General features: G+C 56.7%; 15 protein-coding genes and 1 long non-coding RNA gene across 31 annotated transcripts; 7 read left to right on the top strand and 9 right to left on the bottom strand.

Moving 5' to 3' along the window:
* Positions 1 to 24,568: 24,568 nt before the first annotated feature.
* Positions 24,569 to 25,952, top strand: LOC125695809 (olfactory receptor 52I2-like). The gene has a single exon (XM_048950767.1). The coding sequence runs from the start codon at positions 24,569 to 24,571 to the stop codon at positions 25,529 to 25,531; it is 963 nt and encodes a 320-aa protein (XP_048806724.1). The 3' UTR covers positions 25,532 to 25,952.
* Positions 25,953 to 27,836: 1,884 nt separating this feature from the next.
* LOC125695803 (olfactory receptor 52K1-like) lies at positions 27,837 to 31,350 on the top strand. Its single transcript, XM_048950755.1, has one exon. The coding sequence runs from the start codon at positions 29,873 to 29,875 to the stop codon at positions 30,836 to 30,838; it is 966 nt and encodes a 321-aa protein (XP_048806712.1). The 5' UTR covers positions 27,837 to 29,872; the 3' UTR covers positions 30,839 to 31,350.
* Positions 31,351 to 31,939: 589 nt separating this feature from the next.
* Positions 31,940 to 39,972, bottom strand: LOC125695977 (uncharacterized). Its single transcript, XR_007378136.1, has 4 exons — positions 39,780 to 39,972; positions 38,329 to 38,538; positions 37,221 to 37,370; positions 31,940 to 32,348 (listed from the first exon to the last, which is right to left on the bottom strand). It is a non-coding gene; the product is annotated as an uncharacterized LOC125695977 (long non-coding RNA).
* A 2,064-nt stretch (positions 39,973 to 42,036) lies between these two features.
* Positions 42,037 to 60,862, bottom strand: RRM1 (ribonucleotide reductase catalytic subunit M1). Its single transcript, XM_048950289.1, has 19 exons — positions 60,729 to 60,862; positions 59,853 to 59,941; positions 57,614 to 57,791; positions 56,898 to 56,998; positions 56,262 to 56,321; positions 54,444 to 54,483; positions 53,443 to 53,605; positions 52,533 to 52,674; positions 51,877 to 51,960; positions 51,134 to 51,295; positions 50,557 to 50,636; positions 49,876 to 50,077; positions 48,808 to 48,957; positions 47,201 to 47,422; positions 46,196 to 46,272; positions 45,765 to 45,900; positions 44,638 to 44,733; positions 43,626 to 43,814; positions 42,037 to 43,323 (listed from the first exon to the last, which is right to left on the bottom strand). Exons 1-19 carry the CDS (start codon positions 60,745 to 60,747, stop codon positions 43,141 to 43,143), a joined length of 2,373 nt encoding a protein of 790 aa, XP_048806246.1. The 5' UTR covers positions 60,748 to 60,862; the 3' UTR covers positions 42,037 to 43,140.
* Positions 60,863 to 65,257: 4,395 nt separating this feature from the next.
* Positions 65,258 to 72,004, top strand: LOC125695664 (sodium-dependent proline transporter-like). The gene is given in 16 exon segments (XM_048950387.1): positions 65,258 to 65,323; positions 66,606 to 66,654; positions 66,657 to 66,803; positions 67,463 to 67,594; positions 67,688 to 67,836; positions 68,450 to 68,499; positions 68,604 to 68,742; positions 68,814 to 68,948; positions 69,032 to 69,135; positions 69,262 to 69,386; positions 69,476 to 69,588; positions 69,903 to 70,037; positions 70,145 to 70,244; positions 70,499 to 70,617; positions 70,727 to 70,900; positions 71,518 to 72,004. Coding segments are annotated over 16 exon segments (1,872 nt in total). The 3' UTR covers positions 71,653 to 72,004.
* Positions 72,005 to 72,198: 194 nt separating this feature from the next.
* Positions 72,199 to 116,569, bottom strand: STIM1 (stromal interaction molecule 1). Of its 6 annotated transcripts, none has more exons than XM_048950293.1 (13): positions 116,505 to 116,569; positions 115,939 to 116,142; positions 103,282 to 103,415; positions 99,264 to 99,378; positions 95,986 to 96,097; positions 94,968 to 95,083; positions 89,555 to 89,732; positions 86,577 to 86,754; positions 84,214 to 84,381; positions 83,462 to 83,562; positions 82,606 to 82,841; positions 79,025 to 79,403; positions 72,199 to 73,855 (listed from the first exon to the last, which is right to left on the bottom strand). In XM_048950293.1, the coding sequence occupies exons 2-13, from the start codon at positions 116,045 to 116,047 to the stop codon at positions 73,336 to 73,338; spliced, it is 2,346 nt and encodes a 781-aa protein (XP_048806250.1). In that variant the 5' UTR covers positions 116,048 to 116,142; positions 116,505 to 116,569; the 3' UTR covers positions 72,199 to 73,335. The 6 variants fall into 6 exon arrangements, with proteins under 6 accessions (XP_048806250.1, XP_048806251.1, XP_048806264.1 ...); XM_048950294.1 differs by having other exon boundaries at positions 116,526 to 116,568; XM_048950307.1 differs by lacking the exon at positions 116,505 to 116,569 and adding an exon at positions 81,199 to 81,279 and having other exon boundaries at positions 79,337 to 79,403; positions 115,939 to 116,298.
* Positions 74,230 to 81,192, bottom strand: LOC125695813 (uncharacterized). The gene is made up of 2 exons (XM_048950783.1): positions 79,897 to 81,192; positions 74,230 to 78,332 (listed from the first exon to the last, which is right to left on the bottom strand). The coding sequence occupies exon 2, from the start codon at positions 76,568 to 76,570 to the stop codon at positions 75,614 to 75,616; it is 957 nt and encodes a 318-aa protein (XP_048806740.1). The 5' UTR covers positions 76,571 to 78,332; positions 79,897 to 81,192; the 3' UTR covers positions 74,230 to 75,613.
* A 1,251-nt stretch (positions 116,570 to 117,820) lies between the features above and the next one.
* Positions 117,821 to 122,629, top strand: RHOG (ras homolog family member G). Its single transcript, XM_048950945.1, has 2 exons — positions 117,821 to 117,941; positions 121,302 to 122,629. Exon 2 carries the CDS (start codon positions 121,326 to 121,328, stop codon positions 121,899 to 121,901), a length of 576 nt encoding a protein of 191 aa, XP_048806902.1. The 5' UTR covers positions 117,821 to 117,941; positions 121,302 to 121,325; the 3' UTR covers positions 121,902 to 122,629.
* A 1,557-nt stretch (positions 122,630 to 124,186) lies between these two features.
* Positions 124,187 to 183,058, bottom strand: PGAP2 (post-GPI attachment to proteins 2). Of its 7 annotated transcripts, XM_048950854.1 has the most exons (7): positions 182,483 to 183,058; positions 144,662 to 145,258; positions 143,589 to 143,763; positions 140,635 to 140,887; positions 138,173 to 138,279; positions 124,943 to 125,051; positions 124,187 to 124,861 (listed from the first exon to the last, which is right to left on the bottom strand). In XM_048950854.1, the coding sequence occupies exons 2-7, from the start codon at positions 144,730 to 144,732 to the stop codon at positions 124,731 to 124,733; spliced, it is 846 nt and encodes a 281-aa protein (XP_048806811.1). In that variant the 5' UTR covers positions 144,733 to 145,258; positions 182,483 to 183,058; the 3' UTR covers positions 124,187 to 124,730. The 7 variants fall into 7 exon arrangements, with proteins under 7 accessions (XP_048806811.1, XP_048806836.1, XP_048806825.1 ...); XM_048950879.1 differs by lacking the exons at positions 144,662 to 145,258; positions 182,483 to 183,058 and adding an exon at positions 145,710 to 145,831; XM_048950868.1 differs by lacking the exons at positions 144,662 to 145,258; positions 182,483 to 183,058 and adding an exon at positions 145,766 to 145,817.
* NUP98 (nucleoporin 98 and 96 precursor) lies at positions 146,303 to 185,302 on the top strand. 4 transcript variants are annotated; one of them, XM_048950242.1, is made up of 33 exons: positions 146,303 to 146,499; positions 148,230 to 148,335; positions 149,109 to 149,210; positions 149,320 to 149,499; positions 150,171 to 150,310; positions 151,433 to 151,540; positions 152,146 to 152,329; positions 153,433 to 153,596; positions 154,317 to 154,454; positions 154,928 to 154,985; positions 156,764 to 156,856; positions 157,242 to 157,382; positions 158,532 to 158,665; positions 160,397 to 160,584; positions 161,221 to 161,337; positions 162,534 to 162,838; positions 164,382 to 164,495; positions 165,175 to 165,313; positions 165,587 to 165,764; positions 166,660 to 166,824; positions 170,700 to 170,876; positions 171,750 to 171,903; positions 173,216 to 173,636; positions 174,855 to 175,084; positions 175,338 to 175,607; positions 176,627 to 176,784; positions 177,526 to 177,669; positions 178,324 to 178,466; positions 179,223 to 179,444; positions 180,662 to 180,903; positions 181,970 to 182,124; positions 183,077 to 183,188; positions 184,212 to 185,302. In XM_048950242.1, the coding sequence occupies exons 2-33, from the start codon at positions 148,263 to 148,265 to the stop codon at positions 184,427 to 184,429; spliced, it is 5,367 nt and encodes a 1,788-aa protein (XP_048806199.1). In that variant the 5' UTR covers positions 146,303 to 146,499; positions 148,230 to 148,262; the 3' UTR covers positions 184,430 to 185,302. The 4 variants fall into 4 exon arrangements, with proteins under 4 accessions (XP_048806199.1, XP_048806180.1, XP_048806197.1 ...); XM_048950223.1 differs by having other exon boundaries at positions 154,928 to 155,063; XM_048950240.1 differs by having other exon boundaries at positions 146,304 to 146,499; positions 154,928 to 155,012.
* A 1,291-nt stretch (positions 185,303 to 186,593) lies between these two features.
* Positions 186,594 to 189,835, top strand: CHRNA10 (cholinergic receptor nicotinic alpha 10 subunit). The gene is made up of 5 exons (XM_048950587.1): positions 186,594 to 186,660; positions 187,279 to 187,424; positions 188,152 to 188,306; positions 188,773 to 189,305; positions 189,378 to 189,835. Exons 1-5 carry the CDS (start codon positions 186,594 to 186,596, stop codon positions 189,833 to 189,835), a joined length of 1,359 nt encoding a protein of 452 aa, XP_048806544.1.
* A 3,972-nt stretch (positions 189,836 to 193,807) lies between these two features.
* Positions 193,808 to 194,794, bottom strand: LOC125695945 (NAD(P)(+)--arginine ADP-ribosyltransferase 1-like). Its single transcript, XM_048951000.1, has one exon. It carries the CDS (start codon positions 194,786 to 194,788, stop codon positions 193,871 to 193,873), a length of 918 nt encoding a protein of 305 aa, XP_048806957.1. The 5' UTR covers positions 194,789 to 194,794; the 3' UTR covers positions 193,808 to 193,870.
* A 6,619-nt stretch (positions 194,795 to 201,413) lies between these two features.
* LOC125695934 (NAD(P)(+)--arginine ADP-ribosyltransferase 1-like) lies at positions 201,414 to 202,343 on the bottom strand. Its single transcript, XM_048950993.1, has one exon. It carries the CDS (start codon positions 202,335 to 202,337, stop codon positions 201,414 to 201,416), a length of 924 nt encoding a protein of 307 aa, XP_048806950.1. The 5' UTR covers positions 202,338 to 202,343.
* A 32,765-nt stretch (positions 202,344 to 235,108) lies between these two features.
* On the bottom strand, positions 235,109 to 248,100 carry LOC125703030 (uncharacterized). Its single transcript, XM_048967031.1, has 4 exons — positions 247,993 to 248,100; positions 247,852 to 247,915; positions 247,693 to 247,747; positions 235,109 to 236,012 (listed from the first exon to the last, which is right to left on the bottom strand). The coding sequence occupies exons 1-4, from the start codon at positions 248,098 to 248,100 to the stop codon at positions 235,109 to 235,111; spliced, it is 1,131 nt and encodes a 376-aa protein (XP_048822988.1).
* Positions 248,101 to 254,248: 6,148 nt separating this feature from the next.
* Positions 254,249 to 255,330, top strand: LOC125695831 (NAD(P)(+)--arginine ADP-ribosyltransferase 2-like). Its single transcript, XM_048950817.1, has one exon. The coding sequence runs from the start codon at positions 254,362 to 254,364 to the stop codon at positions 255,298 to 255,300; it is 939 nt and encodes a 312-aa protein (XP_048806774.1). The 5' UTR covers positions 254,249 to 254,361; the 3' UTR covers positions 255,301 to 255,330.
* A 4,255-nt stretch (positions 255,331 to 259,585) lies between these two features.
* On the bottom strand, positions 259,586 to 276,092 carry DGAT2 (diacylglycerol O-acyltransferase 2). 2 transcript variants are annotated; one of them, XM_048950552.1, is made up of 8 exons: positions 275,924 to 276,092; positions 270,867 to 270,986; positions 270,570 to 270,677; positions 269,925 to 269,995; positions 264,602 to 264,806; positions 262,423 to 262,597; positions 261,686 to 261,888; positions 259,586 to 260,927 (listed from the first exon to the last, which is right to left on the bottom strand). In XM_048950552.1, exons 1-8 carry the CDS (start codon positions 275,958 to 275,960, stop codon positions 260,773 to 260,775), a joined length of 1,074 nt encoding a protein of 357 aa, XP_048806509.1. In that variant the 5' UTR covers positions 275,961 to 276,092; the 3' UTR covers positions 259,586 to 260,772. The 2 variants fall into 2 exon arrangements, with proteins under 2 accessions (XP_048806509.1, XP_048806517.1); XM_048950560.1 differs by lacking the exon at positions 275,924 to 276,092 and adding an exon at positions 272,220 to 272,632.
* Positions 276,093 to 277,172: the final 1,080 nt, after the last annotated feature.

Raw genomic sequence — 277,172 nt, 5'->3', positions numbered from 1 at the left:
ATAAAGAGTGATCTCCTTCCAGGCCGTTTTTTCCCTCCATGTTTTACTTGTGTATGCACAAAAATAACATAAATATGTATACAGAAATGTACAAAATGCTTAGAATATATAAAATGTATAAGCACACATCTATGTTTTGTACATTTACATATATAATACTTATATTATACTTGCATATATACCACATAGCACAGAGGTGTACATCCATGACCCAGCTGAAAATCGTGGGGCAGCACTTAGAGCTTTGATGAGCCCTGATGAGGAAATCAACACCCAGCTACAGGGCATGAATTGAAAGATTAATGGCAGCTCCTGAGCAGTGCTCCTGGCCAGCCCAGAAGGATGTGGCACTGTACTGCAGGGCTGTGCTTCTGCTCAGCATCCTGGAGCGCAGGGTAGGGGTTGGTGGGCATGCAGGTGCCTGATGGAGGGCACACGCCAGCGGTGCTGCTCTCTCCCCCTCTCCATCCTTCACAGGCCACCCCACTGCCTGTCTCTGACCTCAGTTTTTGCCAGTAGCTAAGTGCTGGTGCTTTAGGGGCACCTCAGTGTAGGCAAGTACAGGGTGAGCCCAGCACATCTGCGTTCTTTTCCCCAAGAGGACACTTTGTTATTTCCACAACTGCATCCAACTCAAGCATCCAAGTGGGGGCTCAGCCCTTCTGTGAAGTGATGCAGATTAACGCAGGGGGCACAGCACCCGTAAGGCTCGAGTCCTGTTGGCTTTCAAGGCAAGAACAGGAATGTGCCATTCCTGCTGGCTGAGCCAGGCCACAGACAGCGGGAGCACAGCCCGGTTCGTGCACCAAGCCCAGAGCACAGCAGCATCCCAGCACTCAGCCATCCCACCCAGCACTCCCAGCCCCGAGCAGCATTCACAGCCCCAGCAGCAGTGGGATTTGCAACCCCCCCCACCCCAGCATCTGCCCAAAATGCCACGCTGGGATGAGAAGGAGCACAACGTGAGCGTGGCCGAGAGGTCATTCGTTGCTCAGGTACTCACCGGGTGCTGCAGCGCGGGCCTGGGATCCTTATGAGCCTGGCTTCTTTATGAGCCTGGTTTACGAGCCTGGATGCAGAGGGGAACAGCCCAGGTCGTGGCGTGGGGAGGGCAGGGTTTATAAGGCGCCCCGAGGACTGGCCTGTCCTGGCCTTGCAGCCAATCAATCGGAGCCACCGGAGCCCAACTCCCCGTGCGCAAACAGCGTGAGGCTGACGGGTGAAAATAGTGTGTGAAGTAAATGATCTTTCCCATTTATGATGCTCCCCTGGCAGGCACGGGTTTTTTTTTTTCCTGATGGTTTATGGGGCGACGTGTTTATAGCTCCCTGTGATTTATGCCTGGCGATGCTGCTGCACACTGGCAGTACTCACCATTTTTATTGTGAGAATGGATCTGTAATGCAAATAATAATAAATTCTGCAAGAAGCATGCTTGCAGCATCTCTCCAGGGGAATAACAGAGGTGAAATGGTGTTGGCTGTCCTCCTTCCATAACCAGAGAGACATGAAATGTTTAATTAAAATCATAATGTGTTGCACAATAAAAACAAACTCAATATTACAAAACCAAACACAGATTAACAGATATCCCCTCCGATGTCCCAGCAGCCTGTTGTATCTAAACATCTCATGGTAATAAATTTAGCTTTACCACCTCAGCTGCAAGGTGGAAATCACTCTTAACCCCTATTGCTGTGCCTGCCAGACCAAGGCTTGTCAGAGCTAATCTAATAGTTTTCCCCCCTGGGCTGCCTCACAGCAGCGTGGCGGTGGGTTGGGGGCATGGAATAGACCCTGGAGAAGTGGGATTATTACACAATGGCTCTTCAACCCTCAGAAGTTACAAAAAAAGCAATACAGGATATATATTTACATATAATACTATGAGAGCGGTGAGGAACAGCTGCCCAGAGAGGCTGTGATGCCCCGTCCATCCCTGGAGGTGTTGGAGGCCAGGTTGGATGGGGCCCTGGGCAGCCTGGGCTGCTGTGAGATGGGGAGGTTGGTGGCCCTGCATTGGTGGGGGGTTGGAGCTTCGTGATCCTTGAGCTCCCTTCCAACCCAAACCATTCTGTGATTCTGTGATTTTATGATTACACGATTCTATGACAAGAAAGGTCTGTCAGATAATGAAAAGGGAAGAGTAGATAAATACAGAATGTTTCTATTCGTTGCCTCTGCATGCTGTGGGAGATGGACGTACGGGTATGTAAGAAGGTGCTGGAAAATTCATGCATGATGGATTCATCATTTTCTATTGAGTCTGATGGCCAAGGAGTGGCCTCCAGTTCAGGAAACCTCTGTGCTGATTACTGGCCACTGGGATACATATAATGAGAAGGACAAACTGTAAATCACCTTCCTGAAGGCCATGAGTGGCCATTCTTTAGTACAAGATAGCAGGGTGCAGGGACCCTTACTTCCATCTAGTAGAATAGTTCTTATGGTCGCCAGTGCCAACAAGGCCTATCCAGGGAACAGCTTTACATCAGAAAGTGGAAGCTGAATGGCAGATGCCCTTAAGGAGCATGAAACTTGGTGTGGTGAGTTGAGAACAGCTGACATGCCGTAGAGTGGAGTCTCAGAGGCAGCAGGGAGAGGACAGAGAGCAGTGCAGAAAGACACTGCAAGGAGATGGGGATGACCACACCTGTGGGACTAAGACACCATGGTGGGAAGACAAGCCAAGGGGAGGCAGGGGGTGGGTGTAGGAACAGGCGTAGGGGTGAGTGGGCATGGAGTCACCACCACAGGTGTTTTTTCTGAATATCTCTCAGCACTGGTTTCAGCTGAGCTGAGCCTGTCTCAGGGCAAAGGCACAGAACAGAGATCCTCCCAGGCTCCTTCCAGACCTGTTTTTAACACGTGTGTCTGGAAAAGGCATAAGCTGGAATCTCTTTGGAATGATCCAATCTGAGGGAACAACACGGTTTCTCTTCCTCTGATTTCCTTATAGCCCAAGCTACATGCACGCGTTCACATTTCATGCACCCTGGAACCTCTAGTTTCTTTCCCCTGGGATTCTGACATCATTTACCCTACATGCCAGGCAGCTTCCAGCCTCCCATGCTGGGAGAATGCGAACACACTGAGCCTGGAGGAAGCAATGATCTGGTTTGCAAACTTCAGCATCATCCCTGGGAAGGGCCAAGGAGAGCATTTCTCCTCCTCGCTTAGCCCACACATGCTGAAATGATGACCCACTTCTGGCATGGATGTACATTGGAGGTTGTCTGAGGGCCTGCATGCTGAGCAGCATGGCAGCATTCATTGGCTCATGGAAGGGGTTTATGGGGTCTTCTGGAGACGTCCTGGAGATGGAAATAACCGCTCAGGGTTACCCAGCACAGCCGTGGCTGAATGAGGAACCAGACTCAGCCTTCCAGTATAGAACACTCAACACTGATCATCAGAATCTAAATAACCCTGTAACATGCCAACTGTACAGCGTAAGATTGATTTGTCTTGTGCCAGTATGCTCAGAATCTTGTGTTTCCCTCTGATTTGTGACTTGAGTCACTCATGTGCACGAGGCTGCCAGCAGCAGTCTTTGCATAGTGTGTTCTCACAGAGCTGTGCTTTCTGGTTTCCTGCTTAATTCCTTTTCCCAGAAGCACAGAACGTGTATATATATATAGGAAGGGATGTGAGGTGTCCATCTATTTTCCCATTAGAAAACAAAAAAAAACTTTCCCAGAACCACGTATGAGGGGGAATGCAGCTGCCACTTGGCACAGCATCCATCTGTTTGCTGGAAATGTTTATGGTTTGAGCCTAAGCCAGTCCTAATCCTATTTACTGCACGGGACAGAGGTCAGTGCTTGATATCCGATGGACTGTGAGAAAGGATGGTGAGGAGGGGAGGAAGAGATGGGGGTTTGGTCCTCCCATGAAAAGCCTGTGGAAGTTGTTCAAATCAATGCTCATTTCAGATAGGCAAAGGAAACAGGAAAGGGCTTAGTAAGATCCAGGAGGGCAGACCACGGCTGAAATCACCGTATTGACATCGCTTTTGGCTTCACTCCTCTCTCCTGAGAGATTCTTCAGAGATGGGTGACGGACTGACATTGAGCCCTGTCTGTGCACAGACCTGAACTGGGAGGTGAGAATGCATTGCTCTGCAGTGCGGGAGGGATGGGAGCCTGGGGCTGCAAGAGGGGTGCAATGGGATGGGCACAGGGATGGGGATGAGGAGGTCAGTGTTTCCGGCTGCTCCCTGCAGTACTGAGCATGGCACAGCTGGAGCACAGCTCTCAAACAAGGAGCAAAGTGCGCTGCTGCCAAGGTTTCATGTCTCTCCAACGCAGCACTGGGTTGAAGATTGCTCCAGACCATGGAGGTCCCCTTCCACAGGGGGAGGAAGAAAAGCAGTGCATGTTCCTCATCCTTCTCTGCTTCAGAAAGCTTCAGAAATGCACAACCAGTTTGATCCTGTTTGTTTGAACATGTTTTCTTTGGCCACAATGGCTGTGCTGAGCTGGACAAAATTATCCCCGCTGCCTGGATGGGGGGGCTGCAGCACAGAAGGGATGTCCTTTCCTCCTTGGGAGGGTCATGGAATCATAGAACGGCCTGGGTTGCAGAGGAGCACAGCGCTCATCCAGCTCCAAGCCCTGCTGTGTGCGGGTCGCCAACCAGCAGCCCAGGCTGCCCAGAGCCACATCCAGCCTGGCCTTGAATGCCTGCAGGAATGGGGCATCCACAGCCTCCTTGGGCAACCTGTGCCAGTGCCTCACCACCCTCTGGCTCAAAAACATCAGCCATCTGCTGAGGCCCTAAAGCAGCTCTGGGGAGGGAAGCTCAGCAGGACTGGCTCAAAGCAGCTGCACTGATAAGGGATCCCCATAAGAGTGGGCATCCCTGATTTGGGGTCCCCCTGCATGGGTTGCAGTAAGCATGTGGGGGCAGGATTCAGGTGAAGGGCAGCTGTTAGAGATGAGGTTATGTGAGTACTTGGATCAGGATGTGAAGAAAGGTTTTGCTGCAGACATCATCTGCACGGTGCTGTGTGCTGTGTGAAAGTCACCCTTTCACACCCGGGGATTTGAACATCACCAAAGGGAGCAGGAAGGTCCTCTCTTCTGTTCAGCCTGTTCTGTGTCTGGTGCTAACACCTGAGCAGCACCACATCCCAGCTTCCCCTTCTCTTGATCCCTTGGCAGTTCAGACCACAGAAGTCCAGCAACCATTTGAGATATCTCAGGCATTTCAGTGCAGGGCTTCTAGGCAACTTCCAAGGGCTGCAGAAGCCCTTCTGGCTCCAGCCCTGTGCTGTGTGCCCTGCAAGAAAGCACTGTGCAGTAGCTGTGATTAACCCCCCCAGCCCCTCCCAGGCTCTGCTGTACAACTGCATTTCTCTATTTAGTGTTTATCTTCCTGGTGCTCAGACATTTTTCCAAATGATTCTCAGTTTTTGTGAGTTTGCACCCATAGTGACAGCTCAGCTGACTTGGGGACAGTGGGTCCCCAATGGTCAGTGGGCACGGTGGGATGGGTTGGGTCGACTCTTTTAGTGGGTAGATAACAGCAGGACAAGGGGAAATGGTTTGGAGTTGAGGGAGGGCAGCTGGAGGTTGGATGTCAGGGGGAAGTTGTTTAGAGAGAGAGTGGTGAGGTGCTGGAACAGCTGCCCAGAGAGGCTGTGATGCCCCGTCCATCCCTGGAGGTGTTGGAGGCCAGGTTGGATGGGGCCCTGGGCAGCCTGGGCTGCTGTGAGATGGGGAGGTTGGTGGCCCTGCATTGGTGGGGGGTTGGAGCTTCGTGATCCTTGAGCTCCCTTCAACCCAAACCATTCTGTGTGTGATTCTGTGTGTGGTTGGGGTTGGATTTGGGAATCACAGAGGGCTTTTCCAACCCTAAGGATTTTGTGATTCCGTGATTCTATGATTCTGGGACTCAGTGGTGCCTGTCTCTGTGATACCCAGAGGTGTGTGCGAAGGAACTCTTCATTCAATGCTGCTGATAAAAGTCAGCTTTCTGCTGGAGACCTGCAGTCTCCAACTCTATTCTCCATTCCAGCCCACCCCATTTTAACTTCCCCACCTGCTGGACAACGTGGGTGACCTCAGCACAGAGCCTGGGCGCACAGTGCCTTGCAGCACCTTCTCCTGCAGGGAACAAAGAGTTAAGGCCTTACAAAGCTCTTTCCAGCCCGTGCTCCAGAGGGCCGAACCATCTGGACTTTTCAACAGAAAAAATAGTGTCTCTAATTGAAATCTCCACAAAAGCGCTGGGCAAAGCGGAGTTGTGTCAGCCAATTTCCTGTGCTGCCCTGAGTGGCACAGATGAGATCCTCAGCCCCAGCGACGGAGTGCCTGCATGGGCAAACATTGACATATTTAATGGCTGGCTGACCACGGCAGGTAAATAATGCAATGAGGGGATTCGGAAAGTGCAGAAGGGACAGGGAGTTCTGTGCAAAGAAAGCAAACCCTCTGCTTTTAGTGTGTGGGGTGGAAAATCAAACAAGATGAGAGAAATCGGCAAACACTGCGAAGCCTTCGATCCCGTTGTCCTATTTAAGAGAAGCTGGTGGACAAAGGTGAGTCAGAGCAGCAGAGGGGTGAATGTGGGTCAGCATGAGCTGCAGGCGATTTGGTGAAATGCAGGCTGGAGCAGCACCATGTGCAGCACGTCCCACACCTCCGCCAACACAACGGCGCTCTTTGAGGGCTGCAAACAGGAGCTGGGATGCAGAGAGTTCGCCCTGCTTGGGAGGAACGCTGAGGCAGAACTGAGGAACTCTGCTCTGGGCATCAGCTCTGTGTCATCCCAGAGTGTTCCTGGCACCCAGCATGTGTGCTGTGACCAGCAGACAGGAGAACTCCTCATAGTGGGGATGGCCAGCAGCAGGAGGGGCGCTGCATGGGGACGTGGCCATTGGGCATGGCGGGGATGGGCTGGGGCTGCCCTTGGTCATCTTGGATGTCTTCAACCGTAATGATTCTGAGAGGCATAGAGACCATCCAACTGCCAAAGCAGCATGGAAAGCAGCTACAGCCATCTAGGACAGTGAAACTCAAAGGAATAAAGGAAAAATCAGTGTGGGAAGAAAGGATTGTTCCGTGTACCAGCACTGTCGTGACTAGAAAAGCAGTTTTTGCCTCCCCTTCTGCCTCCAGCAGAGAGGGAACAGTCTCCTGCTGGTAGATGGAAGCTGCTCTTTTCTTGCAAGAGGTGACAGAGGAGGGCTCAGGCACATGTACTCCTATGCACCATACTGAGTGCGTAAAATGGAGTCCAATGACTCCAAGTATTTGCTGGGTGCAGGACCAGGCACCACCTGCTCTGCAGGAGTGTTTCCTCCTCAGAAAAAGAGGAATGGTACAAATCAATTAACACACACGGTCTCCAGTTTGTCTGGTCCCATCTCAGTCGAGGTGGATGAGAGTAACGGCCGTAACCCACCAGAGGAGGGTCAGGTTGGATATTAGGGAAGCCCCTTTTCCAAAGGATATCAGCACCTCCAAGGGTGACCATCCCTGGGGATGTTCCAGAGCTGTGGGGATGTGGGTGGCGTGGGCTGGTGTTGGTCTGGTGATCTTGCAGGGTTCTTCCAATCTCAGCAATTGTGTGGTTCTATGATTCTATGAACCATGGCACACGTGTGCCTCTGCAACTTCACATTTGTCTTGACCAGGTGTAGATGGATAAAAAATTCCAAAGCATCATTCTAAAAAAGTGGAAAAGATTTCAGGTTTTGATCTCACCAAAGCTTTTCATATTCACAAGCTTGAAATCATTTCATTCTGATAAGGTCAAATGTGTTGATTCACCTTTATCAGCCCGCTGGCCGGGCGGGTTGGCATGGTGCCTCACAAAGCAGAGCAGCAGTCGGGGAGCAGAGCTATGAAATGGGAAGTTACTCTGCCAAACTGTTATTGCTTTCCAAAACGAATTACTGTGACATCACCGGGCTGGTGGAAATTCAGGCTGGCGGTGGAGAGGCGTTATCAGATGGCTGCTGTTAAAAGGGAGCACGAAAACAGCCAAGCAGATCTGATAATTGAGATATGAGTTACTGCTGTCGAGTGAAGTCATAATCTCATTGCTGCTAACAGAATTACTTCTTTTTTCTAGCTCGTTAGGATGGGCATCTGATGATTGAAGACACTTGTTGCTGCACAATAGTTTCTGGCCCTACAGCCCAGAGTCGGTGATGCAGTGCCCTGCAATGGAAGCAGAAACGAATGCCCTCCAGCTGCCCTCGATCATCGAAGCCATGATGCTACGATGGTGTGCTGCCCGTCCCGTGCTAATCACAGAAATCAGGTGATTTGGTCAAAAGAGACGTGAAGAAGTTGTCTGGTCCGTCCCTCACACTGAGGTGGGATTCACTTTCTCCTTCTGCAAGAAGCTGGCACGACGCAATGGCCAAACCCAACCAAGGTGCCATGAGGGCACAGGAGAGCCCAGCCCTGGGGACAGCAGCTCCAGGCGTGGGCTGAACACGTCCCTGCAATCAGGGGCACTGGCACACATGGAGCCTCACTTCCCTCCCACAGCTGGAGATTGGGATTATTCTGCAAATCTGGGAACCTGCACAGCACGACCCAATGCTGACTGATCAACTGGAGCTTCTGGAGAGATACCAGTGGGCCAAAAGCAGGCACACAACCCAGGGAGCTCTCAGGCTCCTCTGATGTGCCACAGTCCCGGGTGAGATTTAAAGGAAGGTTCCCTATGGAGGATGTAGTTTCAGAGAGGGGGATTTAATTTGGGGTTCATTTGCCTCAGACTGCAGAGCTGCTCAGCCCACCATGGCAGAGAGACTCTGCAGAGATTGCATTGGCTCGTGACCTCTGACTGTCATAGGAGCCCACATGTAGTCCCAAATTTGGGTCACTGAATGTAGAAGAAACTCAGACTTCATGGAGAGAAGGTGGATTTCTAGAGTTTTTCCTGGAAAGCTGTATCCCCTTTTAGGCGTCCCTACATTGCATACTTGAAATGTCCAACTCATGCTGGCCTCAGCCATGACCTGCTTCATGCTGAGGGCTGAAATCGATGCGTGAAATCTGTTTGCACGGAGCTAAAAGCTGCTCTGCATGGTGATGTGCAAACATGAGGATATGGAGGTGCAAGCAGAGGATGCTGTGGTTTCAAACAGGGTCAGAAGGGGAACTCGTGCCCAGTTCCAAGGAAAAACCAAACTGCTTTCCCCTGAGCGTGTCCCCCTTCTCAGCATCGCTTTGTTTGTGTTGATTTACTACAAAGTCCCTGAAATTAAACAAAAACTCCTGATGGTGAAATCCCACGATACACAAATAGAGGAGCTGGTAGAGGAGAGAATGGCTGCTGTAAAAATAAAAGCAATCTCCCAGGTATCTCAGTGGTGTGCAGCAGTGAATCCCAGAGCTGACCTGGGTTGTTTATGGTCTGTAACTCCATCAGCGCCGACAGGGCAGAGCAGATGAGGCTGTGCTGCTGTGCGGAGCCTTCTCTCTGTCTTGGAAGGAAACCCGTGAGATTTGTAGATTCAAACATCATCATCTGAAGCCATTGCAAGGGAGGTGCGTGGTTTGCTTTTCCAGTAGGAAATCTGCACCAATTACGATGTGAGATGGGGAAAAAAAATACAAATATTGATCAGAATAAGGAGCAAGTGAGGCAGTGATTGGACGTGGTTTATTTTCTCATCCCTTCACAGCATCATGAGAGCCACTGCACCAACCTGGCTATGGCAGGGCTGGTGGAAAGCTGACAATTGGCACTTTTTGCTGGCAAGAGAGGATCTGGTGAACTTGCAGACATAATACATGGGTGGAGGGCTGAGCAAGTGCAGAAAAGAAGAAGGGATCGACAGCTGGAAGGCACAGAAAATTCGGAATGCACGTTATTGCTTTGGGCGCCACTGATGGAAAGTCAAACACTGAAAAGCAAACAGTGAAGGTTGGGAAGGCGTGCGGCCCTGCTGGTTATTGCAGGAAGGCTGCACATGGCTGTGACTCAGAGGCAGCGGGGCTGTAGTGGGGCTGGGGGCTGCTGCACTGCTGATGCACGCCTCAGGGCTGCGTTTCCATTGCAGACCTGCATCCACAGCAGCAAGGTGCATGGAGGCACGAGTCCAGAAAGGGGGTGAGGGGGTCTTAAAGTAAACGCAGACATGGAATACAAACAAATTAACATCACAATAGCATCATGCAGAGCGTGAGCAAAGGGTTGGGGTCCCGTTGGAGCTGCTGCATGGATGGCAATGGAGAGGTGTGGGCTGGGTGGTGGCACAGAGTCCCGCTGTTCATCGTCTGCAATGAACAGAGCTCTCCCCAGTGAGCCCCACTGTGGATTTTGCCTGTAGGGAAGTGGTTAAATCCACCACCAGAGCTGTCAGCAGTTGACTGCCATCAGTTGCATTGATCCCAAAGCAGGGAATTGCTTTGCACTCACCGGCTGCAAACAGTATCCTTCCTCTTCCCCCCTGCCACCCGCAGTCTGAGTCACTGCAATTAGCAGAACACTCAAACTCACGTCAGATTGCCTGTCTGCAATACCACGCGTGATGCCAGCACAGCGTCACACTGCTGAGAGCTCAGGACCCCATGGGAAGGTCAACCCAACCTTGTGCAGGTCAGAGCAGATGGGGAATCTCAGCAGGACGGAAACACCCTGTGCACAGCTCACAGTTTGTCTGGGTGATGACACTGAGGGGATACAGACGATAAAGGTTTGCTCCTCTGTCACCCAAACCCCGGCCATGAGAGTTGCAGGCAGCCCAGATCACTGTGCAGCTCACAGAATTACAGAATCATAGAATGGTGATTTGTGGAAGGAAGGGACGCCATTCAGAGGGACCTCAACAGACTTGAGAGGTGGGCCTGGCAGAATCTAATGAGGTTCAACACAAGAAAGTGCGAGGTTTGGCACTTGGGCTGGAGGAATCCCAGGTATCCATACAGACTGGAAGGAGAAGTGCTTTGAGAGCAGCCCTGCAGAGAAGGACCTAGGGGTCCTGGAGGATGAAAAGCTGAACATGAGCCAGCAGTGCTCCTGCAGCTGGGAAAGCAAATGGGATCCTGGGCTCCATCAGCAGAGGGGTGGCAGCAGGGACAGGGAGGTGACTGTCCCTCTCTGCTCTGCTCTTGTGAGGCCCCAGGTGCTGCAGCACTGATCATCTTTGGGCTCCTCTGGACCATCTCAACAGCTCCCTGTCTTTCTTGTACTGGGGTCCCCAGCCCTGGACGCAGTGCTGCAGATGGGGCCTCACAAGAGCAGAGTAGACAGGGACAATCCCCTCCCTGTCCCTGCTGCCACCCCTCTGCTGATGGAGCCCAGGATCCCATTTGCTCGTACCAGCTCCCTTGTCCTCCCCTGGTGCAGCTGCATGCTGGGCTGCAGACATCTGCTTTACAAACCCTGGGGAAAGTTACAGGAGTGATTTCTGGCAGCTTGTCAGATTCACATTTCCCTGCAGCCACCTTTATATCTGCTCTGAGGTTGTTTCTCCTGCAGAGACCGATGTCTGAGTGACACGACCCTTTGCAGCATGCACAGGAGCAGTGTTTGCTGCTTTTGCTTCTCAGCATCTCACGGGCAGTGGAGGAGACAGAGCATTTCCTTCGGCCAATGAAAAAGAAAGATCTGAGTACAATTTTCCTGTAACTCTCACATTTGCAAAAAGAAATTGCCCAGGCACCTATCTGCCTTTCACCTCAATGATCCTTGCCGTGTGCATTCTCCATAGCAGCTCTCAGAACAGCTGAGGAAAGCTCCAGCCCTGACCTCACAGCTCCTCCTGCCCTGTGCTTGTGCTGAAATCAGTGCTCTGCTCCATCCCTCCGTGCTGCCCATCCCGCTCTGCACGGAGCTTGTGGCTCTTTCTCCTCCTCTTCACTCTGCTCCCTCCTTCTGGAGCCCTCATCTCCTGGGATGAGCTGCAGCTTCCAGGGGGTGAGTGCACAAATGAAATGGGGGAACAGTTTGGGGCACATCAGCAGCCCCAGCCTTGGGTGCAGCCACCCCTGGATGCCATCACACCGCAGCAATGCCCCATCTGGGACGCTGAGCACGTGTGAGCAGAGCTGCAAGAGGGCTGGGAGCAATGATGCAGCATTTGGCAAAGCTCTTCTGGAACTGCTCCAGGTCAGGCTGTGCACTTGCTGACATATGAGATAACCCAGGGGAGGGGAGACAACCAGAGGGTGTTGGGCAGCAGGTGGATCACCATGGGACAGGGTGGGGGCTCATCTAGTGAAAGGGGCAGCTCAGACAGCTTGGGTGTGAAGAGTGTCCACGTGTCCACAACACATCATGAAGGAAACACGGGAATGTAGCCACAGAAAGCAGCATGTCACAGGATGTGCTGGACTGAGCTGCACATTGCACCCCAGGCCAACCTACCTTCACTGAACCACAGCCTGGGAGTGGGGAGGAGTTTTTGCGGTGCTCCCAAGGAGATACAGGCAGAGAGGATGACAACATGAGGCAGCAAAGAGCATACAGTCCCCTTGCAGACCCTGCAAGGAGATGGGGCTCAACTCCCTGGCTTTGTGTCCTCAGCCATTAGATCCATTCTGTTCTTCATAACAGCCAAGCTGAGAAATGATTCACATAATGAAGGCTGCAGAGTCTCATGTGATCACATAGCCCTGGGAACTGTGAGCTCTGTGCAATCAGTGGATGTGGGGAGGCTCGTAATTAAAAGCACAAGTCTGGCAGCATTGTTTGTACTTCTTCAGAGCCTGAATCTGCCATCAGAGTGACTCCCTGGCTGCTCCCAGCAGCCTCCTCCTCACACCTGCAGGGAGGAGAGCACCGCTGTGCACCCCAGCTCTGCCCTCCAAAGTGAACCGCAGTCATCCATCCCTCCGTGGGGAGGAAAAGAGCCGTGTTGCAAAAGGGGTGACAGGTTTCTCCTGGAGTGTTTTTTTCTCCAGGATAAGGCATTGCCTGTGAGAAACCCATCTGGAGAGGGAAGGAAGGAGCCCCTGCCAGCACCAGGTGTGCTGCTGGACTCCCCTCGGGCTGAGCAGGATGAGGACCCGCCTGCTCCTCCAGATGTGTGCCAGCAAGTTCAGCATTAGGATTCAGGAATCAGCCATGATTCAGGGGCAGCAGGTGTCCTCTGGATCTGTGAGTGACTGACAGGGTGATGAGCACGATGCAGAGCGCCAGCATGGCACTGGGCTGGGAGATGCTCGTGCTGACGGCTTCAGCTCGTGCCTCCCAGGAGACGATGCTTAGGAAGCCCCTGATGATTCTGGTGTAGGACAGAAGGATGCTCAGGAAGCATCACCACCATTAACCCATACTGTTCACCCAGCACATCAGTCTCAGCATGTCCTGATGATCCCTGTGCTCCTGTGCAGGAGTGGGACTGCACTTGGGACCTGCAGAAGGGCATCTTCTTGGTGAGAACAGCAACAGAGAGCACTGTGCAGATGCCCTGCGTGAAAATTGCCCCCATCTTCATTATCAGAGACCGGTCAGGACAGACCATAGTGCAAAGAGTGGCAGATAGCAGTGAAGTAGTCAGAGAGCACGGCCACCAGGAGCCTGGACTCTGTGGTGGAAATGCAGATGTACATCTGGACAACGCATGTCTCAAAACAGACAGAACTGGACTTAGACCAGAACATGGCCAACATGGTGGGCAGGGTGGAGAGAGGCAAGTCCAGGTCTGCCACGGTCAGCGTGGAGAGGAAATAGCGCACGGTGCATGGAGGCTGTGGTCAGCCTGCATCATCCGGAGCGAGGCGCCGTTCCCCAGCAGCGTGGGGAGGGAGAGGCAGCAAAGAAGCAACGCCATCCAGCGGCTGCTCAGCAGCACACCAGGAATCCCAGTGAGGGTGGAGGTCAGGGAACTGGGCTTGGTCCTGTTAGAAGCCAGCATCTCATGTGCTGAGGGTCCAGGGGTCAGGAAATCACAGAGCATCCCAGAATGGCAGCCCTGCTGTGAGACAGCCCACACACCCCACTGCAGCAGCGTGGGGAGGATCAGCTCCTGAGAGCCAACAACACACGTTGTGCCCTTTGGCACATCACAGAATCAGAATAGTTTGAGCTGGAAGGAACTTCTAAGGTGGGTCATGTAGTCTGACCCCTCTGTAATGAACAGGGACACCCACAGCTCCATTAGTGTTCAGTGCCCTGTCCAGCCTGACCCTGGGTGTCAGGGATGGGATGGGATGGGATGGGATGGGGATTGGGATTGGGATGGGATGGGGTGGGTTGGGATGGGATGGGATGGGGATGGGGATGGAATGGGGATGGGATGGGGTGGGATGGGATGGGATGGGGATGGGGAGGTCAGTGTGTCTGGCTGCTCCCTGCAGTGGTGGGCACAGGGCAGCGGGGGCACAGCTCTGCAGCCCTAGCCATACAGTCCCTGCAGGACAGTAAAGGGGCACGGAGTGGAAGGGAATCAGAGAACTGTGGAATCCTTAAGGTGGGGAAAGACCTCCAGGACCCCCAGTCACAGCCCACTCCCATCATGACCACTGACCACATCCCTCAGAGCCACATCCCCACAGTTCTGTAACCTCCAGGGATGGTGACCCCCCCAGCTCCGTGGGCATCTGTGCTCTTTGGAGAAGAAATACTCCATAATATCCAGGAGAGGAAGGCAGAGAAGGATCGTTGTGTGCCCTGACCCCAGTGCAGTCTGACCACAAGAGGTAATGCCTCATTCTGAGATGAGAAGGATTCTGTCTGTATTGATTTCTTCTCTTTTTGTGTAACTGTGGCAAGATGTGCAATTTTAAGGGACCTTTATCAGCAAACCTGCAGGGCGTTTAACCAAGTAACTCTGCTGGAAGCAAAATGGAGTTGTGCTTTACAGCCGACAAAAAGGGTTAAATGGAAAAGAAGAAATTCAGAGGCTCAGCTATGGATGAGAGCCTGAAGTGGTGCTTCATCTGCCCGAGGCTGTAATAAAACCTGATGGCAAACACTGCAAGAGCAGACCGTAAACATTGCATCTCTGTTTGGTGCTATGGGCCACCTGCAGGCAGCTCTATCCCTCCGTCAGCTGCTCAGACACCCACTGGGGAGAGGGAGACCCAGGGATGAGCATCAGCTCTGACTGCCCATGGGACGAGGGAGGACAGAAAACCCAACCAAGCAGAGTGGGGGAGGGAGGTTGGCACAGCGAAGGGGCTGAGAGCATAAAGGGCCTAAAGCTGAAGATGTGAAAACCCCTCTGGGCTTCTGGTGGGGGCAAAGCTGTTGTAAAAATGGCTTACATGTCCTGTTCACGTTCATAGAGTCACAGAATGGCTTGGGTTGGAAGGGACCTCAAGGGTCATCAAGCTCCAACCCCTAACATGGCACTTGAGGAAAATCCACGATGAGCTTATACTTACTGAGGTCAAATTTTTATATTAAGTCCATCTGAATATGTTCAGTCATAATCAATGCTAAGCAAAACAATTACTCAGCTAGTAAAGCAAAGTCTTTGCGCTTCTCTAACATGCTGGCTTGCTGCTTCGACCAGAAACCTGTGGAACTCCTTGCATTGCTTCCACCCTCCAACCCATCGCCACTGCCCTGCAGGAAGGCCTCTGCTCTGCCCTCCTGCAGGCACCCTCTGCCCTGCCCTGCTCAGCACAGCCTTCTCCTTGTCCTCAGCAGCCACATTCCCTGCTGCATCAGGTACAGGATGGGCACCACCACCTCTGGAAACCTGTGCCAGCGCCTCAATGCCTCTGCTGTCAGCAACTCCTCCCTTTATGTCCAACCCACATCTCCCCTCTTTTAGTCTAAAACTATTTCCCCTTGTCCCATGGCACAGACTCTGCTACAAGTCCCCCTCTTTCTTACAGCCCCTGTAGGTACTGAAGGCTGCTCTCAGCTCTCCCAGCAGGCTGCACTGCTCCAGCTCTCAGCCCATTCTCATGGCAGAGGTGTTCCATCCTCGCTGTTCGTTCTTGTCTATAAATTCCCACTGCCAGCTGCAATAGCGTATTTTATAAATACCATTCTTCACTTTAAGGCTTAGGAGCTCAAGCAAATCTTCATGGGCTTCATGTCAGTTTTCAATTACATCAGCTTCAGGGCTGCATTTCTCCCCTGACGTCTTTCCCAGAGTGGGAATTTTTCACCCCTGCTGCATCTGTTTCACTGTGAGCCGCCTCATCCTTTATGCAATGCGACAGGTCTGAAGCCCATGTGTTTTATCTCGGCCACGTTGTCTGTGATTCCTTATCTTCAGGGTGCATTGTGCTGAGCGTATTCTTCTTGAAGTAGGTTGCAGCACTTGTTTCGCTCATCCCTTCTTCACCCAATCCCTATTTCTCACAGAGATGCCAGTTGCTGGCCCTGCAGAGCCTCCTGCAGCACAACTCAATTTTAACTGCTTAAACCATGACAACAGGGGGACCGGTGTCTGTGTCCTTCTCTCAGAAGAGAAAGTTGCTCCAAGACTCGGGCCGGATGCTTACAACACTACAACGAGGCTGAGCTGCAAAAAATGAGAGATCTTGATTTTTAAAATTCACGTACACTGCCTTCAGATCGCCATTTTGATCCACTGTGACACACACTGGTAAATGCAGAGCGCTTCACGGGGGCCTGTGGGGACCCTGGGCCTCTTGAGAGGATTCAGAGCAGACAGGCAGCACTGTGTGTCTGCATGACAATTTTGAGACCAGGTTTGTGGTTTTGTCGAAAGCAGGGTTGTTGGCTGAGCAGAGAGGAGCCGCCCCCTCATGGCAGGGCAGCGATGCAAAGGGCTGCGCCTTGCTGGTCGTGGTGCTGGGTTCCATCCTGGCCGTGGTGCTGCCCGTAGCCCTGGCCGTGTCCTCGGTGTGTCTCTGATCTGACCCTCAGGGCTGTCACTGTGCAAGGAAGGCTCAAGGTGTTGAGCACTGCAGTGCCCATGTCTGCCCGGTCTTGGCTTTCTACGTGCCGCTGATGGGGCTGTGTGTGGTGCTCTGGTTTGGGAAGGACCTGGCTCTGCTGGTCCGTATCATCATGGGGAACATCTGCATAAGGAAGGTTCATCATTCACAGAATAAGGACGAATAAAAGGAGGTTTGCAGAGTCACAGGGTTTGGAAGGTTGTGTTGATCCTCAAGTCCAACCCGGCTGCTGAAGTGGGTTCCTGATTTTCCTTACAGTTTCCAGCACAGAGTCGATAGCTCTGGGGATGAGAAACGCACTCCTCTCCCATCGCTGTGCTCATGCTGCCTCACCCTCGGCTGGCTCTCAGTTGCTATCATAACACAAATAATAATTTATGGCTGGAACCTGTAGAGCAAATATACTTTGTGCAACCAGAAGTGGTGCTGTAAGAGGCTGCACGAGTGCTGGGCTCAGTGGCTGCAGTCAGAGTCCTGCAGCAGTAACCTCTCTCTGGAATTCCTTTCCTTGCAGCAATCTCAGTGCGTCCTTGAAAAGCAGCAGCAGCAGAGATGCATGTTACAAGATATTTTCATCCAATATTAATGTTTTCATTGTGGCTTTCTGGGGAGGGAGTTTTGTTTTGTGTTTGTTTGTTGTTTTTTTTTCTTCCACTGCCTTTCTAAACCATTTAGAAATGCATTTTTGGAAGAAACCACTAAGTGCCACTTTCTGGAAGCAGAAATTTCTGGGAGGACTCTTGTTAAGAACTTCATTTCCTGAGCTGGGAGCAAAGTAACTTCACTCATTGTCTGCACAACACAAACAGGCTGTGAATGTGGCTTCAGAAACCCATGGGGAGTTGTGCTTGGTGTGGGCAGCATGGTTTGGGTTTGGGATGGGGATTGAGGGGGGATGTCAGGGAATCCCCTCTGCTGGGCACAAATGGGTCCAGTGTGGGAAGAGACCATCGTGCACCAAGCAGAGCCCATCAGAGGAGTTCATCACAAAAATATATTGAAGGGAGAACATAAAATGTCAGAGGACCTTGGTGGGAGTGAGGATTTCTCACTTCCTGGTCTGCAGTTGCAAATGCAAGGTTGGGGATGCAACAGTTAGGGACATGCCAGTGAAACTGTTCCATCAATTCCTTTCACACTGCAAACAGGGATCTCCTCTTTTCATCGCCCAGATTTAGAAAAATGCCAGACATGCAGCAAAACGCATTTCTTGTTCTAGGACTTGGGGGAAGTAAATGAAGAAGTTGCATCCATTCCATAGGAAAACGATGGATTCTGTGGGTTGGCGGTGGGCTGTTTTTCTGCCTGCAGTGTTTGGAGCTCTGACCCATGAATCAGATCCGTGGCTGCCTCGTGCATCAATAAATAACTCAGGCAACAGAAGCCGTGTCTCTGTTGGAGGGGAATCACGAGCAAAACAGCAGCGAAAGACCCAGAGGTCGCCCATTGCCCACCCCCGTCCCAGCTGACACACACTGCTGCTGCCCCTCTTCCCCCCCAGCTCTTTGGAGGGGACCTGCAGGCCCTCGGCTCGTTTTCCCAGCACACAGAAAGGAACGAAGAGCAGACAAAGGAGCTCAAACAAGAATGTTATTTGCACCCAGCTCACTATCAGCACTGTGACGTCAAAGCCGAGCGCTCTGAAAATTTTCCAGCCCTCTGGATTTAGCAGCCAGCTCCGTTTGCCAAGGAGGCTCCACTGCTCGGATGAGGAATCAGTTGGATGGTTGCAATCAAAGAGCCCATGGCTGAGAGATGGAGGTGGAGACTGGTGATGAGTGGCAGCTTCAGGAGGAAGTTTTGGAGGCAGAGGGTGGTGAGGCAGTGGCACAGGTTGCCCAAGGAGGCTGTGGATGCCCCATCCATCCCTGCAGGCATTCAAGGCCAGGCTGGATGTGGCTCTGGGCAGCCTGGGCTGCTGGTTGGCGACCTGCACACAGCAGGGCTTGGAGCTGGAGGAGCGCTGTGCTCCTTTGCAACCATTCTGCGATTCTATGATTCTTCAGTCCTACATGACATCCTTGACTGTAAATTGGAGGGATGTGGATTTGTTGGAAGGATCATTCTGAGGGTAAGGAGTTGGATGATGGTTGCATTCAAAGGATCAAGGCCAATGGTTCAGTGTCCAGTGACCAGTAATGAGTGGTACTCCTCGAGGCTCAGCACAGAGCCTGCTGTTACCCAGTGCCCTTCTCAGCATCATGGACAGCAGGATTGAGTGCCATTTCAGCAGGTTTGGGGGTGACACGAAGCTGAGTGGGGCAGTCCATATGCTGAAGAGAAGGAGTGCAATCCAGAGGGACCTGGACAGGCTGCAGAAGCTGGCCTCTGCAAACAACAAGTGGTTCAGCAAGGTCAAGTGCAAAGTCCTGCACCCGGGTAGGGGCAGCTCCAAGGATGAACACAGGTCCCTGTCTGCTCTGTCTCAGACCCTTCAGCAGTGCTGTGATCAGCTCTGGAGCCAGACGTGGGGCTGCTGGGGTGGGATCAAAGGGGGCTGTGGGGATGCTCAGAGGCTGGAGCACCTCTGCTAAGGAGCCAGGATGAGAGCAGGGGGTGTTCAGCCCGGAGAAGGGAAGGCTCTGGGGAGAACAGCTAGACCTCCCATGTGAGATCACCATAGAACGATGAAGGTTTTAAAAGACCTCCAAGGGTCCACATCCAACCCCAATCCATCCACAGCATTCCCACTAACCATGTCCACATCTTCACAATCCCTGAACAGCTCCAGGGATGACTTCCCTACCTCCCTGGGCAGCCTGGCCAATCAGTCAGAGAACAAATTTCCCCTAACATCCAACCCGGCCCCCCCATGGCACAACTTCATGCCATTATCTCTCATCCTATCACTGCTATCTGGGAGCAGAGGCCGACTCCTGCCTGGCCACAGCTTCCTTTCAGGAGTTGTTGTAAGGTATTTATGGCCTTAAGGAGTGCCAGAGGAGGCTCAGAGGAGGCTAATATCAATAATTGGACATTAGGAACAGTGTTGTGGTGAGGCTGGCACAGCCTGCATGGGAGGTGGAGGAGTCACCGTCTGTGGGGGTGCTCAGAAAAAGGCTGGATGTGGCACTGAGGGACGCGGTGTAGTGGACATGGTGACGTGTTGACGGTGATCTTAGAGGTCTCTTCCAACCCCAATGATTCTATGATTTTATTTCCAGACCTTCTTCTTCTTCAGACAAAGATGAAAACCTTGGTGCTTCCATGATTCTATGAAACCTTTCACCTTTATGGACCAGTCTCTAAAAAATCTGTTTGTCATTGCTTGAATGCTGAGACAGGGATAACCCAAGCAGCGAGGAAGGGGAGCACATTTGTTTACAAGCCATTGCTATTCTGGCTACTCCCAGGCAGCAGTTTCTTGTCTGTGATGATTACAGTCTCTTCTGAGCCGGCAGTGAGCGATCAGGGCGGTCAGGTTCCGTAAGATGGGTAAACGTTGGCATGTGAGTCCTTTTAGCCAGCTGAGGAGCTGTGAGACGCAAAAAGGGATGACAGAGGCAGCCCAAAGCACCGTGCTGAGCTGGGTGCAAGGCTGCATTTAACCCAGGGCCGTGTCAGTACTTCTAAGCACATTGCCAAGCTCAGAGCCACGTTCAGCCCTCAGCCAGACTGAGGTGAGCACAAAGCAATCTGCCCTAAAAGCCACCAGATATGCCAACATATATATGTGAGCTCTTACCGGCTTAACGATCTACTTAATTGCTTCCAGACATCATCAATTAAGTGAATATTGGGGTGGGGAACTGACAGCTACAGACTTGTGACCTCAATTAACCTTCCTGCACGAATTCACCACATCAGTGCTGACTGTTTGGATGCAGGTTTTCCATGGTTAAGCCAACTTCCAACAAGCTGTGGGCAATGCAGGTTTGACATCTGGCAATAGTTCATCTCAGAGCTGCCATTATCTGACCGTAGCTCCGGTCGGTTCCTTTCCACCTGAAGGGGATGGCAAACATCGTCAAGAAGGTCATGAGTCCTTCTTGTCCCTTATGGGCAGCACAAAAGCCATGAGCTGTGGTGAGGAATGGGCTTGGCAGTAGGAAAATGTTCTGAAAGAGGCGCTCTGCAGAAAGGAAGGTGTCTCCACGGTGAATTATTGTTGTATGCTTGTGCATCAATCTATTGGAGATGAGTTGCTCTTATACTGGGGATGTGATGGGGCTGGGTGGTTACCCTGGGGCTCCCAAAATCAAAATTCAAGAGATCTTTGGCTCTTGCTGATGAGGAATGCTGGGTGGCTGTTGGTTGGTTGCAGAAGTAGTCAGCTGTGTGTTTTACACGGACTCCGATTGCATGGCTGATATATGGACCATGTATGAGAACTGCATGGAAGTGAAATCCATCAGATCTGTGTAATGCAATGATCACTGCTCAGCAGCAGAGAAGCAGGTCTATAAAAAAACGGGTGAGGAGAGAGCTGAAATCTCAACTTCACATCCTAGGATCTGTGGGTCTGTTCACTTCCCACGAGGCCAATCTGCAAGCAGCCAAACGCGGCAGCTCCTGCGGTGCTTTGCTCAGCGCTGAGCACCTCATTCTCTGGGGGCACTGAAAAACAAATGCAATCCATTTGCAACAGATCTAATGGAGTACAGCAAGCCAGGGAAAGCTGGCTGGAAGTGCTCCTCATTTCTAGAAAATCTGCAGGATTTTGACTACTGCAATGATCAAAACTTGTCACTTTTCACATTGCCGAACTGACAAACTGCACGAAGCATAACCCTATCAGCTTTTTGAGCCGATGAATTGCACAGAAAATGCTCTGAAGCGTGTTGACAGGACCCGAAGTGCTGCTCCACCTGAAGTCTCAAAGCGCTGCTCCCATCGTTGCTGTTGATGCACAGCTCAAAAATCACCAAAATTACTGCAGTATCTCCCTGCTGTGGCGTTTCCAAATGGGCTGCAGCTGCAGCCGTCCTTGGGCTCTGCTGGTGGAACAGAAAGGCTCCATGCAAGGCTGGGCTGGGGCTGAGGGCCTGGGGGGCAGCTCCTCTGTGTGTGTAGCTCTGAGCAGGGCTGGGGCACGGCCCCACAGTGCTGTCCCATGGCCTGGGCCCTGAGGCACTGCGTGAGGCTGTGGGCAAATAGACAGGAGGGAGCATGGAGCATAAGGCAGCTGTAAGAGGGGTGAAACTGCAGTGGGGAGAGCTCCCAGAGGGGGCTGCTGTACATCAGATCATGCCAAGGGCATGGGACCACAAATATACCAGAAAAGGGCAAACCAAGGCACCACGTCCCAGGAAAAGCTGAGTCTGAGGCTCCTTGAAGAGCATCTTTTAATAATCTGGATGGCTTAGCAATACAGGGTGAGTAACGAGTAACACTGCCCAGAGCAGCACATGGGTTTGCAGGTTACCTCTGAGTGAGAGGATGGAAAAGCGTGTGCTTTTACCAGCAAAAAAGGATCTCGGCTGTGTTTGTAGGATCTCGGATGTGTTTGTAGGATCTCGGCTGTGTTTGCCCTCTCCAGATCAGCAGTTCTGGCAGGAGGCACTTTTCTTCCCTGCCAAGCTGGCTCATGCCATCAATGGCTCTGCATCCCTGCATCAATGGCCGAGGTCTGACTGCACTGCAAGAAGAGCCTCTCTGCAATGAGCTCTTATGGCCAGCATCGCCTTGGCAGAGCTCACACAGTATTGGCTTCATGGAACTGGCATTACACTGCAAAAAGCAATGACTGGAAACAGACTGACGTGCCTGTTGGCTTGTGTCATGTGCAGGGCTCGAAGCTTGGCAGAGATTATGTAGAGGTCAGGAAAGTCAAATGTCTGGAACCAGGGAGATAAAATCTGTCCCTTAGGTACAATGGGGAAAGCAGTGCCTGAGAAATGTCTATCTCTTCCCATTCAGCCTAATTTCACCTTCTGTGCATCTGTTTTCCCTGAAAGTGGCATTAATTTGTGAAACTCCTTGATTGACAGAGTAAATGATGAAACTTGCTCCAAAAACCGGCCCAGATGGATTTGGGGATGCGGTTATTAAGAAGGGAGAAAGCACATCCAGACTAGGAAATCCCCGAGCTTCAAATTATTGGAAGATGGACAAGCACTCAAGGGAAGTATGACAGGACTCAGCTCCTGCCTCCTTCCCTACAGGTCTGCTATTGGTGCTGGAAATAGGAGTAAGGCTGAATGGAGCAGAGCCACAGAATTATTAAGGTTGGATAAGACAAGGCTGGAACTTCACCAGGCCGCCACGATCTCCCCAGTATGAGGGATAATGGCTGGGCAGCCCGTTCACAACCCATGAAGGCCTCGTGCTGGAGGTTTGTGTACGTAGGACCCGCGGGCATCGTCCCCCCGCACACTGCATGGCGCTGCCAGGGCTCAGGGCTGATGAGATCCCACCTCTTCTGGCACTGACTCTTCTGGGGAGCCCAGCAGGCAGAGGAGACGGCTGTTGTGGTTCCGAGTGGGCAGAAGAACGGAAACGTGGAGCTTCCAACCCGCCTTGCTCTCTCACCATCAAAGAGTTCTTCATTTCCTCTCGGTGCGTTGGTCTCAAGAGCCCCAGGCAGGCGCTGGGGAACACCGTGCCCCCCAGCACCCAGCGGCCCAGCACTGCGAGAGAGAGCCAAGGACAGGAGCTGAAGCAGCCCTGAACATCCCCTCCTCCTGGCAGCGCAGAGCCCAGCCTCACCCGGGGGCTCTCAGGGGCTTTGCAGAGCACAGAAAGCAGCCGTGCAGACGCGCCGCTCTGCCTTCCAGCCCCGCCGGCTCACAGCCTCTGCTTGGGCTGCACAGCTCCGCCGTGCTGCTTTCCCCCAGCCGGGCCGAGGAGCCCCACGGGTCGGGCTCTGCAGTGCTGCCCAGATACCCATCGCAGGCACCGGCTGTGGAAGAGAGCTTCTGGCAGCGCATCTGTTTGCTGGGATGGCTGCACCTGGGGAGCCAGCGCCGGGTCCAGACGCGCGTCAGGCCAGAGGTTGGTGTCCGCGAGTGCTTCGTGTCTGATTGCTGCCTGCTCAGCCCAGGACACAGCCCTGCGCGGAGGGGAGGAGGCAGGGAGGGAGCTGCTCTCTGTGCTCCGCCGCTGAGCTCTTCTCTGCACTCGGAGCCCAGACCTGCGGGTTGTTACCCCTCTACCCCTTCCCTGGTGACAGCAGCCTGGGTACCCACAGCATCCCTGGCTCCGCTGCAGGGTTTGTATTTCCTTCAAGCTTATCCTGACAACAGAACACCTAATTGTGCAGGCTCCACACGTGAGTGACTGAGAGAATGAAGACGGAGTGGGGAATGGCATTGTCACGGCTGTGCTGAATGTCCCAGGCACCTCCTGACATCAGATCTCGCCTTGCACGTTTGGAGGAGCTCTGTGTAGTGCACGGTGCAGGGAGCCAGGAGCACTCAGGAGCAGAGCCCGAGGGAAGCTGAGTGCTGAGCATCCCCTCCTCCCGCTGCTGACTCCAAGGTCTCAGCTGGGCGGTGGTGAGCAGCCAACAAAGAAACGTCTCCACGAGCAATGGACTGAAGGAGACTGCTGCTGAGCGCCGGTGGCACAGTCTGAAACTTGAAGAGCATCTGAAGTTCTTGCCATCCAACAGCCCCATTTCATCAGCAATTTTGCTCCGTTCCCTTCTCCCTTCTCCTGTTCCATCACAGAGATCCCATCTCACACACAGCAGTAGCAGTTGGGGTTCCCTATCTGGCACGTGCATCAGTGCGTTGCCCTCAGCTTCGCGCCCTCAGTTCTGCACATCCCATGGGTCCCACTCTGGGGTCTTTTTCACATTCTTAAGCACAGAAGCAAGATCCTCCCGCATGGCTCCTGGCCCCTTCAGCCTCCCCAACAGCAGCTCCTCCTCCTTTGTCCTTGTGGGTGTCCCCACCCTGGAAGCTTTCCCCATCTGCCTGGGCATCCTTTTCTGCTCAGCGTACATCCTCGCCCTGCTAGGAAATAGCACAGTCCTGCTGGTCATTGCACTGGACAGGTCCCTGCGGGACCCCATGCACTGCTTCCTGGCCATGCTGGCCGCCATCGACGTGGTGATGGTGACGTCCATCGTCCCCAAGCTGCTGGGCATCTTCTGGTTCCATTCCAACCAGATCGGTTACACCGCCTGCTTTGCTCAGATGTTCTTTGTTCACTCCGCCACATCAGAGGAGTCAGGAGTGCTCCTGGCCATGGCTTTTGACCGCTACGTCGCCATTTGTCACCCCCTCAGGTACAGAATGATCCTGAATCGACAAACAGTTGCCCGGATATGCCTGGCCATCGTGGTGAGAGCACTGCTTCTCATGGTGCCGTTGACAGGGATGGTGACAAACCTCCCCTACTGCCGTTCCCTCGTGGTTCCCCATTCATACTGCGAGCACATGGCTGTCACCGGTCTTGCCTGCGCAGACCCCAACCCCAGCAGGCTGTACAGCATATCTATGTCCTCTCTCATAGTAGGGACGGACACAGCTTTCATTGCTGCGTCCTACCTGATGATCCTGAAAGCCGTCCTGGGCAAGGAATCGTGCAGGAGGGCCTTCAGCACCTGCGGGTGCCACATCTGTGTGATGATGCTGTACTACATCCCCGGCCTGCTCTCCATCTACGTGCAGCACTTCGGCCAGGCTGTGTCTGTGCGTGCACAGGTCCTGCTGGCCGACCTCTACCTCACCCTCCCCGCCGTGCTGAACCCCATCATCTACAGCATGAGGACCAGGCGGATCCAGAAGGCAGCGCTCAACCTGCTGCGCCCCAGGAAGGCTCACGGCTGTCACAGCGCTCAGTGACTTCCCAGGGCTGTGGACCCACACAAACACAGCACCCATTCCATTCCCAGTGGATGCACGCAGGGAATGGAAGCCATGAGGGGATGGGGGAGGACTTGGCTTTAATGGCTGTGTGAGACCCTACAGTGCGACAGGAGGTGTTTGGGTCCGGGATCATGAGCAGATGCCAGGCTGCCATTGCCCTTCCTTCTCACAAGAGAAGAGGTGCAGTCACTGGCTTTGGGTTTTGAGATGTTCTCTGTGCTGTGAATGTCCCTGTGATGGTTTAAAATTCACAACTGCACGTGTCTTTGTGTCAATAAACAGATTCTATTCAAAATGGGGAAATTTCTTCTACGGTGTCTTTTGGACTCAATGCAAACCTATCGTTGCTGTCAGCAGGAGACTGTCCTACATTGCAGGGACTGTAGTCAGTCAGTTCCTGTGGGGTGTGTAAGACAGATGAGTGAGAAATCATCATCTAATCTTTAAGACTGGAAAAGACTTCCAAGATCCCAACCCAAACCCCAACCCAACCTCACCCCACCCCCACCATACCCATTGACCACAGCGCCACGGTTCCGGAATGCCTCCTGGGACTCCTGAATAAGGAATCATAGAATCATATATCATAAAATCACAGAGCATCCTGATACACAACCTCAGACTCCTCTGTTATTGCTTCATGCCATTCCCTCTGTTTCTATTGCTGGCTCCTCCTTGTTAGGTAGCCACACGCTGCCACAAGGGGCTGTAGGGCTGTGGGGGGCTGTAGGGCCATGGGGGCTGTAGGGCCATGGGGGCTGTAGGGCCACGATCTTCCCCTCAGCCTCCTCTGCTCTGGGCCAAACAACCCAAGCAACCTCAGCACTCCTCGCACCCCTTGCTTTCAGACCCTTCCCCATCTCCATAGCCCTTCTTTGGACACTCTCAGCATTTTAAGTCCTTTTTGAACTGTGGTGCCCAGAACTGCACCCAGTGCTGGAGGTGGGGCTGCACAGCAGAGCAGAGGGGACAGCCCTCCCCTTGCCCAGGGGCACTGCTGGGCCCGGTGCCCCTCAGGGGACGCTTGTCCTTCCTGCTGCCTGGGCACACAGCTGGCTCTTGTTCAACTTGCTGCAGAGACCCCCAGGCCCCTTTCTGTGGGGTTGGGGTTGCTCTCCATCCCCTCATTCTGCTCAACAGAGCTCAGAGCGCTGTGATCAGCAGTGCAGGGTCTGGCTGGAGGCTGTAACTAGTGGTGTTCCCCAAGGGTCTGTGCTGGGTCCGGCCGTGCTCAACGTTTCCACCAGTGACCTGGATGAAGGGATGGGGTCCCTCTCAGTTAATTTGGTGATGGAATGAAGCTGGGAGCAGCGTGTGAGAGCCCAGAAGGCCGTGCTGCCAGTCAGTGAGAGCTGGGCAGGATGAGAGCTGGGCAGGGAGGAACCCAGGGAAGCTCAACAAGGACAAGTGTAGGGTCCTACACACGGGGAGGAACAGCCACAGCATCAGTGCAGGTCTGTGAGATGGAGAGGAGCTGTGCGGACAAGGACCTGGGGCTCCTGGTGGACAACAGGTGACCATGAGCCAGCACTGTGCCCTGCAGCCAAAAAGGCCAATGGGATCCTGGGGTGCATTAAAAAAGAATGTGGCCAGCAGAACAGGGAGGGGATCCTCCCCCTGTACTCCTGTGGAACAGCACTTCTGTGCTGTGAGGGGAGCAGAGTCCCAGCACTGCCGTCCTGAGAGGTGGGGGTCTCCTCATTGGAGACATCCAAACACGCCTGGGTGCCGTCCTGCGCATAGACTGCAGGGAGCTGCTTCAGAGGCTGGGCTGGGGGATCTCCAGAGGTCCCTTCCCACCCCTGTGGCTCTAAGGGTCTGTGACCCGTGCTGCTGCTGCTGCCTCACTTTCCCATCTCCTTTAGCCTGAAGAATAAGTGAGATGTGAGAGAACAAGGCGGGCTCGTGCTGCTGGCACTGATCAGAGCTCAATGCAGATGCCCACGGAGCAACTCGTGCCCTTGGGAACCTCCATGCAGGACTCTCCCCGCTGCATCGCTGGGGGATTGAAGCACAGCCACAGCTCTGCCTTGCGCTGCAGGTGGCTGCGAGCTGTGGGATGTGGGGATGTGTGCGGATGGGGCTGCTGGGGTGGGGGATGGCTGTGGGCACACGCACAGGAGCTGAGCCAGCAAGGGAATGGTAACGGCTGGGGACTTCCTACAAGAAATCGGCTCGGTCTCCCATTACAATGAAGACACAGATCAGCAGTTGAACAAAAAACAGAAACCGTTCACTGAAAAAAGAAGTTTGTTTCTGTTTCTACAACCAATCTATAATGAGCTCAACACAGCTCACACTGCCCCAGGGGGTCTGGGGTAGGGAGGAGACGGAGGGAGAGCTGGGGAGGGAAGGGCCGCGTGTGGAAGATGTGATGAAGTGTCACAGGAGAGCACAGGGCCCATCTTATCAGTGTGAGGGCTCTGCGTCCAGCAGAAGGGGCTCTGCTGTGGTGGGAAAGAGCTGAACTGCAGGAACGGAGGTTGGTGCTGCCCGGGGGCTGGAGGCAGTGATCTCAATGTACTGCAGATGCAACACTGGTTTTTTGTGAAGTTCAGCTTTCCGAAACTGACAAAGTTTAAAAGCAGAGGGAAATTAGAATGGGGAACTGCAGGGATCTCTGAGATTGTGAGCAGTTTGGCTGATGGGAAGCACTGCATGGCCAGGATGGGGCAGGAGCTGCAGCCACAACAACAAATGGGGCAGAAGAGGAGTGGGGCACACATTGGGACCTCCTGCACGTCGGGAGCTTTTCGGTAGGGAAAGCAGATAAAGGAGATGGAGCCATTCATCCTCTGCATGAGGGGCAGGCAAGAGCAGCAGCAGGTCTGGGTACACGGCCTGGGTGTCCCCATCCTGCCCCAAGCTGGCACTGCCCCAAGGAGCCATCAGACAGTGCTGTTATCTGCACAGCGCCCAGCCTGACGTCAGCGCCCGCACGCTGCCCCAGCGGCCAACAGGAGATGGGGCCAAAAGAGAATTACAGAACTGGAATCGAGTTACGCCTAATTCGATTAACGGCAATCAGCGGGAAATAGCTCTTGTCAAACAAACCTGATTTTGTTTTCTGATGAGATGGGAAGTTGGGTTAACCTGTGTGTGTGTGTGTGTAGGGTCCGGAGATGCACCGCTGCTGCTCTGCGTCCAGGCGGGATGGCACTGAGCTGAGAGGCAGCAGGAGAGCGGGGGCAGAATGGAATGGTTGAGGGACCTCAACGGAAGCTGCCAGACCCAACATCACAGCAGTGGTGATTACACAGGCACTGCAGTGCCTGGCTCTGGGATGGGAGCTGTTCTGCACTGCTCTCATCAGGTTTCCTAAAAACAATGCAAACTGCGTGGGGAAAAGCAAAGTCAAGAAGAGCAGACCAAGAAACTGACAGAGCTGAGAACCGGCTGCCCTGAGCTGCACACATGGAGCTGGGGGGGCTCCCACTGCATCCCAGTGAGCCTCCCAGGGGCTGTGAGAGCAGCGGTGTCCTCAGGGACACCAAAGGCAGCGCAATTCTGTATGCACAGGGGGGAAATAGAGGTTATATTTAAAAAAAATAATTAAATTGCAATCTTGTAGCTGTGTGGGTGGCAATCCTCTCAAGCTAAGCCATGCTATGATTCAGTTCCCTGGACCCATCCCTACAGACATCCGAGCTCAGTGAGCACTGACAGAGCTGTGGGGGTCTCTGTGCACTGCAGGGAGTGGGACGTGATGGCCTTCAGGGGTCCCTTCCAACTCAACCCTATGAACTTACTGTGTTGAGAAGTGCCTCTGTGGCCACACGTGGGAAGGCAGGACAGGGGGCTGCAGCTGGAGGGAGCAGACAGGCAGGGTCGGATGGGAAGAGAAGTGTGTGGCTGTAACCATGGGGGTAAGTGCAGCTGGGGCCAAAACCCAAGGTTCTCCATCTCCAGTTGCACACCAGCCTGCACTGCGCGCTGCCTGCCAGGAATGAGAGATCCCACACTGTGATGGCAGGAACGCCACGCAGGGCTGTGTTCTGCTTTGCTGTGTCCTTCAGCCTCATGAACTGATGAGCACATGGGCTGTTGGCACCACGTAATTCAACCTTCCTCAGCTGAGGGTAGCAGTGGCTGCTGCTCGAGACGTCGTTCCTCTGGCTGCAGTTTCTCAGCTCAGTTTTGCCCTGCAGAGCACCGACCACAGCATCGGTTTAAAAACCTGACTGTGGGTAACAGATCCTGAAAGGTTTTCCCTACATTTTGTGGTGCTGCATGTACACGGTTTTATGACCAAAGAAATGGTAGCAAAATCCCAAACTTTCTGTCTCTGTGTTGCAGGGAACTGAAGTCAGCTGTGCCATGTTGGTCCCCAACCAATCCAGCACAGCTCCTTTGCCTTTTCTCCTGCTGGGAATCCCTGGCTTGGAAGATGCCCACGCATGGATTTCCATCCCATTCTGCTTTATGTACATCATGGCCTTGCTGGGAAATAGCACGGTGCTGCTCGCCGTGAGGCTGGACAGAACTCTCCACGAGCCCATGTATTATTTCATTTCCATGCTGGCTGTCATTGACCTCATCTTCACAACCGCTGTAGTTCCCAAAATGCTGAGCATATTCTGGCTGGGCTCCAGACAGATTGCTTTTCAGGCTTGCTTCACCCAGATGTTCTTCATCCACACGTTCACTGCCGTGGAGTCAGGGGTGCTGCTGGCGATGTCCTTTGACCGATACGTGGCCATCTGCAACCCCCTGAGGTACATCAGCATCCTGAGCCAGGCGCGGGCCGCGCAGATAGGGCTGCTCTCTCTGGCCCGGGGAGCTGCTGTCATGGCCCCTTTGATGTGCCTCCTCACCAGCTTACCCTACTGCGGGGACAGGGTCGTCCCCCACTCCTACTGCGAGCACATGGCCGTGGTGGAGCTGGCTTGTGCCGACCCGTCGGTCAGCCACCTCTATAGCGTCATCGTGGCCACGCTGCTGGTCGGGACAGACTCTGTGTTCATCACCTTCTCCTACGGGATGATCCTCAGGTCGGTGCTGAGGCTGCCATCCCGAGGGGCTCGTCTCAAATCCCTCAGCACCTGCGGGTCCCACGTGTCCGTCATCCTCCTGTTCTACATGGGCGGCCTGCTCTCCATGTACCTGCAGATGTTCTCTCTCGGCTTGGCGCCTCACACCCGAGTCCTGGTGGCTGATTTCTATTTGACGGTCCCTGCCATGCTCAACCCGCTCATTTACGGCATGAAGACGAAGCAGATCCGGGATGGGATATTCCGACTGCTGGAGCAGCTGCCACGACTCAGGTTCTCAGCCGCTCACTGAGCCAGCAAGGAACACCCAGCAACCTGCTTATCCTGCCCTAGGCTGTGTGTGACTGAGTGCAATGAATTGACCCCAGCGATGTCCATCTTTCTGCTGAGACTGCAAAGGGAACCCGGCCAGGAGACAGGAATGGTCACAGCTCATTTCAGGAATTAGCACTGCTTTCTAGTTCTGCAAAGAGTGCATGTGGGTTAACACCTGCTTTGGAGAGGATAAGGAAAAGAAAACGTTTCCTGTAAAACGTGATGCTTCCACCCATCTTTGCTTGCTGCAATGCCTGCTCCCAGTTTCTCAGAACTGCTGTCGGGCTCTTTCAGCTCTGCAGAGCCCCAGCCACACTCTGATAGCAGCAAGCAGACCTGAGCCTTGCAGACCACAGGAGCTGTGCTGTGCTGCTCCTGCCCAGGGGTTCTGCACCACTCCTGGTTCAGCTGCATGAGATTCCTGCTGCCCATCTCTCCAGCTGCAGGGTGAACCAGGCATAGAACCATGGAACCATTAAGGCTGGAAAAGATGCCCAGTCCCACCCAACCCATCTCTGCTGACCATGCCCCATTGCTCCCAGCTCCCCCAGCCCCAGGGCTGAAGACCCCCAAGGAAAGAATCCCTTCCTCGTTGACTGATGCAGTTTGCAGGATGAGCTCTGCCACCATCAGCAGCAGTTGGTAGCATCATGGCACCAGTTACCCTCGTGACACTTCCAACTATTAATCACACATCACGCATTCATTTTTCATTTCTCCTTGGCACGCAGCATCCAAAGCCAGCAACAGCTTCACCCTTCAGGACCCCAGTGAGGTCTGCTGCTCACAGGCAGCCCCTAAACCAGCACACAGCACAGCCCTGCACTTTGCTGTCCCTCAAAACCAGTGTATTTTAAATGAGGCCTTCCCAGCAGCACGGCTCACACCGCACACAGCCCTGGGTGGGAGGTGCAGCCCTTTGGAGGTGCTGTCCAGAATAGGGCTGCAGGGTTTGGAGGGGACACCAAAGAGGTTTTCTCCTTTCACCTCTGCATTTTCAGCCCCTGCCCTGGGGGCAAGGGAGGCGGAGGGGGGGGGGGGGGATCTTTAATCTTTACAGACTTCTGAGAAGTTTGGGCTCAGCTGTTGTTTGTCACACATCACAGCCAGGCGCCAGGGGACAGCAGAGCCCCAAAACACGCATCCCTCTGCACAGGGGACAAACTGCAGCAGGGGATGGATGTGTCCCAGTGCCACCAATGCACCTTGCAGAGCTGGGGTTAAGGAGGAGGGGTGAGGATGGGGGCCAGCAGCACTGAGTGGGTCCTGCTGGCCGGGGCTCCCCTTGCAGGGCAGTGGGGACGTGGGCTGCTCCCCCCATGCAGAGCCACCCACTCTCAGCTCCCCCCTAGAAACCAATGCAGGATCCCCAGCGCAATGGCAGCACCGTTAATTGGCCCCACCCGCAACAGCCACCAGTAATCAACCCTCCTGTAATTACCGTCCAGCTCATCAGCGCTAATTGGACTGCTCCCAGGGAAAGAAGCCTAAGGGAAGCAAAACAAAACAAAACAAAGTTTAGTTGTGTTTAACTTGTTGTTCAAAAGCCTGGAAAGTAAACCAGAGAGCCCCAAAGCACCACAGAGGGATGCTGGAGTCCCCAGGGTGAGGGGACAGAGCAGGGCTGATGGTGGCACGTGGCCTTCTGCAGCAGATCCAGCTGGTCCCTCTGTGGGCTGTGCTCATCTCCTGGCATCACAGCCACGCACTCTGATGCTCCGTAGCAAAATCCTGCTCCTGGCTGATGGTGGGGACAGAACATGCTTTCCCCCCACGGAGATCTCATGGTGGGGCTGTGGGGACACAGGTGGGGGGGGTGTGGGGACAGCCTCAAAGGGCTCACCCTGAACACAGACCATTGCACGGCTCTTCCAGACAGCAGCACCACAGTGAACTCTTATCCTTCTGCATCCCCAGCCCTGAGCACTGCTGTGCTGAGCAGCCCCGTGTCCCCAGACCCGCTGCATCCAGCACCAGGCACCCTGCGCCCTTGCTGCCATCCCTCCAGGGCTGCGCAGGTGGCAGCGGGGGCTGAGTTGCATCCCTCCCATCCCAGCTGCTGGACTGGAACAAGTGCCACCAGGTCCAAGAGGGGCGGGCAGGGCTGGATCACAGAGTTCAGGGATAGAGGTCGCACTGCAACACATTTCCCATTTTCTGCATCCCTCTGTGCAGGCACAACCCTGGGCGCCGAACACTGAGCACCCTGGGTACCCCCGGGGTGTTTTATCCCGGAAGGAACAGAGAGACAAAACCAGAGCGTAGAGCCACCCTATAGGGGCTGCAGGGCTGAGGGCTGGCAGTCCTTCCACAAGCTTCCCCAAAATCCCATCGTGCCGCATTGGGCTGTGCCAGCCCGGAGCCCTGAGAGCAGGAGCTGCGGCCCGGCCTGGGGATTGCAGAGCAGCTGGCGAAGAACCGTGGCAACGGGCAACGCACGGCGGCGCGCATCCTCAGCGCCGCCCCGGTCCCGTGGATCCAGTTCAGCGCTGCTGGGGGCGCACGTGGAGTGTGGGAGGCACCTCCTGGCAGGACGGCGGCGCTGCCATCTGCCCGCAGTGCCACAGCCCCGCACTGCCACCTGCCTGCAGTTACGTGCCTGCAGTGCAGCGGTCCTGCAGTGCCATCTGCCTGCAGTGCCGTTGCCCTGCAGTGTCACCTGTCCTGTGGAAGGAAGGGATGCCGTTCAGAGGGGACCTCAACAGACTCGAGACGTGGGCCCGGGTGAACCTAAAGGGCTTCAACACGGCCAAGTGCGAGGTTTGGCACCTGGGCCGGAGGAATCCCAGGCATCCATACAGACTGGAAGGAGCAGCCCTTGAGAGCAGCCCTGCAGGGTCCTGATGGATGAAAAGCTGAACATGAGCCAGCAGGGTGCCCTTGTGGCTCGGAAAGCAAACAGGATCCTGGGCTCCATCAGCAGAGGGGTGGCAGCAGGGACAGGGAGGTGATTGTCCCAATCTGCTCTGCCTTCGTGAGGTCCCATCTGCAGCACTGCGTCCAGGGCTGGAGCCCCCAGCACAAGAAAGACAGGGAGCTGTTGGAGAGGAGCCACAGAGATGAGCAGAGGGCTGCAGCACCTCCCTACAAAGACAGGCTGAGGGAGCTGGGCTTGTTCAGCATGGAGAAGAGAAGCTGCGGGGTGACCTCAGTGCAGCCTGCAGTGCCTGAAGGGAGCCTGCAGACAGGAGGGGAGTCAGCTCTGTGAAAGGGGAGATGGCAGCAGGACAAGAGGAAATGGTTTGGAGTTGAGGGAGGGCAGCTGGAGGTTGGATGTCAGGGGGAAGTTGCTTACAGAGAGAGTGGTGAGGTGCTGGAACAGCTGCCCAGAGAGGCTGTGATGCCCCGTCCATCCCTGGAGGTGTTGGAGGCCAGGTTGGATGGGGCCCTGGGCAGCCTGGGCTGCTGTGAGATGGGGAGGTTGGTGGCCCTGCATTGGTGGGGGGTTGGAGCTTCGTGATCCTTGAGCTCCCTTCCAGCCCTGTGATTCTGTGACTCTGCCTTGCAGCGCCGTTGCCCTGCACTGCCACTTCCCTGCACTGCCATCTGCCTGCAGTGCCACAGCCCTGCATTGCCACCTCCACATCGCTCCCACCTTCCAGCTCTGCCTCCTCCCTGCGCGGCCGCCTCCCATGGCTGCAATGAGGAGCTGACGCTTCAGATCGGTGGCGCTGCAGGCAGATTGCAGCGCAGAAAGCACTGCTGCAAGGAGGCGACACTGCGGGGAGACGGCGATGATGAGAGGTTGCACTGCAGGGAGGCAACAAGAGGGTGTTAGTGATGGGAAGGCAGTGCTGCAGGGGGTGGCAGTGTGATGGGAGCTATGGGCCTGAGCAGGATGAGCCCAACGAGGCCCTGCCTGCAATGGGGCTGTAAGAGCTGCCCCAGCAGTGAGCAATGGGCCCAGCACTGCGCGAGCTGCCTCCTGCCCTACCTTCCCCATCCATCCTCGTGCTGTGCTACGTCACAAAGGGTTAAATGCAAACACGAAGAGCTATGGAGAAAAAAAAAGAAAAAAAAAAGCCTGCAGGAAACTGCCTCAGCTTCCATGGAAACACAGAGGAGCACAGATTTGGGTTCAGAGTGCAAATCAAGCACTGTTCCCTAAAGGTAACAGAAGGGGCAAGACGTGCACCCATCTGCCACCATGGGAAACATCTCCCTGCTAACGGGGCAGAGGGGCAAGGCAGGCACCCGAGGAGGGAGACCCAGGGTTCAGATGCAGAGGAGGGCGAGCAGAGATGAGGCTGCCCACCCCACACCCCCAAGGGCAGGCAGCCATCCCACGAGGATCCATGGGAGCCCCCTGTGCGAGTGCTGCCCTATGGGGTGGTGAGACTGCAGCACCCGGAGCTGGAGGCAAAGCAAAGAGGAGCTGGCAGGACTGTGAGAGGGCCGGCACCTCCTCTCCCAGCAGAGCAGGGGGAGATGGTTATTTATCTCTGAAATCCTCAGTGGAGAACTAATGAGTGCCTGCCTGGCACTGAGCAGCAAAAGGAAAAGCAGTGCTGATGGCTGCTTTCAGCCACAGCAGCTCTGGGGCTGTGTGTGGGAAGGGGCTCAGGGGCTCTGGGGCCCTTTCCCTTTGGCTTTGTATTGTATCACAGGGCCCAAGCTATTTAGAAGGGTCCCATAAAAGCCATCAGGTCCCACTCCCTGCAATGAACAGGGACACCCACAGCTCCACCAGGTGCTCGCAGCCCCCGATTTTGGGTGTCTGCAGGGATGGGGCACTCGCCTTCATCACAGCACGGTGCTGATGCCGTTCAGAACAGGGTCACCCTGCTATCCAGCAGAACCTCAGCACTTCTCATCTTCCAGGGTTTGGGCCACATCCCCCCGATCCAACTCACATGAGGAGAAGCAGGACGGCTGGCTCCAAGGCACGGCATCCAGCAGCTGCTTTCAGATCCCTGAAAGGCTTTGGGCTTTTCCAGCATTTCCACGTCACACTTAGCATTCACACTGCCTGCCTCCCCTCCTTCCGTTCTGACTGTGCAGCACAGAGGGAGGGGGGTGGTTACAAATCCCTGCTCAACCAGGACCTGATTTTTGCCCAAGCTGTGCTCTGATGTGACTCATCCTATAAATGACTGCTGGCACATAGGCTGGAGATGGGGGACAACCCAAGGGTTGATCCTAATGGCTCCTGGCCGTGGGAATGGACCCAGCAAAGCAGCAGTGCTGCAGGACAGCTCAGGAGGAGCTGGGGCCTGCTGAGGAGCAAGCAGAAGGGTGGTGGCATCAGGCGGCACAGCAAGGGGCACACAGGTGGACAGCGAGGCTCAGGAGTGAACCTCGTTTGCTGTGCACATGAAGAGCCTCATCACACACTGCAGGGGCTGATGAGATCTGCCAACAGTCCAAGGCACGGAGGTGTCAGCGGGACGGAGGGACGTCCAGCCCTCCTCCTGACATCCAGATTGCCGGCGACAGCCTTAATTGCAGCAGGGAAGGAGCACTGCTGCAGCCCTTGCTGTGAACAGCCTTGAGGCGCCCTAATTAATAAGGCTGCCTCGAGCATCCGAGTGACTCACGGGCTCCGAGTGCCCAAACGCTCCGTCCATCCCTCGCAGAGCGAGGCTGTCACTGCAGTGCTGTCAGAAACCCTGGGGTGACCCAGCTGGGGCCAAGCCCACACAGAGCTGTGGAGGAAACAGCCACTTTCCCTGCCAAAACCCCACACGTGCCTGCTGCGAAGCTGAGCTGTATTTTAGCCTCCAGCACTGTGCTAGCAGAATCCTCAGTTAACTCCTTCCCTGTTGCTGGGGCTCGGGGTACGGCTGCATGCAGAGATCCCAGCTGGTGGGATCCCACCGGGGAGCAGGAATGGGCTCTGCCCCTCTTCACAAAGCCCAGACCTCTGCTGGGAGGACTTGTCCCCTCCACATCCCCATCAGACACAGAGGGCTGTGCCTTCACACGTGCCAGCAGTTGGCTCTGGTGTTACCCGCACCCCCCTGGCCTCGTTTCAGCTGCCTGGTGTCCCTGCACCATGCCCAGCACACGCACCCTGCTCAGACACACCTGTGCAACTGCAAAGAGCTCATTTTGGGGATCTCTGCAGAGGCAGAGGTTGAGCACGGCCCTCGTGCACAGCCCCAGGGCCACTGCATCTCAGGACACGAAAGCACTGTGTTGGATCTGCTCAAGGAATCGTGCTGGATTTCTCTACCCCCACACAAACCGGCCCATCTTCAGGCTCTTCTTATACCACCCTGTGCTCAGAATCTTCTCAGCTCCAACCAGAGCGGCCACACAAGGCTGCCCTCCCAGCCCCCAGGAACTGCTTTGATCGTTGGCTGCTGTCAAAGCACAGCAGGGAGCACAGCAACAGCCCAGCGCTGCAGGCAGCTCACCTGTAGCACCCAGGGCCTGGTGCAGCTCAGCGTCAGTCTGCTCCGAGCCAGCAGCCACAGGCAAGTGCAGAGCAGCCCTGTGTGAAGGTGTAACATCTCTGTGCAGATAGCAGCCGCTCATTGCCATGGAAATGGAGCTCTGAACATATCCTATCAAAGGAGGAGAGCAGACTTTGATGGTATGCCACAGAAGTTAATTGTAAAGGCAGGTCAAAGGAAAGGAAAGCAGTAAGAAGAGACTGCATGTAGCCAAACACACAACTCCCAGCTTCTCTGAACCAGCTGGACACTGTCAAGCTCTGTAATTTCCTCCCCGTGCTCAAACCGCCCCTACAAGCATCCAACAGTCACACAAATTGAGAGGAAGGACTCAGGCTGCCCAAACACAGCTTCCCTGCACAGAGCAGCGCTCAGGAGGGAGCAGCACAAAGCAGACTGCCTGTGACCAGCAGGACAGAGCAGCACAGGGGCTGGGAGCTGTGGCTGTTGGGTGCTGCATCTCACAGCTTTCTCCATCTCGGCCCTCAGCATCAACAGCCCAAATCACAATGGAGATAACCTGCATTTCCAAGTTTTGCCAGCTGACCCAAGCATGCGAGAGGTCAGCAGTGACCTCCTTTGGGCAGCAGGAGCTGAGGAAGGACACTGCTGATCTCCTGGGAAGATCAGAGAATCGTGGAATCAGGAAGGTTGGAAAAGCCCTCTGAGATCCCCAGTCCAACCCCAGCCCGCTGTGCCCTCTGGGGTCGGCGTGAGCCAAGTGTGGCACCTGGCACCGGTCCCTGTTGGCCCCTGCCCAGCAATCTGCTCTGTATCTCTGCTTCCTGTGATGCCCTGCGTTGTGCCCACCAGATGAGTGCAGAAACAACGAGTGTTACGACAGCAGTGCCTGCCAAAATCTGCAGTGAACAAAGGACAAAACACACATGGTGCTGCTCGTGAGCTCTCCTCATTCACCACATTTGGACAGCACACAGCTGCTGAGTGGGGTTCAGAGCCACAAGCAGACACTTCTGCTCCAACACGGAGCTTCCTGAGATCTCTGCTCCTTTCCCGGATCAGACCTGGATCTGTGTTTAGAAGAGGGCACAGAGGCTGCAATACTCACCCATGGCCCAGGAGGTGCCATCAGGGGTCAGGCAGGGCTGTGCCAAGCAGCAGAACGCCGCGGGCATCGTGCAGAGCTGAGCAGGCTGCTCCAAGCCCGGGGCTTCCTATTCAAGCAGGTGGAAAGCAGCAGTGGGATCTGGGCAGAGGTACGCACAGCTTTCTGTCTGCAGCTTCAAAGCCTTTGGGTTCTTGCTGTTTGTTGTTTTTCCTTTTGAAAGAAATGTTTTGGTATTTCGAATCTAATCAAATATACGAGTTAGTGTTACAAAAACCAAGCCTGGGGTCACAGCGTAGCACTCAGCCCAAGTATCCACAGGGCTGCAGGGTGTCCGTCCCATTTGGACGGCAAGCTCTGCCAAAAAAAACCTGACAACACAACACAGTGCCTTAAAGCAGAGTCAGTTCACTGCCACAACAGCCAGCAAAGCTCCCCTCTGTACAGAACAGCGTTACACACCGTGGAGGTGGAGCACGGGGCAGAAAGCTGCTGCCAGGCCGTGCTGTGTCACAGCTCAGTGCAGGAGCTCTGAGATCAGCCCTGTACCCAGTGCTGTGCCCTTGCTCAGTGCTCACCCCGTGTTCCCCCATCCCATGCCAGATGGGGACAGGGCCACCTGCATCACACGTAATCACTGTGCCCACACCACCCTCTGGTCTCACCCTGGCAGAGCTGTGCCCAAGGAGGTTGTGGATTCTCCTTCTCTGGAGATATTCCAGACCTGCTTGGATGCACTTATGCAGCCTGCTGTAGGGAGCCTGTTTTGCAGGGGGGCTGGACACGATGAGCTCCAGAGATCCCTTCAAAACCCTACAGTTCTGTTATTCTATGAAGTCCAATCATCAATCCATCCCCACCACAACCACTCAGGGAATCACACAGGCTGGAAAAAGCCCATCAATCACATGAACGGTTTGAGCCTTGAAAACTACGACCAACCAAGGGGAGGAGCAGGACCACACAGCAGAGATTTCCAGGAGGGAAAACACTGTCCTCAGGCATGAAAAAACACTGCTGGGGTGAAGAAGGGAAAAAGCAGCACGGTGAACAAGCAGTCAGAGGCTTAAATAACCCAGGCAGGTCTAGCTCAGGCTCTAGGAAGGACTGAGGCTCTAGGAAGATGAATGCTGGGCAGAGATGTAGGCACTGTTCTGTATTTTCCATCTGATATTTCCCAACAAAAAGTTGGGCACTTCCTTTAGCAAGAATGCGATACGTTTGCAAGCACCTACTTTAAAACAGGAAAATCAGACAAGGAAAGCCTTAGGGGGAACAGTGAGATCCGTGCTTTCCACTGCATTGCAGCTGCAGTTGGGAATCACAGTTACACTCGGCTGCCTTAAATTAAGACACATCAGCTCAAACACACGCAGAGGCAATGAGGAAAGGGTGGGAAGTGAGAGCTGCAGCAGCTCGGTGTGGCTGAGCCCCAGCAGGAGGGCTGCACTCACCCCAGGGCTGGAGCAGAATTCAGATCTGTCTCATCATGAAGTGGAACAGAAGCACTGCACACAGACACGGTGATCCTCAGCTCTGCACCACGCAGCTGTGGGCTCAGCAGCAGCCTTGGGCACTGACAGAAACGGAGAGAACCCACGTGAAGTCAGTAAGAGAATCGACACGATGGAGATCGAAAAAACGACGCACAAAATGAATGGATGGGACTGGGTTGGCTTCTCCGAGTAAGCGGGGAGCTGGAAGGTGCAACAGCCCCCTGCTGGCGGCAGGTAAGGAGGGATCTGTGTCTCTCCATGGCTGCCAAGGGAAGGCTGCAGAGCTGAGGCTGTCATTCAGCTGGGAATTTGGGGAAGTGACAGCAACGAAACATTCCAACCCCTGAAGCAGTTCCTTCAGTCTTTGCACAGGACGTTATCCAGGTGGGTTTGGATGTCTGCAGGAAGATCCTCACCTCGCAGGGCAGCAGTATTGGAGCTCTGCCCCCCTCACAGCACAGATGGAACTCCCTGGGCTGCAGGCTATGCAGGTGCCCCTCGTCCTGGCATTGGGCACCACGGAACAGAGCCCAGCCCCATCCCTGCCCCCAGCCTTCAGACACAGGGCACACTGCTGGCTCACGAGGATGGAACTTCCCAAACCCTCTGCCAGCTTCAAGTTCTGCACCACAAAACCTCCTCGCAGGTCTCTAAATGCCATGGGTGCTAAGAGTGCCTCGTGAAATAATGGCAAGGTGGGATTAGTACTTCAGGTTCCCTCTAGATTACAGAATCACAGCATGGTTTGGGTTGGAAGGGAGCTCAAGGATCACGAAGCTCCAACCCCCCACCAATGCAGGGCCACCAACCTCCCCATCTCACAGCAGCCCAGGCTGCCCAGGGCCCCATCCAACCTGGCCTCCAACACCTCCAGGGATGGACGGGGCATCACAGCCTCTCTGGGCAGCTGTTCCAGCACCTCACCACTCTCTCTCTAAACAACTTCCCCCTGACATCCAAATCAGCATAGATCAGCACAATTCAATTGTAAACTGAACCCTGGGAAATGAAACAATCTCAGCAGCAGTGCTCCTGGGTACATTTCTCACCAAGCTCTCCAAGGCCTTTGCAAATGTAGAGTTTACAGGCCTGACCCAACAGCACCGCACAGGAGTTTGGATTCACACTGGCTTTGGTGCCAATGAGAGCTGCTCGTGTGCTCCAAGGCTGTTAAGGCAGAGCCAGGACACAGCCCAGGCTGCTCCTCATCAGCCCCAGCTGTCCTGGTCCCTCAGGCTGCCTCTGGGTCTGGCTTGTCTCAACTGTAACCTGGGGGCTGGTGCCCATTATTACAAGGAGGCACGATTTTGCTCTCTGCAGCCCAGAGCTGCTTCCCAGAGATCATCGAGTGGGGAGATGCTAAAGGAGGAAAGAGCCTCCTAAAGCACTGCTTCTGTTCAGCTGCAGCTGAGTTAACAGAAACTTGTGTCAGAAAAAGAACTGAGTAGAACTAACCCTGCTGAAGCGGTGACAGCTTGCTTTCCTGGCTACTGACAGCAGGTGGGAGATGAAGCACTCTTCCCCCAGGAAATCAGGTCAGGCATAAGTGCTTGATTTCAACAGCTCTCACTTTTGGAAGCACCTTGGAGAGGTGGCAGCAAAAGCAAACTCCAAGAACAGAGGCAGCGTAGACTGCAGGGTCCACTGGGAGCTACTGCTGTTTCAATACAGACACATCAGTGCTGTGCTGCCCAGCTACAGCCGACCCCCAACCTCTCCTTGCTGTGCTCAGGGAGCAAAGGCTGAGGCAGCTGAGGATGTGCCTGGCTCTGCAGCCATGCTCCTGTCTACATGAGCTCTCACGCTGGTCCAGACAGCAGCATCTCTTCTTGGTGCTGTTTCTTAGGAGGCACAGCTGCCACGAGTGGTACTCAGACCCAACCATCCTCCCTTAGAAGCACAGAGAGGCTTCTAAGATATATCCCAAGATATTTTCACAGGTGCCCTATAAAAAGAATTGGAAGCAGAAGAAATGGAACAAGAGCTGGAGAAAAAAAAAAGACACGAAGGTCCAAACCTTGCTTCTGGCACAGCCACAGGTTTGCTCCATGAACTCAGCCCACCTCCCCTGCCTGTTACTGAAATGTGGACATGGTGCTACATGGCCTTTAGCCCAAAACTTCTAAAGGACAGACACCACACTGAGCTCAGCAGGGCACCCAGGCAAACACAGGGTCCTGCTACACACAGCTGCAGCCCTCAGACACGGAGCTGCTGCTCTAGGTGCAGGGCTCACCAAAAAAGGCTCCTGTCTCCAGCTGTTACAGTGCAAGTTTAATCAAAATACCATTCCCACGATGCCGCCCTTCATTCCTTTGACATACCACATTTTATTGAGTTCTGTGGATTAAAGGGTTAGTTGTATGGTACACGAGTTCAATAAATATTTAAGAACTGGGTGATGAAGCCCCATGGCATTAGAGCAGAGAGTTAAGTAGGTAGAGAAGTAAAAAACATGTTCCTAAAATTCCAAGTAACCAGCTGGGGTGGATGAATGCAGCGCTTCGGAAAAGATGGGGTGTGCACTGTCAAGGCTTTCTGCTCAAGGACAGCATGGAATTGTGTGAGCAGCAAACTGATGGAAACTTGAATGGGTTTTTGGTACAGAATAGAACGCACCGCAGCAATTCTGCCATTTCCTGCTCAGAGCTGAAAAGCAGAAGTAACTGAGTGCAGCGTCCTTCAGTCAGGCTGAGAGCAGGAAAGGAAGCCTCCAAGCAGCAAGACACCCCCCAGCATCCTGCATCTTTGGAAGGAGTTGGGGACAGGGATAAACGGTGGGAGAAGGGCCTCACTGCTAGATGTGCACACAACATCTTTTCAAGCTTAACAGAAGTTGCTGCTTTGCCAAGGCAGACTGCATATCAGGCACACCACACAGCCAGCCTAGGGTTCTTCTCCTGGTGTTTTGTCACAGCAAAGGAGAACCCGTCAGTCAGGTTCTGCCTCTGAAGACAGGATGTGAGTCTTTAGGAAATGCAAGGAAGTGTCTCCAGTCCCAAGGCAGACCTGTAAGCGGCGTTAGCACTTTTCCTAGCTGTTCAGGAGAACTTCTTTCTATAGGGTTCAACCCAAGACCACGCAAGAGCACTTAGGTTTCCAGGAAGCCCAGCTACAAAAGCAATACACAAACTTTTTATGCACTCTACCCATACATGTGCAGCATCCCCTAATTCTCAGCTGGGGAAGCTACCATACACTACAGTGATCGCCCTCCTGCCACAGCTCCAGCAGGCTCCTCTGCCCTGAAGTGACACTCAGTGCACCTTTCTCAGATGGGAGCCACGGGCAGAGCAGCTCTGCTGGCACTGCAGGGCCGTTAGGAGCCACACATCAGGCACTCATCACGATTCTCCAGGGAGCAAACCATGGCTGCTTTGTTCCTTTCCTTCTCTTCCTCAGCGGCCTTCTCCCGCTCTCTGAGTTTCTCTTTGTTCAAGGTGAACTGGATGGGGTTTGCAGCCGGCTTCGTCCTTAGGTAATACATGCCTGTCTTCAGACCCTGCAGGGGGAAAGCACAAATCCAGGAGCTGGAATGGGCTGGCAAGTGATGGAGCCAAAAGGAGCTGCTAATTCCACCCTGCTGCAGGCCACGCCACTGTGAGCACCTCACAGCAATGCCTTGTGGGCATGGCTCATGGGAGCCACAGGGCCTGCAGCTTTACTGCTCCACAGAGATGTTCCTCTGGTAACTCTGGATTCACGGGAGGAAATGCTCATTTACCCTTCCAAGACCAATTCTTCATGGAAGCCCTTATCGAGCCCCATTTGCTCCCTTGTTCTGAACAGCTCCCACCCACATACCTGCTTCCAGCCATAGAAGTGCATGCTGGTCAGTTTGCCATAGTTGGGTTCCGCGATGTGGATGTTGAGAGATTGGCTCTGGTCGATGAAAGCTCCTCTGTCTGCTGCCATCTTGAGGACAGTTTTCTGGGAGATCTCCCACACTGTCTTATAAAGCTGCTTCAAGTCAGCAGGAATCTCAGATATATTCTGAAAGGAAGAGTTTCCCAATGCAGCATAACCCGATGTTACAACTCAAATGCTCATATTCATGCACACAAACCCTCCACAAATCACTGATTCCACCACATGAGAATTCTTGCAGCTGCAGCTCCCTCACTGAACCCAAACACTTTGGATCTGAAAGCACTCGAGCACAAAGAAACCTTGCTTGCTTTCAGAAGGTGGCCTGTGTTGGGGAATTTAGAGCAAAAGAGCTGTTTTCAAATAGGACATTCATGTTTTGCTCTGAATAGCTGTGAGGCTTTACAGAAGCACTCCAGCACTCCCACTCATGTCCAACTGCACAAGTAGGATGCACTTTTTTTAGCATGTGTGACTCCAAGCACAGCAGCATTTCAACCTCCAGAGCATAAATAATCCATCCCATCTCCTCCTCCACCCCCCAGATCTGGATGCCACGTGCTCAGCTCCTGTCTCAAGCCCACTCACTGCTATAAAATCACCCCTCCGCAACCTCTGTGATAAAAGGGAGCCCAAACGTTTGTGGAACCTGCATAAAGCAAAGCAGCTCAGCTCTCTATTTGTCCAAGTAATAATGAGTTGCATATTTCCACTGGAATTCTCTGTTCCGTGGGCAAGCTCCAGCAGGAACAAATCACCACTCAGACGCATTCCCTCATCTTTCTAATAGCAATGTTCCAGACTGAGGCTTCTCCTCCCAGGCTGGTTGAGTCACTCACGCACAGCAGACCTTAAAATCACTGTGTCAGATCTGCTCCCAGCAGTCCCCCCCACCCCAGCATTGCTCACACTGGAGACAGCCCCAGCCCCCCCTCGTCTCCACGCATACCTGGATGGAGCCATTGTGGGCAATGATTTGGTTTTTCATCTCCTCGTTCCACAGACCCCTCTCTGTGAGATCTTTCAACAAGTGTGGGTTCACAACCTGTAAGCAGCAAAGGCCCAGGAATGAAAGCACTGCATGCCCTAAGCTACGTGCCCTGCCTTACAGCACAGATGCACCTCCTAGAGGAGGTTTAGTAGCTTGTGGCACTGATAGGATTGGGAGGGTGGTTGGACTGGATGATCTTGCAGGTCGTTTCCAACCTTGTGATTCTGTGATTCTGTGTTTTTCACTTAGAGGAGAAAAATCCACACTGACACACGTAGGGATTTTCTAACATTTACACAAGACCTTGTGCAGCACTGCCAAACTCTCATTTTCCAGTTAGCACTAAGCAAACTTCTCCTTGCTGGGCCTGTAGGGGTATCTGTCCAGAAGCCCTGCACCTGACCCACACAGCATTAGTCAAGGTCTAATGAAGTGGATTGGTTTTTTTTCCCAGAGAAAAGCAGCACTTCTTTAAAATTTTGCATACCCATAGCAGCCAGCACGCAGCCCAGACACACTGGTTACATGTTCTCCTTAGCATTTTTGGCTTTGGACATAAGTGCCTGACTGAACTGACTACCACAGAATGACAGCATGGCCTGGGTTGCAAAGGAGCACAGCGCTCATCCAGCTCCAAGCCCTGCTGTGTGCAGGTCGCCAACCAGCAGCCCAGGCTGCCCAGAGCCACATCCAGCCTGGCCTTGAATGCCTGCAGGGATGGGGCATCCACAGCCTCCTTGGGCAACCTGTGCCACTGCCTCACCACCCTCTGCCTCCAAAACTTCCTCCTCACATCCAACCCAAACCTCCCCTGGCTCACTTTCAAGCCATTCCCCTTGTCCTGTCACCACCCACCCTCACACACAGCCGTTCCCCCTCCTGTTTATCCGCTCCCTTCAAGCACTGAAGGCCACCATCAGGTCTCCCTGCAGCCTTCTCTTCTCCAAGCTCAACAAGCCCAGTTCCCTCAACCTATCCTCATGGGAGAGTAATCAGTAGCCTCCATTTTGTCTTTTCCAATGATGAAAGTTACTGAAACTAAAACTACAGAAAAGCTCTTTGGCAAAGCTACCCCAAGTGCTTACCTGGAACTCTCCTGAGAGGACTCTGCGTGTGTAGATGTTACTGGTGTAGGGCTCAATGGATTCGTTGTTGCCCAGGATTTGAGCAGTGGAAGCAGTTGGCATGGGGGAAAGGAGAAGGCTGTTTCTGACACCATACCTGGCAATGAAAGCCATGAGTTAGAAAGCTTCAACCAAGGGAGAAAGAAAAGACCCAGGAACAAAGCAGGAATCCTCAGCTCAGACATCTCAGCTAGAACAGAGCCCCTGGGGTGGGCACAGCCTGTGTGTAACCACAACAACAAAGAGAGCCAGCCACAGGTAAAGACCTACCAGAAGGAAGTAATAGGGAACTATAATAGAGCCATGTGAATTCTTGCAGCCAACCTTTTGCTTTCAGTCATAATATGCCCAATGCAATTTGCATTCAAAACTAACCATGCAAGATTACCTACTTTGCAATCTTCTCCTTCAAGGCCTTCCAGTCCCACAGGTCGGATGGGGTGACGTTCCACATGTCGTACTGCAGAATCTGAAGAACACAAATTATTTTCTTTGTACTTCATAAATTATGTTATTAATCGATCTGCTATTCTTATTAATTGTCCTTATTAATTGTTCAGTCTCAGCTAAGCTCCTGTATCATAATCTCACAATCTTTTAATCGCACAAAAGGGCCCCCAGTAGAAGCTGAAGCTTTTCTTTTGTCTTCCTCTTCACCCCCATTTATCTTATGCATTTCTTAATGCACTTTAATAATCGAATGATGGAAGAAAAATAGCACTTTGCACTGATGCATCACTGCATTCAGCACTGGTGAGGCCTCACCTGGAGTTCTGTGTTCAGTTTTGGGCACCTCAGTACAGAAAGGACATGGAGGTGCTGCAGCAGATCCAAAGAAGGGCAACAAGGCTGGGGAAGGCTTGGAGAATGTGGCCTATGGGGAGAGACTGAAGGAACTGGGGCTGTTTGGTGTGGGGAAGAGGAGGCTCAGGGGAGACCTGATTGCTCTCTTCCAACAGCTGAAAGGGGATTGCAGCAGAGCAGGGCTGGTCTCTTCTCACTGGTGACAGGATGAGGGGAAATGGCCTCAAGTTGTGCCAGGGGAGGGTTAGGCTGGATCTCAGGAAACACTTGTGTACAGAAAGGGCTGTAAAGCACTGCAATGGGCTGCACAGGGAGGTGGTTGAGTCCCCATCCCTGGATGTGTTTACAAACCCTTTGGATGTGGTGCTCAGGGCCATGAGTTAGGGGCGAGTCGTTAGAGTTCAGGTAGGATAGTTGGGTTGGGGTTGGATATGATGATCTTTATGGTCATCAAATTCCAACCTGAGCAATTCTATGGTTCCACGATTACAAAGTTTCAGTCACACCCCTCCTTCCGTATCAAAGCCCTCAGGCCATCACACAACCTGTACTTCAAAGCCTCGGCCCTGAAGCAGGACACTTCTGGCACTTACCCCTCTGCTGACAGGAGAACCCTCATACGTTTCGTACGGCCCTTGCTGCTCAGCCAGCTCACAGCTGGCTTCCAGAGCCCCGTAATAAATGGTCTCGAAGATCTGCTGGTTCAGGCGCTGCGCCTCGGGGCTTTCAAAGGGGAACCTCATCAGGATGAAGGCGTCAGCCAGGCCCTGCACACCGATGCCGATGGGGCGGTGGCGCCTGTTGGAGCGCTCCGCCTGCAGGGGATTCAAGCAGAGGGAATGGCGACTTGAGCTGCGTGGAAACAGAGTTGGATAGAAGCTCTGGAAGGATCTCTGACCTCCCCCTGTGGCTGCCCTCATTTTTCTTGGCAGTCCGTTCTGCTGCAGTGAGCCAGCCCTGAGCTCCCCACTATTTGGTAAGGCAGGAATTGGAGGATCAGGATTAAGGTTTGTTTGGAGCGATCGCTAATCCTGATTGCTCGATCCGACACAATAAAGGTGTGATTAGAAATGAATACTAAACCCTCCCTCAAAAACAGATCCATGAAGATATTTGAATTCAAGTGCTCTAACTGCACGTGCTTGGAAAAAAAAAAAAGTGATCTTCACCAGGCTTGGCCTTCAGCTTGGAGTATTTTTGCACTGATGCATCACTGCATTCAGCACTGATGAGGCCTCACCTGGAGTTCTGCCTTCAGTTTTGGGCACCTCAGTACAGAAAGGACATGGAGGTGCTGCAGCAGGTCCAAAGAAGGGCAACAAGGCTGGGGAAGGCTTGGAGAATGTGGCCTATGGGGAGAGACTGAAGGAACTGGGGCTGTTTGGTGTGGGGAAGAGGAGGCTGAGGGGAGAGCTTACTGCTCACTTCCAATAGCTGAAAGGTGATTGCAGCAGAGCAGGGCTGGTCTCTTCTCACTGGTGACAGGACGAGGGGAAATGGCCTCAAGTTGTGCCAGGGGAGGGTTAGGCTGGATCTCAGGAAACACTTGTGTACAGAAAGGGCTGTAAAGCACTGCAATGGGCTGCACAGGGAGGTGGTTGAGTCCCCATCCCTGGATGTGTTTACAAACCCTTTGGATGTGGTGCTCAGGGCCATGAGGGAAGGCTTATTCCTTTCTCCAATGCCCAGCCCTGCTGCTTGCCTTCCTGTGTTCTTGCAATGCATGTAACTCTGCACCCTTCCCCCCTTCAAGAACTCCCAACCCTCTGTCTTCCCTTCCACAAAACTATCCACACCCCCCCCCCCCCAAAAATGTACGAAACCAACAGCTCCACGCTGAGTTCCAGGATGATTCCCTCCGTTCTGCTCCCCACCTCACGCTGCTCTGTGCTTTATGGAAGTCCACACACACACACACACACACACACACACCAACAAATCCACCCGCAGAACCATCTCCAGGGGAAGCTTTGACTGCAGGTCCTTCACTAAGGAGCCACTCTGGATGGGGGCTGAAGGTGCCACCACCAATAGGTCACAGCTGCAGACAGGCAGCTATGGGAGCCCCCAGCTCTGTGCCACCACAGGTTTACAGAATCCCTCGGCGATTCCTTCAAACTGGGACTGCAGAGAGCAGCAGAGCCTCTGTCACAGCTCCTGGGCTGCCATCAGCTCCATAGCAGTGCAGCACAGCACTCACCTCAGGCACAGGGTAGTAGTTGATGTCAATGATTTTGTTCAGGTTTCGGACAATAACCTTTGTGACCTCAGCCAGCTTCTTGAAATCGTAAGTGTGCTCCGAAGTGACGTACATGTTCAGGGCTATGGAGGCCAGATTGCAAACTGCCACCTGCAGAGAAGAAAACATTGAGAACAACGTGTCAGCCAACATTGAAAACAACGTGTCAGCCAACATCCCCTGCAAAAGACACACTGCCTCAATTCCAGAGCACGCCCTCTGTCCAAGCAAAGCACCACGCAAGCTAAAAGGCTGTAAAGACACATTTCTCACTTGCATGCCTTTCACAAGCTGGAAGAAGGACAACAACAAGTCAAAAAGTTAGCTGATATCAGTATCACTATAAAAATTCTAGCCCGTAAGCTTTCCTTCCAGAAACTGAGCCCAACTTCTTATTAGAATCAGCAGATGATCCTCGTGAGATCCAGAATACATCAGAGCACCGTCCTCGTTATTTTCTAACAGTCACTTCATTTCCAACCCCAGGGTAATTGGAACAGCTCGGCTCAGCTCAGGCAGTAGAAGCTGATGCTTTCAGTTTTAACAGCCTCAAGAGCTTAACTGCACTAGAGATGTCTCACGTTGCATTAGCACTGACTCATTTCTGCATCCCTTCTTTACTTTTGTTAGCAAATGCTGAAGTCCAAGCACAGCAACTCCACCGAGCACCTAAATGAGATGGAGAACTCAGAGACAATTAGCAGTGAAGTTCAGATCTGGAGGTAGGAGGTGCTTACACCACCTGCCTGCAAGCCACAAAGCTCATTTATCTCTCCAGCAAAGGTTCACTTTGATGGGTACCTTGTTTTAATGCCCAATCCTCAACAGGGGCTGGAAAGGAGGGGACGCCTCCCCATACCCACCCAGTCACCCAGTGGAAGAGCTGTACACACTCGAGTCAAAGCATCCCAGGATTTCCTTAGTTACCTGCTCCCTTCCCCAGCCAAGGGTTGGTTATGTTCTAAAAAGCTCCAACGAGCACCTTTACACATATCCTGCACTGCTGCAAGTTGCTGCTCTCCCACTCACCTCATCTTTGCTGGTATACTCCACTATTTCTGTGCACAGGTTGCTGCATTTGATGGTCCCCAAGTTCTGCTGATTGCTTTTCCTGTTGCAAGAGTCTTTGTACAGCATGTAAGGCGTGCCAGTCTCCGTCTGCGACTCGATGATGGCGTACCAGAGCTGCTGGGCCTTCACCACTCTGCGGACACGGCCTTGCTTCTCATAGCTGCAAAGGGCACACGGTGCTCAGTGACTCCCAGACTCTCCAGAAGCAGCACAGGAATCATTTCTGTGATTCTATGATCAATCTATTCATCAGGTTCCCAAGGAGGCACAACCCCACTCAATTTCAACTTGGCCAGCAGAGCCTGAACGGCAGAGTATTCAGACTGCTCTGGATAAAGGAAATAGGAAGCTTTCCCTAAAGCACCCTACACAATTCACTCAAAACAGAGCCACCCACTGCCTTAAATAGGGACCATTTCAGAACTTCACTCTGAAATAAGCTTTCATGCACAGCCTGCGCTCAGCAGCTCTCACTTGGGAGCAGCAGTAACTGCACATCCCCATCTGTGCCACTGCTACCACTGTGACAACTGAACTGAGCAGCCCCTTCCAAGCCCTGTGCTTTGGCTCCCAGGCACCACACCAGGGCAGTTCTGCAGTCAGATGGCCGCTGTATAAAAGCCTGCTCACTTCCCTTACCTCTCATACAGTTTCTCAAATTCCTCTCCCCAGACCTCATCTAGGCCAGGACATTCATTTGGGCACATTAAGGACCAATCCTGTAAGAAGGAAAAAAATACTCAAAATCTGTAGGTGCCTCGTTCATTAACAGCATTCAACTTCATCAGCAGATCCTGCTGCAAACAGCAACATGAAAGCTCACGTTCCCATCCTGAAAAAGGAGCCAGCTTTTCCTGCAGGCACAGGGGAGGTGTTTACTGGAGCAGTCTGATCTATTTAAAAATCAACTGTAGGAATCCTTGTGACAAACTGCACCTGGAATCCCGAAGTGACTGATTCTCAGATGTAACCCATTTTCAAGGAATAACAAGCAGAATGAGGATCTAATTACTGAGAAGATTTTGATGCTATATGGAAACTGCAAAGTACAAATTTGGCACAGAAGTGGGCAAGTGATTCAGCCCCGAAGCAAAGTGCTCCACTGGAGTTCTCCACTTGCACAACCTAGTGCTCAGCTGGGGTACAGCAACCTGCAGCTCTGCACCACTCTGCTCCTCCATTAACACAGCTCCTCTGCACCCAACAAGCTCCTTACCTGGTTGGTTTCAACTCTCTTCATGAAGAGATCCGGAATCCAGAGGGCAAAGAAAAGGTCTCTGGCACGCTGCTCTTCTTTCCCAGTGTTCTTCTTTAAGTCAAGAAACTCAAAGATGTCCAGGTGCCACGGCTCCAGGTAGATGGCAAAAGCCCCAGGTCTCTGACACAGACAACATCAAGATCAGATCAAACCATCCTGAAAATGAAACCTCCCACACTGCTGCCATGGGCACACAAGACCTCAAACTAACTAAAGTCAGTCTGATAGTCTCACTGAGGCAATTTCAATGTGCTGTTCTGCATTACTGTTGCTCTCATTGGAGCTAGGCCATGCCAGTAGTTCCAGATTCTTAATGAAAATTATTTCCCCTGTGTAAATGGAGCTTGACAATTCCTAGATTTACCTATGAGCCTTACCTCCATCGGCCTCTGGGCTACCTGAACACAAAGGGTGCAGAAGAAGAAACTTTCTGCAGCCTTGATTCAATCACTTGATCCAAGTGATTGATAAGCACTGCAAGAGATGACCTGAAGCACACATCTCATGCAGCAGACACACAGCAGAAGTTACACCTGCATGATGGAATGCTGGGCTACCAACAAGGAGGGAAAGAAGTCCTTTTCCTAATAACGTGCCAACCTTCACTGCATCACTGATGTCACTGTTCCAACCCTTCACAGGTGAACTCTTCCCCTGGTGCAGCTCCCCTCTTTCCCCCCAGTTCAATGCAAAGCCATTACCTTGTTACCACCTTGATCCACGTAGCGAGCAGTGTTGTTGTACACCCTCAGCATAGGGACAAGTCCATTGGAGTTCCCATTTGTCTGCAGGAGCACAGGAAAACCATCGTTACCAAAAAAGCAACTTTCAGCCATCATCTTGAAAGCTGGAAATCGATCGCTTCAGTCAGTGCTTTGGTGGCACCACCACCTGCCCCTGGAACCTCCACACTTTCCTCTTTTAAATTAAAGAAATCCATCATTAACTGATTTCCTCAACACAAGGCAATGTGGAGTCATGCAGAGGTTACACAGACAGTGACCAAAAGAAAAAAAATCCTCATACATCCACTGAACACCTTAAGTAGTTGAACTATAAAGAGGGAAATGCCAATGCCTTGGCCTCCAGGAGTATGCCAGGCTGCTGACACATAAATAAGTTGGAATTGTCTGATCAGGCAGCAGCACGAGATCTGTTGCAAGGACTTCTCTCAGGAAAGCCAAGCAGCAAGAGAAACCAACCTCCTTGTTTTAAAGCACATTGAAAGGAAGCTCTATGGGGCCGGACGAGCTGCTGTGCTCAGACCTCTCAAAGCAGTGCTGGGTTGGCAGCTGGAATGCAGGCATTTCCCCAGGGCAGAAGGTTGCTCTGCTGCAGGCACCACCTGCACACTCACCCCAGCAATGTAGCTGCCCGTGGCGCGGATGCAGCTCACAGCCAGCCCGATGCCACCAGCAGACTTGGAGATCAGGGCACACTGCTTCAGGGTGTCGTAGATTCCCTCAATGCTGTCATCCTTCATGCACAGCAGGAAACAACTAAGGAAAACAAACAGCTTTAGTAGAGAATCATTAAAATAAAGCCGAGAAAAAAATGTAAGGATTTCATTAGGGCTGCAGAAAAACGATGGTACTGTAAGCTTAACGTGCAATGCAAAGAACACTTCTCAGGCCTTCAGAAAAGAATCCCAGAAACACAGCTCCTCAATTTGGAAGCTGTGACAGCACTTCACTGGAACAGACCCAGCCTCCAGAACTTGTTCTTCCTCCAGTTATGCACTAAGAAAGCTTGGAATCAGAGAATCACAGAATGGTTGGGCTGGAAGAGACCTCAAGGATCACGAAGCTCCAACCCCCCACCAATGCAGGGCCACCAACCTCCCCATCTCACAGCAGCCCAGGCTGCCCAGGGCCCCATCCAACCTGGCCTCCAACACCTCCAGGGATGGACGGGGCATCACAGCCTCTCTGGGCAGCTGTTCCAGCACCTCACCACTCTCTCTCTAAACAACTTCCCCCTGACATCCAACCTCCAGCTGCCCTCCCTCAACTCCAAACCATTTCCCCTTGTCCTGCTGCCATCTCCCCTTGCACAGAGCTGACTCCCCTCCTGTCTGCAGGCTCCCTTCAGGCACTGCAGGCTGCACTGAGGTCACCCCGCAGCTTCTCTTCTCCATGCTGAACAAGCCCAGCTCCCTCAGCCTGTCTTTGTAGGGAGGTGCTGCAGCCCTCTGCTCATCTGGACCCTCTCCAACAGCTCCCTGTCTTTCTTGTCCTGGTGTCCCCAGCCCTGGAATCCAAAGGTACCTGGAGAGCTGTGGCCGGTTGGTGCCTGCGTTGAACAGCGTGGGTGAGGCGTGGGTAAACCACCTTTCAGACAGAAGGTTGTAAGTCTCAATTGCAGCATCAATGTCATTTTTGTGGATTCCCACTGCCACCCTCATCAGCATGTGTTGAGGACGCTCAGCAACTGGACACAGAGCAGCAAAAGGGAGAAAAGAATGCTGCAGTTATGTTACAGCCAGTACAGATGAGGGGAACAAGTTGTGATGTGCAATGGGCCACTGAAGAGCTGTATTTTTCATAGATCCACACAACAGCTCAGATTGGAAGGAGCTCAGCAGGCCTGTCGCTCAGGAGTCAGCTCAGAGGATCAGAGCAGTATAAAGAACTCCTGGGCTGAGATGCGTAGCCCCTCTCCACAACCTGTTCCACTGCTCTCATGAGGGGGAAAAAATCTATATTAACAGTTAAAATGCAATCCAATATCCATGCCAGCACCCAATTGCTCTCTAAATTTGACATCACAATCAACACCTCCACCTCTGGTGTCCTGGGACTGTCAGGCTGAGGGCCTGCAGCGACTGGCAGTGAGAGCACAACAGCCCTTCCAACTGATGCTCCTTTACCAGTGCCTAGCATTACAGAAGAGGTTCTCAGACAGAAACCAGTTCATCCTGGATGACCAAGGCCTTCAAAGCACTGAGATCTATCTACCAGACAGGTGAAGCTCAGCTGTCCAGGCCACACTGGCACCATTTGGAGCACTCCTGTATACTTGCCACAGTGCCACTCCTCAGTGATCAGCTGTTTTTCACACAAGCACAGCAGTGCCACCAGAAGGATGGCAGCCAAGAAGAGATGCTGCAGGTGCTCAGAGATCATTTCACCTGGTTCAAGTCAGTACCCCGTGCTTTGGCTGGATTTCTGTAGCAAAGCCATGAGACAGCCTGTCTACCTCCCCACCCCCTACTCTGTGCCATGGCTCTGATTTCATTATGCACTGAGCTGATGCGGATGGTTCTTACCTTTTGAGTTGATTTTCAACAAGTAGGAGCGCTCTAAAGTCTAAAAGGAAGAACATTTCAGAGGTCACTCACATTTCCAGCTTAAAATCATCCCATTAATGCAGAGAGCTCCCAAGCTCTGTAACCCCAAGCATTCACACGCTCTTCATGCCAGGTTTCAACAGAGGCACCAGCCTCACACTCCACTGCTCCTCTTGTTAATTGCACAGTGACTGAAAAAGAAACCCACTAGGAGATCCCAGCCCCGAGGGCTCTGCTTTGATGATGGCAGGGGAGCACGGAGCAGCAAGGTTCATCACTGCCTTTTAACCCAGTGAATTCAGACCAGATGACACGAGAGCATCTGTTCTCCATAATGCCATCTCTCAGCACTGTTAATTACACTGTGATAATGCTTTCTGGACAACCTGTACCACAATCTGCTGAGCAGGGTGCCAAACACACAACCCAACAAATATGGTGATCTCACACTTGGAGCAGATGCCTTGTGACTTGTGGCTAACGAATTACAGCAATAATTGCAGCAGGGAAGGTCAGAAATGCATACCTACGTACACACAGAATCACACCAACACCCCCTCAAGATCCCTTGTTTCCACCCTTGGCCATTCAGCAGCTGCTCTGATCCACACACCACAGTGTGTGATCCACACACCACCACTGCAGCCCCCTGCCCCCATGCTGAGCGCACCGCAGCACACGTGTTGGAAAAAGCTCCCAGACACAGCTGGACACAAACATCACCAGTTCTGGAGACCCACTGGGGCCAACGAGCCACCAGAAGCACTAAGTGCTATGGAAAGACACAGAGCTCTTGGAGCAGGTCCAGAGGAGGCACTGAGATGAGCAGAGGGCTGGAACAGCTCTGTGTGAGGAAAGGCTGAGGGAACTGGGCTTGTTTGGCTTGGAGAAGAGAAGGCTGCAGGGAGACCTGATGGTGGCCTTCAGTGCTTGAAGGGAGCGGATAAACAGGAGGGGGAACGGCTGTGTGTGAGGGTGGGTGGTGACAGGACAAGGGGAATGGCTTGAAAGTGAGCCAGGGGAGGTTTGGGTTGGATGTGAGGAGGAAGTTTTGGAGGCAGAGGGTGGTGAGGCAGTGGCACAGGTTGCCCAAGGAGGCTGTGGATGCCCCATCCATCCCTGCAGGCATTCAAGGCCAGGCTGGATGTGGCTCTGGGCAGCCTGGGCTGCTGGTTGGCGACCTGCACACAGCAGGGCTTGGAGCTGGATGAGCGCTGTGCTCCTTTGCAACCCAGGCCATGCTGTGATTCTATGATGAAAAGCCAAGTGCTCCCCAGCTAACCCTGCAGAGCTCACTGCATCACAGCCCAAAGCAGCGTGCAGGGAGGGGAGCCAAGCAGATGGTGGGGGCACAGCACACGGGTCTGGCTGTGGGGGAGATGTTCCAGCAGCATGGAAGGAGCCAACGCGTAGGTTGGCCCACTGAGAACTGTTACACAAAACAATGGCAAGATAACCAAAAATCCTTTTTTGGGTTATGAAGAATTAGATTTTTTGAGGAACAGCACGAGCTGGGAAGCTTCCAGCCACATTCAGAGCTATCTGCTGTAGAAGCTTCGAGCCCAACAAGTAAATGTTATACAGAACACAGCAAAGCCCAGAAGAAAGCATGTGAGTCATGCATTGGGCAACTCCTTGGTGCAGGTACTCTCTGTTTTTACCAACCCACTGATGCCCTTCTTGCTCAAACCTAATGATTCTGCAAGGATTCCCATCCCTCCCAGGTGACTCAGCTCCAGAAAAGCAGCAACACAGCAGGCTTGGTTATCTTGAGCAAAGTGAGTAATGTGCTCTTACCTTAAAGCCAAAATAGTTGTATGAGAAGTCTCTGTCATAGATAATTGCAGAATTCAGGCGCTGAGGGGAAATAAAACAGAAAAATGGATCTTCTGACTTCTGTGGCCTCGCATTCAGGTCCTACAATGCTGTCATTGTTTGATATTTCCAGCCCCAGAGATCCAGTGAAACAGACACCGCACCAGAGGGAAGGAAGCAGGGAGCAACAGGCAGGTTCAAACAAACACACAGTGTTTGCCATCTCTTTCAAGGACAGGGCACAATTGGTGGCTACACCAAGAAATACAAGATATCATCAAAACAGGAATGCAACTTCCCCAATAAAAACACAAGGCTGGAACAGCTCGAAACGAGACACCAGGCCTCACCTCTCCCTCCTCCGTGCACAAACACATTGCTACATCCCCAAGTGCTGTCTCCCAACTGAAGGCGTTGGGCTCTCACGACAAAGAGGACCTCCAGGAAAGCCCCCCTACCTGAAGGACATTCTTACACCCTCTTTTAAAATCTCCAGAGCATTTATCATCTGCATTCGTTTCTATACAGGCTTTTCCTCCCCAAACAAATAGGGCAAATAAATCATCTGAACTAGTTCCCTGTATTTCCAAAACTTGGGACTGGGGAAGGGTTACATACGTCCTTGTTGGCCAAAACTATGTCGAGTGTTTCCTTGGAGATCATTGGCGAGTGCTTCCCATTGTGAGGGTTGATGTAGTTGTACAGATCATCCATCACATCTGCAACAGAAACACATTGAAAAAGAAAGGCGTCTGCAGAGCTGTCTGAACACACATCTGTCATTTGTTTCCAGGGCTTTAGCAGACAGGGCTCCCCATCCTCAGAAATAATCCCTTCCAGGTCCACACAAATGCATCTTCTCTTCTACCTGCTCAGTGTCAGCACTGATCTGGTGACCCCAGCACTTTCCTAGCAATGGTTTCTATAGGATTTGTGACACGGAATAAACAGGACAGACAGTTGGGTGCATCCTGATTTCAGTCAGTTCCACTCCTCGCTGACCTGTTCTCATCTCCGCGGCATTTTTAGTTACTCTGAGTGCTCTGTAACTTCTGCTGAAGGAACATCTGTGTATTTACACCCTCTAAAACCCCTCCTCCCTTTCTGGCTGATTACCATCCGATTACTGATTATCACTGGAACAGGCTGCCCAGGGAGGTGGTGGAGTCTCCTTCCCTGGAGATGTTCAAGACCTGCCTGGATGCCAACCTGTGCAACCTGCTGTAGGGAACCTGCTTTGGCAGGGGGTTGGACTCGATGAGCTCTGGAGGTCCCTTCCAACCCCTACAATTCTGTGATGCTGTGACCATCTAAATGCCCCCAGGCAGACTCACCACTGAACACTTTCTTAGTTTCTTTGTGCAGGTTGGACACTGCAATCCTCGCTGCCAATATCGCATAGTCAGGGTGCTTGGTGGTCAGGGTTGCAGCTGTCTCAGCAGCCAGGGTATCCAGCTCCACGGTCGTGACTCCGCTGTACAGCCCCTGGATCACCTTCATGGTGATCTGGGCCTGGAAAAGGCAAACAGTGCAGATCAGCTGCCTGTGAAAACATCCCTTCTGTCGGCCTTTCGGGGTATGAGACACTCTCTGCTCTGAGCAACACCTTTCACACTGCTTAATTAGAAAAGCAAATCAAACCCAGTGAAACACTGGCTCCTAAAACTTTAAACCAAGAGGCAGAGGGGCAGAGCAGGGAGCGAGCAAAGAGAGCAGAGACCATTAAACCAGAACAAAACCATTAACAAGCTTTTCTAAGCAGACACTTTCCTGAAGGCTGGATTGAAGTACAGCAAAGTTCACCAGACAAACAAAAAACACAAAAAACCTCAATTTAAAAGAGTGCTTGCTTGGATGTTTTGAAACTCCAGCTGAAGCTTGACTGTAAAATGCCTGATGAGATGTGGAAGTGATACAGCAAGAGAGAAAAAACCCAGCCCTACTGGCATATGCTGGCTTTTGCACTGTGCCTCGGCCTAAGCTCCACCTGCAGGCTGGGACCCCTCCTGGGAAAAGCACACACTGCTGCAGAGCACAGGAGAGTGCAGAACTGTGTTAAATTAGCTTCACTGTGCAGGTGGGAGCGCTCAGCAGGCACAGGAATCTTGCTCTTGTGCTCATCACCAAATCCTCCCCACAGCAGCCTGCTTTAAGCTTCAGCACTGCAGAGATGAAAACAAATCACCAGCGCTCCTCCTCTCCACCTATGGCTGAAGAGCACCACGCTTGTAGGTACAGAATGCTAATTATCATACAGTTGCAAATTAAGATGCGAAAACAGATCAGTAGATCTCAGAGATGGGAAGAGCCCAAGATGGCAGCTCCAAACGTACAGATGTTTGGTGCAGGTGTGCAGAACCAATCTCAGGGCCATAAATGAGGAGTCATCCCCTGCACGAGCTGGGGAAAGGGGAGCTTACGTGGGGGGGATCAAACACAACCCCAAATCCCACACAGCCCAAAAGAACCAGATATTACAGTGATGGGGGGTTCTGACAGTCAGGCAGGGCACCTCGTTTTAAGAGAGCTTCAAGGTCTGATTTCCACATAGCATTGCTCAAGCTTTGCAGGTTAAAATTGAGAGCAATCTGCCACAATCGATGTTTGTGAGTCAGAGCAACAAAAAACTCTTTTTAAGCACAAGAAGCTCCATCACTCCAACAGTATTTAGGCCATCTATCCAAGGCAGTTTAGAGCAGGTAAAGCAGAGACCTTCCCACAGTTCAATCTCATACTTTGTACCTGGTGAAGCAAAAAGCATCAGAACACAAACAGTAAGAAGAAACGCGTTACAAACATATTTGCCAACAGCTCCTGAGCAGGTTGCTGTGCTTGCTTTTTGTGAAGGTGAACAGCAGATAACACCTCCACCTTGCTCACAGCTATTGGCTTTTGGCAGAGATCACTGCTAGCCCAGAAGGCCAACTGTGTTTTGGGCTGCATGACAATGGGGTGGCCAGCAGGGAGAGGGAGGTGATCGTCCCCTCCATCGGCTCTTGTGAGGCCCCATCTGCAGCGCTGCGTCCTGCTGGGGCCCCCAGCACAGGAAGGACGGGGAGCTCTGGGAGTCCAGAGGGGCACTGAGATGAGCAGAGGGCTGGAGCAGCTCTGTGTGAGGAAAGGTTGAGGGAACTGGGCTTGTTGAGCTTGGAGAAGAGGAGGCTGCAGGGAGACCTGATGGTGGCCTTCAGTGCTTGAAGGGAGTGGATAAACAGGAGGGGGAACGGCTGTGTGTGAGGGTGGGTGGTGACAGGACAAGGGGAATGGCTTGAAAGTGAGCCAGGGGAGGTTTGGGTTGGATGTGAGGAGGAAGTTTGGAGGCAGAGGGTGGTGAGGCAGTGGCACAGGTTGCCCAAGGAGGCTGTGGATGCCCCATCCATCCCTGCAGGCATTCAAGGCCAGGCTGGATGTGGCTCTGGGCAGCCTGGGCTGCTGGTTGGCGACCTGACTGAAAATCAATCTCTGAGGTCCTTTTCTACCCAGGCCATTCTGTGATTCTATGATTATATTCTTTTCACCCAGATAATACACATGAGGGGCAGAGAATGGGCCAGCAGGAAAAAGGGTACTCACTGGGTCCACAAAGTCAGCGTTGAGCCCATAGCAGAGCTTCTGGATGCGTGACGTGATCTTGTCGAACATGACACGCTCCTGGCGTCCATCTGGTGGGAAAGAGGTTACAAACAGCAGCTCCAACAACAAGAAATGGATGATTTAAGCACAGCATCCCACCCAGCACCTCACACTAGGAGCCAACCAGGTTGGGAGTCACCAAGGACAATCAATTTGGGTTCATTGAATCCTTAAGGTTGGAAAAGCCTGCTAGAACGATAGAAAGGCCTGGGTTGCAAAGGAGCACAGCGCTCATCCAGTTCCAACCCCCTGCTGTGTGCAGGGTCACCAACCAGCAGCCCAGGCTGCCCAGAGCCACATCCAGCCTGGTCTTGAATGCCTCCAGATCCCCACATCCAACCCCAAGCCATCCCACCACGCTTTGTGCTCAAGGAACACTCAGTGCTGACAAAACGCCTCTCGGCAGCACTGAGGGCCGTGGTTTAGCGGGTTATTTTGGCGGTAGGTTGGTTGGTTGGACCGGATGATCTGGGAGGTTTTTTCCAACCTCGGCGGCTCCGTGTCCCTCAGTGCCCGGCGCCATCGCAACTCCAGGGACAGATGCCCCCTCACCTCACGGGCACCCCGCGCAGAGAAGAATTCTACCTAATATCCAACCCAAACACCCCCTGTCACAACCGAAGGCCATCGTTTCTCCTGCTATTGACAAGAGCAGAGCTCGACCCCCACCTCGCCGCGACCTCCTTCAGCGAGGAGGCCGAGGAGCCCATCCCCACAGCACCGACGCCGTGTGGCCCTGCGGGGCTCCGTGGCCAAAGTCGGGACGGAGCCATGAGCGGCTCCCCGCGGTCCCCCCGCCCCCACGTTCCCGCTCACCGCGCTTCACGACGTGCATGGCGGCGGTGGCGGCGGCGGCGCGGGCTCCCAACGGCTGCCGAGCGCCAATTCCCGCTCCCGCCAACCGCGCTGACCCCGCCGCGCCGCCGTACGCTCCGCCCCCACCCGCTGAGGCCGCGGGCGACATCTTGGATCCGGGCACCGACTCATTCTTTCCCCCTCCGAAGCCGCTTCGGAGCTGTTTCTCGTCCTCAGCGGAGCCTCACCCCCTGATCTACCCCCGAGTCTTCCTCGTGCCCTCCCGGGAAGCGGCAACCACCGAGGGCAGAGAGGGCTGCGTGCCCGCTTCCAAGATGGCGGCGGTGCCCTCCTCCCCCTTCAGGGCGATTCGCGGCCGCGCGAGGGCGCGACGTACAGCAGCCGCGAAGGGCTATAATACCTCATTTCGCGATACGCATAACCAGAACACAGTGGTGATTGCACTAAATAGTATTTAAACGTCGTCTTTAATGCGACTCTCCACGCGATTCTCCCACAGCCCTCCCTCCCCTTCCAAAGAACGCCAAAACCCCTGAGGAACATAGCAGCTTATGTGCTATCGTGGAGGCCTGTATGCTGTCATGACAGCCAGCCCACCTCTTGCTGTGAGGGGTTGGGATGGGCACCTTGAGGAGGGAGAGCCCCCTGGGGACAGGCAGCCCCACAGGGCTATGGGAATCGTGGGGACACTGTGCCCTTGGATGCAGACAGGAAGAGCATCATGGCAGAAAGCCCTTTGGGGTCTGAGAAGGCCCCTTTGGGAGGGCCTGAGGAGGCCCCTTGGGATCTCAGAAAGGCCTCTGGGGTCTCAGGAGGCCGTGGCCACCCTTCAGGCATTGGGAGAGGCAGTGTTGAGTGGCTGGCTGCTCCCCCACCCAAATGCCCCAGGGTCCAGGCAGCGCTCAAGGACAGCAGCACCAGAAGCACTGCTGGGGCTTGTACACATAACACAACCCCAAATGTCAGCACTTCCTCTGCTAACACGTGCTGGGTGCTGCAGCCACCCGAGGTGCTGTGATAACGGGGCTTCTTCCAACCAAGAGGTGCGCCCACGTGTCAGAACAGCACCAGGTAGCGTGGGGAGGGGAAACTGAGATGAACACAGCACCAGAAACACTCCGTTTTGCTTTGTGAGAGTGCAGTCACCTCACAGGTGTGCTGTCCTTGCCTGTGGGCCTCTGAGTGAATCCCTGGTGGCATCCAGCAGCTGGGAACTCTTATTTAGAACAGGATAGAATCGTTCTGTTGGAAGGGACTTTAAGAGACCAGGCTGCCCAGAGCCACATCCAGCCTGGCCTTGAATGCCTGCAGGGATGGATGGGGCATCCACAGCCTCCTTGGGCAACCTGTGCCACTGCCTCACCACCCTCTGGTGAAAAAACTTCCTCCTCACATCCAACCCAAACCTCCCCTGTCTCACTTTAAATCCATTCCCCCTTGTCCTGTCACTAACAACCCTTCTAAGCAGCTGCACAGATCCCTCTGCACAGCCTGTCGTCTCTCCAGAGAGTCAACAGCACTTCCCAGTACGGCCTCCTTACCAAACCTGCTAAGGATGCGTTCAACTCCTGCATCCAGGTCATTGATGAAGATGTTTGTTGAACAGGACTGGCCTTAATGACCATCCACCAGGCAAACGTAGCCCCATTTCATAGAGCCGTGGAATCAGGAAGGCTGGAAAAGCCCAACCCCAGCCCACCCCACCACTGGCCATCTCCCTCACTGCCACATCCCCACAGCTCTGGAACACCCCCAGGGACAGTGACCCCCCACTCCCTGGGCCATGCACTCCAGCCCTTGTTTCTGCCTGTCTCTCTGCACATATGAGGCTGTTGGTTCCATCGCTGCTCAGCAAACATGGCAGTTGCTGATCCCTCAGCACCAAGCCTGGCTCTGAAGATGCAGCGCATCATGCGGTCAGCTTGGGAGCACCATGCACCAAGGCTGGACGCCCAACGAGCTCTCGTTTCTACGAGGTGACAGAAGGAATATCTGGAACTGATCAGGAAATGGAAAGAAATGGGGGGTTGTTTGTTTCTCTATGCGGTTGGAAAAAGATAGAAGGAAAAAAACCCACTGCATCTTGGTTCATTTGAAGCCTGTGCTGAGCTCAGGGATCTTTGCCCTCAGGTGCTTTGTGTTTTATTCACTCTGTTTTGAAAAACAATAGCAGGTGGAGCAGTCGTTTGGTGTTCTGAGGATGTGTGTGTGCGTCATGGGTTAAACTGCTGCAGGGGAACATGCAGCCTCCTCCCCTCCAGCACGGCTGTGGCAAGATCAGAACAACCACCATCAACGCCCAAGAGGCAAATTTGGAAGGAAATGTAAGACGAAAACCAAACTTCCTGAGGCTGCACAACGCTGTACCTCCACCCAGCCCTGAGGCAGCTGTGGTTGGAATGGAGCTTCTGTGCTGACGGGTTCCTGTTGCTGTAGGTTTGTATGGCAGGGGTTGTTCCAGCAGGCTGCTTCGGCTGCACGATTGAATGGCACAGAGCTGGGGCAGGAGCCAAAGCTGAACCAAGGTTGTTTCACCTCCAAGTCCCACAGTGTGAAGCCACAAGACAGCAGATCTGATTCTGCTGTGGACAGAGGCGACAGACCTACCGAGGAGTGCATGGCTCATAGAACCATCCAGTCATTAAAGTCAAAAAGGACAACTAAGATCATCAGTTCCAACCATCTGCCTCTTGCCTTCCTGCTCTGAGCTGATGTGAAAGCACCTGGGAGCCTGGCACAGTGCAGACAACGATGATGGACCAAGAGAGAGATGCAGGGATTTGCATCCTACCCCACTCCAGAGCTGACCTGTGCTGTGATGTCGTAACATGGAGCCTCTCTGGACCTGGGGTCTGAATGCCTCTGGGCTACAGGGGAAGTTGTGAGCATCTTATCTCTTGCGTGGTTTCTTATGGGATCTGCTCTATGAGGAGAAAATAGGATGGAAAATTCTCGTCCTCCACATCTTGGTTGTTGTGTGCATCTTTACACACTGTGCTAATGTCCCACTTTCAATAATGTGTCTCTCAGGGCAACTTTTCACAAGGCAGTGCAATAAACAAGGCCACCAAAATGACCCAACCTAAAAACACCTCTTCACTTCCCTCATTTGGGTGGAATTACATTTAATTCCTTGGCCCAGACCCATCTGTGGAGATGCTGCTCATTGCAGACTGCTCTCCTGCAAGCTGCAGGACATGGCACTGCCCCAGGACCACAGCAGCTCCTGGTGGATGGCATGGGATGAAGGCAACCACCCTCACCAAGAGAACGGCTCCGTCTTCTTCGGTTCCCTTTAACTCACATGAATTCAGTTGCAGTCAACCCACAAAGACTTCCTGTGTTCCTTCAGGGTCGCCAGCTCATGGACACTGGGCAGCTCCGGTCCGATTCCCATCCCGCAGAGGTGCTCTTGGATGAGAAGAGCCAAATCTGGATTGGAGGTCATCCTCCCTTCTCCCTTCCTGGCGGTGGGGGGTAGGCCTGGCTCCAGGGGTATTTCCAGGCTCTGAAGGACCTGCTCCAGGGTCAGACAGCCCCACATGGAGCATCGTGGACATGGCCAAAGTGAGGCAGAGCCAGAGCACTGCCTGTGAAAAATGCACGTAACACTGGGATGGACAGGAGCTGTATGCAGAGCAGGGCAGCGGTCTGACCCAGTGTCCCTGGATTGGAGGTAGAGATGCTGAGAGCAGATGGCTCTGTGCTGGAATGGGGTGCTGTAGGAGAAATGCTTCACGGGTAGAGCGCAGCTTTAACCTCTGCTCTCTTCCAGCTGCTGATGCAGAGCCTGTTTTCCTGCTCCTTGTTGCTCTGGGTGATTTTCCAGAGACCAGCTGGGAAAGCAGGGGGACAACGATGGGTGTTTTGGGGGGATGCAACCAGCAAACATCACCTGGAACGGGAGGTTCTCAACACAGCTCCTTCCTCATGCTGGGCTGATGTCCAGCCTGGAGGGCGCAGAGGATCCCTGCATCCTTTAGTACCACTCTCCCCTCCTCCTCATGCCCTCATGCCTGCAGCACAGGCTGGGAGCTCGTCACCTCTCCTCTGCTCTGGGTCAGAAGTTTGCAGTGCCCTGGTGCTCTCCTGGCACTGCAGTGGGCTGCCCAGGGAGGTGGTGGGTTCACCAACCCTGGAGGAGTTCAAGGAACGTTTGGACGTTGTGTTGAGAGACGTGGTTTAGTGAGAGCTATCGGTGATGGGCGGATGGTTGGACTGGATGATCTTGGAGGCCTTTTCCAACCTTGGTGTTTCTGTGATTCTGTGATTCTGTCAGGGCACAGGGATGCTCTCCTGCGTGTCTCAGCCCAGGAGCGCAGCGTGAAACCACGACCCGACAGAAGCTTGGAGCTGCAGCTGGCCGCCCCGGCACGCACCTTGGCTCCACAGCTCACAGCTATGGGATGAGCAGCATGGAGGGACCACGCAGCCACGGCTGCCTGAGGGCTGGCAGGACCTGGGTGCACAGTGAGATGGGGCGGAGCTGCACCTGGCACAGGTGAGCACAGCACACCCTGCAGAAGGAAATGCCGCGCAGCGGGGATCTCCACACAACGGGGCTCCCGGCCCCCGCCGCGCCAATGGAGCCCACGGTAGGACTGGGGCCCTGGGGACATCCTTGCACTGTCCCAACCTTGCTCCCAGCACCGGGAGCCCACTGGGTGCAGGTCCCCCTTTCCCCAGCCCCACGGAGGTTGGGTGCCCACAATGGGTTCTGCTGGGAGCAGCGCTGGGGACGCTCGGATCGCTTGGGGGTTTGTCCCCGTGCAGCGCTTTGTCCCTCAGGCTCTGCAGCGGTGGGAAGCCTTAGGGGCAGCCCCACTGCCATCAGGCGGTGCCCCCATCCCCACAGGGCACAGCTGTGAGGTTCTCAGAATGCTGGGTGCTGTGCTGGGTGCAGGGCAGGGCTCCCACCCACCCACCCAGGCAGGCTGTGCCTGCTGTGCCCCGCTTTGAGCTTAGAGGAGCTGATGCACAGCAGAAACCTGAGCATCCGCAGAGGGCTGAAATACCCCCACTGCCTTCCCTGCTTTCTTCACGCAATGCCTCGTGCTGTGACCCCATGGCTGGGATGTGGGTGCATTGGGTGGGTGTGCAAAGTGCAGGAGCAGCACCCCAGGCTTATGTACCCCCTGGTTTCCGTGCTTGGCCTGGCTCCTGTAATCACATGGGGCATCCCCACGCTGTGCTTCCCGGACGGCTCTGACGCAGCACCAGGCAAAGGGCAGAGCCCTCCCTGTGGCCTTGTCTTGGTGGCACGATTCCTGCAATCTGCAGTTTGTTTGTGTCACCCAGTCAGTCGGTGCAGCACTGTTATCTCACGGGCACAGGGGTGGCTCTGTGTGAGGCACAGCCCCACATTGGCACTGGCACTGAGGGAAGTGCCATGAACTTTGCACCAGAGCAGCCAGGAGTGCCCTGCAGAGACTCTGAGCATCCCAAATGCTCACATCCCAGGGCACCCCATAGTATCACCCTGCAGCGCTGCATGATGCCACGAGCACAGCTGCTCATGGCTGCTCTGCTGCCTGCAGGGAGCTACGTGCTGGATTTTGGGGTTTCTGCAGCCTCTGGGGACTGCAGAGCTGCAAGAGTGCTTTCCATGCAGCTGGATGCAGGTCGCTTTCCCTATGGCCCATTGCATTATTAGGGAGGAGCGGTGCAGACCAAGCAGCCCCAGCCCTTGTCCTGCTCATCCCAAGTCCTGTCTGCATGTGAGCTGGGCACCGAGCGGCCCCTGCACACCACCCTGAGCCAGAACCCTGATCTTGGCACTGTGTGCGCAGCGATGCTTCTTCCTCACCCATCCTCCTCATCCTCCTCTGCTCTGCTGTGATCTCGGGCACGCGTTCCCAATTCTTTGTTCCTCTGCAGGTGAACGTCTTCCAGACGCAGGATCCAATCACCCCTCAGCCTGGTGCAGAGCCCCAGCTCCAGCGGGGAGCCCGGCCCCCAACCCACCTCGCGACACCTGGGCTGGGCAGCACACCTTCCTGCTCTCCTGCCTGGGCTACTGCGTGGGGCTGGGCAACATCTGGCGCTTCCCCTACCTGTGCTACCGCAATGGAGGAGGTGGGTGCTGCCCTGGCGCCGGGGCTCAGTTTGCTCGGGGGCCTCGGGGTCCTGTGCTGCCCTCTGGCCCCACTGCTTTAACCCCACTGCGACGTGCAGGGTGCCCAAGTTGGCTCCATGGTGCCGTGCAGGAATGAGGATGTGCCCAGCACTGCAGCTGGGCCGAGCTTTGCACCTTGCCTTCACTGAGGAATTTGGCCCCAGGGCAGGGCTGCGGATGCTGCTCTGCTTCAGGGCATGGGTGTGGGGTCCGGTGTGTCTGTCCCTCCATTCATCCCCAGTGGCCCCACTGCCAGCACTCCGTGCTCTGTGTGGTGCAGTGGGGAAGAAGAGGTGCACACAGCTGGGCATTCCCTGGGGCTGGGATGGGCAGCAGGAGCCCACGCTGCCCTTTGGGCTTCACATCCACGGGGCTCCTGGTCCGGGTGGGAAGGGACTTGAATACCACCCACCCCCCTTCATGGGCAGGAACATCTCCCCTAGTCCAGGGGCCCAAAACCCCACCTGAGGCCTCGTGCAATAAGTGCCAGGGATGGGTGCTCACAGCTCTTTGGGGAGCCTGGGGGCTTTCCCTGCCCTGTGCCCATCTCCTGGGGGGTTGCAGGACCTGTTGTGTCCTCTGGCCATCCCCGGACTCACTGCCCCTCTCTTCCTCCCAGGCGTCTTCCTCATCCCCTACTTCCTCATGCTGCTCCTGGTGGGGCTGCCCCTCTTCCTGATGGAGCTGAGCCTGGGGCAGTACGGGGCTGCAGGGCCCATCACCGTCTGGAAGTGCTGCCCCATCCTGCAAGGTAGGCCCAGCACCAAGGGTGCCTCTCCCCACACCCCTCTCAGCTCCCAGCCCCTCCGAGGCAGGCACGGAGCAGCCCCTCTCCCCGGTGCAGGTGTTGGTGTGGGCATGATGGTGGTGTCCTCCCTGGTGTCCATCTACTACAACGTCATCATCGCATGGGCGTTCTACTACCTGGGCTCGTCCTTCCAGAGCCCCCTGCCCTGGTCCTGCGATGCCCCCCGGAACGCCGAGCTCTGCCAGGTCGGCGGCCCTGAGCAGGAATGGGATGGGGATCCGGGGACGGGGATCCCTCAGGGTCAGGCTTTACCTGCAGCTGGGGAAGGGGCAGCAGATCAGGCTGGGGCCGGGGCCAGGGAGGGTTGGAGGGGGTTGATGATGATGGTGGTGATGATGGGAGGGGTGGTGATGGTGGTGGTGATGGTGGTGATGGTGATGGGAGTGGTGATGATGGTGATGGTTTTGATAGTGGTGGTGGTGGTGATGATGATGATGGGAGTGGCCGTGGTGATGATGATGGTGATGCTGCTGATGGTGGTGATGGTGATGATGATTGTGGTGATGGTGGTGATGTTGATGATGTTGATGACGGTGGTGATGATGATGATGGTGGTGGTGAAGATGTTGATGGTGGTGGTGGTGATGATGATGGTGGTGGTGGTGATGGTGATGATGATGGTGGTGGTGGTGATGGTGATGATGAGGGTGGTTCAAGGAAAGGCTGGATGCTGTGGTGAGGGACATGGTTTAGTGGTAGCTATTGGGAATAGGTGAATGGTTGGACTGGATGATCTTTTAGGTCTTTTCCAACCTTGGTGATTCTATGATTCTATGATTCTATGATGGTATCTTGCAGAATGCATCAGGGAATGCTACCCATACCAGTGCCAGTGAGGCTTTCTGGAAGTAAGTTGGCGGAAGCAAGCTGGCTCCTTCCCCCCTGGTCCCACAGTGTGGGGGCTCAGGGATTCAGCATCCCCGTCCCACTGACTGCCATCCCCACACCTCAGCGAGCAGGTGCTGGGAATGACACACAGCTCTGGCCTTGGTGACCCCGGCTCAGTGCAGTGGCTGCTTGCACTGTGTCTGCTGGCAGCCTGGATCGTGGTCTTCCTGTGCATGCTGGGGGGCATCCACAGCTCAGGCAAGGTGAGCGGGGGGGGGGTGCACGGCTGGGGATGCTGAGCCAACAGAGCGGGGCTGAGCTGTGCCCTGTGCAGGTGGTGTACATCACGGCCACCTTCCCCTACCTGGTCCTCCTCATCCTCATCATCCGTGGGGCCACGCTGCCCGGCTCCCTCGATGGCGTCCGCTTTTACCTCTCCTTGGATTGGAGCAAGCTGCTGAGCGCGCAGGTAACGCCACGCTGTGAGACCCCCAGATGGGGGCAGTGGGGGCGGGTGGGACCCGACAGCCCCCCGTGGCCTCGTGCCCCCAGGTATGGAGCGATGCGGCCTCGCAGATCTTCTACTCGCTGGGCATCGGCTTTGGGGGGCTGCTCTCCATGGCCTCCTACAACAAGTTTGACAACAACGTCGTTCGGTGAGCTGGGGGTGGGCGCTGAGGGGCGGCAGTGGGGACGTGTGGTCCATGGGGATGCGTGGCCCCAGCGGGGTGCCCCACTCCATGCTCCCCGTGGATGTGGGGTAGAGACGCTCTCCCTGGCAGGGACACCCTGGTCATCACCATCGGGAACTGCTGCACCAGTTTCTTGGCCGGCTTCGCCATCTTCTCAGTGCTGGGACACATGGCCTTGAAGAGGAACACCTGTGTGCGCAGCGTCGCTGAGTCTGGTGTGGTTTTGGAGACACGGGGTGCTGTGTGAGGGGATGCTGCTGAGCACCACGGTGTTTTCCCTCATCCTGATGTCTCCATCCTGCAGGCCCTGGGCTGGCGTTCGTGGCGTACCCTGAGGCGCTCTCCCTGCTGCCTGGTTCCCCCTTCTGGTCCATCCTCTTCTTCCTGATGCTCTTCATGCTGGGAGTGGACACTTTGGTGATTGTCACACTGGGAAATCCCCTGTCCCGCCCTGTGCCTGGCCTTGTGGTGCCAGGTACACCCTGACCTTGGCATGCAGGAGGCAAAACGTGCACAGAACGTGGGGCTGGGGAGCTCTGTGTGTGTGGGGCTGCCGCTGGGGTGGGATGCAGAGCCAGTGGGTCCACCCAGGGAGGTGAGGCTGCTTCGTGCCCCTGGTGGGGCTGCGCCCAAGGCCACGTGTGCTCAGTGCAATGGGGACAAGGGTGCTGCGGGGACCATCCTGGTGAAGGTGGGTTTCCTGCCACCCCCTTGACATCCCTGTCCCTCAGTTTGGGAACATCGAGGCCATCACGACCGCCATCATGGATGAGTTCCCAGCCCTGCGGGAGGGGAAGAGGAAGGTGACGTTCCTGGCTGTGCTCTGCTTCTCCTTCTACCTCCTGGGGCTCCTCCTCGTCACCCAGGTGCGTGGGGCCCATGCTGGATGCATCCTGGGGGTTGTCCTGGGGGCACAGACGGTCCGCCCCCTGTATGGATCCCAGTGCTGACCCCATCACCTGCCCACTCATAGGGTGGCATCTTCTGGTTCACCCTCATTGACACCTACAGCACCAGCTTCGGGCTGATCATCATTGCCCTCCTCATGTGCATCGGCATCGCCTCCTGCTATGGTGAGCGGAGGTGGGGGTCTCCAAGGAGCAGAGCTGGGGGGGCTCCACGGAGTGGAACTGAGGGGTTCCATGGAGCAGAGCTGGGCTGTGATCTTCCCTGCATCCTGGGAAGCGGTTTCAGCACTGCCCACCCACATGGGGGGCCGCTCAGCGCCCAGCACCATCCTGATGTCCTGGGGGGGCACAGGGGCTGTGGGTGCCTGGCACAGAGCCCTGCTGGGGAGGGGGGCTGGCTGTGACCCCGTGTCCCACAGGCGTTCAGCGGTTCTGCTGTGACATTGTGACCATGATCTGCCGCTGCCCGCCGTGGTACAGCCGTGTGCTGGGCTGCTTCAAGGTGTGCTGGGTCTTCTTCACCCCCTGCCTGCTGCTGGTAAGTGTTGGGCACTGCCTGAGCTCCTCTCGGTCAGGAGGGGCAGCCCGGGTGGCCCTGATGTCCCCACGGTGCCTTCACTGCACTGCTGTCCGCTCCATCCTCACAGTTCACACTCATCTTCACATTCCTGGACATGTACAACATTCCCCTGCGCTACGGCACCTATGAGTTCCCAGCGTGGGGCACCAGCCTGGGTGTCTGCATGGGCGTCCTCAGCTGTGTGCAGATCCCCATCGGTGCCGTCGTGGCTCTGTGCCACCAGACTGGGACACTGAGAGATGTGAGTTGAAGTGGGCAGGCTGGGGGATGGGGTGGAATGGGGATAGGGACAGAATGGAGATGGGGTGGAAGTGGGGATGGGGGTGGGATAGGGGTGGGATGGGATGAGGGTCAGGATGGAATGGGGATGAGGATGGGATGGGGGTGGGGATGGTGCTAGGATGGGGGTGGGGAGGGGATGGGGATGGGGATGGGGTTGGGATGGGGTTGGGATGGGGATGGGATGGGATGGGGATGGGATGGGGATGGGAGGGGATGGGGATGGGGATGGGGATGGGGATGGGGATGGGATGGGGGTGGGGATGGGATGGGGATGGGATGGGAGTGGGGATGGGATGGAGATGAGATGGGGGTGGGGATGGGGATGGGATGGGGATGGGGGTGGGGAGAAAGACAGGAATGCAGACATGGGGATGGGGTTGAGATGGGGATGGGAACAGTGACGGGGGCAGAGCAGGGGCTGACCCACTGGTGGAGACAGGGACAGAGAGGGCAGTAACAGACCGGGGGTGATGCTCTCCCCTCCCCAAGAGAGAAAAGGGGCTGAAGCCACGAGGTCTGGATGCAGAGTGGGGGCTGGACAACTGTGCAGCAGTTCCCACCCTTGCACCCCCGCAGCGCTTCCAGAAAGCCATGCAGCCCCTCCCCTCCTGGGGGAGGGCTGCTGCCAGAACCAAGGCCATCATCGAGGTGCCCTTCACCATCACCCTGAGCAGCAGCGACTTCACCACACCGCCGCACAGCGAGAGCTGAACCGGCACCGAGCAGCGCCGTGGAGACGTGTCCCAGAGGTTGGTGATCACTGATCCCAGCGTGGATTTTAATCCTCTTTCCTGGAAACGTTCTGTGAGCTCCAACAGGCGCCTCCAAGGGACTCTCTATGAGCAGGGCTGGCGGTGCGGGCTGCGCTCCAGTCCCTTGCTGGCCCCTGTGGGCACCGTCTCCTCTGAGCGCTTTGGGGCAGCTGCATGGACCCAGTGGGGCTGGCAGCGTTCTGCCCGCAGCAGCCGCCTCTGCACATCCTGAGCCCGGGGCTGGGATGGCCCAAGGGTGAGCGTGGAGCTTCAGGGGCTCCTTTCCAGCTCGCCATCCCCACACACTGCTGGACAGGACAAGTGGGGATGAGCCCACGTGGCACAGCCTTCCTTGGAGGCTGCCCGGGCGCTCCTGGGTGGCGTCCTCAGCCCGGTCCCGGCGTCCATCCATCCTTCCTGTGGGCACCCAGCCCTGCCTCGACCCTCCCAGCCGAGCCCCCACCTCTGCAGGGCAGGAATAGAGAGCACAGCAGGCGCCTGCTCGTAAAATAGACTACATGCTTTATTGGATTTAAAAGTTTTATGAAATGGCCCAAAAATAAAATAAATCGAGTTGGCAGAGGCGTCACCACCAGTTCCGCTCCGTGGATCTTCGACCCCCCCCCCCCCTCCGGGAGCAGCGCCCGGAGCTCAGCCTTGGGCACTGCAGGCACTTAAAAGTCATTGAGAGGAAATTTTCACTTATCTCAAAGCAACAGCTCATTGTCTAACTACCACCTAGGAACGAAAAAACACCTTTACAGCCCTTCCCGTCTTGGCAATGGATGTGGACGTGTCACTCTGGCACAAAGCACGGCCCCAGAGGCTGCTGGCATCCCCTCACCTCTGTGCTCTGGGTCGGCCTCGGGGCAGCAGCCGCCCCCCATAGCGGTGCTGTGCGGGGGGGCCGGGCAGGGCAGTGAGCGCCAGGGCAGAGATCAGCCCTGAGCACAGCAGCTCCAGCAGCCTCAGGACCTGCTGGGCCTCCGCTCACCCCGTATGTGGGGCACACAGCCCACCCCACGGTGCGGCCATCCATCTGCGCCGTCCCCAACCCTGAAGCTGAGCCCAACCCGGCCCTCTCCAGGCAGGCAGACGGAGCTACGGGCGGCTGCTGAGCCCCAGCTCCATCCCCGGTGACCCCAGCGGGCAGCACTGCTGGGTGCGAGCGGGATAACGCTGCTGGGCAGCGCAGCACCACGGGGACGGGGCTCAGAGTGCTCTGCCCATCGGGAGCCAGGAGGGCATCCATCCCCCCAACCCGCCCCCCCCAGACCCCCAGCGCCCCGACTGTGCGCAGGGCGGCGGAGGCAGAAGAACCGAAAAAAGAAAAGGTACAAAATAGAAAAATACAAATAAAAGCTCATTGAAACCAAACCCAAATACGCCGTGTGGCCGAGCGGAGGCGGATAACTGGAAGCCATGCACAGCAAAGCCGGGGACTACAGCGACGGGGACGGGGGGTGAGACAGGGCGGCTGTTGCCTTCGGGGGGTGCAGATGCCTTCTGGCTTCTCAGCCCGGCCAATAAATAAGTTTAAATAGCTCCTCTCGCCGCGGGGACGCGGTTCCCAATGCCCGGGGCCGGGCGCGCTCCCCCGGTGCCAGCGGGTCGCTCCGTGGGGTTCCTCCGCCCTCCCCCTCTATTTCCTGGGCTTCTTGAAGATCTTTAGGGGGAACTTTTTCTTGCTCTGGCCCGGGTCGATCTCGTCGCCCGTCAGGCTGCCGTCCTCATCCCCTGCGCCCTTCTTGGCAGCCAGCTGCGGGATGCGGGTGCTCTTGGAGCTGTTGGGCCGGCAGTCAGAGATGGGGGACGGGGTGTCGGGGTCGGTGGAGCTGGGGCTGTGCGACCGCGAGGAATCCGAGTGGCTGTGCTTGGAGGCCGCCGGGTGGCCGATCTCCCCCAGGCTGGAGGATTTCTCCATGCCGTGGTTCACCATCATCATCTTCTTCATCACCGAGGGGCTCTCGGACGGTCGCTCCGGGCCGGGGGGCTCCGCGTGTCGGCTGCCTCCGTTTGGGGTGTGCCCGGATCCGGCATCCTCGATGGATCGGGTGAGCAGAGCGGGCCGGGCGGCCAGCAGCTTGGGAGCAGCGCTGGGCAGGCGCTGGGCTTCGCTCAGGTGCGGGATGGACGACTCGGAGTCGCAGCGCGTCAGGTCTCTGCATGGAGAGGATGGACGGATGGTTAGCAGCACCTGGACCGAGCGGGTGGCACCGCAGCAGAGGGATGGGAGCTGGGCCCACACCTTCCCCTGAGCTCCATCCTCCCGCACGTCCCCGCAGGCGCTGCAGGGACCTGGGACGGGGCCCCGTCGGCCACACTCAGGGCGCAGCCATGGCACAGAGACCCCCGACCCACGGCAGCAGCCCTGAGCTCAGGAGTGCAGCCCCAGCCCCGCAGTTGGGCCCGAGCCCCCCCGGCCCTCAGCCCAGCCCTGCACCCATGGACCGACCCCGGCCCTGTGGGGGGGCTGCAGCCCAGCCCGTGCCCCCCACCCAGCCCCGCAGCCCAGCGGTTTGTGCCCCCCCCGGTGCCTTCCTCCTGCGGTGCCAAAAGCAATGCAATGCTGCTCTGCTGCCCTGAACGGCTTCTTTCCAAAGTGGGGAAGGGGTCCCCAGGGCAGGAGAAGCTGCAGCGCTCTCCCACTGCCCCCACTGACCCATGTCCTCAATGGACGGAGCCGCGCACTGCTGCCCCACACCCTCTGCCCCTCAGGGCACATCATGGCGTGGTGTCCCCAATGGACATGGCAGCACTGTATGAAAGGGCACAGATGGGAGAGGCCACAAGCAGGTCGGTGTGGGTCACCCAACAGCACTGCGCCAATGGTGGGGCAGCCCTCACAGCACAGAGCTCTGCAATGGTAACAAAGGTATTTGGGAACAAAGCCACGGAAAAGAACATGGATGTGGGGCTGAGCCCTGCGTAACAACGGGGTCAGGTTGGGGACGAAGGGGTTGGGGATGAGGAACAATTTCCTCTTGGAAAGAGTGGCAATGCACCGGCACGGCTACCCAAGGATAGGGGGGTCACCATCCCTGGCGGTGCTCAGGTGGGGCAGTGAGGGATGTGGGCAGTGGGCACAGCGGGGTGGGCTGGGGATCGTGGGGGTCTTTCCAGCCTTCAAGGCTCCATGAAGTTCACCCAAACATTGTCAGCCACTGCAGCCTGCAAGAAGTGAGCTCGGCTGCAACGCCTGCTGCTCTGCACCTGGAAGCGATAAGGGCACCAAGCGTCCTGCTCTTCTAAAGCCCACCCAGGCTTTGTAAGCACCGAGGTGTCTGGTGCAAGAGATGTCCTTTCAAACGAGAGGGATTCTGCAGCAAGAATAGGAGCTGCACCCTGCAGCGTCCGTGAGGTGACACAGCACCCCTGAGCTGACGCAGCACCCACGAGGTGATGCAGAGCCTCTGCTCCGAGGGGCCGTTCTTAACCCATGAGACAACAGCAGCCACAGCATCACAGCCAGCAGGCAGGGAACATCCTGTGGGGCTGCAGGGCGCTCTGCCTCCAACTGCACGCGATGGAAACCTGAGCTGGGACAGCTGCTCTGTGCTCACAGCAGGGGTGATGCCGAGGACACAGGCAGGGATGTCACCTCAGGGTGTCACCTCCACTGGTGGCACTGAGGGGCCACTGCTGTGGTTCTACTGCTGTCAGCACTGTGGGATGCCCCCCTGATCGGTGGAGTGCAAACTGTGGGCAGGAGGAAAGGAGCCCAGCATGGTCCTGGGGCCAGAGCTGTGCACAGGGATGTGAGATCAGGGTTATCCATGGGGATGTGAGACCAGGGCTTGCATAAGGAAGTGATGCTGAGGCTGTCCGTGGGGATGCGACACCAGGTGGTATCCACAGGGATGTGACACCAAGCACCATCCATAGGGATGTGACACCAGGACCATCCGTGGGATGTGACATCAGGCAGTATCCATGGGCATGTGGCACCAGGGCTGTCCACAGGCAAGTAAGACCAGGGCTGTTTGTGGGGATGTGACATCAGGGCTGTCCATGGGGATGTGACCAAGCCAAGCACCATCCATGGGGATGTGACAGCAGGGCCATGTGGGGGATGTGACACTAAGCAGTAGCCGTGGGGATGTGACACTGGTGCTGTCTGTGGGGATGTGACACCAGGCACACGCTGCCCTGCCAAGAAAGAGGGCTGGCACAGAGGACACAGAGCTGAGGCTCAGCTGACAGGGCTGGCACAGTTCCTGCTGCTGCCCATAGATTTTCCACAGGAAATGCTGCCTGCAGCTGTGAGGACAGCGTGCTGCCAGGGCTGGGTGCAGAGCACAGGGCTGGAAGGGGCCGCTGAGCATTCCTGTGCTATGGCAAAGCCACCACCTGCTGCCTTCCCTGAACTCAGATCTGAGCACGGAGAGACCCGGGCACCTCTGGCGTTTCCTTTGTGTGCAGCTGGCTGTGCTCACACCGATGGGCTGGGGCAGATTTAAGCAGCTGCAGGCAGGAGCTGCACTCTGCTCCGCTCCATCTGCCCTCCCTGCTCCCATCTGCGCCTCCTCCATCACTGCTCCAGGAATCCAAACCGCCCGCGAGGAATGGGAGCCAGCAGGGAGATGTGGATGTGCTGCATTCGGTGAGCAGAAGAAGCAGAGAGCGAACCATGGCAGAAGGAAAGGCTGGTGGGGATGGAGGAAGAGAGGAGAGGATGGGAGGACAAGAGAAAAGAAATACGGGCTGCTCAGCCCTGCAATCTGTGGGATGAGCTCCTGCTGCAGCGTGTGGCTGCTGTGCTCAGTGCTGCTCTGGCACAGAGCAAACTGCAGCCCCTCTGCTTTTGCCTCGGCTGCTGCCTCCCCTCCTAGTTGGGGTCTCACAGCCCAACCTGCCCCGTTCCCCACTGCTACCATGGAGAGCCGGCACCGGTGAGCAGAAACCCCTGTGCACACACAGAGCTCTATGCACACACACAGAGCCCTGTGCACACACACACAGCCCTGTGCACACACACACAGAGCCCTGTGCACACACACACAGAGCTCTATGCACACACAGAGCCCTGTGCAGGCAGCCTTGCAGCCCCTCCAGCCCCATGGTGACACGGACAGACACACATCAGCCTCCCAACTCACACCAGCTCTGACCTTATTCGCACCGGATCCTCTGAAGCCAATTGCAAAAGAGAAGCAAACAGTGAGCGGTTGCTGGATGGCAGAGCTCCCTGCCAGGGCTCTGGGCAGCCCTCCTCACCCCCCAGCACAGCCACGTGGGCTGAGCTGACCCTGCAGTCCCAAATCCCTCCTGCCCAGGAGCGCTGAGCTGCTACAGATGCAGCTTGTTGGTAACATCAAAGCAACAGCTCCACTTCGCCCAGTTCTCCATCACTGCTTTCCAGGACAAACAGAGGCAGAGCGTGGATTTAGGGCTCTGCTCCTGCAGAGCTGAACTGAAGCACAAAACCATAGAATGCCATGGGTTGGAAGGGGACCTCAAAGATCACAAAGCTCCAACCTCCCTGCAGTGTGCAGGGCTGCCAACCTCCATATCTAATACCAGACCAGGCTGCCCAGAGCCCCATCCAACCTGCCCAACCAACCATTCGTGCTCTGCAGGACTACAGTGCTGCACCACTGGGGACAGAGAGCAAGCAGCGAGCAGCAATTAGCTCTGATTAGCTCTGAGTGATGGAGGGGAATGTGAGAAGCCAGCCACGACTCCCTGCTAATGACCTGTTCTAATTGGGTTCCCTCTGCAGCCCCTCAGCACCGACCCACACAGCCATTCAGCAGCACACAGCACAGCACAGCACTCAGCTGTTTGCTGGTTGCAGAGCCAGGTTAGGGCAGCTGGGAGCAATCCCAGGGCCAGGAGAGCCTCCGCCGGACCCAAATTGGCAGTAATTAATTAAGTGGCATTTTAATTACGCTGCTTCTCCTAATCCCCAAACAAACACTGCCCAGCAAACCACGATGCTGCTTTTGGACTCTGAGCTGTGGTTTTCTGCAGCAAAACTGGTGCCTCCCTGTGTCCCCCATTGAGAGGTACAGCCTAGGGCTTAGAGCCTGCTGATGTGCAGCACCCCACACCACAGCACCCCACACCACAGCACCCCATGCTGCACCACGATGCCAGGCCCTGCAGTGTGCTGCACAGCACGGGGCAGATGGAGGTGGCTGATTTGGGATGGCTGCCTGTCAGTGCAGGTCAGTGAGAGCAGCACAGCCCTGCCCGACCCGCCAGGACCCCTCCAGCCTGCTCCCATCAGCTCCCTTCCCAAAGCCCAGCACAGAACAAGGGTCCATGGGGCACAGTGACCACTGCAGCCCCCCAGACCTGGGGGCCTCGCTGCAGCTCCCAACAGACACAGGGTTCCCAGCAGGGTGACGCAGGACCTCCTGCTCCCTGTGAGCATCCCCTGCTCTGCCCCACTGCAGGATGCTGCCCGGCTCAGCTGTACCCACACACAGCTCGGTGCAGAAGATGTGGGGTGAGAATGGCTGCTGTGTGGGCAGAGGGCCCCAAAAAGCCCCCAGTCCTCACCTGAGGCACTGAACAGCAGCCTGAGATCTGGGAACATGGAGCTCTGCCTCACAGCATCACAGAATGGTTTGGGTTGGAAGGGAGCTCAAGGATCACGAAGCTCCAACCCCCCACCAATGCAGGGCCACCAACCTCCCCATCTCACAGCAGCCCAGGCTGCCCAGGGCCCCATCCAACCTGGCCTCCAACACCTCCAGGGATGGACGGGGCATCACAGCCTCTCTGGGCAGCTGTTCCAGCACCTCACCACTCTCTCTCTAAACAACTTCCCCCTGACATCCAACCTCCAGCTGCCCTCCCTCAACTCCAAAGCACTTCCCCTTGTCCCGAGCCATTTCCCCTTGCCTTGCACTGCTGCTGCTCAGAGGTCCCTCAGCTGGAAGCACAACGCAGTGGATCTCCAGGTCCTGTCAGCACTGAGCTCACAGCGCCCAGCAGCTCCAATGCGAGCTCACAGCAATGCACCCACCTTGTTTCCTTTGCAAGCCCCCCAACGCACAAAGGCTTCCTGCAAGGTCAGTGTTTGCTCAGTGGGTTGCATCCCCTCATCTGCAGCCCCCAGCCACGGTCTGAGTGCCCCAGAGCCAATCCAGCACCCCTGGGTTTACCTACAGCCGAGTTCACGGGGATGGGAACGGACAGCAGAGCGCTCCCTGGGACCCCTGAGAGGGGAGGGAGAGGGGGAGGAAACACAGCTATGGGTAAACCACGATGCAGAGACCCCAAAGGAAAGCGGGGAGGGATGGAGGAGAGAAAGCAGCCCTGCAAGCAGCAGCCCTGGGACACAGCAGGAGAGAGGGAGCGAGAAAAGAAACGGCATATACCCAAAGCTCTCAGTGCCACAGCGAGCTCCAGAGGTGACATCAGGAGGGGGCAGATCGGGGTTGGAGTCCATCTGAAGGAAATAAGAGGTGGTGTGATGGTGATAGAGAGGGTGGACATGGGAAGCAGGTGCAGGAGTGGCGGATGAGGAGCAAGAGGTGGCTGTGGTGGATGACGGAGCGGTGCCAGGAAGGTCAGAACTGAAAGGCTGTCCGGAGGAGAGGCTGTGCATTCGACGGAGGGGCATTCGGCCCGCCGGGTGCTGGGCAGGCTGGCCCGGCTCATGCTGGCTGTGCACGTAACTCTCTACCAACCTCTGAGATCCGTGGCCGTGCTGGGGGTCCACCAGGCGCTGGCGAACGGTGCTGGGCAAAGCAGGAGCTGCAAGGAGAGAAGGGAGAGGGGCTGAACGCTCTGAGATGCGACCCCGAGACACAGCGCTGCTCTGAGATGGGAGCCCAACAGCAGCGCTGCTTTGGAGCAGAAGCGTTAGGTTGGTGCTGCTGCTTCACATGCCGCGTTAATGGCTGTTGGTGAGAAGCTGTGCCCAACATTCCCAACGTGGCTGCTTTCTGAACACCTTATCTGACCGTCCTCACCCTGCCCAGCCCATCTGGCTGCTCCCTGCTGGGCTCCTCTGCAGCACAGCAGCACGTTTGGGGTACGTTGGTTCCCCCAGCACAGGCACTGACCCCCTCATACCCCATGGCTGGGCTGTCCCATTCCTCTGCAGCCCAGGGATGCTCAGCTCCATGCCCTCTGTGGCAGACTTGGGAGCTGGGTGCTAATCCCAGCGTTACAGAATGGTTTGGGTTGGAAGGGAGCTCAAGGATCACGAAGCTCCAACCCCCCTGTGCCATGCAGGGCCACCAACCTCCCCATTTCATAGCAGCCCAGGCTGCCCAGGGCCTCATCCAACCTGGCCTTGAACACCTCCAGGGATGGGGCCTTTGTCAGGTGCCATCACAGCTGGGATTACAGGGGATGGATATTACAGGGCTGGTCCCAAAGGGCGTCACTGAAGTCACACATGGCCAGGGAGCTCAGTCCCTCAGCTGTGCCCCAAACCCTACACTGCAGATTTTGGAGCAGAGCATGCAGTCCATTCTCTCACATCCACACGAGGTGTTCCCCTTCTGCAGGAGATAAGGTGTTCAGGGTGACATACACAGCATGAGGAGTGAATGTGCAATCGGTTACGGAGGTGAACAGAGAGGAAAGCTCAGAAGTGAGGCAGAAGGAGAGCTCTTGTGGGAATCGAAGAACCAGCACATCACTGCCTTAACATCCCTCAGGGACATCAGATCCTCCTGCTGCTCTGCTGGCAGCAATGCAGGATCCCTGCAGGGACACCTCGAGTGGGAGAAGGAACAGCAAGCATCACTCAGGCAGCTTTATTTTCACATTGGTGGTTCTTCTCCAGTGTGATTCCATGGGTATCTGCTTGTCCTGGGATACACCTTTTCCCCATGAGGTCTCTCCTGCTGTTATTCCCACTTACCAGCTTGGCACCCTACAGCTCTGCGCTCTCCTTTTCCTTGCAATGAGCGTAGGACCAAAAGCTGAGCCCTGCCCTCCCTGCTGCAGCACAGCCTCACATCACAGAATCACAGCATGGCCTGGGTTGCACAGGAGCACAGAGCTCATCCAGCTCCAAGCCCTGCTGTGTGCAGGTCGCCAACCAGCAGCCCAGGCTGCCCAGAGCCACATCCAGCCTGGCCTTGAATGCCTGCAGGGATGGATGGGGCATCCACAGCATCCCCCCATCCTATAGCAGACAATCATCCTGTTCACAGCCTTCAGCCCAGGATCAGAGCCTGGGGACAGACTGGCACAGCACACAGCACTGCTCAGCATATTTCATTCCACACAGCTCTGGGGAAGGCACTGCGAGGGAAGATCCCCTCAGCCACCCACAGCAACGCTCCGACTGCCCAGCAGCTGCCCAATGGGTTTTTGCTTTCTAAACCCAAACCCTCAGGGTGCAGCCAGCTGTGGTTCTTCCTCATCCCACCAGGCTCCTCCCTGGTGTTAGTGAGGGTGACTCCATGTACAGAGCTACATCTGTTAGTTGTTCCGTGCCAGAAAGTTGGAAAATCTGCGGATGTATTTTTAGTCCAGAAAAAGGGCAGAGAATAGAACAAAATAAAGTGGATATAATTAAAAAGAACCAAACCAGGGTATTTCCACAGGGACTGATCCTCCGAGGACAGAGACGAGCGATCGCTGAACCTGCGCCCAAAGAGCCAGGCTGCGTCTGGGGGAGGTGGGGGGAAGAGAAAGAAGTGACCGTGGGGAGCAGCAGCCCTGAGCATCCTGCTGCTGCCTGATCACAGAACCACGGAGCCATGGGATGGCCTGGGCTGCAAAGGAGCTCAATGCTCATCCAGCTCCAAGCCCTGCTGTGTGCAGGTCGCCAACCAGCAGCCCAGGCTGCCCAGAGCCACATCCAGCCTGGCCTTGAATGCCTGCAGGGATGGATGGGGCATCCACAGCCTCCTTGGGCAACCTGTGCCACTGCCTCACCACCCTGTGTGTGAAAAACTTCCTCCTAAAACACATGTGCCCAAAGATCCACACCCTGCACCTATTGATCCCATGGAATGCCCACAGTCCATCCCTCCTGCAGCCTTCCCAGCTGCTGCAGATCTCTCTTCACCTCTGGGTGCTCTGTGCTGCTGCCCTGCTCCAAACCTTTGGTCCCTCCCCGTCCCTGAGCAGGGCTGAACCCAGGGGAGGGAAGATTACAGAATCACAGCATGGTTTGGGTTGGAAGGGAGCTCAAGGATCACGAAGCTCCAACCCCCCACCAATGCAGGGCCACCAACCTCCCCATCTCACAGCAGCCCAGGCTGCCCAGGGCCCCATCCAACCTGGCCTCCAACACCTCCAGGGATGGACGGGGCATCACAGCCTCTCTGGGCAGCTGTTCCAGCACCTCACCACTCTCTCTCTAAACAACTTCCCCCTGACATCCAACCTCCAGCTGCCCTCCCTCAACTCCAAACCATTTCCCCTTGTCCTGCTGCCATCTCCCCTTCCCATGAGTAGATGGGCACCAACAGGACAGCACAGGGCTCCTCTGCTCCTCCTCCCACCTCCTGCCACTTACAGACCCAGCGCTGAGGAGGACTTGAGCAGCAAATCACCCGAAGGAGGCCAACTAGAAAGCTTGCTGCATCCAGTGCCGTCAGCACGGGCTGCTCTGCTCCCAGCGCTGCTCCTGCCAAGGCTTCCCTTCCTCTCACACAACTACAGACAGGAAGCTGCAGGTGGACTTTGCACGTTGGGAGGAGAAGCGAGGCCCCGTGTGAGTGTGGGTGCTGCAGCCAGGGCTGATTCACAAAGTCCTCCCGTATGAAGAGATGCAACCCAACATCTCAGCAACCCGGAGCGAGAGGCATGCGCTGCCCCAGGCTCTGCCTTTCCTCCAAGGATGTGAGCAGCGCCCACCCACCTCCCTGCCATCCTTCAACACCAACGCAGCCCCTCTCAGCTCCCCCAGCATCACCAATCCTACAGTTCCCTTCTCTGCTCCCCCTCCACCCCCAGCTCGATGCGGCGCCGCCCCACGGCTGCATACATTGCATGGACATGGGAGACACGATCTCCTCATCCAGGTCGTCCACGTCGTCGGTCATGATGAAGTGGGACGGGTTGGGCCTCGGGGTGCCCATCCAACCCGGGTCGATGTTGAGGGCGGATGCCAACGTGTGGATGCCGGGGTTGTTGACGATCTGGAAGCCGCAGAGCAGCTCGATCTGCTGCCAGCGATGCAGGCGCTCACGCAGCGCTGCCGTCACCTCGCTCAGTGCCTGCCTGCAAGCAAAGCAGGAGGGCTTGAAGGGAAAGCATGAGCCCAAGCTGTTTTACAATGCTATGAAAGGCTGCTTCTGTGGGACTCAGGGCTCTGTGTGGGTATGGATCGGTCTCACACAGGGCAGTGGTGGGTGGGAGCGGGGCCAGCCACTGAGAGCACAGCAAGGCTGGGAATCATGGAATCACAGCATGGCCTGGGCTGCAAAGGAGCACAGCGCTCATCCAGCTCCAAGCCCTGCTGTGTGCAGGTCGCCAACCAGCAGCCCAGGCTGCCCAGAGCCACATCCAGCCTGGCCTTGAATGCCTGCAGGGATGGATGGGGCATCCACAGCCTCCTTGGGCAACCTGTGCCACTGCCTCACCACCCTCTGCCTCCAAAACTTCCTCCTCACATCCAACCCAAACCTCCCCTGGCTCACTTTCAAGCCATTCCCCTTGTCCTGTCACCACCCACCCTCACACACAGCCGTTCCCCCTCCTGTTCATCCGCTCCCTTCAAGCACTGAAGGCCACCATCAGGTCTCCCTGCAGCCTTCTCTTCTCCAAGCCAAACAAGCCCAGTTCCCTCAGCCTTTCCTCATAGGAGAAGCAGGGACGGGAGGACTTGAGGAGACACTCACTTTGCAGTTAAGATTTTATGATCCACGTCATCTAGAGACGAGCTGTGAGCAACATGAAACGTTCCAAACAGAGTGTTGCGCTTCTTCTTAATTTTTTCAGCCTGGAATGTTAACAGAAAGAAGGAAAGGTCAGAGGAAGACGAGGACCTTGTGTTTCCTCCTGGACAAGAACATCCTGGAGGGGCTGTGACAGAAATAGCCCTGCAGCTGCTGGCACACGTGTGAATGGTGTGAAATGTGTTTCAGGACAGGAGGGTGACCCCCAGCCCATGGGCTGAGCAGGGAGATGCTGCCCTGCACCCCCAGCCCTGCAGCACCCCAGAGGGACCCAAAGCAACTGCTCCATGCAGAGAAGGGCTCTCCCAGAGCCTGCCCTGGCCTTTCTAAGGATAGAACTATCACATGTCACGTCCATCATAACAGTGCAGTAGGGCAGAGGGACTCCTGTGAGCTGTCAGCTCTGGCTTCTGCACACATCCACAGAGCTGAATGCGTGTTACAGCAGCTCCCCTGCAGCTCTCAGCTCCTCGGCTGGCACGGAAAACTTGGAACGACTGGGAGTACAGAGAGGGTGATTCATTGCTACAGTGTATGTGCTCATAAGAAACAGTGCTGCCTGAGCAGGTAGGACAGCCAGAACAGGGGCTGTGCACATGGTGTGAGGGCACAGAACACACCGTGCAGCTTCCATTCCCAAACCTTCCCCCAGGCAGCGATGGGCAGATCTCAGAGCAGGATGCTGAGATGCTCACCCCTTCCTTGGCCACCAGGAGCTGCTTTTCCGCGTTCTGCTTCTTGATGTTGTAGTACTGCACCTCCACCTCGTGGGTCAGCTGCAGCCACTTCTGCAGGGCCTCGGGGGCAGCCCAGCTGCAGTGTGATTCCAGCTCCTTCTCGGCGTTCTTCAGAGCCATTCGGACCTGAGGAGAGGCAGCAGTGCTGTGTTATGGGAAAGGGAATGGCTGCTGTGCTGCACCAATGGAATGGGGGCAACAGGGGGGAAACAGGAGCCAGGGCTGGTCCAACATTTGGCTCACACCGACCCCACGCAGTGCCCAAGGAGGCTGTGGATGCCCCATCCCTGCAGGCATTCAAGGCCAGGCTGGATGTGGCTCTGGGCAGCCTGGGCTGCTGGTTGGCGACCTGCACACAGCAGGGCTTGGAGCTGGATGAGCACTGTGCTCCTTTGCAGCCCAGGCCGTGCTGTGATATCTGCTGCCTGCTGCCTGCTGCCTACTATGTGCTGTGTGCATCACATCCATCACAGGGAACGAACCCAAACAGGGCTTATATCGTGTACGCTCCCCTGTGATGACCTCCAAGGTCCCATCCCGACCACCAAGTGGCACTTCATAAAGCAATGAGTGCCTTCTGACCCTGTGCTGCGTGGTCACCCCTTGGACATAGCAGGACCCATTGAGGACGGATTTGCTGCAAGCAGCCCAGCCCCAAACACTGAGCTCTCAGCACCACTTGCTGTGCTCCAGCACGAGCTCCCAACCCCACAGAACCATTTTAGTCATAAGAACCAACGGGTGCAAAAGAAACTCTGGGTTTAATATCCACGGCATCAAACAACCAGACGAGTTCTACGGTCAGTGGGGTGATGGGTTACTGTGTGTGGGGACACTGGGATGGTGGCTGTGTTACAGGCACACGGTGGGGGCAGGAGGACGATGCCAGTACTCACCCTTTGGAGGCATCCCTCATGAAGGCCTCTGAGAAACAACAGAGAGGGGAAGTCACCTCTGGCTGGCAGCTTTCCCGAGGGCAGGAGTGGTGGAATGGATGAGTGCCCTCGAGTTGGCAGCAGGTGGGACAGGAAGGCTTGGAGAGCTGTGCACCCCATAGAACGGCCCCAGCGCTGCTGTGCAGCTGGGCACTGAAGCTCAGTGCGTTCGTGGAGAGGTTGTGGGACAAATTGGGATCCTGGATGGGGCCTGAGGGCGTCAGAACTGCTCTCACTCCAACCAAGAGGAGGAAGGAATCTTGCTGCACAGCTCCCTGCTGGCGGAGCGCTGACCTCTCCCCACCCAGTGCAATGCCTGGGCTCTGCTTTCCTCTCCTTCCTCCTCCCAGGTGGAGTGGATGGGGGCCGGGTTGGGGCACACAAACACCTCACAGCACTGAGGGGCACACGGTGCTGCCTCACATTATTTCTGTTGGAAGCGATCTGTGATCACATCAGGTCACAGCACAGCTTTCCCTCGGGTGAAACGGAGGGGCAGCTGCATTTGTGCTTTGGGCTGTAAAGCTTTGCAGGTTTGGGCACCAGGTGGTTCTGAGGCACAGCTCCCACGCCTCCCTTCGCTCCCTGCTGCTGAGCCACCATTAGCAATGCTGTTTATTTCCATCTCTTCCCTCCAGCCCTTGTTGGGGCTCCCTGGGCTTTTAGATGTCGCATTGGAAGCCCTTTCCCTGACCTGTGATGCATTACTCAGTGCCACACAAATGCATCGCTCGCACATCACTGCTGCCAGCATCACACGCAAAACTCTCCCCAGGTCTGCGTTTCCAGATTCATTTGGAAGGAAGTTCTCTTTGGACATCTCTGGAGCCAACAGCAGAACAGCTGCCCCACATCTCTCCTAAACCCACAGATGGAGAAGAGAGAAATCTGAAGGCTGGTGCTTTGGAAGGGGATGGTGGGGTGCAGCTGCAGGCCAGGCAGCATTCCTGCCCTGTGGGGCAGCTCCACAGCCACCACCTCTCCCCCAGTCACTGCAGGGATGTGATGGAAGGGCCAGGTGACATCAAGTGGCTCTGAGCGCTGATGGAGCTGTGCTCATTGCAGGCAGTGGCACCAGGTCTACTATTGGTCTGGCATTAAATGGGGAGGTTGGTGGCCCTGCATACGGTGGGGGGGTTGGAGCTTCATGATCCTTCCAACCCTGGCCATTCAGTGATTCTGGGGGCCCCCAGGAATCCCCTCCAGCTCAAACCATTCTGTGATTCTCTGATCTTTTCCTCCACGAGGTGGGAAAAAGCAAAGGCAAAAAGGTGTTAGGAGCAGCACGGCACCGGGCTCAACGGCGGGCAGGCTCAGTGCTGGCTGCGTGCTGCTCCTATGGCATGCCACGTGTGTGTGTTTGTGCAACCACGGGCCGCCCCTCACCTGCTCCAGCTCCTGCTCTGCATACTTCTGCCTGCTCAGCTCATTCTCAGTGCCCTCCCGCAGCTCTCGCAGCCGATGCGCCTCCTGCTTGGCGATGCTGATCTCGTCCTGCAGCTTCTTCTCCAGGTGCACCTTCTCCACCTCCACAGAGCGATGCTCTTCCTGGGCCTTCTGCAGCCTGCAGGACAGGGAGATGGGAGCCGTGAGGAGCAGGGGGCGCCGTGCACAGGAGCCCTTGGTGGCCGCGCCATCGGCCCCCTCCTGTTCACACTGCGCCAGCGGCCACCACAGCTGGAAGGCTGAGAAAGCTCACCGTGCTGAAAGGAAATGGTCACAGATGGAGCCGCCTCAGCTGCGGCTGCTCCTGCCAGCCACACCCCAATGGGCACAGACAAAAGGGAAAAACGATCCTCAGCCACAAACCTGGCTCTGTGCAGCACGCAGGGGCTGTTCTGCAGCCCTGCAGCAAACGCTGAGCTTGTAGCATGCTCAGCCCAGGGATGTGTGCAGCACGAGCAGAGCAGGGAGAATGGGGGCACTGAGCACACAGCAGAGCACCCAGCAAGGATGCACTGAGCCTACGAGCAGGGCACAGAGCAAGGATGCAGAGAGCAATTAGGGTCTCTGCATGAGCAGAGCACAGAGGAAGCACTGAGGACAGAGTGGAGCACAACGCAAGGACGCACAGAAGCTGTGAACAGAGCACAGGGCAAGGATGCACTGAACACAGAGCAGAGCACAGGGCAAGGATGTGCAGAGCAGAGCAGAGCACAGAGCAGAGCACAAAACAGGGATGCACAGAGCAGAGCACAGAGCAAGGATGCACACAGCAGAGCAGAGCAGAGCACAAAACAGAGATGCACAGAGCAGAGCACAGAGCAAAGATGCACTGTGCCCATGAGCGGAACACAAAACAGGGATGCACAGCAGAGCACAAAACAAAGATGGACAGAAGCAAAAGCACAGAGCAAGGATGCACTGAGCACAGAGCAGAGCACAAAACAAGGATGCACTGAGTCCATAAGCAGGGCACAGAACAAGGATGCAGACCCAAGAACCCTTGCTCTGCAGGCTCATCCTTGGCACCCGGACAGCAATCGACAACAAATCTGCCCTCTCAGCAGCCATGATGTTGGCTCTCTTCTTGGAAAAGGTTTATTTTCAATTTACAGCTCTGTTGAGAAACTCCAGTGTTTTTCTTCCCAATTAACAGAGGTTGCTGCCAAGGCGTTCCAAGCTTTCAGATAAACCCACGCTCTCTGCCCTGAGCTCATTGCTGAAGCTCTCCCACAGTAGGGCCATAAGAATTCCAAACCACCCAAATATCTCTATTTAAAGGAGAATTTTCCCCATGCTATGATGCAGAATTCCTTTCATAGGAGATTTATCCTCAAGGCAATTTCCAAGTGTGCACTACCATTGCATTTTCCCTTCCCACTGGCTTTTGCTCACAGCAGAGCTGTGCTTTCTGATGCTGGCAGTGGACAAAGCCACCCTCTGAGCCCTTTGCATGCAGTGAGCTCCAGGATGGAGGGCAGCACTGCGTTGTGCCATGGGCACAGATGGACCTACAGCTCAGCAGCACATCAGCAGAGGGATGTGCTCTGATGTGAACTTATCTGCACGATGGGCCACTCGGGGGACTGGGAAGCATCAGTGCTAATGGATGTTCCCAAAAGATGAGGCACAAATGGCTCTCAGTGTCTGTGTTTCCCTTCCCAGTCTCCAGGAACACAGCAGAGACAGGAATAGCAGCAGCAGCAGATGGGGCCGTCCTGCAGATGTGCTCAGCAGTGAACTTCCATCAGTGGGAACAGCCTGGTTTGAGGTCCAAAAAGGAGCTCCTAGCAAGCAAACTGCTGAGCAGAACTGCCTCACTGGTGCCCAGGCCCATGGGGACCCGATCTGAGAGCTGGGATGGGAGGAACCTGAGAGCATCCAACGTGGCCAAGTGTAGGATCCTACAGCTGGGGAGGAACAGCCACAGCAGCAGGACAGTCGGGGCTGAGCTGCTGCACAGGGGCTCTGCAGAGAAGGACCTGGGAGTCCTGGTGACCAGAAGGTGGCCATGAGCCAGCAGTGTGCCCAAAAAGGCCGATGGGACCTGGGCTGCATTGCACGGAGCGTGGCCAGCAGGGCGAGGGAGGTTCTTCCAACCCCTCCAACCCCTGCACCTCTGTGATTCTGTGCTTAGGTTGGGGCCTCCTCACCTGGTTCTGAGCTCAGGTTCAGCTCCCCAGGCCCAGCTGCTCCTTCCCAGGTGCCCCCCCAGCACAGCCCTGCCCATCCCCTGTCCTGCACGGTGCCATGGATGAGCACCGCTGCGAGCGGCGGCTGCGGGAGCTGCACACCCAGAGGTTCCCTGGTTCTCCAGGTTATGTCCTGGCTGTGATGGAGAACTCCACAAAGCCGTGTGAAATGAGCTGTGGATTACAGCCTGCTCCCTTGGCAGGCAGACAGGAAAACCCTTCACGTCCAAAAGAAAGCAGGTCACACATCTGCAGTGCTGACGTGGATGTGCTGCGCTGGGCACCGCCAGCCTGGTGCACTTCTAAGCGCCCTGTCATCATGCAGATACCAACTGATGTGATCACAGAAAGGCTTTTCAACACCTCCCATGCATGGATGGCTCCCAAGGGGCTGCCAGGCAGGGCAGCAGCCCTCCCAGATGACAACAAGCAAACTGGGTTACTTCCCATCCTTTAAGAGGCTCTTTTATCCAGAGAGGTACAGATCTGTGTTACAGTTCTGTGTGTCTGGGAGAAGTCATGCAATAATAGAATGGCCTGGGTTGAAAAGGACCACAATGATCATCGAGTTTCAACCCCCCTGCTATATCCTGGGCAGCACAGACCAGGCAGCTCAGGGTACCCACACTGCACTGAGGGGGAGAGCTGCAAAGAGAATGAGGTGGGAGACCCCAATGAGGAACAACCAGCAGCAAAGCCAGCAGCCGATGGGGGCCACGCAGCTCTTACCTCTCCTGCAGGTCGTGGAGGGACTGCTCAGCCCTGTGGAGGCCCTCCAGGTCCTTCATCATCTTCTTCATGTGCTCCTTGGAGTAACGGTTCTGGATGTAGGCAAACCAGCAGCCGCCCACCCCGATGACGATGGACACCACCAGCATGAAGTCCTTCAGGTGGTTGTGGCGTGTCACTGCCAGAGAAGGAAAGGCTGCTGAGGGCACAGAGTGGGGAGGTGGTTTGTTTGCCCTGCAGAGGGGGCTTCGAGCTGGGACATTTAACATAATGCCACCACCCCCCCTATAGCAGGTGGGCTTTGGAGCTGGAGCTCAGGAGCGGTGCTGTGCACAGAGCAGCTCTCCTCCCTCGGTCAGCACTGCAGAGGGGCAGCAGCACAGCCACCATCTGCTCCCAGATTTCATAGAATGACAGCATGGCCTGGGTTGCAAAGGAGCACAGCGCTCATCCAGCTCCAAGCCCTGCTGTGTGCAGGTCGCCAACCAGCAGCCCAGGCTGCCCAGAGCCACATCCAGCCTGGCCTTGAATGCCTGCAGGGATGGATGGGGCATCCACAGCCTCCTTGGGCAACCTGTGCCACTGCCTCACCACCCTCTGCCTCCAAAACTTCCTCCTCACATCCAACCCAAACCTCCCCTGGCTCACTTTCAAGCCATTCCCCTTGTCCTGTCACCACCCACCCTCACACACAGCCGTTCCCCCTCCTGTTTATCCGCTCCCTTCAAGCACTGAAGGCCACCATCAGGTCTCCCTGCAGCCTTCTCTTCTCCAAGCTCAACAAGCCCAGTTCCCTCAGCCTTTCCTCACACAGAGCTGCTCCAGCCCTCTGCTCATTGATTTTCCCTGCACCCCTCTGCTCCTGTGCACACATTTGCATTGGGACAGCACAGCGCAGAGCAGTGCAGAACTGGCCCAGCTCTGAGTCAGATCTCCGTTTATTTCTGTGTCTGCTCCATGTGTGCTTATTTTAATGTAGACCAGAGAGCCCTTCAGGGCCTCGAGTTCATCTCTGCTTCCTTAAAACACAAGCTTTTTTGGGAGGGGAAAAAAAACACCAAAAACAAACAAACCATAAAACATCCTCCCTCATAATGACTGAGCAAGCATAGGGCTTTCACTTCCCCTCCCTTCCATTTGAGAGCACTTAAGGCTTTCAGAGCACACAGCATCAGCTTGGCACAGCATGAGGGAGTGCTGGTGTGCATCCCTGTCTTGGGACAGAAGGGCACACGAAGGCAGAGCTGTGCCTTCAGTGGGAGGATGGCTGCCACAGCAGCCTGCTCCCAGCATGGAATGGATCTGTTCCTCCATCTCCAGCGCACGCCCTGCTGCTCTCTGCAGTGCTGGCAGGAACCCATGGGTGTAAAGGACACGAGAGTCCATCCTCTCCCCTCCTAAGAGCAGCTGCTGAGCAGTCAGCAGCAGCACCTTTAGTCCTAAAGAAACGCCTCGTCATTTGGAGCTGGGAAGCACCAACAGTATTTATAGCCCCCCAAAATCCCAGGGGGAGGAGGAACAATCCTTCCTCCGAAGAGCAGCACAGCTGCATGGGGACGGGGGGGGGGGGTCACCAACCAGAGCTGTGGGGATGTGGGGTGGGTTGGGGACCCTGGAGAGCTTCTCCAGCTTCTGAGGTTCTGTGATTCCATGCTTGTATGAAATCCCTGTATGACCCCCGTGAGGGGCAGCACCAGCACACACAGCACCCACTGACACCGACATCACTGCCAGGAAGCCCCACTTCAGCTCGAGGCTCAGCAGCACAGCTACGTGCAGCCCCAGCAGCAGTGACAGCCCCAGGTCTGTCCCCACGCACAGCTCCGATAAATCCCTGCCATCTCTACAGAGCTGAAGCAGAAAAGCCCTAAGATGAGAATCCAGCCTAATTCCTGGTCCGTGCTGCTTGAAATGAGGCCATGAAGGTAGCTCCAAAATGCAGATGGAAAAGCAGATGTGTAACAGCAACAAGCACAGTAAATCTGCTGTTAGGACAGCAAGCCTTGTGTTTGACCTTGGCTCTCCGATGCATTTCTCTTCTAAGCCAACAACAACTGCCATGTGCTGTAAGTGGGAAAAGATGAGGCTGTTAAAGGCTGGCGTCCCCCCAGCAGCACATGACACACACAGCCCTGCTCCCATCCCATCCCTGCATCCCAATTACAGGGACTTCATTACCAGTGACATCCTCTGCCCTCGCTGCGCTGTGTCCAAGTGCTGCAGCCTGACCCTGCGTGCTGTCATTGCCTCTCCCACGGCCCTGCCTGCTCCTGCTTCCATCCCTGCCTGCTTCTGGTCCTGCTCCCATCCCTGCCTGCTCCCAGCCCTGCTCCCTGCAGCCATCCCTCCTGTGCATTTGGTGCACACTGCAGCTATGACAACAATGGAAAAACACAGCAAAGCAGCAGGATTCCTCAGTGCTGCAGGCAGACACATGGCATCCCATCTGCCAGGCGCTGCAGCTCCCGGAACGTGTGGGTACCCCAATGGGCTCCCCTGTGTGAGCTGTGTCCTTCTGGCTGGGCTGTGTTACCACCAGAAAGCAAGCAGCCACGTTCCCAACCTGAGTCATAGAATCACAGAATGGTTTGGGTTGGAAGGGAGCTCAAGGATCACGAAGCTCCAACCCCCCACCACTGCAGGGCCACCAACCTCCCCATCTCACAGCAGCCCAGGCTGCCCAGGGCCCCATCCAACCTGGCCTCCAACACCTCCAGGAATGGATGGGGCATCACAGCCTCTCTGGGCAGCTGTTCCAGCACCTCCAGGCACCTCTGCCTGTGATACACCGCACTCCCAACTCTGCTTGCCCCACTAGAAGATAAGGAACCATCACCTCTCATCCATCAGAAGCTCATTAACAGAGGCTCAGCAGAAACTGGCTCAATAAAAAGCACCGCTTAGCAACGTTGACACGGCTTACAAAGATGTGCATCATCTCCTTTAGGGTAACGATGCTGTTTTGTTTGTTTTCAATAAGAGTGACCTTTACCTCCGGGATTGGATTGTTAATATATGGCTGAGAAACAACCAGTGCCAGCTGTCACTGTCAGCACTCTGCCCTGCCAGCAATGGGCTGCATGCTGCCAGCACACACACGGTGCATCCATCCCCATGGGCGCACGGGAGGAGGGAAATCACAGCCCTGCTGTTCTACTCTACCCCAGCTGGGGGGACAGCAGCACATCCCACACCTCCCCCTGCCCTGCAGCAGCAGCACGAGGCCGTGGCCCAAAGCATCCCCTGCCCAGCACCCAGCGCAGCACCACGGAGCAGCTCCACCTCCCTCTGAAAACACTCCCTTTACAAATTCAACACTAACAAAAGAACCAAGATCTTGGCCTTGGCCCCACTTCCCGTTCCGGATGGATTATCACAACATCCTCTTCCCAAGCAGCAGCTCCTTGGCACTCTGCTGCACATCCATCATTTCCAGTCCCTCTGATCCGTGTTTGCAGGTCGGTGTCCAGCACCAGCAGCGCCCTGCAAACAGGTCCTGCACTGCCAGCACGAGGGATGGGCAGACAGGCAGAGGTGCAAGCGCAGCCTCATTGCTTCCTTAAGGATCAAACCTTCCCTGCTGGGAAGAACAGAGGATCACAGCTGCTCCACGGGTCGGAGCTGAGCAACACGCAGCAGTGGGTGCTGTGCAGTGCCACACCGAGCCCAGGCAGTGCTGCAGCTGTTACATCTCACACTAAAGTGCAGCCACTGTCACCAACTGCAATGCCTTTCCCACAAAAGGAGCTCTCTGTGCCATTAAACGAGCAGCACAGTTAATTTGCCATTGTTGGAGAGAATGGATTTTGTCCGTCCCCCTGCAGCACCCGCTGCGCAGTGCGGAGCATTACCCCCTGCTGCCATCCAGCCCAAAGCAAGCAGCCCACCCATGCTCCCAGATTGCCAACAGAACTGTGGAAAAATGAGCACGGCGACAAAAAGACTTCAGCTGCATTTCAGTGGAAACCAGCAGGGGCTCTGGGGGGTCCGAGAACATCGGAAGTGCTGGGAAAGGACCTCCAGAGCCCCGCAGCACAAACCCAGGAGCAGCTCCCTACAGCGGCTGCAGCACAGCCCTGCAGCACAGCCCTGTGGCACAGCTGCATGAACAAGGCCAGATGCAGTTTCAGACATGGGAAGAGAAGCTCAGGGCACAGCTGTGGGATGGGTACAGCTATGGGATGGGTACAGCTATGGGATGGCACAGCTCTGGGTTGGGTACAGCTATGGGATGGCACAGCTATGGGATGGCACAGCTCTGGGATGGGTACAGCTGTGGGATGGCACAGCTATGGGATGGCACAGCTGTGGGATGGGTACAGCTATGGGATGGGTACAGCTATGGGATGGCACAGCTCTGGGATGGGTACAGCTGTGGGATGGCACAGCTCTGGGATGGCACAGCTCTGGGATGGGTACAGCTGTGGGATGGCACAGCTGTGGGATGGGTACAGCTACTGGATGGCAAAGCTTTGAGATGGCACAGCTCTGGGATGGCACAGCTCTGGGATGGGTACAGCTATGGGATGGGCACAGCTGTGGGATGGCACAGCTATGGGATGGGTACAGCTATGGGATAGCACAGCTATGGGATGGCACAGCTATGGGATGGCACAGCTATGGGATGGCACAGCTATGGGATAGCACAGCTATGGGATGGCACAGCTATGGGATGGGCACAGGTAAATCATTCAGTTTGGTCCCACATCCCCAAAATTGTCTTCTAGGAACCTTGGAGAAAGCCATGAAGGACTGATGCGGGGGTGCAGCCATGCACTGCTCAGTTCTGCACTGCTCTGTGCTGCTGTGTGCACAATTGCAGCTCACGGTGCGTGCCAGGACGGCTGCCCAGCAGCTCCTCAAACACAGAGAATAAGCATTAATCCAAAGCCATTAAAAGCAATTTACTTTGCCATTACAGCGCCTCTGTGGCTGCCAACCAAATTCCTCCTTGGTGCTGGGCATGCCAGCAGGAACTGGGGCAGCTTTAACCACAGGGTCCTGATGGAGCCAGGCCTCAGACACCTCCCCAAAGCATCAGCCTTAATAAGAGCAACGTGCATAAGCAGGAGAGACTCATAATAACAAGACTGAATCTGTGAGCCAGGTGCAATGCATGCAAAGGAGCGCCCCGAGCTGCAGAGATAATCAGAGGGCCTCCAGATGATCAGGAGATGCTCACAGGCAGCTCCAGAACCGGCCCTCCTTCAGCTCGGGGCCATCCCAGCACTCCTCTCCCTCCAGCTGTGCTCACAGCTCAGTGCAAACCCAGTCCTCCAGGACAGGGCTGGAGCCCTGAGCCGACCTGCTGCAGGTTCTGCTTCATTGCAATTACCCAGCAGACTTCATTCAGCATAAAGCCTGGGCCACGTAGCTGGATCTTTGCTGTCTGCCGCTGTGCAGTGTTACTTACAGAGAGGAGGACCAAAGAGCACAGTGTCCAAAGCCTTCAGCTGCAGCTTCTGCCTATGGCTGCGGTCTGTCATCTTCAGGACAGTCCCCATCATGGTGGCATTGTTCACTGCTAATCTGTGAAACGCAAGGAGGAGGCACAGTCATATCCATCCCAATTCATAAGGGAACAGAAGTGAATAATATGGGAGCTATGGACAGAGAAATGGGGTGAGCAGGAGCAGAGAGCTGGCAGGGCTAAAGGAAGCCCTCAAATCGTGTTGTTTCTGGTGCAGATTTCATAGAATGACCTGAGTTGCAAAGGAGCACAGCGCTCATCCAGCTCCAAGCCCTGCTGTGTGCAGGTCACCAACCAGCAGCCCAGGCTGCCCAGAGCCACATCCAGCCTGGCCTTGAATGCCTGCAGGGATGGGGCATCCACAGCCTCCTTGGGCAACCTGTTCCAGATCTGTATCAAAAGCAGCATCCCTGCCTTCAGCACCAGAGAAAAGTGAAGGCTTTCCATTCCTGCTGACTGCTCACACTGCTTCCTGGGCAAACCGAGCTTGTCAGTGCCCTGCTAACCGTGCAGGATAGATGCAGTGGATGCATCTATCAAACAAATGTACACTGCCAGCTGCTGCCAGCTGATTGTATGGATTGCAGAGCACATTTCTCAGGTGGGATGCAGCCAGTGGAGACCATCCCTGTGCTGAGGATGACGAGTTACAAAGGAAGCGTGGGCAGAGCGGGGCACTGCCTGGACCTGCTCTGCTCCAGCTTAGGGCTGCAGCTCTGAGCGCACAGCTTCAGGCTGACGATGGCTGTTGTGCAAGGCAGCACAGCAGCACTGACAGCCCCAGCACCTGGCCTACCTCTCTGCATGCACATCCCTGCAGTGAAGCCTGCAGCACAGCCAAGCACCCGGAGCCAAGCTGGGCTGGCCCAGGAGTCACCCACAGCTCTGTGCACAGGGATGGATCGCTGCTGCCTCGGCTCTGCTCCATCCCTGGCACACATCCCAGGGGCTGAGCACTGACCTGGGCATGGCGTGTCCGCTCAGCTGCAGCTTTCTGAAGGTCTCCTCGTACTGTGGCAGCTCCACATAGGTAATGAGCCACTGCACCACCTCGTCGACTGTCCAGTTGTACACTGTGGGCAAGAAACACACGAGCAGCTTAGCAATATTACTGCTGAAACCATCCAGGCAGCATCAGTGTGTGCAGTAATCAGACTATGTGCATCTCCATCATCTGCCTTCAGCAAAGGGGGAACAGCCGTGGGGTTGGAACAGCAGCATCCCAGCACTGCCTGCTGTATGGAGCAAGCTCTGCATGGGGGATGGACTCAATGATCTCGGGAGTCTCTTTCAGTCCCTACAATTCTGCACTGCTGTGATTCTTGGGGAAGGCAGTGAGTCCTTGGACACGAGAAACATCTCCCAGCTCACTGCAGAGCTCAGTGCCTGCAGCAGAACCACGGCAGAACGGACAGGAGCAGGGCCAGCAGCTTGGCAGAAGGCTTCAAAGGAAGGTGTCATCTCCAGCAAACTTGGGAACTGACTCAGATGCATGTTAGCAAACTGCCCGAGCTTAAGGAAACTCCCTGTAGTTATCATTCCAAGCCCACAAACTGCAGGAAACTCATTTCTGTGCCATGGGAAGGGCTGGGATGGAAGCCAGCACCCAGCAGGAGCCATGCCCCAGGGCCTGAGGCACTGCTGGGCAGACATGGCCTGCAGGAGCTCTGATTGACCCAGGGCAGAATGCCAGACAGAGCCTCTGCTCCCTGCTGGGAGCCACACAAGGCCTGGGATGAGTTAGCACAGATTCCAGAAGTGTCTTCTGACAGTCTCAAGTTGTGAGAATTGCTGTTGATGACGCTGCTCAGACCCCAGGCACCCCACACCCCAACCTGCCCAGCCCTTCTGCACTGCTCCTCTATGGGAAGCAATGGAGGCCCAGCATCCCAACCACATTCAGTCTGCTCCTGAGAGCCATAAACACTGAGAGATTTATCCATGGCCCCCAGTGGATCCATGAGGCAGCAGTGTGCTCATGTAGCTCAGAAAGCAAATGGGATCCTGGGCAGAGAGGTGGCCAGCAGGGACAGGGAGGTGATTGTCCTCCTCTGCTCTGCCCTCGTGAGGCCCCATCTGCAGCACTGCGTCCAGGGCTGGAGCCCCCAGCACAAGAAAGACAGGGAGCTGTTGGAGAGGAGCCACAGAGATGAGCAGAGGGCTGCAGCACCTCCCTACAAAGACAGGCTGAGGGAGCTGGGCTTGTTGAGCATGGAGAAGAGAAGCTGCGGGGTGACCTCAGTGCAGCCTGCAGTGCCTGAAGGGAGCCTGCAGACAGGAGGGGAGTCAGCTCTGTGAAAGGGGAGATGGCAGCAGGACAAGGGGAAATGGATTGGAGTTGAGGGAGGGCAGCTGGAGGTTGGATGTCAGGGGGAAGTTGTTTAGAGAGAGAGTGGTGAGGTGCTGGAACAGCTGCCCAGAGAGGCTGTGATGCCCCGTCCATCCCTGGAGGTGTTGGAGGCCAGGTTGGATGGGGCCCTGGGCAGCCTGGGCTGCTGTGAGATGGGGAGGTTGGTGGCCCTGCATTGGTGGGGGGTTGGAGCTTCGTGATCCTTGAGCTCCCTTCCAACCCAAACCATTCTGTGGTTCTGTGTTGTAAAAGTACACATGGACAGCAGGGCAGGCAGGAGGAGCAGCAGAACGCAGCAAACACACACACGTGTGCCCTGGGTGCACCTCCAGTGCTGGCACAGCTCCACCAGGATCTGTGGTTTTACAGCTCAGCTTCAGCTGCCCAAATGGGGCTCTGGATGAGGCCAGCAATGCTGCCAGAGCCCTTTCTGTTATCAGACAGAGACACAGAGAAATGGGAAAGCAAACGCTGAGTGCTGAACAAACTCACTGCCACCAGAAGTGATGCTGCACAGAGATGCATCACTTCCTGCACTTGTAACTAACAGGAAGAGAGCAAAAGCAAAAGGAGAGAAGTTTCTAAAGAGGAAACATAGAGCAGGGCAGCAGGGGGAGTTTCAATGCTTCTCCGCATAGAAATTCTAACATCCTGATTGGGGAGAAAGTGAAACTGTGCTATAAAGTGGCAGGGAACCCAACAGTTTCCTCACCAGGTCAGCAGTGCTGGGGGTTTCCCACCCGGGGCTGAACTTCCCCAGCCCTGGGTAAGCTGCTGTGCCCAATGCACCCGGGACAGCTCTGGGTTTAGGACTTTACTTCCATTTGAGGGTGCCTCTGGGGTTCAGCAAACTTCTGGAGGTAATTTCATCAGTAGACAAAGTGCCACACAGCTCTGCTCCATACAGAGGATGCTGCTGTCCCATAGAACATGACCTGAACCTCGAGGAGGAGTTGGCACAGGGCAGCACGTGGCCCCATTCTAACATACGTTTATAGGAACAGAGAAATGAAACCAATCGTACAACACAGAATGGTTTGGGTTGAAGGGAGCTCAAGGATCACGAAGCTCCAACCCCCCACCAATGCAGGGCCACCAACCTCCCCATCTCACAGCAGCCCAGGCTGCCCAGGGCCCCATCCAACCTGGCCTCCAACACCTCCAGGGATGGACGGGGCATCACAGCCTCTCTGGGCAGCTGTTCCAGCACCTCACCACTCTCTCTCTAAACAACTTCCCCCTGACATCCAACCTCCAGCTGCCCTCCCTCAACTCCAAACCATTTCCCCTTGTCCTGCTGCCATCTCCCCTTTCACAGAGCTGACTCCCCTCCTGGCTGCAGGCTCCCTTCAGGCACTGCAGGCTGCACTGAGGTCACCCCGCAGCTTCTCTTCTCCATGCTCAACAAGCCCAGCTCCCTCAGCCTGTCTTTGTAGGGAGGTGCTGCAGCTCCTGCTCATCTGGGAGCAGATGCACATCCATCATGTGGCTCCTCTGGACCCTCTCCAACAGCTCCCTGTCTTTCTTGTGCTGGGGGCTCCAGCCCTGGATGCAGTGCTGCAGATGGGGCCTCACGAGGGCAGAGCAGATTGGGACAATCACCTCCCTGTCCCTGCTGCCACCCCTCTGCTGCTGGTGCTTCCCCTGCTATACTCAGGTGGCTGCACTGAGAGCTGAAAAATGCACTGAGAGCCACAGAATCCAGAAGTGCCCAAAGAAGGAAGCTGGAAAAGTGACAGACAAAGGGCAGCAAAGGAGAATTCAGTGCCCTTCTGGGAAGCACAGACGTGCTGCCATGTCAAGCCCAGAGTGCTGGCACCATTCTGCATGGCTGCTTGGGTTGTTTGGGTTTGGGTTGGGTTGCTTGGCTGGTTTTGTGGGTTTTTTACCTTCAGAGGTCTTCCAGGCCTTCCAAAGATCCTCCACGCTGATGAGTTTGTCTTCACCATGGAAGGTGCTGTGCTTGACGGTGGGGTCGTGGTAGTTCAGGTCCTCTCTCAAGAACTAGGAGAAGAAACAGCAGCAGCACTCCATTAACCCTTCCAGCAGCACAGGCACTGCACAGCATCCCATCCACTGCCCTCCCTGCAATCCCCCCACAGCCAACGGATGTCACAGGGAGCACTGCAGGAAGCACTGCAGCTCAGATTCTCATTCCTGGGACATCCAGCACCATTCAAAGATAATTCCTGGCTGAAATCCCCACCAGCACAATGGGGTGTGAGAGTCAAGCCATGCTGGGGGACGGCCAGGTTGGCTACCAGGGGAATTCCTCCTCCAAAGAGCAGCACCAGCACAGGCTGCCTGGGGGGGTCACCATCCCTGGGGTGTCCCAGAGCAATGGGGATGTGACACTGGGGGATGTGGCACAGTGGGGGGGGGCTGGGGGTCTTGGAGGGCTCTTGCAGCCTTCTTGGTGCCGCCAGTGAGCATGCTGGGTTCGATTTGACCTCAGAGCTCTTCACCAACCTTGCTGAGTCTATGATTTGCAAGCAGTCTTCTTTGCTAAAGGGCTTTTAAGATGAAGAATCATAGAAAGATAGAACAGCCTGGGTTGCAAAGGAGCACAGTGATCATTTAGTATCAACCCCTGCTGTGTGCAGGTCGCCAACCAGCAGCCCAGGCTGCCCAGAGCCACATCCAGCCTGGCCTTGAATGCCTGCAGGGATGGATGGGGCATCCACAGCCTCCTTGGGCAACCTGTGCCACTGCCTCACCACCCTCTGCCTCCAAAACTTCCTCCTCACATCCAACCCAAACCTCCCCTGGCTCACTTTCAAGCCATTCCCCTTGTCCTGTCACCACCCACCCTCACACACAGCCGTTCCCCCTCCTGTTTATCCGCTCCCTTCAAGCACTGAAGGCCACCATCAGGTCTCCCTGCAGCCTTCTCTTCTCCAAGCCAAACAAGCCCAGTTCCCTCAACCTTTCCTCATAGGAGAGCTGCTCCAGCCCTCTCACCATCTCTGCCCTCTTCTGGACTCCTTCCAAGAGCAAGAAGAACGTAACAGTTCTTTAAAGCTGCCCATAGAGAAGGAGATGATGCTTTAATGGAAGACAGAGCACTCAAAGTGTGCAGCATTCCCTCTCGGAGCTCTCAGGTTGCATTCAGCAGCAGCCCGGGTTGCTCCCAGCACACAGCTGAGCACCAGGTCCTGCAGCAGCTCCGTGTCCCACAGCCCTGACCTATGGGACGTGGCAATGTCACAGCAGGGCCAGCTGCTGCCCGGTATATTTAGCTCAGGGAGCACAGAGGGAAAGCGATCGCTCAGAGCTGCCTGCAGCACAGCCACGGGGGAGGGCTGGGGGGGAAGCAGGGACTGGGATCACGGCCACAGTGCTGGGCTGGGGGCAGCGGGTTGGGGCCAACGAGAGCAGCGCTGGGTCCTGCACTTTGGCCACAGCAACAGCGTGCAGTGTTCAAGGCTTGGGGCAGAGTGACTGGAAAGGGTCTGGGGCTGAGCACGAGCCAGCAGTGTGAGCAAAAGGCCAACAGCATCCCGGCTGCGTGAGCAGCAGTGTGAGCAGGGTGAGCTGGGGGATCTTGGAGGGCTTCTCCAGCCTTAAGGACCCAACGAGGTGCACATCAACACACAGCACGGCCCCACGCTGCCCACCAGTGCTGCAGTGCCCCACGTTGTGCATCGCTCCCAGCAGCTCTGCCTTGAGCACAGCATCCCACAGCACTGCTGGCTGTGGGACAGTCAGGCTGCAGCTCAGCTCACTGCACGAGGTCCAACGTGTGGGGAATCCTTCCCCAGCACTGCCTGAGCCGTGTGCCCACGCCTGGAGGTGGCTGAGGGCCACAGGATCAGACTGAGGAAGGATGGGCAGGGTGGTGGGACGCCCCTCGTTTCCTTGGGAAGAAGGGCTGACAGCACCTGGTGTGCCCAGCAGCCCCATCCGAGCACTGCACCACCACAGCTGCCTTCTGGGTGAGCAAAGGCAGCAGAAATAGATTGCTAATTAGAAGCTCTCCCACGAGGGACGGCTCTCTGGCTTTAATTGAGGTCAGGGATGTCATCTCTTGCTTCGCTGAAAATTGGCTCCAGGAAGGAAGGAATAAAGCAGTGAGGATTGAAGGGCAGCGCAGAGCAAGGCAGGATCTGTGCACTGCCCAGTGTGAAGCACACCTGAGTGTGGCTGTCCCAGGGCACGGTGCTTCCCAGAGTGATGCAGCAGTGTGCAACCCACGTGGCTTTGCTATATGGCCAGCAGGAGCCTTGTGTGCTCACCACCCAAAGGGAAAGCAAAGCAAAACCTGGCGGCAGTGACAGGATGGAGGGTGGTGGCCCATGAGTGCTGCCCAGCACTGCACCCAGGTGCCCATCCATGGTGACTCCACACAAGAAAATCAGTGTTTTAAATACAGGAGAGATGAAATCTCAAAGTTAGGCACAAAGAAGGGGCAGAAGATGAGGGGCCAGGCAGGCTGTGCTCACGGGGCAGCAGCGACCCAGGCTGAGCCACAGGTCCTGCAGCCCTTCAGAAACATGAATGCTATTGCTCATATGGCATTGCTACATTGCAGAGTGAGCAGGCAGGACGGACCCAGCAGGATTCCCAAGGCAGGGCAGGACTTGCTGGCAGTGCTGCTGCTTCTCAGCCCCAACAAAACCCAGCACAGCTCCAGGAATGGAAGCAGAGCTGCAGCCGCCGCAGGGGAACGCTGCAGGGAATGCAGCTGAAAGCTTTTCATTTCTTTGACTGGGAAAAAAAAAGCTTTTCATTTGCTTTAATTACTCCACCCAGTGGAATTTAGGCTGAGGGAATGGCGCTGCTGGATGGGAGCACCGGGCTGAATGTGTCCCACAAGCACTGCTCCAGGCTGCTGTGCCCACATGGGGACACGGACCTGCAGGAGCAGCAGCACTGCCCCATAGCACAACCTTTGGGTGCAGGGGTTCAAGCCTCTGGATGGCTATTTCTGTCTGATGCATCCCAGAGCAGGGCTCTGCAGGGCTGCTCACTGAACAGCACTACTGAGGGGCTCTCAGAGCCTCTACTTTGCCAAGCACATAGGAAAGAGAAAATAAAGGCCAAAGCTGCGGGTGCCGAAGCAGCAGGCTGCACTTCAGTGAGCCCACAGCAACACCAACACACAGGTTGTGTGTTCTGTAGGGCTCCCCTATCAGCACAGCCTCACTGAGCCCTCAGAGCACAGCAGCATCTCTGCTCAGCCCTGCGTCCCTCCATCCTGTGCTCCCAGCCCTCTATAGGGTGAGGAATGGGGATCCCACAGCCCATAGCAGAGCCCCTCGGTCTGCCTTCTTCCAACACCTCAACTGTGTTACCTCTATCTGTTGGCTTAGAGGAAAGCATCCCTCACCTGTGCACCCGCTGCAATGGAGAAGCTGTTACAAACAACAAAAAGCTTTCCCTGCTCCAGCAGTCATTGCTTCTTTTGGTGCTTATGCAGGAAAGCAATCATTTCCTTTCTCTTTCATGCAGCCATCAGCTCACATTTCAAAGGCCAAGACAACAGAAACGAGTTTTCTTTTCCTCAAAGGTGTGATAACTGCCCCAGGTGTGCTGGGGGATGAGCGCAGTGGAAGGGACAGCAGTGAGATGGCAAAGGGAGGTTTGAGCAGAGCAGACAGCCTTCCCTGCTCCAAAGTTACAAAAGGAGCAACGAACCAAAACCGTGGGCATGTGAGCAGATCCACCTGTCTCCCAGCCTTGGGATGCACTGATAACTGCCTGCGTGTAACCAAAGATGAAGCACAGGAGCCCCCAGAACAGCAGAAAAGCCGCATGCTGCAGGGATTGCAGAGCTGGGATCAGAGCTCAGACTGACAGGACGGCATCTCCTCACCAGGTGAGCAAAGTGCAGCCCACAGCCCCACACTGGGATGCAGGCAGCCCTGCAGGGCTGTAGAGAAGGGCAGGGAGACACGGAGCACCAACCTCATCGCTTTCCTCCACGTCCACATTGCCGTTGGCATCGTCGTCCATCTGCTTGTGGATGTTGCGGACGGCCTCAAAGCTGAGCTGCTCATCCTCATCGTGGCACAGCGGCTTGTCGATGCGGCAGAACTCTGCTGGGGGAGGAAACACCACGGTGAGGCAGGCCAGGACACAGCCCATGGGGTACAGCCCATGGTACAGCCCCAACACGACCCATGGCACAGCCCCAACACAACCCATGGTACAGCCCCAACACAACCCATAGCACAGCCTCAACACAACCCATGGCACAGCCCATGGTACAGCCCCAACACGACCCATGGCACAGCCCCAACATAACCCATGGCACAACCCGAACACAAGCCATGGCACAGCCCATGGTACAGCCCCAACACGACCCATGGCACAACCCCAACACAACCCCAACACAACCCATGGCACAGCCTCAACACAACCCCAACACAACCCATGGCACAGCCCCAACACAACCCATGGCACAATCCATGGTACAGCCCCAATACAACCCCCAACACAGCCCCAACACAACCCCAATACAACCTACAACACAACCCATGGCACAGCCTCAACACAACCTGTGGCACAGCCCATGGTACAGCCCCAATACAACCCACAACACAGCCCCAACACAACCCCAACACAACCTACAACACAGCCCCAACACAACCCCAACATAATCCATGGCACAGCCCATGGACAACCCATTGCACAACCCCAACATAACCTGTGGCACAGCCCATGGTACAGCCCCAACACAACCCATGGCACAGCCCATGGACAACCCATGGCATAATCCCAACATAACCCATGGCACAGCCACAACACAACCCATTGCACAACCCCAACACAACCCCAACATAACCCATGGCACAATCCATGGTACAGCTCCAATATAACCCACAACACAGCCCCAACACAACCCCAATACAACCTACAACACATCCCCAACATGACCCATGGCACAACCCCAACACAACCCATGGCACAGCCCCCAGTCACGCACAAAACGCCTGGCTGCCGGAGCCAATCTTTCCCCCTAGCACAGTGCCCAAGAGCAGGGTGTCCCTGCAGCACACCAACTAAAAGAAGTCACCCTTCTTCCTGAGCAGGAAATGCATTTTTCTGGCTTGCTGTTGCACAGCTTTCTCTGGTTCAAGGATAACACTGTAGATCCTGCTGCTCACCTGAGTCCCCACCAGCACCATCTATCCCAGAGCATCCCACCTCCATTCACATCCCAACCCACCCCAATCTCCATCCCATCTCAATCCTCATCTCCATCCCCATCCCAATCCCACCCCATCCATGGTGAGACCCCACACCCCAGGCCAGGCACCCCATTCAAGACACAGTGGTCCTGTAAGCTCAGCAGAGAGCCCCCAGCCCAATGGAGGCTGTGCTGGACTCACTGTAAGCACACACACAGTAAGAGTTTCCAAGCAAAGACTGCTTGAGATCAATGGGAAATGAGCCTAAGAGCCACCATCCGTGCATCCATCAGGAGCCATGAAGCTGACCTCAGTGCAGCCTGCAGTGCCTGAAGGGAGCCTGCAGACAGGAGGGGAGTCAGCTCTGTGAAAGGGGAGATGGCAGCAGGACAAGGGGAAATGGTTTGGAGTTGAGGGAGGGCAGCTGGAGGTTGGATGTCAGGGGGAAGTTGTTTAGAGAGAGAGTGGTGAGGTGCTGGAACAGCTGCCCAGAGAGGCTGTGATGCCCCGTCCATCCGTGGAGGTGTTGGAGGCCAGGTTGGATGGGGCCCTGGGCAGCCTGGGCTGCTGTGAGATGGGGAGGTTGGTGGCCCTGCATTGGTGGGGGGTTGGAGCTTCGTGATCCTTGAGCTCCCTTCAACCCAAACCATTCTGTGATGCTGTGGGAAGGGGAGCCTTGGCCACTCAGTGAAGCAGCAAACAGGAGCACAGCAAGCAAGACATCATTTTGCCACTGCCAGAGCTTCTCATGCTCACGCTGGAGCACAGGACCAAACCAAACCCTGCAGTCACCCTACATCCATAGCAGGGCTCCTAAATGAGCACAGGTTCAGCCATGAGTGCTCACTGCCAGATATTCCTAAGAATTCATTAGGGCCAACCAACCAAGAGCTGGATGTGGGGCACCAGGAGATGCTGTGCCTGTTCTCCTGCCACAACTTCATATCCCTGTGCTCCTCATGCTCTCTGTGTGCCTTTCCCTGATGCTGCCCAACACTGGGTGCTGCTGACTAATTAATTGCAGCCTGGGTATGAAGAAACAGTGCGAGTGGAAGGCCAGAAGGAGCAATGAAGCTCGTGCTGATAAGGCAAGCTGATAAGGAAGGAACCCCAGGGGCCATCCCCCAACAAAGAACAAAGGCTGGGTGAGCAGCCCTGCCTGAGATGAATGGGAGATTAAGACAGGCTGCATTTCAAACAGCCTGCGGTATCACAGCCTGATGGGAACAGCCCTCAGATCCTACAGGTGGCCACCCCCAGGCACTGCAGACACACAGCCATCCCTTCTATGGAGACACTCCAGACCCATTTGGGCACCCACCTACCGCAGGACCTGCTTTAGCAGTGAGGTTGAACTCGGTGAGCTGAGGTCCCTTCCAACCTCTGCAACTCCAGAACTCTGTGACTTGGGCTGCGATGGTTCCTGCAGCCACACACAGATCCTCATCCCAGCATCCATGCCAGGAAAGACCCCCCCCAGAACTGCCACAGCCCCACTGACTCGTCCTCCTCTTGTCACCTCACCCTTCCTTATCTCCCTGCTATCAGCCCCACCATCACTGGAGCTGCCCTGGATGCAGCTCCCCCCCCCCCCCCAGAAGCCCAGCAGGCACTCAGCCCCATGCTGATGGATGTCCCACATCAACAGGTGCTTTAAGCAGCAATGTGCCTCATTCCAGGCCCAAGGAAGAACAGTCCCACCAACACCCCCCCCCAGGACACCCCACTGGGGGCAGGAGGTGCCATCAATGAGGGCGGCTGTGGGGATGGGATGTGATGGAGCTCAATTAGAACAGCTGTGATTTATACAGCCTGCTTCCATCAACACCAAAACGGCAGCCAAAAAGAAAGTGTACGATATTTGGGGGAAAAAAAGAACTGTTTACATATTTTGTTAATACAAACAAGGGCTCCACACGACCTTCCTGCCTGCGCTGCTTCCCACACCACGAGGCTTCAGCTTCTGAGATGTCACCAAAGCAGCGAGCTGGGATGGGAGGAATGGCTTTAAAGAGAGACAGGGGAGGTTTGGGTTGGATGTGAGGAGGAGGTTTTTGAGCCAGAGGGTGGTGAGGCAGTGGCACAGGTTGCCCAAGGAGGCTGTGGATGCCCCATCCATCCCTGCAGGCATTCAAGGCCAGGCTGGATGTGGCTCTGGGCAGCCTGGGCTGCTGGTTGGTGACCTGCACACAGCAGGGCTTGGAGCTGGATGGACATCTGGCTCAGCTCTACTGAAATATTCATGCTTTCTCACTGCTGCCTTGCATCACCGTCCCCTCAGCAGCACCGCTGCCTGGGCAGCCCAGTGGTGGAGCAGCAAAGCTGAGCTCTGTGCTCAGACACACAGCAGCGCAGACACCCCAATCCTCTGCCAGGGAGCTCCTGAAGCAATCAAATATTTACTCTTTAACAGATTGCACAAGGCACAAAGGAAGAAAGCAGCCCAGGTAAGGTGCCAACAAAAGGCAGGATTAGACCTTTTGATCTTTGGTACACTCAGCTACGCCCTTGGGTGCCTCTGCAAGGAGGGGCACCTGAAACAGGAGAGAGCCGTGCTGTGGCACAGCAGCACAGCAGCACAGCAGCACAGCAGCACAGCAGCACAGCAGCACAGCAGCACAGCAGCACAGCAGCACAGCAGCACAGCAGCACAGCAGCACAGCAGCACAGCAGCACAGCAGCACAGCAGCACAGCAGCACAGCAGCACAGCAGCACAGCAGCACAGCAGCACAGCAGCACAGCAGCACAGCAGCACAGCAGCTGTGGGGTCCCAAGGTGCTCCAGGATGATGTGGGGAGCCCAATCCAGGCACAGGGGACAGCACAGCCCCCCCTGCACCCCACTTGCTGGCACTTAGGGACCACGCCATGCCAGTGGGTGCACAGGCTGGGCTCCTCTCCTTGGCACAGCTCTGCAAAGCTCACTGCCCCCTCATTGCTCGTGGCACTCAGGTTCTCCAGCTTTAACAGCAGCAAAGCCACCCCAGCACCCCCAGCCACTGCTCCCAACCAACTCTGCCATCCCACCTCTTCAGTGCTTTGCAGCACCCCCTCCCAAATTTCCACCTCTCACCCCATCCCAATGCAGCCCCACTACTTTTGCCATCAGTTTCCCAGCACCAGCAGAGCCCTGAGGTTCACTGCTGTCCCAGCACCCCCAGCCCTTCCCTGCAGCCCAGGGGTCCCTGTTTGCTTTCTGCCTATGGAAGGTAAGCAGGTTGCTTCCATCCAGCCCTGCAAAGCTCAGTGCTTCTGCACAGAACCTGCTGGAAAGCAGCAGTGCAAGATGGGCTGCGAAAGGCAAGAGAAAGTTCTAAAGGGCTGCAATGACCAAAGCCTGGGTTACTGCGTAACACCAAAGCAAATAACCAAACTGCTCATGCATTCCTTCCCCTCTGTGCTGATGGCAATCGAACCATCACAGCTCTCCAAACTGGGAGGGCCCTTTAGATTTAAGGAAGTCCTCTGCTGGGTGCAGCAGTGCCTCCGCGTCCTGCAGGCCAGGATTCCTTAATTACGTTCAATATCGCAGCGCTGATCATTTGCAGACTGAGAGATGGGGCAGCCCAGGGCTGTGAGCAGCCAGGCTGGCAAGCTGCATAGGGCTGGGCAGGGGTGGGGATGGGGACAGCACACATCACACCACGTGGGTGCCAGCAGAACCAACTCCTGCTTGCTTTTGCTCCTTGGGAAGCCCATTTCCAACAGCCCCAGCTCCCCCACGGGCAGGGATAGGACCCATGGAGAGCTCATCCATCCAATGTGGCTTCCAAGCTGTGACCAACAGCAGCATCCCATGGGCTGCCCACCCTGCACCCCAAATTGGTCCCACTGCATGGAAACCAAACGTCCTCATGGGGCCCTGGGCAGCCTGGTTTAGCATTAAACGTGGAGGTTGGTGGCCCTGCATGTGGCAGGGGGTTGGAGATTCATGATCTTTGAGGTCCCTTCCAACCCTGGCCATTCTGTGATTCTGTGAGCGATCCAATGCTCTCTCTGAGAGCAGCAAATGGTGAATGAAAACACGGCACCAACACAACAGAGGCTTTCCCAGCCTTTGCTCCATGCTCCAAACGCAGCACGATGGTTATCCAAGCACTGCCAGGAACACGAGGTGCATCCCCTCCGGCTCCTACCACAACGTCCCATTAACAAAGCTGAGCAAGAGGGCGTTCCTCAAATACTTTCAGCATGAGGATACTTGCAGCTCTGTGTGATTCACACTGCTCAGGTCTGGGCTGCTGCACTACAACTCTCCCTCCTGCTTATAGGCTCCCTTTCAGTACCGCAAGGCTGCAATGAAGTCTCCCTGCCGCCTCCCCTTCTCCAGGCTGAAGGCCCCCAGCTCCCCCAGTCTGCCTCCATAGAGAGGTGCTCCATCCTCTGAGCATCCCTGAGCATCCCTGGACCCTCTGAGCATCCCTGGACCCTCTGGATCCAATCCCACATCCCTCCTGTGCTGGGGTCCCAGGTCTGGATGCAGTGCTCCATGTGGGGCCTCACGAGGCAGACAGAGGAGGGACAGTCCCATCCCTGCCCACCGCCCTTCTATTGGTGCAGCCCAGGGACACTGCGATGCAAAGCTAACCATCACTTACACAAAGTGAAAGAAACACTGCTGAAAGCCAGGAAACCACAGCGTGGAGCTCGGTGAGTCACTCCTGCCTGAGAAATTGCACCGTGCCAAAGAAAGCTGAGAAGAAACCAAATCCAAACCACCACAACCCTTCTGCCACTCCCCTGATCCTCTGTGCATCACTGCTGCAGCGTCGCCTGAAGAGGGGACCTCCAGCCTGCAGCTCTGGGTGACACTGGGAGCAACGAGAGCAAGGTGTGCCAATCATTGCACACTGCAGGCAGAAGCAAAAACTCTCCGAGCTTTCTCATTGCAAAGAGGAACACATCGCTGCCCTCTGGCATCTAACAAGCATTCATCGATGAGCACCAACGCAGCAGCCTGGCACCGAGCTGCAGGATGCCCTGCAGAGCAACGTGGGCACGGAGGCTGTTTGGCAGAGCCATGCTGGGATCAAAGGAGATGGATGGGAGGCTTCAAAGCGCCGCTGAAAGTCCAGCGCCGGGCTGCGCCAGCAGCTCTGCCTGCAAGGAGCGTGACGGCAGTGCAGCTCAGCATGCACAGCTCAGCATGCACAGCTCAGCATGCACAGCTCAGCATGCACAGCTCAGCATGCACAGCTCAGCATGCACAGCGCAGCAGGCACAGCGCAGCAGGCACAGCGCAGCAGGCACAGCGCAGCAGGCACAGCTCAGCAGGCACAGCTCAGCATGCACAGCTCAGCAGGCACAGCCCAGCATGCACAGCCCAGCATGCACAGCTCAGCAGGCACAGCGCAGCAGGCACAGCGCAGCAGGCACAGCGCAGCAGGCACAGCGCAGCATGCACAGCGCAGCAGGCACAGCCCAGCAGGCACAGCGCAGCAGGCACAGCGCAGCAGGCACAGCGCAGCAGGCACAGCTCAGCATGCACAGCTCAGCAGGCACAGCTCAGCAGGCACAGCTCAGCATGCACAGCCCAGCAGGCACAGCCCAGCAGGCACAGCCCAGCATGCACAGCGCAGCAGGCACAGCCCAGCAGGCACAGCTCAGCAGGCACAGCTCACCTTCCTCACCACCCCCAGCTGGGTGCCCTCCCAGGCCTGCTTGTGCAGCACATGGGATGCTCCAAGCAGCCTGCTTTGATTGCTGGGCTCTACCCCTAAAGGACAAGGGGGAATGGTTTGAAACTGAGACAGGGGAGGTTTGGGTTGGATGTGAGGAGGAAGTTTTGGAGGCAGAGGGTGGTGAGGCAGTGGCACAGGTTGCCCAAGGAGGCTGTGGATGCCCCATCCATCCCTGCAGGCATTGGAGGCCAGGCTGGATGTGGCTCTGGGCAGCCTGGGCTGCTGGTTGGCGACCTGCACACAGCAGGGGTTGATACTAAATGATCACTGTGCTCCTTTTCTCTGCAGCCTGAGCAGCTCCTGGGTTGTAGCCGTGAGATGCAGCACTGGAAGGAAGCGGTTAAGCCAGGCCTCCATTGAAACCATCTCCTCCTCCTCTCTTATATCTCTCTTCTTTATAGTATACCAAAAAGATAAGAGAAGCACCTATGGGCAAACAGAGCAGTTCCAGCAGCTGGGTTGGGCATGCAATGAGCCACAAACCATGAGCCCCTTGTGGAGGTCCCTTGGGTGCTGGGCTGCTGCTTCTCCCCATCAGGAACAGGGAATGTCCCTTTACAGCCTAATTCACTCCAGGAAGCTTCACCAGCCCCATATCACCATACAAGGGCATCTTCTCCCCATTTTAACCTTATTTATCCCTCATGTCTTATGGAGAATCGCCAATTCTGATTTACACCAAAGCTCCAAGGGTGCAAAGGGAGCAGTGACAGCAGCCCACATCCCTTGGGGGGGTAACACTGCTGCCTGCAGGAGATGCAGGAGCTCATGGAGGGCCAGCCCACCATGGGGCAGACCACCATAGAATCCTAGAATGGCCTGGGTTGCAAAGGAGCACAGCGCTCATCAGCTCCAAGCCCTGCTGTGTGCAGGTCGCCAACCAGCAGCCCAGGCTGCCCAGAGCCACATCCAGCCTGGCCTCCAATGCCTGCAGGGATGGATGGGGCATCCACAGCCTCCTTGGGCAACCTGTGCCACTGCCTCACCACCCTCTGCCTCCAAAACTTCCTCCTCACATCCAACCCAAACCTCCCCTGGCTCACTTTCAAGCCATTCCCCTTGTCCTGTCACCACCCAGCCTGGCCTTGAATGCCTGCAGGGATGGGGCATCCACAGCCTCCTTAGTTTAAAACCATTCCCCCTCGTCCCATCAACATGACAAAAGCCCCCAGGAAACTCACATGGCCTCAGGGTGTGCAGAGCAGTCGGGCTTCCCTTGCAGGGGATCCCTGGAGCAGTGCATGCAGCCAAAGCATTCGTGACATCCCCCCACCCAGGGAGGGCGGGCACAGCTCATAGTGCAGCCATAGGGAACAGCCCTGGGGCTGCTCAGCACCTCTGCTTCCCATACACTGCACAGGGCTCGGCTCCCCTCCCTGCCAAGGCGCAGCAGAACACAAAGTCATCAGCAGCAGCAACCACAATGGAGAGGCAGAAAATAAATCTCCCTGTTTGTAGGTGAGGGCTGTGCCTGCTGGAGAAAGGAGCTTTGCCTTTTCCCTGCCAACTAAAACAGTGCAGCACAGAATCACAGCATGGTTTGGGTTGGAAGGGAGCTCAAGGATCACGAAGCTCCAACCCCCCACCAATGCAGGGCCACCAACCTCCCCAGCTCACAGCAGCCCAGGGCCCCATCCAACCTGGCCTCCAACACCTCCAGGGATGGACGGGGCATCACAGCCTCTCTGGGCAGCTGTTCCAGCACCTCACCACTCTCTCTCTAAACAACTTCCCCCTGACATCCAACCTCCAGCTGCCCTCCCTCAACTCCAAACCATTTCCCCTGTCCTGCTGTCACCTATGGACCCCCTGGACAGCAGGGTGGGCACACAGGGCAGCACACTGCAGATCCCCTCCTAGCACAGCACCACCAGCAGCTCCTCTCCCTGCATCACTCATGCACACACACACAGGGCACACAAGCACACAGTGCCCCATAGGACACGCACTGCTTGTGTGAGCTGTGGGCATGAGGCTCAGTGGGGCAGCCTGGGGCTCTCAGATGGCTTTTCCTGCCTTCACAAGGTGATGATTCCAACCCAGCTGCTAACACCTCGGTCGGCTCTCATAGGAGAGGCAGTGCATCGTTCTCCATCGATCGTCTCTAAGCAGCAAAGACAGAAAGTGCTGTTCAAAGCCCGGTGGCACAAAGCCACCCAGCTGGCACCGACCTGTCCCCACGCTCAGCTGAGCAAACAGCCTCCTGCACGGCCCTGTGCTGGCGAGCAGCGCGTCCCACCACAGCCATAGGACAAACACATGAGCTGCACGATGAGAACCACGGCACCTGGAGTGCAGGGGGCAGAAATCAAGCAGCCCTTGTGCTCCTGGCACCCCACAACCCCCAGCTGGATGGGCACAGGGTGGGCACTGAGCCGCCTGCAATGGGTGCCCCCAGCGCACACTGTGCCACTTGTGGGACCACCAACAGCCCACTGCCCCCAGCGCAGTGCCGTGGTGACACTGTGACATGGGGACACACAGCCCTGGTCCCCCTCCTGGGGCTGCACAGCTGGAGGAACCCCCACCACAGCAGCTTCTCGGGCACAGACGCTCCCACGAAGCGCTCAGGCGCTGATAAGAGATGCCAGCAGTGAACCGTGAGCCCTCTGTAACAGCACGCTTTGCAACAGTTGATTAGCAGCAGGAGTAATCAAATTCAAGTGCCCATTAGCTCCGTTTAGAGCCAGACCACTTCATTTCTGTGTAAGCTAATTATGGCCTACCGGCTTCCAACAACAGCAGAGGTTTCAGGCTGCGTTCCCAAAGCGCCTGGTGCCGTATGGGGCACAGGGATGGGGGATGGCTGTAAGCTGAAGGAGGGAGGGCTGGGTGGGATGTGAGGGGATGCCCTTCACCCCACGGCACTGCCTGGGGCTGTGAGCCCCATGGCTGGGGGAGCCCAAGGCTGTGGGTGGGCACTGGGACCCTGAGCTGAGCGCACACCCCTGTGGTGGGGGTCCCAACCCAACAACTCTGCAGCTCGACGATAAATGGGACCCCATCTGCCACTTCCACAGCATCCGATCGTACAGCTGACGATGCCAGGAAACACCATGAACATCCCTGAGGGGTTCAGACCAGATGACCCTGGAGCCATTCTGTGACCTCACCCCGCTGCCCACCTCCCTCAGTGCCACATCCCCACGGCTCTGGGACACCCCCAGGGTCGGTGACCCCCCCCAGCAGCTTGTGCCAATGCTGGCTGCCCTTTGGAGAAGGGATTTCCCCAGTACCCAAGCTGACCCCACCACCTCTCATCCAACCTGAGGGCAGAGGCCAACCCCCTCCGTCCCCCCACCCCTCATCCTTCTCCCAGCCCCAAATTCAGGTTTCTCCCACCTCTCCTTGTCTGAAGGAAAAAACAACTTCTTCTTCTGCTTAGTCACAGATTAATTATGTGCTGGCAGCCTTACAGATCTAAACGCAGGCAATGCTGAGCAGCCTTAATCCCGTGCTATTTCCCCCTTTCCTGCAGTGGCTGCAGCTCCGGCACCGCTCAGCTGTGGGACATTCCTGACGTTCCCCTGCTTGCTGTGCTCCTGTGCTCCAAGAACTGCACACGTTCAGGCACAGGAGCTGCAGAAATCGGAAGGGATGAATCCATCTGTCCTCAGAACGTGGCTTTTTGGGATACAGAAGCACTGGGCCATCAGAGCAGCGTGTGCCTGGGACAGCATCCCCATCCCCATCCATGTTAAGGGGCATTCAGGGTAGGACTCACCCCAAGCCGTGTCCTTTCCTAAGTGGAAAAAGTAGGTTGCTTAAAAATAGGCCTGGAAGCCAAGCCAACACAGGCACCCAAAGCTACGTCCGAAGCATAAACAAGCAGGGAGGATTTGTGTACAAAACCCACAGCCAGGGTAACGTAATGCCCCTAATGACTTCCTTCTGCTCCTCCAATGTTTCCATACCTGCTGGAGGCACGGCCTGAGGCTGCCAGAAGCCCACAGTGTGCAGCCCAGCATCACCCTGAGGGCGAATGGCTTGAAAGTGAGACAGGGGAGGTTTGGGTTGGATGTGAGGAGGAAGATTTTGAGCCAGAGGGTGGTGAGGCAGTGGCACAGGTTGCCCAAGGAGGCTGTGGATGCCCCATCCATCCCTGCAGGCATTCAAGGCCAGGCTGGATGTGCCTCTGGGCAGCTGGTTGGCGACCTGCACACAGCAAGGGGTTGATACTAAATGATCACTGTGCTCCTTTGCAACCCAGGCCATGCTGTCATTCTATGATACCTGCCAGGCATGGGGACGGCCCTCAGGAGGAGCTGCACTCCTGCTGGGTGCCACATCCAGCCAAAAATCCCAGCATGGACAGCCACAGAGTGCAGACCCAGAAGGATCTGAGGGACCCCTGCAGCACCGACCCTGCGTTGCAGCCACACAGCAAAGCATCCACTGGGTCAGGACAGCAGGGAAGGACGCACATCCCCTGCGAGCACACTGGGCACACGGAGCTGATGGTGCAGCAACACAGCTGTGTGCACAGCCAGCCCCGAGCTGCACTCCTGCTTCCCACAGCATCCCAAACCATCGGGTCCAGCAGAGACCTGCTGCTCCCCCTGCCAGCCCAGGGCGCCCCAATGCTGAGCTGTGAGCTGCAGCACCTCCACTGCAAAGACAGGCTGAGGGAGCTGGACTTGTTCAGCACGGAGAAGAGAAGCTGCGGGGTGACCTCAGTGCAGCCTGCAGTGCCTGAAGGGAGCCTGCAGACAGGAGGGGAGTCAGCTCTGTGAAAGGGGAGATGGCAGCAGGACAAGGGGAAATGGTTTGGAGTTGAGGGAGGGCAGCTGGAGGTTGGATGTCAGGGGGAAGTTGTTTAGAGAGAGAGTGGTGAGGTGCTGGAACAGCTGCCCAGAGAGGCTGTGATGCCCCATCCATCCCTGCAGGTGTTGGAGGCCAGGTTGGATGGGGCCCTGGGCAGCCTGGGCTGCTGTGAGATGGGGAGGTTGGTGGCCCTGCATTGGTGGGGGGTTGGAGCTTTGTGATCCTCGAGCTCCCTTCCAACCCAAGCAAGCTCTCCAAGCTTGCACCAGCTCTACAGCCAAGGGGAGGCAGTCCGGACACGGATGTGCAGAGCACTGTGCTGCTCCCACCCGCTGCACGTGGATGGCCGCGGCCGAGCAGCGCATCGAGGTGGAGGTTTGGAGCCCGGCCCGCTCCGCTCCCAAGCAGCAGCTGAACAACCCCGGGCCGCCGCCGCCTCCAAAAATAGCCGTCCCGGAGCATTCCTCGCAGGCACAAACCTGCCTGCGGCCGCGGGGCCGCTCAGATCACTTTCCCGGCCGGCCCCCGGAGCGCTCGGAACGGAGCCGGACCGGCCGTCGGACCGACTTCACCTCCCCCCCTCCCTGGGGGCAGCGGCGATGCGTGGCGGCTGCGGGCAGCGCTCCGTGCGGGAGCGCCTCTGCCGGTTCCGGCGTCCCCTCGGCGGCGCCCGCAGCCGCTCCGCCCCCCGCTGACCCCGCAGCCACTCCGCTCCCCACGCGTCGGCCGCTGCCCGAACGGCGCTCCCGTTGCGCGGCTCAGGACCCGCTTTGACCCGCCGCTCCTCCGGGTCCTACCGGCACCGGGCCGGGCTCGGACCCCCTTACGGCCCGCAGACCGCATAGATCTCAGAACCCTCCCCCCGGACCCTTGGAGGCCCCGAATCCCATCCCGAGGCCCGCGGACCCCCCGAGGCGCTGCCCGCTCCGCGCTCGCTCGGCCGAGGCCGCTCCCGACCCCCCCCAGCCGCCCCGGCCCGGCCGTACCTGCGATGGCCGTCTCGTCCAGGTGGGAACCCGGCGGCCGCTCGGCCCGGCCCGGTTGCAGAAGGAAGCCGCACAGCACCCACAGCGCCGCCGCCGCCCGCAGCTCCATGCCCGCTCAGCTCCTGATCCGCATCGAGGCCTCCACGCTCCTCGGGGCACCGCCGGGTCAGCGCCGGACCGGGACTCGAACCGCCGCTCTGCGCGCTGCCGGTCGGGGCGGGGCCACGTGACACCACGCCCCCGCCGACCAGACCACGCCCCTCCCGGATATCCACGCCCTGATTTGACCACGCCCGTTCCGTCTTGCCACGCCCCCGCTCAGACCACGCCCAGTCCCGTGTGACCACGCCTCCTTCAAGCCACGCCCACCACGTGGCCACGCCCCCGCCGCTCAGTCCACGCCCCCCGCCGGCCCGGCGCCGCTCCCCGCCCCGCGTCCTCTGCCGGCCGCTCCCCTCCGCCCGCTGTCTATTCCCGCACCGCCCCCCCCGCTCCCCGCACGCTGCCGTTCCGTCCCGCCGCCCTCTCCTCCCCCTCCCCCCCCTCCCTCCTCTCCCGCCGCGCACCCGCCCGCGCCGCCGTCGCACCTCGCTGACAGAGGGCGGGGCCGCCGCCGCTCATCGGTCGGCCAATCGGAGCGCAGGATGTTGGCCCCGCCCCTCCGCTCGGACCCGCCCTTCCCTCCCACCTCCGCCGCTCCGCAGCGCCGTCTGCTGGACGCGTGGAGGACGTGCAGGCTGGGAGCGGGACCGCCGGCGCGGCGCGAAAGCTAAGCAGGAAGGGCTGCGTGCGGCGATTGGATGGGTGACCAGAATTGGACGTCGTGTGCGGAGATCGCAGAGAGCGGCGGCAAAAGCAGCGCCCATCCCCCACCCCGGGGCAATGGGGGCTGGGAGGGGCGAGGATGGGAGTGGGATGGGATGTGGGTAAGGATAGGGATGGGGTGGGATGGGATGAAGATGGGAATCGGATGGGGCTGGAGACAGGAACTGAGCCTGGAAATGGGGATAAGGACGGGGAAAGGGTGAGATGGGAATGGGAAGTGGGATGGGGAACGGCAGTGGGGACAAGGATGGGTGGAGGTGGGATAGGATGGTATCACAGCATCACAGCATCACAGAATGCTTTGGGTTAGAAGGGAGCTCAAGGATCACGAAGCTCCAACCCCCCACCAATGCAGGGCCACCAACCTCCCCATCTCACAGCAGCCCAGGCTGCCCAGGGCCCCATCCAACCTGGCCTCCAACACCTCCACGGATGGACGGGGCATCACAGCCTCTCTGGGCAGCTGTTCCAGCACCTCACCACTCTCTGAGTAAAGAAATGGTAATGGAGGATGGTAGTGGAGATAGGATGAGGATGGGGAAAGGGAAGGGGTTGGGGATGGGATGAGATGAGGTGAGGATAGAGAAAGGACTGGGATGAAATAAGATGAGGATTGAGATGGGATGGGGATGGGAATGGGGACGAGAACTTGGGTTTGAGCATGGGGATGAGATGGTCCTGGAAATGGAGATAGGAACAGAGATGAAGATAGGATGGGAGAGGAACTGGAATGCTGACTGGGAAGGACAGGAATTGGGATGGGAATAAGGGGGGGACAGGGACTGGAATGGGGACAGGAACGGGGAGCAGCCTCCATAGGGCACCACTGTGGGGCTCCTGCCTGGGGGCGCCCATCCCTCCTATGGGTGTCTGGGTGGGGGCTCAGTGGGGTTTGGGGGGCGACGCCTCGAGGGGACGATTGTAACCCCAATAGAGGAAATCCCCCTCCGCGTTCCCACGCTCCCCCTCCCCTCCCCAAACCCTCCACTTCCCCACGCCCCCCCCCCCGCCCTATAACACCCCCCCACTCCGGGCCGAGGCAGGAAGGAAGCGGCGGGGGCGGGCCGGGCTCGGCGGGAGGAATCGGTCGGGGTCGGGAGGGACCGAACGGCGCGGAGCGGCGCGGAGCGGAGCGGAGGACCCCCCCCCCCCCACCGTGCATCCCACCATGAGCCGGGGTGAGCGCGGGGGGCGCGGGGTGGGCTGTGAGGGCGGGGTCTGATGGGGGGAGCGGGCAGCAGAGCCAGGAGGAGGGCGTCCGTCTGACCCACGGCAGAAGCCGTCCCTGGTGCCCCCCGTGTGGGTCCGGGATGCCGGGGAATGGGGGGGGCCGCATTCAGTTGTACCCATAGATTGGGGGAGCTGAGGCTGAGGGCGCTGCTGCTGTCCTGGAGACCCGTCTTGCTCCGTTGCAGGTCTTCCATCCTCTTCCTCTCACTTAGGGAGGGTTGGTGCACTATGTGGGCTATGTGAGGTCCTGCTGCCTGCTTGAAGACCCCCGTGTGTCCTGAAGGGCTGCCCCCCATTCCATCCCCATCCCTCCACCTCCATCATTCCCATCCCCACCTCATCCCATCCCCATCTCCACACTCATCCCCATTTCCATCATCTCCCCCTCCATCATCTCCACTCCCATCCCCATCTCTGTACCTCTGTCTCCACCATCCCCATCTCATCCCATTCCCATCCCCAACTTCACACCTCCATCCCCATCTCCACACCTCCACCACCACCTCCTCCTCCCTTACCTCCACCTGGACCTCCATCCCCATTCCCAGACCCCATTGCCTCCATCCCCATCTCCATCCCTGTGATCTGAGAAGGGCAAATCACGGCCCACCACTGCTCCCTACCCTGCGTCTCCAAAGTGCCCCCGGTGCATGTTTGGGGCTGAGGGTCCCGATGGGGCTGCTGGGGAAAATGCCCCGGAGCTGCCGAGGTGATGCACAGGGTCCAGTCGGACCCGCAGCCGCACAGCAGGGAAACCCAAATCGCGCGGCTCAGAGCAGCCTGTGGGTGCGCAGCGAGGGTTTCCTTCGGCCCGGGGACAGCGGGGACGGAGCCCCGCCCGGTGCGCAATGCCTGCGGGACCCCCGCAGCGCGTCCCATCGGTGCCACCCGAGGTCGTGCGTTGGGTCCCCGCGTCCGGTTTGGTGTCCCCAGCTCTAAGCTGGAGGGGACCGCAGGAAAAGTGGGGCAGCTGCGTGACGCACAGGGCGCGGAGCGGGGCGCACAGGGTCGGATGCGCTCTGCGGGGTGCGCCGTGCCGCAGTAACGCTCGCCGTGCCGGTGCCAGCGGAGCGGCCCGCGGCCCCACGGAAAGCCCCAGCTTGGGGGGGGGGGGGTGCCCGGGTGAGCGGCCGGGGGAGGTTTTGCTTCCCCTTTCTTCTGCTCGGCCCCACAGCTGCGCCGTCTCCCCCGCCCCGGTGATGCGGTGGGGTATGAATCACCTCGCGCCCCGCGCCCGCACCCACTCCAGCGCGGCGGGACCGCGGCTCTTCCTCTTCCTCTTCCTCCTCCGCTTCCCCTCCTCTTGCGGGGCCGGGGAGGGGCGATCCCGCGGGGCTGAGGCCGGGCTGCGGGGCAGAGCTTTGCCTTTGGGTCCCGTACGGAGGTTCTTTCCGAAGCCCCCACCCTAGGAATGGCCGGGGCCGGAGCGGGGCAGGGGGGCGCTGCCGTCCGTGCCCTGCGTTACTCCGGGATGCTCCGTGGGGCTCCTCGCGGCCCTGATCCCAGCGGGGGCAGAAGGGGTCAAACGAGCGGAGGGGGCCGGGTGGGGGGGCAGCGGGGGCGGCCGGAACCCTCGTGGGAGAACAGAGCGGCACTGTGCGAGGATGGGGAGACGGGGACACAGGGATGGGGACACGGGGACAGGGGGATGGGGACGGGAATGAGGACGGAGATGGGACACAGGTAGCACAGCGCTGGCGCCGGGTGTGCCAGGGGTGCAGCAACACGTGGAGCCCGTGCGGCGTCCCGGCGCTGTTTGCTCAAGGACCGTGGCACGGGGGGCACCGACGCCCAGCCCCTCTGATGCGGGATCCCTCGTGGCTCCACCCCCTCCCCGCTGGGACGCAGCAGCGCCATCGCCTCTGTCTGCATCGAGACCTCGGTCAGCCCCTCGTGCCGTGTCTGCAGCCAGCGCCACCCCTGGTGTCCCGGTACCCCTCCGAGGTGCGGCCACGGGGAGGACAAACAAACCCGACGCGCTGCGCTCGCTCCGTGCCCCGTGCCCGCGCTGGGGGTCTCACGTGGGGATCCTCGCAGTGGATGCTGCCTCAGTGACGCCTTTCCCTGTGGCAACGATTTGCTCATGGCCACGAGCCTTTCCACTGCGCTCCCCCACAGCCCTGACTCAGCCACGGCCTTTCCTGCGATGGGACGGGGATGGGGATGGCACGATTCCATGACGGCCACGGGACACAGCAGAGCCCTGTGGTCACCCCTGTCCTGAGCGGCCCCTCCAGCCCCACACAGTGCTGCTCCCCAGCCCCACTGCTGCTCTCCAGCCCCATCCCAGCCTCGTGCTCCTCTTCCTATGGCACCCGCAGCCCTACACAGGGCTCGGCACCTTGGGGCACAGCACCAACTCCGTGGGCAGGAAGCCCAGGAAGAGGAAGAGTGACTTCCCCATGTAAGAGGGCCCCATGCACCCCACGGTCCCTCTGGGGACCCCCCCACCCACCCCACAGCTGCACTACGCCTGGCTCACCGACCTCATCAGCCCCACCAGCCCCTCAGCAGAGCGGGCACAGAGCAGTGCTATGGCACAGCATGGGGCTCTGCAGTTCCTGCGGCAGCCCTGGTCCCTGTGCATGCTGCCCAGGGCAGCTTGTGCTGCATAGGATGATGGAACCATGGAGAGGAAAAGCCCTGAGATCCAACTCTTGGAAAGGGGAGATGGCAGCAGGACAAGGGGAAATGGATTGGAGTTGAGGGAGGGCAGGTGGAGGTTGGATGTCAGGGGGAAGTTGTTTAGAGAGAGAGTGGTGAGGTGCTGGAACAGCTGCCCAGAGAGGCTGTGATGCCCCGTCCATCCCTGGAGGTGTTGGAGGCCAGGTTGGATGGGGCCCTGGGCAGCCTGGGCTGCTGTGAGATGGGGAGGTTGGTGGCCCTGCATTGGTGGGGGGTTGGAGCTTCGTGATCCTTGAGCTCCCTTCAACCCAAACCATTCCGTGATGCTGTGATCCCCATCCCCACTACCCACATCCCCACAGCTCTGAGCCCTGTGCCCCCCCACGACCCTCAGTACAACTCCAAGCTCCCTGGCTGCCCAAGGAGGCTGTGGATGCCCCATCCATCCCTGCAGGCATTCAAGGCCAGGCTGGATGTGGCTCTGGGCAGCCTGGGCTGCTGGTTGGCGACCTGCACACAGCAGGGCTTGGAGCTGGATGAGCGCTGTGCTCCTTTGCAGCCCAGGCCATTCCATCTCTCTGTGATCCTACGATCCCACACCACTCCCCATCCGATCACCGGGGGCTGCAGGCGGTGGCGCTTTGCCCCCCAGCCCTGCCCTGACCTCATCCCCCCCCCTGCAGGCCGCTGAGGCAGACGGCGCAGCGATGCAGAGCATCAAATGCGTGGTGGTGGGCGACGGCGCCGTGGGGAAGACGTGCCTGCTCATCTGCTACACCACCAACGCCTTCCCCAAGGAATACATCCCCACCGTCTTCGACAACTACAGCGCTCAGAACACGGTGGACGGGCGGACTATAAACCTCAACCTGTGGGACACGGCCGGCCAGGAGGAATACGACCGCCTGCGGACGCTCTCCTACCCCCAGACCAACGTCTTCATCATCTGCTTCTCCATCGCCAGCCCTCCCTCCTACGAGAACGTCAAGCACAAGTGGTACCCCGAGGTTTGCCACCACTGCCCCAGCGTGCCCGTGTTGCTGGTGGGCACCAAGAAGGACCTGCGCACGAACCCCGACACCATGCGCCGGCTCAAGGAGCAGAACCAGGCGCCCATCAGCACCCAGCAGGGTCTCAGTTTGTGCAGGCAGATCCGCGCCGTCAAATATTTGGAATGCTCAGCACTGCAGCAGGAGGGCATTAAGGAGGTGTTCACTGAGGCGGTGCGCGCCGTGCTCAACCCCGCGCCGGCCAAAGCCAAGCGGCCCTGCGTGCTGCTGTAGGGCGGCGTGGGGCTGCCGTGCCCACGGACACCAGCGGCTCAATGTGGGGCTGCTGCCGAACCCCCATTGCTCTGCTCTGGGATCAGCCTGCAGGCTGAGCTTCACGCCGCCCTGCCCGGCCCCACCGCCCCCAGCCTCCGAGCGGCCGCAGCCCCACAGCCCCGGTCCTGAGAAGCCCCGGCTCTGAGCGCCCCCAGCTTTGAGCATCCTCTGCTGAGCGCCCCCAGCTCTGAGCATCGCCACCCAAACATCCCTGCTGCTCGGCACCCCCAGCTCTGAGCACCTCTGGCACTGAGCAGCCCAGCATCGCCGCACAGCAGCTCTGAGCGCCCCCCATGCTGAGCGTCTCCCACTCCGCACGTCCCAGCTCTGAGCACCCCTGGCTCTGTCAGTCTCCAGCTCTGAACACCTCTGGCTCTGAGCACTGCTGGCACTCAGCATCTCTGGCTTTGAGCCTCCTCAGCTCTGAGCATCCCTGAGCTCTCTGCCTCCCATGGAGTGCAGCATGGCCAAACTCGGCCAGCCCCAAGCTGTGAGCTTCAGTGCTCCAGAGCCCAACTGCACTACCTGCCTGCTGGCCTGGGGCCGGCTGGGCTCCCTCCTGTTCCCTTCATCACCATCCCCATCCCATCCCATCCCATCCCATCCCATCCCATCCCATCCCATCCCATCCCATCCCATCCCTATCCCTATGCGCACACCTATGCCAATCCCCATCCCCATCCCCATCCCCATCCCCATCCCCACCCCACCCCATCCCACCCCATCCCAATCCCCATCCCCATCCCATCCCATCCCATCCCATCCCATCCCATCCCATCCCATCCCATCCCATCCCATCCCATCCCATCCCATCCCACCCCCCTTGGCTGTCAGTGATCACTTTTTGGGTGACCCCTCTCCAGCTCTGGCACAGAGCAACACTTCCTGAGACAGGGCTGCCCCATGGGGCGGAATCTCCCGGCTCCTGCCTGAGCTCCCCCAGCCCCTTGGGGACCCACTGCCACCCCCCTCACCCCCCGCTGTCCCCCCTCAAAGTGCTGCAGAGTGGTTTGTCCCATAGGACCCCCCGTGGCACCAGGCTCCCCCCATCCAGTTCCCCTTGAGCTGCTTTCAATAAAGACCCCCCCCCCCCCCTCCAGCCCTGTGCCTTCTGTGCTTTGCTGTCTGCTCCCATCCCTGGAGCTGCTGCTGGGACACGAGTGCCAGCTCTGTGTCCTGGGGTCCCTGGGATGGGGGGATGGGAAATGGGGGAATGGGAACCCAGCTGGCACTGCACCCCTGGGTGACACTGGGGCAGCACCAAGTGCTCTGTGGGGACTTGGGGGGGGGGGGGTTGTGGGGGGCATCGCAGGGATGGGGACAGTGGAGGAGATGAGCACGGAGGGACGCCGTGGGGACGGGGACGCTGCAGGGATGACTGCTGCGGTCTGCAGGAGGGTCTCCTCCCCACAATTCCCTTTCACCACAGCTCGTGCTCTGCCCCTCCTGGCAGCCCCATGGATGCCCGCATTGCAGCCCCATCACAGCCCCCCGGGACATGGGGGGGGTACGGAGGATCCGGGCGCTGCAGCCCCCCACAAACGGGTCGGAGTCAGCCGTGCACAGGAGCCCCTTGTGCGGCCCCGCAGCCGGACGCAGCCCCACACAAACGGCTTTTGTTCCCCGCAGCCGTCCGCGGGGGGGCCCAGGGGGTGATGTGGGCGGTTGTACCAAGGGGCAGCGCTGCCCCGTCCCCATCCCGTCCCCATTCCGTGGCCGTGCCAAGGGCGCACGGCCGTGACGCAGCGCTCCGGCAGCCGGCGGGGACGGATGGAGGGGGGGGGGGGAAGGGGGTTGGACAAGGCGAGGACGGCGCCCTGCCCTGGGATGAGCTCACGGCTTCCTCTTCCCCGCGCTATGAGGTCAGGGGGTGTGGGCAGCACCGGGGGAGCCCCGATGTCCCACGGCCACCCCAGCGGCATCTGCAGCTGCGTTGGCTCCCAGGGGCCAAGTGGGGAGCGCAGCCATCAGCTCTCATCCACCCCAAAGCCGGATCCACCTCCCGCATCCGGCCCCGACCCCACAACCGCCTCGGGGTCCTGCAGGGAATGGGTGCCGCCCATCCGTGGTCACCGTGTCACCCCGCTGCCCCGCTCCAGCAACTCAGCGCTGCACCCATGGGAGCCCAAACGGTGGCAGCATAGACAGCTCCAGGCTCTGCAGCCCTGGGGGGGGGGAGAGGGCAGAGACCCCACAGTGGGGGGAGGAGAAGGGCAGCGAAGGGCACTGAGACTGCAGAGAGCTCCCAAAAATCCTCAGTGCTTTATTTCATCCTCCAAAGCCAGAAGGCGCTGCAGGGAGGGGCTGTGCGCCCCACCTGGGTGGGAGATGGGGGTACACATAGATGGGGACATGGGACCCCCAGCCCAGCACTGCACCCAGCCCTGCAGCAAAGCGCCCACGGTCCCAGAGCTGTGGGGCAGGCTGCCACTTTTAGGCCACAGATTCTTTCTGGGGATTTGGATGAAGGGTCCCCCATAAATCCCATCAGCCTGGGGGTGAAAGCAGCACGCAGGGAACGGGCCCAACACCACAAGCAGCAACTGCTCTGCCCAACCCACTGCAAAGAGGCAGCAATCGCCAGCCCTCGCATCCCTGGTGCCCGAGCTGTGAGATCCCACCTGCAGAGCTCAGCCCAGGGCACGGGGGCACAGAGCAGCACACAGAGCTCTGATGAGCACTGGAGCGCAGCCAGGAGGAGCGAATCCCATTCCTGGTCCCAGCATGGGGGGCAACTGCAGCCCCCAGCCCACGCCACGGGGCAGCACAAACCATGGGAGCGCTCAGTTAGAAATGCTTGTCCTCCAGCATCGAGCTCACCACCAGCTCCTTGTTGCCGAAGTCCCAGAAGGCCGTCATGTGGAAGGCCATGTTGGAGAAGACCACCACGTACTCCAGGAAAGCAAAGATGGTGTACACTGTTGGGAGGAAGCACAGCGGGTCAGAGGGCAGCGCTGGGGCCCCGCTGCTGCCCCACACCCAGCTGCGCCCCTGTTTACCTCCAGGTCTGCAGTACCAGTTGTGGTGGAAATAGACACAGACGGCAATGGAGAAGGTGATGAAGGTGATGAAGAAGAGCAGCTGTTTCCACTTGTAGGATTTGCGCTCCTGGGAGAGAATAACGAGGGCACGGCTCAGCTCTCAGCCCGTCCCGATGGGGGCTGCGACCCCCAACCCCAGCCCCACGGCGATGGGGCCCAGAGCCCCCGGCCTGGGTGGGTGTGGGGAACCCACAGTGCAGGAGCACAGCGGGGATGGGGGGACGGCACCCACGAACCCAACCAGGCTGCCATGCCTGTGTCTGAGTGGGAGGGGAACTTCCCCCTCTGTCTGTTGGTTCACGTGAGGCAAACCTCTCCATTTTCAGGGACTGCTGAGAGTTAGGAAAATGTAAATGGCCCCATCACACTTTCCATGACCCCACTGGCACACACACACACACACACACACACACAGGCTGTGGTGCAGAGGAAAACCCAGAGAGGAAGGGCGGACCCACGGTTTTGTGGGGCACCTGGGGCTGGGGGAGCTCAGCCCCACACATCCGCACCCCATGGGCTGCCAGCACTGCTCCTGCCTCACTGCTGCCCTGCAGCACCACAGCCCCGCTCTGCTGCCACAGTGCAATGCACCACACCATGCAGCGCCGTGCTGCACTGCAATGCACGACTCAGGGCTGTGCTGTGCAGCACCATGTGGCACTGCAGCACTGCACCACACCATGCAGCACTGTGCTGCACTGCAATGCACCACAACCCACGGCGCTGTGCTGCGCGGCACCACACGGCCCTACCCTGCACCACTGCATGGCAGCACGCAGCACCGCACCGTGCAGCACCACACCGCTTTGCTGCACTGCATCACAGCACTGCATGCTGCTGGCTCACCCCCTCCAGCTGTGCAGCTGCTGCTTGCAGTGCTTGAGGCACAGCCCGATGGGGTTGCAGCACCTCGTGAGCCATTTGCATCTACCACCCATCCTCAGCCCAAAGGCTCGCCCAGGTTTTGTTGCAGGGAACGCAGCCCCGGGGCTGCAGTGGGGCTCCAGGCCCCATCCCTCTGCTCTCACACCACCCCACAGTGCAGTGTTCGGATGTGGGTCCGACCGCAGCACGTTATATTTGACCACGCAGTGTGTTGGCTTTGTGCTGCAGCACGTTTCCCCGTGCACATGGAGCTGAGTCAGTAGCAGAAGCTGGGGGAGAAGGAAGCAGAGCTGCAGCTGCACGGCGCTGCGTGGGGCTGTGCCAAACCCCAACCCTGCCCCGCGGTGCCGTGGGACCCCCATGTGGGCTCAGAGTCCCCACAGAGCTGCAATGGGGCCACGCCACAGCTCTGCCTTGGGCTTTTCGGAGCTACGTGTTGCTCTGCTGGCCTCCCTGTGCTGAGTGCTGCAGTATCTGCAGAGCAATGGGGGGGGGGGACCCCCAGCACACACTGCTGGTGCACCCACCCCAGAGCCAGGCTCGGTGCTTGCACTGCTGATAACCGTGAATGGAGCTGAGCTCAGCTACAGCACCCTGACAGCAAAGGGCTCGAGCCCTCAGGAAGGAGCAGGAGCAGCTTCCCAGGGGCCGCAGCCCCACAGGTATGGGGTGAGCAGTGCAGCTTGGCTGCAGTGACAGCAGCTGCATGGAGATGTTTGCGAATGAGAAGTGAAACCAGCAGCCGTGCTGTGCTGTGCCCTGCAGTGGGCTGGGAGGCTGGGTGCAGGGCTGTGCCCCCCGCCATGCCCCACGCGCAGTGCTCAGCATGCAGCCGGGGCTCTCCAGCTCCATTCCCCCTGCCTTCTCACCGCTGTTTCCCCCTCCCCTCCTGCCCCAAACCCCCTTTCCCTTCCCCCCACATCCACAAGGCTTTGTTTTCCCTTTTCTCCCCATTTGCCACCTTAAAGTGGAGACCATCTGCACTTCCCCATCGCGAGTTCCCCAGCACCTTCCTGCCCTCGCAGCGGGGCTGTTGCAACCCCGGCCCCGGTGAACGTCAGGCTTTTGCAAGACCAATTCCTGTCACACACAGACGCTCTGCTGAAAGCCACGGCCTGGGAGCGGATGCCCTCCCACAGCAGAGCCCTCCTGCAGCACCGCAGCTCGGCGGCCCGGAGGCAGACAGCACAGGTGATCAGATTGCCAGGGTTATCACAGGGTTGTAGGAAATCCCGAGCTGGCACAGACCCACGGGGGTCACTGAGCCCATCCCTGGCCCCACGCAGCCCCCCCACAGCCTGGCCCTATAGCAGAGTGCTGTCCTGCACCCCCCGAGCTCAGGGCTCTGCCCACCACCCCAACCCCAGCTGAGCCTCCTGGCCCCACGCTGCTCCCTCGGCTCCAAGCCGTGGCACGATGGCTGTGCTGAGCCTTTTGTCCTGAAGGATGGCTGCGAGAAACAGCACCGAAAGCTCTGCTGAAACCCAAAAAGACGGCATCAGCTGGTTTCCCTGCCGTCCAGCCGCTTGACCTCGTCGCAAGTTCCCCAAACAGGACCTTCCCCTCATAGGATCACAGCCACGAAGGCTGGCAAAGCCCTGCAAGATCCCTGAGCCCACTGCACTGCCCACAGCCCTCAGTGCCACGGCCCTGAACGCCCCCAGGGATGATGACCACCAGCAGACCATGTTGGAGCTGCAGGAAGGATTGCTCCTGACACCGCAATGCCACGATGCTGGTGACCCCCATCCTTCAAGTGTTTCCCAATAACTCCCAGCCCTTCCGGAGAACTGGAAGGAGTGAAGTTTCCCACCCATCGCAGGAGCTCTCGTGATGATGCACGACGGCCACGCGGCACAAGGGCTGTTATCAGCCTCAGCTTCCCACACCAGAGACCTTCCCCGAAAATAACCCCGAGATGCTCAGCAGCTCTCAGCAACTTCCCCTGCTCAGCATCGGGTTGGGGAGGACGCAGCACACAGCACACAGCACAGCACACAGCACAGCACACAGCACACAGCACACAGCACACAGCACACAGCACACAGCACACAGCACAGCACACAGCTCACAGCACACAGCACACAGCACACAGCACACAGCACAGCACACAGCACACAGCACACAGCACACAGCACACAGCACACAGCACAGCACACAGCACAGCTCACAGCACACAGCTCACAGCACACAGCTCACAGCACACAGCACACAGCACAGCACACAGCACACAGCACACAGCACACAGCACACAGCACAGCACAGCACACAGCACACAGCACACAGCACACAGCACACAGCACAGCACAGCACACAGCACACAGCACAGCACACAGCACACAGCACACAGCACAGCACACAGCACACAGCACAGCACACAGCACACAGCACAGCACACAGCACAGCACACAGCACACAGCACAGCACACAGCACAGCACACAGCACACAGCACACAGCACACAGCACACAGCACAGCACACAGCACACAGCACACAGCACACAGCACACAGCACACAGCACAGCACACAGCACACAGCACAGCACACAGCACACAGCACACAGCACAGCTCACAGCACACAGCTCACAGCACACAGCACACAGCACAGCACACAGCACACAGCACACAGCACACAGCACACAGCACAGCACAGCACACAGCACACAGCACAGCACACAGCACACAGCACACAGCACAGCACACAGCACACAGCACAGCACACAGCACACAGCACAGCACACAGCACAGCACACAGCACACAGCACAGCACACAGCACAGCACACAGCACACAGCACACAGCACACAGCACACAGCACAGCACAGCACACAGCACACAGCACACAGCACACAGCACACAGCACACAGCACAGCACACAGCACACAGCACAGCACACAGCACACAGCACAGCACACAGCACAGCACACAGCACAGCACACAGCACAGCACACAGCACACAGCACACAGCACAGCACACAGCACACAGCACACAGCACACAGCACACAGCACAGCACACAGCACACAGCACAGCACACAGCACACAGCACACAGCACACAGCACAGCACACAGCACAGCACACAGCACACAGCACAGCACACAGCACAGCACACAGCACACAGCACACAGCACAGCACACAGCACAGCACACAGCACACAGCACACAGCACACAGCACACAGCACAGCACACAGCACACAGCACACAGCACAGCACACAGCACAGCACACAGCACACAGCACACAGCACAGCACACAGCACAGCACAGCACACAGCACACAGCACACAGCACACAGCACACAGCACACAGCACACAGCACACAGCACAGCACAGCACACAGCACAGCACACAGCACACAGCACAGCACACAGCACACAGCACAGCACACAGCTCACAGCACACAGCACACAGCACACAGCTCACAGCACACAGCACACAGCACAGCACACAGCACAGCACACAGCACAGCACACAGCTCACAGCACAGCACACAGCACACAGCACACAGCACACAGCACACAGCACACAGCACACAGCACACAGCACACAGCACAGCACACAGCACACAGCACACAGCACAGCACACAGCTCACAGCACACAGCACACAGCACACAGCACACAGCACACAGCACAGCACACAGCACACAGCACACAGCACACAGCTCACAGCACACAGCACAGCACAGCACAGCACAGCACACAGCACAGCACACAGCACACAGCACACAGCACACAGCACAGCACAGCACACAGCACACAGCACAGCACACAGCACACAGCACACAGCACACAGCACACAGCACACAGCACAGCACAGCACAGCACACAGCACAGCACACAGCACAGCACACAGCACAGCACAGCACAGCACACAGCACAGCACACAGCACAGCACAGCACAGCACACAGCACAGCACACAGCTCACAGCACACAGCACAGCACACAGCACAGCACAGCACACAGCACACAGCACACAGCACACAGCACACAGCACAGCACACAGCACACAGCACACAGCTCACAGCTCACAGCTCACAGCACACAGCACACAGCACACAGCACAGCACACAGCACAGCACACAGCACAGCACACAGCACACAGCACACAGCACACAGCACACAGCACACAGCACACAGCACAGCACACAGCACACAGCTCACAGCACACAGCTCACAGCACACAGCACACAGCACACAGCACACAGCACACAGCTCACAGCTCACAGCACACAGCACACAGCACACAGCACAGCACACAGCACACAGCTCACAGCACACAGCTCACAGCACACAGCACACAGCACACAGCACACAGCACACAGCTCACAGCACACAGCACACAGCACACAGCACACAGCACAGCACACAGCACAGCACACAGCACAGCACACAGCACACAGCACACAGCTCACAGCACACAGCACACAGCACACAGCACAGCACACAGCACAGCACACAGCACAGCACACAGCACACAGCACACAGCACACAGCACACAGCACAGCACACAGCACACAGCACACAGCACACAGCACACAGCACAGCACACAGCACAGCACAGCACACAGCACAGCACACAGCTCACAGCACACAGCACACAGCACACAGCTCACAGCACACAGCACACAGCACACAGCACACAGCTCACAGCACACAGCACAGCACAGCACAGCACAGCACACAGCACAGCACACAGCACACAGCACACAGCACACAGCACAGCACAGCACACAGCACACAGCACACAGCACACAGCACACAGCACAGCACACAGCACACAGCACACAGCACAGCACAGCACACAGCACACAGCACAGCACACAGCACACAGCACACAGCACACAGCACACAGCACAGCACACAGCACACAGCACAGCACACAGCACACAGCACACAGCACAGCACACAGCACAGCACACAGCACACAGCACAGCACACAGCACAGCACACAGCACACAGCACACAGCACACAGCTCACAGCACACAGCACACAGCACACAGCACACAGCACACAGCACACAGCTCACAGCACACAGCACACAGCACACAGCACACAGCACAGCACACAGCACACAGCACAGCACACAGCACACAGCACAGCACACAGCACACAGCACACAGCACACAGCACACAGCACACAGCACAGCACAGCACACAGCACACAGCACAGCACAGCACACAGCACACAGCACACAGCACACAGCTCACAGCACAGCACACAGCACACAGCACAGCACACAGCACACAGCACACAGCACAGCACACAGCACAGCACACAGCACACAGCACAGCACAGCACACAGCACACAGCACACAGCACAGCACACAGCACACAGCACACAGCACACAGCACAGCACACAGCACAGCACACAGCACAGCACACAGCACACAGCACACAGCACACAGCACAGCACACAGCACACAGCACACAGCACACAGCACACAGCTCACAGCACAGCACACAGCACACAGCACACAGCACACAGCACAGCACAGCACAGCACACAGCACAGCACACAGCACAGCACACAGCACAGCACAGCACAGCACACAGCACAGCACACAGCACAGCACAGCACAGCACACAGCACAGCACACAGCTCACAGCACACAGCACAGCACACAGCACAGCACAGCACACAGCACACAGCACACAGCACACAGCACACAGCACAGCACACAGCACACAGCACACAGCTCACAGCTCACAGCTCACAGCACACAGCACACAGCACACAGCACAGCACACAGCACAGCACACAGCACAGCACACAGCACACAGCACACAGCACACAGCACACAGCACACAGCACACAGCACAGCACACAGCACACAGCTCACAGCACACAGCTCACAGCACACAGCACACAGCACACAGCACACAGCACACAGCTCACAGCTCACAGCACACAGCACACAGCACACAGCACAGCACACAGCACACAGCTCACAGCACACAGCTCACAGCACACAGCACACAGCACACAGCACACAGCACACAGCTCACAGCTCACAGCACACAGCACACAGCACACAGCACAGCACACAGCACAGCACACAGCACAGCACACAGCACACAGCACACAGCTCACAGCACACAGCACACAGCACACAGCACAGCACACAGCACAGCACACAGCACAGCACACAGCACACAGCACACAGCACACAGCACACAGCACAGCACACAGCACACAGCACACAGCACACAGCACACAGCACAGCACACAGCACAGCACAGCACACAGCACAGCACACAGCTCACAGCACACAGCACACAGCACACAGCTCACAGCACACAGCACACAGCACACAGCACACAGCTCACAGCACACAGCACAGCACAGCACAGCACAGCACACAGCACAGCACACAGCACACAGCACACAGCACACAGCACAGCACAGCACACAGCACACAGCACACAGCACACAGCACACAGCACAGCACACAGCACACAGCACACAGCACAGCACAGCACACAGCACACAGCACAGCACACAGCACACAGCACACAGCACACAGCACACAGCACAGCACACAGCACACAGCACAGCACACAGCACACAGCACACAGCACAGCACACAGCACAGCACACAGCACACAGCACAGCACACAGCACAGCACACAGCACACAGCACACAGCACACAGCTCACAGCACACAGCACACAGCACACAGCTCACAGCACACAGCACACAGCACACAGCACACAGCACAGCACACAGCACACAGCACAGCACACAGCACACAGCACAGCACACAGCACACAGCACACAGCACACAGCACACAGCACACAGCACAGCACAGCACACAGCACACAGCACAGCACAGCACACAGCACACAGCACACAGCACACAGCTCACAGCACAGCACACAGCACACAGCACAGCACACAGCACACAGCACACAGCACAGCACACAGCACAGCACACAGCACACAGCACAGCACAGCACACAGCACACAGCACACAGCACAGCACACAGCACACAGCACACAGCACACAGCACAGCACACAGCACAGCACACAGCACAGCACACAGCACACAGCACACAGCACACAGCACAGCACACAGCACACAGCACACAGCACACAGCACACAGCTCACAGCACAGCACACAGCACACAGCACACAGCACACAGCACAGCACAGCACAGCACACAGCACAGCACACAGCACAGCACACAGCACAGCACAGCACAGCACACAGCACAGCACACAGCACAGCACAGCACAGCACACAGCACAGCACACAGCTCACAGCACACAGCACAGCACACAGCACAGCACAGCACACAGCACACAGCACACAGCACACAGCACACAGCACAGCACACAGCACACAGCACACAGCTCACAGCTCACAGCTCACAGCACACAGCACACAGCACACAGCACAGCACACAGCACAGCACACAGCACAGCACACAGCACACAGCACACAGCACACAGCACACAGCACACAGCACACAGCACAGCACACAGCACACAGCTCACAGCACACAGCTCACAGCACACAGCACACAGCACACAGCACACAGCACACAGCTCACAGCTCACAGCACACAGCACACAGCACACAGCACAGCACACAGCACACAGCTCACAGCACACAGCTCACAGCACACAGCACACAGCACACAGCACACAGCACACAGCTCACAGCTCACAGCACACAGCACACAGCACACAGCACAGCACACAGCACAGCACACAGCACAGCACACAGCACACAGCACACAGCTCACAGCACACAGCACACAGCACACAGCACAGCACACAGCACAGCACACAGCACAGCACACAGCACACAGCACACAGCACACAGCACACAGCACACAGCACAGCACACAGCACACAGCACAGCACACAGCACACAGCACACAGCACACAGCACACAGCACAGCACACAGCACAGCACAGCACACAGCACACAGCACACAGCTCACAGCACACAGCACAGCACACAGCACAGCACAGCACACAGCACAGCACACAGCTCACAGCACACAGCACACAGCACACAGCTCACAGCACACAGCACACAGCACACAGCTCACAGCACAGCACACAGCACAGCACACAGCACACAGCACACAGCACACAGCACACAGCACAGCACACAGCTCACAGCACACAGCACAGCACACAGCACAGCACACAGCTCACAGCACAGCACACAGCACACAGCACACAGCACACAGCACACAGCACAGCACACAGCACAGCACACAGCTCACAGCACAGCACACAGCACACAGCACACAGCACAGCACACAGCACACAGCACACAGCACAGCACACAGCACACAGCACACAGCACAGCACACAGCACACAGCACAGCACACAGCTCACAGCACAGCACACAGCACACAGCACAGCACACAGCACACAGCACACAGCACACAGCACAGCACACAGCACACAGCACACAGCACACAGCACACAGCACACAGCACACAGCTCACAGCACACAGCACACAGCACACAGCACACAGCACACAGCTCACAGCTCACAGCTCACAGCACACAGCACACACAGCACACAGCACAGCACACAGCACACAGCACACAGCACACAGCACACAGCACACAGCACAGCGCACAGCGCACAGCACACAGCACACAGCACACAGCACAGCACAGCACACAGCACAGCACAGCACACAGCACACAGCACACAGCACACAGCACACAGCACACAGCACACAGCACACAGCACACAGCACAGCACACAGCACACAGCACACAGCACACAGCACACAGCACAGCACACAGCACAGCACAGCACACAGCACAGCACACAGCACAGCACACAGCACAGCACAGCACACAGCACACAGCACACAGCACAGCACACAGCACAGCACACAGCACAGCTCACAGCACACAGCTCACAGCACACAGCACACAGCACACAGCACACAGCACACAGCTCACAGCACACAGCACACAGCTCACAGCTCACAGCACACAGCACACAGCACACAGCACAGCACACAGCTCACAGCACACAGCACAGCACAGCACACAGCTCACAGCACACAGCACACAGCACACAGCACAGCACACAGCTCACAGCTCACAGCACACAGCACAGCACACAGCACAGCACACAGCTCACAGCACACAGCACACAGCACACAGCACAGCACAGCACACAGCTCACAGCACACAGCACACAGCACACAGCACAGCACACAGCACACAGCTCACAGCACACAGCTCACAGCACACAGCACAGCACACAGCTCACAGCACACAGCACACAGCACACAGCACACAGCACACAGCACACAGCACACAGCACACAGCACACAGCACACAGCACACAGCACACAGCACACAGCACACAGCACACAGCTCACAGCACACAGCACACAGCACACAGCTCACAGCTCACAGCACACAGCACAGCACATAGCACACAGCACACAGCACAGCACACAGCACACAGCACACAGCACACAGCACACAGCACACAGCACACAGCACAGCACACAGCACAGCACACAGCTCACAGCACACAGCACACAGCTCACAGCTCACAGCTCACAGCACACAGCACAGCACACAGCTCACAGCACACAGCACACAGCTCACAGCTCACAGCACACAGCACAGCACACAGCACACAGCACAGCACACAGCACACAGCACACAGCACACAGCACACAGCACAGCACACAGCACACAGCACACAGCACACAGCACACAGCACACAGCACACAGCACACAGCACAGCACACAGCACACAGCACACAGCACACAGCTCACAGCTCACAGCACAGCACAGCACACAGCACACAGCACAGCACATAGCACACAGCACACAGCACACAGCACACAGCACAGCACACAGCACACAGCACAGCACACAGCACACAGCACACAGCACAGCACACAGCACACAGCACACAGCACACAGCACACAGCACACAGCACAGCACACAGCACACAGCACACAGCACACAGCACAGCACACAGCACACAGCACACAGCACACAGCACACAGCACACAGCACAGCACACAGCTCACAGCACACAGCACAGCACACAGCACAGCACACAGCACACAGCACAGCACACAGCACACAGCACACAGCACACAGCACACAGCACACAGCACACAGCACACAGCACAGCACACAGCACACAGCACAGCACACAGCACAGCACACAGCACACAGCACAGCACACAGCACACAGCACACAGCACACAGCACACAGCTCACAGCTCACAGCACACAGCACAGCACACAGCACAGCACACAGCACAGCACACAGCACACAGCACACAGCACAGCACAGCACACAGCACACAGCACACAGCACACAGCACACAGCACACAGCACACAGCACACAGCACACAGCACACAGCAGCAGTGGCAAATCCCCCTGCAGTGCTGCCTGGTGCTGTGTGGGAAGGATGCTGGGGCAATCACAGTGCACCCATGCAGTCTCTGCCACAGGGACCCGCTGGGTGCTCTGCCGTGGCTCCATCTGCCACCACTGCATGGGGACACTCAGCTCTGGGGTGGAAGATATGCCTTGTTATCAGCTCCAGGGCTGCACCAGGTCTGAGATCAGGGGAAAATTCTTCTCCAAAGAGCGTTAATGCACTTGCACAGGCTGCCCAAGGAACAGGGGGGAGAAGGGGGGGTTGAGGAACCATGGGGATGTGGCACTGAGGGATGCAGTGGGGTGGGACTGGGGGTCTCAGAGGGCTCCCCCAGCCTGCATGCTTCCAGTTCTGTTGGATCCAGGCAAGAACACAGGGCCAGCAGGACCACAGCCGAGCAGGTGAGCTCCTCCCCACTGCGGGGTTCCTCTGCACCTTTATTCACTTTTGGACATGGCTGGGTCCACTCCCCCATGGCCACCAGCATGGCAGCATGCCCAGGCAGCATCCCACACCCCCAGAGCCATCCCAAAAAGTTTAATCCCAAGGATGATGGATGGGATGATGGAGGGAGCCCCACTCGGTGCTGGGCACTGCAGGGACGGGTGTTAAAACCACAAACAGCCCAAAGAGCTTCAATAAAGGAAGCCCTGGGCTGATTCTGCACATCCACAGTGCCCCCACTGCCCAACTGTGGCCTGTGTGAGTGTGGGGCAGCCTCCTGCTCAGCAAGCTGCCCACAGCATGTGGTTTTCTGTGAGCCAGGGCAGCACCAGCAGGGCCCAAAGCCCCCCACACCCTGCTGACACTCAGCAGGTCCCCGTGACCGAGCACCAGCCATCCCACTGGGGGGGGGAGCAGAACTGAGCCCCTGCCCTGGGATGGGACCTGCAAAGGGCTCTCCTGCAGTGCAGCTGCAGCCACAGCAGCTGGAGCTGCTCCTCCAAGTGTCCCAGCAGGGCCAGCAGCTGGAGAATTGCTGGACTGGGAGGATAAACAGAGGCCGTGAGGCAGGAGCTGCAATGAAGCACTGTGTGACTGCCTGGGTGTGCCCCATGCTCCCATCCTGCTCCATACAGACCCATGCACAGCACTCATCCTGTTCCACATGGACCTGGCCCCGTGCACAGCTCTCATCCTGCTCTGTACAAATGCAGCCCCAGGCTCAGCACCCATCCTGCTCCATACAGACCCATGCACAACACCCATCCTGCTCTGCACAGATCCAGCCCCAGGTTCAGCTCCCACTCTGCTCCGTATGAACCCAGCTCTCCTGAGCCACCCCCAGGCCAGTGTCACAGGCAAACCTGCACGTGCAAAAGGCACCACAGGTGTTCAGAGCTCCTGCATACACAGTTCCAAAGCTGCCTTTGAACACACTGCCCTGTGCTGCTGCTTGTGGCTTATCCCAAACCCAGCAGGGCACCAATCACAGCTGGGTGCAGGTGATGGAGCTCTGCCTGATGTGCAGTGTGACCAGCAGCTCCCCAAGCCTTCAGCCTCTTGCAGAGAAGCCCCAGAGCTGCATGCGAGACCCACAGCCGCCTGCAGCTGCTCCCTGCTTGCAGGACTGCTCCCCAGCACAGAGCCCAGCTCAGCTCCCAGAGGGGCTCCCCCAAGCAAGGGGAAAAGGGCAGCAATGCAGACCCCAGGAGATGGCATTCTGAGGATCAGTTCCACGTGAAAACTACAGAACAGGAACTCAAAACATTCCTCCACGGTTTGCTTTGTTGGACCGAAGTGTGAATTTTGGTGACCATCAGCCACATTCACCCGATTCTTTAATACCTTCACCACCCAGATCTGGTCATTTTAGAAGCAAGCAACAGATGAAGCCCTTCCACCACCAGCCCCAACCACAGCACCGAGAGAAGAAAGGAAAGTGTCTGTACCTCGGGACTTACTGTGTGTTTCTTAGTCATCCTCCAGAGGATGCACGTCAGGAGCATGTGGCCCAGAGCTGACGTGATAAAGACGATGAAGGCATTTTCATGGATTGCTGAATCAACAAGACAAGAGGCTTCCTGTTAAATGTAGGCACTGAAATGAGCCAGAAGCACCAGGGGAGGCTTTGGGGGCAAAGGACGGTGGGCACAGCCCTGCCGGCAGCCTCAGCAGCACGCCAGCCACGCAGAGCTGAAGACAGCTGTCTGCCCATGCCTTGTGTCTTCCCCTAGGGCTGGGGCTGCATGTTTCTGAGTGTGCATTATGTGTTTGGCAGCACAGCACAGCACACAGGGCTTTTATCTGCTCTCTGGCACCTGGTCTGGGAGCCCCAGCGGCTGCAAACCACAGGCAGACTTGGGAGCAGCTCCTGGGATGGATGGGGAAACTGAGGCACGGCGGCTGGCTGCACAGTGAGCCTGCCCAGCACATCCTGCTGGTCTCCTGCATTTCAGCTGCCAGGTGACAGCTGCCAGCAGCCTTCTCACCAGCACCAAGGCTGTCCTGCACATTGCTGAACCCACACTGACTGCGGGGCAGGCAGGAACCATCACTTGTTGAGTGGTGTGGAATTGAGGCAGCTCGCAACACCCAGAGCCACATGCAAAGTCCATGAGATTTTGGGCCAAATGCTTTTGTTTTAAATAGAAGCACTTATTCACAAAGCATTCCCCCAACTTTTCTCCAGGAACGGAACCCACAGGCTGAATTTGCAACCACGACACCTGACCGTAAGAACCACACTTCCCTCCTCTTCTTTCTCTTCTCTGTTTCAGGGGAAGGAAAACAATGTCCCCCAGCACAGAGCGGAGCTGAAGGCAGCAGCTGGAGGTAAGAAGGTGGCAGTGCCCTGCAGAAGGGATGAGCCTGAGCCCAGCTGCATGGCTGTGTGAGTGGCTGAGGGCACCCATGGGCATCCTGGATGCAGCCCACCCCACAGCCCCGTTATGGCATCAATGCAGGGCCCAGGGAGCACAGCCCACTCCCAAAGGCAGCCAGCAGGCTCGCAATCCATGCTGCTGCAGCCTTCAGTACAGCTCCAGCCCCTCCTCACCCTTCCTGCAAGGACACAAACCAGCTTCTTCATGTCAGCCCTGCTCCAAACCTGCTCTCCACGCAGCCCTGCTGTCTCCCTTTGCAGTACTCTATGACTGTAACCCTGCACCCCATGGCTGCACCCAGCCTTCACCACCAAGTGCCAGCAGCTCCATGCCCTTTGCAGCAGCACCACCTGGTGACTACCAGCCCTCCATGCTGCCACCACCACCAGGTCCCACTGCTGGCAGTTACACTCAGCTCAGATGGGACCCATGGGTGAGAGGCACCTCTGAGCCCATTGCTTCACGTGCTTTGGTGTAATCTGAAAGATTCTCATTTGCTCAATAGACAGTACAGGAAATTAACCCAGAAAATGCTGCTAGGAGACAGTAGGTTGGAGTCAACTCAGTGCCACGGCCATGAGGCAGAAGTGGGGGCTGTGCTGACAGCAGGAGCAGTGCTGAGTTTTGCTGAGTGGTGATGAGCAGCATTAAGCACATCCTCAGCACAGGAGCACAGCACTAGGGCTGGATGGCAGCTTGGCACAGAAATGCAGCCACCAGGAATTCACATAAAGGATGTGAGGGACGAGGACGTGATCTGAAAGCCAGCACGGCTTCACCAAGGGCAGGCCGTGCCCAATCCATCTGGAGGCCTTCTGCAATGGCATTGGTGGGTAAAGGGAAGGGCAAAGGATGCCATCCAGCTGGATGTATGCAAGGCCTTCGACATGGTCCCACACCACATCCCTATCTCTAAATTGGAGGCATGGATCAGAGGGTGGCTGTTTGGGGGATAAGGAGTTGGCCGGAAGGTCGGAGCTGAAGGGCTGCGGTCAATGGGAATGGCTTCAGAATGGGAGATCTAGGCCAGATGGAGGAGGAAATTCTTTACCTAGAGAGCAGTGAGGCTCTGACACTGAGCCCAGAGCTGTGGGGGCCCCATCCCTGGAGATCAGGACTGGATGGGGCCCTAAACAGCCTGAGCTGCTGCTCGACTTAGGGGCTGTAAATCCTGTCCACAGCTGGGGGTTGAAACTGGATGATCCTTGAGGTCCCTTTCAGCCCAAACCACTCCATGATTCTGTGAGTTTCAGCCAGAGCTGAGCTACAAGCACATTACAGATGTAACTTGCACACATCCCCATCCCTGCAGGCATTCAAGGCCAGGCTGGATGTGGCTCTGGGCAGCCTGGGCTGCTGGTTGGCGACCTGCACACAGCAGGGGGTTGGAGCTGGATGAGCATTGAGCTCCTCTGCAACCCAGGCCATTCTATCATTCTATAATATAAATCCTAACTTTTACAGAGCTCAGCTTCCACAGACAAGCTGAGCATGCAGGGGTTGATGCAGAGTTGCAGGGAGCCACATACCATAGTTCTCTGAGGAGGACACATAGGTCAACACGAGGAGGGCAAAGTTCTCGAGCAGGTTGAGCAGCAGGTTGAGGTGGCAGAGGCGCAGGTAGCGAGGGTGGGAGCAGTGGCAGCTCTGGTAGTGGTTCCAGTAGGCAACAGCCACCAGGAAACGTGGAGCTGAGTGCAGACCAATGCAGAGCCGCCAGACGTAGCGCTGCGGGGTCTCTCCTCCGATGGCAGCACTGATGGAGGGCAGGTAGTTTGGGACCTGGAAGATGGGAGCACGGCTCGTTATGGCACAAATGCCATGTCAAAAGACAGGAAACGGACATGGTGGGGCTGATGTGCAGGAAAGGAACTCTGCAGAGAAGGGCCTGGAGGTCCTGGTTGAGCAGTGGGTTGAGCTGAGTGCCCTGCGGCCAAGAAGGCCAATGGGATCTGGGATACGCTGCAGAGTGCGGCCAGCAGGGTGAGCGAGGAGATCCTCCCCTCTGCTCTGCCCTAGGGAAGGCACAGCTGCAGCACTGCACCCAGTGCTGGGCTCCCCAGCTCCAGACGGACTGGGAACTGGTGGGAGAGCCCTGAGGAGGGTGCAGAGCTGGTGGGGGCCTGGAGGACCTCGTGCTGGGAACAGGCTGAGAGTGCCAGGGCTGTGCATCTGCAGGAGAGAAGGGTGGATCTGAGCAGTGTCTGAAGTGTAGGGGGTGATAAGTGAAGTTTATCAGTGTCTGAAGGGCAGGGATGGGGCTGGGCTCTGTTCCGTGGTGCCCAATGCCAGGACAAGGGGCACCTGCATAGACTGCAGCCCAGGGAGTTCCATCTGTGCTGTGAGGGGGGCAGAGCTCCAGTACTGCTGCCCTGCAAGGTGAGGATCTTCCTGCAGACATCCAAACCCATCTGGGCACCCTCTTGTTCAAAGACTGTACAGAACTGCCTGTGATTCTGTACCACAGCAGCAGTCCTGATGCATCCTGCAGGGCTATCCAGCCCCCAGCACCTCCACAGCCTACTGAGAAGGCTCAGTGAGCTGAGAACCCTGCTCAGGTTTCTCCACTTGACATCCACAACCCTCACTCCTTCCCTTCCCTTCTCAAGCACAGGCTGCCCAGGGAAGCGGTGAGGTCACCGTCCCCAGAGGTGTGCAAAAAATGTGTACATGTGGCACTTAGGGACATGTTTTACTGAGCACAGTGGGGATGGGTTGGGGTTGGACACGGTGATCTCAGAGCTCTTTTCCAACCCTAATGATTCGATGATTCCATCCCCAGGTTCAGAGAGAGAAGAGAGCAGGGAAGCGAAACAACATTGAAACAACAGAAAGCTGACAGTAACAGCAGGCAAAGGTGATGTTCAGAAACACAACAGCAGGAAAACCTTGGAGCTGACCTCCAAGTATGTGCAGCCAGTTGTGATTGCCATACAAAAGGTGATCCCTGCAGGACAACTATGCCATGGAATCACAGCTTGGCTGCAGAAGACCTCCAAGATCACCTGGTGGGGTAAACAAACTGCGCAGGGAGGAAATCAGAAGGATCAAAGTCTGGTTTAACTAAAACTTGTTTTAGTTTAGTTTTGTAAAGTCTTGTTTAATCTAAACCTCCCAGATCCCCATTTATTTCCCATGCTGCATGAAATCCTTTAGAAACACTTCAGCTGAGTCCCCAATGAAATCGTTTTCTTGGATAAAGGGGCTGCAATTCTTCCATGCTGTTCTCCCACCAGGAGCTCTCCTGCCAGTGTCTGATCCCTTTCCTTTCTCCAGGCATCGATTGCTGATGCTGGCATTGAATCAATAAGAGGCGTGGATGGAGGCTTCCCTTGCCCAGCAACCTCACTTGAAAGCTCTCTTCACTATCCTGCAATTGATGATGCTCTTCCCCTGCTCTGAGGGATGGACTCTCTCAGTCCTCAGCAGACAAGAGTTCAGTGATCTAAAGAGCCAAAAGCAGCATCATGATCAAGTGCTGATCCAGTGGATTTCAGTGGCTCCTTCAAAGATCTTTCCTCTGATTAAAGCCAAGACCTGGTGCCCCACAGGCTCTTAGAGCTGCTCCAAAGGCTCTGCAGTCCTGGATACAGCTTGGTCTGCTCTTGACAGCGATGATGGCGCCCATGTGGAGTAACAGCCTGCAGACTAAAGCTCCTCACACCGGCTGCCGTTTGCCTGAGGAAACAGCTCCTTTCACTTGCTTCACACACAGTGCTTCATGATCTCCCCTGCTCCTCACACTGGCACAGGAGGCAGTGGGTCCCTGTCTGCTCTCCCACCCAGCCAGGACGTCAGAGGCCTCCACCTCTCTGCTCTCATCCCAGCATCTCTGCAGGCTGAAGCTGAGGAGCCCTCACTCCACATCTCAAGCTGCAGGACACCTCAGAGCATCCCTGCTGCACTGCCCAACACGCCTGTCCTGTGAGGAGGGGACACTGCACATGTCATTTCTATCAATCACCACTGGGACCCCACTGCTCTGCCCTCAGGAGTCCACGTCACCACCCCCCACCTTCATCACCCCGCTGTGTTTGGGAGGAGGAGCAGCAGGGATGCTGCACAACCCCAGGGTCGCCTCCTCTCACAGCTCTACATCTGCTGCTTACTGATGTTTATGCCATGGCTGAGGAACTCGACCTGATGCATTCCAGAAACCCGGCTGTCCCTCGCAGCCAGAGCTCCCAGGCACGCAGCACAGGCTGCTCCAAAGAACTCCAACAGACGTGAGAGGCAGTGACTCCACTTGTAAGAAGAACTCCTTGTCAAGACAGCATACTTAGCTTCAGCCTTGTCAGTTTTATTCTTTATGGCCATCAACACCAATCTGCTCAGTGTCACTTTTCCCAACCCAATTGCCCCTTCAGAGGCAACACAAAAACAAATCCTTCAAGGTGACACAGCACCTGTGGTAGGAAACAGGGGATCCCTGCACAGCCAGCACCCGGAGGAGCTCAGCGCCCTGCAGGTGAACGTCACTTACCCCACAGTGCGTGGCTGTTGTCTCCTTGAAGTGGAAGAGCAGAGACCAAATCACGCAGAAAAGGAAACCAAACAAGGGGCAAAACACAGTCCAAACAGCCAGAGTGGTGAAACGGAGCCGGAACAGGATACCATCACGATCCAGGGGCAGCGGTACCTGGAGCATGCTGACGGACCTGGAAGCAGAAAGCACATGTTGGGAGGGATTTTCTGCCCTTCAGTCCCCAGCAGCTCTCAGCATGGATGCATCAAGCTATAATAAGCTGCAAACAGAGAAACCTGGGCACAGCCGGTGTTTCACAGCAGTCTGAGTGCTGGATGAAGGCGCCAGAGGTAGAAAGCAGCATCAGCTGCGTGGGACACGATTCTAGCACTGCACCACGAGGCTGGGAGACACGCGACTGCATTTCTGCTGGGCAGAGCCATCCAGATCCTTCCTCAGCCGAGCTCAGAGCTGCTGTGCTGACACGGCACCATGCTGCCCCAGATGGGGCACTGTGAGCACAGCACAGCCAACACCACACCTCAAGGAAGCTGCAGGACCACAGCCTTCAGCTTGCATGATAAAAACATTGCTCAACAACTCAGACAGGTCAGGTCAGGCCAGTTATCGAGCCTCGGCTCTCGGCTCAATGCCCCAGCATCAGCCAGGTGCACTCCAGCTCTGAGGCACTGCTGTTTGTCCTACGTGCCTCAGGCTGTGTGCACAGAGTTGCAGTCCCCAGCACTGCACATGTCTTTACTTCAACCCCAAATCATCACTCTGCTGTGTGTGACCCAAATCTCTCCCATCCACACCGCCTCCCCTCCACCTGGGGACAAGGGACAAAGGGCCATGATGCTGAGTGCCGGCTTCCTCCCTCACCTCGGGCTCTAGGACAAATCCTCCTCGCAGACAATCCCCGTTGAAGCCAATTATCAGCAGACCAAGGGCAACACAGGGTCACATCCTGCAGCGTGACCTCAGGCTGCAGCCCAAAGAGCTGCTGCTGAGAAACGTGGGGCAGGGTCCTGCTCAGTGCCTGGTGCTGCTGCCATAGAGCAGCAAAGAGTGATGTCAAACCATGTGATCACCTCAGGGTTTGCTGCTCTGCCTGGATTCCTTTACTGTGGGATGCAAACTTTAAGGATGCAGCTGCAGCCATGGAGGTGAGGACAGAGTGGGATCTCCTGCCCAGGCAGCTCCACTGCTGATGCTTTGAATGAAGGACGGTGTGCCTGAATCATAGAATGGCCTGGGCTGCAAAGGAGCACAGCGCTCATCCAGCTCCAAGCCCTGCTGTGTGCAGGTCGCCAACCAGCAGCCCAGGCTGCCCAGAGCCACATCCAGCCTGGCCTTGAATGCCTGCAGGGATGGATGGGGCATCCACAGCCTCCTTGGGCAACCTGTGCCACTGCCTCACCACCCTCTGCCTCCAAAACTTCCTCCTCACATCCAACCCAAACCTCCCCTGTCTCACTTTAAAACCATTCCCCTTGTCCTGTCACCACCCACCCTCACAAACAGCCGTTCCCCCTCCTGTTTATATGCACCATAGCATCAAACAGAATCACAGAATGGTTTGGTTTGGAAAGGACCTCAAGGATCACGAAGCTCCAACCCCCCACCAATGCAGGGCCACCAACCTCCCCATCTCACAGCAGCCCAGGCTGCCCAGGGCCCCATCCAACCTGGCCTCCAACACCTCCAGGGATGGACGGGGCATCACAGCCTCTCTGGGCAGCTGTTCCAGCACCTCACCACTCTCTCCGTAAAGAACTTAAGCACCCTTCAAGCACTGGAAGGCCACCATAAGGTCTCCCCACAGCCTTTCCTTCTCCAAGCTCAACAAGCCCACTTCCCTCAGCCTGTGTTCACAGGCGAGCTGCTCCAGCCCTCTGACCATCTTAACGTCCCTGCTCTGGACACAGCTGGCAGAAGCAGCACAGAGCTGTGGAGAGGCAAAGTTGGGACCCAGCCGTCACACAGTACTGCCCGTAGAGCTGCAGTTCACACCCCGAGCCCCTACCGGCCCGGGCTCATGACAAACCGAGACCCCGCAGCCCCCATCGCCGCACGGACCGCCCTCACGGCCCGGACCCCAAAGGCCGCCCCCCCACTCGCTACGTTCCCCGCTCTCACCCCTTCGGCCCGCTGTCCCCCGTTGCTCCGCTCCTCCCGCCCCGCGCACCGCACACCTCACACCGCTCCTCGCTCCTCCATGCCCGCCCTGATCTGCCCCCGCCTCTTCCTGCTCCGCTGGGCCCGCTGTCCGTACCTGCTCATCCCTCCTCCCCTTCGCCCCACCCCGTTCCCGCCCCTCGGCCCCCCTGTCCTTCCGCGGCCCCCCTCTGCCTCAGTCCCGCAGCACCGCCGCAGGCCCCACCCGGGGGCGCCCCTCGCGGCGCTGCCCCATCAAGCCCAGGTTTGGGCTCGGCTCTAAAAGGCCCGAAGGCTCCGCGTGGGGCGCCCCCTGCCGGACCGGCGGACCGCTTAAACGCGCCCCGCCCTGTGCGCGGCGCACGCAGGAGGCCGAGAAGCTCTCTGATTGGGCGGACCGGAAGAAGCCCCGCCCCCGGCGCGCCCGGATGCTGGGCAGCGAGGCGGGAGGGATGTTCTGGACTCTTCCGCAGCGTCAGCCCCGCCCCCTCCCGGGCGAGACCAATCAGTGCTCGGCGCTTATCTCCACATTAGCCAATAGAAAAAAGGAAACAGGGAGAGTGGGTGGGTCCGTTCACTGCCGCCGAGAGGGGGCAGCCAATGGGCTGCGGGCTCAAGGGAGCGGGGACGGCGCGTGGGCCGCTGGGAGGCGCGCGGAGCGGGTTGTGACGCAGCTTCCTCCGTGTGTGGCGGCGGCGCGGGAGTGGCGAGGCTGGTTCGGGCCGGGACGGGCCGGACCCGGCCGGGCCGCGCTGCTCTTCTCTCTTCGACGGTGAGCTCCGCGTCCGCAGTGCGCTCGGGGTCTCTGGGCTGCGCCACGGCCTTCTCGCTACAGAGCAGCCTCGGAAACCGGGAGCCGGGCCGCCGCGGCCTGCGGGCGGTGCAGCCGGGAGCGGGGCCGAGCGGGGGATGTCGCGATGATCGGGATAGCCGTATGAAACGGCGCCGCTGAGGTGACTGAGGGCTGCGGGAGCGTCGTGAGGGAGCTGCCCCGTGTTAGGGCTCAGCACCGCGGTTTGGTGAACTGCGGGTGTGCGGTGTGGGGAGCGGGGCTGTGTGAAGGCTGCTGGTATCGTTGTGTAATGGGGGAACGTGGTGGGGCTGCGCTGCCGGGACCTGGGCAGTGCTGCCAGCGATTATGGCGTTTTCGTGGCGGAGTAACTGGTGGTCTCAGCGCAGAAAAGGACTGCGGGTTTCTGATGCTGTGATTCCTGTCATGGTTTCATTTTTGTGTGACTTGTTCACAGCATCACAGAATGGTTTGGGTTGGAAGGGAGCTCAAGGATCACGAAGCTCCAACCCCCCACCAATGCAGGGCCACCAACCTCCCCATCTCACAGCAGCCCAGGCTGCCCAGGGCCCCATCCAACCTGGCCTCCAACACCTCCAGGGATGGACGGGGCATCACAGCCTCTCTGGGCAGCTGTTCCAGCACCTCACCACTCTCTCTCTAAACAACTTCCCCCTGACATCCAACCTCCAGCTGACCTCCCTCAACTTCAAACCATTTCCCCTTGTCTTGCTGTTATCTACCCTACTAGAGACCTATTGTAGGATGCCCCATCCCTGGCGGCATTCAAGGCCAGGCTGGATGTGGCTCTGGGCAGCCTGGGCTGCTGGTTGGTGACCCTACACACAGTAAGGGGTTGGAGCTAGATGAGCATTGTGCTCCTTTGCAACCCAGGCCATTCTATCATTCTATGATCTCCTCCTTTACCAGCAGGGGTGGTTGGACTCAGTGATCTCATGAAGTGTCTTCCAACCACTGTGATTCTGTGACCAATTTGATTCTTGATGAAGAAGTGGATATTTCTGTTGTGCTTGTATTTGGTGACAAGGTTGGAGGTAGTGTTGTTACACCTACAATTAAGTAAAACAGCATGGGGTTTTCGGGTGCGTCACACACCCAGTGAGCAGCTACATGGAAATGCTCAGAGTGTTGGATTGAGGACATCTTGGTGAGCCCAGCAAGCAATGAAAGCAGAGCTGGAGGAGGGTTTGTTCCTGTAGCTCTCATACGGTGCATTTCTTTGTGTTAGCAGGAGTGGGAACATATAGGTTGTAAGCCCTGGTGGACAATCTTAGGCTGTAGTTCAGTGCAAATCCCTGTGTCTGTTCTTAAGGCTGTGTTTTGGTGGGCTCTCAGGTGTGAGATGGCTGAGCAGAGACATGCAGTGCATGTGGATCAGGTGTGGGGAGCACCGTTTGTGAGAGATGTCTGTTTGTTGAGAGGGCAGATCTGGGCAGTGTAGCTGCCTTGGTTGGTTATCTGAGCACGTGGGTTTGTAGGAAACATCATAAAGGATGGAAGGGAGCTTGCTTGTGGTGCTGCTGAAGTGTCAGTGCTCTCCTCTCCTTAGCAGTTCTGGCTGTTTGCAATGACTTCAGTCGTGCTGTCGTGCATCTCGTGGTTGAAGTACTCAGTTTGCTGAGTATCAGCGGTGAGGAAGATGAGAAATGTCATTTAAAGCTTTGAAAGCTCAACCGGATTCTTCTTTCCAGGTTTAAGGAAAGGAAACTGATAACATACTGAAAATGTTTAACAAATCCTTCGGGACTCCTTTTGGAGGTAACACTGGCTTTGGAACAACATCAACTTTTGGACAAAGTAAGTAATACATCTGAGTCTGTACTTTTGATTTTTGCACTGCTTGGTGTGGTTTATTTTCCACAGTAGAACTGCTTGAGAATCACACAGAGGTGGGGGTTCTCTGTGTCTGATGGGAGCAGGGTGCTGCTGTGGGCTGTCCAGCTCCCTTGCTTGCAGTGATGGGAAGCAGAGCTGTGTTAGCAGAGAATCAGGAGCCCAAGCCTGCTTCACGGGGTCTTTTTTCAGCACACACCAGAATTCTGCATGCTGTTGATGAAGCTTCCTTTTATAAAAGGAGTGGGAAGTTGGATGCTTTGGGGAAGGCATCTTTGCCTGGGCTGGGAGGAAGGTTCATTCAGTTGGGACTGGAATATGGGAAGGAAAAAGCAGGTGATGTGGGAGCTCTCTGGAGATGAACAGCACAGTGAGATTGCTGCCTGTGAAAGCAGACCATCCATCAGTGTGTTTGCACTGCTTGGTGGGAAGAGAAGACAGCTTCTGCTCTTGTATTGCTCCCAAACTAAGATTGGTGCAGAGCAGCTTCCAGGGAGTGGAAGCCTTGCAGCCTGGTGTGGGGCTGAGCATCCTTGCCAGGTGTAGCAGCAGCTGACTCAGCACCGTAGGCTCCTTCTGCAAGAGCTGTGAAAGCATTAATGGTGCTGCTCTGATGCTGAGGTACAGCTGGTCAGGCACAGACTTTGGCTTGGAAGTTGGAAAGGCAATCTCAGTTTAGTTTCTCGTACGTGTGTTCAGAATAAGACTTTATCTAATCTGTGGTGCTCATTTTCCAGATGCTGGCTTTGGTACCACAGGTGGAGGAGCGTTTGGCACGTCAGCCTTTGGGGCAAACAGCAACACTGGGGGCCTCTTTGGGAACACCCAGGCAAAGCCAGGTACTGCAGCATTACAGCTGGAGGCAGAAATGATGACCTTTACCACCAAAACCTCAAACCGAGCAGCAAAACGATGGCAAACGACTCACAGCTTTGTTTCTATCTGCAGGAGGGCTCTTCAGTTCCAACGCCTTTAATCAGCCCGCCACCTCCTCCACCAGCACTGGCTTTGGCTTTGGAACATCCACAGGGACATCCAGCAGCCTGTTTGGTACCACCAGCACTGGTGGGGGCCTCTTCTCATCCCAGAGCAATGCCTTCGCACAGAACAAGCCTGCTGGCTTTGGAAGTGAGTCGAACTCTTGTGTCTGTTGAGTATGGCTGATACAGCTTGACTGAAGCACGGGAAGCTGGGTGTGTGTGGGGGCCTGGTACAAGTGTTAATGTGAAGTGTTAATGTTTGGTTTCGTTGTTATGGTCCACAGTAGGCAGATGCCAGTGTGATATGCTGCAAAACCCGTAGCTGTGATTCTAGCCTTGAGTTTTACACTAATTTACACATAAATGACCAACTGGTGTTTTCTATTCTTAACTAACCTTTGGCTCTGCTTGATTTTAGCTTCTTGTTCTGCTGTTGTAGAGTAATTAAGGTTAGTTCTGCTTCTGGTGCTACAATATTTGAAATGCCCCTTCAGCACTTCTGTCATTCCCTGAAGCAGAAACTTCTGAAGAAAGCCGAAGCTTCCTGTTGTCTCTGTGCACATCCATTTACGGGTGCTGCTGTCAGCAGGATGGAACTTGGTGCTGAGGTTCTCTGCTATTTCCTGGGGTGATGAGATGGAGGGGATCTACACTATGTTAACAGACCACAGCTTTCCAACACTGCCCTGTTTATTTTTTTTCCCTCGCAGTTGATTTCGTTTCCAAACTGTTTTCTAACTCAGGTTGGATATTTGGCGTTAAGCTTTAAATTAATGGTTGTTTTAGTGCTGATCTTTCTGTTCCTGCTTGTTTTTTCAGACTTTGGCACAAGTACCAGCAGCGGAGGTCTCTTTGGAACCACCAACACCACTTCCAATCCTTTTGGGAATCCATCTGGCTCTCTGTTTGGCCCAACCAGTTTTACTGCTGCTCCGACTGGCACAACCATTAAATTCAATGTAAGTTCTGTTTCTCCTTCTTAATTCGGCCTTTTTGCTGTAGGAAATGTTCCATCCTGCAGTTCTATGTGTGAAGCAGTGCCTGGATCCATGAGCTTGAAAATAGGAAGCAGTTAATGCATAAATATGCAGTGTTTTGAAATGGCTTGGAAATACCCTTAGTTGGACTGCTACAATGAAAATGTAATTAACACTGCAATTAATCTGCAAAGAGCCCAGGCTTTTTTGTTCTAATTGAACAGCCCAGAGTAATGCCCTGTGTAGGTTGAGATGTACAGCTGTTCATAGGGTGGGCCTTCATGGGCAGGCAGGAGGTGACAGAGCTCCAGGTGATCACAGCTGAACTCATTCTGGAATGTGGGTCAAAAGAAATGCTCCTGTCACTCACTGGGCATTGGGAATGGAAATGTGATTGGAACAGTGATGCCCTGTGTGTTTTTTGGATGAGTTCCCTTTAAGGGGGGGGGGGGGGGGGGGGGTCCTTGAGGGTCTGTGGCAGTTGAAAATGGAGGACGGCCTGGAAGAAGAGCTGTTGGAAATGGGGTGAGTGCTGTGTGCCCAAAAGGCTGCTTTCTGCTCAGTAGCTGCTCAGTTTAGGGATGGAATGAGCTGGGAATTCCGTTACCTGATGTGACGGAGCAGGGCTGTGCCTGGCATCTCTGCTTGGAGGCACAGCTGCAGCGATCAGCTTGGGCAGGGTTAGAGTGGCACCGGGTGCTTCTTCCTAGGGCAGTAAGATGGGAACGGGGCTGAAAGCCAGCAGGGATGGTGAAATCCTTGGGTGCAGCTGGGGATTTGTTTTTACAGCAGGTAAACAGGTTTTAACAGCATCACAGAATGGTTTGGGCTGGAAGGGAGCTCAAGGATCACGAAGCTCCAACCCCCACCAATGCAGGGCCACCAACCTCCCCATTTCATAGCAGCCCAGGCTGCCCAGGGCCCCATCCAACCTGGCCTCCAACACCTCCAGGGATGGACGGGGCATCACAGCCTCTCTGGGCAGCTGTTCCAGCACCTCACCACTCTCATAGCAAAGAACTTACCAGCATCTGCTCAGAAACAACTGCATCAATAGAGACCTCTCTGGATTTTACATCTGAAGCTTAACCTCTTCTCTTGCAGCCCCCAACTGGTACGGATAGCATGGTCAAGTCTGGAGTTAGCACCACTATCAATACTAAGCACCAATGCATCACTGCTATGAAGGAGTATGAGAGCAAATCTCTCGAGGTCAGTCGATAACGTTCAAACATGTTGATTTGGTACAGCTATTAATTAGTATTGGCTTAGCGGAGCTTTCTTGGACTGTGATAAATAGTGTATGTGCTTGCTAACAAATGCAGCTTTCAGTGTCTGCATCATGCACAGAAGTAGCATGAAACAAAACACGTCGTTGTATTGGTGTTGGTTTTTAATGCGTTCACTGCAGTTTCTGAAGAGCTGAAATTCCACCTTGCTGTGTATCAGGAGGGTGAGATCCTGCTGGGAGCACTGTGCTGATGAGATAATGGCAGAAGCCACGACAAAACTCAGTTGTTTGATGTAAACCACTGCTCTCAAGGATACAGCCATGAAGCCCTCCTGTTCCAGCTTGCTTAACTGATAGCTGAAAACAGGAGTGCTCTGAAAATGTCCTTAGAAATAGAATTGAAGCCCAGGCGTAACTGCAGTGATGCATCTGAGCTCGGGTCTTGTTGATCAGTTCTTGTTTTAAAATGAGCTGTTAGCAGCTGATGTTGTGCCTTCTTGCTGGGCAGGCTGGGAGCTGTGTGAGCATACTGGTGGCCTGGCTTTAGCCTTGCTCTGCTTAAAGAGAAATGGTTTTCCTTTACTAGGAGCTGCGTTTAGAAGACTACATGGCCAATAGGAAGGGGCCCTCGAATCCTGTGGGGGCAGGAGCCACTACAGGCTTGTTTGGGACTTCCACTGCTACTTCAAGCACAGCTACGGGACTTTTTGGCTCTTCTACCACTAATACAGGCTTCTCCTATGGACAGAATAAAACTGCTTTTGGAACTAGTAAGTACTGCCTGCGTGCTGCTCCACTGTGACCAGCTGTGCCAATGCTCCATTAAGCTATTCAGCTGAGCAGGATGAGGAATTGCTGGTGTGAGCTTAGAGTTTGACTGCCTGCATTATCAGTGTTCTGTAATGAGATTTTCTTGCTTTCTGCTAATGAGCAGGCATGAATTCCCTGGCCACAGCCTTGTATGTTTATAGTGACCCAATGAGACCTTGCCACGATCTGTTCTCCAGACCCTTCCAGATTGTGCCAGCCTGGTTTCACACCTTTTGAGCGTTCTTGGATGGAACATAAAAGCCAAATGTAAAGTTAACTGGGAACAGAAGCAAAGATTTGCTGCTTCTGAGGTTAGAATGTGTCTGTCCTTGCTGGCAGGCCCTGCTAGGCTTTATCTTTGGGCTCACTGAGGGCCCACTAAGTGTGAGGGCTCACTAAGCTGCAGTCCTTGAGAGAGATGACCATGCAGGAAGCTGCATGTGCAGCCTGCCCACTGAGGCAGTCAATCCCTGGGAGCAGTGGGGATTTGTATCCTGAGCTGAAGTAAACTGCTTCACAAAGTGAAACTGAAAGCTATTGAAAGCTGTGTTGTTCTGAGGGATAGCAGGGTAAATTCCTCCACTGATTGCCACGTTGTTCCAGCTGTAAGATAACAGAGGCGTGCTGCTTCAGTTCCTGTGTTGAATTTAGGTTTTAACAGCATTACAGAATGGCTTGGGCTGGAAGGGAGCTCAAGGATCATGAAGCTTTAACCCCCCTGTGCCATGCAGGGCCACCAACCTCCCCATTTCATAGCAGCCCAGGCTGCCCAGGGCCCCATCCAACGTGGCCTTGAACACCTCCAGGGATGGACGGGGCATCACAGCCTCTCTGGGCAGCTGTTCAGCACCTCACCACTCTCTCTCTAAAGAAATTCACACAAGGAGAACACAGTAAAATGCACAACTGCTTCCATCTGAGTGCAGCTGGCTGTGTTGGCCTCGTGTGTTTTGCTGTTCCATTGAGCTGAGGTTCTTTTTTTCCTTGTTTGAATGCACTGAGCATGGGTTGGGATAAACACTTGAGGGTGGTTTTTTTTTAAACCAACTTCTTTGTGTTGTAGCTACGACTGGCTTTGGAACAGGAACAACAGGAGGGCTTTTTGGTCAGCAGACTCAAACGACAAGTCTGTTTAACAAACCATTTGGTCAGGCCACGACGACGCAGAACACAGGCTTTCCCTTTGGGAATACCAGCACTCTAGGACAGCCAAACACGAGCACGATGGTAAGATGAGTTGGGTGAGCCCTTCATTGCTGTTGTGTGCCTATTGCAGCTGTGCAGGGGGGGTTGTGATGCAGTCATCCTGGTCTTCCTCAGATTGTTTCACAGCTTCCTTGGAACTCAAATGTGAAGCTCTGAGCTCTGTTCAAGCTCATACAGCTTACAATAAAAGCCTACAGCTTTTCCCAGGTAGCTTTTCCCATGCTTTTGAAGATGGCTGCTCTCAGCAGCTCAAGGATTTCCGATCATATTCATGCAGATGATAAAATTCTCTTACTTGTTATTGATTGTCAGCATTCTGTAGGAATTTATTAACAATTCTATGCTTTCTGGTGGCTAATAAGCATCACTGGGGGGGTCATCTGATCGAGAGGCACTGCATGGCTGTAATTAGTGTATAGCCAGAGGCTCTGGCTACAGATGTGCTGCATTCCTCCTTGCTGCGCTGTGGCTTCTCTCAGAAACCCCTCTGCAATGGTTATTGCCCATCTGCATTGCTCACAGTGGGGGAGGAGGGGAAACTACAGTATGGAGCACAAATTCCTTCGTTTTCCTTACTGTAACTAATTGACTGATTGAATCAAGCTCCTGAAATGTTTTTTCACCTTTTTCCCCATCAAAAAGGAAAACAGCGCAGTATTTATTAACAGACTTCTGGTGTTCATGCTTTTATCATCACAGCTGGACTTTGTGGCATTATTTTAATGCAATTCTTCTTTGTAGGGAATCTTTGGGGCCACGCAGCCCTCGCAGCCCGGAGGCCTTTTTGGAACAGCTGCCACTACCAATGCTGGCACTGCGTTTGGGACCGGAACCGGGCTTTTTGGACAGGCAAACACAGGATTTGGTGTTGGCGGTTCGGTACGTTCCTATTTTTGTACATAAAATGAATGCAAATAAAAACATAATGGCATCTGGAATCTGTGTGTTGGCCTCGTCAGGGCAGTGCTGTGGAAGTGAAGGTGCTGAAGGGCAGGAGTGCAGTTCCTTCTGAGTAGGGGTGGGCAGTAGAGCTGGTGGTGTCTGGAGCAGGAAGGGAGGCCAGACATGGCTGGGGAGCCTTGGCGTGCTGCTGGCAGTACAGGCATTTTGATGGTCCCTGAATGAGAATGAACTTGATTCTCAGTAGCCACTTATTTGGGATTTAATGTGTGCCCTGTGGGTAGAGGAGTGAAAAGCTCTGTGTTCCAGGAGGTGGTCGCACATAACAGCGCTGCTGGGAGTTGGCCTTGTGCTGGGCTTCAGTTCTGCTTTCTTGCCTGCAATGAAACTCATCAACGTTTCTTTTAATATCCTGCTGTCAGGTTTCCAAATTGATGTTTTCTTCCTTCCAGACCCTGTTTGGTAGCAAACCTGCTGGATTTGGAACCACCACGACCAGTACCTCATTTGGTACAACCACTGGCGGCGGGCTCTTTGGTAACAAACCAACCCTGAGTTTAGGAACCAATACAAACACTTCCAATTTTGGTACATATGAAAAAAAGTGGGATTCAGTCACTTAAAACTGTACTGCATATACCACACACCTGGCTGCTGAGTGTCGCATGCTAACGGTTGGGTGTTAGGATCCTCAGGTAAGCCGTCCTTCTGAGGGGCGTTGCTGCAGAGGAGCACCTTGGATCCTGTTTTGTTCCTTTCCTCTGTGCTGCTCCCTGACTTATGACCTAGGTAGTTAAGTTGAAGTCCCGCTGTTTCAATTAGGAAGGTGTAAGCTGTAATTAAGAGCAATTGAAATCAAAGAACTTAGGCAGCATTGTGTGTCTGCAGCCTGTTACACAGCTGTGATTGCAGAGGAGTGCTGAGGGACGCAGTGCTGTCTGGGGTTCAATGGCAGATCTAGGGGATTTATAATAAGAGAGATAAGAAACAGTGTCACTGATAGCTGCTGTCTTTCACACTTTGAGAATCTATAGTTCTGAAGGCTGGGGTCTTGCATGAGTGTTTGCCTGTGACACTGATGGTGTTTGGTGTTCAGCGTGTGATCAGGCAGCAGAAATGTCCAGGAGAAATCCAGGCTGGATGTGGCTCTGGGCAGCCTGGTGTGCTGGTTGGTGACCCTGCACATGGCAGGGGGGTTGAAACTGGGTGATCATTGTGGTCCTTTTCAACCCAGGCCGTTCTTTGATTCTATTAAATGTGTGTTTGTTCAAGTAAATGTCAGTCTTCCTTTGTCTGCTGACACTGAGAGCAGCAGAACTGTTATTCCTCAAGGGGAGCAGGGCTGGGTTTACAGTGTTGAAGATCTGGCAGCTTTTCTGTCTACAAAAAACAGACTAAAAATTGATATTCTGCCATATCCATCTTCCAGAAAGAGGGAAGGAATTGTCCAGCTCTTAGGCTGCCAGGGCAGCACTGCAGCAGGCCCAGTCCCATTGTGGTGATGGAGCTTGGGCACCTTGTTACCCTGTTTTATATGGAAGTTGCTTCCAAATCCCTTGCTGTACTGAGAACCAGACAGCTGGGCATTGCAGCAGAGAGCAGGAGCAATGCCAGTGTTTGTGTTAATGGCCCTGCATTGTTTGCAGCAGTGCAGCAGGCAGAAGTTTGGGTCTGGGGTGCTTCTGGTGCCAGTTTGTGACTGCAGTTGTCTAGCTTAATTCTGTCCTTACACTAATTAATGCCTACGTAATTAACCATGAACAGAATGGTTTTGCAGCCTTCAGTTTACAATCTAACCTGTGTGGTGCTGGATTTGGGTGAGCTTTAGAGGTGTGCTTTTGAGCTGTGCACTCTCCTGGCTGGGGGCTGTTCCTTGCTTTGTCAGTAGGAACCAGAGGTGTGTGTGGTATAGACAGTATGCAGTGGGGATGTTCCTTGCAGGCAGTTCAAGAAACTAAACGTGCTTGATGCTGTAACAGGCAACAGGATAATGATGTCCTTTTTGGCTTTATAAAATACTGGATTTTGTAACAAATTAAAAAGCTTAAGAAAGGAAGACAGTGAATCTCTAAACTGATGTTGTCAGTTGTATAGTTGTAACTCATGTACATTATTTTGACCACTGAAGTCCCTTCTTGCTGCTTGTTTAACATGCATTTTTGGCAGTGGTGTGTAAAATTTGACCTTAACTGTGGCAGAGCTGTCTTTGAGTGGCTGATACTTATTTGTGTTTTAAATTTCATCGCTGATAGCTTTAGATTAATGAGCTCCTGTTTGTGTCCTTGAAGGTTTTGGTGCCAACAATGCTGGAAATAGCTTGTTTGGAAATAAGCCTGCAACGGGGACCCTGGGAACTGGGCTTGGGACAGGGTTTGGAACAGGTAAGCAGTTTTCTGGCTTGTTCTGTCTCAGCTTAAGCACAGTCCTCAAGCTTTGGTGAAGTCTTTGTATCGCTCACTAACTCTGGTGATACAGCAGTGGCTGTAGGAGCTTTGGCTTGAAGTCACAAACCTGTCTTACATCAGAATTGAGCAGAGCTGGACGATGCTGTGCTGATCCACCTGTTAGAAACTGTGGGCAGTGGCACTCCTGGCTGTGGCTGAGGGCTCAGCAGGCTGCTGGTTGCCTCTGTTGGTCTGATTGTGTGAGCCTGGGGTGTCTGTAGCATTCATGCACACCTCGAGTGCTTCTTGCAGCTTGTTAATGAGTTCTTTATGGGATAAACTGGTTATTCCAAGTGTTACAGTGAGTTTTCTCGTGCCGTAGCCCTCGGGGCAGGACAGACTTCATTATTTGGGAACACCCAGCCTAAACTCGGTGGGACGCTGGGAACAGGAGCTTTTGGAGCACCAGGGTTCAATACCTCCACTGCTACTCTGGGCTTTGGAGCCCCTCAGCCTGCTGTAGGTAAGTGTGCATCAGCCTGGGTTCAGTCACTGCTTCCTTCCAGCCAAACAAATGCTGGAGGATCCACCTGAGGCTGCTTCTGCTCTCAGTAGCAACGTAGGCTGTGCAGTTTTTCCCTCCTTAGCATCACGTGTCTGTTCTTCCAAGTGTAATTTGCCATCAACATTCTTAACACTTACAGATGTTTCAGTGCTTTCCTTCCAAAATTTGTAAGATGCTTCCCATCAGTCACTTCAGGTCAGAGCAGTAGATGCATTTCATACATTTAAAAGAAGAAATGTAGTGTTAATTTCTGAAGTAATGCTATCTGGCAGAGCTCAGGGTGCTTAGCAGGTGAGTGTGGTGGTAGAATCTGTCACAGTGCATCATTCTGTGAGTTGTAGTGCCTGCCAAGTCCTGCACTGCGTCCTGCTGGGCAGAGCTGAGTGCTTTGGGGTGGCACACATGGCCATGGTGCTCTACCCCTCACAGGTAGCAGGGTCAGGAAATGGTTTCCAGTGGGATGGAAGGAGGGAGGGGTGGCACACAGCACTGCGTGGCAGGAAGGGGCCCACGAAAGCTGGCTGATGTCTGAGGTTCACCTCCGTGCTGGGGTGGTTGGTGAGATTGCCAGAGAGAAGCTGCTGTTGTATGGCTGAGAGCAGGCAGAGGTGGATCAAAAGATATCAGGTCTTGGAATTAACAACAAGGTGCTTTATGCTCTTTGATGTTCTGTAATGTGATCTCTGTAGGATCTTAATGGGAACTAAAATTAGATGCTGTAGGATTGAAGAGGCCTTTTCTGCTGAGGGGACTTGGGATCTGTGTTTGATCTCTGCAGCAGGAAAGTCAGAATTGCAGCCAGGATTTTTTCTTCTCCAAGACATCAACAGATAATGCTGCAAAAACCCAGCATATGAAGTGAAGGTGTTGGAAGGCCAGGCTCGTCCTCTCGTAGCTCTCCACACTCAGCTTTTGAATGGAAGTGTTTCCAAATTCCAACGAAGGGATAGGATATGGTTTCTTCCTTCAGCATTCTGAAAAGCAGGGAGAAAAGGATGTTAGTTTAGGATTTGGAACTGCTGGGAGGAGAGCCTCTGGCTGAGGGTTGTCTTTTCTGTCTGCCTTGATTCTGTTAGTATTGACTGCTGAAAACTGTTCTTTTTGCAGCGCTGACAGATCCTAATGCATCGGCTGCCCAGCAGGCAGTCCTGCAGCAGCACCTCAATAATTTGACTTATTCACCCTTTGGAGATTCTCCACTTTTCAGAAACCCCATGTCAGACCCAAAGAAGAAAGAGGAGGTGAGTGTGTTAAACTCAATTTCCTGGGAAAGGGTTGAAATGATTTCAGTTGCTACGCTGTCCTGTCTTCACTCAGGTATGCAGTGAGCAGCATAAGGACTTGCCATCTGTATGCTTTACTGATGCAAGATTGACTTTTTCTTTCCTTAATGCTGTCAAACTGCTTGTTCTGGGGCTTCATTTACTTCTGGTACATCACTGCTTGACTTTGGGGTTCCTGCTGAGAGTTGCACTGTGTGACTGTCTGTGTTTGGCATACTTGTAGCATTTGACTTGAGCTTTGCTTATGGCAGCCTGTTGGTTGGTTTGAGAACAGCCACAACGCACTTCTCAGACTTCTGAGGGTGAAGGGATGTGGAAATGGCTGCTGTCCTTCCATATTCTGGAGGGTGACTGTTCTGCTTAGTTGGTGGAGCCCATCTCAGTGCTCCCAGGGGTCTCCTTCCCAAGCTGAAGGGCATAGAATCATAGAATGGCCTGGGTTGAAAAGGGCCGTTGTTGCCATCTAACGGTGGCTGCTGCTTTCCTGTTTGCAGGCTTAGCAGTTTGTGAGGTGGGCAGGGATCACAGATCCATGCAGTGTGGAGCTGCACACAGCTGAGGCACTGCCTTCACCCCCAAAGAGCCCTGCAGGGACTCACCTAGATGGAGCAGAGGCAGCCAAATCACTTCTCTGTCTTTGGCTGACGAGGGTTGGAGGTCCATAGGGAACGTACACACACTCTGTGGATTCACCTGCATGTTTGTGCATTTCTTGAGCTGTAGCTTTGTCTCTATCTGGCTGCTACCTCTGCCCAGATCCTGAGCCCTCCTAGATGCTGAGTCATTTACCTGATATCCTTGCCAGGACAACTCCAGATGCTGGTCCCAAATTCACTCCTGCATTTCTCTCCGTTTGTGTTTGTATGCACAAGTCAGACTGAGAGATTGCACTGAAAGTTAAGGATGTTTTGGATATTGAGAAAGGAGAGAAGGTTGTGATCAGGCACAAGTGTCAATCACACAGTCATGCTGGCTGACAAGGGTGTACACAAAGCCAGCCTGTTTGATACCTTTTCACTCTGTCTCCCTTCACTGTGGCTTCCTCTGAGCACTCCTTAGGTTGAGGGAGCTGGGCTTGGAGAAGAGAAGGCTGCAGGGAGACCTGATGGTGGCCTTCAGTGCTTGAAGGGAGCGGATAAACAGGAGGGGGAACGGCTGTGTGTGAGGGTGGGTGGTGACAGGACAAGGGGAATGGCTTGAAAGTGAGCCAGGGGAGGTTTGGGTTGGATGTGAGGAGGAAGTTTTGGAGGCAGAGGGTGGTGAGGCAGTGGCACAGGTTGCCCAAGGAGGCTGTGGATGCCCCATCCATCCCTGCAGGCATTCAAGGCCAGGCTGGATGTGGCTCTGGGCAGCCTGGGCTGCTGGTTGGCGACCTGCACACAGCAGGGCTTGGAGCTGGATGAGCGCTGTGCTCCTTTGCAACCCAGGCCATGCTGTCATTCCATGATTCCCACTTGTTAGTGGTTACAGCCCTGTTTGGCCCTGCCCAGAGCTGTGTTTGTGGTGTCATGGCCCTTGGTCTTCAGCAACTCCCATGAGCTGTCATCGGCCAGCTTTGTGTCTCTTCCTCTTTACTGGTGTCCCATCATGTCTTTCACTTCCTTAAGGCCTTTGGCAGGTAATAAGGCAGGTGCTGTGTATGTTCCACATGTGCACGATATGGAAATTCCAATTCTTTTTCTTTTCCAGCGGCTGAAACCGACCAACCCTGCAGCTCAGAAGGCCTTAACAACCCCCACCCACTACAAACTGACCCCGCGTCCGGCAACCAGAGTGCGCCCAAAGGCCCTGCAGTCTGCAGGCTCTGCCAAGTCTCAGCTCTTTGATGGCCTCGATGATGATGAGCCATCCCTGTCCAATGGGGCCTTCATGCCAAAGTTAGTTCTTTTCTGTGCATTGGGGGGAGGAGGTGCAGGAAGAACTGGAGCGTGGCCTCAGTTCTGAGCAGATGAACTCCTGAATTCTGTTGCTTTCTGCGACCTGATGTAAATGGGAATAGCAGTAACAGGATTTGTGTTTAATTTGGAGATAAATACTTTCTGTAGAGGAGACGAAAATGGTCATCTTAAAATGTGAACTGCAAAGAGCTGTGAAATGAGGTGAAATTGCAGTGAAGCTTCTGTGAAGTCAGTTAGAAATTCTACAAGGGAAGTCTGTACAGAGTGCAGCTCCCTGCAGCTGAGGTAGCAGGGCTGTTAGGTTTGCTAATGGTGTCGTTTGAAGGAGGGCTGGTGATGATTTCAGGTCCTGACGCTGGTTCTGTGTCAGATTCACAGTGTTGGGGTGGAGTAGTGATGCTGTGCGTGTGTCCTAACGAGGCTTTTGGTTTCAATCTCTAGGAGCACTGGTGGCAATCTCAAAAAGAGCTTTAGTTTTAATCTTTGTTTAATCAAACAGAAATACTTTGGAGAAGGATGAGTCAGTCACTGAAAGACCCTTTGGGCACAAACAAAAAGAAGAAGTGATCGTTGAGCTTCGTTCATATTTGTCTTCACTTTGTTTTCTTTTTTTAGGAAGAGCATCAAGAAGTTGGTTTTGAAGAACCTCAGTGGCAGCAGCCTGTTCTCTCCTGTCAATCGTGAGAACGATGACCTGGCATCTCCATCAGAGTACCCAGAGAATGGAGACAGGTATGGTGGTGGCTGATGTGTGTGTTTCAGCTTGAAAGAAGCACAAACCTGTTCTTCCTGTCTCTAAATTACTGTTACAAAAGTAGGTGGTCATTTCTGAGGACGTCATAATAGCTGATGGGGGAAGCAGGTTGACCTTCTGAGTGAGTGACCTGCCCTCAGGCTGCCCCTCTGCTCTACCTGTGTGCTTATTACCAGCTCACTGCACCCAAACCAGGAGCTCAGAGGGCTGACTTCTCTGGGATGTCTCCTCTCACCTCCTGTAGAGACAAATCACAGCATTTCTTGAGGGAAAAGCTAAACCTGAGCCTGAGGGGAGAAAAGATCCCGAGTAGCTCAACATTTGGATTTTATTGAGAGCTCCTAAAAGCAAGAACTGCTTGCAGGAGTGGAGAAACTTTTTCTAACCACCTTAATCCTAACCTAGGTGGTTCTCAGTAGGACAGGAGCTTTTGTTAGCTGGATTGCCAGCAGCCATGTACAACAGGCAGCTCTGAAGCTGTTGTGGTAGAATGTCTGTAGCAGTAGTGCCTTCATGTTTGAGCTGGTGATGGTGCCTGCAAGACTTAATCTTGCCGTGCTTCTCAAGCAGGGTATTTGGGGCAGAAAAGAGTGATTCCTTGGAATCACCGAATCTTTCAGGCTGCAAATGGCCTTAGGAGGTGTTTGTGTTGAGCAGTCAGCACTGAATTCAGACTGGGTTGTTGAAGACTCCGATGTGGAGCTCTGAGGATGGAGATTCCACAGCCTCTGTTCCAACACTTAGCTGTCCTCGTTGGCTTCCTTGTTTTTATTTGACCACTGTTTCTCATCTTCCTGCCATCCACATCTGTGCATGCCTTGACTCTTGGCTTTTGGTATTGGAAAGCTGCTGTTCCTTTTCCCTTCAGCCCTTTTCTCCGTGCTGAGCAACCCATTTCCCACAGCCTCCCCTAGGGGCACCCTGAGGGCGTTGTGCTGTGCCAGCATGGTGTCAATATATTCCTTGCATTGAGGGGCCCAGGTGGGATGCAGAGTGCTGAACAAGAGTGGAGTAAAAGGGAACGAAAAATGCCTTCCCTTTACCTGCTGCCTCTGCAGTTCGTTGAGTAGGAATGTTTGCTTTTTGTACAAAAAGACACTGAATTGTAATGCTGATGTGAGCCTGTTAGAACGAAATCAGAACTAAAAAACCACTGTTGTGTTCATTGCTTTAGGTTCTTTTTGTCGGTTCCTCCTGATGAAAACCACAGGCAAGATGGCGAGCGTGAGGAGGAGGAGGAGCACCACGAGGTGACGAGATTTTACACCAACCCCATTGCCAAGCCCATCCCACAGAGCCCTGAGAACACAGCACACAAACACCAGAACAGCGTGGATGACACCATCGTGGCCCTCAATCCGCGGGCAGCCCTGCGCAACGGCCTGGAGGGCAGCAGTGAGGATCCCTCGTTCCACGACGATTCCCTTCAGGATGAGCGTGAAGACGAGGCTGAGACGGTGCCCCACGTGCATCCTGCAGGTTGGACTGGGGCTGGAGGCAGGGCTGTCCTCTATGGATAACTCTTGGTGACGTTTAGTCTGTGCTTCTTGTGCTGTTTTGGATCCTCAGTTCTTTGTTTCACTTCCTCCTGTCTTCTTTGGGGTACAAATCTCATTTTTTCTTAATGAGTTACTGAGCAGAATCACAGAATGGTTTGGGTTGGAAGGGAGCTCAAGGATCACGAAGCTCCAGCCCCCCACCAATGCAGGGCCACCAACCTCCCCATCTCACAGCAGCCCAGGCTGCCCAGGGCCCCATCCAACCTGGCCTCCAACACCTCCAGGGATGGACGGGGCATCACAGCCTCTCTGGGCAGCTGTTCCAGCACCTCACCACTCTCTCTCTAAACAACTTCCCCCTGACATCCAACCTCCAGCTGCCCTCCCTCAACTCCAAACCATTTCCCCTTGTCCTGCTGCCATCTCCCCTTTCACAGAGCTGACTCCCCTCCTGTCTGCAGGCTCCCTTCAGGCACTGCAGGCTGCACTGAGGTCACCCCGCAGCTTCTCTTCTCCATGCTCAACAAGCCCAGCTCCCTCAGCCTGTCTTTGTAGGGAGGTGCTGCAGCCCCCTGATCACCTTTGTGGCTCCTCTGGACCCCCTCCAACAGCTCCCTGTCTTTCTTGTGCTGGGAGCAATTGCATTTCATCACCCAGTGTTGTGTTGGTGGTGTAGTGAGATGTGTGGAAGGGAGAAGAAAGGAGCCCCAGTCTGTAATTCTACCATAGCAAACAGTTGTCTGCAGTCCTGGTGGAAGACTGGGAGTTGTGAATCTGTTCAGACTCATGGTTCATAGCAGTGTGCAAGGAGCATTTTAGAAGTTTCCAGGAAAGGAGTGGGCCACATGGTTGTGCCTCTCTGTATTGCATCTGTTCAGTGTGGAGTAAAATTGGAAGATGTAGGGGAGGTTGAGGGGCCTCAGGTCACTTCCTCTTAAGTTTACAGCTTTACAGCTTCATGGGTGGAGAGATGGAGGGTTGTCTTAGCTTGTTAAACTTGTGCAGGTCTGGAGAAGCTGAAAAGACTTGTTCACCCTTTCATTTTATACGTGGCATGTTATAAAACCAAGAGGTGCTGCGTTCAGAGTGAACATTTTCAGAAGCTTCAGCAGCAAGAAATTGTGAATGCAGAATGCTACAGATGGCTCACAGGTTTTAAATGTTGTTAGACAGATTAACAGCTGGAATGAGCATCAGGGAGTGCTAAATGAGACGTGCTGCATCTTGGTCGGCAGGTGCCAAATTAGCAGTTCCCAAATTAGGTGCTGAAAGGATGTCTGTCATGTGTTGCTGTGTGTGTGCTTTCTGTGTTTGCCTGTAGATCTGCTGCTGATCTCTGCTGAAGGTGGGCTGTAAGGCAGAGGAGCCTGCATGGCTCTGCAGGCAGTGGGAACTGAGGCATTTCTCTGCTTGTGTTGCACTGATTCTCAGTTTTAGAGCCATTGTTCCATTTCTCCTCCAAGCCTGGACAGCTGAGTCACCAGCAGTGCTGTCATCTCAGTTCTTTGTTCTTCCTCTTGTAGGAATCGTTCTAACCAGAGCTGGCTATTACACCATCCCATCTATGGAGGAGCTGGCCAAGTTCACCAATGACAAAAATGAATGTATTGTGACTGACTTCACCATAGGCCGTAAAGGTGAGCACCTAAAGCATTTCTCCTTGTTTACATCAGAAATGGTGATTTTTAAAGCTGTGGAATCTGAATCTGAGTTCCATACTTCAGTCTAATGCTGAGCAGCACCCCTGCATTGTGAGCAGCTTGCAGTGAAATGAGAGATCTTTCACACTGACATTGCTCAGCTGGTGGATGAGCTGAAAGCTGCAGTGGGAAAACAAACAGAAATGCCAGTAGCTTTAAGATGCCTGCTGTCCTTGAGCAGAGAGATTGGTAGAGGAGCTTGCAGGAGCAGAATGCAAACCTGATTGTTGTTTCAGTCTTACTGCCTGCACTGGAGCTGGCTGGGCTCTAATACAAAGCCTTCAGCCTGAGCTGTGTTCTTTGCTGCTTCTATTTAAAAACAATAATTAAAAAAATTATATAGCATGTACTACTTTAAAATACTTCATCCACGTGCCATAAAACTGAGGGTGTGATTGGCACAGAAAGCTCTTGGTACTGATATTGTCAAAGAGCTGACAGTGAAGTTGATGGCATCTTCAGTATTTTCATAGTGGGAAGTGGGAGCCAGCTGTGCTGTGTTCTGAGGTGTGGCAGAGCTAGGAGGGAACAGAAGTGCAGCAGAGACTTGAGCTATCTGTCAGGAGGTAATCAAGGGCAATTAGTGATGCTGGGCTATGTTTGTTTTGCTTTCCAGGTTATGGATCGATTTTCTTTGAAGGAGAAGTGAATCTGACCAACCTGAATCTGGATGACATTGTGCATATCCGTAGGAAAGAGGTTATTGTCTACCCAGATGATGAAAGAAAGCCACCTATTGGTGAAGGCCTCAACAGGTAATGCTGTGCACACACTCTGCAAGGTTGTTTTTATTGTGTTGGCACTGTTTGCAGGCAGCTGCTGGGAAATGTAAATCTGCAGTGGGGGTTCAGGCTGCAGCACCGTGCAGTTGCTGAGTATCTGCAAGGTTCTTAACCAGAAATTTGGTTATAAACCTCTTCTGAGGTGCAGCAAGTAGAACAAGGGGCCCAGTGTTCATCTCCTGTGTGTGCTCTGATAGCCCTGTGTGAACCCTTGTTGTCACTTATGCTCTTGTCCATCTCTAACAGACGAGCTGAAGTTACACTGGATGGAGTCTGGCCTACGGATAAAACTTCTCGTGGCTTGATAAAAAGCCCAGAACGGCTGGCAGAGATGAATTATGAGGGCAGGCTGGAGTCTGTGTCTCGGAAGCAGGGCGCTCGCTTCAAGGAGTACCGCCCTGAGACTGGATCCTGGGTGTTCAAGGTAATGGTCCTGGCCTCCTGTGGGCTGTGTGGAGTAGCAGCAGTAGTCTGAGAAGTAGTTCTGAATTCAGACTGTGCTGAAACGTGAAGTCCTTTCCTGTAGCATAAACTGTGCTGACTGAACTGGCCCAAGCTTCTTTGAGTGACTGAAGGCGTTCAGTGGAAGAGCTTCCTTACTTAGAGGGTGACTGAGTGCTGGCAGTGGTACTCAGGGAGGTTGAGGAGTCTCAGAGCTCTTCAGAACCATTTGGCCATAATGCTGGGCACTCTGCTCCCAAGGTTTCACAAACCCCATCACAGAATGGTTGGGTTGGAAGGGAGCTCAAGGATCACGAAGCTCCAACCCCCCACCAATGCAGGGCCACCAACCTCCCCATCTCACAGCAGCCCAGGCTGCTCAGGGCCCCATCCAACCTGGCCTTGAACACCTCCAGGGATGGACGGGGCATCACAGCCTCTCTGGGCAGCTGTTCCAGCACCTCACCACTCTCTCTCTAAACAACTTCCCCCTGACATCCAACCTCCAGCTGCCCTCCCTCAACTCCAAACCATTTCCCCTTGTCCTGCTGCCATCTCCCCTTTCACAGAGCTGACTCCCCTCCTGTCTGCAGGCTCCCTTCAGGCACTGCAGGCTGCACTGAGGTCACCCCGCAGCTTCTCTTCTCCATGCTGAACAAGCCCAGCTCCCTCAGCCTGTCTTTGTAGGGAGGTGCTGCAGCCCTCTGCTCATCTTTGTGGCTCCTCTCCAACAGCTCCCTGTCTTTCTTGTCCTGGGGGCTCCAGCCCTGGACGCAGTGCTGCAGATGGGGCCTGACGAGGGCAGAGCAGAGGGGGACAATCACCTCCCTGTCCCTGCTGGCCACCCCTTTGACACGTTTGTCCTTCTCATTGCACAGGTGGCACACTTCTCCAAATACGGCCTGCAAGATTCAGACGAGGAAGAGGAAGAGCATCCTTTAAAAGTGGATGCAAAGAAGTTAAAAACCACCCCAGTGCCTCCTCCTGGGCATCTGCCACCTCAGCAAATCGCCTTAAACGGCAAGCCAGCGCCTCCAGCTCAGGTAGAAGGAGGACAGTGACAAAAAGGGAATTGGAAAAAATGAAATGTGAAGAATTATCTGGTGCCTGGGGAGGGGTTGCTCGAGTGAGAAGTAGCCTGGAAACCAAAGAGCCAAGCAGTATACAAACTGATAAACTCAGTAGCTCTTCTGACCTCTCAATGAGTGTTTGCATGTTCTTTTTCCTTGAGATACTTGGCACTTCATACTGGAATGTAGGGGGCTGGGAAGGCGTTCAAGCCTTGTTTCTTGATTCTGGTCTAGACTGAACTTGGCGTTTTTGCCACCTATGGGAGAAAAGCTTGTTTTTGTTAGTACTGGTTACATTCTATATGATTATAATGCCTTGTGCTGCCTGCCTCGAGAATGGCCTTGTGCATTGCTTTGACTTGACCCTCATTTAGTAAGTGAGACTGTATGCTTTTATATTCAAAGAATGTGCCCTATCTTTATTAAAAACTACTTTTTGAGGCCGATCATGCACTGTATTTTTAAATATACTGAAATGAGGTGTGATGCCACTGAAGCTTTGTAATACACCTTCAGTGTATGCCTGCGTGCCAGGGAAGGCAGCACTCTGTGCCTTTACTGCTCAGCTCTTATGGTCTAACATTAACTTCCTTCACATGGTCTCACTGCACCTCATACACTGGCATCTTCCAGATGTGATAAGCTAAATTAGTCTGCTTTGTTTTCCACCCACGGTTAAACAGATCCCATTTGGAAGGCATTGTGGCACTGATGGGATGGGATGTGCACTTCATGCCAGGTGCTGAGGGCAAGTGTTTGTGAATGAGCTGTGGTTCTTTTGGAGTCACTTCTCATAAAGCAGCGTGCAAGTGCAGAGAGCAGGAGACTTCTCCAGAGCTGGTTGTGAGGGAGAAAGCAGCCTTCAGCAGTCAGGGCAGAAGGGCTGAGCAGCAGGACAGGTATCCAGCAGCTGGACAGGCTCTGCCAAAGCTGGTTTTGTTTTCCCCTTCAGTAATCTGTGACTGCAGATCAACGCTGCACATCACTGCAGGGTGAAAGCGGATCTTTAAGCTTGCAGCTCCCTGAGGCACAGATCCTGTGTCAAGGTGTGTGTGCTGCTCTCCTGATGCCCTGTACCGTGGGGAAGCAGAGGAGTTTCTATTTCTGGGGCTCTGAAGTCAAAACATGAAAGCAGCTTCAGAGGCAGTCATGTAAAATAGGTTGAACGCTCGTCTTCTCTAGCAGCACCTGGAGCTGGGCTCTTGGCCAGTGGCTTTGGGTAGCTTGAGGATGAGGATCTGCTCACTGCATGGTGAGAAACAGCAAGCTGTGTTTTGGCACTGCTTGCACAAAAGAAGAATTTCATGACTTCTGTGGTAGGAATTCTCATCAAATCAACCTGGGATGCTTTTTTTTTATCTTATGCAGTCTGTGGTTTAATCTCAACTTCTGTAGAAGCAAGTGAGCCTTTGCAGCTCTGCCACCTTAGGATGTAGGGGCCTGGACACGTGGCACCAGGTGACACAAATGCTTTTCAGTACAGCCAGCTCTTGCATTGTGGGATCATAGAAAGAAAGAATGGCCTGGGCTGCAGAGGAGCACGGTGCTCATCCAGCTCCAAGCCCTGCTGTGTGCAGGTCGCCAACCAGCAGCCCAGGCTGCCCAGAGCCACATCCAGCCTGGCCTTGAATGCCTGCAGGGATGGGGATGTGTGCAAGTTACATCTGTAATGTGCTTGTAGCTCAGCTCTGGCTGAAACTCACAGAATCATGGAGTGGTTTGGGCTGAAAGGGACCTCAAAGATGATCCAGTTTCAACCCCCAGCTGTGGACAGGATTTACAGCCCCTAAGTCAAGCAGCAGCTCAGGCTGTTTAGGGCCCCATCCAGTCCTGATCTCCAGGGATGGGGCCCCCACAGCTCTGGGCTCAGTGTCAGAGCCTCGCTGCTCTCTAGGTAAAGAATTTCCTCCTCCATCTGGCCTAGATCTCCCATTCTGAAGCCATTCCCATTGACCGCAGCCCTTCAGCTCCGACCTTCCGGCCAACTCCTTATCCCCCAAACAGCCACCCTCTGATCCATGCCTCCTGTTTAGAGATAGGGATGTGGTGTGGGACCATGTCAAAGGCCTTGCATACATCCAGCTGGATGGCTTCCTTTGCCCTTCCCTTTACCCACCTTGTACCATTGCAGAAGGCCTCCAGATGGATTGGGCACGGCCTGCCCTTGGTGAAGCCATGCTGGCTTTCAGATCACGATCACATCTCTGCAGTTTGGGAAGTTTTCAGGAACTGGATTTGGGCTTTTCTTCTCTCCCTAACTTGAATATTCATGACTTTATTAGTATTGTGAGTGGCTGCACTGTCACCTTTCTGTATTTAAGCACAACGAGGGGAGTAGTGAAACTCCTGTTTGGGGTTGTGAATCTATTCTGCACAGTGCAGGCGCTGCTCCCTGCTGCTTCCATCTGCTTCTAAGTGCTGTCCTTACAGTCTCATTTTTGCCTCATGTGATGGCCTTCGTGGCACTTCTTGGCTGGCTTTAATGAGCTCAGTAGCAGCCCAATGGAGTATACTTCTAAATTCCTTGGTGTGGTTGCCAGTGAGGTACCTGCCATGGGCTCCTTGCTCATATTCATGCCTTTTCTATGCATTGTATGTTGCATTGTGCATCACTGCATCTGGAAAGCAGTCAGCTGTAAAGATGCATCTTTCCCAGGACACCCCTATCCAGGGACCTGGGATGAGAGCTGGAGCCTGGCTTAGAGCACAACAGGAGCATCAGAGGGCTGGAACCTGGAAGATGCTCAGCTAATTAGGCCCACACTGATTGCTGTTGGCCAGGTGCTGCTTTCTGGCTGAGCCATTAGCTGCACTCTGCCAGCAGTGGATGCCCCTCTCCAAGGGTTTTGTCCCATCAAACTATTTTGGTAGTGAGGCTGGAAGGCAGCTGAGCAGCTTGCTGTCACATCCCATGTTGGGTGTGAGGCAGCTCAGAGCACAGGTGGGCTTTGGGCTGGAGGTGATGGCACTGCTGGAGCACCATTCTGCCGTCTGCTTATCTTTGGGACTGGCTGAAGGTTCCTTGGCCCTGCCTGGAAGGTGAAGCTGAGTTCTTGTAAGCAGCTGGAGGTTGTAGAGCTCAATTCAGCATCATCACAGAGGTGATACCACGTGAGTGCCTTCAGAAAACCCATCCGTTGAGTTCATCCTGCCTTGGACTGGAGCAGACATGAGAAATTTAGCTACTGATAGACAGTGCAACTCTCCAATCCAGTGACATGTCCTGCTTTGTAACAACAATAAAAAGAACTACATGTGCACACATAACTCTGTGAGGCAGTATTGGGATCGTGAAGGTTATCGTGTCCGTTTGTGGAACGTGGCCTCACGTTATACAGTGTGACAGCTGGGGAGACAAAGCAGGTATCACGGTGTTGCTCATCACCTGCCATGGGCAGCAGCAGCCAGTGCTGCACAATCCCTGTTCCTGAGCTGGCTGCTGCCATCTGAAATGTCCCGGGTTCAACTCTGGCCCAGGAAGCTTCTCTGTGTGATAGCATTGTGGGGGAGAAGGGGATGCACAAACCTTGTTTTCTTTTCTGCTCGCCTGGAAATGGAAAGCTGAAGAGCAGCTTCCTGCACTGAATGGCACAAAGTGGTAAACTGCAGGAGGACACAACTAAGCTGTGACTTCCCCTTCACTTTAACTTGCACTGTTAACGTTGCGACACTGAAGAAAATGGGAACGGGTTCTATGTTCCTCCCTAAACTTAAATTGGAGTCTTGACACGAGCAAGGCGGTGCTCCGCTTCGTGTGCAGGTGATTGTTGGAGATATTAAGGTCGTTTTCTTAGCGAGCTGTTGGAATCTGTTGTTGTCTGATGCCACCCCTGTGCCTGTATCCGCAGAGCCCCGAGGTGGAGCAGGTGGGCAGAGTGCTGGAGCTGGACAGTGACATGGCAGACGTCACCCAGGAGCCTCCCCAGGAGCCTGCAGTGCAGGACAGCATGGCAGAGGAGCTGGAGGCAGTGCCTGCTTCTGCTCACATCGCGTCGACGCTGGGCATCAACCCCCATGTCTTGCAGGTAAGGCCTCGTGCTTTTCTCTCTGAGAGGTGCTTTGGCACCTGTTGGTGATGCTCGGTGTGCCTGCCCTGTCTGTGTGCCTCTGTGTTTGTGGGGGATCTTCAGAGGTCCAGAAAGCTTACAGCAGAAACACCGAAGCACCTTGAAAACGATTTCAAAGCTCTGAATTGGTGAGCTCATACCTAACCTGGGCTGCTTCTGACCCAGTTAGGGCCGGCCGTGTTAATGGGATAGCTGAGTTTGACCTTGTGGCCTGTTGTTTTGGCTGATAGTTTGGTTTTTTAGGTGGGATTCTGTGGTGTTTTGGGCTTGTTTGTTTTTTTGTGTGCTTGTGTGCCACAGCTTGAATGCTCGTGGCCTTCTACCTGTATTTCCTACCTAGGAAAATGCAGTCGTGTTGCTTAAGCTGAAATGTTCATAGAATGGCTTGGGTTGGTAGGGACCCAAGGATCATGGAGCTCCAACCTCCCTGCTGCATGCAGGACCAACCTCCCCATTTCACAGCAGCCCAGGCTGCCCAGGGCCCCATCCAACCTGGCCTCCAACACCTCCAGGGATGGACGGGGCATCACAGCCTCTCTGGGCAAACAGTGGCAGCCAGAGCTAAGATCTGAAAACCCATGGTTATTGTAGGACCTCGTGCCCATCCTCCCAAGCACTGTGGCAATATAACTAACAGTTTATACAAGTTTATCAATAACTGTGAAGTTTGCTTTCATTCCTCCTGGACTGTGGCATGCAGTGTGGTATGAGTGTGCTTAGTTGTACACAGTATGTGGAATTGATCTTTACTGGGAGGGGAGCAGATGAGATCAGCTGGCTGCTGCCAACAGAATGATTGCTGACATGCAGATTTGGCTTCTGCCCTTTTAGATTATGAAAGCTTCCTTGCTTGCTGATGAAGACGACCTGGATTTAATCCTGGACCATCACTCTGGGAAGCAACCTACAAAAATGGATACTTCTCAGGAGATCTGTTCTCCAAGGCTCCCTATCTCAAAATCCCAAGGGCAGAAGAGATGCTCAGGTACTGTGGCAAACCACACTGCATGGAGAAAGAGTTCAGTTCTAACATCAGTATGCAAAACCCCGTTACTGTCCAAGTGTGTGGCAGAGCAGCTGTGTGCTGTGGCTTTGGCCTGCCCTCGAGCTCCACAGCCAGCTCCCAAGGCTGCAGCTCCTGCCTTCCTTCCTGGCCTCACTGCACACTGCTGCGTTCCATGCTTCTGTTTTCTCTGCCTCACACTCCTGTGGTGGTGCTGCAGGCTCCCCTGCTGCTCCGTGGTGCTGTGTGTGTCCCACAGGGTGGTGATTCCAGTAGTAGTGCATGTCCTAAGCGTGGAGTTGCGTCCTGAATGCAATCTCAGACCTGAAATTGAGGACAGTTTCAATCCTGTTAATCAGTGTCTGCTTCCTCTGTAGTGTTCCTGTCCTCATGGTTTAACTCTATCAGTTAAAGTCATCATTACTTTCAAATCTCCATTTTTGGGGTGAGGCTACATGTCATACCACCTTCTTTAGTTTGGACCAAATCATTCTGTGCGTGGTGGATTTCATGACTCTCAAAACTGCAAGCAATTGCTTGTAGCTGTGCGTTGCCACAGCAGATCGAGGTGAGCATTTTCACTGGCTGGTTATGAAGGACTGAAATACCTCTGAAATCATAGAGCCATAGAATTGCTCAGGTTGGAAAAGACCTGAAAGATCATCAAATCCAACCACAACACAACCATCCTAACCTAACCAACAACCCTCAGCTAACTCATGGCCCTGAGCACCACATCCAAAGGGTTTTTAAACACATCCAGGGATGGGGACTCAACCACCTCCCTGTGCAGCCCATTGCAGTGCTTTACAGCCCTTTCTGTACACAAGTGTTTCCTGAGATCCAGCCTAACCCTCCCCTGGCACAACTTGAGGCCATTTCCCCTCGTCCTGTCACCAGTGAGAAGAGACCAGCCCTGCTCTGCTGCAGTCACCTTTCAGCTGTTGGAAGAGAGCAATCAGGTCTCCCCTCAGCCTCCTCTTCCCCACACCAAACAGCCCCAGTTCCTTCAGTCTCTCCCCATAGGCCACATTCTCTAAGCCTTCCCCAGCCTTGTTGCCCTTCTTTGGACCTGCTGCAGCACCTCCATGTCCTTTCTGTACTGAGGTGCCCAAAACTGAACACAGAACTCCAGGTGAGGCCTCACCAGTGCTGAGTAGTGAGCAGGATTGCTTCCCTAGTCCTGCTCACACACTATACAAGCCAGGAGGCCATAAGTAACAGAATATCAGAACCTCCTGATGCAAGGCAAATGCACGTGTGGTTAACTGTTCTTCCCCCTTCTTCCCTCCAGTCGCTGGGCTGCTGCAATCAAAGTTTGCTGATACCATTTTCCAACCACCCAGCACTGCTCTTTATGACCTCCAGGAGCCAAGGGTGTCTCGCAGCTCCCCTTCCCCTGCCTGCTGGTCAGCATCCTCTCCATTAGCATCAGCCTTTGCCGTCCCTCCGTCGGTCCCCGAGGTGCAGATGAGGACAGTGGGTGTCCGCAGGCAGCAGGGCTTGGTCCCTCTGGAGAGCTCCATCACCTATGGGAAGGGGAAGCTGCTGATGGACACGGCGCTGTTCATGGGACGCGCCTTCCGTGTGGGCTGGGGGCCCAACTGGACTCTGGTCAACTGTGGGGATCAGCTGAGTGGGTCGAGGGGGACGGAGGACCTCCCATGTGAGGCTGCAGACTATGGATTCCTGCCTGCTCCTGTTGCTCCAAAGATGTGAGTACTGATTGCCTTCAGGGTTCTGCTGTGCCCTTCACGTTTGAATGAGTCCCAGTTGGAAGTCAGTGTCGTTTTGGAGTTTGGCTTAGGGTCCTTTCTGAGGTGTGAGATAGAAGGTTGTCCAGCCGTCATAGAATCATAGGGTGCTTTGGGTTGGAAGGGAGCTCAAGGATCACAAAGCTCCAATCCCCCACCAATGCAGGGCCACCAACCTCCCCATCTCACAGCAGCCCAGGCTGCCCAGGGCCCCATCCAACCTGGCCTCCAACACCTCCACGGATGGACGGGGCATCACAGCCTCTCTGGGCAGCTGTTCCAGCACCTCACCACTCTCTCTCTAAACAACTTCCCCCTGACATCCAACCTCCAGCTGCCCTCCCTCAATTTCAAACCATTTCCCCTTGTTATGGAGACAGTGGAGAGCCTTCAGGTTGCTACCTGACAAAAATCTGTATGTCAGAGAAATGGAGCATCACAGTAAGAGTAGCTTTTTTTAACACTTTTCTAACACTGTCATCCAATCAAAGTTTGAAGTGGGAAAGTCCAAAGCTGTGGTTCAGGATGCTTAGAATGTGCTGCCCTTTATCCCTGGGAACGTCTTAACTTCTGAATTCTCACATGCCTTAGTTCTGTTGTACGTAAAGCAGGATCAGAAGTTTCTGGGCTGTGCAAATCCATACCCAAACTTCACTGGAATTCAGCCCGTTGTGCCATTCAGGACTTCCAAAATGCTTCTTGAGTTGATCTGCAGCACATTTAACTTGTTAGCAGAATGAATCACAGAATCACCAAGGCTGGAAAAGACCTTCAAGACCGTCCAGTCCAACCATCCACCCATCACCAATGGTTCTCACTACACCACGTCCCTCAGCACAAAATCCAGATGTTCCTTGAACTCCTCCAGGCTCTGTGACTCCACCAGCTCCCTGGGCAGCCCATTGCAGTGCTCCTGTCAGATGTGCTGGGTTGTGGTAAGGTGTGCTGTTGCCTTTCGTGTGCTGGAGGCACGGTGAGATCGATTGGCCCATGTGTAATTCTGAATCCCAGGCTATCCAGATTCTGCATACCCAGTCACTGACCTCCACTCTTACGTCTGCTGCTGTGTTACAGTCAGGACAAGCTGTGTAGTACAGCTGCTCCATAATAGGAGTTTATTCACATGGAAAAGAACTCAGTGTTGTTTACCTGTTTGTTTTCTTCTTTCTTTTACTGCAGACTCCCAGAGTCCCCTTTCAAGGTTCACGTGGAGAAGCTGAACTTGGAACAAAGGAAGATGAACAGAGACAAGCAGTTGTATCTCATCCCTCTGGAGATAAAGCTGAAGCACAGCACTGTCCATATGGACGAACAGTGTCCTCTCCTGGCTCCCAACCCAGGAGTGTCTGCTATTCATGACTATGCTGACTGGGTCCGAACAGCATCTGAGGATCCTGCTGTGATGGAGAGTGAGTAGAGAGTGCTTGTATTTACAGAGGATCTGGAGAACTATCCAGCCCAGGTCATTTGAGTGTGAATAAAGCAAAGTGGCTGCACCTCCACGTTCTTGCTGAAAGCCCAAAGGTGGTTGGTAGCATTTGGTGGCTGACTGAGGTGCAGCAGTAGGATATCCTGTAAGATTACGCTTTGACAACCTTAGGAGGCTTCTCTAAACATTCTCTTGGTTTTACCCTCCTGACCGGCTTAATTCTGTACTGGCAGCTGTTGTGAAGCACTGGTGCTTGACGTGGACTTTGTGTGAAGCCATCTGGGGGAACCTGAAGGAGCTGGAGGCCAGCCTGGAGGAGCCCAGTGAGTACGTGCTGGCCCTGGAGCGCAGGAGGGCTTTCTCTCGCTGGCTGTCAGAGACTGCAGCAGCACGGATTGATGAGGAGGTTGCTTTGACCCAACACCGCAACCGTGTGGAGGCTGTGTTCAGCTGCCTCACAGGGAGGAGGATTGGAGAGGCCTGCAGGCTTGCGCAGCAGGCAGGTAAGATGCTCACATTCCTTGTTCTCAAAGGGAGGAGGTAGGAAGGGAGAGACATAAAGAGAACTTTGGCACTGAGAGCTCGTGGTGAGTAACTTCAGCACTCTGGTGCTGAAGGTGGGAGATGGATTAAGGCACAGTCTGCCTTGTCTGCTTGCTGCTCATACAAGCGTAGAGTCCACAGCATGGTTGGGTTGGAAAGACACTCAAAGCCCCAAATCTGGGCAAGTTCCCCCCACACCTGCCCAGGGTCCCATCCACGGCCTCAGGCATCTCCAGCAACAGAGCAAATGCAGTCATATTTACACTGCTTTACTGTCAGTTCTTCTAGAGGTAGGAAGCAATACTGTTTTGCATTGGAAACATTCTTTTTGCATAGGATGTCCTCTGAATAGTATCCTCTTCAGTATTTTTAATGGAGCTTAGAATCATAGAATGGCTGGATTGGAAGGGAGCTCAAGGATCACGAAGCTCCAACCCCCCACCAATGCAGGGCCACCAACCTCCCCATCTCACAGCAGCCCAGGCTGCCCAGGGCCCCATCCAACCTGGCCTTGAACACCTCCAGGGATGGACGGGGCATCACAGCCTCTCTGGGCAGCTGTTCCAGCACCTCACCACTCTCTCTCTAAACAACTTCCCCCTGACATCCAACCTCCAGCTGCCCTCCCTCAACTCCAAGCCATTTCCCCTTGTCCTGCTGCCATCTCCCCTTTCCAAGAGTTGAGCTTCTTTGAAGCTGCTTACATTTGATTTAAAAGCTTATTTTCAGACCTTAATGCCTAGTTCCATCCTGACCCTTTGTCCCCTCAAGTCTTCAAACTTCTCCATTCATTTGACCTTATTTGGGAGGTCAGTCCTTCTGATTCCTTTGTATTCCACCTGTCCTATTTTATTAGGTATGTAGCTCATAAGGAACCAGATAGTTGAGCAGCTGTAAGCTGAGCAGAAAGGTTTTGTGGTTCACAAACAGGCAACAGCTGTCAGTGTGTTTCCTAACGTGCTGCTGTCTCTTCTTCCAGGCAACCACCGGCTTGCCCTGCTCCTCTCCCAGCTGGTGGGCAGCCAGCCCACACGGGACCTGCTCACCATGCAGCTGGTGGACTGGCACAGGCTGCAGGCAGACTGCTTCATCCCAGAGGAGCGCCTGCGCATCTTCGCTCTGCTGGCTGGGAAGCCTGTATGTTGTTGTAATTGTTTTGTCCTTCAGTCACAGACCATAGAATGGCTTGGGTGGAAGAGACCTCAAGGATCACGAAGCTCCAACCCCCCACCAATGCAGGGCCACCAACCTCCCCATCTCACAGCAGCCCAGGCTGCCCAGGGCCCCATCCAACCTGGCCTTGAACACCTCCAGGGATGGACGGGGCATCACAGCCTCTCTGGGCAGCTGTTCCAGCACCTCACCACTCTCTCTCTAAACAACTTCCCCCTGACATCCAACCTCCAGCTGCCCTCCCTCAACTCCAAACCATTTCCCCTTGTCCTGCTGCCATCTCCCCTTTCACAGAGCTGACTCCCCTCCTGTCTGCAGGCTCCCTTCAGGCACTGCAGGCTGCACTCAGGTCACCCCGCAGCTTCTCTTCTCCATGCTGAACAAGCCCAGCTCCCTCAGCCTGTCTTTGTAGGGAGGTGCTGCAGCCCCTGCTCACCTTTGTGGCTCCTCTGGGTCCTCTCCCACAGCTCCCTGTCCTTCTTGTACTGGGGCCCCAAAGTACTCCAGATGGCTCCTTGATTTGGCTCTGCCTCCTGACAGCAGTCATTAACATTTTGATGGTCAATCCCAGTGTGATACATGGCAGAGATGAACACAAACTGACCTTTGGGGTTTTCTGTCTGTTTTACTGATGGACTTACTATGTTGTGTGCTGCCTCTTGTCCCCCATGCACCAACCTGTGTGTGACTTGTGTGATCCTCCAGGTGTGGCAGTTGTCTGAGAGAACCAGCATCAATGTGTGCTCACAGCTGGACTGGAAGCGCTGCATGGCCGTCCACCTCTGGTACCTCCTGCCTCCAACAGCTTCCATCTCCCAGGCACTTGCCATGTACGAGGCAGCATTTCAGGTAGGTCAGCATGCCTGGCTGAGAGGCTTTCCTGGTCCTGGCTGGAGCTGTGGACTGGTGCTGCATGGAGCTGAGTGTTGTGAGCAGCCCCTGGTGCTGGGGATGCATTTGTGCAGCAGCTTACATTGGTGTGGATCTCCCTTTTCCCTCTGTGGAGTGGAAGTAAATCACTGAGGTTGAGCCTCCAGGTGACTTTCCTGAGAAGCACGGGCCCTGCTCTTCTTCTTGCTGTGTCAGTGACTTGTTTCAAGCTCAGCTCCCACCTGCTTACAGTGAGACAGATGCAGGGAGGTGGGCGGTGGCCACCAGCACAGAGGCCATTTGTGGTGGCTGCTCAGCTTTCCTGCTGTGCTGATTCATGCTCAGCTGTCTGCTGAAGTGCTCCTCACCAAGCCACTGCTCTGCTGCATCCCCAGCTCCTGCAGACGGTGTGTGGCTGCGTGTGTCATGCGAGCTGTATTGCTGTGAACTAGAAAATACAGTATGGAATCATTTAACTGGAGGTAGCTTGGCAGTCCCTAAGGATTGCCCAAGCACAGCCTCAGGTCTGCCCTCCTAATGAGAGGTTTAATGCTGCAGCAGTCAGTAGTGTGAGTGTTGTATGCAGGGTAAGGTGTGCTGTCTGTAAACTCACCCGCAAAACAATTTGTTTAGACCACATCAGAGTCTGAGAAATACGCCTGCTGCCCCCTGCCTCCTTACCTGGAAGGCTCTGGTTGTGTGATTGAGGAAGATGATAATGCAGGAAGACCTCTCAGAGATGTCTGTTTCCATTTGTTAAAGCTCTACAGCGACAGGTGAGTGGGGGAATGGTTCCAACGTGGTTTGGAAGAGCCTTGGTAAGGCAGTGACCTCCCAAATGAGATGTGTGTAATTAACTTTGCTATTCGCTGCACTCACTTAAGGTGGTGAAAAATCTGCCTTGCCAGCATGGCATTACAGCATGTGGTGCTGCTGTCTGTTGGTGCTTAAACACGAGCTTAGAAACGCGATTTTGTTGTTTTCTGAGTGCTTCCTGCTGTAATCTTGCTTTCTCTGAAGGCACAGAGCAGCCTGCAGAGGGAGCACAGGGACACCTGAGGACTGTGGCAGTCTGGGTGCAGACTCGAAGCAGGAGCAAAAGCACTTGAGCAGTTCATAGAATGACAGAATGGCCTGGGTTGCAAAGGAGCACAGCGCTCATCCAGCTCCAAGCCCTGCTGTGTGCAGGTCGCCAGCCAGCAGCCCAGGCTGCCCAGAGCCACATCCAGCCTGGCCTCCAATGCCTGCAGGGATGGATGGGGCATCCACAGCCTCCTTGGGCAACCTGTGCCACTGCCTCACCACCCTCTGCCTCCAAAACTTCCTCCTCACATCCAACCCAAACCTCCTCTGTCTCACTTTCAAACCATTCCCAGTCGTTCCTTCTTTAAAAAGGCAGACAGAAAACCAAGAATGGAGCTTGCTCTGTGGAACAGCTGGAGGTGGAAGGAGGGGAACCAAACGGCTCTGATTTCTGCTTCTGTGATGCCTGCACCATTAGCTGTTAATGTGGCACACGTTGTTTCCTCCAGGCACTACGATCTGGACCAGCTGCTGGATCCCAGGAGCATCACGTGTGACCCCATGGACTATCGCCTCAGCTGGCACCTGTGGGAGGTGCTGCGTGCCCTCAATTACAGCCACCTATGCAGGCAGGGGCAGGGAGTGCTGAATGCCAGCTATGCTGCCCAGCTGGAGAGCGAAGGCCTGTGGGAGTGGGCTGTGTTTGTGGTGCTGCACGAGCCTGATACCCAGTAAGTGAGCGTCATCCTCAAGGCAAAAATATCAACCAGTCTCTGATCTGTAGAGCATGGCTGTCAGAGCTGCTGGTTGTGCTGGAGCTGCAGTGTCACTGTGTGCAGAGCAGTGTGTCGGAGCTCCAGGTCCCTCGTTAGGTGTCACACAGTGCTGTAATGACTATTGAACTGTCAAATGTAGAAACCAGACTGGCTGAGGTGGCTCATATGATGCAGCTCATGAAGCTTGCTGCACTGCAGAGCCTGGCCTGAGAGCAGCAGTAGTGCAGAATTGTGTCCCTGGTCAGCTCCAAAGGGAAGAGGTAGAAGGGTGTGCGATGGGATCCCTGCTGAAACAGGGGTTTGCTTTTATTGTAAGTTGTATTTGCCCCCCTGCTCTGCTCTTGTGAGGCCCCATCTGCAGCACTGCATCCAGGGCTGGGGACCCCAGCACAAGAAAGACAGGGAGCTGTGGGAGAGGGTCCAGAGGAGCCACAGAGATGAGCAGAGGGCTGCAGCACCTCCCTACAAAGACAGGCTGAGGGAGCTGGGCTTGTTCAGCATGGAGAAGAGAATTATCTTAAAATTGTAACCAGCACCATTGTTTTTGCAAGGGTGCCTCTTGCTGTTAGTGCTCACAGTGCAGTTATTACATCTCAACGTTGTTTCTCCAACCCACAGCTTCAGTTAAGCCCATATCTGACTTGAGGGCTGTGAGTCACGTTGAAATCATTTTCAGCTGCAGTGCTGAAGGCGTAGCAGAGCATCAGTGACACCTCAGTAGTGTTCAAGCTGTGCTGAAGGAATGCAGTTGGTGTTAGAGTTCCTCTGTGTCCTGTTGAAGGCTGCTGAAGCAGAGGGCTGGCGGTGCAGAGCTGTGCCTCTGTTGCAGCCAACAGCACGGTGCAGTGCCTGCTGTGGAAGCCCAGCTCCTGATGCTGTGATTCCTCCCAGTGCCTGAGGGCAGCTTGTCAGCAGCAGAGCAGCTTGGTGAGGGCAGGAGGGGGAGGATGGCTGTAAGCTGAAGGAGGGAAGGTCGGGAGGGGAAACCTTCACCCAGCTGCTGCTCAGAGCCCTGGCTCCCATCCTGGAGGAGCCTGAGGCCGTGGGTGGGCAGCAGGACCCTGAGCTGAGGGCACATGGCTGCAGTGGGGCTGGGCTCTGTGAGATCCTTCGAGCCCAGTGTGCTGAGATGTGCTGTGATGGAACAGCATCCTGTCCTCTGCTCCCTGCAGCCTGCGTGAGAAGGCCGTGCGGGAGCTGCTGGGCCGGCACTGCGCTCTGTGCGACAGCCCTGAGTCGTGGGCCAAGGAAACCTTCCTGACACAGCGCCTCTGCGTCCCTGCCGAGTGGATCCACGAAGCAAAGGCTGTTCGAGCCCGGATGGAGGGCGACAAGCATAAAGAAGCCCTGTTCCTGTTCAAGGCCGGGCACTGGAACCAGTGCCACAAGTTGGTTGTGCGGCACCTCGCATCAGGTGAGCTGGGAACCGTTTGTCCCATTCTGTTTTGAGCAGTGTGCAGGAATGTGATGGGAACAGAGGTGATGGAGGCAGCAGTGCTGCTACTGCTCGGAAAGCAAATGGGATCCTGGGCTCCAGCAGCAGAGGGGTGGCAGCAGGGACAGGGAGGTGATTGTCCCCCTCTGCTCTGCCCTCGTGAGGCCCCATCTGCAGCACTGCGTCCAGGGCTGGAGCCCCCAGCACAAGAAAGACAGGGAGCTGTTGGAGAGGAGCCACAAAGATGAGCAGAGGGCTGCAGCACCTCCCTACAAAGCCAGGCTGAGGGAGCTGGGCTTGTTCAGCATGGAGAAGAGAAGCTGCGGGGTGACCTGAGTGCAGCCTGCAGTGCCTGAAGGGAGCCTGCAGCCAGGAGGGGAGTCAGCTCTGTGAAAAGGGAGATGGCAGCAGGACAAGGGGAAATGGTTTGGAGTTGAGGGAGGGCAGCTGGAGGTTGGATGTCAGGGGGAAGTTGTTTAGAGAGAGAGTGGTGAGGTGCTGGAACAGCTGCCCAGAGAGGCTGTGATGCCCCGTCCATCCCTGGAGGTGTTCAAGGCCAGGTTGGATGGGGCCCTGGGCAGCCTGGGCTGCTGTGAGATGGGGAGGTTGGTGGCCCTGCATTGGTGGGGGGTTGGAGCTTCGTGATCCTTGAGCTCCCTTCCAACCCAAACCATTCTGTGTTTGTGGTGTCACAGCTGTGCAGGGGCAGCACTGTTCCTGGCAGGGAGGTGAATTCGGGACGGCTGGCTGTTCTAGAGTAGCTCATTTGGTCCCTGGGGCAGTGGTTCTTCACCACAAATGTGTGAGAAGAGTGATGGTCGGCCCTCTGCACACCCACCTTTGGGTCCAGCACTGAGCCGTGGGGGTTGTGGTTCTGGGGAGGTTGGGGTGCTGGGTGGCCTCAGGCTCTGCGTGTCACAAATCAAGGGAACGCTGCCAGCCACAGCTGAACTGTGACAGTGCAGGCACATCACAGAGGGGTTTCCTTTAGCAGCATGTGTACAAGGAACCCGTTGGCTTAACTGCTTATATTTGTTCTCCTTAGATGCCATTATTAACGAGAACTACAAATACCTGAAAGGCTTCCTGGAAGATCTCTCCCCTCCGGAGCGCAGCGCACTCATCCAGGACTGGGAGCTGGCAGGGCTGGTCTACCTGGATTACATCCGTGTCATAGAGATGGTGGATAGGATTCAGCAGGTAACACTGAGATGAGTGGTTTCCTCCTATGGGGTTTCCTGCAGTTCAGACAGAGCTTCATTTTTAGAATAACCTCACAATGTTGAGGCTGATTTGTGTCCTGCAGATGTGAGCACCTCTGAAAGTACAGAGCTGGTAGGCAATGTCAAACAAGGTGTGCTCTGCCCTGCAGCATGTGGGAGCTTAGTGAAAGAGGAGCAGAGGGAGGTGCTCAGCGAGGAGCCTGCATGTCACAGCATCACAGAATGGTTGGGTTGGAAGGGAGCTCAGGGATCACGAAGCTCCAACCCCCCACCAATGCAGGGCCACCAACCTCCCCATCTCACAGCAGCCCAGGCTGCCCAGGGCCCCATCCAACCTGGCCTTGAACACCTCCAGGGATGGACGGGGCATCACAGCCTCTCTGGGCAGCTGTTCCAGCACCTCACCACTCTCTCTCTAAACAACTTCCCCCTGACATCCAACCTCCAGCTGCCCTCCCTCAACTCCAAACCATTTCCCCTTGTCCTGCTGCCATCTCCCCTTTCACAGAGCTGACTCCCCTCCTGTCTGCAGGCTGCACTGAGGTCACCCCACAGCCTGCTTTTCTCCAGGCTGAACGAGCCCAGTCCTGTTTAATTCAGTTCCAGGATTCTCCTGTGGCCCTTCAGGTGCTCATCTCAGGTTCTCAGGTGCATTTGATGGCACAGGTGGGGCCTGGTGGTTGGGGTGATCCCTGCAGGAGGATGGCACTGGAATGGATGCCCAGGGAGGTGGTGGAATCGCCGACCCTGGGGGTGTTCAAGGAAAGACTGGATGTTGCGTTGAGGGACATGGTTTAGTAGGAGCTATTGGGAATAGGTGAACGGTTGGACTGGGTGATCTTTTAGGTCTTTTCCAACCTTAGTGATTCTATGATTCTATGATTCTATCTGGGTGGCTCTCAGCCCTGTCTGCTCTCCTTTGCTTCCAGCTGGATTGTTCCACATATGAGCTGGAGCGCTTGCACACCAAAGTGACGTCGCTGTGCAACAGGATCGAGCAGATCCAGTGCCACAACGCCAGGGACCGCCTGGCTCAGTCAGGTATGGGGGCAGTGGGAGGAGCACAGCGGGTGATGTGATGGGGGGAAGGATGCTTGGGTGGTGCTCAGAGGCTGTGTGTGCCAAGTGGGGACTGCTGCTGTGCCCCAGAGGTCTGTTGTGGGGCTGATGCTCTTCAGCTCTGCTAGCAGTGGCACAGGCAGTTTGCTGATGGCAGCCAGCTGAGTGGGGCTGTGGTGCAGTAGAAAAGGGGGGGATGACATCCAGGGGGACATGGGAGGCTCCAAAAGTGGGCACAGGAGAACCTGTGAGCTTCCCAGGGCTGAGTGCAGCACCAGGTTGGGGCAGTGCTAATAGAAACACAGATGGGAGCCAAGACCCACAGCAGGCTGTAGGTTTACACACCCAGCCAGGCACCTTGGCTGAAGAATCCATATTGAGTTGTTGGAGTGCATTCCTGAGCAGGCTGTGAGCTCATGGCTGCTCGCAGGATCACAGCATCTCAGAATGGTTTGGGTTGGAAGGGAGCTCAAGGATCACGAAGCTCCAACCCCCCACCAATGCAGGGCCACCAACCTCCCCATCTCACAGCAGCCCAGGCTGCCCAGGGCCCCATCCAACCTGGCCTCCAACACCTCCAGGGATGGATGGGGCATCACAGCCTCTCTGGGCAGCTGTTCCAGCACCTCACCACTCTCTCTCTAAACAACTTCCCCCTGACATCCAACCTCCAGCTGCCCTCCCTCAACTCCAAACCATTTCCCCTTGTCCTGCTGCCATCTCCCCTTTCCAAGAGCTGACTCCCCCCCTGTCTGCAGGCTCCCTTGAGGCACTGCAGGCTGCACTGAGGTCTCCTCCATGCTGAACAAGCCCAGCTCCCTCAGCCCGTCATTGCAGGGAGGCTCTGCAGCCCCCTGTTGAAATGCAGCGCCCTGCTCACACGCAGGTTCCCTTCTGCAGTGTGGGCAAACCCCTCTGACCATGGCACCCTGCCTCTGGAGGGATGGAGGCCTGATGGCTGGGTGGCTGCTAAGCTGTGACCCCGTTGCTCTCCTCTCTCCGCAGACATGGCCAAGCGCATCGCCAACCTGCTGCGCGTGGTTCTCAGCCTGCAGCACAGCCCGGAGCCGCTGGCTGACGGCAGCCCTGAGCTGCACCTCGTGCCCCTCCGCCTGCTGGCCCCCCACGTGGGCCGCCTGCCCATGCCTGAGGATTACGCCCTGGAGGAGCTGCGGGGCCTCACGCAGTCCTACCTGCGGGAGCTGACGGTGGTCACGCACTGAGGCCCCGCTCCCGGCTCCTCTGGACTCTGTGTGTTTCCTCGCCCCGCTCCCGGGCCGGAGCTCGGCGCCTTTTTATCTGTGGAGCTGTGGGCAGCTTTGAGACGTGGCTTAACGCCGAGCTGGGGAAGCGATGGATCCGTTTGGACCTCGCCTGTCGGCACTTGGACTTCACAGCCTCTTTCTTAGAATCAATAAAATGCCTCTTTGTGCAACCAGGTGAGACTGTGCTGTGCGCGGGCGCCGAGGGGCTTCGTGTCCTGGCGGCTCCGCTTTGCTCCATCGGCAGCACGGGGTGCTGTGTGGGGGCAGCTGGCCTCGGCTTCCTGTCACTGGGAGCACGGCGTTAAGCCAGCAGCACCAGGTGGGGCTGTGCTGCTGTTCTGCGGGTGGGGGGCAGGGGAGAAGAACCCGACTTGGGTGTGGATTTCTTCCATTGGGAGCCGTGTGGCCCCTTCTGCTCTCTGCTCCATCCCCAAAACGCTGCGAGGGCCGCCTGCCTCCCCAGCCCGGAGCCCAGCTCTGCGTGCGCCTCAGGCCGTGCTGCAAGGCTGCAGCAGCCAGCTGCCTTCAGCTCTGCACCCTGAGGGCACCCAGCTCTGCACCGCCGCTGCTCTGGATGCTCCGTGCTGCTCTGGATGCTCCGTGCCGCCCCGCCGTGGGGAGCAGCTGCCGTTGGTGCTCCCTGCTCCGTGTGCTGAGAACAAACGAACAAACAAACTATTTTTGGATGGAAAAATAAAAAAGGCAAAGGTGCTGCCAGCAGCTCTGATGGTCCTTGAGCACCTGGGGGTTGTAAAGGTTTTTATGGAGAAATTATAAAGACGTGATTATTTTCCTGTCCTTTTGAAACCGAGAAATAAAATGTTTATAGAAATACAAGGTTTCCCACCGTTGGCTTTGCTTTTTCAGCAGACTGCAGGGCTGCAATTGGGGGCATGGAGGGGGGGAAGGGAGCAAAAGGACCCACAACTACAGGAGGGGGGCCTGGGGGCACCTTGGGCCTTCAGCAAAGGGGGCTGGGAGGAGCGCAGTGCTGCTGCAGGGCTTTTCCATGGGCACCAAGTGCTGGAATGGCACCGAGGGGCCCCTGGGGCTGCCCCCCTCCTGCAGCACCGGGGTTGTGGTGGCCGTGGGGCAGAGCTGAATGTGACACCTGCCCACACCGAGCCGGGTCACGCTGCCTTCCATTACCCTAATTGCCTCTCCAGGAGCCCAGCTGCCGTCCTGGGATGAATAATTCACTGCCTGGAAACAAAACCTCCGGCCTTAAAACCGATCGGGGGCTGCTGGGCGCCTGCTGTGGTGCCACAGGATGGGGGAGAGGTGCTCAGGTGATGCCCCCAGCAGCACGGTGACCTTTGGTGAGCCCTGATGTTGGTCGGACCCCTCGTCTCTGTAGGTCCCTTCCAATGGATCTGCTTTATTCTGTTTGGTTCTCAGCAGCCAAATAGGAACAGCCGTCCCTGTCCTGCGCTCTGCCCCAGCTCTGCCCAATGCCACCTGCAGCATCTCCTCCTCCAGCGCCTCCAGCTCCTGCATCACCTCCAGCATCCCATCAACCTCCATCGCCTCCTCCACCCATTGCTTCCATCCATCACCTCCTCTGCCTCCATCCATCGCTTCTATCCATCACCACCACCTCATCTGCCTCCATCCATTGCTTCCACCGCCCTCAATGCCTCCATCCATCCCCTCCATCGCCTCCTCTACCTCCACCCATTGCTTCCATCACCTCCATCTCCTCCACCACTCGCCTCCACCACCAGCACCTCTCTCCACCTCTCCAGCACCACCACAGCTGTGGGCAGCAGAGGACCCGTCCCCAGGCTCTTCTCTTTCACAGAGGCAGGTCTCCAGCTGCCCAGCACCGATCCCCCCGGGGGGCTCAGCAGCAGCACAGACCCACAGACAGCATCCAGGACCGCCGAGAGCAGCGGCTGCCCTCGGATCGGCCCCTGCTCACAGCTCCACCGCCATCCCCTCCCCCGGTGCCCCCAGCAGAGCCCTTTGGACGTCCCTCGCCTGGAGGCCGCCGCCATCCCCCCCTGACGTCACCCTGCACCGAGCTCTTAAAGGCCGCCCCAACCCCTCCCAGCCCCGGGAGATGCCGTGCAGGTAACACTGGAGATGTCCCCTGCGCCCGAGCCCTGAGGGCCCCACTGCCATGGGGAGCGTTCCACTGCCCGCCTGCCTGCTGGCGCTCAGCCTCACCGGCACCGTCCTGGCCCCAGGTAAGCGCAGGGCTCGGGGCAGGAGGGACAGAGGGTGACAACCTGGAGGGGACGTCGCCCGCAGGGCCCCCGTTGAACAGCCTGTAGGGGTGAATGCAAACCCCTGTGGGGAGGTTCTGCCCCGAGCCCCCGGCCCCATCCCGCCCCGGCTCCAATGCTGCGCCGCCAGCGAAACGCAATCCCACTGCAATCCCACTCATCAAACATGCAGCGACGCGCGGCCGATGCCAATCCTCTGCCCTGGGGGGCTCCAAAGTGGGGCTGGGGGCTCAGAAACCTCCGCCTCCATTCTGGGGTTGGGACGCGTCCCTCTGCTGGGTTGGGTGGAGGACAACGATGGGGGGAAGTGGAAACAGCGGGGTGAGTAGAAATAGCGGGCGCAGCAGAAAGGATGGGATTGATAGAAACAGCAGGAGATGATAGGAATAGCAGAAATAACGGGAGAGAGAGAAATAAGAGAGGAACGCAATCCTGGGTGGCGCCGCTCGAGACAGACAGCGTGACCTTGGGCTGGGACGGATGGACCCGGAGCAGGGATGCGGTGGCTCCTGGTGATGGGGGTCCCGTTGGGGTTCCATCCACGGGGGTCCCGGTGCCCCCATCGCCGTGGTCCCGCAGGCTGTGGGGCTGCGCAGGGCCGCCTCGCCCACAAGCTGTTCCACGACCTCTTCGCCAACTACTCCAGCGCCCTGCGGCCCGCCGAGGACACGGAGCGGGCACTCAATGTCACCCTGCAGGTCACCCTGTCCCAGATCATCGACATGGTGAGCGCTGAGCCCCCCCTCAAGCACACACAGGCTCCTCCAGCTGCCCCAGACTGCCTTGGACCCTCAAAATCAGCTCCTATCCCTCTCAACACCTCTTCACATCCTCCCCCAAACACTTCAACTCTCCCACAGCAGCCCAGATGCCCCCAAGACCCTGGAAATCAATTCAGAGCTCCCCTGGAAACCAGCACAGGTCCCTCAAACCCCTCAAAATCAGCCCAGGTCCCACCCCAAACCACCTCCAGACCCTCAGCATCAACTCAGACCTCTCAGCACCAGTTCAGACCCCATAAAACCAGTCCAGTTCCCCACAAAACAATTCATTCTTCTGAACACCAGTCCAGATCCGCCTCCACATCAGCACCAAGTCCTCAAAACCAGCTTGGATGCCCCTTAAATATCCCCAACCTCTCAAACCCATCTCAGATGTCCCTGAAACGGCCCCAAACCCTTCACATCAGCTCAGACCTCCCAAAACCAGCCCAGCATCCCCCCAGCCAGCTCAGACCTCTCAAAACCAACTCGCATCCCCCCAAACCAGCTCAGAACCCTGAGAAGCCACCCAGATTCCACCCCAAGCTCCTCCAAACCGGCTCGGATCCCCTCAGACCAGCTCAAACCCATAACCCCCAGCACCACCCCCTGGAGACCCTATGGCCACGCTGGGCTCACCCCATGGAGCCGTGGTGCCGCCAGGGCTGTTGCCCACCCTGTGCCCCCACAGGATGAGCGGAACCAGGTGCTCACCTCCTACCTGTGGGTCCGCCAGGCCTGGCTGGATGCCCACCTGGCCTGGGATAAAGACGCCTACGGTGGCATCGACAGCATCCGCATCCCCAGCAGCTACGTCTGGAGGCCCGACATCGTCCTCTACAACAAGTGGGTCGTGCTCACCCCAACCAGGGGGACGCAGGGGGGCAGTGCAGGGTGGGGTGAAACCAGCGGTCCTGGTGCAGGGAGGCCGGGGAGCTGTCATCTGTGCAGGGGGAACAGCATGGGGACAACACAAGGGACGTGGTTGGGTCAGCATGGGGTGTTGTAGGGGGATGTGGAGGGGACATGGCACAGTGATGTAGCATGGGGATGCAGTGGCGTGCGGCATGGGGACGTGGTGGGGAGATGTCCCAGGTTGGGGACGTGACACAGCATAGGAGCACGGGGACACAGCACGGAGATGTGACGTGGGGACGTGATGGGAACATGGCATGGGGACATGGTGGGTATGTGACGTGGGGACATGGCACGGAGGTGCACACAGGTGCCAGCCCGCAGCCCCTTGCCCCAGTGGGGTTGAGGTCATGGTGTCCCCCCCCCCCCCTCCATCCCCCTGGCTGTCCCTGCCCAGCGCCAACGAGCGTTTTGGTGGCTCCATGGAGACCAACGTGGTGCTGCGCTCCGACGGTCACATCATGTGGGACGCTCCCGCCATCACCAAGAGCTCCTGCAAGGTGGACGTCTCCTACTTCCCCTTCGACGGGCAGCAGTGCCACCTCACCTTCGGCTCCTGGACCTACAACGGGAACCAGATCGACCTCCGCAACCGCCTGGACACGGGCGACCTGACCGACTTCGTGGAGAACGTGGAGTGGGAGGTGCTGGGCATGCCGGCCACGCGCAACGTGGTCACCTATGGCTGCTGCTCGGAGCCCTACCCCGACGTCACCTACACCCTGCTGCTCCGCCGCCGCGCCTCCTTCTACATCTTCAACCTGCTGCTGCCCTGCATCATGATCTCCTTCCTGGCCCCGCTGGGGTTCTACCTGCCCGCCGACTCCGGGGAGAAGGTGTCTCTGGGGGTGACGGTGCTGCTGGCTCTCACCGTGTTCCAGCTGCTGGTGGCGGAGAGCATGCCGCCCTCGGAGAGCGTGCCGCTCATTGGTGAGCCAGGGGAGGGAGCGGGCACCCGGCGCCGAGACCCCTGCACCCCTCATCGCCCCTCTTGCCCCATAGGGAAGTACTACATTGCCACCATGACCATGATCACCGCCTCCACCTCTCTGACCATCTTCATCATGAACGTCCACCACTGCGGGCCGGGCGCCCGCCCGGTGCCACCCTGGGCACGTCGCCTCATCCTGCACCACTTGGCGCGCGCCCTCTGCGTCTGTGAAGTGGGCGAGAGCTGCGGCCGCCCCCAGAGAGAGGGGACGGGGGGGACGGGGCCGAGGGACCCCCCTGGAGAGGGCGCGGAGCCGGGGCTGTGCCCCCACAGCCGCTGCCTCTGCCACCACCGCGCGGTGCTCAGCAGCGTGGGGTACATCGCCGGCGTCTTCCGACGGCACCGCACCGCCCAGCGCCACGCCGCCGAGTGGAAGAAGGTGGCCAAGGTGATGGACCGCTTCTTCATGTGGGTCTTCTTCCTCATGGTCTTCCTCATGAGCGTGCTGGTGATCGGCAACGCCGCCTGACGCCCGCCCCATACCCGGTGCCCCTGGCCAGCCCATCCCCATGGTGCCCACGGAGCTCATGCCCAGGACAGCACTGCAGAGAATAAAGCTGGCACTGCATCCCCTGCGTCCCACCTCCTGGGCTGTGCAGAGCCTTGCCCTGGGGCTGTGCTCGTGTCCATGCATGGCTGTCTGTACGGATGTGTGAGAGCAAAACAAGGCTGCAGGAACCCTTTGGGGGTGTAGTGATCATAGAATCATAGAATCATAGAATCACTAAGGTTGGAAAAGACCTTCAAGATCATCCAGTCCAACCGTTCCCCCATTCCCAACAGCTCCCACTAAACCATGTCCCTCAACACAACATCCAGCCTTTCCTTGAACACCCCCAGGCTCGGTGCCTCCACCACCTCCCTGGGCATCCATTGCAGTGCCTGACCTTTCTGACAAGCAATTCTTCCTCATGTCCAGCCTGAATCTCCCCTGCCGTAGCTTGAAGCCATTCCCTCTGCTCCTATCACTGATGACACGAGAGAAGAGGCCGACCCTCAGCTCACTGCAACCTCCGTTCAGGAAGTTATAGAGAGCAATAAGGTCTCCCCTGAGCCTCCTCTTCTCCAGGCTGAACATTCCCAGCTCCTTCAGCCTCTCCTCATATGGCCTGTGTTCCAGACCCCTCACCAGATTTGTTGCCCTTCTTTGAACACGTTCCAGGGCCTCAATATCTTTCTTGCAGTGAGAGGCCAATAGAACAAGGAGGAGCGACTTGAAGCAAAAATGAAGTGGGACCCCAGCGGGACCCTGTAGGGCTGCTCCTGCCTGGCTCCGTCAGGTCGCTCTGGCCCAGCTCCTTTGCGGCGCTCCCATCAGCTTCAGTGCGTTTGCGCCCATCTGTGTCCATGCTCATGTCCCTGTGTTCACCTCCATGCTCTTATCCATGTCCATATCTGTGTCCATGTCCCTCTCCATCAGCTGCCACGTGCCAGCACCAAGGACATTCATCTGTATGTGCAAATTGATCCTGAGGGCTCTCCTGTGCTGGGGGCTCCCTGGGGGTCCCAGCAGACCCCACCGCCCCAGCAGTGCCTGCAGCCGTTGGCAGCAGCGCTCCAAGGCTGCCTGGTTTTCCTGCATCAGCTCCAGGATGAGCTCCGTGTGGGAGCAGTGGGGTGCTGAAGGCTCCGTGGGGCTCTGAGATCCAAGCCTGAGTGGGGCTCTGTTTGCTCAGCCCCAGGGAGTGAAGGGCGCTGGGGGCTGCTGCCGGCACAGCTGGGGGCTCAGGGCTGGGGCACATCCACATCCTTATTCATGTCCACATCCTTATCCATGTCCACATCCATGCCTGTGTCCCTCTCCAGCAGCTGCCACCTCCCAGTACCAAGGACATGCATCTGTATGTGCACATGGATCCCAGGGGGCTCCTGGGCTGGGGGTTCCTCGGCTGCTCCCTGGGGTCCCGGTCGCCCCCTCCCACTCCACCAGGATCTCTCTCAACTGACCAGTTCTCACGCTTCTGTCTGCACCAATGCTCTCCACAACCCCACCGTGGGGCAGGGAGCAAACGGCCGAGTGCTGCAGAGCTGCTGCAGGCTTAAAGCACAGCAGTGCTACTGCTGCTCAGTGCGGGGTCCAGAGGGCTGAGATAACAGCAGATCTGAGCAGAGGCTGTGAGAGCAAAGACATTTCTTTGCACTGCACTGTCATCATTATTATCAAGTAATGACATCAAGTCACTTAATCGTCAGCTGCACGAAGCTCAGCAGGAGCAGCGCTGGGTTCTGCACCTGCACAGAGTGTGGGACAGGACAGAGGAGGGCTGCGGAGATGGGGAAGGGTCTGGAGGGCCAAATGGGGGAGGCGCAGCTGGGGTCCATGGGGGTGTTTGACCCAGAGCAGCAGAGGTGGGGCAGAGGTTCATGGCCCTACAGCCTCTTATGGCTCCTCACGGCCCCACAGCTCCTCATGGCCCTACAGCTTGTCACTGCCCTACAGCCCCTCATTACCCTACAGCCCCTCATTGCCCTACAGCCCCTCGTTACCCCACAGCCCCTCGCGGCAGTTCTGAGCCCTGCTCTCCGCTGCCACCCAGAGGCTCCACGCGGCGCGGCGCTGCACCACGGCAGGCCGGCTGGCGCTGGGGGAAAGGCTGCGCACCATCGGGCGGCGGTCGCGGCCCCGCTCGGAGCTCAGCGCTGTCCGGCCCCGCGCGGCAGCACGAGCAAATCTCCCCGCGCCGACGAGCAGCGCTGTTTCTCCCTCCGCTTCCGCGCCAGCACCGAGGCTCCATCTCCTCCCAGCAGCTCCGCTTCTCTTCCTTCTCCGTCCCGATGCTCGCCCCCGTCCCAACGGCGGGCCACCGAGGACGGGCTGCGCTCCCGGGCTGGCGTCGCTCCGCGCTCGGCCGGCCGCTTCCCCACCTCCCGTTCTTCGTCCCCTCCCGGCGCTGCCTCGACACGCCCGGTGCCTTTTGCTTTGGGCCGCGGGGGAGGAAGGGGGCAGGGGGCGCGGAGCGGGGAGGGGCGGCGGCGGGGGAACCCGAGCGGCCGGGGCTGCGCCCACGACCGCAGCGGAGCCCTGGCCCACGGCCCTGACGCCAAGACCTGCAGAGGTGGGGGAACGGCTGTGGCCGAGCAGCATCGCCACTGTCCATGCTGATGCTCCCACCTGGGAGCTGCGACGTGCCGGCACCAAGGACATCCATCCATACACGCAGATGGATCCTGGGCGGCTCCTGTGCTGGAGGCACTGGGCCTTTGCTCCTGCAGGACAGCAGAGGGCCGCGGCCTCACCGCAGCACCTCCAGAGTGCGCAGAATGAAAGCAAACAGAAAGCAAGCAGGCACTTCTGCTTCGGGCCCTGTCCTGTTCGGCGGCTCCGCTTGCAGGGCCCCCGGCGCCTGCAGGGCAGCGCCACGCAGCAGTGGGGACAGCGGGAAGAGCAGCGGGACAGGGACAGCAGAGCTGTGGGGGCGCTGCGGGGGGAATCTCCAGGGACAGCGGGGCGGGAGCGGGGCGCTGCTGCCATCCCCATCCCTTCTGCTGAGCCCAGCCCTTCTCCTTCCCGCAGATGAGAAGAGCCCCGAGCTGCGAGGGGCAGAGCCGAGCAGGCAGGCAGCTGCAGGCGCACGAGGGATGCATCGGGACAGCCTGCACGGGGACGGGGCGGCTCTGTGCGCGGTGCCACGCTGCACTGCGTCGGCACAGCCCGCAGCCCCTCGCCACCACCCGGCCCGGGGGCTGCGGGGCTCTCGGCTCCAGGATGCGGCCGGTGCTGGGGAGCGCTGCGGGTTGCGGGAGGGGGCTGGGGAGCTGAGCACGGAGAGCTGCAGGGCTCGAGGCGGCGTGAGGGGCAGAGCCCAGCGGCGGAGGAGCCGTGCAGAGCGCGGCCGGCCCCGCAGGAAGCAGCCTTCTCCGCAGGGCGTGAAAAGCGCGACTCATTCTCTCCGAAAGCCGTGTGCGCTGTTGTGGGTTGAGGCCCGGAAGCCCTCGTGGTGCCCAGCGAAGGGCCTCGGCTGCGACACGTCCGGACCCGTCCTCAGCCGCCCGGCATTGGGGCCCGCAGCGCTCAGCACCGCGCAGCGGGATCGGGGCAGCACTGCGGGTTGAGCTGCCCCACAGCCCGGCGCCCACACGGCCGCCTCGATCCCGGGCAGACCCGGGTCCCCACACGCTCCCAGGTCCCGCCGGGACCGGAATGCAGCCCTGCCACACACACGGCACCGACGTGCTGATGCTCGAGGTTTAATGCGAGAAAGAAGAAGAGGGCACCAGCTGTGGGATGAGGCGCAGCCTGGCTCCGGCACACGCACGGAGCAGCACAGTTCTGCACGCCGCTGGCCCTTGGGCGCACGTCTCTACCCATCCCCACCCTTGGGTTCTGCTGCTGCCCTGCCCCTGCACAGCCCTGCAGCTTCGCAGAGCTCTAAGCTGCTCCAGCTTCCCATCTCCCCACCTCCCCACCTCCCCAGGTCCCCAGGTCCCCACTCCCCACAAACAGAGATGTTCCCTTCGCCTCCACGCTCCCCGTCCCCTTCCTTCCAGAGCTGCTGGCATGGGGTCACCCTCTGTGCCCCCATCCCCCTCTGGCACGTTTGGGGCAGGGCAGGGGGGGCAGAGGTGGCCCATGGCTGAGCCCCAGCCCCACCTCCTGGTGGCCCCGACCCCACTGCCCACCCTGGTCATTTAGAAGCTCACAGTTGTGGTTGCTCTTTGTGTCATTAGAGAGGAGTTTGATTTCGTTTCTGCCTTTGACGATGGAGAATTTGGTGACCTTAAAGACTTCAAAGGGTGGGATGAGGACTTCTTCCTCCAAGGGGAAGAAGGACAATGGATTGATGGAGACACCATGGCAGGTCCTGATCTCAAAGAAAGTATCTTTCCCAAACTCCTTTGCAGCATTCTTGTCTAGGGAGGCGGAGGTGAACTGGCCGAAGCGCACAGCTTTGCCTTTTTTGGCTGTGAAGCGGATGCCCCGCACACCACGGTAGACATTGTAACATTTGTTGGGATGGGATTTTCGCAGAGCCTGCAGCGCCTGGGTCAGGAGGAAGTGCAGCGTCTTGAAGTGATACGACTGCATGTAGTGCTGGTGGGAGAGTCCGCCCTGACGTGTGTCTGCGTTGAACTTCTCGCACATCCCATCTGCAGCACTGTACGCCACCACGGCGATGGCCAGATCCATTTTCAGCTTTGGGCAGTCATTAGGATGTTTGCAGATCTTCTGCCATTCTGCAGATGCCTTCTTCCAGGTGTTTGCATAGTCCTTGTTGTTTTTGATCTCCGTATGGTTCACCTCCTGTATCTTAGTCTTCATCTGATTCTCGCAGCCTACATATTGGTCATCAAAGGAGTTGGGGGCCATGTTCATCTCTATCTCAATGGGGCCGAGGTCTCCGTCGTGCAGGGCGCTGCTGGCGGCCGATGTGCTGAGCAAGGTGCCGGCCAGCAGCACCCAGCACAGGGCGAGGAGCTCCATGAGTGGGAGCTGCTGCGGGGAGCGGCGGCGGGGGCTGCAGGGAGAAGCGGAGCAGATGCATCGCGGTGACCTCAGGACCCACCGGACCCCCCTGACAGCACAGAGAAGCACCCCAGCCTGCGTCCCATCCAGGGCCCCTGAGCTCTGCCCCCCCCACTGCCCCCGGCCACCGGCCCACGGCTGCAATTCCCTGCTGCAGACAAGAAGGTTCCCCAGCAGCCGGGAGCAGCCCTGGAGCTGCAGCACGCTGTTACCTTTGCTCTGCTTCAGGCAACATAAGGGCTGCTCTGCCTGCGGGGAGTCTGGGCTGCACCAGGAGCTGCAGGGCACAGAGCCGGGCCGGCTGCTCCAAAGGCCCAAGGGAGATCCTGGAGCACAGGGCGCTGTGCTGTGAGCTGGGCAGTTGGCCCTGGGGGACGGGCTGGGCCCCCAGCAGCATCTGCTGAGGTGTTTCTGCGTCACACATCTTATTTCCTTTGTCATCTTTTTCTCACCAAACTGTCCCTCTCACCTGGGCGCTTTTCACACTTCTGTCTGCATCAATGCTCACCCCAAACCCACAGTGCGGCAGTGAGCAAACGGCCGAGTGCTGCAGAGCTGCTGCAGGCTTAAAGCACAGCAGTGCTACTGCTGCTGGGGGCTCGTTCCAGAGGGCTGAGGTAACAGCAGACCTGAGCAGAGGCTGTGAGAGCAAAGACATTTCTTTGCACTGCGCTATCACCATTATCATCATGTCATGGTGAGCAACCTCCATCTGCCCTCCCTCAACTCCAAACCATTTCCCCTTGTCCTGCTGCCATCTCCCCTTTCACAGAGCTGACTCCCCTCCTGTCTGCAGGCTCCCTTCAGGCACTGCAGGCTGCACTGAGGTCACCCCGCAGCTTCTCTTCTCCATGCTGAACAAGTCCAGCTCCCTCAGCCTGTCTTTGTAGGGAGGTGCTGCAGCCCTCTGCTCATCTTTGTGGCTCCTCTCCAACAGCTCCCTGCCTTTCTTGTGCTGGGGGCTCCAGCCCTGGACGCAGTGCTGCAGATGGGGCCTCACAAGAGCGGAGCAGAGGGGACAAACACCTCCCTGTCCCTGCTGCCACCTCTCTGCTGATGGAGCCCAGGATCCCGTTTGCTTTCCCAGCTGCAGGAGCACTGCTGGCTCATGTTCAGCTTTTCATCCACCAGGACCCCAGGTCCTTCTGTGCAGGGCTGCTCACAAAGGCAGCTCCTTCCAGTCTGTATGGATGCCGGGATTCCCCGGCCCAAGTGCCAAGCCTTGCACTTTGCTGTGTTGAACCTCATTAAATTCTGCCAGCCCCCCCCTTCAGGACTGTTGGAGTGCCTCTGGATGGCATCCCTTCCTTCCACTGCATCAACCACACCACTCGGCTTGCTGTCCATGGATCCACATGGATGTTTCTGCACGGATCCATAGGGCTGATCCTGCCTGCCTCCATCTGGACGCTCTGGTCCAGCTCCTTTGGGGGGCTCAGGGCTGGCCCTGGCAGTTGGCAGCGGCGCTCCAAGGCTGCCTGGTTTTCCCGTATGACACAGAGCAGCTCCAGGATGAGCTCCGTGTGGGAGCAGTGGGGCACTGAAGGCTCTGTGGGGCTCTGAGATCCAAGCCTGAGTGGGGCTCTGCTTGCTCAGCCCCAGGGAGTGAAGGGGGCTGGGGGCTGCTGCCAGCAGAGCAGAGGCTCAGGGCTGGGGCACATCCACATCCTTAGAGCAGCTTGAATGTATTGAACTGCACCTGGGGGAGAGCGGTGCAGCAGTGGAGAGCTTGTGGTTGAGAATCAAGGGGCGGGCTGGTATGGCTGACACTGTTGTGGAAGTGTGCTACAGGCCCCCTGATCAGGAGGAGGAGGTTGATGAGGCCTTCCACAAACAGTTGGAAGCAATGTCACGATCCCAGGCACTGGTGCTTATGGGGGACTTCAATCATCCAGATATTTGCTGGAAAAGCAATGTGGCCAGGCATGCGCGGTCCAGACGGTTCCTGCAATGTGTTGAAGACAACTTCCTGATGCAGGTGGTGGAGGAACCGACGAGGAGAGGGGCACTGCTGGACCTTATTGTCACTAATAGAGAAGGGCTTGTCAGGGAAGTAAAGGTCGGGGGCAGCTTGGGTTGTAGTGACCACGAGATGGTGGAGTTCAAGATCCTGAGTGGAAGAAGTAAAGCAAAAAGTAGGATTGCTATCCTGGACTTCAGGAGAGCCAACTTCAATCTCTTCCAGGACCTACTTGGAGCGATTCCATGGGTGTTGGAAGGCAAGGGGGCCTGTGAGAGCTGGTCAGCATTTAAGCAGCTCTTCTTCCAAGCTCAGGATCGGTGCGTCCATGTGAGGAAGAAATCGGGAAAGGGTGGCAGGAGAGCTGTGTGGATGAGCAAGGAGCTTGTGTGCAAACTCAAAGGAAAGAAGAAGGCCCATGAAATGTGGAAAAAGGGTCTGAGTGCTTGGGAGGAATACAGGAATGTTGTCAGGGTCTGCAGGGATGCGACAAGGAAGGCTAAAGCCCGCCTGGAATTAAATCTGGCAAAGGGGATAAAGGATAATAAAAAAGGTTTTTTCAAGTACATAAACAGTAAAAGGAAGACTAGGGAGAATGTGGCTCCCCTGCTAAGTGACGGGGGTGTTCTGGTAACGGGGGATGCTGAGAAGGCGGAGATACTGAATGCCTTCTTTGCTTCTGTCTTCAGTGAAAAAGCTCCCCCTCGGGAATCTGAGACCCTGGAGATGAGTGAGAGGATCTGGGGAATGGAAGACCCCCCTTCTGTCAGGGAAGAGGTGGTCCGGGAGCGCCTAGGCAACATCAATGTTCAGAAATCCATGGGACCCGATGGGATTCATCCACGGGAGCTGAAGGAGCTGGCAGAGGTGATTGCTGAACTGCTTTCTGTCATCTTTGAGAGGTCTTGGAGGACGGGGGAGGTGCCTGAAGACTGGAGGAGAGCCAACGTCACCCCGGTCTTCAAAAAAGGCAAGAAGGAAGAGCCAGGCAATTATAGGCCAGTCAGCCTCACCTCTGTCCCTGGAAAGGTGATGGAACAGCTTGTACTGGATGCCATCTCCAGACAACTGGAACAAGAGGAGGTTATCAGGAGCAGTCAGCACGGGTTCACAAGGGGGAGGTCGTGCTCCACCAACCTGGTGGCCTTCTATGATGTTGTCTCTGGCTGGGTGGATGGGGGCAGAGCAGTGGATGTAGTCTACCTTGCTTTCAGCAAGGCTTTTGATGCTGTCCCCCACGACATCCTTATAACAAAGCTGAGGAAGTGTGGGATAGATGAGTGGACAGTGAGGTGGGCTGAGAACTGGCTGACTGGCAGAGCACAGAGGGTCGTTGTTGGTGGTGCAGAGTCCGGTTGGAGGCCTGTAACCAGCGGTGTTCCTCAGGGGTCTGTGCTGGGTCCGGTCTTGTTCAACATCTTCATCAATGACCTTGATGAGGGGATAATGGCCACCCTCAGCAAGTTTGCTGATGATACGAAGTTGGGAGGATTGGCTGAAGGCTGTGCTGCCATTCAGCAAGACCTGGACAGGCTGAGAGCTGGGCAAAAAAAAACTGGATGAGATTTAACAAAAGCAAGTGTAGAGTCTTGCATCTGGGGAGGAATAATTGCATGCACCAGTACAGGCTGGGGGATGAGCTGCTGGAGGGGAGCTCTGCGGAGAGGGACCTGGGTGTCCTGGTGGATGACAGGTCGGCCGTGAGCCAGCAGTGTGCCCTTGTGGCCAAGAGGGCCAATGGCTTACTGGGGTGCATTAAGAAGAGCGTGGCCAGCAGGTCAAAGGAGGCGATCCTCCCCCTCTGCTCTGCCCTGCTGAGGCCTCATCTGGAGCACTGCGTCCAGTTCTGAGCTCCCCAGTACAAAACAGACAGGGATCTCTTGGAAAGAGTCCAGCGGAGGGCCACAAAGATGGTGAAGGGCCTGGAGCATCTCCCCTATGAGGAAAGGCTGAGTGAACTGGGTCTGTTCAGCCTCGAGAAAAGGAGACTGAGAGGGGACCTGATCCAGGTCTATAAATATCTGAGGTGTGGGGGGCAGAATGGCGAGGCCGGACTCTTTTCAGTGGTGAGTGGAGACAGGACAAGGGGAAATGGCCAGAAACTGGAGCATAGGAAGTTCTGCACCAATGTGCGAAGGAACTTCTTTACAGTGAGGTGATGGAGCACTGGAACAGGCTGCCCAGGGAGGTGGTGGAGTCTCCTTCTCTGGAGATGTTCAAGACCTGCCTGGATGCCGACCTGTGCGACCTACTGTAGGGAACCTGCTTTGGCAGGGGGTTGGACTCGATGATCTCTGGAGGTCCCTTCCAACCCCTACAATTCTGTGATTATCCATGTCCACATCCATGTCCTTCTTTGTCCACATCCATGCCTGTGTCCCTCTCCATCAGCTGCTGTCATTGCCCTACAGGCCCTCATTACCCTACAGCGGCTCCTGTGCTGGTGGCTCCTGTGCTGGAGGCTCCCTGGGGGTCCCAGCAGACCCCAGCGCCCCAGCAGTGCCTGCAGCAGTTGGCAGCGGCGCTCCAAGGCTGCCTGGTTTTCCCGTATGACTCGGAGCAGCTCCAGGATGAGCTCCGTGTGGGAGCAGTGGGGTGGTGAAGGCTCCGTGGGGCTCTGAGATCCAAGCCTGAGTGGGGCTCTGCTTGCTCAGCCCCAGGGAGTGAAGGGGGCTGGGGGCTGCTGCCGGCATTGCAGGGGCTCAGGGCTGGGGCCCCGGGCTGGCTCTGGCTCCAGTGTGTTCAGAGGGACACGAGTGACCAACACTGCCAGTGTGCCGGGAGATGGATCAGGGAAGGAGCAGAGAGAGGAAAGGGAGAGGAAGCAGCAGCACCTGGGAGCCCAGGGATGCCAGTGAGGCTCTCCATGATCACAGCGATGCTCCTCCACTCGTGATGCTCCGGTGATGCTCTGTCGCTTGCACAGGAGGAACGTGGCCCGCTCTGCTCTTGGCACTGCCAGCTGAGCTCCTGCAGGCCCCCAGCTGTGGCACACGGGGACCGGGCTCTTAGAAACCCACCGCGCAGCCCCTCCCCGCCTGCTGGCCCTGGAGCTCCCGGGCTGCAGGAATTGCCCCGCACTGGGCCTTTGCTCCTGCAGGACAGCAGAGGGCCGCGGCCTCACCGCAGCACCTCCAGAGTGCGCAGAATGAAAGCAAACTGAAAGCAAGCAGGCACTTCTGCTTCGGCCACTGTCCTGTTCGGCGGCTCCGCTTGCAGGGCCCCCGGCGCCTGCTGGGCATCGATACGCAGCAGTGGGGACAGCGGGAAGAGCAGCGGGACAGGGACAGCAGAGCTGTGGGGGCGCTGCGGGGGGAATCTCCAGGGACAGCGGGGCGGGAGCGGGGCGCTGCTGCCATCCCCATCCCTTCTGCCGAGCCCAGCCCTTCTCCTTCCCGCAGATGAGAAGAGCCCCGAGCGCGGGGCAGCGCAGGTAGCAGGCAGCGCCGAGCATCAGAAGCGCCCGCAGAGCTCCTGGCAGCGCTAATTGCTGGGTGCTCGTTTAGGGCTCTGGCCGCGTTCTGGGGTCTCGGCGCAGGGGAAGGGGCTCCGTCCTCGGCGGGGTCACGGCAGACCCCGTGCTGGTGCCAGGCCGGCGCGTGCCCGATGCCGTGCCGGTCCCTGCAGCCATTGCCGGGCACGGAGGCGAGCTGCGAGGGGCAGAGCCGAGCAGGCAGGCAGCTGCAGGCGCACGAGGGATGCATCGGGACAGCCTGCACGGGCACAGGGCGGCTCTGTGCGCGGTGCCACGCTGCACTGCGTCGGCACAGCCCGCAGCCCCTCGCCACCACCCGGCCCGGGGGCTGCGGGGCTCTCGGCTCCAGGATGCGGCCGGTGCTGGGGAGCGCTGCGGGTTGCGGGAGGGGGCTGGGGAGCTGAGCACGGAGAGCTGCAGGGCTCGAGGCAGCGTGAGGGGCAGAGCCCAGCGGCGGAGGAGCCGTGCAGAGCGCGGCCGGCCCCGCAGGAAGCAGCCTTCTCCGCAAGGCGTGAAAAGCGCGACTCATCCTCTCCGAAAGCGGTGTGCGCTGTTGTGGGTTGGGGCCCGGAAGCCCTCGTGGTGCCCAGCGAAGAGCCTCGGCTGCGACACGTCCGGACCCGTCCTCAGACGCACGGCATTGGGGCCCGCAGCGCTCAGCACCGCGCAGCGGGATCGGGGCAGCACTGCGGGTTGAGCTGCCCCACAGCCCGGCGCCCACACGGCCGCCTCGATGCCGGGCAGACCCGGGTCCCCACACACTCCCAGGTCCCACTGGGACCGGAACGCAGCTCTGCCACACACACGGCACCGACGTGCTGATGCTCGAGGTTTAATGCGAGAAAGAAGAAGAGGGCACCAGCTGTGGGATGAGGCGCAGCCTGGCTCTGGCACACGCACGGAGCAGCACAGTTCTGCACGCCGCCGGCCCTTGGGCGCACGTCTCTACCCATCCCCACCCTTGGGTTCTGCTGCTGCCCTGCCCCTGCACAGCCCTGCAGCTTCGCAGAGCTCTAAGCTGCTCCAGCTTCCCACCTCCCCACCTCCCCACCTCCCCAGGTCCCCAGGTCCCCACTCCCCACAAACAGAGATGTTCCCTTCGCCTCCACGCTCCCTGTCCCCTTCCTTCCAGAGCTGCTGGCCTGGGGTCACCCTCTGTGCCCCCATCCCCCTCTGGCACGTTTGGGACAGGGCAGAGGGGGCAGAGGTGGCCCATGGCTGAGCCCCAGCCCCACCTCCTGGTGGCCCCGACCCCACTGCCCACCCTGGTCATTTAGAAGCTCACAGTTGTGGTTGCTCTTTGTGTCATTAGAGAGGAGTTTGATTTCGTTTCTGCCTTTGACGATGGAGAATTTGGTGACCTCAAAGACTTCAAAGGGTGGGATGAGGACTTCTTCCTCAGAGGGGAAGAAGGACAATGGATTGATGGAGACACCATGGCAGGTCTGGATCTCAAAGAAAGTATCTTTCCCAAACTCCTTTGCAGCATTCTTGTCTAGGGAGGCGGAGGTGAACTGGCCGAAGCGCACAGCTTTGCCTTTTTCGGCTGTGAAGCGGATGCCCTGCACACCACGGTAGACGTTGTAACATTTGTCGGGTTTGGGATTGGATTTTCGCAGAGCCTGCAGCGCCTGGGTCAGGAGGAAGTGCAGCGTCTTGAAGTGATACGACTGCATGTAGTGCTGGTGGGAGAGTCCGCCCTGACGTGTGTCTGCGTTGAACTTCTCGCACATCCCATCTGCAGCACTGTACGCCACCACAGCGATGGCCAGATCCATTTTCAGCTTTGGGCAGTCATTAGGATTTTGGCAGATCTTCTGCCATTCTGCAGCTGCCTTCTTCCAGGTGTTTGCATAGTCCTTGTTGTTTTTGATCTCCGTACGGTTCACCTTTTGTATCTTAGTCTTCATCTGATTCTCGCAGCCTACATATTGGTCATCAAAGGAGTCGGGGGCCATGTTCATCTCTATCTCAATGGGGTCGAGGTCTCCGTCGTGCAGGGCGCTGCTGGTGGCCGATGTGCTGAGCAAGGTGCCGGCCAGCAGCACCCAGCACAGGGCGAGGAGCTCCATGAGTGGGAGCTGCTGCGGGGAGCGGCGGCGGGGGCTGCAGGGAGAAGCAGAGCAGACGCATCATGGTGACCTCAGGAACCACCGGACCCCCCTGACAGCACAGAGAAGCACCCCAGCCTGCATCCCATCCAGGGCCCCCAGGCTCTGCCCCCCCCGCAGCCCCTGGCCTCCAGCCCACGGCTGCCATTCCCTGCTGCAGACAAGAAGGTTCCCCAGCGCAGCCCCAGCAGCCGGGAGCAGCCCTGGAGCTGCAGCACACTGTTACCTTTGCTCTGCTTCAGGCAGGACCCACGGCGTGATGCAGCTGCAGGACACCCAGAGCTGGGCTCCGACTTTGTAGAGCAGCCCCAGCCCGCGTGCCCTGCGTAACTCACCCGCAAGCACCCCAAACTGCCCAGTTGTGGCCAAGTGGTTCAACGGCTTCCCCCAGGAAATGTCCATGTTGAGCCATCCCCCTGGCCTTGGTGCACGTGTGCTTCGCGGTGCCACGGGCGCTGAGATGAGCGGCTCTGGCTCTGCAGCCCTCGGTGCAGAGGGGCTCCCAGCAGCTGGCGCTGGACCCGCTGAGCTGGGCTGGGTGGGATGGAGCTGATGGACTTGCTAGGAGCCGGTCGGGGGCCGTGTGTTGTGTTTGGGGCGAGTGGGGCTTCCCACAACGTAAGGGCTGCTCTGCCTGCGGGGAGTCTGGGCTGCACCAGGAGCTGCAGGGCACAGAGCCGGGCCGGCTGCTCCAAAGGCCCAAAGGAGATCCTGGAGCACAGGGCGCCGTGCTGTGAGCTGGGCAGTTGGCCCTGGGGCTGCATCCTTTGCTTTGCTTTCTTCCTCTCTTCCTCTCTATCTCTCTCATCAAACCGTCCCGCTCTCAACCGACAAGCTCTTACAGCTTTAGCTGTGCCACTGCTCTGCCCTATCTCCTGGTGGGGCAATGCGCAAACGGCCGAGTGCTGCAGAGCTGCTGCAGGGTTAAAGCACAGCAGATCTGTGAGAGCAAAGGAATTTCTTTCCCCTGTGTATCGCCGTTATTGCCACGTAGTGTCATTAATTCTTTAATCACCAGCTGCACGAAGCTCAGCAGGAGCTGTGCCGCATTGTGCACCTGGGACGGGGCTCTGAGTTCAGCCCTGGAGAGGGACGTGAAAGGTGACAAGAAGGGGCTCTACAGGTACATGGGCAGGAGACAGGGCAAGGAGAGGGTTCCCCTCTGATGAAAGGTAACTGATGAGGGGATCTGGCTTCAGAGAAGAAGCTGAGGTGCTCAGGGAGCGCTTTGCCTCAGTCTTCACGGGTGGTCAGGCTTCCCATGTCTGCCAGGACCACGAGCCTCCAGGTGAGCGTGTGGGGAGTGGGTTCTGCCCCACTGTAACAGTGCAACAGGTCCGAGTCCTCCTGAAACGGAGTGTGGATGGCGGTGGATGCCATCTGCCTGGACTTCTGCAAGGCCTCTGACACGGTCTCTCACCACGTCCTGCTCTCTGAATTGGAGAGGCGTGGATCTGAAGGATGGACCGTCGGCTGGATGAGGAATTTGCTGGCTGGACGCAGCCAAGGGCTGTGATCCATGGCTCCGTGTCGGGCTGCAGGCCGGCCACATGCCGTGTTCCTCAGACGATGGCATCGAGTGCAGCCTCAGCAAGTCTGTGATGACACCAAGCTGAGCGGTGCAGGGGATGGGTTGGAGGAAGGGAAGCATCCAGAGGGAGCCGGACAGGCTGGAGAAGTGGCAACATGAGAACCCAATGAGGTGCAATAGGGCTGAGTGCAGGGTGCTGCATCGGGTCGGGGCAAAGCCAGGTATTGACACAGACTGGGGGAAGATGTCCTGGAGAGCAGCCCTGTGGAGAAGGACTGGGGGTCCTGGTGGACGAGGAGCTGGGCATGAGGCAGCAGTGAGCGCCTGCAGCCCGGAATGCAGCCAATGTGTTCTGGGCTGCATGAGAAAGGGGCGGCCAGCAGGGAGAGGGAGGTGATCGTCCCCTCCATCGGCTCCTGTGAGGCCCCATCTGCAGCGCTGCGTCCTGCTGGGGCCCCCAGCACTGGAAGGACGGGGAGCTCTGGGAGTCCAGAGGAGGCACTGAGATGAGCAGAGGGCTGGAGCAGCTCTGTGTGAGGAAAGGCTGAGGGAACTGGGCTTGTTTGGCTTGGAGAAGAGGAGGCTGCAGGGAGACCTGATGGTGGCCTTCAGTGCTTGAAGGGAGCGGATGAACAGGAGGGGGAAGGGCTGTGTGTGAGGGTGGGTGGTGACAGGACAAGGGGAATGGCTTGAAAGTGAGCCAGGGGAGGTTTGGGTTGGATGTGAGGAGGAAGTTTTGGAGGCAGAGGGTGGTGAGGCAGTGGCACAGGTTGCCCAAGGAGGCTGTGGATGCCCCATCCATCCCTGCAGGCATTCAAGGCCAGGCTGGATGTGGCTCTGGGCAGCCTGGGCTGCTGGTTGGCGACCTGCACACAGCAGGGCTTGGAGCTGGATGAGCGCTGTGCTCCTTTGCAGCCCAGGCTGTTCTATGACACTACAGTCTCATTAATTCCTCGTTAAGGCACACAGTGCCGTTGATTTTGGTCTTGTACCTATAGTTTGCTAATAGAACAAAGGGGAGATGCTGGGGTTGCAGACAACGCTCAGAATGCAGGCTGTCAACACTGACAGATTTTACTGGCTGTTGCAGTGGCAGCCATCCTGCAACCTCCAACAGAAGTTCTGTGGTAGCAGTGTGAGGGTGCATGAGAGGCATCTCCCACACTGCCTGGCCCCTCATCCATCACCTCCCCGCAGCCACCAGCCGTCCCCTGTGGGACCTCTCCACATAACCAGGAGCACTGGTAGATGGCAGAAGGCGGCTCTGCAGTCCCCCCCGGCAGCTCCCTCAGCACCCTGGGATGGAGCCCATCTGTTCCCATGGACCTGTGACAATCCAGATGAAGAGGAGCTCTCTGTGTCCATTGGAATCACTGGGGGTGTATTCTGTATAGCATCCCAGACTTCCACATGAGGGCATAAAGTGCCCTGAGGATAACTGATCTGCCTGCTAAAGGAAGATGTAAAGAAGGCGTGGAGGACCTCAGCCTTCTTTCTGTCAGTGGTCACGTTCCCAGCTCCATCAAGCAAAGGATGGAAATTCTCCCTGGTTCTTTTCTTACTGCTGGTATATTTATAAAAGGATTTCTTACCCTCTTTCACTGCAGTGAAAGGAGTCTGAGTTCAAGTTGGGCTTTTGCCCTCCTAACGTCCTCCCTGCATACCTTAGCACCTTCCTTGCAGTCTCCCCAAGCAGCCTGTCCCTTCTTCCACAGAACACAGACTTTTTCTTCCAGACTCTCAGCAGTAGCTCTTGGTTCATTCATGCTGGTCTTCTTCCCCTCCGGCTTGCTTTACGGCACTCAGGGACGCTCTGTTCTCGTGCCTTTACGATTTCCAATTCACCAATCTCTTTTCCTTCAGCTGCCTGTTCTGCCTACTGATCCACCATCTGATTTCCAGCTTCCTCTACACCTCATCTTTCTGATGTCCTTTACAGTGCGCAGCAGCCTCCCATTTTGGTGGGATTACTCACGCTGAGTTCAGTGGCGGTGAGGTGAGGCTCACTGACCTGTAGCTCCCCGGGTTCTCCTTCCTCCCTCTCTCAACATGGGGGCAACGTCTCCCTTTTTCAGTCCCTGGGGACTTCACTGCACAGCGGTGACACTTCAGACGTGATGGAACGCGGCTCAGCAGCCGCATCAGCCGCCACAGCATCGCAGGCTCGGAAGGGACCTCAGGATCACGGACCTCCAACCCCCCGCCACAGGCAGGGCCACCATCCGCCCATCCCTGTCCTCAGCCCGGCTCGGCTGCCCAGGGCCGCCCACAGCCTCAGCCGCCAGCAGGGATGGGCGCACCCGGTTCTTTTCAGCGTGCCATGTCCACGGTTCAGTCCACCCCTCGGCCCCCAGCCCACTTGTATGTTGCATCCCTTCCTTGATGGCCCGAGGTCTCATGGGCCAACCGAGCTGGAAAGTGTGCTGAGGGAGCTGGCGGAGGTCACTGCCGAACCGCTCTCCATCTCATCATCTTTGAGACCTCTTGGAGAATGGGGGAGGTCTGAAGACTGGAGGAGAGCCAATGTCACTGCGGGCTTCAAAAAGGGCAAGAAATTATAGGGAAATTATAGGCCTGTCAGCCTCACCTCTGTTCCTGGAAAGGTGATGGAACAGCTGTGCTGGATGCCATCTCCAGACAACTGGGAGAAAAGGAGGTGATCAGGAGCAGTCAGCACGGGTTCACCAGGGGGAGGTCATGCTTGACCAACCTGGTGGCCTTACTGCATCCAGTTCTGGGCTCCCCAGTACCAAACAGACAGGGATCTCTTGGAAAGAGTCCAGCGGAGGGCCACCAAGATGGTGAGGGGCCTGGAGCATCTCTGCTATGGAGAAAGGCTGAGTGAACTGGGTCTGTTCAGCCTTGAGAAAAGAAGACTGAGAGGGGACCTGATCCAGGTCTGTAAATATCTGAGGTGTGGGGGGCAGAATGGCGAGGCCGGACTCTTTTCAGTGGTGAGTGGAGACAGGACAAGGGGAAACGGCCAGAAACTGCAGCATAGGAAGTTCTGCACCAATGTGCGCAAGAACTTCTTTACAGTGAGGTGATGGAGCACTGGAACAGGCTGCCCAGGGAGGTGGTGGAGTCTCCTTCTCTGGAGATGTTCAAGACCTGCCTGGATGCCGACCTGTGCGACCTGCTGTAGGGAACTGCTTTGGCAGGGGGGTTGGACTCGATGATCTTTGGAGGTCCCTTCCAACCCCTACAATTCTGTGATGCTGTGAAATAACTCTCCCTTGTTCTGCCAGTCCAGGTCTATGTGAGCCACCTCAATCCTGGCAGCTCGGTCTGCCTGATGGTTATTTTGCTGTTCTTCAGTAGCCCAACTGCTGGGCACATGAGCATCTACGTGGCACATCTTTACAACCACATCCTTTATTCAGGCACCAGTATCTTTCCACAGTTCAGCAGCCCAAATAGGTTTACCCCTCTGTTGCCAGTTGTTCTGTTCCCACTGCTGTAACCACCCCCAAAAGGCATTTGCCGCCATCCATGAGTCAGTGCAAAGATAAAGCATTGGCCACCTCTCCCGTTCAGCAACGTCTAAGGCCAGCTGGACAGCCTCTTCCTCTGCCCATTCCTTGATCCTCCTTTCCCTTCAGCAGCCTCTGGCACTCGCCGTGTGGGGCTGCACACAGCAGCTTTCCATCTGCGATGCTCCCCCACCATACGACACGATCCACCTGTGAACAGGGCGCGTTTCATTTTCTGGCAGTGCGTTGTACGGTGGGGCCTCTTTCGCACGTGACACCTCTTCTGCCGATGATGTTCCAAACTTTTTATCTTCAGGCCAGTCCATGACCACGGAATCACAGAAACATCCACGTTGGAAGAGGCCTACAAGATCATCCAGTGCAACCATCCACCTATCACCTATAGTTCTCACTAAACCGTGTCCAAAATCCAGTCCATGATGACCTCTAGGATTCCTGGACGGCTCAGGTTCCCCATCTCGCTCGCTGTGTAATCAGTGCAATCCTCTTACTCCAAGTGGCATCAGTAGCATGATGGGTGGAGGGAACCTTTCCTTTAAACATGCAGTTCAGCGCTGGCAGTCGAGGTGCCAGAAGGAGCTGCGTTTCAGTGCCAATTACTTCAGAAGCAGCCCAACCCCCTCGTATGCTGCTGAGACCTCCTTCTCAGTTGCAGTGAAGCCCTCTTCCGACCCCCTGTAGGCTCCACTCCAGAATCCCAGGGCTCGGCCTCGGGTCTCTCCTGAGGCTCTTTGCCACAAACTCCAGGTGGGCCCTTTCTCTCCAGCAGCAGTGCAGAGCATGTTCTTTACACCCTGTCCCATCTGTACTGGCCCCAGGGCCACGGCACGGGCTGCCTCTTGTTTAATCTCTTCAAAAGCCTGCTGCTGCTCGGGACCCACGCGAAGTTGTTGTTCCTTCACATCACCTGATAGAGGGGGTGATGTACAAACTACGAGGCTGTAGTTTGGGATGTGCATCCTCCAAAAGCCCACTGCACCCAGAAAAGACTGCGTCTCTTCTTTGCTGGTGGCTGAAGACCTAGTGGGCATGTTGTCCATCCATCTGTGGGATGTGGCGATGCCCATCTTGCCATCATACACCTGGGAACTGAATCTCCTGGACAGGTCCCTTCACTTTGTTTCACTTAATAGCAAAACCAGCGTGCAGAAGAACTTGAATTATTGGCTCCCCTTCCTTCAAACTTCCTCTGCTATCGCCCCACACAGCGATATCATCGATGTGCTGCAGGCGCTCAGGAGCACCGCTCTGTTCCAACGTGGTTCAGAGCAGCCCATGGCAAATGGTTGGGCTGCATTTCCACCCCTGGGGCAAACGGTTCCCTGTGTACTGGACGCCCCTCCAAGTGCAAGCAAACTGTGGCCTGCATACGACAGAACGGAGAAGAAGGCATTGGCTATGCAGGGGTGGATACCACATGGCTGCTTTTGACGCCAGTTCATACTGCTGTGCTGACATACCTGGCACAGCACCAGTGCTGCGGGTGTGACTTCATTCAGGGCACGGTAGTCCGCCGTCAGCCCCATTCTCCACTGCTTTTATGTGATGTCATGATGTGGCATAACGACAACAAAAAACACAAAACCACAACACCTCGCCCAAAGGGGCACAGCCTCTATTTTTCAGTCCTTTCTTCGCCCACAGAATGGTAGGGGCTGGAAGGGACCTCTGGAGCTCATCAAGTCCAACCCCCCTGCAAAACGGGCTCCCTTCAGCAGGCTGCACAGTGGGCGTCCAGGCAGGTCTGGAACATCTCCAGAGAAGGAGAAGCCACAGCCTCCCTGGGCAGCCTGCTCCAGAGATCCGCCATCCTCACTGTGGAGAAACTTCCTATGCTCCAATTTATGGCCGTTTCCCCTTCTCCTGTTCCCACAGACCGCTGACAACACTTCGGCCTTGTCCTTTGGGCTCCCACGCTTCAGATATTCACAAGCATTGGTCAGATCCCCTCTGAGTCTCCTTTTCTCAGGGCTGAACAGACCCATGATACTCAGCCTTTCCTCTAAGCGAAGCTCCAGGCCCTGCATCATCTCCATCTCCTTTCCCTCTGCTGCCCTGCCCTCCCCTGACATCTGCAAGCCATTCCATTGGGGCCAGTCCTGGTCATGGAGAGCAGAGCTCAGAGCTGCTCCTCTGCTGCCTGTGAGGGTTGCAGGGCCTTGAGAGGCCGTAGGGACAGGAGGGGCTTTAGGGAGACGAGGGACTGCAGGGAAATTAAGGGCTGTAGAGGCATGAGGGGCTGCAGGGACAGGAGGGGCTGTAGGGACAGCAGGGACTGCAGGGACAGGAGTGGCTGCAGGGCCTTGAGAGGCTTTAGGGCCTTGAAGGGCTGTAGGACATGAGGGGCGTCTGGGCTCCTCACTGCCAATGGTTTCCAGGCTGGTTCGGCCCAGTTCTGTGACTGGCGGCGCGGACGGATTTCACGACATCTGCACCTCCAGAAATAGGGAACAGGGGACCCCAAAATAATTAAAAACAGCGGCAACGATCTGAGGAGAAACAAACTAATTTACTAAATATGGTATTGGAATGCAAGATAACACAGTAATACAGTACAATCAGAACTGAAGCTAATAAATCATGCATAGGGAGAGAGAGAATGTCCGAAAGGTGGAATGGCCTCAGCACAAGGCTGAGGTGAGATGCGCGGTCCAGCTGAGCAGCAGGGAGACGGGAGGAGAGCAGGCGAAGAAGAGCAGGCGAAGAAGAGCATTGGGTGCCCTTGCAGGAGCTCTATCTGCTCTTGTGACCGCAGAGTCCAATGGGGAATGCAGTTCTTCTTCTCAGAATCACAGAATCACAAGGTTGGAAACGACCTGCAAGATCATCCAGTCCAACCCCCCTCCCATTGCTATCAGTACCACAAGCACTAAACCACATCTCGTAGCTCCTCAGCCAGGCGCCTCTTGAACACTGCCAGGGACGGCGACTCCACCACCTCCCTGGGCAGCCATTGCAGTGCCTGACCACCCTCTGACGGAAGAAGTTTCTCCTCATGTCCAACCTAAACCTCCTCTGCTGCAACTTGTGGCCGTTTCCTCGGGTCCTGCTATTTGCCTGGGAGAAGAGGCCAGACCCTTTTACACCACAGCCTCCCTTCAGGAGTTGTAGAGTTGCAATGCGGCCTCCCCTGAGCTCCTGTTCTCCAGACTGAACAATCCCAGCTCCCTCAGCCGCTCCTCATAAGGTTTGTGCTCCAGACCCCTCACCAGTTTCGTTGCCCTTCTCTGGGCAGGTACCAGAACTTGAGCATCAACAGTGAAACTGCAGTGCCCCGCATGATGTCATGGTGTGGAACACCGAGAAGCAAAGATGGCAAAAGCACGACACCACGAGCAGCACGAGCAACTCCTTGAGAGGAACAAGCGGGGTTTTGGGGCATTAGCAGAAGGCCGCTTCCTCCAGCGCTCCTCTGCCTGCTGGGCTCTTCCCCTCCCACGGCCCGCTCACCCCACAAAGGGAGGGGGGCAGTCAGCTCCAAAAGGGACCCACATCGCCCCCATGGCGGCCCTACCCCCAGACTACAGCCCTCATCCCCTGGGAAGAAGGCTCCACACGGCGTCCTCGCCCCGACGGCCCAGGGATGGCAGCAGCGCCCCGCTCCCGCCCCGCTGTCCCTGGAGATTCCCCCCGCAGCGCCCCCACAGCTCTGCTGTCCCTGTCCCGCTGCTCTTCCCGCTGTCCCCACTGCTGCGTGGCGCTGCCCTGCAGGCGCCGGGGGCCCTGCAAGCGGAGCCGCCGAACAGGACAGGGCCCGAAGCAGAAGTGCCTGCTTGCTTTCTGTTTGCTTTCATTCTGCGCACTCTGGAGGTGCTGCGGTGAGGCCGCGGCCCTCTGCTGTCCTGCAGGAGCAAAGGCCCAGTGCGGGGCAATTCCTGCAGCCCGGGAGCTCCAGGGCCAGCAGGCGGGGAGGGGCTGCACGGTGGGTTTCTAAGAGCCCGGTCCCCGTGTGCCACAGCTGGGGGCCTGCAGGAGCTCAGCTGGCAGTGCCAAGAGCAGAGCGGGCCACGTTCCTCCTGTGCAAGCAACAGAGCATCACGAGTGGAGGAGCATCGCTGTGATCATGGAGAGCCCCACTGGCATCCCTGGGATCCCAGGTGCTGCTTCTTCCTCTCCCATTCCTCTCTCTGCTCCTTCCCCAATCCATCTCCCGGCACACTGGCAGTGTTGGTTACCCGTGTCCCTCTGAACAAACTGGACCCAGAGCCAGACCGGAGCCCCAGCCCTGAGCCCCTGCTCTGCCAACAGCAGCCCCCAACCCCCTTCACTCCCTGGGGCTGAGCAAGCAGAGCCCCACTCAGGCTTGGATCTCAGAGCCCCATGGAGCCTTCACCACCCCACTGCTCCCACATGGAGCTCATCCTCTCCAGGACCGCTTGGGATGGCCACGCAGCTGAAGCTGATGCTGCAGCTCAGCCTGGCCTCAATCGTGCTGCTGCCCTTCCGGCAGCTGCAGGTAGGTGATGGCTGAGGGGCTGTGGGGCTGTGGGGCTGTGGGGCCCAGGGGCAGCCCCTCAACCCGCCTCTCACTGCTCCCGCCGAATTTCTGTCGGAGGTTACGGAAGAAGAGGACAGAGATGAGCACCCAGATGGAGGAGGGGAGAGGTGAGCAGCCCCGACTCCAGAGCTGAGCACCCTGCAAGGGGTCGGCAGCCCAGTGTGGGGCTGAGCAGGGCGTCCGGGCCGCTCACACGCTCTTGCTTTGGCAGATGCAGGGCGGAAGGACGGAGCAGCGGGGATCGTGTCGCGAACCTGGGAACAGCGGTGAGTGCTCTTGGCCAGACCTGCTCCCACTGCTGCAGGGCCTGGGGTCAGGACCATGGGAGGAGGCTCCACTGGGGTCATGGCCCAAACCCTGGGTGGGGGAGTAGCGGGTCCCCTCAACTCCTCCATTTCCTCCTGCAGGCTGAACCCAGACGAAAGGAGTATGAAGCTCCTCCGGGCCCTGCTGGCATCCATGGAGTCCCTGGGCTCCCTGGCTGCTGCTTCTGCGTCCTCCTCCTTTTCCTCCCTCTACTCCTTCCCAGAGCCCTGGCCTGGAGCCCTGGCAGAGTTGGCTCTTGTCCCTCAGACTGACCCAGAGCCACAACCAGAGGCAGAGCGAGAGGAAGAGCGAGAGCCAGAGGCAGAAGCAGAGACGCAGCCAGCCCTGAGCCCCAGCCCTGAGCCCCCAGCTCTCCCGGCTGCAGCTCCCAGCCCCCTTCATTCCCTGGGGCCAAGCAAGCAGATCTCCCCCAGGGATGGAGTGCAGAGCCCCACGGAGCCCAAATACTCCCACACAGAGCTCATCCAGGAGCTGCTCCAAGTCATCCAGGAAAACCAGGCAGCCGTTGAGTGCCGCAGCCAACTGCTGCAGGCACTGCTGGAGCGGCCGGGACCCCCAGGGAGCCCACAGCACAGGAGCCTCCAGCAGAGGAGCCTCCAGCACAGGCGCCACCAGTCCAGGAGCCCCCCAGCATCCATCTGCGTATACAGATGGATGTTGTTGGTACTGGGAGTTGGCAGCCGGTGGAGGTGGACAGCATGGATACGGACACAGATACGGATACGGACGAGAACACATCGAGAGATCTGCTGATAGACACTGAAGGCCACGGGAGCGCCACAAAGGAGCTGGACCACAGCGTCCCGTTGGAGCCAGACAGGAGCAGCCCTACAGGGTCCCGCTGGTGTCCCATGGGCTCAGCCCACCTGCGGGCGGCCCCAAGGCTGTGCCGGGCCGGGCAGTGCCTGCAGGCTTGCTGCTCCAGGCTGTGGCGGTGGCTGCAGGAGTGCTGGAGGCGCCGCCGTGCACAGCCCTGAGCGGGGAGGAAGAGCCTCCGAGGCCGAGTGCGGGGCCCGGCACCGCCACAGCCCCACCGCGCTCCCCGGCTCAGAGCAGTGAAGGTTTCCCTTCCCATCCCGGGCTCACGCAGCCCAGCAGTGCCCCGAGCAGCCGTGGGGCCGCATCCAGCCTGGGGCTGCATCGCAGAACTGCAGAACCACATCCGGTCCAGGAGGGAAGGGCCCTCGAAGCCCACCCCGTGCCAACGCCATGGGCAGGGGCTGCTCTTGACGGCCAGCCGGCAAAGTCACCTCTGTGGGAATGGAGTCTTGCTTCTGCAGAAGAACAAGGGTAGAATTTCATGTCATGGCCGTCCAGCGTCACGCAGATGGGGAGCATGGAATAAATTTGTACAAAGAGAGAGAGCCTGCAAGACAATCAGCAGTGCACACGTACAGCTAGCAACACTTCGTGTTAGCCACTGGGAATACATCTATGTCATATTGCATCGTGTGCTCAGATGCACGGCACGAATATCCTGCCCAGGAGAAGGATGGCAGCAGAGCACCAGGCATGGTGTGCCCCAGGAAGTGCTGGCAGCCCCCGGCGCTCTGTGTGACCAAGAACCGTCCTTCGGGCAGCAAGGGGCAGCCTGGGCCACAATCACCTCGGCAGGAGCATAAGAACGGCGCTGAGACGTCCAGGAAACAACGGGATGGCGGCCGGCTGGCACCAGGCAGACTGAGAGTTACCAGAGTCCGAGTGGAATTCAGAAATGGAAATGGAAATCTCCTGCTTGCAGGACGGCCGCCACTGCAACAACCAATAAAATCTGCTTCCATCACAGGCATCGTCCTGAGCAATTTCTGGACCCTTCCGTCAGCTCTGTGGCACGGGGCTCTGCGGTGATGGGCACCTGTGCTTCTCCCTGCCAGGACCTCACCGCCCTCTGCTGAATGACGCCTCACATCTCGCCTGAATCCCCTCTTTTAGCCTGAAGCCCATGCTGCTCTGTGGCAGCTGAGGCACAGACTGAGATGGGAAACATCCATATTCAAATCCACGCTCTTCTCTGCAGGCTCTGACAGGCCTTACGCTCATCTCCAAGCTCCCTCCTGTGGCCTCCGGCCCCCTGCGTGTCCACACAACACTCACCAAGTCTCCCCCAGCCCCGCACACCGGCTGCCCTCGCAGTGCCACCCCATCACAGCCACACGTGGCTTCTGCTCCCGCGCTGCTCCTCCATTCGGGGTGGTCACCAGGCGGGGCTTTGCCCCACGTCTGCTCTGCTCCCCTGCACACAGCCTGTCTTCTCTGTGTCCTCTTACACGCCTGTCAGTGTTGGTTCTCAGCCTGCATTCTGAGCGTTGTCTGCAACCCCAGCATCTCCCCCTGTGCTGTCTATTAACAGACTATTGGTACAGGACCAAAACCAACGGCACTGTGTGCCTTAACGAGGAATTAATGAGACTGTAGTGCCATAGAACGGCCTGGGCTGCAAAGGAGCACAGCGCTCATCCAGCTCCAAGCCCTGCTGTGTGCAGGTCGCCAACCAGCAGCTCAGGCTGCCCAGAGCCACTTCCAGCCTGGCCTTGAATGCCTGCAGGGATGGATGGGGCATCCACAGCCTCCTTGGGCAACCTGTGCCACTGCCTCACCACCCTCTGGTGAAAAAACTTCCTCCTCACATCCAACCCAAACCTCCCCTGGCTCACTTTCAAGCCATTCCCCTTGTCCTGTCACCACCCACCCTCACACACTCTCCACCAGGAGATAGGGCAGAGCAGTGGCACAGCTAAAGCTGTAAGAGCTTGTCGGTTGAGAGCGGGACGGTTTGATGAGAGAGATAGAGAGGAAGAGAGGAAGAAAGCAAAGCAAAGGATGCCCAACGGCTCGGTAGTTCCTGACTGATGCCGGTCCCGAGCAGCAGCAGCCCCAGGGCCAACTGCCCAGCTCACAGCACGGCGCCCTGTGCTCCAGGATCTCCCTTGGCCCTTTGGAGCAGCCGGCCCGGCTCTGTGCCCTGCAGCTCCTGGTGCAGCCCAGACTCCCCGCAGGCACAGCAGCCCTTATGTTGTTGGAAGCCCCGCTCGCCCCAAACACAACACGCGGCACCCGACCGGCTCCTAGCAAGTCCATCAGCTCCATCCCACCCAGCCCAGCTCAGCGGGTCCAGCGCCAGCTGCTGGGAGCCCCTCTGCACCGAGGGCTGCGGAGCCAGAGCCGCTCATCTCAGCGCCCGTGGCACCGCGAAGCACACGTGCACCAAGGCCAGGGGGATGGCTCAACATGGACATTTCCTGGGGGAAGCCGTTGAACCACTTGGCCACAACTGGGCAGTTTGGGGTGCCTGCGGGTGAGTTACGCAGGGCACGCGGGCTGGGGCTGCTCTACAAAGTCGGAGCCCAGCTCTGGGTGTCCTGCAGCTGCATCACACCGTGGGTCCTGCCCTGAAGCAGAGCAAAGGTAACAGCGAGCTGCAGCTCCAGGGCTGCTCCCGGTTGCTGGGGCTGCGCTGGGGAACCTTCTTGTCTGCAGCAGGGAATGGCAACCTGTGCCAGTGCCTCACCACCCTTTGCCTCCAAAACTTCCTCCTCACATCCAACCCAAACCTCCCCTGGCTCACTTTCAAGCCATTCCCCTTGTCCTGTCACCACCCACCCTCACACACAGCCCTTCCCCCTCCTGTTTATCCGCTCCCTTCAAGCACTGAAGGCCACCATGAGGTCTCCCTGCAGCCTTCTCTTCTCCAAGCTCAACAAGCCCAGTTCCTTTCCTTTCCTCACACAGAGCCCAGCACAACAAGCCCAGTTCCCTCAGCCTTTCCTCACACAGAGCTGCTCCAGCCCTCTGCTCATCTCAGTGCCCCTCTGGACTCCCAGAGCTCCCCGTCCTTCCAGTGCTGGGGGCCCCAGCAGGACGCAGCGCTGCAGATGGGGCCTCACAGGAGCCGATGGAGGGGACGATCACCTCCCTCTCCCTGCTGGCCGCCCCTTTCTCATGCTGCCCAGAACACATTGGCTGCATTCCGGGCTGCAGGCGCTCACTGCTGCCTCATGCCCAGCTCCTCGTCCACCAGGACCCCCAGTCCTTCTCCGCAGGGCTGCTCTCCAGGACATCTTCCCCCAGTCTGTGTCAATACCTGGCTTTGCCCCGACCCGATGCAGCACCCTGCACTCGGCCCTGTTGCACCTCATTGTGGGTCTCATATTGCCACTTCTCCAGCCTGTCCGGCTCCCTCTGGATGCTTCCCTTCCTCCAACCCATCACCTGCACCGCTCAGCTTGGTGTTGCTGGGAATCTCCAAGTCATGTTTGTCAGGATGGTATCTCTGATAACAGCAGATCTTAGTCGCGGTTGCAATGGCGGCGTCCCGCAGGCAGCAGCGCCTATGGACACAACATGGCGGCCTTCAGACCCTGTTTGCTCCCCCTTGCCTCCCTCCTCCCCTGTTTCCCCATGGCTGCGTGCTCCAGGTTCACAATCGTACAGAAGGTTGACATTTGCTATTTACTCGTTAACTTATTCGTTACCTGCCGTCAGTCAGCAGCCGTCCTGTTGTTTCCAAGCTGTCTCGGTGCTCTCCTCGTATTGATATGGTGATTTTCTTTAACGTCTTCCTTACACACAGAGCGCCGGGGATGATGCCAGGCCTGCCGATGTCTCTGCAGGCGCTTCCTCGGGCTGCCATGGCTGCTCTCTGGTTTGCTCTCGTGCAGGATGTTCCTGCAGTGTGACAAAACAGACATCTGTACACCTCTATACAGTGTGCGTGCCTGGGAAGGTTCGTCTGGAGGATCGGTGATGGGAACTATCAGAGATCTTCCCCAGGTGAAGTGGAAGGACTCCCAAAAAGAACCACGATAGCGGAGACCATGAAATAAAAATAACATTATCCAATTCTCCTGCAGAAACAGCATTCGGTTCCCACACTGCCAACAGCTGTGCGAGGATCAGGACGGCACAAACCCGCCTCTTCCACAGGCTCTATGCCTGGATCAAAATGGCCGCCGGGCTCCTCGTGGGCTGAGGCTGCAAAAACCGCGTCCGACAGCGATGGCGGGGAGCCGATGGCATCGCGGGCTGATCTGCGGCGCGACCAGCCGCTGCTTTGCCCTCAGGCAGACTGCGGGCGCCAGGTTGCGAGCTGAAGTGGCTCTTTAGCTCCTCAAAGCCCTTTGTCCAAGTCTGAAGCAACCCGAACGCTGTCTGATCCCCCTTAGTAGGTGACAATGAATCCTCAGCTTGCGGCGCTTCTCTCAGCGCCTGCCACGCGTTTAGAACCGCGCTCCGTGCTTTTCTGCGCGCCTTCCGCACCGCTCAGCCTTCAAGTCAGTCCCAGCTTCGTGTCTCTGCTCGGGCGCCATTTGTCGTCGCTCAGTCGAGTTACAGAGCGCTCACAGCTTCTTGCAGCATCGGTATAGCTCTCACAATACCTCCCTTTATTGTGTTCCACATACATCTTATGTACCGTTCCTTTACAAGGCAGGAATTCCTGTCCCTCTAATCAGTGGATTGGTCTAGCTTCTCCCAAAACACAATGACAAAGCATGAAAGGTTTCTTAAGTGTGATAAGATTAACACTGCATACAAAAAGAACTTCCTGTTTACCCTTAGGTCCCATTTGCCCTCTGTCTTACACTCCAGACTCACAAGGTTTCACACTGACAGGGTCTATCAAGGAGTCTGATAAACTCTGCTGACTTGCTCACAGTTCCATCTTCCTCCACACCCATCTCCCTGCCCCTTTTCCCTTCCCATTTTGTGGGGCCGGCTGGGGGGCCAGGGCCCTAAAGCCCCCCTGTCACAGGCACAGATTGATCGAGTTAACCCCATGACACCAGGGATCCCAGGGACAGCATGGATAGCAGTGGGCCCTGGGGCGGCTTGGTGCTGCTTTCACTGGGCTCATCCAGCAGCAGAAGACGGAGGAGATGAAGGGGCCCTTTGCCCCGTGGCTGATCCTGCCTGGCTCCATCAGGACGCTCTGGTCCAGCTCCTTTGGGGCGCTCCCATCAGCTTCCTCTTCTATGCACCCATTTCTGTCCCTGCTCATTTCCCCATCCCTGTCTGCATCTGTGTCCGCATCCGTGTCCTTATTATTGTCCATATCTCTCTTTGTGACACCATTCAGCAGGTACCACATGCCAGTACCAAGGACATCCATCCGTATGCACAAATGGATCCTGGGGGGCTCCTGTGCTGGAGGCTCCCTGGGGGTCCCAGCAGACCCCACAGTCCAGCAGTGCCCACAGCAGTTGGCAGCGGTGCTCCAAGGCTGCCTGGTTTTCCCATATGACACAGAGCAGCTCCAGGATGAGCTCCGTGTGGGAGTAGAGGGGCGCTGAAGGCTCCATGGGGCTCTGAGATCCAAGCCTGAGTGGGGCTCTGCTTGCTCAGCCCCAGGGAGTGAAGGGGGCTGGGGGCTGCTGCCGGCAGAGCAGGGGCTCCAGGCTGGGGCTCCGGGCTGGCTCTGGCTCCAGTGTGTTCAGAGGGACATGGGTGACCAACACTGCCAGTGTGCCGGGAGAGGGATCCGGGAAGGAGCAGAGAGAGGAAGAGGAGGAGGAAGCAGCAGCAGCTGGGATCTTAGGGATGCCAGTGAGGCTCTCCATGATCACAGCGATGCTCCTCCACTCCTGATGCTCCGGTGATGCTCTGTCGCTTGCACAGGAGGAACGTGGCCCGCTCTGCTCTTGGCACTGCCAGCTGAGCTCCTGCAGGCCCCCATCTGTGGCACACGGGGACCGGGCTCTTAGAAACCCACCGTGCAGCCCCTCCCCGCCTGCTGGCCCTGGAGCTCCCGGGCTGCAGGAATTGCCCCGCACTGGGCCTTTGCTCCTGCAGGACAGCAGAGGGCCGTGACCTCACCGCAGCACCTCCAGAGTGCGCAGAATGAAAGCAAACAGAAAGCAAGCAGGCACTTCTGCTTCGGCCCCTGTCCTGTTCGGCGGCTCCGCTTGCAGGGCCCCCGGCGCCTGCAGGGCAGCGCCACGCAGCAGTGGGGACAGCGGGAAGAGCAGCGGGACAGGGACAGCAGAGCTGTGGGGGCGCTGCGGGGGGAATCTCCAGGGACAGCGGGGCGGGAGCGGGGCGCTGCTGCCATCCCTGGGCCGTCGGGGCGAGGACGCCGTGTGGAGCCTTCTTCCCAGGGGATGAGGGCTGTATTCTGGGGGTAGGGCCGCCATGGGGGCGATGTGGGTCCCTTTTGGAGCTGACAGCCCCCCTCCCTTTGTGGGGTGAGCGGGCCGTGGGAGGGGAAGAGCCCAGCAGGCAGAGGAGCGCTGGAGGAAGCGGCCTTCTGCTAATGCCCCAAAACCCCGCTTGTTCCTCTCAAGGAGTTGCTCGTGCTGCTCGTGGTGTCGTGGTTTTGCCATCTTTGCTTCTCGGTGTTCCACACCATGACATCATGCGGGGCACTGCAGTTTCACTGTTGATGCTCAAGTTCTGGTACCTGCCCAGAGAAGGGCAACGAAACTGGTGAGGGGTCTGGAGCACAAACCTTATGAGGAGCGGCTGAGGGAGCTGGGATTGTTCAGTCTGGAGAACAGGAGCTCAGGGGAGGCCTCACTGCACTCTACAACCTCCTGAAGGGAGGCTGTGGTGTAAAAGGGTCTGGCCTCTTCTCCCAGGCAAATAGCAGGACCCGAGGAAACGGCCACAAGTTGCAGCAGAGGAGGTTTAGGTTGGATATGAGGAGAAACTTCTTCCGTCAGAGGGTGGTCAGGCACTGCAATGGCTGCCCAGGGAGGTGGTGGAGTCGCCGTCCCTGGCAGTGTTCAAGAGGCGCCTGGATGAGGAGCTACGAGATGTGGTTTAGTGCTTGTGGTACTGATAGGAATGGGAGGGGGGTTGGACTGGATGATCTTGCAGGTCGTTTCCAACCTTGTGATTCTGTGATTCTGAGAAGAAGAACTGCATTCCCCATTGGACTCTGCGGTCACAAGAGCACATAGAGCTCCTGCAAGGGCACCCAATGCTCTTCTTCGCCTGCTCTTCTTTGCCGGCTCTCCTCCCGTCTCCCTGCTGCTCAGCTGGACCGCGCATCTCACCTCAGCCTTGTGCTGAGGCCATTCCACCTTTCGGACATTCTCTCTCTCCCTATGCATGATTTATTAGCTTCAGTTCTGATTGTACTGTATTACTGTGTTATCTTGCATTCCAATACCATATTTAGTAAATTAGTTTGTTTCTCCTCAGATCGTTGCCGCTGTTTTTAATTATTTTGGGGTCCCCTGTTCCCTATTTCTGGAGGTGCAGATGTTGCGAAATCCGTCCGCGCCGCCAGTCATGGAACTGGGCCGAACCAGCCTGGAAACCATTGGCAGTGAGGAGCCCAGAAGCCCCTCTTGTCTTACAGCCCCTCCTGTCCCTGCAGCCTGTCATGTCCCTGCAGCCCTCACATGGAGCAGAGGAGCAGCTGTGAGCTCTGCTCTCCGTGACCAGGACTGGCCCCAATGGAATGACTTGCAGATGTCAGGGCAGGGCAGGAGAGGGAAAGTAGAGGGAAAGTCCCCAGGGACTGAAAAAGGGAAACGTTGCTCCCATTGTTGAGAAAGGGAGAAAGAAGACCTGGGGAGCTACAGGTCAGTGAGCCTCACCTCTGTGCCCGGGAAGATCGAGGAGCAGATCCTCCTAGAAGCTGTTACATATGAGATGAAGAGGGGATTCGAGACTGCCAGCATCCAAAGGGAGCCGGACAGGCTGGAGAAGTGGCAACATGAGACCCACAATGAGGTGCAATGGGGCCGAGTGCAGGGTGCTGCATCGGGTCGGGGCAAAGCCAGGTATTGACACAGACTGGGGGAAGATGTCCTGGAGAGCAGCCCTGCGGAGAAGGACTGGGGGTCCTGGTGGACGAGGAGCTGGGCATGAGGCAGCAGTGAGCGCCTGCAGCCCGGAATGCAGCCAATGTGTTCTGGGCTGCATGAGAAAGGGGCGGCCAGCAGGGAGAGGGAGGTGATCGTCCCCTCCATCAGCTCCTGTGAGGCCCCATCTGCAGCGCTGCGTCCTGCTGGGGCCCCCAGCACAGGAAGGACGGGGAGCTCTGGGAGTCCAGAGGGGCACTGAGATGAGCAGAGGGCTGGAGCAGCTCTGCTGTGAGGAAAGGCTGAGGGAACTGGGCTTGTTTGGCTTGGAGAAGAGAAGGCTGCAGGGAGACCTGATGGTGGCCTTCAGTGCTTGAAGGGAGCGGATAAACAGGAGGGGAACGGCTGTGTGTGAGGGTGGGTGGTGACAGGACAAGGGGAATGGCTTGAAAGTGAGCCAGGGGAGGTTTGGGTTGGATGTGAGGAGGAAGTTTTGGAGGCAGAGGGTGGTGAGGCAGTGGCACAGGTTGCCCAAGGAGGCTGTGGATGCCCCATCCATCCCTGCAGGCATTCAAGGCCAGGCTGGATGTGGCTCTGGGCAGCCTGGGCTGCTGGTTGGCGACCTGCACACAGCAGGGCTTGGAGCTGGATGAGCGCTGTGCTCCTTTGCAGCCCAGGCCGTTCTATGGCACTACAGTCTCATTAATTCCTCATTAAGACACACAGTGCCGTTGGTTTTGGTCCTGTACCAATAGTCTGTTAATAGACACCACAGGGGGAGACGCTGGGGTTGCAGACAACGCTCAGAATGCAGGCTGAGAACCAACACTGACAGGCGTGTAAGAGGACACAGAGAAGACAGGCTGTGTGCAGGGGAGCAGAGCAGACGTGGGGCAAAGCCCCGCCTGGTGACCACCCCGAATGGAGGAGCAGCGCGGGAGCAGAAGCCACGTGTGGCTGTGATGGGGTGGCACTGCGAGGGCAGCCGGTGTGCGGGGCTGGGGGAGACTTGGTGAGTGTTGTGTGGACACGCAGGGGGCCGGAGGCCACAGGAGGGAGCTTGGAGATGAGCGTAAGGCCTGTCAGAGCCTGCAGAGAAGAGCGTGGATTTGAATACGGATCGTTCCCATCTCAGTCCGTGCCTCAGCTGCCACAGAGCAGCATTGGCTTCAGGCTAAAAGAGGGGATTCAGGCGAGATGTGAGGCGTCATTCAGCAGAGGGCGGTGAGGTCCTGGCAGGGAGAAGCACAGGTGCCCATCACCGCAGAGCCCCGTGCCACAGAGGTGACGGAAGGCTCCAGAAATTGCTCAGGACGATGCCTGTGATGGAATCAGATTTTATTGGCTGTTGCAGTGGCGGCCGTCCTGCAAGCAGGAGATTTCCATTTCCATTTCTGAATTCCGTTCTGACTCTGGTAACTCTCAGTCTGCCTGGTGCCAGCTGGCCGCCATCCCGTTGTTTCCTGGACGTCTCAGCGCCCTTCTTATGCTCCTGCCGAGGTGATTGTGGCCCAGGCTGCCCCTTGCTGCCCGAAGGACGGTTCTTGGTCACACAGAGCACCGGGGGCTGCCAGCACTTCCTGGGGCACGCCATGCCTGGTGCTCTGCTGCCATCCTTCTCCTGGGCAGGATATTCGTGCCGTGCATCTGAGCACACGATGCAATATGACACAGATGTATTCCCACTGGCTAACACGAAGTGTTGCTAGCTGCACGTGTGCACTGCTGATTGTCTTGCAGTCTCTCTCTCTTTGTACAAATGTATTCCATGCTCCCCATCTCTGTGACGCTGGACGGCCGTGACATGAAATTCTTCCCTTGTTCTTCTGCAGAAGCAAGACTCCATTCCCACAGAGGGAACTCTGCCATCTGGCCGTCAAGATCAGCCCCTGCCCATGGCGTTGGCACGGGGTGGGCTTCGAGGGCCCTTCCCACCCGGACCGGGATGTGGTTCTGCAGTTCTGCGATGCAGCCCCAGGCTGGATGCGGCCCCACGGCTGCTCGGGGCACTGCTGGGCTGCGTGAGCCCGGGATGGGAAGGGAAACCTTCACTGCTCTGAGCCGGGGGAGCGCGGTGGGGCTGTGGTGGTGCCGGGCCCCGCACTCGGCCTCGGAGGCTCTTCCTCCCCGCTCAGAGCTGTGCACGGCGGCGCCTCCAGCACTCCTGCAGCCGCCGCCACAGCCTGGAGCAGCAAGCCTGCAGGCACTGCCCGGCCCGGCACAGCCTTGGGGCCGCCCGCAGGTGGGCTGAGCCCATGGGACACCAGCGGGACCCTGTAGGGCTGCTCCTGTCTGGCTCTATCGGGATGCTCGGGTCCAGATTTTTTGGGTCACTCCCTTGGTCTTCAATATCTATCAGCACATCTCTCGGCATGTTCACCTCCGCATCCATATCCACGGTGTCCAACTCCTCCCGCTGCCACCTCCCAGTACCAAGAACATCCATCTGTATACGCAAATGGATGCTGGGGGGCTCCTGGGCTGGAGGCTCCTCTGCTGGAGGCTCCTCTGCTGGAGGCTCCTGTGCTGGGGGCTCCCTGGGGGTCCCGGCCGCTCGCTGCCGCTCCAGCAGTGCCTGCAGCAGTTGGCTGCGGCGCTCAACAGCTGCCTGGTTTTCCTGGATGACTCGGAGCAGCTCCTGGATGAGCTCCGTGTGGGAGTATTTGGGCTCCGTGGGGCTCTGCACTCCATCCCTGGGGGAGATCTGCCTGCTTGGCCCCAGGGAATGAAGGGGGCTGGGGGCTGCTGCCGGGAGAGCTGGGGGCTCAGGGCTGGGACTCAGGGCTGACTGCGTCTCTGCCTCTGCGTCCGGCTCTCTCTCTTCCTCTCTCTGTGCCTCTACCTCTGGGTCGGTCCGAGGGACAAGAGCAGCCAACTCTGCCAGAGCTCCAGGCCAGGGCTCTGGGAAGGAGTAGAGGGAGGAAAAGGAGGAGGACGCAGAAGCAGCAGCCAGGGAGCCCAGGGACTCCATGGATGCCAGCGGGGCCCGGAGGAGCTTCATACTCCTTTTGTCTGGGTTCGTCCTGCAGGAGGAAACGGAGGAGTTGAGGGGACCCGCTACTCCCACGCCCAGGGTTTGGGCCATGACCCCAGTGGAGCCTCCTCCCATGGCCCTGACCCCAGGCTCTGCAGCAGTAGGAGCAGGTCTGGCCAAGAGCACTCACCGCTGTTCCCAGGTTGGCGACACGATCCCTGCTGCTCCGTCCTTCCGCCCTGCATCTGCCAAAGCAAGAGCGTGTGAGCGGCCTGGACCCCCTGCTCAGCCCCACACTGGGCTGCCGACCCCTTGCAGGGTGCTCAGCTGGGGAGTCGGGGCTGCTCACCTCTCCCCTCCTCCATCTGGGTGCTCATCTCTGTCCTCTTCTTCCGTAACCTCCGACAGAACTTCTGTGGGAGCAGGGAGAGGTGGGTTGAGGGGCTGCCCCTGGGCCCCACAGCCCCTGTGCCCCACAGCCCCTCAGCCATCACCTACCTGCAGCTGCCGGAAGGGCAGCAGCACGATTGAGGCCAGGCTGAGCTGCAGCATCAGCTTCAGCTGCGTGGCCATCCCAAGCGGTCCTGAAGAGCTGGGGCTCTCCATGATCACAGCGATGCTCCTCCACTCGTGCTCCGGTGATGCTCCGTCGCTTGCGCAGGAGGAATGAGGCCGGCTCTGCTCATGGCATGCCAGCTGAGCTCCTGCAGGCCCCCCTCTGTGACACGCAGGACCTCTCATTGTGATGCAACAGTCCCAGCGTTCCATTCCCGCCCTCCGGCCTGCAGCACCGCATGGAACTTTGGATTTAGCAGAGCTCTCCATGCTGAGCACCGGGGCTCTTAGAAACCCACCGCGCAGCCCCTCCCCGCCTGCTGGCCCTGGAGCTCCCGGGCTGCAGGAATTGCCCCGCACTGGGCCTTTGCTCCTGCAGGGCAGCAGAGGGCCGCGGCCTCACCGCAGCACCTCCAGAGTGCGCAGAATGAAAGCAAACAGAAAGCAAGCAGGCACTTCTGCTTCGGCCCCTGTCCTGTTCGGCGGCTCCGCTTGCAGGGCTCCCGGCGCCTGCAGGGCAGCGCCACGCAGCAGTGGGGACAGCGGGAAGAGCAGCGGGACAGGGACAGCAGAGCTGTGGGGGCGCTGCGGGGGGAATCTCCAGGGACAGCGGGGCGGGAGCGGGGCGCTGCTGCCATCCGTGGGCCGTCGGGGCGAGGACGCCGTGTGGAGCCTTCTTCCCAGGGGATGAGGGCTGTAGTCTGGGGGGGAGGGCCGCCATGGGGGCGATGTGGGTCCCTTTTGGAGCTGACAGAATCACAGAATCACAGAATCACCCGGGTTGGAAGGGACCCCAAGGATCATGTAGTTCCAACCCCCCTGCCTAGCAGGGCCACCAAACATACACATTCAGATCAGGTTGCCCAGGACCCCGTCCAACCTGGCCTTAAACACGTCCAAGGACGGGGCATCCACAACCTCCCTGGGCAGCCCGTTCCAGGGCCTAACCACTCTCCTAGTAAAGAACTTCCCCCTAACATCCAACCTAAATCTTCCCCCCTTCAACTTGTATCCATTTCCCCTCGTCCTGCTGTTGTCAGCCCTTTTGACGAGTTTACTCCCCTCCTGGGTGTAGGTTCCCTTCAGGTATTGATAGGCTGCAATGAGGTCACCCCGCAGCCTTCTCTTCTCCAGGCTGAACAAGCCCAACTCCCTCAGCCTGTCCTCATAGGGGAGGTGCTCCAGCCCCCTGATCATCGTAGTCGCCCTCCTCTGGACCCTTTCCAAAATCTCAATGTCTTTCTTGTACTGAGGGCTCCACACCTGGACACAGTACTCCAGATGGGGCCTCACAAGAGCCGAGTAGAGAGGGACAATCACCTCCCTGTCCCTGCTGGCCACCCCTCTCCTGATGGAGCCCAGGATCCCATTTGCCTTTTGAGCTGCCAGAGCGCACTGCTGGCTCATGTTCAGTCTCTCGTCCATCAGGACCCCCAGGTCCTTCTCTGCCGAGCTGCTCTCAAGGACCGCTCCTCCCAGCCTGTACAGGTGCCTGGGGTTCTTCCGGCCCAAATGCAAAACCCTGCACTTTGCCGTGTTGAACCTCATCAGGTTCACCCGAGCCCAGCCCTCCAGCCTGTCGAGGTCCCTCTGAATGGCATCCCTTCCTTCCACCGTATCAACCGCACCACTCAGCTTGGTGTCGTCAGCAAACTTGCTGAGGGTACACTCAATTCCCTCATCGATGTCATTAATAAAGATGTTAAAGAGCACCGGTCCCAAGACAGACCCTTGGGGGACACCACTTGTTACCGGCCTCCACCTGGACACAGAGCCATTGACCACCACCCTCTGTCTGCGGCCTTTCAACCAATTGCTCATCCATCGGGTCGTCCACCCATCAAATCCACTTCCCTCCAATTTGGAGATGAGGATGTGGTGGGGGACCATGTCAAAGGCCTTGCTCAGGTCCAGGTAAATGACATCGGTCGCCTTCCCTTCGTCCACCAATGCCGTCACTCCATCATAGAAGGCCACAAGATTAGTTAGGCATGACCTTCCTTTGGTGAAGCCGTGCTGGCTGTCTCGGATCACATGCTCATTCTTTATGTGACCGAGCATGTTGTCCAGGAGGATCTGTTCCATCATCTTCCCAGGCACGGAGGTGAGACTCACCGGCCTGTAGTTCCCCGGGTCCTCCCTGCTCCCCTTCTTGTATATGGGAGTGACGTGACCCTTCCTCCAGTCGTCCGGGACCTCACCTGACAGCCACGACTTCTCAAATATGATGGAGAGCGGCTCGGCAACCACCTCAGCCAGCTCCTTCAGGACCCTGCGATGCACGCCATCCGGCCCCATAGACTTGTATTCATTCAGTCTAAGGAGGCACTCTCGGACTTGCTCTGCCCTTACAGTGGGGAGGGATTTACCTCCTTGGTCCCCACATAGAGGTTTGGGGATGCAGGGCTCAGGGACGTGAAAAAGACTAGAATCCTGGCCACCAGTGAAGACCGAGGTGAAGAACTCATTCAGCACCTCAGCTTTCTCTTCATCTGTTGAAGCCAGTTCTCCTTTTAAATTTACCAAAGTAGGTACGCCCGTTTTGGCCTGTCTCTTCTGGGCAATGTACCTGTAGAAGGTTTTCTTATTGTTTTTCATGTCCCTTGCCAAGTTCAGTTCTGCCTGCGCCTTGGCTTCCCTGATCCCACGTCTGCAAGTCCGGACGTTATTCCTGTACTCTTCCCAGGTGACACAGCCTTGTTTCCAGAGCTTGTACACCCCTTTCTTCGCCCTCAGTTCTCTCAGCAGGTCCTTGCTGAGCCATGCCGGTTTCCTACCTCGCCTGCCCACTTTCTTATTCAGAGGAATGGAGACCTCTTGTGCTTCCAGGAGGGCATCTTTGAAGAGCCGCCAGCTCTCCTCAACATCCTTGTCTTTGAGGGCAGCGCGCCAGGGGATCTTGGCCAGCAATCCATTGAGTAGCTTGAAGTCTGCTCTTCTGAAGTTCAGTGTCCTGGTCCTGCTCTTTGCCAGGCCCACATCGCTTGAGATCACAAACTCAACCAGGCGCGGTCGCTGGAGCCCAGGCAGCCTCCAACCTTGACGCCTTTGATGATCTCCTCGGCGTTGGTGAGCAGCAGGTCCAGCAACGCTTCACCTCTGGTCGGTCTGTCCAATACCTGAACCAGAAAGCTATCATCAATGGATTCCAAGAGCCTTCTGGAGCTCTTGCAGCTCGCCGTGTGGTTTTCCCAGCAGATGTCCGGATGGTTGAAGTCCCCCACCAGGACAAGAGCCCGTGAGCCAGACATCTCACGCATCTGGAGCAAGAAAGCCTCGTCGACAGCCTCCCCTTGATCAGGTGGTCTGTAGTATAGCCCTAACACCAGCTGACCTATATTTGTCCCATCTCTAATCCTAACCCACAGGCTCTCAACCTGTTCCTGACTGCTTCTCGTAGGGAGCTCCTCACAGTTTATCCAATCTCTGACATAGAGAGCAACTCCCGCACCCCTCCTACCTTGCCTATCTCTCCTAAAGAGTCTATAGCCGTCGATGGCAGTATCCCAATTGTGGGAGTCATCCCACCATGTTTCTGTGATAGCAACAAGGTCATAACTTCCCGAGTGCATCACAGTTTCCAGTTCCTGCTGCTTGTTACTCAGGCTGCATGCGTTGGTATAAAGGCACTTCAGCCGGGCTATCCGTCACGCCATCTTTATAAGGGATCAAGGATCCCCTAGAACAGCAGCATCCCCAGCATCCCCCTGCCCTACTCCTTCCCTATGCACTCTGCTGTCATTGCCCATGGAGTTTGGTACAAGCCCTCGAATGACCCGTTCAACCCCAGTAGCCCTTATTTTGTCCCCTTCCCCCTTCATTCCTAGTTTAAAGATCTGTCAATGAGACCCGCTAATTCTTCAGCTAAGATCCTCTTACCCCTCAGCCCCCCTCCCTTTGTGGGGTGAGCGGGCCGTGGGAGGGGAAGAGCCCAGCAGGCAGAGGAGCGCTGGAGGAAGCGGCCTTCTGCTAATGCCCCAAAACCCCGCTTGTTCCTCTCAAGGAGTTGCTCGTGCTGCTCGTGGTGTCGTGGTTTTGCCATCTTTGCTTCTCGGTGTTCCACACCATGACATCATGCGGGGCACTGCAGTTTCACTGTTGATGCTCAAGTTCTGGTACCTGCCCAGAGAAGGGCAACGAAACTGGTGAGGGGTCTGGAGCACAAACCTTATGAGGAGCGTCTGAGGGAGCTGGGATTGTTCAGTCTGGAGAACAGGAGCTCAGGGGAGGCCTCACTGCTCTCTACAACCTCCTGAAGGGAGGCTGTGGTGTAAAAGGGTCTGGCCTCTTCTCCCAGGCAAATAGCAGGACCCGAGGAAACGGCCACAAGTTGCAGCAGAGGAGGTTTAGGTTGGACATGAGGAGAAACTTCTTCCGTCAGAGGGTGGTCAGGCACTGCAATGGCTGCCCAGGGAGGTGGTGGAGTCGCCGTCCCTGGCAGTGTTCAAGAGGCGCCTGGCTGAGGAGCTACGAGATGTGGTTTAGTGCTTGTGGTACTGATAGGAATGGGAGGGGGGTTGGACTGGATGATCTTGCAGGTCGTTTCCAACCTTGTGATTCTGTGATTCTGAGAAGAAGAACTGCATTCCCCATTGGACTCTGCGGTCACAAGAGCAGATAGAGCTCCTGCAAGGGCACCCGATGCTCTTCTTCGCCTGCTCTTCTTTGCCGGCTCTCCTCCCGTCTCCCTGCTGCTCAGCTGGACCGCGCATCTCACCTCAGCCTTGTGCTGAGGCCATTCCACCTTTCGGACATTTTCTCTCTCCCTATGCGTGATTTATTAGCTTCAGTTCTGATTGTACTGTATTACTGTGTTATCTTGCATTCCAATACCATATTTAGTAAATTAGTTTGTTTCTGCTCAGATCGTTGCTGCTGTTTTTAATTATTTTGGGGTCCCCTGTTCCCTATTTCTGGAGGTGCAGATGTTGCAAAATCCGTCCGCACCGCCAGTCATGGAACTGGGCCGAACCAGCCTGGAAACCATTGGCAGTGAGGAGCCCAGACGCCCCTCTTGTCCTACAGCCCTAGGTTCCAGAGGATTGGAGGCTTGCTGATGTGACTCCCATCTACAAGAAGGGCCGTGAGGAGGATCCGGGAAACTGCAGGCTTGTCAGCCTGACATCAGTGCCAGGGAAGGTCATGGAACAAATCCTCCTGGCAGAGATCTCATGGCTCGTGCGCAACGTCCACGGGATCAGGCCCAGCCAGCAGGGGTTCATGAAAGGCAGGTCGTGTTTGACCAACCTCATCTCCTTGTACGACTAGGTGACCAAACTGGTAGATGAGGGAAAGGCAGTTGATGTATCTACCTAGACTTCAGCAAAGCCTTTGACATGGTCTCACACAGTATCCTTCTGAGGAACCTGGCTGCCCATGGCTTGGACAGTTTTACCCTCTGTTGGATAAGGAACTGGCTGTGGGCTGTGCTCAACGGGTGGTGGTCAATGGAGTGAAGTCCAGCTGGAGACCTGTGACAAGTGGTGTCCCCCAGGGGTCGGTGCTGGGCCCATCCTGTTTCATATCTTCATTGATGACTTAGATGAAGGGATTGAGGGCACCCTGAGTAAGTTTGCAGATGACACCAAGTTGGGAGGTGGTGTCGATCTGCCTGAGGGCAGGGAGGCCCTGCAGAGGGATCTGGATCAGCTGGATCGCTGGGCTGAGGTGAATGGGATGAGGTTTAACAAGGCCAAGTGTCGGGTCCTGCGCTTCGGGCACAAACATTAGGAGAAAATTTTTCTCTCAGAGGGTGGTCAGGCACTACAATGGCTGCCCAGGGAGGTGGTGGAGTTGCTGTCCCTGGCAGTATGCAAGAGGTGCCTGGATGAGGAGCGACGAGATGTGGGTCAGTCGCTTGTGATACTATCGGAGAATGGGAGGGTGGTTGGACGAGATGATGTTGAAGGTTGTTTCCAACCTTGTGATTCTATGATTCTATGATTCTAAGACCTCCGGGAGAGCAGCCCTGCGGAGAAGGACTGGGGGTCCTGGTGGACGAGGAGCTGGGCATGAGGCAGCAGTGAGCGCCTGCAGCCCGGAATGCAGCCAATGTGTTCTGGGCTGCATGAGAAAGGGGCGGCCAGCAGGGAGAGGGAGGTGATCGTCCCCTCCATCGGCTCCTGTGAGACCCCATCTGCAGCGCTGCGTCCTGCTGGGGCCCCCAGTACAGGAAGGACGGGGAGCTCTGGGAGTCCAGAGGGGCACTGAGATGAGCAGAGGGCTGGAGCAGCTCTGTGTGAGGAAAGGCTGAGGGAACTGGGCTTGTTTGGCTTGGAGAAGAGAAGGCTGCAGGGAGACCTGATGGTGGCCTTCAGTGCTTGAAAGGAGCGGATGAACAGGAGGGGGAACGGCTGTGTGTGAGGGTGGGTGGTGACAGGACAAGGGGAATGGCTTGAAAGTGAGCCAGGGGAGGTTTGGGTTGGATGTGAGGAGGAAGTTTTGGAGCCAGAGGGTGGTGAGGCAGTGGCACAGGTTGCCCAAGGAGGCTGTGGATGCCCCATCCATCCCTGCAGGCATTCAAGGCCAGGCTGGATGTGGCTCTGGGCAGCCTGGGCTGCTGGTTGGCGACCTGCACACAGCAGGGCTTGGAGCTGGATGAGCGCTGTGCTCCTTTGCAGCCCAAGCCATTCTATGGCACTACAGTCTCATTAGTTCTTCGTTAAGGCACACAGTGCCGTTGATTTTGGTCCTGTACCAATAGTCTGTTAATAGACACCACAGGGGGAGATGCTGGGGTTGCAGACAACGCTCAGAACGCAGGCTGAGAACCAACACTGACAGGCGTGTAAGAGGACACAGAGAAGACAGGCTGTGTGCAGGGGAGCAGAGCAGACGTGGGGCAAAGCCCCGCCTGGTGACCACCCCGAATGGAGGAGCAGCGCGGGAGCAGAAGCCACGTGTGGCTGTGATGGGGTGGCACTGCGAGGGCAGCCGGTGTGCGGGGCTGGGGGAGACTTGGTGAGTGTTGTGTGGACACGCAGGGGGCCGGAGGCCACAGGAGGGAGCTTGGAGATGAGCGTAAGGCCTGTCAGAGCCTGCAGAGAAGAGCGTGGATTTGAATACGGATCGTTCCCATCTCAGTCCGTGCCTCAGCTGCCACAGAGCAGCATTGGCTTCAGGCTAAAAGAGGGGATTCAGGCGAGATGTGATGCGTCATTCAGCAGAGGGCAGTGAGGTCCTGGCAGGGAGAAGCACAGGTGCCCATCACCGCAGAGCCCCGTGCCACAGAGCTGACGGAAGGCTCCAGAAATTGCTCAGGACGATGCCTGTGATGGAATCAGATTTTATTGGCTGTTGCAGTGGCGGCCGTCCTGCAAGCAGGAGATTTCCATTTCCATTTCCATTTCTGAATTCCACTCGGACTCTGGTAACTCTCAGTCTGCCTGGTGCCAGCCGGCCGCCATCCCGTTGTTTCCTGGACGTCTCAGCGCCCTTCTTATGCTCCTGCCGAGGTGATTGTGGCCCAGGCTGCCCCTTGCTGCCCGAAGGACGGTTCTTGGTCACACAGAGCGCCAGGGGCTGCCAGCACTTCCTGGGGCACGCCATGCCTGGTGCTCTGCTGCCATCCTTCTCCTGGGCAGGATATTCGTGCCGTGCATCTGAGCACACGATGCAATATGACATAGATGTATTCCCACTGGCTAACACAAAGTGTTGCTAGCTGCACGTGTGCACTGCTGATTGTCTTGCAGTCTCTCTTTGTACAAATGTATTCCATGCTCCCCATCTCTGTGACGCTGGATGGCCGTGACATGAAATTCTTCCCTTGTTCTTCTGCAGAAGCAAGACTCCATTCCCACAGAGGGAACTTTGCCATCTGGCCGTCAAGAGCAGCCCCTGCCCTTGGCGTTGGCACGGGGTGGGCTTCGAGGGCCCTTCCCACCCGGACCGGGATGTGGTTCTGCAGTTCTGCGATGCAGCCCCAGGCTGGATGCGGCCCCACAGCTGCTCGGGGCACTGCTGGGCTGCGTGAGCCCGGGATGGGAAGGGAAACCTTCACTGCTCTGAGCCGGGGAGCGCGGTGGGGCTGTGGCGGTGCCGGGCCCCGCACTCGGCCTCGGAGGCTCTTCCTCCCCGCTCAGGGCTGTGCACGGCGGCGCCTCCAGCACTCCTGCAGCCGCCGCCACAGCCTGGAGAAGCAAGCCTGCAGGCACTGCCCGGCCCGGCACAGCCTTGGGGCCGCCCGCAGGTGGGCTGAGCCCATGGGACACCAGCGGGACCCTGTAGGGCTGCTCCTGTCTGCCTCCAATGGGACGCTCTGGTCCAGCTCCTTTGGGGCACTCCCATGGCCTTCAATGTCTATCTGTACATCTCTTGATGTGTTCACCTCCGTATCTGTGTCCATATTCATGTTGTCCACCTGCTGTGGCTGCCACCTCCCATTACCAACAACATCCATCTGTATACGCAGATGGATGCTGGGGGGCTCCTGGACTGGAGGCTCCTCTGCTGGAGGCTCCTGTGCTGGGGGCTCCCTGGGGGTCCCGGCCACTCCCTGCCGCTCCAGCAGTGCCTGCAGCAGTTGGCAGCGGCGCTCAACGGCTGCCTGGTTTTCCTGGATGACTCGGAGCAGCTCCTGGATGAGCTTCGTGTAGGAGCATTTGGGCTCTGTTGGGCTCTGCGCTTCAACCCTGGTGGAGATCTGCTTGCTTGGCCCCAGGGAATGAAGGGGGCTGGGGGCTGCTGCCGGGAGAGCTGGGGGCTCAGGGCTGGGACTCAGGGCTGGCTGCGTCTCTGCCTCTGCCTCTGGCTCTCTCTCTTCCTCTCTCTGTGCCTCTACCTCTGGGTTGGTCCGAGGGACAAGAGCAGCCAACTCTGCCAGAGCTCCAGGCCAGGGCTCTGGGAAGGAGTAGAGGGAGGAAAAGGAGGAGGACGCAGAAGCAGCAGCCAGGGAGCCCAGGGACTCCATGGATGCCAGCGGGGCCCGGAGGAGCTTCATACTCCTTTCATCTGGGTTCAGCCTGCAGGAGGAAATGGAGGAGTTGAGGGGACCCGCTACTCCCACGCCCAGGGTTTGGGCCATGACCCCAGTGGAGCCTCCTCCCATGGTCCTGACCCCAGGCCCTGCAGCAGTGGGAGCAGGTCTGGCCAAGAGCACTCACCGCTGTTCCCAGGCTGGTGACGCCATCCCCGCTGCTCCGTCCTTCCGCCCTGCATCTACCAAAGCAAGAAGCAAGAGTGTGTGAGCGGCGGGGACCCCCTGCTCAGCCCCACACTGGGCTGCCGACCCCTTGCAGGGTGCTCAGCTGGGGAGTCGGGGCTGCTCACCTCTCCCCTCCTCCATCTGGGTGCTCGTCTCTGTCCTCTTCTTCCGTAACCTCCGACAGAACTTCTGTGGGAGCAGGGAGAGGTGGGTTGAGGGGCTGCCCCTGGGCCCCACAGCCCCTGTGCCCCACAGCCCCTCAGCCATCACCTACCTGCAGCTGCCGGAAGGGCAGCAGCACGATTGAGGCCAGGCAGACCTGCAGCATCAGCTTCAGCTGCGTGGCCATCCCAAGCGGTCCTGGAGAGCTGGGGCTCTCCATGATCACAGCGATGCTCCTCCACTCGTGCTCCGGTGATGCTCCGTCACTTGCGCAGGAGGAATGTGGCCGGCTCTGCTCATGGCATGCCAGCTGAGCTCCTGCAGGCCCCCCTCTGTGACACGCAGGACCTCTCATTGTGATGCAACAGTCCCAGCGTTCCATTCCCGCCCTCCGGCCTGCAGCACCGCATGGATCTTTGGATTTACCAGAGCCCCGTGCCACAGAGCTGACGGAAGGCTCCAGAAATTGCTCAGGACGATGCCTGTGATGGAATCAGATTTTATTGGCTGTTGCAGTGGCGGCCGTCCTGCAAGCAGGAGATTTCCATTTCCATTTCCATTTCTGAATTCCACTCGGACTCTGGTAACTCTCAGTCTGCCTGGTGCCAGCCGGCCGCCATCCCGTTGTTTCCTGGACGTCTCAGCGCCCTTCTTATGCTCCTGCCGAGGTGATTGTGGCCCAGGCTGCCCCTTGCTGCCCGAAGGACGGTTCTTGGTCACACAGAGCGCCGGGGGCTGCCAGCACTTCCTGGGGCACACCATGCCTGGTGCTCTGCTGCCATCCTTCTCCTGGGCAGGATATTCGTGCCGTGCATCTGAGCACACGATGCAATATGACACAGATGTGTTCCCACTGGCTAACACGAAGTGTTGCTAGATGTACGTGTGCACTGCTGATTGTCTTGCAGTCTCTCTCTCTTTGTACAAATTTATTCCATGCTCCCCATCTCTGTGACGCTGGACGGCCGTGACATGAAATTCTTCCCTTGTTCTTCTGCAGAAGCAAGACTCCATTCCCACAGAGGGAACTTTGCCATCTGGCCGTCAAGAGCAGCCCCTGCCCATGGCGTTGGCACGGGGTGGGCTTCAAGGGCCCTTCCCACCCGGACCGGGATGTGGTTCTGCAGTTCTGCGATGCAGCCCCAGGCTGGATGTGGCCCCACGGCTGCTCGGGGCACTGCTGGGCTGCGTGAGCCCGGGATGGGAAGGGAAACCTTCACTGCTCTGAGCCGGGGGAGCGCGGTGGGGCTGTGGCGGTGCCGGGCCCCGCACTCGGCCTCGGAGGCTCTTCCTCCCCGCTCAGGGCTGTGCACGGCAGCACCTCCAGCACTCCTGCAGCCGCCGCCACAGCCTGGAGCAGCAAGCCTGCAGGCACTGCCCGGCCCGGCACAGCCTTGGGGCCGCCCGCAGGTGGGCCGAGCCCATGGGACACCAGCGGGACCCTGTAGGGCTGCTCCTGCCTGGCTCTATCGGGATGCTCGTGTCCAGATTTTTTGGGTCACTCCCTTGGTCTTCAATATCTATCAGCACATCTCTCGGCATGTTCACCTCCGCATCCATATCCACGGTGCCCAACTCCTCCCGCTGCCACCTCCCAGTACCAAGAACATCCATCTGTATACGCAGATGGATGCTGGGGGGCTCCTGGGCTGGAGGCTCCTCTGCTGGAGGCTCCTCTGCTGGAGGCTCCTGTGCTGGGGGCTCCCTGGGGGTCCCGGCTGCTCCCTGCTGCTCCAGCAGTGCCTGCAGCAGTTGGCAGCGGCGCTCAACGGCTGCCTGGTTTTCCCGGATGACTCGGAGCAGCTCCTGGATGAGCTCCGTGTGGGAGTATTTGGGCTCTGTTGGGCTCTGCACTCCATCCCTGGGGGAGATCTGCTTGCTTGGCCCCAGGGAATGAAGGGGGCTGGGGGCTGCTGCCGGGAGAGCTGGGGGCTCAGGGCTGGGGCTCAGGGCTGGCTGCGTCTCTGCTTCTGCCTCTGGCTCTCGCTCTTCCTCTCGCTCTGCCTTTGACTCTGGTTGTGGCTCTGGGTTGGTCCGAGGGACAAGAGCAGCCAACTCTGCCAGAGCTCCAGGCCAGGGCTCTGGGAAGGAGTAGAGGGAGGAAAAGGAGGAGGACGCAGAAGCAGCAGCCAGGGAGCCCAGGGACTCCATGGATGCCAGCGGGGCCCGGAGGAGCTTCATACTCCTTTCGTCTGGGTTCAGCCTGCAGGAGGAAATGGAGGAGTTGAGGGGACCCGCTACTCCCACGCCCAGGGTTTGGGCCATGACCCCAGTGGAGCCTCCTCCCATGGCCCTGACTCCAGGCCCTGCAGCAGTAGGAACAGGTCTGGCCAAGAGCACTCACCGCTGTTCCCAGGCTGGTGACGCCATCCCCGCTGCTCCGTCCTTCCGCCCTGCATCTACCAAAGCAAGAAGCAAGAGTGTGTGAGCGGCGGGGACCCCCTGCTCAGCCCCACACTGGGCTGCCGACCCCTTGCAGGGTGCTCAGCTGGGGAGTCGGGGCTGCTCACCTCTCCCCTCCTCCATCTGGGTGCTCATCTCTGTCCTCTTCTTCCGTAACCTCCGACAGAACTTCTGTGGGAGCAGGGAGAGGTGGGTTGAGGGGCTGCCCCTGGGCCCCACAGCCCCTGTGCCCCACAGCCCCTCAGCCATCACCTACCTGCAGCTGCCGGAAGGGCAGCAGCACGATTGAGGCCAGGCTGAGCTGCAGCATCAGCTTCAGCTGCGTGGCCATCCCAAGCGGTCCTGGAGAGCTGGGGCTCTCCATGATCACAGCGATGCTCCTCCACTCGTGCTCCGGTGATACTCCGTCGCTTGCGCAGGAGGAATGAGGCCGGCTCTGCTCATGGCATGCCAGCTGAGCTCCTGCAGGCCCCCCTCTGTGACACGCAGGACCTCTCATTGTGATGCAACAGTCCCAGCGTTCCATTCCCGCCCTCCGGCCTGCAGCACCGCATGGAACTTTGGATTTAGCAGAGCTCTCCATGCTGAGCACCGGGGCTCTTAGAAACCCACAGCCGCTCCCCCCTGCTGGCCCTGGAGCTCCCGGGCTGCAGGAATTGCCCCGCACTGGGCCTTTGCTCCTGCAGGACAGCAGAGGGCCGCGGCCTCACCGCAGCACCTCCAGAGTGCGCAGAATGAAAGCAAACAAAGCAAGCAGGCACTTCTGCTTCGGGCCCTGTCCTGTTCGGCGGCTCCGCTTGCAGGGCCCCCGGCGCCTGCAGGGCAGCGCCACGCAGCAGTGGGGACAGCGGGAAGAGCAGCGGGACAGGGACAGCAGAGCTGTGGGGGCGCTGCGGGGGGAATCTCCAGGGACAGCGGGGCGGGAGCGGGGCGCTGCTGCCATCCCTGGGCCGTCGGGGCGAGGACGCCGTGTGGAGCCTTCTTCCCAGGGGATGAGGGCTGTAGTCTGGGGGGGAGGGCCGCCATCAGGGCCATGTGGGTCCCTTTTGGAGCTGACAGAATCACAGAATCACAGAATCACCCGGGTTGGAAGGGACCCCAAGGATCATGTAGTTCCAACCCCCCTGCCTAGCAGGGCCACCAAACATCCACATTCAGATCAGGTTGCCCAGGACCCCGTCCAACCTGGCCTTGAACACGTCCAAGGACGGGGCATCCACAACCTCCCTGGGCAGCCCGTTCCAGGGCCTAACCACTCTCCTAGTAAAGAACTTCCCCCTAACATCCAACCTAAATCTTCCCTCCTTCAACTTAAAACCATTTCCCCTCGTCCTGCTGTTGTCAGCCCTTTTGAAGAGTTTACTCCCCTCCTGGGTGTAGGTTCCCTTCAGGTATTGATAGGCTGCAATGAGGTCACCCCGCAGCCTTCTCTTCTCCAGGCTGAACAAGCCCAACTCCCTCAGCCTGTCCTCATAGGGGAGGTGCTCCAGCCCCCTGATCATCTTAGTCGCCCTCCTCTGGACCCTTTCCAAAATCTCAATGTCTTTCTTGTACTGAGGGCTCCACACCTGGACACAGTACTCCAGGTGGGGCCTCACAAGAGCCGAGTAGAGAGGGACAATCACCTCCCTGTCCCTGCTGGCCACCCCTCTCCTGATGGAGCCCAGGATCCCATTTGCCTTTTGAGCTGCCAGAGCGCACTGCTGGCTCATGTTCAGTCTCTCGTCCATCAGGACCCCCAGGTCCTTCTCTGCCGAGCTGCTCTCCAGTCCCACTCCTCCCAGCCTGTACAGGTGCCTGGGGTTCTTCCGGCCCAAATGCAAAACCCTGCACTTTGCCGTGTTGAACCTCATCAGGTTCACCCGAGCCCAGCCCTCCAGCCTGTCGAGGTCCCTCTGAATGGCATCCCTTCCTTCCACCGTATCAACCGCACCACTCAGCTTGGTGTCGTCAGCAAACTTGCTGAGGGTGCACTCAATTCCCTCATCGATGTCATTAATAAAGATGTTAAAGAGCACCGGTCCCAAGACAGACCCTTGGGGGACACCGCTTGTTACCGGCCTCCACCTGGACATAGAGCCATTGACCACCACCCTCTGTCTGCGGCCTTTCAACCAATTGCTCATCCATCGGGTCGTCCACCCATCAAATCCACTTCCCTCCAATTTGGAGATGAGGATGTGGTGGGGGACCATGTCAAAGGCCTTGCTCAGGTCCAGGTAAATGACATCGGTCGCCTTCCCTTCGTCCACCAATGCCGTCACTCCATCATAGAAGGCCACAAGATTAGTTAGGCATGACCTTCCTTTGGTGAAGCCGTGCTGGCTGTCTCGGATCACATGCTCATTCTTTGTGTGACCGAGCATGTTGTCCAGGAGGATCTGTTCCATCATCTTCCCAGGCACGGAGGTGAGACTCACCGGCCTGTAGTTCCCCGGGTCCTCCCTGCTCCCCTTCTTGTATATGGGAGTGACGTGACCCTTCCTCCAGTCGTCCGGGACCTCACCTGACAGCCACGACTTCTCAAATATGATGGAGAGCGGCTCGGCAACCACCTCAGCCAGCTCCTTCAGGACCCTGCGATGCACGCCATCCGGCCCCATAGACTTGTATTCATTCAGTCTAAGGAGGCACTCTCGGACTTGCTCTGCCCTTACAGTGGGGAGGGATTTACCTCCTTGGTCCCCACATAGAGGTTTGGGGATGCAGGGCTCAGGGACGTGAAAAAGACTAGAATCCTGGCCACCAGTGAAGACCGAGGTGAAGAACTCATTCAGCACCTCAGCTTTCTCTTCATCTGTTGAAGCCAGTTCTCCTTTTAAATTTACCAAAGTAGGTACGCCCGTTTTGGCCTGTCTCTTCTGGGCAATGTACCTGTAGAAGGTTTTCTTATTGTTTTTCACGTCCCTTGCCAAGTTCAGTTCTGCCTGCGCCTTGGCTTCCCTGATCCCACGTCTGCAAGTCCGGACGGCATTCCTGTACTCTTCCCAGGTGACACAGCCTTGTTTCCAGAGCTTGTGCACCCCTTTCTTCGCCCTCAGTTCTCTCAGCAGGTCCTTGCTGAGCCATGCCGGTTTCCTACCTCGCCTGCCCACTTTCTTATTCAGAGGAATGGAGACCTCTTGTGCTTCCAGGAGGGCATCTTTGAAGAGCCGCCAGCTCTCCTCAACATCCTTGTCTTTGAGGGCAGCGCGCCAGGGGATCTTGGCCAGCAATCCATTGAGTAGCTTGAAGTCTGCTCTTCTGAAGTTCAGTGTCCTGGTCCTGCTCTTTGCCAGGCCCACATCGCTTGAGATCACAAACTCAACCAGGCGTGGTCGCTGGAGCCCAGGCAGCCTCCAACCTTGACGCCTTTGATGATCTCCTCGGCGTTGGTGAGCAGCAGGTCCAGCAACGCTTCACCTCTGGTCGGTCTGTCCAATACCTGAACCAGAAAGCTATCATCAATGGATTCCAAGAGCCTTCTGGAGCTCTTGCAGCTCGCCGTGTGGTTTTCCCAGCAGATGTCCGGATGGTTGAAGTCCCCCACCAGGACAAGAGCCCGTGAGCCAGACATCTCACGCATCTGGAGCAAGAAAGCCTCGTCGACAGCCTCCCCTTGATCAGGTGGTCTGTAGTATAGCCCTAACACCAGCTGACCTATATTTGTCCCATCTCTAATCCTAACCCACAGGCTCTCAACCTGTTCCTGACTGCTTCTCGTAGGGAGCTCCTCACAGTTTATCCAATCTCTGACATAGAGAGCAACTCCCGCACCCCTCCTACCTTGCCTATCTCTCCTAAAGAGTCTATAGCCGTCGATGGCAGTATCCCAATTGTGGGAGTCATCCCACCATGTTTCTGTGATAGCAACAAGGTCATAACTTCCCGAGTGCATCACAGTTTCCAGTTCCTGCTGCTTGTTACTCAGGCTGCATGCGTTGGTATAAAGGCACTTCAGCCGGGCTATCCGTCTCGCCACCTTTATAAGGGATCTAGGATCCCCTAGAACAGCAGCATCCCCAGCATCCCCCTGCCCTACTCCTTCCCTATGCACTCTGCTGTCATTGCCCATGGAGTTTGGTACAAGCCCTCGAATGACCCGTTCAACCCCAGTAGCCCTTATTTTGTCCCCTTCCCCCTTCATTCCTAGTTTAAAGATCTGTCAATGAGACCCGCTAATTCTTCAGCTAAGATCCTCTTACCCCTCAGCCCCCCTCCCTTTGTGGGGTGAGCGGGCCGTGGGAGGGGAAGAGCCCAGCAGGCAGAGGAGCGCTGGAGGAAGCGGCCTTCTGCTAATGCCCCAAAACCCCGCTTGTTCCTCTCAAGGAGTTGCTCGTGCTGCTCGTGGTGTCGTGGTTTTGCCATCTTTGCTTCTCGGTGTTCCACACCATGACATCATGCGGGGCACTGCAGTTTCACTGTTGATGCTCAAGTTCTGGTACCTGCCCAGAGAAGGGCAACGAAACTGGTGAGGGGTCTGGAGCACAAACCTTATGAGGAGCGGCTGAGGGAGCTGGGATTGTTCAGTCTGGAGAACAGGAGCTCAGGGGAGGCCTCACTGCTCTCTACAACCTCCTGAAGGGAGGCTGTGGTGTAAAAGGGTCTGGCCTCTTCTCCCAGGCAAATAGCAGGACCCGAGGAAACGGCCACAAGTTGCAGCAGAGGAGGTTTAGGTTGGACATGAGGAGAAACTTCTTCCGTCAGAGGGTGGTCAGGCACAGCAATGGCTGCCCAGGGAGGTGGTGGAGTCGCCGTCCCTGGCAGTGTTCAAGAGGCGCCTGGCTGAGGAGCTACGAGATGTGGGTTAGTGCTTGTGGTACTGATAGGAATGGGAGGGGGGTTGGACTGGATGATCTTGCAGGTCGTTTCCAACCTTGCGATTCTGTGATTCTGAGAAGAAGAACTGTATTCCCCATTGGACTCTGCGGTCACAAGAGCAGATAGAGCTCCTGCAAGGGCACCCGATGCTCTTCTTCGCCTGCTCTTCTTCGCCTGCTCTCCTCCCGTCTCCCTGCTGCTCAGCTGGACCGCGCATCTCACCTCAGCCTTGTGCTGAGGCCATTCCACCTTTCGGACATTCTCTCTCTCCCTATGCGTGATTTATTAGCTTCAGTTCTGATTGTACTGTATTACTGTGTTATCTTGCATTCCAATACCATACTTAGTAAATTAGTTTGTTTCTCCTCAGATCGTTGCCGCTGTTTTTAATTATTTTGGGGTCCCCTGTTCCCTATTTCTGGAGGCGCAGATGTTGCGAAATCCGTCCGCGCCGCCAGTCACAGAACTGGGCCGAACCAGCCTGGAAACCATTGGCAGTGAGGAGCCCAGAAGCCCCTCTTGTCTTACAGCCCCTCCTGTCCCTGCAGCCTGTCATGTCCCTGCAGCCCTCACATGGAGCAGAGGAGCAGCTGTGAGCACTGCTCTCCGTGACCAGGACTGGCCCCAATGGAATGACTTGCAGATGTCAGGGCAGGGCAGGAGAGGGAAAGTAGAGGGAAAGTCCCCAGGGACTGAAAAAGGGAAACGTTGCTCCCATTGTTGAGAAAGGGAGAAAGAAGACCTGGGGAGCTACAGGTCAGTGAGCCTCACCTCTGTGCCCGGGAAGATCGAGGAGCAGATCCTCCTAGAAGCTGTTACATATGAGATGAAGAGGGGATTCGAGACTGCCAGCATCCAAAGGGACCTGGGCAGGCTGGAGGACAGGCCCATGAGAACCCAATGAGGTGCAATAGGGCTGAGTGCAGGGTGCTGCATCGGGTCAGGGCAAAGCCAGGTATTGACACAGACTGGGGGAAGATGTCCTGGAGAGCAGCCCTGCGGAGAAGGACTGGGGGTCCTGGTGGACGAGGAGCTGGGCATGAGGCAGCAGTGAGCGCCTGCAGCCCGGAATGCAGCCAATGTGTTCTGGGCTGCATGAGAAAGGGGCGGCCAGCAGGGAGAGGGAGGTGATCGTCCCCTCCATCGGCTCCTGTGAGGCCCCATCTGCAGCGCTGCGTCCTGCTGGGGCCCCCAGCACAGGAAGGACGTGGAGCTCTGGGAGTCCAGAGGGGCACTGAGATGAGCAGAGGGCTGGAGCAGCTCTGTGTGAGGAAAGGCTGAGGGAACTGGGCTTGTTTGGCTTGGAGAAGAGAAGGCTGCAGGGAGACCTGATGGTGGCCTTCAGTGCTTGAAGGGAGCGGATAAACAGGAGGGGGAAGGGCTGTGTGTGAGGGTGGGTGGTGACAGGACAAGGGGAATGGCTTGAAAGTGAGCCAGGGGAGGTTTGGGTTGGATGTGAGGAGGAAGTTTTGGAGGCAGAGGGTGGTGAGGCAGTGGCACAGGTTGCCCAAGGAGGCTGTGGATGCCCCATCCCTGCAGGCATTCAAGGCCAGGCTGGATGTGGCTCTGGGCAGCCTGGGCTGCTGGTTGGCGACCTGCACACAGCAGGGCTTGGAGCTGGATGAGCGCTGTGCTCCTTTGCAGCCCAGGCCGTTCTATGGCAATACAGTCTCATTAATTCCTCCTTAAGGCACACAGTGCCGTTGATTTTGGTCCTGTACCAATAGTCTGTTAATAGACACCACAGGGGGAGATGCTGGGGTTGCAGACAACGCTCAGAACGCAGGCTGAGAACCAACACTGACAGGCGTGTAAGAGGACACAGAGAAGACAGGCTGTGTGCAGGGGAGCAGAGCAGACGTGGGGCAAAGCCCCGCCTGGTGACCACCCCGAATGGAGGAGCAGCGCGGGAGCAGAAGCCACGTGTGGCTGTGATGGGGTGGCACTGCGAGGGCAGCCGGTGTGCGGGGCTGGGGGAGACTTGGTGAGTGTTGTGTGGACACGCAGGGGGCCGGAGGCCACAGGAGGGAGCTTGGAGATGAGCGTAAGGCCTGTCAGAGCCTGCAGAGAAGAGCGTGGATTTGAATACGGATGTTTCCCATCTCAGTCCGTGCCTCAGCTGCCACAGAGCAGCATGGGCTTCAGGCTAAAAGAGGGGATTCAGGCGAGATGTGAGGCGCCATTCAGCAGAGGGCGGTGAGGTCCTGGCAGGGAGAAGCACAGGTGCCCATCACCGCAGAGCCCCGTGCCACAGAGCTGACGGAAGGGTCCAGAAATTGCTCAGGACGATGCCTGTGATGGAATCAGATTTTATTGGCTGTTGCAGTGGCGGCCGTCCTGCAAGCAGGAGATTTCCATTTCCATTTCCATTTCTGAATTCCACTCGGACTCTGGTAACTCTCAGTCTGCCTGGTGCCAGCCGGCCGCCATCCCGTTGTTTCCTGGACGTCTCAGCGCCCTTCTTATGCTCCTGCCGAGGTGATTGTGGCCCAGGCTGCCCCTTGCTGCCCGAAGGACGGTTCTTGGTCACACAGAGCGCCGGGGGCTGCCAGCACTTCCTGGGGCACACCATGCCTGGTGCTCTGCTGCCATCCTTCTCCTGGGCAGGATATTCGTGCCGTGCATCTGAGCACACGATGCAATATGACATAGATGTATTCCCACTGGCTAACACGAAGTGTTGCTAGCTGTACGTGTGCACTGCTGATTGTCTTGCAGTCTCTCTCTCTTTGTACAAATGTATTCCATGCTCCCCGTTTGTGTGACGCTGGACGGCCGTGACATGAAATTCTTCCCTTGTTCTTCTGCAGAAGCAAGACTCCATTCCCACAGAGGTGACTTTGCCGGCTGGCCGTCAAGAGCAGCCCCTGCCCATGGCGTTGGCACGGGCTGGGCTTCGAGGGCCCTTCCCACCCGGACCGGGATGTGGTTCTGCAGTTCTGCGATGCAGCCCCAGGCTGGATGCGGCCCCACAGCTGCTCGGGGCACTGCTGGGCTGCGTGAGCCCGGGATGGGAAGGGAAACCTTCACTGCTCTGAGCCGGGGAGCGCGGTGGGGCTGTGGCGGTGCCGGGCCCCGCACTCGGCCTCGGAGGCTCTTCCTCCCCGCTCAGGGCTGTGCACGGCGGCGCCTCCAGCACTCCTGCAGCCGCCGCCACAGCCTGGAGCAGCAAGCCTGCAGGCACTGCCCGGCCCGGCACAGCCTTGGGGCCGCCCGCAGGTGGGCTGAGCCCATGGGACACCAGCGGGACCCTGTAGGGCTGCTCCTGTCTGCCTCCAATGGGACGCTCTGGTCCAGCTCCTTTGGGGCACTCCCATGGCCTTCAATGTCTATCTGTACATCTCTTGATGTGTTCACCTCCGTATCTGTGTCCATATTCATGTTGTCCACCTGCTGTGGCTGCCACCTCCCATTACCAACAACATCCATCTGTATACGCAGATGGATGCTGGGGGGCTCCTGGACTGGAGGCTCCTCTGCTGGAGGCTCCTCTGCTGGAGGCTCCTGTGCTGGGGGCTCCCTGGGGGTCCCGGCCGCTCCCTGCCGCTCCAGCAGTGCCTGCAGCAGTTGGCAGCGGCGCTCAACAGCTGCCTGGTTTTCCCGGATGACTCGGAGCAGCTCCTGGATGAGCTCCGTGTGGGAGTATTTGGGCTCTGTTGGGCTCTGCGCTTCAACCCTGGCGGAGATCTGCTTGCTTGGCCCCAGGGAATGAAGGGGGCTGGGAGTTGCTGCCGGGAGAGCTGGGGGCTCAGGGCTGGGGCTCAGGGCTGGCTGCGTCTCTGACTCTGCCTCCGGCTCTCTCTCTTCCTCTCTCTGTGCCTCTACCTCTGGGTTGGTCCGAGGGACAAAAGCAGCCAACTCTGCCAGAGCTCCAGGCCAGGGCTCTGGGAAGGAGTAGAGGGAGGAAAAGGAGGAGGATGAAGAAGCAGCAGCCAGGGAGCCCAGGGACTCCATGGATGCCAGCGGGGCCCGGAGGAGCTTCATACTCCTTTTGTCTGGGTTCAGGCTGCAGGAGGAAATGGAGGAGTTGAGGGGACCCGCTACTCCCACACCCAGGGTTTGGGCCATGACCCCAGTGGAGCCTCCTCCCATGGCCCTGACCCCAGGCCCTGCAGCAGTGGGAGCAGGTCTGGCCAAGAGCACTCACCGCTGTTCCCAGGCTGGTGACGCCATCCCCGCTGCTCCGTCCTTCCGCCCTGCATCTGCCAAAGCAAGAAGCGTGTGAGCGGCTGGGACCCCCTGCTCAGCCCCACACTGGGCTGCCGACCCCTTGCAGGGTGCTCAGCTCTGGAGTCGGGGCTGCTCACCTCTCCCCTCCTCCATCTGGGTGCTCGTCTCTGCCCTCTTCTTCCGTAACCTCCGACAGAACTTCTGTGGGAGCAGGGAGAGGTGGGTTGAGGGGCTGCCCCTGTGCTCCTGTGCCCCACAGCCCCACAGCCCCTCAGCCATCACCTACCTGCAGCTGCCGGAAGGGCAGCAGCACGATTGAGGCCAGGCTGAGCTGCAGCATCAGCTTCAGCTGCGTGGCCATCCCAAGCGGTCCTGGAGAGCTGGGGCTCTCCATGATCACAGCGATGCTCCTCCACTCGTGCTCCGGTGATGCTCCGTCGCTTGCGCAGGAGGAATGAGGCCGGCTCTGCTCATGGCATGCCAGCTGAGCTCCTGCAGGCCCCCCTCTGTGACACGCAGGACCTCTCATTGTGATGCAACAGTCCCAGCGTTCCGTTCCCGCCCTCCGGCCTGCAGCACCGCATGGAACTTTGGATTTACCAGAGCCCCGTGCCACAGAGGTGACGGAAGGGTCCAGAAATTGCTCAGGACGATGCCTGTGATGGAATCAGATTTTATTGGCTGTTGCAGTGGTGGCCGTCCTGCAAGCAGGAGATTTCCATTTCCATTTCTGAATTCCACTCGGACTCTGGTAACTCTCAGTCTGCCTGGTGCCAGCCGGCCGCCATCCCGTTGTTTCCTGGACGTCTCAGCGCCCTTCTTATGCTCCTGCCGAGGTGATTGTGGCCCAGGCTGCCCCTTGCTGCCCGAAGGACGGTTCTTGGTCACACAGAGCGCCGGGGGCTGCCAGCACTTCCTGGGGCACGCCATGCCTGGTGCTCTGCTGCCATCCTTCTCCTGGGCAGGATATTCGTGCCGTGCATCTGAGCACACGATGCAATATGACATAGATGTATTCCCAGTGGCTAACACGAAGTGTTGCTAGCTGCACGTGTGCACTGCTGATTGTCTTGCAGTCTCTCTCTCTTTGTACAAATTTATTCCATGCTCCCCGTTTGTGTGACGCTGGACGGCCGTGACATGAAATTCTTCCCTTGTTCTTCTGCAGAAGCAAGACTCCATTCCCACAGAGGTGACTTTGCCGGCTGGCCGTCAAGAGCAGCCCCTGCCCATGGCGTTGGCACGGGCTGGGCTTCGAGGGCCCTTCCCTCCTGGACCGGATGTGTTTCTGCAGTTCTGCGATGCAGCCCCAGGCTGGATGTGGCCCCACGGCTGCTCGGGGCACTGCTGGGCTGCGTGAGCCCGGGATGGGAAGGGAAACCTTCACTGCTCTGAGCCGGGGAGCGCGGTGGGGCTGTGGCGGTGCCGGGCCCCGCACTCGGCCTCGGAGGCTCTTCCTCCCCGCTCAGGGCTGTGCACGGCGGCGCCTCCAGCACTCCTGCAGCCGCCGCCACAGCCTGGAGCAGCAAGCCTGCAGGCACTGCCTGGCCCGGCACAGCCTTGGGGCCGCCCGCAGGTGGGCTGAGCCCATGGGACACCAGCGGGACCCTGTAGGGCTGCTCCTGTCTGGCTCTATCGGGATGCTCGTGTCCAGATTTTTTGGGTCACTCCCTTGGTCTTCAATATCTATCAGCACATCTCTCGGCATGTTCACCTCCGCATCCATATCCACGGTGTCCAACTCCTCCCGCTGCCACCTCCCATTACCAACAACATCCATCTGTATACGCAGATGGATGCTGGGGGGCTCCTGGGCTGGAGGCTCCTCTGCTGGAGGCTCCTCTGCTGGAGGCTCCTGTGCTGGGGGCTCCCTGGGGGTCCCGGCTGCTCCCTGCTGCTCCAGCAGTGCCTGCAGCAGTTGGCAGCGGCGCTCAACAGCTGCCTGGTTTTCCCGGATGACTCGGAGCAGCTCCTGGATGAGCTCCGTGTGGGAGTATTTGGGCTCCGTGGGGCTCTGCACTCCATCCCTGGTGGACATCTGCTTGCTCGGACCCAGGGAATGAAGGGGGCTGGGGGCTGCTGCCGGGAGAGCTGGGGGCTCAGGGCTGGGGCTCAGGGCTGGCTGTGTCTCTGCTTCTGCCTCTGGCTCTCTCTCTTCCTCTCGCTCTGCCTTTGACTCTGGTTTTCGCTCTGGGTTGGTCCGAGGGACAAGAGCAGCCAACTCTGCCAGAGCTCCAGGCCAGGGCTCTGGGAAGGAGTAGAGGGAGGAAAAGGAGGAGGATGCAGAAGCAGCAGCCAGGGATCCCAGGGACTCCATGGATGCCAGCGGGGCCCGGAGGAGCTTCATACTCCTTTTGTCTGGGTTCGTCCTGCAGGAGGAAATGGAGGAGTTGAGGGGACCCGCTACTCCCCTGCCCAGGGTTTGGGCCATGACCCCAGTGGAGCCTCCTCCCATGGCCCTGACCCCAGGCCCTGCAGCAGTAGGAGCAGGTCTGGCCAAGAGCACTCACCGCTGTTCCCAGGTTGGCGACACGATCCCTGCTGCTCCGTCCTTCCGCCCTGCATCTGCCAAAGCAAGAGCGTGTGAGCGGCCTGGACCCCCTGCTCAGCCCCACACTGGGCTGCCGACCCCTTGCAGGGTGCTCAGCTCTGGAGTCGGGGCTGCTCACCTCTCCCCTCCTCCATCTGGGTGCTCGTCTCTGTCCTCTTCTTCCGTAACCTCCGACAGAAATTCTGCGGGAGCAGTGAGAGGCGGGTTGAGGGGCTGCCCCTGGGCCCCACAGCCCCACAGCCCCTCAGCCATCACCTACCTGCAGCTGCCGGAAGGGCAGCAGCACGATTGAGGCCAGGCTGAGCTGCAGCATCAGCTTCAGCTGCGTGGCCATCCCAAGCGGTCCTGAAGAGCTGGGGCTCTCCATGATCACAGCGATGCTCCTCCACTCGTGCTCCGGTGATGCTCCGTCGCTTGCGCAGGAGGAATGAGGCCGGCTCTGCTCATGGCATGCCAGCTGAGCTCCTGCAGGCCCCCCTCTGTGACACGCAGGACCTCTCATTGTGATGCAACAGTCCCAGCGTTCCATTCCCGCCCTCCGGCCTGCAGCACCGCATGGAACTTTGGATTTAGCAGAGCTCTCCATGCTGAGCACCGGGGCTCTTAGAAACCCACAGCGCAGCCCCTCCCCGCCTGCTGGCCCTGGAGCTCCCGGGCTGCAGGAATTGCCCCGCACTGGGCCTTTGCTCCTGCAAGAGAGCAGAGGGCCGCGGCCTCACCGCAGCACCTCCAGAGTGCACAGAATGAAAGCAAACAGAAAGCAAGCAGGCACTTCTGCTTCGGCCCCTGTCCTGTTCGGCGGCTCCGCTTGCAGGGCTCCCGGCGCCTGCAGGGCAGCGCCACGCAGCAGTGGGGACAGCGGGAAGAGCAGCGGGACAGGGACAGCAGAGCTGTGGGGGCGCTGCGGGGGGAATCTCCAGGGACAGCGGGGCGGGAGCGGGGCGCTGCTGCCATCCGTGGGCCGTCGGGGCGAGGACGCCGTGTGGAGCCTTCTTCCCAGGGGATGAGGGCTGTAGTCTGGGGGGGAGGGCCGCCATGGGGGCGATGTGGGTCCCTTTTGGAGCTGACAGCCCCCCTCCCTTTGTGGGGTGAGCGGGCCATGGGAGGGGAAGAGCCCAGCAGGCAGAGGAGCGCTGGAGGAAGCGGCCTTCTGCTAATGCCCAAAAACCCCGCCTGTTCCTCTCAAGGAGTTGCTTGTGCTGCTCGTGGTGTCGTGGTTTTGCCATCTTTGCTTCTCGGTGTTCCACACCATGACATCATGCGGGGCACTGCAGTTTCACTGTTGATGCTCAAGTTCTGGTACCTGCCCAGAGAAGGGCAACGAAACTGGTGAGGGGTCTGGAGCACAAACCTTATGAGGAGCGTCTGAGGGAGCTGGGAATGTTCAGGCTGGAGAACAGGAGGCTCAGGGGAGGCCGCATTGCAACTCTACAACCTCCTGAAGGGAGGCTGTGGTGTAAAAGGGTCTGGCCTCTTCTCCCAGGCAAATAGCAGGACCTGAGGAAACGGCCACAAGTTGCAGCAGAGGAGGTTTAGGTTGGACATGAGGAGAAACTTCTTCCGTCAGAGGGTGGTCAGGCACTGCAATGGCTGCCCAGGGAGGTGGTGGAGTCGCCGTCCCTGGCAGTGTTCAAGAGGCGCCTGGCTGAGGAGCTACGAGATGTGGTTTAGTGCCTGTGGTACTGATAGGAATGGGAGGGGGGTTAGACTGGATGATCTTGCAGGTCGTTTCCAACCTTGTGATTCTGTGATTCTGAGAAGAAGAACTGCATTCCCCATTGGACTCTGCGGTCACAAGAGCAGATAGAGCTCCTGCAAGGGCACCCAATGCTCTTTTTCGCCTGCTCTTCTTTGCCGGCTCTCCTCCCGTCTCCCTGCTGCTCAGCTGGACCGCGCATCTCACCTCAGCCTTGTGCTGAGGCCATTCCACCTTTCGGACATTCTCTCTCTCCCTATGCGTGATTTATTAGCTTCAGTTCTGATTGTACTGTATTACTGTGTTATCTTGCATTCCAATACCATATTTAGTAAATTAGTTTGTTTCTCCTCAGATCGTTGCCGCTGTTTTTAATTATTTTGGGGTCCCCTGTTCCCTATTTCTGGAGGCACAGATGTTGCAAAATCCCTCCGCCCCACCAGCCACGGAACTGGGCCGAACCAGCCTGGAAACCATTGGCAGTGAGGAGCCCAGAAGCCCCTCTTGTCCTACAGCCCTTCAAGGCCCTAAAGCCTCTCAAGGCCCTGCAGCCACTCCTGTCCCTGCAGTCCCTGCTGTCCCTACAGCCCCTCATGTCCCTGCAGCCCCTCATGCCTCTACAGCCCTTAATTTCCCTGCAGTCCCTCCTGTCCCTAAAGCCCCTCCTGTCCCTACGGCCTCTCAAGGCCCTGCAACCCTCACAGGCAGCAGACGAGCAGCTCTGAGCTCTGCTCTCCATGACCAGGACTGGCCCCAATGGAGTGGCTTGCAGATGTCAGGGGAGGGCAGGGCAGCAGAGGGAAAGGAGATGGAGATGATGCAGGGCCTGGAGCTCCACTTAGAGGAAAGGCTGAGTATCCTGGGTCTGTTCAGCCCTGAGAAAAGGAGACTCAGAGGGGATCTGACCAATGCTTGTGAATATCTGAAGCGTGGGAGCCCAAAGGACAAGGCTGAAGCATTGTCAGCGGTCTATGGGAACAGGAGAAGGGGAAACGGCCATAAATTGGAGCATAGGAAGTTTCTCCACAGTGAGGATGGCGGATCTCTGGAGCAGGCTGCCCAGGGAGGCTGTGGCTTCTCCTTCTCTGGAGATATTCCAGACCTGCCTGGACGCCCACTGTGCAGCCTGCTGAAGGGAGCCTGTTTTGCAGGGGGGTTGGACTTGATGAGCTCCAGAGGTCCCTTCCAGCCCCTACCATTCTGTGGGTGAAAAAAGGACTGAAAAATAGAGGCTGTGCCCCTTTGGGCGAGGTGTTGTGGTTTCGTGTTTTTTGTTGTCGTTATGCCACATCATGACATCACATACAAGCAGTGGAGAATGGGGCTGACGGCGGACTACCGTGCCCTGAATGAAGTCACACCCGCAGCACTGGTGCTGTGCCAGGTATGTCAGCACAGCAGTATGAACTGGCGTCAAAAGCAGCCATGTGGTATCCACCCCTGCATAGCCAATGCCTTCTTCTCCGTTCTGTCGTATGCAGGCCACAGTTTGCTTGCACTTGGAGGGGCGTCCAGTACACAGGGAACCGTTTGCCCCAGGGGTGGAAACGCAGCCCAACCATTTGCCATGGGCTGCTCTGAACCACGTTGGAACAGGACGGTGCTCCTGAGCGCCTGCAGCACATCGATGATATCGCTGTGTGGGGTGATAGCAGAGGAAGTTTGAAGGAAGGGGAGCCTATAATTCAAGTTCTTCTGCACGCTGGTTTTGCTATTAAGTGAAACAAAGTGAAGGGACCTGTCCAGGAGATTCAGTTCCCAGGTGTATGATGGCAAGATGGGCATCGCCACATCCCACAGATGGATGGACAACATGCCCACTAGGTCTTCAGCCACCAGCAAAGAAGAGACACAGTCTTTTCTGGGTGCAGTGGGCTTTTGGAGGATGCACATCCCAAACTACAGCCTCGTAGTTTGTACATCACCCCCTCTATCAGGTGATGTGAAGGAACAACAACTTCGCGTGGGTCCCGAGCAGCAGCAGGCTTTTGAAGAGATTAAACAAGAGGCAGCCCGTGCCGTGGCCCTGGGGCCAGTACAGATGGGACAGGGTGTAAAGAACATCCTCTGCACTGCTGCTGGAGAGAAAGGGCCCACCTGGAGTTTGTGGCAAAGAGCCTCAGGAGAGACCCGATGCCGACCCCTGGGATTCTGGAGTGGAGCCTACAGGGGGTCGGAAGAGGGCTTCACTGCAACTGAGAAGGAGGTCTCAGCAGCATACGAGGGGGTTGGGCTGCTTCTGAAGTAATTGGCACTGAAACGCAGCTCCTTCTGGCACCTCGACTGCCAGCGCTGAACTGCATGTTTAAAGGAAAGGTTCCCTCCACCCATCATGCTACTGATGCCACTTGGAGTAAGAGGATTGCACTGATTACACAGCGAGCGAGATGGGGAACCTCAGCCGTCCAGGAATCCTAGAGGTCATCATGGACTGGATTTTGGACACGGTTTAGTGAGAACTATAGGTGATAGGTGGATGGTTGCACTGGATGATCTTGTAGGCCTCTTCCAACCTGGATGTTTCTGTGATTCCGTGGTCATGGACTGGCCTGAAGATAAAAAGTTTGGACCATCATTGGCAGAAGAGGTGTCACGTGCGAAAGAGGCCCCACCGTACAACGCACTGCCAGAAAATGAAACGCGCCCTGTTCACAGGTGGATCGTGTCGTATGGTGGGGGAGCATCGCAGATGGAAAGCTGCTGTGTGCAGCCCCACACGGCGAGTGCCAGAGGCTGCTGAAGGGAAAGGAGGATCAAGGAATGGGCAGAGGTAGAGGCTGTCCAGCTGGCCTTAGACGTTGCTGAACGGGAGAGGTGGCCAATGCTTTATCTTTGCACTGACTCATGGATGGTGGCAAATGCCTTTTGGGGGTGGTTACAGCAGTGGGAACAGAACAACTGGCAACAGAGGGGTAAACCTATTTGGGCTGCTGAATTGTGGAAAGACACTGGTGCCTGAATAAAGGATGTGGTTGTAAAGATGTGCCACGTAGATGCTCATGTGCCCAGCAGTTGAACACGACCTCCCCCTGGTGAACCCGTGCTCACTGCTCCTGATAACTGCCTTTTCTCCCCGTTGTCTGGAGATGACATCCAGCACAGCTGTTTCATCACCTTTCCAGGAACAGAGGTAAGGCTGACTGGCCTATAATTTCCCGGGTCTTCCTTCTTGCCCTTTTTGAAGACCGCCACAGTGACATTGGCTCTCCTCCAGTCTTCAGGGACCTCCCCCTGACCTCACTGACCTGTAGCTCCCCAGGTCTTCCTTCTCCCTCTCTCAACAATGGGAGCAACGTTTCCCTTTTTCAGTCCCTGGGGACTTCACTGCACAGAAATGACATTTCTAATATGATGCAGAGTGGCTCGGCAGCCACATCTGCCATCTCTCTGCTCACCCTGGGATGGATACCATCCGGCCCCATGGCCTTATCCACACTCCGTTTCGGGAGGACTCAGGCCTGTTGCACTGTTACAGTGGGACAGAACCCACTCCCCACACGCTCACCTGGAGGCTCGTGGTCCTGGCAGACATGGGAAGCCTGACCACCCGTGAAGACTGAGGCAAAGCGCTCCCTGAGCACCTCAGCTTCTTCTCTGAAGCCAGATCCCCTCATCAGTTACCTTTCATCAGAGGGGAACCCTCTCCTTGCCCTGTCTCCTGCCTATGTACCTGTAGAGCCCCTTCTTGTCACCTTTCACGTCCCTCTCCAGGGCTGAACTCAGAGCCCCGTCCCAGGTGCACAATGCGGCACGGCTCCTGCTGAGCTTCGTGCAGCTGGTGATTAAAGAATTAATGACACTACGTGGCAATAACGGCGATACACAGGGGAAAGAAATTCCTTTGCTCTCACAGATCTGCTGTTATCTCAGCCCTCTGGAACCCTCTGGAAGCAGAGCAGCAGAAGCACTGCTGTGCTTTAACCCTGCAGCAGCTCTGCAGCACTCGGCCGTTTGCTCATTGCCCCACCAGGAGATAGGGCAGAGCAGTGGCACAGCTAAAGCTGTAAGAGCTTGTTGGTTGAGAGCGGGACGGTTTGATGAGAGAGATAGAGAGGAAGAGAGGAAGAAAGCAAAGCAAAGGATGCCCAAGGCAACGGCTCGGTAGTTCCTGACTGATGCCGGTCCCGAGCAGCAGCAGCCCCAGGGCCAACTGCCCAGCTCACAGCACGGCGCCCTGTGCTCCAGGATCTCCCTTGGGCCTTTGGAGCAGCCGGCCCGGCTCTGTGCCCTGCAGCTCCTGGTGCAGCCCAGACTCCCCGCAGGCACAGCAGCCCTTACGTTGTGGGAAGCCCCGCTCGCCCCACACACAACACGCGGCCCCTGACCGGCTCCTAGCAAGTCCATCAGCTCCATCCCACCCAGCCCAGCTCAGCGGGTCCAGCGCCAGCTGCTGGGAGCCCCTCTGCACCGAGGGCTGCGGAGCCAGAGCCGCTCATCTCAGCGCCCGTGGCACCGCGAAGCACACGTGCACCAAGGCCAGGGGGATGGCTCAACATGGACATTTCCTGGGGGAAGCCGTTGAACCACTTGGCCACAACCGGGCAGTTTGGGGTGCTTGCGGGTGAGTTACGCAGGGCACGCGGGCTGGGGCTGCTCTACAAAGTCGGAGCCCAGCTCCGGGTGTCCTGCAGCTGCATCACGCCGTGGGTCCTGCCTGAAGCAGAGCAAAGGTAACAGCGTGCTGCAGCTCCAGGGCTGCTCCCAGCACTGCGGCTGCTGGGGAACCTTCTTGTCTGCAGCAGGGAATGGCAGCCGTGGGCCGGAGGCCGGGGGCAGCGGGGGGGGCAGAGCCCGGGGGCCCTGGATGGGATGCAGGCTGGGGTGCTTCTCTGTGCTGTCAGGAGGGTCCGGTGGGTCCTGAGGTCACCATGATGCATCTGCTCTGCTTCTCTCTGCAGCCCCCGCCGCCGCTCCCTGCAGCAGCTCCCACTCATGGAGCTCCTCGCCCTGTGCTGGGTGCTGCTGGCCGGCACCTTGCTCAGCACATCGGCCGCCAGCAGCGCCCTGCACGACAGAGACCTCGGCCCCACCACGGTGCCGATGGACATGGCCCCCAACTCCTTTGATGACCAATACGAAGGCTGCGGGCAAATGATGTGGGGTAAGATACAGAAGGTGAACTATACTGAGTTCACCAAGAACTACGTCTACGCTGACGGCTGGAGGAAGGCAGCTGCGGAATGGCAGAAGCGCTGGGGCCACCTCTCTCCCCCCCCACAGCTCAGACGGGAGCAGGCCATCGCCGTGCTGGCATACACTGCTGCAAGCAAGCTATACCAGCAGCTGAATGCAGCCACAGGTCAGGGTGGACGTTCCCATCGGTACTATTGCCTTTACTTCCACTTCAAGACGCTGCACTTCCTCCTGACCCAGTCGCTGCGTGCCCTGCAGGCATCCCAGCCCTTCTGCTACAAAGTCTATCGTGGTGTTGGGGGTGTCCGCTTCACAGCCCAAAGAGGGATGGCTGTGCGCTTCAGCCAGTTCACCTCCACCTCCCTAAGGAAGGAGGTCGCAGTTAAGTTTGGCCGGGACACCTTGTTCGTGATTAAGACCTGCTATGGTGCCCCAATCAAGCAATTCTCTTTCTACCCCTTGGAGGATGAAGTCCTCATCCCACCCTTTGAAGTCTTTGAGGTCACCAGCTTCTCCGTCATCAATGGCAGAAACCAAATCCATCTCCGCTCTAAGGGGAAGAAGAGTAAACACAATTGTGAGCTTCTAAAGCGTCCGTGTGGGCAGTGGGGTTGGGGCCACCAGGAGGTGGGGTTGGGGTTCAGCCCTGGGCCAGCTCTGCACTCCCTGGGCTGCTCCAACTGCAGCTGGTGGGGATCGGGGCACAGAGAGGGTGACCCCATCCCAGCAGCTCTGTAAGGGGATGGGGAGTGTGGAGGTGAAGGGAGCATCTCTGTGGGAAGGTGGGGACATGGGGAAATGAGAAGGTGAGGATATGGGGAGGTGGGGAAATGGGGGGATGAGGAGGCGTGGGAGCTTGAGCTTGAGCAGCTTAGAGCTCTGCGAAGCTGCAGGGCTGTGCAGGGGCAGGGCAGCAGCAGAACCCAAGGGTGGGGATGGGTAGAGATGTGCGCCCAAGGGCCGGCGGCGTGCAGAACTGTGCTGCTCTGTGCGTGTGCTGAAGGCAGGCTGCGCCTCATCCCACAGCTGGTGCCCTCTTCTTCTTTCTCATTAAACCTCGAGCATCAGCACATCGGTGCCGTGTGTGTGGCAGTGCTTCACACTGGTCCCAGTGGGACCTGGGAGCGTGTGGGGACCCGGGTCTGCCCGGGATTGAGGCGGCCGTGTGGGCGCCGGGCTGTGGGGCAGCTCAACCCGCAGTGCTGCCCCGATCCCGCTGCGTGGTGCTGAGCTGGGGATTGGCAGGAGCAGCTCTGAGCCAGAAGGTGACTGGAGAACATCCCCACCATCTCTTCTGCAGCATCAGCACAAAGGCAGCACCAGAGCTGGGGCAGTTTAGTTCTGGGTTGCTGCTCTGCTGTCCGGGTCCCACAGGCTCTGTACAGAACTCCCAGTGGAGACCATCCAGGCTGGGGGTGAGGGGAGCCTGGCCGTGCCCCTGCAGCTCTGTGCCTGGGCTGCTGCTCCTGCGTCCCTGCAGGAGTGGCACTGCAGAGCTGAGCGCAGCAGGACCCCCAAGCGAAGATGCTCCCAGCCTTTGGGATCGCGGCGTTCAGCAGAGCAAGCGGTGCTGAAAAGCTCGAGCATCTCAGCTCCATTTCATCATGCTTGGGTCTGGTGCACACGATGGGAACCTCACGGGGAGGTGCCCAGCACTCAGGGCATCTTCAAGGCCAGATGGATCCCACAGCACAGCACAGCACCAGCATGGCTCTCCTGGCATTCCATGGCACTTGTAAATTCCTCCACCTTTTCCCCATGAAGGGAGTGCTGGCGTTGGGCTCAGGGCCCTTTTACAGCTACCAGGACAAGCCCCCAGGCTCCCCTGGCTCTTCCAGCTCTCCAAACTCCCAAAGAACACCAGGCTTCTCAAGTGCCCCATTCCCCAGTGATCCCAGTCTCCCTGTGCTCCCCTGCTCTCCACTCTCCCTATGCCCTCCAATCTCCCCAAGCTTGGAGCCCAACTCCTATGGAGAAAAGCTGGGGGAGCCATGGGTGTTCAGCCTGGAGAAGGGAAGGCTGGGAGGACCACACTGCCATGCACTCCTGGGGCCTCTCCTCGAGCACTGGGTACGGGTTTGGACACCACAGGATGCAAAGGACATCAAAGCATTAGGGAGTATCTAGAGGAAGTCTGTAAAGATGATAAAAAGTCAAGAGGGGAAGATTTATGAGGAGCAGCTGAGGTCCCTTGGGTTGTTCGGCCCAGAGCAGAGGAGACTGAGGGGGGAACCTTGCACCCTGCAGCCCTTCATGGCCCTACAGCTCTCAAAGAGGGCAGAGGTGCAGCACCGAGCTCTGCTTCTGTGTGACCAGGACAGGCCTCGAGGGAATGGCATGGAGCTGTGAGGGAGGATGTGGGGTGAGGGAAAGGCTGTGCCCCGTTGGGCGGTGGGCATGGCTCAGCTCCCAGGGCGGTGGGCACAGAGCTCAGGGAGCACCGGGACACTGCTCTGACCTCGTGTGCTGCGGCAACCAGGCACAGACTCAGATGTGAACGCTCCAAATCCTTTATTACAGGTTCTCACATCACTTACAGACATTCACAAGTTTCCTTTTTTAGCTTTCCCATCGAGCTTCACAGCTTTGCCCTCTGCCTTTACGTGTCAGCAAAGCGTTCCACAAACACTCCATAACCGTGCATGCAGGCACTCATCCAGTCAGGGCCAGGAGCCATTCCGTTTGCTTTTCTCTTCTTCTGGAGATGTCCTTGGTTTCTCAGTCTTGATTTCTTATCTTGCTCCGCAGCATCTGCTCTGAACAGACTTTCTTGTATTCCCATAGGGTTGGGTTTGGGGTGCTGTGTGGGGCCAGGGGTTGGGCCTGCTGATCCCTGTGATTCTGAACTCAGAATATGATCCTCTGAAAGCAGCTGTGTGACTGTTCTGCACGTGGATACATCAACCCCAGCCATGCTGATAGCTTGGAGAAGAGAAGGCTGCAGGGAGACCTGATGGTGGCCTTCAGTGCTTGAAGGGAGCGGATAAACAGGAGGGGAACGGCTGTGTGTGAGGATGGGTGGTGACAGGACAAGGGGAATGGCTTGAAAGTGAGCCAGGGGAGGTTTGGGTTGGATGTGAGGAGGAAGTTTTGGAGGCAGAGGGTGGTGAGGCAGTGGCACAGGTTGCCCAAGGAGGCTGTGGATGCCCCATCCATCCCTGCAGGCATTCAAGGCCAGGCTGGATGTGGCTCTGGGCAGCCTGGGCTGCTGGTTGGCGACCTGCACACAGCAGGGCTTGGAGCTGGATGAGCGCTGTGCTCCTCTGCAACCCAGGCCATTCTGTGGTTCTTTCATTTGCTGACCATTTTACAGCTTCAAAGGATTTGCACCGCACAGAATCGTGTTATTCCAGAGGCAGTGCTGCTATGGCAAAACGACAGCATCCGGAGGTGATGCTCTGCTGTCTGCCTGGAGCTGCTCCGCGTTACCACCCCGCACTTCTCCAGACACACATCCATACCTCAGCGTTCTCAACAGAGGCCTGGTGAGGGCAGCAAAACCTCTATTGCTTTGCTCTGCTTTCAGACGTAAGGAAAAGAGGATTAAATTCAAACGGCTGCGCACTTCCAATGCCCTCTGCTCAGCCAGGTGTTACAACCGGGAGTTTCAAAGCAGGCTGGGGGAACCTGATGTTTCTCCTCTTCATATGCTGGTGCTGGAAGAAATGGCAGTATCCTGCTTTGCAGCCAAGGAGAAATCTGCAGAAAGTAAAGCCAGGTCATGTGGGGCAATGCAGGAAGTGCTGCAGGCGGCCACATCCTCTTCTCATGCTTTTTCCATAATGTCCATCCACCCTTTTGCTCCAGCTGTGTTCGTTAGAGGGAAAGCTCTGATTTGAGATGGAGGGGATGAAATAGGGCACAAGCTATTTAAATGCCAAGGAAGAAGAGGTGAGAGGGAAAATCCCCCTCTTTGATCCTGTAAGGATCAAAGGATGAGAGGTGATGGCCTCACATCCTACCAGGGGAGGGTCAGGTCGGGCGTTAGGGAACATTCTTTCTCCAAAGAGTGGTGATGCTCTGGCACAGCTGCCAAAGGAGGGGGGGTTCACCATCCCTCGGGGTATCCCAGAGCCTGGGGATGTGGCACTGAGGAACGTGGGCAGTGGGCTGGGGGTGGGGATCCTGGAGGGCTTTTCCAGCCTTCACGCTTCTAAACAGCAGCAGAAGGAAGGATGCTCAGCTGAAGTCCCTGTTTCTCAAGGATTGTAAGAACAACTTTATCTGGGCCAGCAGGAACCCAGCCCACTTATGGCACAAGAGATGCCTGGACAACAGGAAGGATAGAGCCCAGCAGCGCCACCTCACACTGTCCCCATCCTCCCCCTGACCCCACAGCACTTCCCTACTGAGACAGGAACAATTACACCACGTTCATTAGCACAGCCCTGTGCAGCAGCAGCTGCTCATTTGGAATGATTCACTCCCTCCTCCGCTGGAGGAATTGGAATTGGTGCACAGCAGCTGTGCTTTGATATCAAACTTGATAAGCGAGCAGACAGCTGTGGGAAGGCCTTGAGAGCCGACCTCCCCTGGGTCACTGCTCCCAGAGCTTTCCTTCCCATCCCACGCAGCCCTGGGTATCTGACCTCACCAAATGGATTTTAATAGGGGTGAGGAAAAGGGCTGCTGAGCAGCCGGGCTTATCTCGCCAACCAGAGTGCTTGCAAAGCCCACAGGCTGAGAAGGGCGATGCGTACGTCTGTCTGTCCCCATTGTGAGCTGTGACGGTCGGCCAGCAGTGACAGAGCGCTTCTACAGCTCAGGGTCACCCCCAGCCCACAGACAGCGGGTTCAGCCCTCGCCTGTGACTAAAATAGCACATGAACTTTACAGCCATGCGTGCTGTCTGGATTGCTGTGCACCTCCCAGGGAGGATGGCTGGGGGGATCTCAGCTCTGGATCTGGGATCTGAGGATCAAAGCTGCAGGGATGCAGCACCGGAGCCATTGGCTGCAATGACATCAGCAATGGCTGTAACACCAAGCTACCCACGCGCCGCCACGACACCGAAGCAGCCCACTGGTTTTGCCCAAGTTTATTTCTAGAAATCTGTACAAAAAAACCCCACGGGTCCTCTGTCAGATAACAGTCTATGAGATGTGACAGATTCCAGGAATGTGAAGTACCGTCCGCTCGCGTGGAAGAAAGGCACATTTCAGAGCTTGCAACACAGCCGCAGCGCGGAGAAGGCAGACATGCAAGTAGTGCAACGTTTCAGCTTTACACATAAACATGCTGTACTCCGAAGGAATCTCACTACAAGCAGCGTTAGCATCCATGTAAACATCAGAGAAACACTTTAAAATCCACTCACTGCAGATCCTATGCGTGAGAAGGCTACTCCTTTACATTCACTGGACAGAAGAGTTAAAAGCCATCTTTGGGCAGAAGTTACTCCTAGCTTTCCCCAAATGCTTTTAGGCTCCAAACCACCAGCAGCCCCACGGCATTTACCCTGACTGGCTTCCCACGGGTCTGCAGCACTGGGCCACACCATTGCACCACCCCACTGCCCCCGGAGCTCCATGGCTATGGAGGAGTCCCATTCCTCCTGCAGCACAGCGCTGTGCACTCGGGACAGACCAGCTCCTAAAGTGACATTCTGAACACAAGTGGTGAAATGCCAGCCACCACAGCATCCCACACAGTGCGGACCAAGGCCCGCTGGGCTCTGACATCCTTGGCGTTCCTGCACCTCTCCCCTGGGGTTCTGGCTTTGGTGCTTTCAGAGGAGCTTTTCCAAAGCAGAAAAACTCCTGTGCTGGGTGAGCACGTCTCAGCACAGCTGTCGTGCAACACACCGATAATACTGCTCACAATCCAAGCTCTGCTCTGCTCGTTGGTTGGAAACCAGATGGACGCTGCTCTCCCCCCAGAACAGCTCATGCAGCAGATGCAGGAACGCTTCTAATCCACCTCTGGCAATCCAACAGCCTTACATAGCAGGTGACAAAGGCAATCGTTTCCCCCATCCAAATCCTCACAGCAGTGGGGAGTTGTGCTCTTTTGGATAGAAAGAGGTTTGTCATGGGATTGATCCAAAGGAAAGCTTTTCTTTTTTAGATCAGTTTTCACACGTGGTCTAGCAATACGTTAAACATTTCCTTTAGAAGGACACGGACACCCACACACGCTTCCAAAAACGCGATGACGGTTTGGGCTCCCGGAGAAGATGCTTCTGAGGGAAGGAGGTGCTGCTGGGACCCTTCAGTTGACTTCCAGGACCTCAGTCTCTGGCAGTCCAAACCTGCCTTTGTACTTGTCAAAGAGCTTGATCAGGGAGTCCACGTACACGCCGTGGTAGAAGTCCACTTCCTTCTGAGATGGGTTGTCGATCTTTGGAATGGTGATGGGCTCACCCACTGGTGGAAAAAGGAAAAAGGAGAGATCCGCGTGTTAGGATGGGTGCTTTCATGGAGATCTGTCCTCTTGCACTACCAACATCAGCTCAGCACAGCCACGCTGCCATAGCACAGCTTGCTACGCTGGGCCCAGCAGTGCAGCCCTCCACAATTCTGAGGACCGAGACCTTGGATGCACTCAAGGCCAGGCTGGATGTGGCTCTGGGCAGCCTGGGCTGCTGGTTGGCAACCCTGCATATGGCAGGGAATTGGAAGTAGATGATCATTGTGGTGCTTTTCAACCCAGGCTGTTCTGTGATTCTGTGATTCTATGATTCTAAGACCCAAAGCTGCAGTCCTCATACACTCCCCTGCAGACAGAGGGGAAGAAACAACTTTTTACCCCCGCAGGCGTCATGGCTTTGGCCTGGAAGACTCAAAGGCAAATTCTAGGGTCGGCTTTAAGACTTAGTTATTAGATCACACTGCTGGTCCCAGGAACACAATGGGGCAGGCTGCTTCCGATATGTCCAAAACCAGGGGAGGGAACAGCCACAGTTTCATCCAAAATGAGCCCATTTGGTAAAGCTGCTGGGAGCAGAATGTGACAGAGGTCTTGCAGACTCTGGAAGCTATAGTAGCTCACTCTTGGCTTCGCATAGCAGGAAAATGGACTTGTATCATCAAGACCCCAAGACCAAGCCAGAGCACGGATATGGCACAGATTCACTTACGTGGTACCGAGAGAAGCACACAGTATATTTATCCAAAGACCTTACCAACAGTGGTGATGGGCTTGGAGTATGGCAGCAAGCCCCACGTGTTCGAGGAGAAGAGCCCGCGGCCATGGAAGATGCATGGAGCAAAGCCAATGTGCTTCTGAAACTTCTTCTGAACCCATCTTCCCCAGGAGCCCTCCTCAAAGATCACCTGCTTGTACACTTCGTTCTCCCCAAAAGAGTAGACAGGAACCAAGTCGGCACTAGAAGGATGAAGAGGTGCTGTACCCCACGTGCCCTGGGCTGCAGCCCATACTACAGCCCCACAACCACCTTGCACTTTCCAGGCTGCACCTTGCAGACGTTACTGGATGTTATATGGCTTGAAAGTGAGCCAGGGGAGGTTTGGGTTGGATGTGAGGAGGAAGTTTTGGAGGCAGAGGGTGGTGAGGCAGTGGCACAGGTTGCCCAAGGAGGCTGTGGATGCCCCATCCATCCCTGCAGGCATTCAAGGCCAGGCTGGATGTGGCTCTGGGCAGCCTGGGCTGCTGGTTGGCGACCTGCACACAGCAGGGCTTGGAGCTGGATGAGCGCTGTGCTCCTTTGCAGCCCAGGCCATTCTGTCATTCCATGATTCTATCCCAGGCAGCTTCCTACCCCTGCCCATGCTCAGAGCAGGCAGACAAGACAGGGCGATGTGTCTGAGGCTTTGGGCACACAGTCATGCAGCACAGCAGGGGATGGCAGCCCCTTCCACGCACTGGCAGTGCTGCTCTATCCTCCGTGCCATCTCTTACCCGTGCCGCAGTGCCAGTTTCACAAATCCCTTCCTGTTCCTCAGTGTCACTGAGTTCTTCCCGGGGGTGCAGTTGAGGGACTCTGCTGCTCCTCCCACCACGATGATGATGGCATTGCCGCTGCCGTTCTTGGACAAGATGTAGTCTATGCTGTCACGGTTCACAGGACATATACCTGCAATAGTCAGGGAGAGAGGAAGGTCATGCTGCAACCAAACCACACCTGGACGGCTCCGGGGCACCAGCAACACCTCTGGCCTTGACTGCAAGTTGAGCTGCACTCCCAATGTCCCCACAGTCATGGAGAAGGGCTGGGTGTACTGGCAGGTTCCCTGTTCTTTGACTATGCTGGTAGTCTGATTTGGTCCTGGACAAACTGCATCACCACCAGCTCTCAAGAAGCTGTAGGAGCTGGCTTAGCCTTGGGGTGGAAGCAAAGAGCTACATTATTTTGATGACTACCAGGCTGAACCCAACCAGCTTCTCAGCAGAGCAAGGGGTGAAATAAGCCATTCTGTGAGGATGCTTTGGTGATATGAAGAACTGAGAAACCTTCCTGAGGTGGATCCATCCCCTCCCATGTGGCACTGAAGTCTTTGCAGTGATACCCTCCAGATCCGGTATGGAATCGTAGGGCATCCCAGGTTGGGAGGGACCCATAAGAATCTCTGAGTCCAACTCCTGGATCTGCACAGTACCCAAAAAATCAGGCCGTAGCACCATACAGGATGGGTAAAGTCAATTAATGCCCTTCAGAAACCTAATCATGAGCTAAGACTTGTCTAGAAGGCTGCACTGAGATACTTGTTTTACAAGACAGTTATTGGTGGCGAGTGGTAGGGATTATATGGATCATGTCTTAATTGCTCCAGGAGCAACAAACAGTTGACTTCACTATTCAGTTCATGGCCTTTCAAGCCTTACTCCCCTGTCTCTTTGCAACTCTTGAGCATCCTTACTCTGAAAGGGATGTTCAGGCCATAGAGAAGCCTTTCCCGGAGGTAACTGACATTATTTCCTCTGCCCAGCCACAGCCTATGAGCCCTTCATCACTCAAACAGTGCAATTCATAAAGAACACCAGGCCTATTTATTCTGCAAGTCTGGGGGTTGGACTCACTGATCTCTGGAGGTCCTTTCTAACCCCTGCAATTCCATGATTACAGCCCTGTGACCCATCTGTAGGAAGACTTCCAGGGCCAGGGCTCTTCTCAACAGCTGAAGCCACACAATACCCCCAAACTGCGATTGGATGAAGAGAGCATCCATCATAGGCCTAAAACCTACCTATGTGCCACCTCATGGTGTGAGATGCACAAGTAGAACATGTTGTACAGCTATTGACAGGCTGAGGGAGCTGGGCTTGTTCAGCCTGGAGGAGAGAAGGCTGGGGGTGACCTCAGTGCAGCCTGCAGTGCCTCAAGGGAGCCTGCAGACAGGAGGGGAGTCAGGTCTGTGAAAGGGGAGATGGCAGCAGGACAAGGGGAAATGGTTTGGAGTTGAGGGAGGGCAGCTGGAGGTTGGATGTCAGGGGGAAGTTGTTTAGAGAGAGAGTGGTGAGGTGCTGGAACAGCTGCCCAGAGAGGCTGTGATGCCCCGTCCATCCCTGGAGGTGTTGGAGGCCAGGTTGGATGGGGCCCTGGGCAGCCTGGGCTGCTGTGAAATGGGGAGGTTGGTGGCCCTGCATTGGTGGGGGGTTGGAGCTTCGTGATCCTTGAGCTCCCTTCAACTCAAACCATTCTGTGATGCTGTGATTCTATTACACTCATGTTTCAAAGATTAGGGAATTGGATTTGGAGCGTTGGACTCGATGATTTCTGGAGGTCCCTTCCCTACAGTTCCGTGATTCCATATGGCTGCCACAGATCTGTGACCCCTGATTCCCCAAAAAGGGAATCTATGACACTTCAGACAGTTTTACCTTCACCTGCCAGGACCTCCCACCGCTGACTGGGATGACCAGCTTTGCACATCAGCAACTCCAAGTGCCAGATATCTTTAATAAGCCTTTGGACCACAGTGTCTCAGAGCTAAGGATGAATGCAGAGCAGCAGCAGCCCCAGCTGAAAGGCCATCCAGATCCAACCCCCTCTACCTGCAGGGACGTCTGCCCTGAAGGAGGGGCAGACCCCTCAGAGGCTGAGCCACGGGCAGGGGAAGCACGGAGCTCTTGCACTCACCCCCAGACATTAAGTAGTCCCTCAGGATGGGCATCCTGAAGTTCCCAGCCAGGGTTGCCAGGTAGGGCCGGATCCCAGGGAATTTCTGGCTGACTCCCGTGGCCTCTGTGCTGAAGTTGCAAAAGGCTCCCAAGCCCATGATGCCATGTGGATGGTAACCGAAGATGTAATTCCTGGTGGTCAGCAGGTTGTGGGTTTTCACCAGCTGGGAAGGAAAGAGTGAGCTTGCATGAAGGCAGACTTGATGTGGTTTAACAAGAAACAGCAATCAACAAGTGCATGCTACGGTCCTGCTGCTTTTGTCTCCCTTCCCCCAAGAACAGCAGAATGGGCTGCTCTGGATTTTGGGTTACACTGAGGGTTGCAACTCAGACTTCATGAATAAACAGACAGATCTCAGTCACCAGGAGGACAGACAGCCGCGCAGGGGCAGAGGCAGCCTGCAGCAGCCTGCGCCCTTTGTTCCTCCACTCCTCCCAAAGGTGTTGCTGCAGGCCTGCAGCCCAAACCAACCCAGTTCCTCGCAGTGCTGTAACCGCAGCTACGCCTCCCTCCCGAGCCCTTGGCTCCATAGCAGCTCACACCCCGCTATGAAACGAAAGATCAGCCTCCCATAGCATGAGCAAGTTTGTTTAACAGCTGAAAAAAGTCACTGTTCCATCCGCCTGCTGGGCACCCTCCAGGAAGGAGGAATGCTGGCGGGGTGGCTCAGCACTGCAGGCGTTCAGGAGATGCTGTGCTGAGCTCATGGGACACCTCCACCATCCCCAGCAGTGCTGATTGCTGCAGGATGTGTTCCAGCAGCAGAGAGCACGCTGCTCTGGGGTTGCAAACATCCCCTCATCACTCATCTGCCTGGATACCATGGGCACCCCAAAGTGTCCATGCCCTCGTCCCACTAATGCCAGTGGATCTGGAGTTTGTTTTGCACTATAAGTAGCATCAACATCGCAGGCATCAGAGCATCTTCCTGAGGCTGTAGGGTGCAGCAGCACTGCTGCATCACCCTGCACCCTAAGGCCCATAGAAACAAGCTGCTAACCCCTTTTCCTCTGTTAAGACAGGAGTAGGGATCACTTTCATTTTTATTGCATTTGGGACCATTTTTGCCAACTGCAGCTCTCAGACCGAGGCAGCACCCACATGATTCAGCTGCACCTCCAGCACCACGAGCCGACCTGCTGCACTGCAGCCCCCAGAGGCGCATGCAAAGGTCCCCCCATGTCAACTCCCACTGGAAAAGGCTCAGCTTTCCGAGACGTCACACCACTGTCCTGTCCAAGAAGCCCTTTGGCAGCAGCCAAATCCGTGCTGTTGAATCACAGAGCTGAAGTCCAATTGCAACACGCTGGTCCAGTGCCCAGAAATTGGATTCCTTCCTCCTGCTGCCCTCCATGCACTATTTTAGACCACAGCTGCAGCATGGCATGACAGGACAAGGGGAATGGTTTTAAAGTGAGACAGGGGAGGTTTGGGTTGGATGTGAGGAGGAAGTTTTGGAGGCAGAGGGTGGTGAGGCAGTGGCACAGGTTGCCCAAGGAGGCTGTGGATGCCCCATCCCTGCAGGCATTGGAGGCCAGGCTGGATGTGGCTCTGGGCAGCCTGGGCTGCTGGTTGGCGACCTGCACACAGCAGGGCTTGGAGCTGGATGAGCGCTGTGCTCCTTTGCAACCCAGGCCGTTCTGTGACATGGCAGTGGGCTGAACAAACTGACTGCATCCCACCACACTTCCCCTGAGCTCAGAGGTCACTTGGGGTGCTTGTGGTTTTGCAGCAGCTCCATAGAGCCCCATGCTCCATGTCACACCAATCCATCCTTTATCCCTTTCTGCCTAATTAGCAGATGACTTCCCCCCAGCTTGACCAGGTAGGGCTCCAAGACTGATCAGAGGGAAAGAAAGCAGAGATGCAGTAAGTGGGGTTCAGCCCCTCCATCCTCAGTTCTTGCTGGTAGGAGAGACTCAGAATCCAGGCTGTGGTTGGACCAATCACAGAATGATAGAATGGCCTGGGCTGCAAAGGAGCACAGCGCTCACCCAGCTCCAAGCCCTGCTGTGTGCAGGTCGCCAACCAGCAGCCCAGGCTGCCCAGAGCCACATCCAGCCTGGCCTCCAATGCCTGCAGGGATGGATGGGGCATCCACAGCCTCCTTGGGCAACCTGTGCCACTGAATGCAGAGCCTCCTCTTCTCCAAAGCTCTTCTTAGAGGCAGGTGGGGGCACTAAGGAGGACAGCCCATCCTCTGCCTGCACCAAACTCTGTGTCTTTAAGAGGAAGCCACCTGCAGCAGGGAGCTGCACTTGTGTCCCTGGAGCACAAGCTGAGCTCTATCAAGCCGGGGTTGGCTCCCACCCCACCACGCTGTGCTGCTGCTGCCATCCTAGGGCAGCACTCAGCTCCAGCCCCTCAGCCACGTGAAGGACACGTGGTGCCCATGCAGAGCCCTTCACTGCATGCACCCAGCCGGGCCTCAGCCCAGCAGCCCAGCTCCCTCCAACAGTTATAGGGTTACACTCCTCTTGGCACGGGTACTGCAGTGGGGCTGGCACAGGACAGAAGGCACGCAGGGAGCCAGCTCATCTGTGACAAGGACAAGGGAAATATCTGCTGTTCAGATATGCTTTTCCTCAGCAATTTGCCCCATGCAGGATTGCCACTGCCCTCCACAGGCTGCCCCTTGCCAGGTGGGTTGGGGAGCCTGTCTTACAGCCAACCCACAGGAGAATGCATCTTCCTCCTGCCCATGGAATCCAGGGCAGCCCAGCACCAGCAGGCACCAAGTCTATATGGCTGTGCAGCATCTGCAAGCTGTGCTCAGAATGGAATCATGAAGGCTGGAAATGATCACTAAGGTCATCCAGCCCAACCCCAGCCCGTCCCACCACGCCACTGCCACATCCCTCAGTGCCACATCCCCACAGCTCACAGAGATGGTGACCCCTAACCCACCCAGGCAGCCTGACCTCTCTTTGGAGAAGGGATTTTTCCACTCAAAGTCTTCTCCAGCCCCACTCAGCCCCGAGTTCCCCATAGCCTCAATGCTCCCATGGCAAAACAAAGGCAGTGCATCCCTGCTGCATCCCACCCAGCTGGGACTGAAGCTGGACCTTCACCCTGCTGTGCTAACACACCCAATCCCAGCCTGGGACGGAGCACATCTTACCAAGAGCAAAGGTCTCTCCACCTGCCCCACTGTTAACACAGGCACATTTCCTTAAACAGATCTAACCCTGCCCACTGAAGCAGTAAAGCAGCACGATTAAGAAAGAACACCCTACTGTTAAATACATTGGAGTGCCAAATACACTCAAAGAATGGCAGTGCCAGCTGTGGGAACAGGAAAGGTAAGGGATACGTGCAAGTGGAGAAAGAGCTGGCAGAGACTGCTGCTGTGCACCAGGAGCCAAGAGCAGAACGAAGGGGAGAGGTTGGGCTGTGCTCTGAGCAGAGATCACTGAAGCATGCAAAGAGCAGAAAATCAGAGCTGCTCTGTCAGGATCTGCATATTAGCTTGCAAAAGGATGGAATGGTTAGCTGCAGCACATCCAAGAGAGTGGTGAGGTGCTGGAACAGCTGCCCAGAGAGGCTGTGATGCCCTGTCCATCCCTGGAGGTGTTGGAGGCCAGGTTGGATGGGGCCCTGGGCAGCCTGGGCTGCTGTGAGATGGGGAGGTTGGTGGCCCTGCATTGGTGGGGGATTGGAGCTTCGTGATCCTTGAGCTCCCTTCCTACCCAAACCATTCTATGATTCTCAGAGCAGCCTGGCAGGAGCACAGCTTGTCTTTTCCCCATAGCCAGTGAGGACAAGATGCACCACGTTTGCCTCTGGACCAGCCTCTCTCCTAATGAAAGAGGGATAAATACGTTACCCAAGGAACTCCTGTGCCCTTCACGAACCCAAGCTGCTCAGGTGGTTGGTACCATTCCCTACAACAGATTACAGGGACGCTTCATCCTGTGGGAGCAGTCCCATAACTGCACCTCCAGCACCTCCCAGCCCCACAGCAGCAAGCGAGCTGTTTCCCCACAGGATGCAAGAGCAACCGCACAGCTCTCACCGCTCAAGTTCTGCTTAACACTTTCTGTGGGGTTCTGTGAACCTTGCACAACTCTACAACCACGAAAGAATTGCAGCCGTGTGAGCCAGCATTTGTCTCACAGCAGAATCTTATCACAGCTTATCTGTCTGCCCCATCTCATTTCTAAACACACTTCACCAACCCAGCTGCGTGCTCTGTTGAGGAGATGCATCATTACAGTGGCGCCTTTGCATCAAATCCCTGGGACAGAACAGCTCTCTTTAACTTTCAGCTGTAGCAAGAAGGCAGGGCTTGCTGCAATGCATTTAAAACCTTTCTCCTCCATTACAGCATGCTCTTTTCTCCACGACTACAAGACCTACCACCACTGGCAGCCTGTGCAGTCAAAATATTTTCCACGTACACCTAAATCACCAAGAATTACCCACCAGCAGTAGCAGGGATTTGCTCACCAGCAGCACATTCCTTCACCTAGGTGTTTCAGGTGGCTTTGGGAAGGAGGAATCCAGCCTGTGCTGCTTTGGCTTCCCACAAAACTGCATCCTCTGCCTCCTGAGGTGGCACTATGGGAGCTGGGGGGGTTCATTCACAAGCCTGGCCACGGTGCCTCCCTTTTGCACAGCCTGAATGAGCAAAGCAGCCTTATGTAACCGTCCTCCCACCTGCACGCCTTTCCAAGAGCACCGAGCTCCCTCCTGCCTCCATTTGCCCTCTGCTCACTCCCAGGTCCTTTGAGGCACGCAGCCCCTCTCCAACACACCTGGGATATCAGGGGAGGAGCAACACAACAGAGAACAGAAGCGGTTCCCACTGCTGGGTGCCCACAGCCACGCAGCAGAGGGATGTCAGAGCTAAAGCCACTGCTCCCCATGAAGCAGCACTGCTGGTGCATGGCATTCCCAGCTATCCATCCCCGTTACACGGCTGTCAAACTGGAATAACTGGAAAACAGAGCAGAACTGAGGGAGATTTATGAGCAGGGAGCAGAGACGGTGCCAGGCACAAAGCAGGACTGCTGCACGTCAGACAGGGAGCCTGCTACAAGCAAGGCTGCCTCAAGGAGTCTGGTGATGAAAGCACCAGAAGAACCCCTGCAAATCGTACTACCACAATTATTCATGTCTGATTTCACAAGCACAGCTGCTGCAAGCTGCTCTACTGCATCGTCCTGCTTGTAGGCCAATGTCACAGATAGAACCACGTGCCCAAAGTCGTCTCCACGGCGGATATTACAACTAAGTCTGAAGCATAAGACCCATAGCACAGAGTTCAGCTGTTACTCACTCTTATTGGAAAATAATCCCTGAAGTACCTCCATATAGCCCAATTTCTCACCCACTGGGATCTTCTTCCACCTGAAAAGGAAAAGCCACGTTATCAGAGCCATTGGAACAGGTTGCCCAAGGAGGCTGTGGATGCCCCATCCATCCCTGCAGGCATTCAAGGCCAGGCTGGATGTGGCTCTGGGCAGCCTGGGCTGCTGGTTGGCGACCTGCACACAGCAGGGCTTGGAGCTGGATGAGCGCTGTGCTCCTTTGCAGCCCAGGCCATTCTGTCATTCTATCATTTGCAGCAGCACAGACCCCATGGCAAAGCCCCATCCAAGCTGCCATGCTGTCACCTGGGCCGTGCAAAAGGACAGCAAGCTACTGAATCTCAGTGTAGAGATTTCCAATACACAGTTAGACCCTAAATCTCATTGCAAACCCTAAATCCATTGCAACAAACCAGCAATGATGTAACTGAATATTGTCACTGCATTACCATCAGCACCGATGAAGCTGGGGGCATTGCACAGAACAGTGCTTTCAGGAGGAGACCCAGCCGAGTCCCACCAAAAGGGGAAGGCACCCATCACAAGGAAGCGCAGCTTTGCCCTAACAGGAAGACGAGGAGACAGATATCAGGGGCCAAGTGGGCACTACTCACCTTTCTTTGGTGTATTCCAGTCGAACACCAGCCAGGCTAAATACAGAGCAGCGATCGCCCAGCAATCTGTGCACAGGATGTACATGAGGATTAAAGTGCAAGCAATACCTGGGTGTGTGGAAGGAGAAAACAAGGTGATGTCAGGCTGTGGTCTGCAGAGAGCATTCCTGCTTGCATTAAGAGCTGCAGTGCAGATCCCATACCACTGCCTACATAGAATTCACTTCTTATGCACTAACATTGGCCAAAAACTGAAAAGCTAAGAAGCTTCGCTCCGGGCCAGAGGGCACTGCTTACCCATGACGAGGAACGTGAGGACCCACTGCAGCACGGAGATGATCTGCAGTTGTTTCTCTACTTTGGATTTAGACAGCCAGAACAAGTCCTGCAGAGCAGAAAGAATGCTCGACCCCGTACCTACGGACAAAGCCAAAAGCAAATCACATGGTGCACTGCTGGAATGGGCTCCAAGCCTGGCTGGGTCCCCACCCGTGGCCACAGGCACCTCCAGACACTGGAACAGCCCGGTGAGATGGAGATCAGCCCCTGCAGACCGCAGGCAGGCACACAGCGGGCTGTGCTCACCCACCATTGCACAGTGCTGTGCTCACCGCGAGACCCAGCAAGAGAAATGATGGTGGTTTTTCTACAGCATGGAGGAGGAGGAGGTGAAAGCCGCTTCCAGTCAATAAACAGAACCCAAAAAACGTGGTTCCCATGAGGAACCACCTGCTGGGTGCTAAAGATGTGCTCAAACACCTCCAGAAAGCAGCACTTGCACGGAGGTTTTCCTTCGCATCTCGTCGTTACTTTTACTATCTGTAAGCTCTATAATTGCTGGCTGGAATGCAAAGCAAGCTGTCAGCCTGGGAGCAAATTAGGAGGTGTGCTGACATACTTCCCTCCCTTCTTAAGGATCAGCCTGTTATTAGAAGGGATGCTGTGCTGCTAAGCAGCTATTATGCTGAATGGGTGCAGCCTTGGCAAACGAGAGCCGCTGCTGCAGCTCTTCAAACAGCAGAGCACCTAAGCAGGAAAGCTCAAATCCTGCAGCAATCCACGTTGGGCCACAAATCTCCAAATCTCATAGCGAGTCAGCGGGCAGAAGAAGCTGTCATGGCTGTGGAGGGGCAACAAGCCAGGGGCAGCGTGCTCCTGGAGCTGCAATAGAGGTGGTCCCAGAAGGGTCATTTACAACAGTCCATGTGGATGGACCTCCCAGATGCCAGCTTCCAGCACGCTTCCAGCAGTAGGGATGTGGTCAGGGACACTGCTGCATCCTCAGCATAAGTCCAAAGTGTCAGAGACGGCCTGTGACCCATAACAGGAGCAAAGCCCCACCTCGTTTACCCTTGGGGCACCTGCTGAAACACCCATGGATGGAGGAGCCCGGCACTCCAGGTCCAGACCAGCTAAGTTGTATAACCTGAGCCATCCTACAGAGCACCAACCCATGGACTATGAGGGGCTGCAGGGCCACCATGATCCTCCCCTCTGCCTCCTCTGCTCTGGGCTGAACAACCCAAGGGACCTGAGCTACTCCTCACACTTTTCGCCCTCCAGACCCTTCCCCATCCCTGCAGCCCTTCTCTGGATGCCCCTGAATAGCTTCAGCCCTATGGCCAGTTTTATAAGGCCTGTCAGACTTACCCATGTCGAAGGATGAGGCAGACAGACTCCGTACACCCCAGCCTCTGCCATCCACTTGCATCAGGCTTTCCTACAGAAACACGTCCCCCCCCATTTTCTGCTGCTAACAGCTGTCTGTGTGCTGCCACCCTGTTCACCCCAGAGTGTTTTCCAGTGTCCTCATGGCAGTTCCAGAACTGAACAGCCTGGCTGTTAGGGGTCACACCCATAGCAACCCACTCCTGTGTGTAGAGATTCCAACAACTTCCCTGCCCTTATGTGAGATCCTGAGCCTCTCAACTCATTTCATAGCTATCGAGTTGGATATTAGGGACATTTCTTCTCCCTAAGAGCCGTGATGCAGCGGCCACAGCTTCCCAGGCAGGTGGTGGGGTCACCATCCCTGGGGGTGTTCAGTAACTGTGGAGATGTGGCACTGAGGATGTGGCCAGTGGGCATGGGGGGGTGGGCTGGGGATTGTGGAGGTCTTCTCCAACCTTAATGATTCCATGGAGGGCTGATGGGACACGAAGCCATACTGTGGCTCTGATGATGCCACCAAGGAGCTCCTGGAGCTGCTGAAGGGTCTGAGTAGCTCAGATCCCTTGGGTCGTTCAACACCCAACTGCAACAGGGACACAGCTGGTGTTCTTCCAGCACGGTTTGTTTCAGGTTTATCTGGCTTTACCGTGGTTTATCCAGGCAGGGAGGCAGACCCAAAGGCTCCAGGAGAAGAAATAAACAGGACGTCACGCTCGGGCACCAGAAAGCTCAGTCTACAGCACAATAACAGCAGCCAAACGAATGAGCCATGAGGAAGTACAAATGTTACAGATAGTTACAAGCTGGAAGCTTGCTAAAGCCAGGCTTTATCTCATGCATTCACAAGACAATTAACACGTTCACACGTTAACTCTCTGCCAAGGACTACACTTCACCACACAGCTTCCTTGGATGCGAACTGATGCTTATTCAGATGGAAGATGCGGCGCTGGTTGGTGGGCATGGTGACGTTGGGTCAACAGTTGGACCGGATCACCTTAAAGGTCTTTTTCAACCTAAATGATACCATGAAGGCTGAGCCCCTCCAGAGCACAAGGTGCCCCTCCATATCAGAAATGAGGTCTGCCCGACCCCAGCTACATGGCAGGACCAACTCCGAGGTACAGCTGAGCAGAACTGCCTTCCCCACCCCAAAGTATTCTACACCGTGGTTCCACGTTGCTAAAGTTCAATCTCAACTGAAGCTCTTAGCCACAGATCAGCCAACGCAGAGGAGCAAAGGTACTTCTCTGAGATAAAATGGGATAAGGAAGGAAACTACAAAGAAGGACAACCTTTAATGCTTTGACGCCAGCATCCTCCCTGCTGCTGTGCCAGAGAAGCAAGGCGGCACCTCAGCAGCTTATGGCCAAAGTGGGTCAGGTCAAGATAAGACAACAATCCCTCACTGAATCATTCAGCTTGGAAAAGCTCTCCAAGATCCCCAACCCACCCCACCCTATCATCCCCACTGCCCAGGTCCCTCAGTGCCACATAGAATGGCTTAGAAGGGAGCTCAAGGATCACGAAGCTCCAACCCCCCACCAATGCAGGGCCACCAACCTCCCCATCTCACAGCAGCCCAGGCTGCCCAGGGCCCCATCCAACCTGGCCTCCAACACCTCCAGGGATGGACGGGGCATCACAGCCTCTCTGGGCAGCTGTTCCAGCACCTCACCACTCTCTGAGTAAAGAACTTCCCCCTGACACCCAACCTCCATCTGCCCTCCTTGAGTTTAAAACCATTCTCCCTGGTGCTATCACTCTCTACTCTGTAAAAAGTGGATTCCCCTCCTGTTTGCAATGCCCTCTTAAATACTGGAAGGCTGCACACCTGTGTCTCCTCCACATCCCCACAGTTCCTCTGCATACACACACACAGGGACGGGTAGGCAGGGAGATGCCATCACCCAGGCTTTTATTGCATTGTTGTGGTTGTTTTGTTGTCAGAGCACAGCGACTGAACCCCAGGCACTGGAGGGACACAACCAAGCAGCACCGGAGCTGCCACACATGGAGCACCGCACCTCTTTGCCTCGGCCCATCTTTGAGCTGCAGGATGCCAACTGAAACCCCCAGACCAGCTCTGGCAGGAGCCTGCTGCCACACTCAACAGGTGTTCAAAGCAGCCCCGCATTGCATTGCTTGGGACGGGCCATAGAGCTGCACGACAGCTGCACGCCTCCCATCCGCAGCCATGGGGTAAATCCACCCCAAATCGCTGCAGGACCCCCATGAACCGCCCCAGAGCAAAACTGGCCCAAGGAGAGTAAAGAGCTTTCCGCCACTAAGCGGGATTATCTAGAGATGAGGCCAATCACTGTCCCTAACCCACACTCCATTTTGAATTATGCACGTGTCCTAGATCCATGGCCAACACAGCAGGGCGGCCGCTGAGCTCTGGGGTCAGCCCTACATATTTTATAGGTCTCCTGAATGATTTATTCTCAGCCCTTGGCTCGCAGTTAACTCTCCGTTTAACAGCTCGCGTGCTCTTAATTCAAGTGACCCATTCGGCCTCTGCACGTCGCATCCACGTTGCCTTAAGGACAGGAGATGGGAGAGGGAACACAGGGAGATGTGTGGGATCAGCTGCGAGCTGCTGGGAAGGCAGATCTGTCAGCCCCATATCCACGGGCACACATCCATAGCGGGGTTTTAGACACGGAGGTGGGCAAAACCAAGAGCACAGGGGATAATTCACCAGGTTCAGCACCTCCGAGCTCTGCTAATGAGTCCTTTAATCAACAAGCCAAACCATTCCCCATCTTTCCAGCCCAGGAGGAATTACCAGCCTGCTCTTTGGGGGCAGCAGCCTTCGGCAGCACAGACGCAGCCACAGCTGAAGGCCCTTCCCAGAGCACGGTGTCAACGCTCTGCCAGCGCACTCCACTCTGCCTGCAAGCCCTGACACATCTGCCACAGCGGCAGAGCGTGGCCACACGCCTCCGTCACGCAAACACTTCTCAGCACTCCTGCGAGACGCCCTGAGCTGCAGGCTCTAATTCCTACTCACGTCCCCCAGCCGCCCCGCAGCAGGAAGCGCTCGGTGGCCGCTCGGTGTCACCGCGGTCACCCAACTTGCTCAGCTCTCCCAGGAAGTCCCTTTGCCAACGCACAGCGCCGCAGGAGCAAACAGCTGCACTCCGCGACACAAACCTCGGTTTAGAATCACACGGAGCCTTCCGCTCCCCCGCTGTAAAGCAATAAGAAACAGCCACGCATTTTTCTCTCTCTTTTTTTTTTTCCTTCCCCCTTCAGTGTTCAACCTGTTGCTGTAAGGGTGGGGGATCCAGCATCGCTGAGCCAAACCCGCAGCCGCAAGCTGAATTCTGCCTGCGTGTTGATAACGCTTCCTTACCTCCAGAAGGGAGGAGAAAAAAAAGGACCAAAAAATAAAGGAGAAAAGGCTCATTTTTAAGCCAACGCCACACGCCCACGTTTGCCACCCCGATCCGCCAAAGCCGCCTGCAGCAGGGCAGCTCTCCCAGCTCTCCGAGAAGCGAAACCTGCGCAGGGAGCTGCGGCAAAACCCCGCAGCCGCACCTCTCTTCTCCCCATCCTCTCCCCCTGTTGCACGAAGATGTGGGCTCACACTTCACGCCCCAGCCGAACCCCCCCCATCAGGGCCGCCCCGCTCCTCCCCCCGGCTCGGCATCCCCCGGCCCCGCCGCCCCCCGTACCTCGCACCCCCGAATACGCGGCGATGATGGTTTTCATGGCGGAGGGGATGCGGGGTCCGGCCCGGCCGAGCCCTCGGGATGCAGGGATGGGGGTACGGGGATGGGGGGAGGGAGGGGAAACACGGCTGTACGGCCCCGGTGCTGTGGGTGTGTGGGGCGGGCGGCGAGAGAGCGCCCCTATATAGCCCAGGAGGAGGAGGAAGAGGAGGAGGAGGAAGGCGGGGAGAGGCGGGGCGGCACTCGTGGTTCCCTCCGCCCTAACGGGGGCTCTGGGTCCTGGCCGTGCTGTTTGCATCGCGCTGCACCCCACGGCCGAGGTTTGCAGGGTGAGGGGCAAAGCCCTATTAGCAAAGCGCTGGGTGGGATATCGTGCTCTCCTTCTCGCCCCACTCGGCTCTGTGCCGGTGTTCGGTGCCCCAGAAGGACTGGGGAGCTCTGGCTCCCTGGAAGCAGTATTAAATTAGTACGAAGGAGAACATCCTAAGAATGTGATTGCCTTCCTGGCTTTGTTCAGCCAGAGTCAGACCTCAGGTTTACCTGAACCACCCACAAAACCCCATAGGATCACAGAACCACTCAGGCTGGAAAAGGAGCTCTGAGATCATCCAGCCCAGCTGCGCACCGACCGCCAGCCCTGCCCCGTAACCGCGTCCCTCAGCACCGCCTTCGTCCTCACTTTTTTCTCCTCTCTGAGGGTTTCAAAGCATTCTGGGCAGCCTGGTCTGCTGCTTGGAGACCCTGCACACGGCAGGGGGTTGAAACGAGGTGATCTCTGTGGTCCTTTTCAACCCAGGCCATTCTGCCTTTCTATCATTGTGGCACTATAAATCCGTGACCATCCAGGTGTCATTTAGCTTTGCCTCGAGGCGTGAGCACAGCTGAGCTCCCCAAGGCTCCTGCACATCTCTACAGATGGGGACAAGTTGGTCTGTCCCAGCTCCCAGACGTAAACCCAGTATTTACAATAGGGTCACATCCGGCCCTGTTGTTAAAGGGGGAGAAGGAACAGGCTGACGACCTGCCTCAGTCCCATCTCATCTGTAAGTTGCAGGAAATAAAAAGAACCTCCATCAGAGCAATGCTTGGAAATCCTACAAGGAAAACCCAATTGAAAACAGTGAGCACTCAGAGGAGGGACAGTAAGAACCACCGAAACACCTCAAGAAACACTTCAACTTCGGCCTGGCTTTTGGGGTGGGAATGGGGCCGTGCCCTGCCAAGGCAGCAGTTTGCCCTATTGCTGCTGCAA

The sequence above is a fragment of the Lagopus muta genome, chromosome 1 (genome assembly GCF_023343835.1).
Source record: "Lagopus muta isolate bLagMut1 chromosome 1, bLagMut1 primary, whole genome shotgun sequence".
NCBI lineage: Eukaryota > Metazoa > Chordata > Aves > Galliformes > Phasianidae > Lagopus > Lagopus muta.
This window is presented reverse-complemented; position numbering and strand designations above follow the sequence as displayed.

Excerpts from the sequence above, each read along its gene's own strand:
- RHOG (XM_048950945.1), top strand. The coding sequence starts at position 121,326 with ATGCAGAGCATCAAATGCGTGGTGGTGGGCGACGGCGCCGTGGGGAAG.
- STIM1 (XM_048950293.1), bottom strand. The coding sequence starts at position 116,047 with ATGGAGCTGCGGGCGGCGGCGGCGCTGTGGGTGCTGTGCGGCTTCCTT. Across the intron at positions 84,382-86,576 it reads CAGAGCAGGAGCTGGAGCAG|GTCCGAATGGCTCTGAAGAA; the intron begins GTGAGGGGCGGC and ends GCCTCTCCTCAG. Across the intron at positions 73,856-79,024 it reads TGTGGCACTGAGAGCTTTGG|AGACCTGACGCGCTGCGACT; the intron begins GTATATGCCGTT and ends CTCTCCATGCAG.
- LOC125695809 (XM_048950767.1), top strand. The coding sequence starts at position 24,569 with ATGGCTCCTGGCCCCTTCAGCCTCCCCAACAGCAGCTCCTCCTCCTTT.
- LOC125695934 (XM_048950993.1), bottom strand. The coding sequence starts at position 202,337 with ATGGAGCTCCTCGCCCTGTGCTGGGTGCTGCTGGCCGGCACCTTGCTC.
- CHRNA10 (XM_048950587.1), top strand. The coding sequence starts at position 186,594 with ATGGGGAGCGTTCCACTGCCCGCCTGCCTGCTGGCGCTCAGCCTCACC. Across the intron at positions 188,307-188,772 it reads GACATCGTCCTCTACAACAA|CGCCAACGAGCGTTTTGGTG; the intron begins GTGGGTCGTGCT and ends GTCCCTGCCCAG. Across the intron at positions 189,306-189,377 it reads GGAGAGCGTGCCGCTCATTG|GGAAGTACTACATTGCCACC; the intron begins GTGAGCCAGGGG and ends CTTGCCCCATAG.
- LOC125695813 (XM_048950783.1), bottom strand. The coding sequence starts at position 76,570 with ATGGTAGCAGTGGGGAACGGGGCAGGTTGGGCTGTGAGACCCCAACTA.
- NUP98 (XM_048950223.1), top strand. The coding sequence starts at position 148,263 with ATGTTTAACAAATCCTTCGGGACTCCTTTTGGAGGTAACACTGGCTTT. Across the intron at positions 150,311-151,432 it reads GCACAACCATTAAATTCAAT|CCCCCAACTGGTACGGATAG; the intron begins GTAAGTTCTGTT and ends CTTCTCTTGCAG. Across the intron at positions 165,765-166,659 it reads CTGGATCCTGGGTGTTCAAG|GTGGCACACTTCTCCAAATA; the intron begins GTAATGGTCCTG and ends CTCATTGCACAG.
- LOC125695803 (XM_048950755.1), top strand. The coding sequence starts at position 29,873 with ATGTTGGTCCCCAACCAATCCAGCACAGCTCCTTTGCCTTTTCTCCTG.
- RRM1 (XM_048950289.1), bottom strand. Across the intron at positions 47,423-48,807 it reads ACTACTACCCTGTGCCTGAG|GCGGAGCGCTCCAACAGGCG; the intron begins GTGAGTGCTGTG and ends AATCCCCTGCAG. Across the intron at positions 46,273-47,200 it reads GTTCTCCTGTCAGCAGAGGG|ATTCTGCAGTACGACATGTG; the intron begins GTAAGTGCCAGA and ends TGTGTTCTTCAG.
- LOC125703030 (XM_048967031.1), bottom strand. The coding sequence starts at position 248,100 with ATGGAGAGCCCCAGCTCTTCAGGACCGCTTGGGATGGCCACGCAGCTG. Across the intron at positions 247,748-247,851 it reads CCAGATGGAGGAGGGGAGAG|ATGCAGGGCGGAAGGACGGA; the intron begins GTGAGCAGCCCC and ends TTGCTTTGGCAG. Across the intron at positions 236,013-247,692 it reads TCGCCAACCTGGGAACAGCG|GCTGAACCCAGACGAAAGGA; the intron begins GTGAGTGCTCTT and ends TTCCTCCTGCAG.
- DGAT2 (XM_048950560.1), bottom strand. The coding sequence starts at position 272,280 with ATGCAAGTGGATGGCAGAGGCTGGGGTGTACGGAGTCTGTCTGCCTCA. Across the intron at positions 264,807-269,924 it reads GGGATTATTTTCCAATAAGA|CTGGTGAAAACCCACAACCT; the intron begins GTGAGTAACAGC and ends TTTCCTTCCCAG. Across the intron at positions 261,889-262,422 it reads AAACTGGCACTGCGGCACGG|TGCCGACTTGGTTCCTGTCT; the intron begins GTAAGAGATGGC and ends TCATCCTTCTAG.
- PGAP2 (XM_048950827.1), bottom strand. The coding sequence starts at position 143,994 with ATGCAGTCGCGTGTCTCCCAGCCTCGTGGTGCAGTGCTAGAATCGTGT. Across the intron at positions 138,280-140,634 it reads GTCCTCCTCAGAGAACTATG|CAATCCATGAAAATGCCTTC; the intron begins GTATGTGGCTCC and ends TTGTTGATTCAG. Across the intron at positions 125,052-138,172 it reads AACACACAGTAAGTCCCGAG|GAGCGCAAATCCTACAAGTG; the intron begins GTACAGACACTT and ends ATTCTCTCCCAG.
- LOC125695945 (XM_048951000.1), bottom strand. The coding sequence starts at position 194,788 with ATGGAGCTCCTCGCCCTGTGCTGGGTGCTGCTGGCCGGCACCTTGCTC.
- LOC125695831 (XM_048950817.1), top strand. The coding sequence starts at position 254,362 with ATGGAGCTCCTCGCCCTGTGCTGGGTGCTGCTGGCCGGCACCTTGCTC.